This window comes from Psittacula echo (genome assembly GCF_963264785.1).
Source record: "Psittacula echo genome assembly, chromosome: Z".
NCBI classification, from domain to species: domain Eukaryota; kingdom Metazoa; phylum Chordata; class Aves; order Psittaciformes; family Psittacidae; genus Psittacula; species Psittacula echo.
Genome location: NC_137742.1, coordinates 69,126,569 through 69,414,926, shown reverse-complemented (window position 1 = coordinate 69,414,926; position 288,358 = coordinate 69,126,569). Strand labels below are relative to the sequence as shown.

General features: G+C 40.6%; 1 protein-coding gene across 1 annotated transcript; it reads right to left on the bottom strand.

The window, feature by feature from the left end:
• Positions 1-148,451: 148,451 nt before the first annotated feature.
• On the bottom strand, positions 148,452-273,101 carry EPB41L4A (erythrocyte membrane protein band 4.1 like 4A; the record flags this gene model as incomplete). The annotated part of the gene is made up of 23 exons (XM_080638643.1): positions 148,452-148,580; positions 150,029-150,110; positions 150,997-151,107; positions 152,006-152,074; positions 152,719-152,766; positions 159,277-159,396; positions 166,374-166,451; positions 169,718-169,765; positions 171,361-171,474; positions 173,798-173,881; positions 178,066-178,147; positions 183,951-184,063; positions 187,174-187,248; positions 188,252-188,343; positions 201,189-201,252; positions 201,599-201,687; positions 204,319-204,406; positions 210,954-211,074; positions 214,039-214,136; positions 219,717-219,795; positions 220,879-220,930; positions 230,450-230,554; positions 273,003-273,101. 23 exons carry the CDS (start codon positions 273,099-273,101, stop codon positions 148,452-148,454), a joined length of 2,040 nt encoding a protein of 679 aa, XP_080494769.1.
• Between the last annotated feature and the right edge of the window lie 15,257 nt (positions 273,102-288,358).

Genomic DNA, 288,358 nt, shown 5'->3' with positions numbered 1-288,358 from the left:
CCAGCAGCTGGGAAAGTCCATAGCTTGCAGTGAATAGACATAAAATAGTTACAAGAGAATCCTCTGAAATTGTCCTTCCCAGTTCTGACAAGGAGCGAAGAAGCTGTTTCCTATACTATTGGACACAATTCCCACTCATTTTCTTATCTCCATCCTTCGCCATCCAGTTCCAACATTGTGCACAGTACATGAGTCTAACAAGACCCTGGTCTGGAAATGGGTTGGATTCAAGCCTGATGGAGGTAGTGCAGAGAGCTACCCAGTCACATAATAAATTGGTTGTGGATTGCCTGGAGCACCTGAAATAAGAAGGTGGTTGCAAGGCACACAGATGCTGGGTGGTTTGGCAACTGGAGCCAGGTCACAGGCAACTTACTGTAAAACCATCCAAAACTCCAAATTCATTTATATTTGTTTACAGCTTTTGTGAATATACAGCTTCCGTTAATGGAAGCACTACACCACTGCAGCTCTTTCGTGGGTACATCCTAAAATCACCACATTGCACCATAAAGAAATTCACCATGTAGGCATAAAGATACAGCATATAATAACAGCTTTCCTTTCCTGCAAATTCTTCTGCTTCTTGCTCTGTTCCTACTCTTCAGTGCTATTCATCAGTAAATTAATTCAAAGAAGAAAGTGGGTAATTGCATTCCTGAATAAAAATCTTCAGCAGATTTTCATAGCATTAAATGGGGCAATGTAGATTATAAACCAGGTATAAGAAAGTATGTGTGATGTTTCTGTGGCAGCTAGATTGAAGTTAGAGGAGAAGACTATTCATTAACTGATTTTTTAAGAGGACATAAACTGCGGATTCTACTTCAAGTTTGGTGTTCTGGGGCTGGCTTCTGAGGGTTCCTTTTTCCCACTTATCTCCAAATCTATGAGAATTTTGTTTTTATTTTTATTACCAAGCTAAATGAGCTAAGCATACATAACTAATGAAACCAAGTTATCTGGAAGGTTTCCTGTTAAGATTAGTTTGTCATTAAATAAACCAAATGTTAAGGATTTTTTTACAGATGCTCCAACAGAGGACAGCTTGGATGGAAGAATTACACATCGGCTGCTGTAAGAATATGCTCACTTTTAATAAAACGAAGTTCCTCACACTACCAGAATGTATTATTGCTTCACCTGTTGCACTTCCTCTGCAATAATGACTGACACTGAACACTCAACCGGAAGACGAAAAATACGCAGAATACTTCAAAAATATACCAGAGGAAGGAAAATCATGGCAAAGCCTGTACAATTATGTAGTCCCCTTGAGTTCAGTGAAGCTATCTACATGTATACAGTTAAGTACCCTGCTAAGGTTAAGCATATGAAATTTGTCCTGGGTTCAGCAGTGGCAGTCAGTTTTTTTTTTTTCCTTCTTAGTAGCTGTTGCAGCACTGTGTTTTTGACTTTTGGCTTGGGAACAAAAAACTGATAACACCGATGTTTAGACTGACCAAGGACTTTGTGAGTCTCATGCTCTGCCAGGGAGGAGGAGGGGCCGGGAGGAAGCGGGGACAGGACACCTGACCCAGACTGGCCAAGGAGGTGTTCCATACCACAGCACGTCATGCCAGGGGATGGAACTGGGAGCTACCCGGAAGGGCACGTCCCCTGGTCGGTCGGGCTGTCTTTTCCGGCGGGCGGTATCGTATTCTCTTCCCTTGTTATTTCTCTTGTTGTTATTGTTGGTGGCGGCAGTGGTGATTTGTGTTATACCTTAGTTATTAAACTGTTCTTATCTCAACCCGTGGGAGCTGCATTCTTTTGATTCTCCTCCCCGTCCCTCCAGAAGCGGAGGGAAGAAAGGTGGGCGGGGGGGCAGTAGACTGCGTGGTTCTGATTTACAGCTTGGGCTTAAACCACGACAGTTCTATTTTGGCGCCCAACGTGGGGCTCGAAGGGTTGAGATAACGACAGATCTGACCGGAGTGTGTCTAATCGTATTTGTGATAAGCATTCAGTGTTTTGGATTGATAGTCACTTGTCACAATGCTGATTTATTGGCTCTCAAAGTTGTTGTTTTTGATCTCACAGTCTCAATATGCCATAGGTTACTTAGAGCCGGTATTTGCTGTGTTAGTGTTTTTCAAGTGTGGGGCTTGGGCTAAGGTTATTGTCTCATTATATTTTATGGTAATGACTTGTAATACAATAGAAAAATTGATCATGAAACTGATCTGGCTTATGTTCCCAGTGTGGTCACCACCTTTATACTTTGGGAGGTATATAATACAAATGCTTAGCAACTATACATCTTTTTTCTCCTTCCTGGGTGGTCAACCTATGAAGGAGACATTCTTTTACCCTCCCAGTGCCCCTCCCAGACCGTTTACAGCATCGTTTGAGAGTTTTGAAGTTTTTGAGTGGCCTTTTGATATTGTTGAGACCTGTTTGCTGATTGTGATGGGGGTCACCATGTTGGCACGCATACAGAGTGTGTTTTGTCCACAACCATTACGTCTGATCTCAAGAGTTAAGCAGAGTCGGGTTTGGGCCTTGTCTGGGGTTAGACGACAAAATAGGGAGACCGAGAGATTTTCCCCGAGGTTGGACAGCCATGAGTGGCAGGGTGTGTGGGATAGTATGGGCAAGTATCTAGGTCAGTGGGCCCCTCCAGTGTTTTGGAACTTCACCACCGAACAAGTGCAAAATCCAGAAGAATTAGTAAAACACTTAAATGAGGTGTGCTGTCATCCTGGTCATACCAGAGAGGGACAAATCATGTCAATGTGCTGGGGCTTGGCCTATGCTTACCGGGCCTTGTTCAACACTATCCAGCACCTTCAAAAGGAAAGAAATGTCCCTGGATCTGAGGGCGAAGCAACAGACAGCGCAGCTACTCCAGCTCCGAGCACAGCAGCTACACCACCCCTAGCGACAAGTACAGCCACTACTCAAACTTCGACTGCAACAGACAGCGAAGCTACCCCAGCTCCAACCACAGCAGCTACACCACTCCCAGCGACAAGTACAGTTGCTACTCAAAGCACAGTGATAATGACTGCAGCTAAACCAGAGGACCAATTCGTACCAATATCGATTGCCCCCATATGCAAGAGAAAAAGCAAAAAAGAGGCAAGAAGGGTGAAGCAAGATGAAGAAACAATGTATTCACCACCCGGGCCACCACCTGATCAGGAGTCATCATCCCATGATGAAGAAGAAGAAGAAGAGGTGACTTCTCGACCTCGGACCTCAACCGAGCTACGGAATATGCGAAAAGATTTTACCCGTCAACCAGGGGAGCACATCATCACCTGGTTGCTCCGATGCTGGGACAATGGGGCCGATGGTCACGAACTAGGAGGTACGGAAGCCAAGCAGCTGGGATCACTTGCTAGAGAAGGGGGAATTGACAAAGCAATTGCAAGAGAGAAAAAGTCCCTCAGTCTTTGGAGGCGGCTCTTGGCAGCTGTGAAAGAAAGGTTTCCATACAAGGATGATGTTACGAGTCGTTCGGCCAAGTGGACTACTTTAGACAAAGGCATCCAGTCTCTGAGGGAATCAGCCATCGTAGAGATGATCTATCACACCAAACCGAATAACGGAGATATACCCATAGACCCAGATGAAGTCGAATGTACACGACCCATGTGGCGAAAACTTACACGGAATGCACCGTCATCATATGCCCATTCATTGGCAACGGTAACCTGGGGTGACATAGTAACACCAACAGTGGATGAAATGATTCATAAACTCCGAGAGTTCGAAGACAATCTCACCCCTTCCATCATCTCAGCTGTGGAAAAACTGTCCCAGGATGTCAAACAATTGAGGGACGATCTATCTGATTTATCCAGCTCCTCACGTGTACCAACATACGTCTCAGCTGTTAACAAAAGACGTCCTATTGTTCAAGACAGAAGATATAGAAGGCAAACACCACGGGCCACCCTATGGTTTTACCTGCGGGATCATGGAGAAGACATGACGAAGTGGGATGGAAAACCTACTTCAGCTTTGGAGGAACGGGTGCATGAATTGAAAATAGGAACAAGGGTCAAGACTAATCATCCCATGAGAGCTGCGGCTTCAGTCTCTGGTGAGCAGGTTCCCAGATGGAGTGGCAGAGCTGATTTTACTCCAGCTCCTGTGATAACGAAGAATAATTCCTTTCAACACGACTTAGGTGTCCAACGTTGTGATGACTGTTAGAGGGACCCTGCCTCCAGCCAGGTGGAGGTAGGGGACAATCGGATTTACTGGACTGTGTGGGTCAGATGGCCTGGCACATCAGTCCCGCAGAAGTATAAAGCTCTCGTAGATACCGGTGCACAGTGTACCCTGATGCCGTCAAGCTGTCAAGGGGTGGAACCCATCTATATCTCTGGAGTGACAGGAGGATCCCAAGAGTTGACTATACTGGAGGCTGAGATCAGCCTGACTGGAAGGAAATGGCAAAAGCACCCCATTGTGACTGGTCCAGAGGCTCCATGCATCCTCGGCATAGATTACCTCAGGAGAGGGTACTTCAAAGACCCAAAAGGGTACCGATGGGCTTTTGGTATTGCTGCTTTGGAGACTGAGGAAAATGAACAGCTGTCCACCTTGCCTGCTCTCTCAGAGGATCCTTCTGTTGTGGGGTTGCTGAAGGTCGAAGAACAACAAGTGCCTATCGCAACCACAACAGTGCACCAGCGGCAGTATCGCACCAACCGAGACTCCCTGATTCCCATCCATAAACTGATCCGTAGTCTGGAGAGTCAGGGAGTGATCAGCAGGACCCGCTCACCCTTTAATAGCCCCATATGGCCAGTGCGAAAGTCTAATGGAGAGTGGAGACTAACAGTAGACTATCGTGGCCTGAATGAAGTCACACCACCATTGAGTGCTGCCGTACCGGACATGCTAGAACTTCAGTATGAACTGGAGTCAAAGGCAGCCAAGTGGTATGCCACGATTGATATTGCCAATGCATTCTTCTCAATTCCTTTGGCAGCAGAGTGCAGGCCACAGTTTGCTTTTACTTGGAGGGGCGTCCAGTACACTTGGAACTGGCTGCCCCAGGGGTGGAAACACAGCCTGAACTGATGGAAACATCTGCCATGGACTGATCCAGAATGCACTGGAACAGGGGCAAGCTCCAGAACACCTGCAGTACATTGATGACATTATTGTGTGGGGTGATACAGCAGAAGAAGTCTTTGAGAAAGGGAGGAAAATAATCCAAATCCTGCTGAAAGCTGGTTTTGCCATAAAACGGAGTAAGGTCAAGGGACCTGCACAGGAGATTCAGTTTTTGGGAATAAAATGGCAAGATGGACGTCGCCAGATCCCTACAGATGTGATCAACAAAATAACAGCAATGTCTCCACCAACTAATAAGAAAGAAACACAAGCTTTCTTGGGTGCTGTGGGGTTCTGGAGAATGCACATCCCAAATTACAGTTCGATTGTAAGCCCTCTCTATCATGTGACCCGGAAGAAGAATGATTTTAAATGGGGCCCTCAGCAACAACAAGCCTTTGAGCAAATTAAACGTGAGATAGTTCATGCAGTAGCCCTTGGACCAGTCTGGACTGGGTCAGATGTAAAAATGTACTGTGCACTGCAGTCAGTGAGAATGGTCCTACCTGGAGCCTCTGGCAGAAAGCTCCAGGAGAGACTCGAGGTCGACCCCTCGGCTTTTGGAGTCGGGGATACAAAGGATCTGAGGCCAGGTACACCCCAACTGAGAAAGAGATACTGGCAGCCTATGAAGGGGTTCGAGCTGCTTCGGAGGTGATTGGCACTGAAGCACAGCTCCTCCTGGCACCCAGGTTGCCCGTTCTGGGCTGGATGTTCAAAGGCAGGGTCTCCTCTACACATCATGCAACCGATGCTACATGGAGTAAATGGGCTGCACTAATTACACAACGAGCTCAAATAGGAAATCCCAGTCGTCCAGGCATTCTAGAAGTCATCATGGACTGGCCAGAGGGCAAAGATTTTGGAATGTCACCAGAGGAGGAGGTGATGTGTGCTGAAGAGGCCCCACCATATAATAAACTATCAGAAAGTGAAAAGCAGTATGCCTTGTCTACTGATGGGTCCTGCCGTATTGTGGGAAAGCATCGGAGATGGAAGGCAGCTGTATGGAGTCCTCAACGACAAGTTGCAGAAACTGCTGAAGGAGAGGGTGAATCGAGTCAGTTTGCCGAGGTGAAAGCCATCCAGCTGGCCCTGGACATTGCTGAACGAGAAAAGTGGCCAGTACTTTATCTCTATACTGACTCATGGATGGTGGCAAATGCCCTGTGGGGGTGGTTGCAGCAATGGAAACAGAGCAACTGGCAACGCAGAGGTAAACCCATCTGGGCTGCTACACTGTGGCAAGATATCGCTGCCCGGGTGCAGAACCTGGTGGTGAAGGTACGCCATGTAGACGCCCATGTACCCAAGAGTCGGGCCACTGAGGAACACCAGGACAACCAACAAGTGGACAAAGCTGCTAAGATTGAAGTGGCTCAGATGGACTTAGATTGGCAACATAAAGGTGAATTATTTTTGGCCCGGTGGGCCCATGACACTTCAGGCCATCAGGGCAGAGATGCAACATACAGATGGGCCCGTGATCGAGGGGTGGACTTAACAATGGACACCATTGCCCAGGTTACTCATGAGTGTGAAACATGTGCTGCAATTAAACAAGCCAAACGGCTAAAGCCTCTTTGGTATGGAGGACGATGGCTGAAGTATAAATATGGGGAGGCCTGGCAAATTGATTATATCACACTCCCACCAACCCGCTAAGGCAAGCGCCATGGGCTTACCATGGTGGAAGCAACCACCGGATGGCTGGAAACATACGCTGTGCCCCATGCCACTGCCCGGAACACTATCCTGGGCCTTGAGAACCAGATTTTGTGGCGACATGGCACCCCAGAAAGAGTTGAATCAGACAATGGGACTCATTTCCGGAATAAACTTATAGACACTTGGGCCAAAGAGCATGGCATTGAGTGGGTATATCACATCCCCTACCATGCACCAGCCTCTGGGAAAATCGAACGGTACAATGGGCTGTTAAAAACTACACTGAGAGCAATGGGTGGGGGAACTTTCAAGCATTGGGATACACACTTACCAAAGGCCACCTGGTTGGTCAACACCAGAGGATCTGCCAACAGGCCTGGCCCAGCCCAGTCAGAACTTTTACATATTGTAGAGGGGGACAAAGTTCCTGTGGTGCACATGAAGAATTTGCTGGGGAAGACAGTCTGGGTTATTCCTGCTTCAGGTAAAGGCAAACCCACTCGTGGGATTGCTTTTGCTCAGGGACCTGGATATACTTGGTGGGTAATGCGGGAAGATGGGGAAGTCCGATGCGTACCTCAAGGGGATTTGATTTTAGGGGAAAACAGACAATGAACTCAATTGTATGCTGTTGCCTGCTATAGTCCATCAACTAGAAGTCTGCAGGGCACCAGCGACTGGCTCTGACTTCCCTCCGACCATCATCCCAACAGAGAATGAACTTTGATAGAACCGGACGAGTTCTACAGTAAAGGAATGATCAGCATCAGCAGGCAACGATCCAACACTGCATACAGCTTCTTCTGCCCTGAAAGACTGTTCCAAGAGATGGAGCCCAACATCATGAACCGAATGGACTCAGTAGCTTTATAGGAATTGGTCCGTGCACTAAGATAACAGTGCACTGAGATGAGAGTGAGGGTATATGGAAAATGTGGGATCTGAGCATGACGTGAATGGTATGGAACAAGGGGTGGATACTGTCCTGGGTTCAGCAGTGGCAGTCAGTTTTTTTTTTTTCCTTCTTAGTAGCTGTTGCAGCACTGTGTTTTTGACTTTTGGCTTGGGAACAAAAAACTGATAACACCGATGTTTAGACTGACCAAGGACTTTGTGAGTCTCATGCTCTGCCAGGGAGGAGGAGGGGCCGGGAGGAAGCGGGGACAGGACACCTGACCCAGACTGGCCAAGGAGGTGTTCCATACCACAGCACGTCATGCCAGGGGATGGAACTGGGAGCTACCCGGAAGGGCACGTCCCCTGGTCGGTCGGGCTGTCTTTTCCGGCGGGCGGTATCGTATTCTCTTCCCTTGTTATTTCTCTTGTCGTTGTTATTGTTGGTGGCGGCAGTGGTGATTTGTGTTATACCTTAGTTATTAAACTGTTCTTATCTCAACCCGTGGGAGCTGCATTCTTTTGATTCTCCTCCCCGTCCCTCCAGAAGCGGAGGGAAGAAAGGTGGGGGGGGCAGTAGACTGCGTGGTTCTGATTTACAGCTTGGGCTTAAACCACGACAAAGTGAAATTCTAGATCCACTAAAATTCTAGGGAATTTTGCTATGGACTGAGAGAAAGTGGGGGTTTTTTTCTGCTTAGACAAGACAAAAAAATAATTTTAAATATTGAAGAAAAAGCAGTATGATTTGATCATGTTTTGTGGCTACAGAGAGAAAAAAATGTGAAAGTGGAGCTAGTTTCAGCCTTGAGACCTGGTGAAGTAAGCAGGGCTCCTAAAGCAGCAGCAAATGGCCAAAAAAGAGCAGCTATAGGAGGAAATTAAAAGATGCTGGTACTGACTGTGTTAATTTCATTTCAGTTAATAGCCGTTCATGATTTCCAGCTTTGTAGTCCTGCACTTTGAGAACAGCAGCCACAGTACCAGTACAGGCCTGTGCTTTCAGGTGAAGTCCTACTTCTCTTTTGGAGCACAAGTAGCAGAAAAAGTGGCTACAGTGGCTTGCTTGCCTGGCATTCTTTCCCTGTGTATGCTGTTCCCAGATCCTAATTCAAGGGTTGTCCCTGGAAACATACTGCCTTTGTGGTCTGATTAACTCCATCAAGCCCCGTTCATGTTTAAATTACAGCAGTTGACAGACTGCCTTTTTAAAATTGAGCTAATTGTGCTGTATGAAAAAAAAGACCCACAATGCAGAAATGGACAGTTATCTAAATTAGTAAATCATGAAACAAAACCTAGAACCTGTTGGCCTGCAGAATTTCTCTTTTCAGAGCATATGCAATTTAGTTCTGGGACACTTTGATTTACTTGCTATGAACTTCATTCATACAAATATTGGTACCAAAATACTAAACACTGATAGATCAAAAGGCATTCATGGCCAGTGGATTAAATTTTGAAGAAACTTTGCATACTAACAAGGGTTGCTTAACAAAATATTTAGAACTTGGTTTGAGCTCAACTTCTGTTTTCCTACAAAATCAGTAAGTCCTCCAGTTGTACAACTGAAGTGCCAAAATACTCAAACCGATATCTACATGTGGGGAACCCAGAATCTCCTGAGTTCAAAAGAACACTTTTAGGTGTCTTTTAGGTGTCAGTCTCAAGCACGGGGCTTTATTTGTTGTATGACACTGCTATTTTAGTGTCTGAATTTTAAAGACGCCGTTAACCAAAGTTCTGTGAAGATGCATGACATATTCTTCATTGGCAAATTTTCTTGTAAGGAAAATATGATATACTACTTAAACAAGACAGAAAGATGCAGCAACTTGTAAAATAATTTGCACCTTGCGTTTGACTCATTACATACTCAGGTGCTTTAGTGTGGAAAACAGCATCAAAACATAGAATTCTGAATGAGTGTCCAGAAAGTGCTTGTTCTGCCAGCTAGGATAAAAATTAGTGTGTCCTCCCTGGAAAGAGAGATGGAGAGCAGACAGGGGAGACAGCAGAGAAAGTCTTAGACATTATCAAACTTCAGAAGAAAAGTTAAAATGCAAATCACAGGATTTGTTGTTGGTAAGTTGCCAACCATTCAAAGCAGGCTGCGGTTTTAACGGTATGCGTGTGTACTTTGTTCCAACCAATATGAGACATTTCCTAACTTATGATGACACTCTATGAATGTCATTATGATATATATAGTTGCAATGTTGTCATACTTGCATTGTTTAAGAGACACTCTCACCTCTAAAATAGCATTTATTCACAATAGTTGTTGCTCAGAAGACAGTATGTTAAGTGCTGTTCCAAATAATGGTTCAGGAAATAAACCTTTCTGTTGAAGTCAGTTAAACAAACACAGTAAGCTTAATTTAAATGCATAAGAATTCATATAATTAAAAAAAAAACCTTACAGTTTTTCTTCTATGGGCCATGCATTCAATTGTCCTCAGAAATTTACTCAGAAACTGCAAGATTAACTTAGTCAATACCTGATGAGTTTAAGCCCATCTTAAATTTAGCTATAAAACTGAATTTAAGATTAATTTGACTGGAATGCAAAATCAGACGATCAGTTGTTTCAAGTTCACCAATTCTTGAAAAGCAGGATTAGAAGATACGAGTTTGATTTGAATCTATTCTATCAGTTGATTTCCAAATGTCTGGAATTTACTTTTTTTTCTTACTACAATGGAAGTAAACACATTCAATCAAGCAAATTTGATTCTATATTAAATACAAAAAGGCTGCCAATCAAGCTGTTTCAATGATGTGGGCACACTACATTACAATAAAGACATATTAGAAAACAGTTAAATATCCCTGAAATTTCTGCACCCAGACCTGGAAAGCAGGGTCTGTAAAAGTTATCATAAAAGGGAACACAGTTTGGGTCAAACACAGACATAAATATTTGTGTTTGGGAAGTATAGAAAGGAAAAAAAAAATCAGTCTATTTACCCAAATGTGCTTAGGGAATAAGTGAAATTTCCACAGCGCAGAGACCCCTAAATCCTGTATTATAGGCCATAACATTTCCTTTGGAGTATTTCAGGACTTGTATCAAGGAAATGTGAACCTGTGGAGGTGATGAGTATGGGATTAATGAATTTTTTGAGGCTAGCTTCATATGCTTAAAACCAAAAGTTAAATTTTCACTCTAACCATAATGAGTTATAAATCCCTCACTTCAGAAAGAGATGGTCAGAATTTGATTGCCCCTATGCTATCTATCACAAACTATGTTATTGTTTACTATTTTCCTCTTTCAAATGCCTGCAGGGTGTATCTGAAACTTTACTTAAAGCTATATTGTTTTACTTCACAAAAAAGTCATTACTTTATTCACCAACAACACATCTCCCATTCATTTTTAAGAGTATAAGCTTCAGTCCATTATTCTTCATCTAATAATTCTTTTTTTGTCGTAGTATTTTTCAATAGCGACCAAGAGCCAGGCAGTAAAATATTTAAGTTAGAAGAAGGTAGAAAATAAAAGATCCCTTTTCTTTTCTTGTACATGTGTTGTGTTCCACACCCACCTGCTTTGCCAGTGTCAGAGACTGTGGGGTTAAATGGACTTTGGATCTGAGACCAGAAGACTACAATCACTCTTTCATTCTTAACCTTATAACATAGCCATAAAACTACAATATGCTGCTTCTTCCAATCTACTGGTTTATTTTTAACTGTGCAGTATTTTTATCAGGATAATTGTGGTTAGTTCTTCTTAAAACCAGCACTTTCTCCTCAAAAAACTGCAGTTGAAATATTTAAATTTTGTGCAAGGGATGAAGGACTTGTTGCAGAAGATCATTGTATGCCTAGGCTGCTGCACGTCCAGAGTGTAGTCACCTCTGCAGATGACAGTGGTGACTTGCTATTAAGAAGTTAAGCATTTCAAGTAGCTTTTGGTAGAAGCTTTCTTGGTTTGTATCTGACAGTGCTTAGAAAGAGCTTTATTCATTATTGTTTTTTCAGTGTTGTCTTTTTGTAACTCAGGAAGTGCACTCTGCCAATTACATAAAGCTGTTCCAGAAGCAAACCTAAACTCTGATGAAAGCTCAAAGCTATTATTTACCACTATCCCAAATATTCTCCTCCCCTGCCCCCCCCCCAAAAAAAAAAAAAATTGCACCTTAAAAAAAACCCCAAACAAACAAAAAAAATCAACAAGCAAAACAAAACAGGACACTTTTATGAGAAAGTTTAGGGTGGAAATGCAAAAGAACAGCCTCAGAACTGTGGAACATTTAACAAGCAATAGGAAATGTTTCAGTTAAATGCTGGATGTTAATGATGTTCAATATTCTCCTTTGGCCCTACTCAATCATGCATACATAGCGTGTCTGACAAGGGTCCTATCTTTGTGAACACTCTGTGATCACATTGTGGAGTTTGTATCACTTGCAAAAAGGCATACCCAGAGCTAAACCCTCTCCAGCAGCAGCAGTGAAGGGTTCCAGAAGTCTGAGTGTAATTTTTGTGAAGGGCGAATAAGAAACACATTGGAGGAACTATAAGCCCTTTTAAAAAACAACTTTAAAAATACCAGGCTTTCTCCCAAATTAAAAACATATGTCCTTTCAAAGTCCTAAAACTCGAAATCGGCTTGTCAAATTAATTTCCAACCTTTCTTGGGGAAATGAATCTTGGGTCAGAAGTGAATTGTTTCTTATTTCCATGAGAAACCAAGAACAAGGGAGTTTTTTTAAAAGGTGATGTGGTCAACATCAGGCTTGTCATGAAAAATAATTACTATTCTCTGCTAAGATGCTGACTGCAGAATTTTCAGTCCAGCTGTGGACTCCACAAAGCTGTGCTTCTCCTCAGTTTTGTGGTTTTTAACTGGCTACTTTTAATAATAATTTATATTTTAAAAAATGGAGGCATAGAAATGCAAGCTGGCAAAGAAGAGTGACAGTGTTTTGTGGTGGATTTTTCTGTGGTGCCCAAAGGCTCATTATTGGTTCCTGTGCTGCCGCTGAAGGGACATGGGGACTTGAAGCAGTGGAGAAAAGCCAGAGGCGAGGGGCATGGCTGTCAGCAGCCTCTCCTTGCAGCACTGTGTAGAGCAAGACAAACTCCTCTGCTAAGAAGCCAACATGGGAACAGCTGATTAGACTGAAAAGCAATTTTCTCAATTGAAGTAACTAGTGGAAATAACAATAGGAGGGTCTGAAGTTACACACCTACAAAGTTACTTGATTTGTAAAGGCAATGAGCATGCCATCCTGCTTCATTAAAAACTGTTTTTTTCTGTCTTTGAAAACTGATGCACATCTTGACTTGGTTGTGCCCAATGAAGGATTTAAGTTCCTGATTCTAATTAGCAGTTGGGTACTTTGTGCATTTCTAAAGCAGACGTTACTGGCACTGACGTCAAGGTCTATTTATACTGCCAGAGAAGTAAACTGTCGCCTTGCATATGGTAACTTGATAAAGTTGTTTGACTCAGACTACAAGTTTGGCTGATAAAGCAAATAAAGTTGATGCACTGACTTCTGTTTGGTGTTTGATTTGGCACTCATAAAGTTTTGATTAAAAAGTAAGAGAAATGCAAAATCCCCATGGCCTTCATGAAACCCCAGCTAACGACGAGCAATCAAAATGTAACTGTGCACAAATAAATGGGTATGTACTGAAAGGTGATGTGGCTGTTGGCCTTTCATAGTTTAACATGGATCAGAGATTTTTCTATCTAGAACTAGAAGACATGCTATTAACATTTGCAGGGAGTGGTGCATAAATGCAGGGAAGCATCTGCCAAGCAGAGTGCTGCACCTCATCATTCCCTCAGTGTTATATCACTAATTGACATGGAGATGTAGGATTAAGCCACTTTGATGACAGCCAGCGCTCTGTCTAAACCTTAGTAAGAAGAGTCTCAAGGAAGATGCTGGTATCCGATCAGCTGCAAGGTACTCTTTTTAAATATTAGTGTGAGTTGATGTAAGAGACAGAGGGCTCAGCTGCTGACAGATCTGGGTTACACAGACAAGCTCACCATCTACTCTTATAACACCTGCTGGAAGCAGAAAACTTGCTGTACAACTGACCAAGGTGATGGTGGTGGGATTGCCAAATTCACCATGTCTGCCAGAATCCAGAAAGTGCTGAAGGAAAGAGAAGGCAGCTTTCCAATAGGCTGCCTAGTCATGCTGATGAGACGAAATGCAAGGAGTGAGGAAAGAAGCCCTACTTACCTCTCCTGTGACTGGTAAGGCCACTCTCCCATAAGGCCACTGTCCTGACCAGCTAACCAAACATAGTCCCAGCATCTAATGGGCAAGTTGCTGTAGTCCAGGAGTGTAGTTATGAATGTAAATGTGGCACTACGTCAGGCAAGTCCTATAGCCTGTGTAATATAAGAGGTTCAGATAGTTGATTATAATAGTTCTTTCTGTTGCTATTATATTTCCTTTAAATCAAGTATTTGGGCTAGTATTTATTGATTTTAGGACCTTGAACCTTGGAATGCCATACGTAATCTTGAAGAATCCACTTTATAACTTAACACTGAGCTAGCTATTTAATGAGGACCCTGCCATATCTTTTTGCTACTTGCTGATTTTTATTTGCTCCCCTTCTGATTTAAAATCTGACCTCTGGCTGTCAAAAAAAAAAAAAAAAAAAGAAGAAGAAAAAAAAAAAAAAAAAGAAGAAAAAAAGAAAAAGAGTTTTATCTGGTATGTTCTTCATTGTCACCACTTCCCTGAGCAGCCTGTTCTAATGCCTGACTACCCTTTCAGTGAAGAAATTTTTCCTAATATCAAATCTAAACATCCCCTGGTACAATTTGAAGCAATTATCTCTTGTCCTATCACTTGTTACTTGAGAGAAGAGACCGACCCCCACCTCACTACAACCTCCCTACAATCTTCTTTCAGGTTGTTGTAGAGAGTGATAAGGTCCCCCCTGAGTCGTTCCTCATTAGACTTGTACTCCAGGCCCTTCATCAGCTCCATCACCCTTTTCTGGACCCGCTCCAGCACCACAATGTCTGTCCCTATTGTAGTGAGGGGCCTAGAACTGAATGCAAGATTCAAGGTGCAGCCTCACCAGTGCCAAGTACAGGGGGATGATCACTGCCCTGGCCCGGCTGGCCATATTACTGCTGATGCAGACCAGGATGCTGTTGGCCTACTTGGCTGCCTGGGCACAAGCTGGCTCATGTTCAGCTCTGTCGATCAGCACCCCCAGCTCCTTTTCCAGTGAGCAGCTTTCCGTCCACTCTTCCTTCAGCCTGTAGCATTGCATGGGGTTATTGTGTCCCAGGTGCAGGACCTGGCAGACCCAGCATTTTGCCTTTTTGAACCTCATGCTGTTGGCCACAGTCCATCAATCCAGTCTGTCCACATCCCTCTGCAGAGCCATCCTCCTCTCAAACAGATCAACACTCCCATCCAGCTTGGTGTTATCTGCAAATTTACTTAGGGTGCACCCAATCCCTCATCCAGATTGTCAATGAAGATATTAAACAACACTAGCCCAAATACTGAGCCCTGGGGGACACCACTAGTAACCAGTCACCATACAGACGTGACACCATTCACCACTGCTGTCTGGGCTCTTCCATCCAGCCAGTTTTTTACTCAGCAAAGAATACACCTATGCAGGCCACAAACAGACAAATTCTTCATGTTTGTGTCTAAGTCCAAAGTGCCAGACTTTAAAGTAAATTTTGTGTTTGAGGGAAAAAAGAGGGAAATTGAAAGGCAAGGAGGGTGAAGAAAGAGAAAGAAAAAAAAATAAACCAAGCAGCAAAGTCTGGTATTTTACCATAGGTTATGGAAGTCTTCAGTATATTACACTTCTTGAATCTAGCCAAACTATCATTCAACACCAGGTTAACAGCTGAGTCTGAAAGACTTGGTGGATAAGCTCAGTTCATCATTGATATTCTTTCACACAGTGATTGCAGTCAGAAGTAACTGGCATTCTCATTTCCTGACACAGTAATAAGGTGTTGGACAAAAAAGCAATGCAGACAAATTGAGAAAGTCCCTTCAGGTCAGTGTTGTGATGCTTTGTCATCTGTATGGAGGGACATGTATGCTATGTGCCTTTTGCTTTCGTATTGCCTCCTTTCAATTTTACTGCTAATATTTGTTTTATATAAGTGTTTAAATAAGCATCCATCACTGTCCATATTCTGCTGCTTGATCCTATGATGAAGTTATAATTCTGAATTTGCATCATCATATTCTGTTGCCTTGGAAATGACTGATGACAAAGGTCAGACTTCATACTACCACACAGCAGCAGTTTAAAGATAGATTTTATAGATTAAAATCACATTTTCTGTGTTTAACAATCATGCTTTCTCCATTAAATATCTTTAGAATGACAAGAAAAATGGTGTGTAAAGTCATAGATGCATAAGGAACATTCAAACTTCAATTATCATTTAATTTAAGGTCCCCAGTTAAAAAGTGCGTTGCAATCATCTGTGCATTTTCTAAGTTCAGCTTGAAAGTAGTAACAGTATAGTTACAACTGTTTTGAAAGTCAGATTCTTTCTATGATTTCTGAGAGGTTTTGTGTAATAGTTTTTGAAGTCAGCTGGCAAAACTGCATTTGAAAAAAACCCTCAAAGCTCCAAAACATTTTGATTCGATACATTCTACATCTAATAAGGTGAAGTGTGAAAAAAAACCTTAATATTTTTATTTTTAAACAAACTAACCTAACTCTTACATTTCCATCTGACTTTTTTCCTTTCAGGTTTTAACTGTCTATGGTAAGACCTCACAAGAGCATGTTTTTTTCCAAAATACATCACAGTTCATACCGATTAAGTACAGACTGATTTGTTACAGATTTGCACGCCTCATATTCCTCATTTAATCTGGAATTAGTTCATGGTTAGGGAAAAGGTACTGGGCAGTTTGGCCTACAGTACTTTCATTGTGGTGACACTCTTTTCTGACAGCTTAATGCAGCATCAACAGAACTCAGTGGGGCTTTCAATAAAGCCCTTAGTCTCATCTTCAGCAAAACAATTTGAGGTCTCTGCTTTCCAACTGCCTGAGGATGACAGGTGCTTAGCTGCAAAACACTTAGCTCAAATTCACCTCATATAAAATAGAAGTCATGTAACCTGATAGGTAGAGTGATGTATATCTGCTCAACTAATGATGGACACATTAGTCTCACCTCAGAGGTTTGCAGACCCAGGATTTTACTGTAATAATAACTATAGCTTGAATTCAAAGGTAACCGTGGTGACTTTAAATGCTTCAATGTATTTATGAGCCAAGAGACAGCCTTATCCGGAAATGATCACCTTAATGTACTTCTGTAGCTCTGTCTTATTGGACTGCAACGTATTTTGCCATTAATTAGGTCTGGGAAAGAACTGAAGGCTTCAGACAGTGTTTACTGCAGCAGCTCATCTCTGGCCGGGAGTGGACTTATGGCTTTCCCAACTTCCTATATTCAGTGGCCTGTAAGTTTTGGCAAGATTAAAAATTTCTGCAAGTATAGATTCCTTCAGAAACCTTTCCTTATCTATGTGTTTCTTGCCTGTGGGATGATGACCAAAGTGTGTTTGCTTTTTTCTGTTCAAAGAGAAATATTCAAAAGTAGATTGTGTGTATGTTCACAAGAGAATGATCATGCCCTGCAAACTGCTTTATTTCATATCTGAATGGCACTATCATAATATGTCCACCAGGGCATGGTGTGAGGCCATGTGAGTAATAAAACATTTCTCTTACCAGCCTGGCAGGGGGAGAGGATCAGTTTTCTGGTAGCAGGTGATTCTTTCATAGCTGTGAAGTCATAGCTTATTTTTATATTGGATCACATAATTGCAAAATAATTCAGACTGGAAGTGACCTCAGGAGGTCTCTAGTCCATCCTCCTGCCACAAACAGCATCAGTGTCTGAAGTCAGACAGGGTCACTCAGGGCCTTCTCCAGTCATGGCTCAAAATTCTCAAAAGACAGACACTGCACAGCCTCTTTGGGTGAGCTCTGCCACTGACTCACTGTCCTCCAGGAGAGAAAATTTTTCTCCAATCCGGTATGAACCACATATTTCAGCTCATGTACGTTGTCTCTCATCCTTTTTTCCATATACCACTGCAAAGAACCTGGCTCCATCTAATTTGGTTGTTTACTCAGCCCTAAAACTTCATATACATTTTACAATGGGCAAATAAAACCAGCAGCGTCAGAATTAGAATTCCAGTGTGTCAGCAGCAGGAGAACTCACATTGCTTTCAGCCAATCAATGAAAAAATATTTTATCAAACAATATTACAGTATGTCATAGATTTTACTACTGAGCTCATCATAACTCATGCTATCTGAAACATATGTGATCTGTAAGCTTCTGAAGCATTTTTAGTCAACTTGAGGACTTCCAGTTTTTTGTGTTGTTCCAACACTGTGGAGTTCAACACAAAACTGTCACACTGCAGAAGAGACAGACACTAGTTTTAATGTCAGAAGAGAGAACTGATCTTTTTGGAGCTTCTATAGGTAAAAAATAAAATAACCAATTCATGCTAGAACCATAGTTAACCACAACACATAGCATTAGCTATATCTAAGGAAGTGGAAGAGAAAAACGTTTTTCAGAGTTGTTTCTACAGATTAAATAGTTTTTTGGTAAAGCTCACTGTTGTGACTCCTCCAAAGAGCAAGCAGCTCCTAATGGGACAGCTCACCTTCAAAATGAGACAATACTGGAGATCAGGGGGCATCTACATCACAGGACTGCATTTTCTCTCCAGTGGAGAAGTGCTGCAAATGACAAGCTGGAGAAGATAAAAGCAGATGTGCTAAGAATCAACACCAGTTTCTGGAACAACCTATCTCACAGAACTCTGGGAGCAAAGGACATCACCAACATTTAATACAGAATTTGATATATTTCTGAAAGAGATTATATATTGTGATACCTGTCACACCAAAAAGCTAGACTCAATAATCCTGGAGGATTATTTCTCTGCTATTTTCTTCTGCTCCTTCTTCCCTCAATTTCTGTTCTCACTCCATGCCTTAAACTTTTCAGAAAACTGGAACACTGATTATTTCTGCATTTCTTGTTATGAACTGACAGAAATGTTTAAGGGCAGGATGCAAAAGCACAAGAGAGTGGGAAAACATCCTGAAAAAGGGAAGGATGCTGGAGCTGTTGAGTGTTATTTCTGAGGCATTCGGTATTACATCCCGCCTTCCTTCCAGAACTGAAAGTGAAGTTTTCACAATGTATCAGTCTCCAAAACTCTTTCTGGTTTGGCCTTTCCAGAATGCTAAAACAGAGGGGCAGGGGAAGCCTCACAGATTGGATTCAAATGGCCAAGAGGTGGTGGTAAACAGGAAGCAGAATACATTTCCAGCTGCCAACTGGAGTAAAGGAGAAAAATCACACATTGAAGAGACTTTTCCCAGAAAAGTCAATGAAAAGATATTGTCCTGGGTTCAGCAGTAGTAGTCTTTTTTTCTCTATCTTAGTAGCTGGTGCAGTGTTGTGGTTTTGACTTTCGACCTGGGAACAGCGCTGATAACACGTGTAGCAACACACGTCTCTGCTATTAACAAAAGGCGTCCTACTGCTCAAGAGAGAAGATATAGAAGGTATACGCAGCGGGTCACCCTATGGTTTTACCTGCAGGATGACAGAGAAGACATGAGCAAGTGGGATGGAAAACCTGCTTTTGGAGGAACGGGTGCGTGGATTGAAGAGGAATCAGAATCAGAATTACCAGGTTGGAAGGGACCTTCAAGATCATCGAGTCCAACCCATGCCCTACACCTCGACTAAACCATGTCACCAAGTGCCACATCCAATCTCTTTTCAAACACATCCAGGGATGGTGACTCCACCACCACCCTGGGCAGACCGTTCCAATATTTTCTTATTCTTTCTGTGAAAAATTTCTTCCCAATATCCAACCTGTACCTTCCTTGGTGCGGTTTGAGACTGTGTCCTCTCATTCTGTCAGTTGCTGCCTGGTGAAAGAGACCAACCCCCACCTGTCTACAACCTCCTTTCAGGAAGTTGTAGAGAGTGATAAGGTCACCTCTGAGTCTCCTTTTCTCCAGGCTAAACAACTCCAACTCTCTCAGTCGCTCCTCGTAGGGCTTGTGGTCCAAGCCCCTCATCAGCCTCGTTGCCCTCCTTTGGACGCGCTCAATCATTTCCACGTCCTTCTTAAACTGAGAAGCCCAGAACTGGACACAGTACTCAAGGTGCGGCCTCACCAGTGCTGAGTACAGGGGAAGAATAACCTCCCTGTTTCTGCTGGCCACACCATTCCTAATGCAGGCTAGGATGCCATTGGCCTTCTTGGCCACCAGGCACACTGCCGGCTGGCCATCCACCAATACCCCCAGATCCCTTTCTGCCTGGACACTATCCAGCCACACTGTCCCCAGCTTGTAACATTGCAAAGGGTTTTTATGGCCAAAATGTAGGACTCAGCACTTAGACTTATTAAATCTCATCTTACTGGATTCTGCCCATCTATCCAACCTATCCAGGTCTCTCTGCAGAGCCCTCCTTCCTTCCAAAAGATCGACACAAGCTCCCAGCTTAGTGTCATCTGCAAACTTACTGATGAAGGACTCAATACCCTCATCCATGTCATCAATAAAAATATTGAACAACACCGGTCCCAGCACAGACCCCTGAGGGACACCACTGGTGACTGGCTGCCAGCTGGATGCAACACCGTTCACCATCACCCTCTGGGCCCGGCCATCCAGCCAGTTACTGACCCAGCAAAGAGTGCTCCTGTCCAAGCCGTGAGCTGCTAGCTTTTCCAGGAGTATGTTATGGGGGACAGTATCAAAAGCCTTGCTGAAGTCCAAACAGACAACATCCACAGCCCTTCCCACATCCACCAGGCGGGTCACCTGATCATAAAAGGAAATCAGGTTGGTCAAGCATGACCTACCCTTCAGAAACCCATGCTGGCTGGGTCTAATACCCTGGCCATTTCTTAAGTGCTGCTAGCACTCAGTATGAACTTTCCCATTAACTTTCCCGGCACTGAGGTCAGACTAACTGGCCTGTAATTACCAGGATCCTCCCTCCTACCCTTTTTATAGATGGGCGTCACATTGGCCAGCTTCCAATCATCTGGAACCTCGCCAGTGAGCCACGACTGTTGGTAAATGATGGAGAGCGGCTTTGCAAGCTCATCCGCCATCTCCCTCATCACCCTGGGATGGATCCCATCTGGTCCCATTGATTTGTAAATGTTCAGGTGCCTCAACAATTCTCTAACTTCCTCTTCTTGAATAACAAGAGGACCATTCTGCTCCCTAACACCACCACCAACCCCAAAGTACAGTTATCTTGAGGGCAAGGTGTCTTCCTACTGAAAACTGAGGAAAAAAGGCATTAAGCGCTTCTGCTTTCTCCTCATCTTTAGTTACTAAGTTTCCTGCCTCATCCAATAAGTAGCAAAGATCAGTCTTACCCTTCCTTTTACCATTGATATATTTATAAAAACTTTTTTTATTATTCTTTACGGAAGTTGCCAATTTAAGTTCAAACTGAGCTTTGGCCTCCCTAATTTCCTTTCTACATGCCCCAGCAACCTGTACAGGAGAACAAAGGTCAAAGCTTTTTCATCCCATGAAAGCTTTTGTTATTACTGCTTTGGAGACATAGGAAATTGAGCAGCTGTCCACCTTGCCTGCTCTCTCAGAGGATCCTTCTGTTGTGGGGTTGCTGAAGGTCGAAGAACAACAAGTGCCAATCGCAACCACAAAAGTGCACTGGTGGCAATATCGCACCAACCGAGACTCCCTGATTCCCATCCATAAGCTGATCCGTAGACTGGAGAGCCAAGGAGTGATCAGCAGGACCCGCTCACCCTTTAATAGCCCCATATGGCCAGTGCGAAAGTCTAACGGAGAGTGGAGACTAACAGTAGACTATCGTGGCCTGAATGAAGTCACACCACCATTGAGCGCTGCCGTACCAGAAATGCTAGAACTTCAGTATGAACTGGAGTCAAAGGCAGCCAAGTGGTATGCCACGACTGATATTGCCAATGCATTCTTCTCAATTCCTTTGGCAGCAGAGTGCAGGCCACAGTTTGCTTTTACTTGGAGGGGCGGCCAGTATGCTTGGAACCGACTGCCCCAGGGGTGGAAACACAATCCTGCCATCTGCCATGGACTGATCCAGAATGCACTGGAACAGGGGCAAGCTCCAGAACACCTGCAGTACATTGATGACATTATTGTGTGGGGTGATACAGCAGAAGAAGTCTTTGAGAAAGGGAGGAAAATAATCCAAATCCTGCTGAAAGCTGCTTTTGCCACCAAACAGAGTGAGGTCAAGGGACCTGCACAGGAGATTCGATTTTTGGGAATAAAATGGCAAGATGGATGTCACCAGATCCCCACAGATGTGATCAACAAGATAACAGCAATGTCTCCACCAACTAATAAGAAAGAAACACAAGCTTTCTTGGGTGCTGTGGGGTTCTGGAGAATGCACATCCCAAATTACAGTTCGATTGTAAGCCCTCTCTATCATGTGACCCGGAAGAAGAACGATTTTAAATGGGGCCCTGAGCAACAACAAGCCTTTGAGCAAATTAAACGTGAGATAGTTCATGCAGTAGCCCTTGGACCAGTCCGGAACGGGCCAGATGTAAAAATGTACTGTACACCGCAGCTGGGGAGAATGGTCCTACCTGGAGCCTCTGGCAGAAAGCTCCAGGAGAGACTCAAGGTCAATCCCTCGGCTTTTGGAGTCGGGGATACAGAAGATTTGAGGCCAGGTACATCCCAACTGAGAAAGAGATACTGGCAGCCTATGAAGGGGTTTGAGCTGCTTCGGAGGTGATTGGCACTGAAGCACAGCTCCTCCTGGGACCCCGGTTGCCCGTTCTGGGCTGGATGTTCAAAGGCAGGGTCTCCTCTACACATCATGCAACCGATGCTACATGGAGTAAGTGGGCTGCACTAATTACACAACGAGCTCAAATAGGAGCTCAAAAATGTCGTCCAGGCATTCTGGAAGTCATCATGGACTCGCCAGAGGGCAAGGATTTTGGAATGTCACCAGAGGAGTAGGTGATGTGTGCTGAAGAGGCCCCACCATATAATAAACTGTCAGAAAGTGAAAAGCAATATGCCTTGTCTACTGATGGGTCCTGCCATATTGTGGGAAAGCATCAGAGATGGAAGGCAGCCGTATGGAGTCCTCTGCAACAAGTTGCAGAAACTGCTGAAGGTGAGGGTGACTCGAGTCAGTTTGCCGAGGTGAAAGCCATCCAGCTGGCCCTGGACATTGCTGAACGAGAAAAGTGGCCAGTACTTTATCTCTATACTGACTCATGGATGGTGGTAAATGCCCTGTGGGGGTGGTTGCAGCAATGGAAGCAGAGCATTTGGCAATGCAGAGGTAAACCCATCTGGGCTGCTGCACTGTGGCAAGATATCGCTGCCCGAGTGCAGAACCTGGTGGTGAAGGTACGCCATGTAGATGCTCATGTACCCAAGAGTCAGGCCACTGAGGAACACCAGAACAACCAACAGGTGGATAAAGCTGCTAAGATTGAAGTGGCTCAGATGGACTTAGATTGGCAACATAAAGGTGAATTATTTTTGGCCTGGTGGCCCATGACACTTCAGGTCATCAGGGCAGAGATGCAACATATAGATGGGCTCAACTTACAACTATCAGTCCTGTCACATTTGATATATTGAACAATCACAATTCCTGATGCACTAATAGCGCACTGCACCTTTGGCCTAATCATGCTCATGAACTAACACGGCCACACTGAAGGATTTGGTTGCATTCGAAGAGAACACTATTATGATTAGCTACTTAAAGAGGGCAGTTTATTGAAGCAAGAGATACAGATTCCTATGGATTGCCAGTGATAAATACACTGCAAAAGCATGCGTAAATAATGTTCTACAAATACATGATAAAGTTATGAATAATACAGCCTGGCTTTGAAATGTAAAAGTGAAAAATAACTGTATACTGATTCCTAATTTTCCTGGGGAAGCACTTAATACAGTGCAAGTCTTACCCAAAGGCGTCCCTATGGGGGGGAGAAAGGTCCAGCCCGCCAATCGCCCCCAGGAGTCAAGGGTAATCTGCTGATGGAACCTTCCTCGACTCATCCATGATGTTGTCTTCCCTAATATTCCCCCTTCTTTGGGCCATTTAATACTATTTTTCACCTTTAAGGTGGAGATTGAGTGACTCTAGTCATACATACCTTCATTATTATTGATGTAAAACTCTCTCTCTTCGCTTTTAAAGGTATATACTGCAAAGAATTCAAAGAGCATGGTCAAAGAGGGGTGGTCTCACTTTGGAGGTGGATAGCATTAGAGATGGAAGTGTATTTTTGTATTATAATGTATTAAAATAAATTATAATGAAGCAAAGTTCACGCAAAGGAAAACATTTTGTCAAAAGATGACAGACTGTTGGCTCAAGGTAGCAAGTATGTAGCTTATCAGTCTCTAGTACCACCTAGTTCCCATCTCTGCTGGTGTTAGGACAGAATGTGGCCACAGAATCTCCACCCTGCTCCATCCTCCATCAATGTTGCCATGGGAACTGCTGTGAATTGCACATTCCTGGCATACCAGGTGTAGCCACGTTTTTCCCTGAAAGTCCATTTTGCCTTTACATGTGAACAATGCTACATTTTAAATATAAGTTTAATTTCTAATTATTCCACATATTCCACCCCGTGACTAAAGTCACTCAAGCTTCACGATACTTAGAAGGAATTGGGAATATCCCATATATTCTTTGGGTGAGGATTGTCAAGTACATCTATATCTTGTGGGGATACCAAATGGGCTAAATGTTTCATCACAATCAAAAGTCTAACATATAAAGCAATTGTCAAAGCAAAACCTAATACAGTGAGCACTAGCAAAAACACAACAGACTGGCCAGCTTCTTGATGACTTCAATAACTTGGGATGAAACATTTGGACATCATTACATTTTGTGTACCTGAGAGTACCCTTCTTTTCTCTTACAGAACTGCAAGAAAAATAAGCTGATTTTCAAAACAGGTTATCCAAGCAGATGAAAAACCTACCTGAAAAGAGTCTAGGTTGGGGAAAATAATCATTCTTTTATTAATAATATTCTTGAAGAAAGATCTCTTAGAAACTTTGTGGAAATTTTGTAGAAACATTTGTAATTGCATTATGAAAGGCTAATCAAAACGTGTTGCTTCTATTTCCCCTTCTGCTGAAAAAAAAAAGAATCAATTTAGCTTAGGCTGTAATAAATTATAATCTGAATCTTACAAGCCAAAGAAGGATCATTTAAAAGACTGTAAATTCTAGTGAAGATAAGTCAAATACACTGACAAACCAATACTTTGGTAAATGCACATGTACTGAGAAATATACCTATAAGTAAATACGTTGACAAACCAAGTGTACCTAAAATACTACTGTATTGTTCAAATTTAGTAACATGCTGAAATCTGGGGCATCCATAAGGAATTTTTGTTTGTAAAATTCTAAGCATAATTCAAACCTGAGGCCTTTTACATAGATGTTTCACATATTGTACAAAATCAGTTTATGAACAGCTTCCAAAATCAGAATCTGTGGGGCCTTGAAAATAAGGCTTTGATTCAGGAATACCCCCGCAGTGTTCACTATTCATAATAATGGAGCTACTCCTTGACTAGGAGTATATAACAGTTCAGTAGGAACACTGGCAATAATTCATTTGACATACTCCTGAGGGAAATATCCTTAACTTCCAAGTTTGCCTAACCCTGCAGCAGCGTATTTGAGCCGGTGTGCCAAGTCTCAGTTCTGTCTGTTCGTATCCAGTTTTGAGACGGGAGCCACACCAGCAAGTTTTAGCTGTGTAGCTACATTGGCCAGGAGCCAGGAAAACATGCATACCTCATCACCAGTGCTGTGGCAGCAGAAGGATTTTTCAGATTCAGTTCCCCTGCTGCAAAAGTTTTTTTCAGTAATGCAAGCTGTGCTCCTCAGGGACCTGGTTTAGGATATACTGGGAAAAGTACTGTCTTTGCTACGATCAGCTATAGTTCTTCCTACACATCTCACTCTATCTGCAAGCCTTCTTAAATAGACACCAAAAATAGTAAACTTTTGACACCGGTCAAAAGTTAACATAAGGAAAGAGTAATCTCTAATAGTACTCATTTGATCCCAGTTGGCAATCAAACATTAATAAAAACAGATTTGTGAATGGACAAATATTGATATTAATATGTCTACTAACCAGCATCTTCACTACTTTTGCTAATTTTAAATCTTTTATTTCTGAAATATTTGTAAATATAATTATGACTGAACAACCTATTTGTTAGTCTGTTCCTTGGAATTTTCAGGTGATTTATAATACCTTTAATTCTCTTTTTGAAGTGAAACTTCCAGAAATGGTTATCTTATTCACATTTACCTGAAGTAAGCAAACAGTATTGAGGTCAAGCATACACCTCACCAAGACGGGCCTGGGCTTCTATGTGTATTTTTTGCTCCTGAAATCTGTGAGCCCAGAAATCTGCCTGTCACTGAAATGGAGAAAAGGTCCACTATATGGATGAAAAATCTGGGACTGAGACTAAATGTTGCAATTTAGTATTTGTTCCAGCTTGTTCTATTAGAAGAATATTTTCTCCATGTCTTGCAGCTCACAGGCTTGTGTATTACTAAAATATACATCAAAATACACAGCTTAGCTATGTCTAACAGTCTGATATAAAGCGTAATGCAAAAGGGATGAAAAGGAACTCATAAGCATCCTATGATACTATCTGAAATGCTGCTTCCTTACTTTATTACCTCTAAGCACATTTCTGTTGTAATTTTTTTCTCTACAATGCAGCATATTTCTGGAATTTCAGATGAAAACTGAACAAAAAAAAAAAAAAAAAAAAAAAGCATACCATGTGAACATCATTCTTGGTTTTCTTTACAGCCAAAAAGGGTTTACAATGGACCCCATGCCACCCTGTGTGGGGCAAGAAGGGGGTGCAGGGCATGTAGTGGCTGCAGCAGTGCTGTGTCACAGGCACCACCATGGCAGGGGCAGGTGCGGACCAAGAGCTGGCATCATATGCTACTGCTTCAGGAGCATTTTCCCTCCCCCTTGGTAGCCCACAAATGGATTGCTGCAACTCAGGTTCTTCCATGCGAAAGGAGAGGTGGGTTTGTCTTTGTATTATGCAATACAGTGAAAAGGAGAAAGATTTTTTTCACTAGAGCCTTTGCTTCAGAGAGAAAAATCTCGTGGTTTCTCTTGGAGCCTGCCCCAGTGATTCCCCAGCACTGCTGTTTCAGTCAGAAATGGTGTGAAAACCGGAAAGGGCTTTCTGCGCTCCTCTAACACTGGAAAAACTGACACCTGGTAAGCTAAAACTTCAGTATAAACTTCAAACGTTAACATAAGAGCAGCAGATGCCATAAGGTTATGCTTTATTCCAAACAGAAACTGAAATACTGCAAACTTAGTCATCTTTGCATTCAGGATCAGTTTGAGGCTGTTATTTCAAAACTCTTATTTTTCACCTTCATTGTATAATAGAAGAATCTAGTCCTTAATCAACTGTATCACCTTCTGTTTATGACTCTTCTGCTAATATTTGACACAGAGTTGCTATTTTTTACACTGTTAATTCACCCTGACATCGCCATTATGTTGTGAAGTATAAATTACCTGCTGCCTCGTTTTCAGCTATAAGACCTTATTTGTTCATCACTATGGCAACTGCTGCCCAGCCCAGCTTAATAGGGCTCTTGTCTAAACAGCGTTAAACATATCTGCACCTATGTGTCTCTAGTTTTTACAGCCAGCTATGCAAAAGGTGCAGTGGAGGGAAGAGAGGCAACAGAAAAGGAATGAGAAAGAGTAAAAGCATCTCAGAAGCCACCACGTTTTAGATGAAACTTTTTGATTCTGGAGACCTTTCCCGGGATGCAGTGTTAAAAAGTGTTCCTCATTGAGGACACACAGACTTACAGATGTACATGAAAGAATGTCAAGCTGATTTCTAACTGACCTGAGTGAGGGCTGCCATGTCTGTGGGCTCCTTCAGGAGCAGAGGTATTTCTCAGGGCAGAAGTCCATTTCACAGTTCCCATGGAGAAGCATGATGTGTTTGGAAGCATGATGTGTTTGGAACTCATTGATGTCAGTTAGTTCTGTGGAAGGTCTTAGTTCTGATTCAGATCTGTTGGTTGGATCTTTGCGAAAACAAAATAAAGCACCACAGCACTGTCCACCTCCTTATCCCAGGAGGTCCCACCGGAAAGGGACAGCTTCCTCACAGGCGGTGGAGCAACTGAGCCTATGTAGACCAAGAGATCTGCACAACTTCGTCTGGGTGCCATCTGTTTAAGCAGAGTTTATTCACCAAAATACGGCACTCCAGTCACTGAAATGTTTACAATATGTGCCCATCCTAGCAAGTACTTCTCATGCAATAAAAGAGACCCATATTTTAGCAGTAACTTCACAGTGAGAGAGGGCATAGCCTGGTGGTGAGTTAGGAGGATGTGGGAAACACAGACTTGATTTTCCAGTCTTCCCCCTCCCAGAAGATAACTCAGAGAGCATGCTAGGGCAAGGCATGTGTGAGCATGCTGAACTATTGATGTGTCTTTTTTGAAACTGCCCTTACTTCAGTACATTAATACAAACCAGACCACGTCCAGCTGACTTCCAGATATCGACCAACCTAAGCCTCCTCCCAACAAAAACCTAAGCAGGCATCCTTCCATCTCTCCTGTTCCCACTGTGCATGATACAATCCAATACTCACTGAGCTATAACATATGTTCTTCTGGAAGACTGTAAAATACCAGTGATAGAGGCAAGAGTTGAAGTAGCTCTCCCAGTATGGGAAGTGGGAAGCAACAGCATTAATCTAACTCTTCAATCCTTTTTATTATTTTCTGCAAAAGTTCGAAAAACATAACACTTATTTCCATTCTAAACACAGCAAATATATTAGGGGGAAGAACAGTGAGAAGGCAAGGGAGAAAAGCAATAAAAATTAAGTGGTAGGAGTCTTAATTTTTATGAACTAAAAAGCACCTAATTATTCATATTGTTTAGTCAATGATCCTCATACTCCTACTTGGACAATATATAATGTTTTTGCTCCCATATGATACATAAATAACATGCATGCATTCCTGTGATGAACACCTAGGACAGGAAAGATGTATGGCACTAGGAGCTAAACATAACAGCTAGCAATTCTCTGCAAAGTGCAGCAGAGAGGTGCCTGCACTCTTTAATCTTTATCATTAATCATTAATTGTTATCTGTTAACTAAGGATTTTCTCAATACTTAACCCCTAATTGTGCCCTTATTGTAAGTTAAAGATAGCAGAAAAGTACATACAAACCAGACCAACATATAAACTCTGTATTTTGGCCACAATTTATGAGTATACCAGCAGATAAAAATGCTATCAATGATACTTACATTTTCTTCTCTTTTTAACTGAGAGAAAAATTGCTGCAGTGTTTGTTGGCAGGCATCAACCTTTTAGCTGACACTAAGTGACAGGGGAACATGGAAGTGCTCAGAATTAATTCAGGGATGATGCCAGCTGGCGAACAGGCTCATCATCAGAAAACCCAGTATGGGTGTTGCAGCTGCCTGTGATGCCAACGCAGTGCTTGTGTATTGCAGGGTTGGCTGGTTGCCAGAACTGTTAAAAAAATGAACATCTCCCTTTGAAGAGAAGACATTTAAGATTGTTGGTAGAGATACATATTCACCATGGTACCAATGCCACCTTGTCTAGGTGTCTAGTCTGTTATTGAATCCACAAGAAAATGCTCTTCTGGTGGAAACACTAGCCACTAGCTCCCACCACCAAGTCCTTCTCATTTGGCACACCGTACAAGACAAGGAAGTGCAGTTTGCACTTTCTGAAATGCGCTGAGCAGGTTGAGAGCAAAGACTGAAAAGGTCGGCTTTTAACTAAAACAGCATTATGTGATCATGTGTTTAGTTATCTGGATAGATCCACTGCAACACAGCCATTTGCCCCTTTTACAGCTGTCCCAAACTCATACTCACAAGGTCATATCATGCATTTGTGTGTTACATGCCAGTATCCCATGCCAGTATCTGACATCTGCGGAGTTCTCTTATACCCTTCCCGGTGCCTGCCTCAGTATCATCCACATTGAAGAATTTGATAATTCTAGAAAAGTATATTCTTGTAACACATTCATTCATTCCATAAATATGAGGAAATAGTAAGCAAAATGTGTACACATCATATTTTGCAGTTGAAAAATATCACTACAATCTCTCTTGCTAAATATGCTGTCTTGAAAACCAATTCACATGAAGTGAATTCACTAAACTACAGTGTGCAATATGGCATGATTTTTACTAATGTGTGTAATTACATTGCATTGACCTTTCCTACCCAAAAGATTCCCTTTATTTTTACATTGCAACACCACTATGCCAGCCCAGGTGTCACTGTGGGGTAGGCATTGACCATCTGTTTATTATACAATACTAATAAATCTAATGGCTTGGTGTTAGGGAAATCTCTTATATACTTAATGCTCTACCAAAGCTTTAGAATAGGAGTGTCCACCTGGTATAAGTCGTTCTAATGCAGCCAAATTAATTACCTGTAGCTGCTTGAAAATGATGGAATTCTCTGAAACCCAATGCTATTTTGCTTTGGGGTTGATGAGTGTAGTAGCATATACGGGGGCACTGTTGGTAGCCATTTGTGTGCAGGGTCATATCAGCTCAGTCCCAGCAGTTACCACATAGAATTGACACAATGCTTTCTGCTTAAAATTCTTGAGTTTCCCTTGTTTAAACACCCTTGGGAGAATAAAATATCTTCCAGAGATGCCAAGTGCTCAAGCTGAAGCATTATTTGTAAGAGCTTAATATTCTCCATCAAGAAGCCAGACTGCTGGTGACTGCCAATAATTGATATAGTGTAGAAGGGATTGTATATGAGTATGGGTTTTATCTCAGTGTTAGCGTTGCCCCGAGGAAAATTACCATCTGTGTTTAATAAAGGATGTAACTCATTGATGGAATATGACTTTAGTGTGAGTGAAGCCTCACGTTTGCTCAGCATCAGTTCCATTTCTGAGGCAAACTGAACTATCAGGATGCTTCCCACTCTTTGGCAAAAAGTGCAGATGCTGAGGCATAGTTCAAGTACTGGAAGAATGACAAGTATTATACATACAGATGCTTGTCCTGGTTTAGCAGTAGCAGTCACTTTTTCTCCTTCTTAGTAGCTGGTGCAGTGCTGTGGTTTTGACTTTCGGCCTGGCAATAATACTGATAAAGCTGATGTTTTCAGTTGCTGGTCAGAATGTTTACCCTGACCAAGGACTTTGTGAGTCTCATGCTCTGCCAGGGAGGAGGGGAAGCCAGGAGGAAGCAGGGACAGGACATCTGACCCAAACTAGCCAAAGAGGTATTCCATACCACAGCACATCATGGCCAGGAGGTAGAACTAAAAGTTCCCGGAAGGGCTGGAATGCTGCAGGGTGGAGGTGAGGTACCGGTCGGTGAGCGGTTGTATTCTCTTCCTTGTTATTTCCTTTATCATTATTACTATTAGTGGTAGCAGTAGTGATTTGTGTTATACCTTAGTTATTAAACTGTTCTTATCTCAACTCGGGGGAGTTGCATTCTTTTGATTCTCCTCCCCGTCCCTCCTGGAGCGAAGGGAAGAAGGGGCGGGGGGGAGCAAACTGCGTGGTTCTGATTTACGGCCTGGGCTTAAACCACGACAATGCTCCAGAAAGTTTATTGTTTTTCTAACCAGAAATGAGGCCCGAATGTTCAAAAGTGACTTTTGGCGTACTGTCAGCTATTTCTGTCATGGGGCAGCCAGGCATGCAGGAGTGGGTGATGGCGACTATGCCTCTATGGAATGGAAATACTGTATTTATATTGGATGAAGACAGCCTGAAGAAACTGGGGCTGCTCAGGCTGGAGAAGAGAAGGCTCCGTGGAGACCACATAGCAGGTTCCAGTATCTGAAGGTCAATGATGTGGAGAGGGACGCTTCATCAGGGACTGTAGCGATAGGACAAGGGGTGCTGGGTTTAAACTTAAACAGGTGAAGTTTAGGATAGATATAAGGAAGAAGTTCTTCACTGTGAGGGTGGTGAGGCACTGAAATGGGTTGCCCAAAGAGGTGGGAAGTGCTCCATCCCTGGCAGTGTTCAAGGCCAGGTTGGACAGGCTGTGGGGTACCTGGTCTAGTAGGAGGTGTCCCTGCCGATGGCAGGGGGATTGGAACTAGATGATCTTAGGGTCCTTTCCAACCCAAACTATTCTGTGATTCTATGATTCTATGATTTAAACATTTGCTTTAGAATATTATGAGCACAGAGAGCTTTACTGGACTGATAAAGGAGCGCTATATAGCATTTGTATTTAATAGCAATTAATAAATATATTTTTGTTTTATATAATGTGAAATGTGAATTTAAATAGCTGCTGTTCTTTGTGAGTAGTAATATAGCCATGGCTGTACTATACATTTGATTGCATACTAAGGTAAATGCAATTGTAGTCACTGCACTTTTCAAAAAGGGCATTACATTTGCTGAAAAGATAGAAGAAGACAAAAAATTTACAGATTATAGCAGGAAAAACAAACTCTTATTAAAAATTTCTTATTAGAAATCATGGAAATCTAAAGCATTGCAAAGTTCTACAGCAAAGCAGATTTTTTTCTCTTAATTTCTTGTTGTAATTGCCAAAAATGCAACGTCTTCAAAATTTTACAACCTACCAGGCAACATTTAAAAAAACCCCAAAACAAACAACAACAAGCAGCCAAACAAAATCCAAAACCAATCACCTTTTTTTAACTCCTCTGTGTACAAAAAGATGATCCTTTCTGCTTTTGCAGCATCATTCGCATTTCGTGGTTGTTGCTTGAGTGACAGATTTTTGTAATATTTTCAAAGAGTTTTCAAGCTAGGACCTTAATTGGCTTTGAAGCTTTTCTAGTATTTGCTATTTTTATTCCTTGTTAGCATGCTTACCACTGCTTTCGTCATGCCAAGTCGTATCTAGGAAGATTCACTAAAATGGCAGCTAGGCTAAGTGGACTAATGGAAAGAAGAAGGGAGTTCTGGATGCCTTGAAGATTTCTCTGGAGACCTTGCAAATCTCTCTGATGTGTAGTTTTATCAAATAAATATTGATAAAGTTGTCCTGATAGAAGTCACAGGCAGCATTCCTTGTTACCAGCATAATGGGAGTTTCTTTCAGTGGGAAAATGATTTGGCCCATCTGTATGTTTTTATTAACAATCTTGAACATATGCAGAGTATTTAGTTTTCAGAGGCTGACATCTTATTTCTATGAACTTTGTACAGTTGCTCGTCTATGCCTCTGTTGTGCTTGGCTTGAAAATCAATTCTCAGTTGAAACTCAATCGTGCAAACTGTAGAAACATAAGATGTCATGCATTTGCCAGCTGAAGTAGTAAAATAGTACTTGGTATAGATGCTACTTGATTATAACTAAGAAGTAATGGAAATATTATCTTTTCTGCTCTAACGTAAAAAGCTGTGTATCTTCCATGGTGCTGATCTTGGGGTCAGATTCTTGTTCCAGCTGTAGTCTATTAAATCCTGGGAAAGCGGGGAAGTGCTGTGCAAATGTAATTGAAAGCAGAAACCTGGTTTTGCTCATTATTTAACTACAGCTGTCACTTTTGTATGTTATGGATTTGCATGGTGAACTTTATCTTACACATAATGAAACAACATGGTGGATGTAGCTGTCTATACCTAGGTTGGGGGCTGCCCAGAGCTGACAAACATACTTCCAAATCTGTGCTACAACACCATATATGTCATGTGCCAAAATTGGAATGTGTGATGTTATCACCTGCAAGCTGCATTCTAATTCAGCCTTAATTGTAATAAAGAAAATACATGAAACATGCAGAAGAAAATTGCTCCTTGTAGGCCAATGGCTCCATAAAGCATCTACAGTCTTCAGCCTCCAGAGACACCAAGTTCTGTGGGAAAAGCAAAATAGGCCTTCCCATCCTGCTTTTTTCTATTGCATTCTCCTCTGGAGAAGAAAGTGCTGAAGTTTAAATATTTCTCCAGCAGCAGAACCCCCAAGCTGAACAACCTTTCTGGCATGTTGCTTGCTGGAATAGACTGAACACACAGGGCAGAATCTGGCTTTTATACTTCTATTTTAGTTTCAGCATCAGCATTAATGAAGCATGTCAGTTTGCCTTCAGTTCAGTGGCAGCCTTGTTATACAAAGTACTTTGATATGCAATAGTCTATTCGCTATTATGTTGGGAGACAAAATCATATTGCAACACAGAATGTGATAATTTATCTCACTCAGAAGCATAAAGTTTGCAGCTAAAATGTGGAATCTGGTCATTACATACGTGACTTTTAACAGGATTTTTTTTTTTTAATGTTGGTGTTTGAAATCTGGTGTGATAAGTCTCTACGTAATTGTGCAGATTTGTCTCTGCAGCATCAGTTGCAGTTTGGCCTTTCAGCATAGTATTTGTAGAAAGAAGAGGGAAATGCCAAAGGGAAGAAACACTGAACCCTGAGTATAAATAGAGTAAAATATTAAGTAATGGCTGCTGGATCTGACTGGCTTTCAGAAATTGAATCATAGGCATCACTCATTTCTCCTGGGTCAGTGCTGTTACACGGTAGTATTTTATTTTCAGTGTTCACTGAAAAATTGAAAACATTCCCTTAGAAAGATGGAGACTGAGGCTCTCGTTCACTGAGTTAATTGTCCTTGGGGAAAATTAACTATCATTGAAACCAAAAATGATGAAAATATGTTCCTGAGGACTAAGATCTAATCAGTAGAGTTCTTGTAATTAATCCCAAACTGGTTTTAATTTTGATACAGAAGTATCTTACTCTTTAGCCTTTCTATCTAGGAAGGGATTTGAGAATCTTTGTCAAGTCAGATCTGAACCTCCTTAACAAATGATCACAGAACATTGTGTCAAAAAACAGAAAAAAACCCCCCTCATTTCAAGAATATCTTGTTGTAATTAGAAGAAATTAAGAAAACAGAGAATTTCTTTCTCTACTGTATTGGCAGAACCAGCCAGAGATGCAAACAACAGGATCTCAGTTGCCAAAAGAATTAACACCAACAGACTGAAAAAACTGTTGGTCGTTATTCAAGGATCACCTGCTCCAAGCTCAGGAGTGTTGCATCCCAACTAGAAGGAAGTGCAGCAGGAGGGCCAGGAGACCTCCTTGGATGGATAAGGAGCTGCTGAGGAAAATTCAAAGGAAAAAGGAGGCTTATAGAAGGTGGAAGCAGGGACAGGCATCCTGGGAAGAATACAGGGATGTTGTCCGGGAAGCTAAGGACCAGGTGAGGGAAGCTAAGGCCCAGTTAGAATTGAACTTTGCTAGGGATGTTAAGGATAACAGGAAGGGATTCTATAGGTACGTAGCAAATAAAAGACAGACTAGGGACAACGTAGGCCCCCTCCAGAAGATACTGGGAGAACTGACTACATTTGGAGAAGGCTGAGGTTCTTAATGATTTCTTTGCCTCGGTCTTCACTGGCAAAGGCTCTGACCACACCACCCAAGTCTTGGAAGGCGAACGCAGGGACTGTGAGAATGAAGACCCTAGCCCACGGTAGGAGAGGATCTGGTTCAAGACCATCCTGAGAACCTGAACATACACAAGTCCATGGGACCAGATGAAATCCATCCGCGGGTCCTGAAGGAGCTGGCGAATGAAGTTGCTAAGCCACTGGCCATCATATTTGAAAAATCATGGCAGTCAGGTGAAGTTCCTGATGACTGGAAAAAAGGGAAATATAACCCCCATTTTCAAGAAGGGGAAAATGGATGACCTGGGGAATTACAGACCAGTCAGTCTCACCTCCGTGCCTGGCAAAATCTTGGAGCAGATTCTCCTGGAAGGCATGCTAAGGCATATGAAAAACAAGGAGGTGGTTGGTGACAGCCAGCATGGCTTCACTAAGGGGAATCCTGCCTGACCAATTTGGTGGCCTTCTATGATGGGGCTACGAAACTGATGGACAGGGGCAGAGCAGTTGACGTCATCTACCTGGACTTGTGCAAAGCGTTCGACACTGTCCCACACGACATCCTTGTCTCTAAATTGGAGAGACATCAATTGGATGGGTGGACCACTCGGTGGATAAAGAACTGGCTGGATGGTCGCACGCAAAGAGTTGTGGTCAACGGCTCGATATCTGTCTGGAGACCGGTAACAAGTGTTGTCCCTCAGGGATCAGTGTTGAGACCGGTCTTGTTCAACATCTTTGTCGGTGACATGGACAGTGGGATTGAGTGCGCCCTCAGCAAGTTTGCCGATGACACCAAGCTGTGTGGTTCAGTTGATAAGCCGGAGGGAAGGGATGCCATCCAGAGGGACCTCGACACGCTTGTGACATCAGCTGATGCCAACCTTATGAAGTTTAACCATGCCAAGTGCAAGGTCCTGCACCTGGGTCGGAGCAATCCCAGGCACAGCTACAGGTTGGGCAGAGAAGAGATTCAGAGCAGCCCTGCGGAGAAGGACTTGGGGGTGTTGGTCAATGAGAAAATGAACATGAGCCAGCTTCAGTGTGCGCTCGCAGCCCAGAAAGCCAACCGTATCCTGGGCTGCATCAAGAGGAGCGTGACCAGCAGGTCGAAGGAGGTGATCCTGCCTCTCTACTCTGCTCTCATGAGACCTCACTTGGAGTATTGTGTGCAGTTCTGGTGTTCTCAACATAAAAAGAACATGGAACTGTTGGAACAAGTCCAGAGGAGGGCCACGAGGATGATCAGGGGACTGGAGCACCTCCTGTATGAAGATAGGCTGAGAAAGTTGGGGCTGTTCAGCCTGGAGAAGAGAAGGCTGCGTGGAGACCTCATAGCAGTCTTCCAGTATCTGAAGGGCGGCTATAGGGATGCTGGGGAGAGACTCTTCATCAGGGACTGTAGTGACAGGAGAAGGGGTAACTGGTTAAAACTTAAACAGGGGAAGTTTAGATTGGATATAAGGAAGAAATTCTTTACTGAGAGGGTGGTGAGGCACTGGAATGGGTTGCTCAGGGAGGTTGTGAATGCTCCATCCTTGGCGGTGTTCAAGGCCAGGTTGGATGAGGCCTTGGGTGGCATGGTGTAGTGTGAGGTGTCCCTGCCCATGGCAGGGGGATTGGAACTAGATGATCTGAAGGTCCTTTCCAACCCTAACTGTTCTATGATTCTATGACTTTCATGGACCTTCAGATGTCCACGCAAAAAGGAAAAATAGTGCAACATGAGTGTTTTGCCCAGGTATGATGCAGAGAAAGTTCTAAGAATTAAAATGCACTTTTCCTTATTAAGCTGCCCTGAGGGCACAAAGAATGTATTTTATCCATTAGCTTTGTTCATGTTGCTCTGAAGGTCTTTTTCAACCCTACTATTCTATGATTCTAAGATTCTATGATTGTATGTGCTCTTATCATGGAATACTAGAATGGTTTGAGTTGAAAAGGACCATTAAAGGTCATCCGGTTCTGATCACCCTGCCATGGGCAGAAACATCAAAGCCCCTTACAACCTGCCCTTGAACCCTGGGCTTCCAGGGATGGTGCATCCACAATTTCTCTGAGCAACCTGTTCCAGGATCTTGCCATCCTCATTATAAAATGTTTCTTCCTTATATGTAACCTAGGTCTACCCTCTTCCCATTTAAAAGCCATCACTCCTTGCCCTCTAACTATAGGCCCTGATAAAACAGCTCTTTCCATCTTTCTTATAAGCCCCTGTCATGGTTTAAGCCTAACTGGTAACTCAGCACCATACAGCCACTCACATGGCCCTTCTCTCCCCAGAAGTGATGGTGAGAAGAATCAAAAGAATATAAACCCCATGGGTTGAGATAAAAACAGTCTAGAAACTAAGGTACCATACAAAACTACTACTGCTACCACCAATAATAATGATAAGGGAAATAACAAGGGGAGAGAATATAAAGCTAAAATGGGAAAGGAAAAGAAAATAATAAACACATGTGATGCACAATGCAATTACTCACCACTCACTGACCAATACCCAAGCCAACCCAAATAGAGATCTGGGCCTCCTGGCTGACTCCCCCCAGTTCATATACTGACGTGCTGTGGTATGGAACACCCCTTTGGCTAGTTTGGGTCAGGAGTCCTGTCTCTGCTTCCTCCCAGCTTCTTGTAGTCCTCCTCACTGGCAGAGCATGAGAGACTGAAAAGTCCTCCATAGCGGTAAACATTACTTAGCAACAACCGAAATATCAGTGTTATCAGCACTGTTCTGAGACTAAGCCAAAACACTATGTCAGCTACTAGAAAGAAGTTAAAAATAACTGTTACAGCTGAAACCAGGACAGCCCTCTTTAAGTATTCAAACAACACAATAATGCCTCCCCAGAGCCTTCTCTTCTCCAGGCTGAAGAGCCCCAGCTCTCTCAGCCTTTCCTATTGAGAAGTGCTCCAGTCCTCTGATCTTCTTTGTCGCCTTTTGCTGGACTTGCTCCAGTAGCTCCATGTCTTTCTTGGCCTGAGGACTACAGAGCTGAAAACAGTACTTCAGGTGGGGTCTCACCAGAGAGGAGTAGAGGGGAGAAACGTTACTAAGAGAGATTATGCTCCATAGCACACCACAAACCTACAACCCTCTTAACACCACATCATCAGCATTAAGGTCTGATAGCATATTTTTATATATTAGTGAAAGCCACTGGTATGAAGTTGGTTGCAATTAAACACATAGGGAATCCTGAAGATGTGACCACAGGGAGCAGGAGAAATCAGACAAGCTGGGAGAGGAAGGTCTCCATAAAAGAGCGGGCAAACACCATTCCACTTTCCCAGACCATTCTTCCTTTGCCACAAAAGTCTTCTGTTCATTTGATTTCCAGAAAGGGCATATGCCATATTTCACCGAACTTTAAGTAGGGAGGAAACAGTGGATGAATGAGTGTAACACAACAGTGCATGCTGACAAGTATTTGCACCTTATTTGCTCACACAAATGAAACAGCTGGGTTCATGGCTCAAATTATGAGCTGAGTCAAGAAGCTCAGCTACCGTAAGCAAGCAGCCATGTAGGCAGCAGTGATGTAAACCTCTGTTTCTGCCCTGAACCAGCAGCCTCTATCAACTTCCCAGCAAGAAATGCTAGTACTGAAACTCCACAGACAGACTTGCACAGCCTGAAGGAACTGTGCCTAGAGATGAGGTCCTGCATGTCTTTTTCAGGGAGCAATTGCAGGGCTTCATGCAGCCAAAATTGCTATTGGAACAGTTTTGCTCACCTGAAATCTTAATTCACTCACTGGAAGTCTGCCCTCTGAAGTCTAGCAGACAGGAGATCTGTTTGCCTGTGGCGTCTTAACTCCCACTGTCTTTTGGCAGAGTGGGGTGGCTGACAGTGAGTTAATAACAACTCTTTATAGTTGGAGGCCCAAATGTGACTTAGACCACAGGAGACACCTGCCAGATGCTGCACTGGGAAATAAATCTTACTTTGTCTGCTCCCCTCCCTGCAGTTTTGGTTCAGGAGGTGAAAACCACACTGGATCTATGACTTTGGACCTCAATACTGAAATATTCGGCTTAGAAAGTATACAAAGATGATTTCCACCCAGTATGGTCAGAAGACTTCTAGGTTTCTTAAGGGACACTTTGCTGATATCCAATACTGGGAAACCACCTGCAGATTTCAGGCAGTGAGTTTTAACAAGGAAATTATATTTTAGTGAGAGATGGCAATGAAAAGTCCTAAAAATGAACAACATGACACAGAGGAAGATGCTTTTAATTTTATTAGACATAGTCTAGACCCTGACACAGGACCTGAGTGTAAGGCTCATATAGGGCACAATCAAGACATACGTTACATCAGTCTGTTCAGATCTTCTTTGTGGTATAAAGACTATTTCTTTGAATGAAGGTCAAATAAACACAATTTTGCCATTGAATTTGTATCCAGCAGATACAAATACATCATTTACAATTCTATATGCTTTACTATAATCCCCAGTTATGCTGAGGATTCATCTCATTGTGCTTTACCAATACTTGCTGCAAGTAAGAGGTTGGCAGAGTTGTTTTCTGTTGCCAGGCCTCTTGCTCCTCATCGTATTTCATTATACAAGACCACCCTGAACAGCAGGAGATCACAAGAGGTCATTTAACTTTCGAAGACCATTGTCCCAGAGCTGTTGTCAAATACCTAGTTCCACACTTTACTGTACATGGCACCATACAGTAGACTGTATAAGTAGAGAGACAAAGGAGTGCAACACCAATTATTTGCTCAAACTATTCTAGTGAGGCTGGTGGGGTTTTTTTCCTCACAGTTCATAGAAAGTATCTGTGGAGAAAGGTTGCAGTGGTCTGTAAAATATTGCACTTATCTGCAATACTAACATGGAAGTCCCTGATCCAGTATTCAGTGGAAAACAATTTCTCTGTGAAGAATTTTAGTGGGATTGCTGCCAGAGGAGGATGTCAGCTTAGGCAACAGAGCCTTGAATCAAATGTGGCTGTCATGAATCCTGCCTGGAGGATGCCACATTACACTTTAAATTTTGAGGCATTGCAGAATGGGCCAACTCTTTCTTACTCACCTTCAAAGAGTTCAATCATTGACTACTTCTCATGTCACATTTCTTTGATCATGGATCTCAGTAAAAAGATTATGAGCAGGTTCACACATCCATGGGAAAGTCATTTACATTCTCCTTTTGAAGCTTATTTTATAACCTTGTGTAGAAGAAGCTGTGAATGAGATTTCCCATAAAGGAGTTCTGGATCGTTTCGTTATTACTGGAAATACAGTCAAGGGAAGAAGGCCATCTGGAATATATTTTTTACAGCCTTCCATCATATGGTGACACACAACTGCCAACATTTAGATTCTTGCTTAAATTCTGATATTTCTTTCCTTCTTTCCCTTCATTAAATTATATCCTAAGGAAGAATCCATGTCTGAACTCCTGTGGAACAGTTATATTTATCATCTTGTGATTCTGTAACAACCATTTGGTTTTTTTTCCCTTTGGTCTTAAGAAACAATGTAGCTTTTAGGAGAGCACAAGATCAGTGTGAAGTGGTAAAGGTAGAATGCTCACCCCATTTTTACTAAACAAAACCCAGTCTTCGCTCTTTCAGACCAGGTCAGAAAGCTAGACTTATGAGAAGCCGCCCATTTTGAATAAAGTTTTTTATCAAAAGCTTCACCTAATAAAGTTTTTTGTAGAAGGCACTTTGTCTTGGTTAGCTGGAAAACAGAGGTAGGAAGCTGTGAGTTCAGTCAGTGATTCAGATACAGCCTATGTAATCAAAATGGACATTTTGGTCAAGAAAAAGAAGTGACTGGAGCGTGATGCTCACAGCTTGGTGTAAATTTAATGGAACTGGTGCCTCAATACTTTTTTTTTTTTTAATATTTTTTAAATGCAGTGATTATGAAACAGCAGTCTTCTAGCTAGCTCAGAAGGGGCAGTGCACCTCTCATTCCCCAGGCAGAAGCACAAGTCAGAAGCTTCCACATCAACAGATTTCATCTCTGATTTTGTAAAACCATTCCCAGGTGTTCAGTTTTCATTTTATTACTTCTGATATTGTCAAAAAGACTCTCAGTTACTGCCAAATCTTTGTTTAGTGTTAACCAGACTTGCATGGTCCAAGGGGAGTCCAAGGTTCCTAGGGAAATCCTAGGTGTGACAGGATACAACCTTAAGGAATTATTTTTATTCAGCTTTACAAGGAAAATACTTGCATTCAGGGACTTCAGATGCTGTTAGGAATCTTGTGTTAAGTCCTGTCGAAATGCAGATGTCCAAGAGCACAACAGCTGCAAATAATGAATCACGGTCATTTCCAATGATACCTATATGATTTTTTTTATTTTTTTATTTTTTTTTTATCTCTCAGATTTGTTTTGTAAAGCTCAGGATTAAAGTCGGGAAATATATGAAGAAAGTGGAGTTGAGGAGAACATGAAGAAAAAGCGCCTTGTGAAAGTCCACCAACTCAAAGGCAATTATAAAAGGCTGCACCACCATGTGAATCATTGCAGCTGTTTATTGGGAGTAAAGCAGAGGTGCAGAATGTAAGTACTGGCACCACATTTCTGTGCTTTCCTCTCTGAGACAATCTTCACATTTCCAAATTAATATATAATGAGAACACTGTGTTCCACCATACTGATTCTCCAGACATGCTTAAGAGATGGGAAGTGTCAGATAAAGATAATATCTTAATAACAGTTAATGGTTAAAATAGGATCAAAGCAAGAAATTTCTCAAGGACCTTTTGGATATAAAACACAAAAGTAAAGCAGTTATACATTCCAGGCAAAGGTCTGTTCTCTTTCCTCCCAGGAGATCTAGGTAGGAGTAGGAAGAAAAAGAGAGTACATATAAAAGCAGCAAAGTAGGCTAATGGAGCAGTCCCTAGTTCCAAGAAATTTTTTGCAACTTTTCACCCTAATGCTAATGCTTTATGTTGACAAGGAGTAGGAGTAAAGCAGTCCTACAAATATTTTGCTTCTCTGTATTATCAGCACAAAAAGCAGTTACAATGTTTAGTGTCGCTCCACTCCTTTCACCAGAAAAAATAGTGGTGAAGAGAACCATGAAAATATCTTGCTGCAAGATAAACTAATGGTATCTCTGGAAAACCTGCTTTCTATCTTGCATATTAATGTGCATTCCCCTGAGAGGCAGTTCCAAATGACAAGGGGATCCTTAACACGATTGAGCTTCCCGTCTTTTCATGGAACTTGTTGTGGTCATAACTTTGTTAATGCCCACAGCTGAAGTATACAATTAAAACAACTCTTGATTATCTTCCATTCTTCGCTTTGTAAAATTTATATCAGCTTCTGTCATAACACCATTGATTGATCAAAACAAAAATGCAGTTGCAGAGTATAAAGCTTTTATGAGGCCTCATACTATTGTCCATAAAATAAAGGACTCATCAAGACAAATTTACATGCAACCTTAACTCTTCCACTGTGTATATCTATTATAAATACTCAAGCTTTTCAGGAGAGAAAACATCTTTCATTAGTTAGCTGATATAGTTAGAAAAAGTCAGATAAGCTCACACAGTCCCTTCATCAAGCTACAGACAAGGACAGAATTCCATGCCAAACAGATGTTGGAAATCATGTGTGTCTACATCAGTTTTCCTATTGCCTCATGGGCAGTAATATGTCTTCCGCTGGACTGTAACTTGCTCCAAAGAAAAAGTGGCATTTTATCCCACGATAACTTTCTGGAATAAAGCAGTACAGAAGTTAAGTTCTTTAATCGTTGTTTTCGATATTGTTGGTATCTGCTTCCAAATGTGAAATACCTGAATCACATGTTACATATCAGTCCATGATTCAGTTTGCTCATATACATACGAAAGAAAAGGAAGTATTTGAGAAAACAATGCAATGACCTCTTCAGACTGGCAAGGCACTATCTATCCTAGTAGCCACAGAAAAAGGAAAATACATAGCACTTTGCAGGTTGTATATTAAAAACATCACACCATGTTTTTTTCTGGGAAAGGAATAAAGAGCCTTTCTCAAACTGAAATTAAAACTCTACCTGTTTACTAGATTAAAAGTTCTTTAGACCCTGTATTAAAAAAAAAAAAAAAAATTAAGTCATGAAAACATGGTGGTATATTCAAGGAATGAAACTGTCTTCTGCCTCTTGCAGTAGGCAGTACAAAACTACGCAAGAGAAAACCTCCTACTCAGTTCAGCATTTCTAGAATTTTTCAGTATGGGTTATATATTCACGCATCTCAGCCCCACCAACAGATTTAACAGATGAAGCGTTTGTGTCCCCCTCTCATCCTTTCTGAGGAGGTAGGCAGGCAAGGAATATCGAGGGAGACAAGAAAGAAAAGGAACAATGTTCTACCTAGCATAACCTTGCCCTTGACATGCAGGATCTCCTCTAGCTGGGGAGACACTACGGGAGTGGTCCTTCACCATGAACTGTTTGTAAGCAGCTATTCTGTGCCTAAAAAAGGCAGCTGTTCTTCCTGCTCCCATTGCAACCTGTGTGGGCTCTTCTGCAGAGCTCATTAAGGCATTAAGGTTGAGGTGAAAGAAACATCTGTCATTTATTGGAAGACATAATTGCAAACCTGAAGTTAAGGTCTTAAAAGGGTTATAAAAAAATCTTCCAGCTCCTTCAGAAGGGCTGCAAAGATTGCTATTTCAGCTAGTTTTCCTGTATAATTCATAAACATTACTGTTATCTTCACCAAAATCTTCACCCAGACAAACTCCTGAGCAAATGGAATTTTGCCCAAGGAAGTACTGAATAAGGTCTCCTACAGTTAATCCTGTGAGCCTAGCACTGAAGGACTTGTCGTGATAATGCTGCCTATTCTGACAAGGTGGGAAGAGCCACAGAGGTTATATTTTTTCACATATTGATCCTTGAGCATTTGTTTAGCCTGGGAATTCACTGGTCATCAAATAGTCACTCACAATGCATACAAAAGTCCGGTCAAATTTGTGTTTACCCTCCAGGCACCTGTAATTTTGCATCAGTGTTTTCCATCATTCATGTGCTAGATAAGGATACAAACGAAAATGCTTTTTTTGGTAACTTGACTTTTTTGCAATTTGTAGTTCTCCTAAACACAGAACACTATTGACAATAGCTTTGCTTTCCTTAACTGCCTTTTGTGGGTCCTTTAGAGGCATTCTTTAAAACTTTCTGAATCAGAAAGCTGAAAACCATTGCTAAACTTAAATTATTTCCTTTTAAGTGCTGAAGCTGTTGACACATATAGTACACAGCCTAAGTAATTTTTTTTTAATTTTACAACCAAAGGCAGGATTCTGATGTTCTTACTTCCCCTTTGACTAGAAGCATTTCTGTGGTGGGTCCACTCCTGCAATGAAATACTACAAGGTATTATGAAGTAGCTTCTAATCACTGGTCTTCCTTATCAACACTGTGTGCGCAAAACAATTATCAGCTGTGTTGTCTTGGAGCAGAGCAGGACCTTGAAAGTGTCCTGACCTGTATGTTACTGGTACTGGGTAAATTCCTACTATTATTCCTCACAAATGAATTATACATATTGTGTTTACCCTCTGTAGGAGGCACAGTGCTATGTGTTATTGTAATGTCTAATGCCACTGTTTGCTCAGGGAAGAACCAGATAGAACTAAACTGGTTGAGATTAACCTAACACAATGGGACTTTACAGGTCCATGTGAGTGCCAGAAGTAGTAATGGTGAAAGAAAGTATATCTAAGTGATTTGGATGTAGATAATTCAGCTTAAACTGCCTGAGAGAACTCAATTCCCATTTCACTCATAGAAGAGGTGTCTTGATCAGATTCCAATTCAGTTAACTGCGTGAAGTCCAATTATTCCTAAAGACATGAATAAGCAGATACTACTTGGATGATCTAATATTGCAATGAATGTAACGTAAAATCCTGAGCAGAGTGACCTCTCTGACACCTGAAACCATGCATCTGAATCATGAATATGAGATCTACTTACCTTTTCTCTGCATTTTGAAGGAGTCAGGCTAATTTCTGCACTGATCTAGAGCCATGAGGACACCATTCATGCTGCTCTGTGTAAGCTAAAACATGGTCATACCATTCTCTTTCAGGGGCACTTAAAAAGGAGTGTGAATATATCAAAATAGAAGGCCTAAAATTATACTTAGCAATCCAAATGAGTGGCTTGATTTTCAAATGAATTGGATGTTTGAAAGTTCTCATTCAGCTGTTGCTATTAAGGATCCCAGGAAATCAAGCTGCCAATTTGTATACAACTACACGTACAATATACAGATGAAAATGTGCACATATGCATATAGCCATCGTTCTCTGTTCTTCCTGTCTTCATTTAGCAAAAACGATGTGTCAGAAAAAATGCAAGGGAAAGCGTAAACTCAATAAATGTCAGGGTGGGAAGGATCAGGATTTATAGCTCCATATAACACAGATGACAGTCTGGATCACTGGATAACCCTATACTTTGTTAGGCTTAAAGACAGTAAAGAACTAAGTGCAAGCAAATTCCCACTTGCTCATTACCATGGATCTTGCATATATTGCCTGTTTTCTCTCTTCACAGTGTACATGACAATGAGTTTGCAAATTTCCTCTAGAATTTGATTTTAGAACAGGACTTACTTACATGCATAGCACATGCACAAGGGATAACCAGAGTACAATTCATGCCCCTGCTTTTAAATGTCATTGATGTAGGCATCTACCTGTGAGCTAGGTGTCTATGTACACATGCCAGTCAATCCAGTCTGTAGACTGTATTCAGTCCTGGTTAATTCAGTCAGCAAACTGCATCAAGCAATCAGTCTGACCAAAGATAGGTGTGTGCTTTAGGATCAGGTTAATTTCTTGCCTCCAATGGCTAGGCAGATGTGCACAACATGGATATCTAAAATGAAACAAGACATGCATCACCTCAAAGGTTTCCCTACTTGAGCTTACCTCCATCTTAATTCAGCTGTCAGAAGCTTTTGTGAAAAGTCAGTAACATTCTTCTTCTTCTTGAAATCTTGTTTTCTCTTTATTTCTATGGCTCTTTCCTCTCCTGTTTCTCTTAATGAGTCTCTGACATTCTTGCTATCCGATTCCTTTGTCTAACCTTCCACATTTCTCACAGAACACTGTCACAGGTCACATTTTATTCTCCTTCACTACTGTATTTCTCAGTTGTATTGCTTGCAAATGCAAGCCTAAGAATCATCTGGGCTGTAGACAAATCATAATTTTACTCCTTCAGCCTAGAACTACCTCATTCTAGCCAAACCAAAAGATCAACAAGTTTTTCCCAGCGAACATTGTCTTCAGTTCAAGCTGTTTCTAGGCCCTTACATTCAAGTCCTGATAGATGTCTGGAATATTCTTCCCAATAGCATATAATACAACTGGCCCCTAACCCATCACACATATACCTATAGCACTTTTCACTAAATACAGCAGCAGGCAGTGAGAACCTAGCCTTGACCCCCATTTTTTTAATCCAAAGGATAGACCCATAAAATCATATGAGGCCAAATTGTTTTATCACATCTTCGCTAAGAACGAACTTTTTAGGGAGAAATATTACATTTTCAAATTATTACTAACTACACCAAAGAAAACTTAGGCAGCCTGTGGAAAGGTGCTCAGAACATAAAAAAACTGCTGCACACACCAGTATGCTTTCTCTAAAGCAACAGATTTTGGATATAGATGACAGAATTCATGTTCATTTAAATTTAGTATGCCCTAGTTTTCTTGTCTCTCTTGGAAGATACTGTTTTTCCCCATTCTTTCTTGGGGGCTATAGAAAGAAATTAATTCCCCACCAGATCTGAATATATTCTTCACACTTTTAGCTCTCCCTATTGAGCCCAGCGTATTTTGAAGGGCACTTTAACAACGAAAGTGATTTGTTTTACTTCTGTTTTACATTAAAGAGGAAAAATAAGGTGTTAAAATACTTAAGTTCGAATGTCTTGTGTCCATAGCTCTTAATTCTGCTTTCTCATTAATATTCTCATTCTAAACCCTATTTTCATCAATACTGCTGCTGTGAAATGGCTATGAAACTGGAAAGCAGTATATATTTTTCCATTTCCTAATTGCCATTACAGTAATGTTCCTGGTAAAAGTGCTTAGACAAATAGTGTATAGGGAGGGGAGATCATAAGGTATGTTAGCCTCCAGTTAAAAGTACTCATGCTAATACAGTAGCAGTAAGAGCAGCTGTATCAGTTTACTATGCTAGAGGGCATACTGACAAACCCACTTGATCTTTCTTCTATGGTGTCATATAATGCTTTAGATGTGTAGTTTCCATTAGTCTTGCTTACAGGGTCAAGTTTCTGTTTTATTTTTTCAAAATGCCCCTCCAAACAGTATCACACCTCATTTTAAATTTTACTGAAATCCTGCTAGGTTGATGGTTAATATGAGTTCTCCCAAAGACTCTTACAAATGCACCAAATTGAAACATGTGACATGATAACTTCACCATGCAACCCACAGATTCAGCAAGGCTTCCCTCTACTATTACTAGGACTTCGCATCTTTGCTACCTAAAGTTTCCCAGCCACTTCATTGTCCTTGATGAAAAAAGAAAAGCAAATAATTACTGACCAAGGAGTGTTCCATTTTCAAAATATTATTATTATTCAAGTAATAACTTTGCTCTGAGTTAAGCGTTACAGAATCATAGAATAGTCAGGGTTGGAAAGGACCTTAAGATCATCGAGTTCCAATCCCCCTGCCATGGGCAGGGACACCTCACACTAAACCATGCCACCCAAGGCTCTGTCCAACCTGGCGTCGAACACTGCCAGGGATTGAGCATTCACAACTTCCCTGGGCAACCCATTCCAGTGCCTCACTACCCCCACAGTAAAGAACTTCTTCCTTATATCTAATCTAAACTTCCACTTTTAAGTTTTAACTCATTACCCCTTGTCCTATCACTACAGTCCTTAATGAAGAGTCTCTCCCCAGCATCCCTATAGCCGCCCTTCAGATACTGGAAGACTGCTATGAGGTCTCCACGCAGCCTTCTCTTCTCCAGGCTGAACAGCCCCAACTTTCTCAGCCTATCTTCATACAGGAGGTGCTCCAGTCCCCTGATCATCCTCGTGGCCCTCCTCTGGACTTGTTCCAACAGTTCCATGTTCTTTTTATGTTGAGGACACCAGAACTGCACACAATACTCCAAGTGAGGTCTCATGAGAGCAGAGTAGAGAGGCAGGATCACCTCCTTCGACCTGCTGGTCACGCTCCTCTTGATGCAGCCCAGGATACGGTTGGCTTTCTGGGCTGCGAGCGCACACTGAAGCCGGCTCATGTTCATTTTCTCATTGACCAACACCCCCAAGTCCTTCTCTGCAGGGCTGCCCTGAATTTCTTCTCTGCCCAACCTGTAGCTGTGCCTGGGATTGCTCCGACCCAGATGTAGGACCTTGCACTTGGCATGGTTAAACTCCATAAGGTTGGCATCAGCTGACGTCACAAGTGTGCCAAGGTCCCTCTGGATGGCATCCCTTCCTTCTAGCGTATCAACCGAACCACACAGCTTGGTGTCATCGGCAAACTTGCTGAGGGCACACTCAATCCCGCTGTCCATGTCACTGACAAAGATGTTGAACAAGACCGGTCCCAACACCAATCCCTGAGGGACACCACTCCTTACTGGTTATCACAGATGATTTTGGAAAAGAGCAAGCAAGCAATCTTTTTTCTTTATTCCCCTCTTCACAATAGTTTGAAAATAATTATGAAGCCTTTTTAAACTTAATAGTGCAAGGGGCTTACAGTAGTAAGGTAAGTATTAACAAAACTAGGATGTGGGCAGGAACGTGAACACATAAATTAATAAAGCAATATGAAATGCAAGTATATATTCAGACTGGAGACTGCAGTTTAACAGCCAAAATAGATTTCCTTGTATTGACAATCACCATTACCAAATAATGAATGTCATAAAAAAGTGAGAAGAGATTAAAAATATCAGCCATAAACAGAGAAGCTGGGTTTGTTGGGGTTTTTTCTCCTGATTTTTAACACATTAAATAAATTCATTTTTGGTGCAGCTCTTTAGAAAATAGTTTGAATAGTTTGGCTTGGAAGAGACCTTCAAAGGTCATCTAGTCCAACCTCACTGCAATGAGCATGGACAATGCTGCTCATTGCAGGGGAATGGGGAATATCACTTCCTGAATATGATCAAAAATGGATAGTAACCCCTTTGCATGTGTTCCTTAACTCACAATACTACTATGGGTAATTCATCACACTACAGTTTTACTCTCCCCTAGGTCAGTAGTGACCAAATGTTGCCAATATACAATCACCAGTATTACACACTTACCCATATAATAGCAGTCAGTGTGACACACATTACCAGACTCAGAAAGCAGACCAAAAGGAAATAGCTGTGAAAATAAATTTTCTTTGAAGAGCTGCTAGTGCATATCTATGCTTTTTGAGTGCTATGCCTGCAGGACCCCTGACTCCTCTGCACAGAAACTAGGAACACGACCTTAAATCCACATTCCCGTGTGGACCCAGATTTTATACCCAAGCCTCTCATCTTGTTTGGGTCCACAGACCCATTTTAAAGGATTATTTGGCTTGATGGGGATTGTACTTGGTCATGCACACACACATGGGCTCTCCATGGCTCTTCCCTAGGGCTGCATGTCAATGCTGTTCCTGGTGCTGTTTCCAAGAGGAAGATAAACCCACAAATACCTCACAAAAGATCATACAAAGGAGTAGCATGTGTCAAAGAGCAGTGACAGGTAAATAGTGTTTCTATTCCTATGGCCAGTCTTTGGAAAACAGAGGTGAAACGTGTAATGTGACAGCTTTGATGATGCTGCTCAACTTTAAAAGCAACTGGACTTTCTACAAAAGGATAAAAAAAGCTCTTAGTTTAAGGAATCTATGGTATAAAGCAAGGTTCTGAGAACATTTTACTCTGCATAATGCTTGGTAAGAAAGACACAGATTTGGCAAGGTTTGCCTAATAGGAAATTAATGTTGTGCTTGAATGTAAATTGCTACAGCTATTAGTAGAGAAAAATACTACCACTAATCATGCCTTATGATATTCTTTCAGTTTCTTTTTTAGGGTTTTGGGGATTCCTCTGCTTTCTGTGTTGTTACTCAGTTTTCAAAAGCTATCTGTTCTCTCCAGCATCATTTTTTCAGTCTTCCTCTATGTTTCCTAAACAAAGTCCCTGGCTAGCCTAGGGTTTGCATCCTTGCATTCTTCCATCTACTTAGTCTTTCCTTTCCCCTGCCTTGTCTCTTTTCTTCTAGCTTTTCAATTGCCTTTCTTTCCAGCTAACAAAGTAACATTAGTCTACAAGCAATCCACAGTTCCCATCCAGTGGATATCTTTGCCTTTCCTTCTGTTGTTCTGACAGTAGCTGCCCACTGGGTCCCTGAATGGAAAGTTAAGCATTCTTAGATTATTTTCTTTACATTGACTTGAAACCACTGGTGATCCACAAAAGAGGGCCAGCAGGGTGAGGGTGTCCCTGTTCCTCAGGGACAACAATCATTCATACAGAAGATTAAGTGCTGTACTGCAGCTGCAGCATGATGGAGGTCAAAGGTGCTGGCAGGTAGCTTTGGAGGCTGACTTCATGTTTTGTCGAAAGCTTCATTAGAGACTTGCTGTCAAGTAATTGTGGACAAATGTCAAATAGCCAGTACATATATTCACTTATCTTTGTGCTCTCTGAGCTCTGTGAAAGGTGAGAGCTCTGTCCTGCAGAGAAAAATTACTATTCTCTACCACAATGTACTGAAAAGTGTCAACAAAAGAAAAAGCAGTGAGATGGTCCAGAAACTTCTCCACAAATAGTCTGTGTTGACTCCTCTGTTTTAAGCTGCCAAAAGTAGTTTTCCCGGCACTTCTTTCATCTTACAGCTCTCAAGTATTTGCTTCTCTGTGTGTCTGTCTATATATAGATAGGAGTGGCAAAAGGCAGTGTCACCCAAACGCTCCTTTTTTTTCTTTTTTTTTTCCCTCTGTGATACGACATCCAGGAACCATCATACTGTAACGGAAGTAAATGGGAGCAAGTGCATCAAATCAGAGGGCAGCTGTAGTATTAATTCTTTTCCTCACGGAGTTCTTGGCTGGCTTGAGTTTGATAGAAGCAGCACTTCAAATGCAGTAGCAACCAAAGTTTATGATAGTGGGTCATACTAATGTTGTCTTCTTTTTTTTTTTTTTTTTCTTCCCAAGAATCAGAATAACTCTTATTTCTTCCTACAGTTGGCAGTGTTTCTAAACTATTCGGAGTATTGGTACCAAAATACTTACAACAGGTAACAATTACAAGACAAAAGCCCATTTTACTATGACATAATATAATAGACTCTGATTTCACATACGTATGACATAACATAATTGTGATTTCAAAGCATCAAATTCTTTAAATCTATCAAATCACAACAAGCAGTCTTGTAAATGCTATTGTGGGTAAAACTACAGCACATAATTTTTCTTTCCAATCAGTAAGTTCAGCTCCCAGAACTCTCCATATCCCATGGTCTCTGCCGGAGAGTTCAGTATGCAATTCAGCAATTCCACATTTGCAGTGAAGTAAGATCTCTTTTGCACTGATAAAAACCAAATAATTTGTGATACATGTTCACTCAGACTGAAGGACTTACTTCACTCCCACAAGTTACATCAAAGCATCACCCATGGGCACTTTACGACATTGTGCACTCCACTGTGAGTTCAGCATTAGACTGGAACAGCATCAGTAATAATAACAACTTCTTCACAGCAGACCCAGTCAGAATCATCACCTCAGTTAGTACTAGACTAGCTGGATGTACATATCAAGCAGCTGCCTCAAGGTTGACTCAAACAGGACAGAACTGGTGCTGACATGAAGAGAAGAAATGTCGGGAGCTATCCAGAAAGCTGAACTTGCTCCTTATCTAGCTTATAAGCCAACATGGATCCTGCTTATGTTAGGCTAGCTATTGCACATGAATAGATCAGTAGCAACCATGGTAAAAAATGCCTCCTTCAATCTTCAATCTAAAAAAGATGTGTCATTTCCTCTTGGACCAGAGCCTTGTTGCCATGATTCATGCTAAGCTCTGGTTAGTACAAGCCACTGCATCTTGAACTACATAGAGGCAAAAGGAAAAGCTGACAAATGAGACACATTCATCAAAATTCTGACTGAGGAATACCTTCATCTAAGACACCAAAGTGAGACTCATACAAGTACACTGTAAATGCCATTTCGAAGTCTAGGCAACAGTCCAGCCAATTTTTCTTCAGCAGACTCTAATGAAACCATGGAAAAAGTTTGAGGAGGTCTTTTATGCCAGCAACCAACCCATTCACAGAATGATAGAATCATAGGATGGTTTGGATTGGAAAGGACCTTTAAAGATCATCTAGCTCCAACCCCCTTTTACCAGACAAGGTTGTTCCAAGCCCTGTCCAGCCTGGCCTTGAACACTGTCAGGGATGGGGCAGCCACAGCTTCTCTGAGCAACCTGTGCCAGGGCCTCACCATCCTCACAGTAAAGAACATACAAACCTCTAATTAAAATCTTCGCTCTTTCATCTTAAAGCTATTATCCCTTGTCCTGTCAGTACCTGCTTTTATGAAAAGTCCCTCTCCATATTTCTTGGAGGCCCCTTTAGGCACTGGAAGCTGCTCTGAGGTCTCCCTGGAGCCTTCTCTTCTCCAGGCTGAACAAACCCAGCTCTTTCAGCCTATCTTCATTGGAAAGGTGGTCCAGTGCTCTGATCACCATTGTGGCCCTCCTCTGGACTTGCTCCCGCAGGTCCACATTTCTTCTTGCCTTGGGGGCCCCAGAACTGAATGCAGGACTGCAGGTGGGGTCTCACAAGAGTAGGAAGAATCCCCTGCCTCAGCCTGCTGGTCACGCTTCTTTTGATGCAGCCCAGCACATGGCTGGTTTCTAGGCTGCAAGTGCACACTGAAGCTGGCTTATGTTCAGTTTCTCAACAACCAGCATCCCCAGGTCCTTCTCCTCAGGGCTGCTCTAAACCCAGTCTCCACTCAGCCTGTGTTCGTGCTTGGGATTGCCCTTACCCAAGTTTGGGACATTGCACTTGGCCTTGTTGAACTCCATGAGGTTGGCATTGGCCCACCTCCCAAGCATGTCAAGGTCTCTCTGGTTGGAACCCTTCCCTCCAGCATGTCGACAGCACCACACAACTTGGTGTCATCAGCAAACTTGCTGAAGGGGCATCAATCCCACTGTCCGTGTCACCAACAAAGATGTTAGACAGCACTGGTCCCAAAACCCAATACTCTCATTCCCTGAGGAATGCCATTTGTCACTGGTCTCTGTCCAGACATGGGTGAACATATGTAATATTACTGTCATGTTTACATCTGTTGTCTAGATATTCCAGTAAGAATAGTGCAGACAGGTGAAAGATAGAAATCTGTTCTTCTTATACAAGAGAGTTTGTATGGCTTACACAGCCTCTAGTGCTTAAGGTGTACTTTTTTCCCATAAACAATAAATTCAGTTAAGAAATAGCAGTTTGAATTCAACTCTCTTTGACTCATATAGTGGATCTCCATTCAGCCAAGTATCTCTCCAGACTGGGGAAATCCAAATTTTATCAGCTCCATGAATCTCTACCAGCTTTTCTCATGTGACTCCAGAGTTACCCAATTTCAATTCTTTGGACATAAACCAATTCAGCAACAATGTGAAATAAAGGGTGGAGGATTCTTCTGATGTACTGCCTGGCTGTGAAGCAGGGTTAGTCAGCTAGACCCTGACAAAGGACTTAACAAGAAAGCTGATGTTCCATTATTCAAAGAAGAACAGTGAGTACAAATCTATTCCAAAACAAGTAATGTCTTCTGGGCAAACTTCCTGTTATTTTTATGTAGTATCAAGGATGTCCGTAATCCAAATGGGATCAAATTATGAATCAAATAACATAAAAAATTCTTTATAGTGCAAGTTTCTAGAATGATTGTTACCATACTACATTTGATGTGGTATGTGCTTTACCTCTAACATTATTTTTTAAAATCAGGAGCATACCCATCTCCAGCCCACTGGTACATAGTCAGTGGAAAGATACAAGAAAATCTCTCTGCAGAAATGCGTATGGCTTTTCACTGAATATACACAAGGTCTATGTAGACAGCTTTTCTGACTCAGACACGGAACAGAGGTAGCTAATTGTCACAGATATGTAAGATTGCTCTAGATCAAATTTCTCAACATGCTTTTAAATAAACATTTAAAAGATTGTTTCATTTAGTTCAGTGCCACATCCTCTGTAAGAACAGAATTTCATAACAAGCTCAGTATGTTATTGAAATCTCGTTTGTATTTTCTGTTGAAGCATTTTCAGAGATCTAATAACCTGAGAAGAACCTCTGCATGTCAGACAGAGCCATCCAGTCAAGAACACAAAATTCTCTTGCTGGAATTTTTTTGTCATTTCCAGGAAAACATAGAAAAATGTCTCACCACATTGTCTCGCAAAATTATTCTGGCTTGAAGCTGCACAAACCAGGTATAAATAGACAAATTACCATGCCACCTGTAGCAATAGCTGAAGATGTAAAATGGATGTATTTGTATATATGTAAGAGATTCAATATTGTATCTTTTACAGATTTGTTTGCATACTAATGGAATCATGCCTAATGTCCTCATGATACAATCGCATCATGCACAACCATGCTATATGAATGATTTTCATCAGTGTCAGCCAAACCAGTCATAATCAGAAATTAGAATTGCCTTAAAAATACATTTCCAGTTATTAAGTTTATACCTAACTAAGTATAATGAATAAGTAATCCTCAGCCAGTACCAGTTCAGATTTACGTGAGGTTTAAAAAAGGATAGCCATTAAAATGAAGCAATCAGCTTTGATTGTTTCCAGTCATTCAGCAAGGAAAGTCTTATCAAAACATCTGACAGTAACTACCTTGACTTATTTCCTGAAATTGAATATGATTCACTCTACTGAAAATCTGGTGATTTGCAACCAAGGTTGATTTTGCACTAAATCAACTGTACCACCCAGTTCTGGGGAAAAAAAAAAAAAAAAAAAAAAAAATTTCAAAAGATCAGTCAATCAAGGAAACTGTGTTCAATCTAGCTAAGTAAGTTTACATCAAATTAACCAGCCATACTACTGGCAGTAACCTAGGATAAAATCTTCAGAAGTGTTGAGTCTAGATGTAAGTTCCCAAATGGCTAGACATTATAAAAAATGTGATGTAGGCTGTCAGCTCACTGCACTGATCTTCTTACACCTAATTTGTGTGAGCTTTCTTTCCCATGAAACTCCCTGACCTCAGGGTAAACACCCTGAGATAAACTTATAAAATGATCAAGCACCTAATCTCAAGCTTCTATTCATCATTTTCTAGTATCTTTCTTGCTACTACTTATGCAGAAAGATACCGAAATATCAACAGACCTGTGTTTTAAAGTGCCTTTGGTGCATCTAAAGGAAGAGGCAACTTCAGCTGTACTGGTGCAGCTCAGGGCCAAGACCTAACACAAGGTTTTTCATTCCTCTGGCTTTACCCTACTGGTTTTCTTCCCCCATTCCTACATCTGCAGCACTCTCACACAATGTTCCATTTTCCAATAGCTAATACTGAAACTTCAGGTCACAAGCTCCAGCACTATTGTCTGATAGCCCACAGGGCAGTACCTGTGGATCAAGGCCAACTGTTTTGCTGTTATAATAACCTTATGAAGAAAGTCAATCCTTTTTTAAACAGAGAACTGCCATGCTTCCTATACCTTCAGCTCTTGGATTTTTCATTCTTGTCTTTCTCTCAGCTGCCCTGCACCCTGGGCTTCACTGCATCTTCTCCCCTCTTGTACTGGCAATCAGGTAGGAGGAACATCAGTCGTAAAGAACAGAATTAGTCAGGAGACCCATGGTCGTGGCAAATCCTGGTGAGACTCTTCTGTTGCTATAGTAAATCTCTCATTTTTAAAGATGAATGTGATGTAGTGACTATGAACAAGTCAGGCACAGTGGGTGTGAGATGATCATCCCGGCTACGTACAAAAAGCACATTTGCTTGTGTACTTTGATCAAGTCAGTTTATTAGCTGACAAAAAAACCCCAAACAACCCCCCCTCAAAAAAAAACCCAAACCCACAAACAAGCAAACAAAAAACCACATGCCCCTCTCAAAAAAAAAAAAAAAAAAAAAAAAAAAAGCCAAAACAAAAAGCACATTTTAGCACTTTTTGCTTCTCCAAGGAACAACAAAGCTTTCTGGGCCAATTGCTACTCCTTTTCTGAGTACTTGGTTATCATCTGTCTAAGCCATATTCCACGCTTGGGGGTGCCTTCATTGGTGTGTAACACCATGACTGAAACTAGGGTGTCCATCCTCTATAGCTTCACCATGAGCCAGCTAGTGCACCACCTCCCTCAGCACAGGGCACACAGCATTGCTTTTTGCCTCTGATGGAAGTACCATCTGGGCAAAATTTAAATTCATCCCCCCATAGCAGTGTGAAGCAGAGAGCTCTGTATATCTTTGATTGGGATTCACATTACTGAGGCTGACAAAATTCCTATCAATCTAAATATAAAATTAATATTTAGAGACACTTTTAAGGTAGGTAAGGAGAGATAATCAGCTCTTGGCAGATGGTAGAGCTGTATGCATAGTAGATTTTCCCAGAGAGTGGTCTCTAAAAGAGTCACGCCAGCAAAATTCCTGAAAATTGTAAGAATTGAAGCTTCAGTACCTTTATTAGTATTCTCACTCCAAAATCCAACCTGTAGACAACTTTTCAATGTCTACATTTTGTGAGGAAGACATATATTTCCCATTGACAGCCTTTAGTGTCCTACTGAAAGCAAGCATGTGCCGTAAGAATACCTTTGTTCTGAGTCCCTGGTACCTAAGGCTTATTTTGCTTTTTCTCTGCAGCTGGAGAAAACAGGAGCTAAAGTTTTATATAAAATGAATATAGAAGAAGATTTATAAATTACAGTATGTAACTACAGTATATGTGAAAGGAATATTTCTTCTTCTTTTTACTTTTCCACTTTTGTTTCTTCAAAAAGATCCTCAAAAGCACAGCTAGTCAAAGCATCCATCAAATGATGGGAGCAGGCTAGAGGGCATAGCTTGTGAAAATATTTTAATTTAGTCAACATTTCCTGGAGTTTTTATTTTTTTTTTTTTTTTTTTGCAATGAAATCAAAGAAAAAGAAAATTTGCTCAGGTTTTGTGTGTTGAACACTGGTTTTATTTCTTTGGATTTTTGTATTGGAGTTTTAAATCAGAAACATTTCACTGGAAAATATCTTGCCAACAGTAAAATCTTTCAGTTTAACTTTTGGCAGAAAGTCAGATTCGTATAAAGAATGACGATTTTTTGACTGGCCATTCTTAGCATTGATCTCCCCTGGCCAGTGTAGAACATGTTGCCAATCAACAGAAGAAAATTACTTTCTTTTCTTACTGTAGAAGTCACTAGGCCACCTTGTCTTGAAAAACATGAGAAACACCATTTATTTTAGACCAAAATTGATTTAGTCCACAGCAAGGCTGATGAGTATATGGTTGACAAAAGAAACACTGAAAACTGTGGGTTTTTTAAAAAAATAAATAATTAACATGTACGGAAGAAATTCAAGTCTACTTCTGCTTGAAATACATTCTTTATTTTGAGGTTATATGCATGTTCCATGTGCAGCAGTAGAGATGTTGAACATTCAAGCCTCAGCAAATTGCATGAACTGAGTTATTGTCATCCATTTTGTCGTGGTTAAAGCCCCGGCTGTAAATTAGAACCACGCAGTCTACTTCCCCACCCCCCCACTCCCCAGAGGGATGGGGAGGAGAATCGGAAGAATGTAACTCCCACGGGTTGAGATAAGAACAGTCCAGTAACTCAGGTATAACACAAATCACTACTGCTAACACCAATAATAATAATGATAAGAGAAATAACAAGGGAAGAAAATATGATACCGCTCGCCGGAAAAGAGCCCGACCGAAAGGAGAACGTGCCCTTCCGGGTAGCTCCCAGTTACATCCCCTGGCATGACGTGCTGTGGTATGGAATACCTCTTTGGCTAGTTTGGGTCAGGCGTCCTGTCCCTGCTTCCTCCCGGCCCCTCCTCCTCCCTGGCAGAGCATGAGACTCACAAAGTCCTTGGTCAGTCTAAACATCAGTGTTATCAGCTCTTCCCAGGCCAAAAGTCAAAAACACAGTGCTGCACCAGCTACTAAGAAGGAGAAAAACTGACTGCTACTGCTGAACCCAGGACAGTATCCACCCCTTATTCCATACCATTCACGTCATGCTCAGATCCCACATTTTCCATATACCCTCACTCTCATCTCAGTGCACTGTTATCTTAGTGCATGGACCAATTCCTATAAAGCAACTGAGTCCATTCGGTTCATGATGTTGGGCTCCATCTCTTGTAACAGTCTTTCAGAGAAGGAGAGGCTGTGTGCAGTGTTGGATCGTTGTCTGCTGATGCTGATCATTCCTTTACTGTAGAACTCATCCGGTTCTATCAAAGTTCATTCTCTGTTGGGATGATGGTCGGAGGGAAGTCAGGGCCAGTCGCTGGTGCCCTGCAGACTTCTAGTTGATGGCTATAGCAGGCAACAGCGTACAATTGAGTTCATTGTCTGTTTTCCCCTAAAATCAAATCCCCTTGAGGTACACATCGGACTTCCCCATCTTCCTGCATTACCCACCAAGTATATCCAGGTCCCTGAGCAAAAGCAATCCCACGAGTGGGTTTGCCTTTACCTGAAGCAGGAATAACCCAGACTGTCTTCCCCAGCAAATTCTTCATGTGCACCACAGGAACTTTGTCCCCTTCTACAGTATGTAAAAGTTCTGACTGGGCTGGGCCAGCCCTGTTGGCAGATCCTCTGGTGTTGACCAACCAGGTGGCCTTTGGTAAGTGTGTATCCCAATGCTTGAAAGTTCCCCCACCCATTGCTCTCAGTGTAGTTTTTAACAGCCCATTGTATCGTTCGATTTTCCCAGAGGCTGGTGCATGGTAGGGGATGTGATATACCCACTCAATGCCATGCTCTTTGGCCCAAGTGTCTATAAGGTTATTCCGGAAATGAGTCCCATTGTCTGATTCAATTCTTTCTGGGGTGCCATGTCGCCACAAAATCTGGTTCTCAAGGCCCAGGATAGTGTTCCTGGCAGTGGCATGGGGCACAGCGTATGTTTCCAGCCATCCGGTGGTTGCTTCCACCATGGTAAGCACATGGCGCTTGCCTTGGCGGGTTGGTGGGAGTGTGATATAATCAATCTGCCAGGCCTCCCCATATTTGTACTTCAGCCATCGTCCTCCATACCAAAGAGGCTTTAACCGTTTGGCTTGTTTAATTGCAGCACATGTTTCACACTCATGAATAACCTGGGCAATAGTGTCCATTGTTAAGTCCACCCCTCGATCACGGGCCCATCTGTATGTTGCATCTCTGCCCTGATGACCTGAAGTGTCATGGGCCCACCGAGCCAAAAATAATTCACCTTTATGTTGCCAATCTAAGTCCATCTGAGCCACTTCAATCTTAGCAGCTTTATCCACTTGTTGGTTGTTCTGGTGTTCCTCAGTGGCCCGACTCTTGGGTACATGGGCATCTACATGGCGTACCTTCACCACCAGGTTCTGCACCCGGGCAGCGATATCTTGCCACAGTGCAGCAGCCCAGATGGGTTTACCTCTGCGTTGCCAGTTGCTCTGCTTCCATTGCTGCAACCACCCCCACAGGGCATTTGCCACCATCCATGAGTCAGTATAGAGATAAAGTACTGGCCACTTTTCTCGTTCAGCAATGTCCAGGGCCAGCTGGATGGCTTTCACCTCGGCAAACTGACTCGAGTCACCCTCCCCTGCAGCAGTTTCTGCAACTTGTCATTGAGGACTCCATACGGCTGCTTTCCATCTCCGATGTTTTCCCACAATACGGCAGGACCCATCAGTAAACAAGGCATACTGCTTTTCACTTTCTGATAGTTTATTATATGGTGGGGCCTCTTCAGCACGCATCACCTCCTCCTCTGGTGACATTCCAAAATCTTTGCCCTCTGGCCAGTCCATGATGACTTCTAGAATGCCTGGACGACTGGGATTTCCTATTCGAGCTCGTTGTGTAATTAGTGCAGCCCATTTACTCCATGTCGCATCGGTTGCATGATGTGTAGAGGAGACCCTGCCTTTGAACATCCAGCCCAGCACGGGCAACCTGGGTCCCAGGAGGAGCTGTGCTTCAGTGCCAATCACCTCCGAAGCAGCTCGAACCCCTTCATAGGCTGCCAGTATCTCTTTCTCAGTTGGGGTATAGCTGGCCTCAGATCCTTTGTATCCCCGACTCCAAAAGCCGAGGGGTCGACCTCGAGTCTCCCCTGGAGCTTTCTGCCAGAGGCTCCAGGTAGGACCATTCTCCCCAGCTGCGGTGTACAGTACATTTTTTACATCTGGCCCATTCCGGACTGGTGCAAGGGCTACTGCATGAACTATCTCACGTTTAATTTGCTCAAAGGCTTGTTGTTGCTCAGGGCCCCATTTAAAATCGTTCTTCTTCCGGGTCACATGATAGAGAGGGCTTACAATCGAACTGTAATTTGGGATGTGCATTCTCCAGAACCCCACAGCACCCAAGAAAGCTTGTGTTTCTTTCTTATTAGTTGGTGGAGACATTGCTGTTATTTTGTTGATCACATCTGTAGGGATCTGGCGACGTCCATCTTGCCATTTTATTCCCAAAAACTGAATCTCCTGTGCAGGTCCCTTGACCTTACTCCGTTTTATGGCAAAACCAGCTTTCAGCAGGATTTGGATTATTTCCCTCCCTTTCTCAAAGACTTCTTCTGCTGTATCACCCCACACAATAATGTCATCAATGTACTGCAGGTGTTCTGGAGCTTGCCCCTGTTCCAGTGCATTCTGGATCAGTCCATGGCAGATGGTAGGGCTGTGTTTCCACCCCTGGGGCAGTCGGTTCCAAGTGTACTGGACGCCCCTCCAAGTAAAAGCAAACTGTGGCCTGCACTCTGCTGCCAAAGGAATTGAGAAGAATGCATTGGCAATATCAATCGTGGCATACCACTTGGCTGCCTTTGACTCTAGTTCATACTGAAGGTCTAGCATGTCCGGTACAGCAGCACTCAATGGTGGTGTGACTTCATTCAGGCCACGATAGTCTACTGTTAGTCTCCACTCTCCGTTAGACTTTCGCACTGGCCATATGGGGCTATTAAAGGGTGAGCGGGTCCTGCTGATCACTCCCTGACTCTCCAGACTACGGATCAGCTTATGGATGGGAATCAGGGAGTCTCGGTTGGTGCGATATTGCCGCCGGTGCACTGTTGCGGTCGCGATTGGCACTTGTTGTTCTTCGACCTTCAGCAACCCCACAACAGAAGGATCCTCTGAGAGACCAGGCAAGGTGGACAGCTGCTCATTTTCCTCAGTCTCCAAAGCAGCAATACCAAAAGCCCATCGGTACCCTTTTGGGTCTTTGAAGTACCCTCTCCTGAGGTAATCTATGCCGAGGATGCATGGAGCCTCTGGACCAGTCACAATGGGGTGCTTTTGCCATTTCCTTCCAGTCAGGCTGATCTCAGCCTCCAGTACAGTCAACTCTTGGGATCCTCCTGTCACTCCAGAGATAAAGATGGGTTCCACCCCTTGACAGCTTGACGGCATCAGGGTACACTGTGCACCGGTATCTACGAGAGCTTTATACTTCTGTGGGACTGATGTGCCAGGCCATCTGACCCACACAGTCCAGTAAATCCGATTGTCCCCTACCGCCACCTGGCTGGAGGCAGGGTCCCTCTAACAGTCATCACAACGTTGGACACCTAAGTCGTATTGAAAGGGATTATTCTTCGTTATCACAGGAGCTGGAGTAAAATCAGCTCTTCCACTCCATCTGGGAACCTGCTCACCAGAGACTGAAGCCGCAGCTCTCATGGGATGATTAGTCTTGACCCTTGTTCCTATTTTCAATTCATGCACCCGTTCCTCCAAAGCTGAAGTAGGTTTTCCATCCCACTTCGTCATGTCTTCTCCATGATCCCGCAGGTAAAACCATAGGGTGGCCCGTGGTGTTTGCCTTCTATATCTTCTGTCTCGAACAATAGGACGTCTTTTGTTAACAGCTGAGACGTGTGTTGGTACACGTGAGGAGCTGGATAAATCAGATAGATCGTCCCTCAATTGTTTGACATCCTGGGACAGTTTTTCCACAGCTGAGATGATGGAAGGGGTGAGATTGTCTTCGAACTCTCGGAGTTTATGAATCATTTCATCCACTGTTGGTGTTACTATGTCACCCCAGGTTACCGTTGCCAATGAATGGGCATATGATGACGGTGCATTCCGTGTAAGTTTTCGCCACATGGGTCGTGTACATTCGACTTCATCTGGGTCTATGGGTATATCTCCGTTATTCGGTTTGATGTGATAAATCATCTCTACGATGGCTGATTCCCTCAGAGACTGGATGCCTTTGTCTAAAGTAGTCCACTTGGCCGAACGACTCGTAACATCGTCCTTGTATGGAAACCTTTCTTTCACAGCTGCCAAGAGCCGCCTCCAAAGACTGAGGGACTTTTTCTCTCTTGCAATTGCTTTGTCAATTCCCCCTTCTCTAGCAAGTGATCCCAGCTGCTTGGCTTCCGTACCTCCTAGTTCGTGACCATCGGCCCCATTGTCCCAGCATCGGAGCAACCAGGTGATGATGTGCTCCCCTGGTTGACGGGTAAAATCTTTTCGCATATTCCGTAGCTCGGTTGAGGTCCGAGGTCGAGAAGTCACCTCTTCTTCTTCTTCGTCATGTGATGATGACTCCTGACCAGATGCTGTCCTGAGTGGTGAATACATTGTTTCTTCATCTTGCTTCACCCTTCTTGCCTCTTTTTTGCTTTTTCTCTTGCGTAGAGGGGCAATCGATATTGGTACGAATTGGTCCTCTGGTTTAGCTGCAGTCATCACTGTGGTTTGAGTAGCAACAGTACTTGTCGCTGGGGGTGGTGTAGCTGCTGTGGTTGGAGCTGCGGTAGCTTCGCTGTCTGTTGCAGTTGAAGTTTGAGTAGCGGCTGTACTTGTCGCTGGGGGTGGTGTAGCTGCTGTGGTTGGAGCTGGGGTAGCTGCACTGTCTGTTGCAGTCGAAGTTTGAGTAGTGGCTGTACTTGTCACTGGGGTAGCTGCACTGTCTGTTGCAGTCGAAGTTTGAGTAGTGGCTGTACTTGTCGCTGGGGGTGGTGTAGCTGCTGTGCTCGGAGCTGGAGTAGCTGCGCTGTCTGTTGCTTCGCCCTCAGATCCAGGGACATTTTTTCCCTTTTGAAGGTGCTGGATAGCGTTGAACAAGGCCCGGTAAGCATAGGCCAAGCCCCAGCACGTTGACATGATTTGTCCCTCTCTGGTATGACCAGGATGACAGCACACCTCATTTAAGTGTTTTACTAATTCTTCTGGATTTTGCACTTGTTCGGTGGTGAAGTTCCAAAACACTGGAGGGGCCCACTGACCTAGATACTTGCCCATACTATCCCACACACCCTGCCACTCATGGCTGTCCAACCTCGGGGAAAATCTCTCGGTCCCCCTAATTTGTCGTCTAACCCCAGACAAGACCCAAACCCGACTCTGCTTAACTCTTGAGATCAGACGTAATGGTTGTGGACAAAACACACTCTGTATGCGTGCCAACATGGTGACCCCCATCACAATCAGCAAACAGGTCTCAACAATAGTAAAAGGCCACTCAAAAATTTCAAAACTCTCAAACGATGCTGTAAACGGTCTGGGAGGGGCACTGGGAAGGTAAAAGAATGTCTCCTTCATAGGTTGACCACCCAGGAAGGAGAAAAAAGATGTGTAATTGCTAAGCATTTGTATTATATACCTCCCAAAGTATAAAGGTGGTGACCACACTGGGAACACAAGCCAGATCAGTTTCATGATCAATCCTTCTATTGTATTACAAGTCATTGCCACAAAATACAATGAGACAACAACCTTAGCCCAAGCCCCACACTTGAAAAACACCAACACAGCAAATACCGGCTCTAAGTAACCTACGGCATATTGAGACTGTGAGATCAAAAACAACAACTTTGAGAGCCAATAAATCAGCATTGTGACGAGTGACTATTAATCTAAAACACTGAATGCTTATCACAAATACGATTAGACACACTCCGGTCAGATCTGTCGTTATCTCAACCCTTCGTGCCCCACGTTGGGCGCCAAAAAGAACTGTCGTGGTTTAAGCCCCGGCTGTAAATTAGAACCACGCAGTCTACTTCCCCCCCCCCCCACTCCCCAGAGGGATGGGGAGGAGAATCGAAAGAATGTAACTCCCACGGGTTGAGATAAGAACAGTCCAGTAACTCAGGTATAACACAAATCACTACTGCTAACACCAATAATAATAATGATAAGAGAAATAACAAGGGAAGAAAATATGATACCGCTCGCCGGAAAAGAGCCCGACCGAAAGGAGAACGTGCCCTTCCGGGTAGCTCCCAGTTACATCCCCTGGCATGACGTGCTGTGGTATGGAATACCTCTTTGGCTAGTTTGGGTCAGGCGTCCTGTCCCTGCTTCCTCCCGGCCCCTCCTCCTCCCTGGCAGAGCATGAGACTCACAAAGTCCTTGGTCAGTCTAAACATCAGTTGTTATCAGCTCTTCCCAGGCCAAAAGTCAAAAACACAGTGCTGCACCAGCTACTAAGAAGGAGAAAAACTGACTGCTACTGCTGAACCCAGGACACATTTAAAATCTGGTTTATTGTTCACAACAAAAAGGAATTACTGTGACACTGTTCATTAAGTTCACATAAGTAAACTGACATTTTACGATTCATGGCTCTCTCAGGTCACGTCACAGCCCTCTCACTAAAGGTCTTCCCAGTCAAATTAATGTTTTACTGCAGCCCAACCATTAGCAGTGTTATTGTCCCACCAGTCATATTCACCTGAGCACTAGTCAGCCAATGTGTACAATTAAGAATTTAGATAAAAATGGACTGTTTGTCAACAGAAACAAAATTCACCTTAAGTAAATTACTATAGTCTAGGTTAAAGGGTCTGAAAAGAAACGCATATTGTATGCTTATCATAATTTTCCCCACAAAAGCAGTTGTGTAAGGTCAGGGTAAAACCTTGGCTTTGTCTGCCCAACACACTGAGCAATGCAGCTGAACAGGAACAGTTGGTGTTTTTCTGAGGATTCGTTACAAAATTTGATCATGCTGGATAGCAGCATGGAGGGATTTGACTCAGCTTCATAACGCTCCTAAGGTACTCTGGGGTGATTGGGGTAATATGACACTGTTTACTTCAAACATACAAAATAGGTAAAGGAAAAACAAATATACCATAATATCATATGCGTGGTCTTATTCTAAGGCATCCTACAGCCACACAAGTAGATTGCAAACAAAGTGGCCATGCATTATTTAGGTAAGAGAGAGTAAAGACCTCACCTTCACCAGTGATAGCCTGTGATGGGCTCAGAGCCACACATGAACACATCTGCCTTTCCTGCCAGTAAAATATGCCTGATTAGAAGTTAGCTGTTAATCTCTTCGACAGGCACACTGTAGGCCTGGAAGAGTAGCTGTGGAAGATATTAATAAATGAGAAGCTGGTTGCAGCTTCTCATTTATGTGCACATACATATTGTATGTATGTATACATACATGTATATATATGTATGTATATACATACATACATACACAAATTTTAGCATGAGCTGAAGTTTCTACTCTGTCTGAACAAAACTTCTAAGCTCTTTTGAGCCTCCTAACTCCTCTTTTAATACTGGAGAAGGAAAACAGAAATTACGTGTACTGGACAGCCAGTGTGCTGGTCTGAACACTTCATCCAAACAAAATCCATGCAGGAGCACAAGAGGAGTTAGCCAAGAGAGGAGCCACTGAACTACCTTCATCCAACTTCAGTGCTTCAAATACCGTGGGCAACACCACAGGGAGTCTCTCATCCCTCCTAAAGACCAAAATACTAGCCACCAAGGAGTTACCTAGTGATCCTGTGCTTTAACAGGGGGCTGGCAATTTCCCCTCATCAGTCAATTCAATTTCTGGTCACCCACAGACCCAACCCTCAGGCCTCATGTGGATGAAGCTGATTTCCCCTTAACAAGGGAAGATAGCTTCAACCTTCAGCCACAGACTGGATGGGCTAAAATAAACTCTGCAGTAATCCTTCCCTTTTGGTGTTACTGAGCCATCTTGGGCTTTGTGTGCTATTTGTTCAAAAAAAAAAAAACAAAAAAAAAACCCCTCACCTAAATATACGTCTAACATAAGCAAATGTGCCCAAGTTTGAAATAAGGTAAAGAAGCTGCCTTGTGGTAATCAGTTAATGGGCTTGTTATTCTAAGCTTTGTTTTTGCTGTCTCAGTGTGGCAGGGGGAAAAAAAAAAAAAACAAACAGCAAAACAAACACCAAACAAACAAAAAAGTAAAAATGAATGTTTGACTTTTATTTCTCCTCTAGTAATATGCAGTTCAATTATACCATTTGGTTGTTAGCACCCTCTAACAAAACTTAAATTCAAGACAAGAGGATATGACAGAACTGGATGAAGAAGATACAGCTGTTTAAGTTCATAATAGAGGAAGCCATGGAAATTAAATGAATGTGTTTCTGATGGCAGAAGTAGTCTAAACCTCTCACAGGGAAAACAGTAATTAAGGCATTCCATGTGACATTTGTACTGAGAAAGAAAAAATGCAAGAGATTAAATAAAAACAGGCAATGCTGCTTCACAAGAAGTAGTTTGGGGTTTAAAGCATATCCTTGAGATAGGCACAGTGGTAGCAGATGGACAGAAAGCGGCTCCCAGTCTCCCTTATCCCATCTCAGAAGCTAGCCAAGGCTTGTTTTTCTAATGGGCACACTGCAGAAGTTTGAATTGCTGACCCACTTGGATGGAGCAATTTGCCAAGACTATCCCACAAGCCATTATGTGTATTCTGTGATTTAGCCAAACAAAGCTTCAGTTTTGCCAGAAGCAAGACTCATCCAGGCTGTAGCAGGGGACTCAACACAAGCAGTCTGGGGTGGTGCTCTGATTCATCTGCATTGTAGGTTAGGACAATGGGGCTCTCCTCGTCACCTTACTGCCTGCTTGAAACAGGACAAGGAATAAGTTTATGTAGTCCTGGTTACCACCCTAGGAAGCAAAATACTGCAGAACCATAAAAATCATACAAATCCAGAAAAATAGGACTGAGCACCTCAAGCGATTACCCAATTCACATCATACCTCTAGCAGTGCACTGCTTGCTGCAACCAGAAATGTGACTGTGAAGAAGGATTCACAGAAAAGAAAAATGTGAACCTAAGTGCATACATACCCTCTCACAGCAGTGGTGAAGGAATGGGAGGCTGAACCTCATTTACTACATATTTTGATTTGTGTAGCTTTCATATGTCTCGTCTGAAAATAAAGCCAGAACGTTGGCTGATATTATGAAGAACTTGATGAAAGGACTACAGAGCACTGTTGAAGAGAAAGTGATAAAATTATCCTTTTTTTTCCCCCACTGAGATTTTCACTCTATTCTTAGCTCTGTTTATTTTCCCCCTCTGAAATGTTTTAATTACTGGAGAAGCACAGCACACTTTTGAAGAAGCTGAAAAATTCCATGTGCTTCTGGACAGTTTCCTTTATATATGGGTATGGAAACAGCACAGCCTTAGGACAAAGAACCCTCAGAAAATTATTATCTAGTTTTGGTTTTATTTGTTTCTTTCTTTTTTCCCTGTCTTCTCAAATGCACGTGTTCCAAATGCAGTGTTGTAAACTCTCAAAAGATTTTGTTTGGTTGGTTTTTTTTTTCACTGTGGTAATATTTTCACTAATGCCTTCAGTCTGAAAAACAGAAGAATCATTAAGAAACAAAGACATATTGTATTGGAGTATCAAAGCATGCAAATATCTTAAAAAAATAAACCAATCAACTGAAAAAAACCCAAACAAAAACCCCAACCCCCAAAAATGTAGAAGAAACAAGAAACTAATCACTGGGTTCTTGAGAACTGAAGTGATTAAAGGAAGTTCTGTGCATTTACATCATTATTCTGGTGTACAGTTCAAAGCAATGACTGCATTTGTGGTTTTGATGAGATTTCTTAATGTCTGCATCTGTAGTAATGTGCTACAGTAGCTGGGGGAAGTAAAGCTTTTCAAACATGTCTATTTTATTTACCACTAGACACCTGCTGCTTACTTCTTGTTTTCTCTGGAAGCCTTCTTAAGTATGGATAAGACATATCATACATCTTTTAGATATCTTCCTTTTCCTTGGCTCTGCAGAACTGGGCTACTTGAAAACTCCTTTAGTTGTGAAGACTTTGCTGCTAGATCTCTTTCAGTTTTTCTCTAAAAATAGGTCTGCCAGAGCTGAGTCATGGGTCAGGCTCTGATGTAAACAGGGACTAAAAAGCACAGACCAGCACACAATATTAGAACAGAAGAAAATGTTTCAGCAACACAGCATGGAAAAGTTGCTCACACTACAGCATCCATGAGTCACAAAACTTTCAGGATTACTCTTTTGTGTCCCTTTCAGCACAACAGTCATAATACTGACACATTTACTCAGTCCTTGCAGGAGCTGTAGTCTGACACCTGTATCAGGTCAGAGCTATTATGCTTTAACAAGTCATGGGATTTGGGTCGGAACAATCCCAGGCACAGCTACAGGTTGGGCAGAGAAGAGATTCAGAGCAGCCCTGTGGAGAAGGACTGGGGGGTGTTGGTTGATGAGAAAATGAACATGAGCCAGCTTCAGTGTGCTCTCGCAGCCCAGAAAGCCAACCGTATCTTGGGCTGCATCAAGAGGAATGTGACCAGCAAGTCAAAGAGGCAATCCAGCCCCTCCACTCTGCCCTCGTGAGACCTCACTTGGAGTACTGTGTACAGTTCTGGTGTCCTCAACATAAAAAGAACATGGAACTGTTGGAACAAGTCCAGAGGAGACCACGAGGATGATCAGGGGACTGGAACACCTCCTGTATGAAGATAGGCTGAGAAAGCTGGGGCTGTTGAGCCTGGAGAAGAGAAGGCTGAGTGGAGACCTCATAGCAGCCTTCCAGTATGTGAAGGGGGGCTATAGGGATGCTGGGGAGAGACTCTTCATGACAGACTGTAGTGACAGGACAAGGGGTAATGAGTTAAAACTTAAAACAGGGGAAGTTTTGATTGGATAAAAGGAGAAAGTTCTTTACTGTGGGGGTAGTGAGGCACTGGAATGGGTTGCCCAGGGAAGCTGTGAATGCTCAATCCCTGACGGTGTTCAATGCCAGGTTGGACAGAACCTTGGGTGACATGGTTTAGTGTGAGGTGTCCCTGCCCACGGCAGAGGAGTTGGAACTTGGTGATCTTAAGGTCCTTTCCAACCCTAACTATTCTATGATTCTGTGATTTCCAGCAGCCTGAGCAAAGGGACTTTGTTTTAAAATGAGTGAGAAAATATTAGCCTCTTCATCAATGACCTCAAGATGCCTCTGATGATCAATATCAGTCAAGAAAACTTTGTAGGAAGGTGACTTTTTCATCTTAAGCCTTAACACAAGAAATATGGATGACTTACTGTTTTATAGCTGCTACCCAACTCATCTCAGTTTGGAAGCCAAAGCTGGTTGCATCAGTCATCTATTACATCAGTCATACTTTCTTCTGGAAGAGCAAGAAATCATCTTTGTCTGACAGTATGTCACAGTGCCCACCTGTTCTGGGCTCCCACGTGTGACCTGGCCACCAGCTGCCCACCCAGACTTGTCATGGCAGCTGCATGCTGTGGAATGGCTTGTAAGGGTGGTCTTCAGGTGTACAGCACAGCCACATCCTCTTTTCACAAGGACATACACTAATATAACTAATAGGACTAGTTCTTTGGAGGCAGAAAGGGGAGAAGATCATGCTCTCTAAAGACCTGAGTCTATAAAAAAATGGCTGAAAAACTTACATATGAAAAGCTCACCCTGGTCTTTCTGTACCAAGATGAGCAAATAAGAGAAGTAACAATCACAGTTTGTTACTGCTTTCCAAAGATAGGCAGCCCAAATAAGTACATGCCCATAGCTTGTCACTTTGCTATTGGAAAGTCAACTGTTAGTGCTAGCAGCTGTGGAGATCTACCAGGCAGTCAGTCGTGAGGTTTACTCAATGATGAGCATTATTAACGTGGCTGAGATGAAAACTAGCTCAAGAGAATAGCTTTCTCAGCTGCTGTGGGCCACCAGTTCTATCATGGAACATGTCTGTATTCTCCTTATCACAGGAAACACAGGAACCACAAGGGTAACAAATCCAGTGTCCTGAAGAACTCTCCTGATTACAAAGCCAGATTCACCTGTATGCAGGGCATCAAGATGGGGAAGAGATTTGCTGTTTACCTCTTTAGAGAGGCAAAGCTCTTACTTATTTTACATAATGCAGCTCTCACTTTGACATGCATCCTCTATCACATTTTAGAAAACCTCATTTACTCTCTAATAAGTGTACTGGTGAAAAAAAGACCACCTGGCAGAAGTGTAATAACACACTTAGAAGTGACAGGCTGGCTGCTGGCCCGCATTTGGCAGGCTGAAGGGCAGACTTCTCCTTCTATAATATTAGTGTCCTTCAAAACATTAGTGCTTTTGCCTACTAAGTGCCCATGTGACCAAAAGCAGGGTGGCACAACTGTGTATCTTCTCCAGGAGATAATGGAGAAATATTTAATTTGAAGGAAGATCAAGAAATGTCTCTATTATGTAGCTGATAAGGAAAAAAATAGGTTAGAGTTTTCTTTCCTGTTATGCACATATATTGTCTTGGGAAGGCTACTTCACTACTTTCTGATTTTTGTGTCATTCTAACTGTTGTCTATACTGACATACAGTCTAACCAAACTGCAGTAATTATAAAATAATTAGGAGAATTTTAAAAAATAATTATCATATGCCAGGTGTCTCTACCCAAATAATCATTGCAAATGTAAAAAGAGCAAATGTGTGTCAAACTTTGCCATGGGCTAAAGGGCAAGTTGAAGAATTAAGCTGTGCAGTTGTGCATGACAGCAGGAAGTTTTCACTAGCCTATGTTCCTTCAAAGTAACTTTTATCCCAGACCTACAACAAATAAATTACTAGCATTCTCATGAGACGCTTGACCCCATCCAGCAAGGTACTTAATGCCATTAAGTCCCTTTTATTCAACAGTGTTACCAAGGAATGTAAATGCACTGGTTAAGTGGCACATTCTGTGTTCAGGTGTTCATCCTAAACATAATCTTGTTAAGCGAAGGATGAACTGAAATTATCTAACTTTTGGATGAGACTGGTTAACTGGTTAATTTCTATTCTGAACAGTTATTTTTAAAATCATGTTCTACATTTTGGAAGGTACACAGAAAATATGGCTCTGTATACAAGGTATATTTTTTTTCACCTCAGTACAGTGGTCGATGAATCTTGGAAGCCAGCAACTGCAAATATACTATCAGAATATAGAAAATGGACTCACAGAGACATTTGTATAAGGTCATCTTGAAGTTAAAAGAAGAAAAAACGCCATACCAAAATTTTGATTTGTGGTTATGAGTACCTAGTCGTGTATGCACGTACAGTTCTAACATGTGGCTATGCATGTGTAAAATGGCATTTACACCAGATAAGAAAGTCAAGTCCACAATCAGGACAGAAATAGATTTTTAATTACAAATGAAGGTTACATAAGCGCAGATGTAATAATTCAGCCTTTTTAGTGAAATCCCAAATGCTTATTCATGAAGCCATGGAGAATTATAGCAACATCTGTTTCAATAAGAGAAGAGAATATTCTTTTCATGTATTATAAGTACCTGTTAATGTGAAAAGGACACACAGCACTGAATTGAAACACGTGCAGTGCATACACTGCACTGTTCATTTCTGAAAATCATACTAGCATACCGCTTACTGATGCATGAATGTTTTAAAGTAAGGCACTGATAAAGCAGTGCATATGGTAAATGAATTAATTTGATCTTTCAAGCTGTGTCTCATATTATCCAAGCAGTACTGTGGCAAAAAAACAGTGACATCTTGCTGAAAAACAGCAGAGAGCACGAAGATGGAGACCACTGCTTTACAAACTCTGCACTAAAGAGTCTCTTTAAGAATCGTTCACCTTTTTTTTGCTGTCTTTAATGTAATTTTAACAATTCCTTTTTAGCCTCCGATTATGACTACACCAATCTGCCAACATTTTCTTTCATAAAAACAAGGGCAAATCAACTCACAGTTACTGTGATGCTTTGGTTACAAGGCAAAATCCTAGTGTTACACAGACCATGACAAATGCATTTATGTGATTTTTGCTGTTAAAGGAAGAAATACCCTTATTCAGAAAAACAGTAACACTTACGGTGCCATTGTGCTGACCTCACTTGGGAATACTCCCAGAATGACTGTGGCCCAGAAGTACTTGCTAAATATCTCCTGGAAGGAATGAGGAAATAAAAACTGAAATTAATTTGACATGTGATTGCACCTCCTGTGTAAATGAAATATGCACAGGAGGTGTAGGAATATAAGCTGTCTTTGGAGTTGACATTTGGTTAAGAGAAAGCAGAGTAAAAGTGTTTTCCATTATTCTCTTCAGCTGGTGCTTTCCAAGTGGCTCCCCAAACACTGATGACAATGTTTTCATTTTGAAACAATAAAAAAAGAAATCTTGTATCTCAGTTTTGACTTGTAAACTGAAGACCTGGATTCCCTGAGAAAACAAAATTCTGCTCCACAGAGTGATCTTTTTCAGGCTGTGAATACATTAACTGGGTTTCTAAACCTCACGTATACACTTCATTCACGCAACCTCTATAACTACTTCCTTAAAAAATGCTTTACAAAAATGTTGTTACAATGACCCTGGCAATTGTCACTGTACAGAAATCATGAAGTATTGTGAGACTAGCATTAAAAATCACAACAGGTAGCAAGAAGAAAAACTCTCTTACTGGAATATTACTATTCCAATGTTTTTGTAATCATTTAACTGTCTCCTTTTCATTCTGATTTTTTTTTTTTTTTTGTTACTTACAAAGTAATTTGAGAGCTATTATTTAAATATACTTCTTTTTTTCTGTAGTTGAGAGACCCCAAGGTTTTCTGCAGGTGAATATGATGCCACCTAAGTACAGCTAAGGATAATTAGTTTCACACTTCTTCATTGTGTGAAGCTGTAACTCAGCTTAGTTAAGGAGAGCAGCTAGATTCCCCTGTGCTCCTGTACACAAATTCTGTGTTAAATTAAGACAAAGCCATCACCAAACTTTTCAGCAGTGCAGGTAAAACTGAATTTTGCCAACTTACTGGGGGACAGAGTGGGGCTCTGTTTGGGAACAGGCGTGGGGAGCCAAGCACTCTGGTTGCCTTGTCTTGCCGAAGTGGGGCTGTGGTCATTTGCAGGGGCTGTAGCATAGCTCCTGTACATCAGCAGTGGATAGCCAACCCTTCCAGAGTCCTGGCACAGAGAGTGCAGCAGGGCTCCGAGCTTTTAACCTCATCAATGAAAATTATCTCCTTTACTGCATATGCCTGTAGCTGGTTCTGAAACAACACTTCCCATGTATACACAGCATACCCATAGGCACAGCAGCTCCTTGGATTGATCTAGATACATTTAAATCCATAACCAGCTCTAAGTCAGTCTAAGTCAGTTCTAAGGCAAAATTTGATTGAGATAAAATGGTCCCAGTATCACTGTAAACTGATGAAGAGTAAGTTGTGAATGGGAGAGATTTTAGGATACACTCATCAGACAGAAGAGTTTTGTTTATTTTACTGTTCTGCGATATTGGGTATCATTTCCTTCTGAGCAGCAGGTTACCTGCGGTCAGAGATCCATTTGGAAAGATCAAGCTAGAGAAAAGCCTCCACATTTACTTCACTCTGGACTTTTATTGACTAAAAATGTTTCATGAGTTGTGTTCTTTAATTGAAGAGATCAATCTTGTAAAGACATAAAAACATCATAACAGCAAGAAAGAGTGAACTGAGATATGATTAAATTAGTCTGGCGCTTGGGAACCTCATTTCAGTGAAGAAAAGGAGCCCCAACTTTGAATCTACATCCCTTGTTCCCTTTATGGACAGCGAATACTACACTTTATACAGATATAGGTTGTCTGCACACCCACGTACATGAAACCCAGTAACACAAAGAAAAAAAAAAAAAAGAAAGAAAATAATAGAAAGAAGCCTTAAATGCTTTTGCAGAAAAGACTCAGAAATTCTCCAAGCTTCTATCTGAGTCTCACTGAAGTAGCTGAATCCTTTGGCATACCTGTTTAGTTTCAGTTCACTTTAATGACTAACAATGGTTGGGGGTTTTTTGCACTGCATAAGAACAAATTGACGGTGAAAGGCCCCCTATTACCATTTTCCAGAGTAGAATCACTCATTAAATGTATCTGCTTATTGAAACTTCTGCCAAATAACAATAGCTGGTTTTATCATACAGATGATCTAATTTATTTCATTAGATACCTCCAAAGTATTAAAAATGTAAACGACCACAAGAGTCTCTTTCTCAGTCTCTCTCCTCTTTTTCCCAGGATGAGAAAGGACCAGCTTGACTATTTCACTGTATGCTTAGTGAATTGTCTGTTTGTCTGACTTGTGGTTTTGAATCTGAAAAGTCATTTTAAGGGAAAGCCAAATGAATACTTTTACATTTATTTGTATGAGAAAACCTGAGCCATTTTTGTTCCAGAAATTAGCAATCTAGTATATGTTCAGCTGCTATGAAGTTCTGCTTACATCACTTTTAACCTACCCCTATTATACTGTCAAGCATACTGCAGTTATTGCAAAACATCTCTGTGAAAGGGCCATTTCTGATAACTAATACCATGAAACAACTGCAAACACTACCCTATACAACCATTATTTTTAAAACAAAGTTAATAGAAAATAGCAAACAGAAAATAAAACAGCAGTGTAAATTAAAAAATAAATTTAAAAAAAAAATAGAACTGCATTTAGAGAGAATTAATTGCCAAGCTGTTTGCTTTGATGTTTCCATAGCAACCCTTTCTTCCTCCTCTGACAGTAGAAGAACAATGAAACTTCTTGAAACTTTGTGGAAAATCCTTTTTCTGTGTGTGAAGTTACTACATGTTTTACCCACTGCTGATTAAAGAGACGGCAGTTATAAGAAAGCAACTAAAAGCAAATTGTTCTTGTCTTTCATAAAGCAACCTTAGACATGTTTCCTTCACTATCACGTTTAAAGGTTTTAGTTTCTCCAGCAGAAGCAGTTTCAGCATCCTAGCCTTCTCAGCAATGTTTTCTGTTTTCTACAGCTTTCTGGCTCAGAGCTATCAGATTTTCAGCACCAAGAGTTACATTTCCCTCTAGCTGACACTTAATATCTGCAAGCTGCCATTATCCTGTCATCACTGGTGACCAAGATCATGGCAGTCATATAAATACAACTACTTCTAAACCGTAACATAAAGTTTTACATTATAAAGACATGCCAGAAGTCCTCAGAATATATCGTGAATGCAAATGAAAGAGAATGGTCCTCAAAGGAAGTGTTCCACACACTTAATGGTAAAGCTCATGTCAAGAGATAAAGCCAGTGTCTCCTAACATTCTGATGTTGCCTTCGAGATACGCCCAAGAACTCATCTATTCTAAGCATTTCAGCTAAGCACTTGTGATAGAAAAAACAAGCTAATTCACATTTGTCATCAGATGAGTAAGTTAACTTTGGCACTTCCTCAAGTCACTTCACTGGAGTTCCCTGGGAAATTTGAGTTTTACTTTATGAATTAACGGATACTTGAAGGAGATACAAAAGAGAGGTTTCATTAATCAAAAAGAATGCACTTCTATACAGCAAAAGCAGAAATTAAGTATGAATTTTAAAGGGACAAATTGATGGTCTTGAGCACAGTTTTCAGGCCATACCTCCTTCCTCAAGGAAACTGGTTGGCAAAATCAAAAGAAAGCTGGGTACATTTGTAAGACTACTAATCCTTGGAGAAATGAGGCTTTATAAACAGAAACTAAAATAGAAGCATTTTATGAAAATGCCACTATAGCAAAGTAACTCCTCCAGCAGCTATGAGACAGCTACTCACGAAAGCTGTAAGGAGTCTGATGAGTAACTTGGTTTTAATCAGCCAGCTTTTGTATGATGACTGTTTAAAACATGCAATTTGGTAATAACTCAAGCAAAATTTATTAAGTAGCAGCTGGAGAATATGTCAGGAAACCTGAGGTCACAGAGACTTCAAAAAACTACTAGTTTGCATGTTAGTCATTTACTAGGTGGTTTGATTTATCTATATCTTAATTACATATTAACTGATGTGCTAACTGCCACATTTGTTGAGATCACCAAAAGAAAACAATTAGCATTTTGTCAATAATTCAGCACTTTCAACAAAAAAGCCTAAAAGTCCCCTAGGATGCAGTACTCCTGGGTCCAGAGGCAAGTACTCATGACACTAAATGCCTTCATGATCCATTCTTCCCTTGCTGTTAGGGGTATCAGGCTCAAAAGGCTTCAGATTAATGTCTTATTAATTAATGTCTAACTTACACATTTGTTTGAATTTTAGGCATTTCCAAACGATTTCTCATCAGTGAATGCAATGTCTCAGTTAAGTGCCCATCTTTGTCTCTGTTCAGGTTCAATTTCTGGGCAGCTCTGGTTAGAAACTACAACAGGGCATCTTTTACGGATATTACTGTCTCCATCTAATGTAATCATGTTTGGGCACTGGTCTGTGTGGAAGTGTGTTCTCAGGCATGTCTGGGACCAGGATCTCAGGAGGCTTAGGCACACTGTTCCATTAAAAGTCCAAAACAGTTATAGGTATAAGATGGGCACCAAGTTCTTCTGCCATGACAAATCTCAGGTTCCTGTGTACCTGTAGAGAAGCAAACTGAGGGGGCGAACTTCAAGGTGGCAGACTACAGTAGCTACAGCAGCTAGAGACCAACAGAGTAGGGCTTACAGAAGTGCAGTTTTGGACTTGAGTGCCTACATTTTTCCCTAGCTGTGTTACCATCACCTTATCTTTTGCAGGATTTTTGGACTGAAGAACCATTATTAAAGATTCATTGCAAGTTCTGATAAAAAAATTAACTGAGTAGTCTTGTTACTATTCCATCTGGCCTTCCCACCAAGAATACCTATCAAGTAGCTTATCTGTTTCCAAGTCTTGGGAGCTAGCAGCTTTCAAGCTTCCTGAGTCTGATGAGATCTTTGTCTGACCACTCTGGCCTCTTTTGTGAACATCTCTTAATGATCATCTGGGGTCTTCTGCTTCCTTTTCTCCAGCCCTTGCTTCTAGACTGATTTTCTTACCCTTTAGAACAGGCGATATTTAAACAGGTCATTTTCTCTCAGGCTGCATTCTGGAAATCCAGCTTTGGAGACTTATTTGTTTGTACTACAGCCAGCTCAAGGTTCTGTAGCGTTTTCATGGGAATGAAAGATCACCAGGGATGAAAAAGCACGATGCTATTCCTGCTTAACCCTTGGATGAAACAGGTACTTTTCCTGATGGTTATTCGTTCCTGTTTAAAAATAAAGATGTGGTGACAAAAAGAGTTTATTCTGGAGTGTCTTAATGTTTTATAGGCAGGGAAATATTCACAAAATATAAAGGTGTATACAAATCACCATAGAAGTGTGCCAGCGTATGTTAATCCCTCACCAGTTTATTAGCCAAATGATACTTTACAACACAGCTGTTTATAATTTGAACAGGTCCTGTCTCAGACCACTTATCCTGCAATTTAATGCATGCATGTTGGCAGCAGCATATTCTTTCTCCAGACTTCTTATATGGAAACTCCTTCCCTTATAATCAATGTTCTCTCTTTAGTTTACCAGTAGCATCCCAGCGCTCACCTGCATCCCGAATCAAGACTGAACCATCTTGCACTAGATAACGATATAATGCAGAGCAGCAGGCAGTCTTGCAGGTCTTTGTGGTGTACTTCAAATTGTGAGCAGTGAGAACTGCGAGGGAAGACAAGAAAGCCATGGGTAGGATTGTGCAGTTGCAGCGACTCAGTTTGTGTAATTAGGACTAGATGGTGGCTTTCAGGTCGTTATTCTGGGTAAGGGGGAATGCATATGAGGAACACCAAGGAAAGTTTGCTTAAAAGTGCTGTAGTCTTTCACAGGAATTTTTTGCCTACAGGAATGAGTAATTCACTCTTGCGCTGTGCCCAGTTTGCTCCCCAGGACAGATTTCAGCACCCTTCTCTCAGGAGTGACGCAGAGCAAGGAGGTCTTTGCTAGAGATTGCTGGGCTGCATGAGGAGGAATTACCAGTCTAAAATTCTGTTTCCAAGTAGAAGTCTCTTTTTTATTTATACATAAACTTATTACATTGTTTCAGTAAATGAAAGAGTAAAATGTATGTCAGTGTACATGTGGTAGAGATGACAACTGTAATACTTTGATGCAGTCAAGGATAAATATGGGTGAAAAGAGTTTATTTGCTTCTAATTGCAGCAAGAACAAGTTTATCTTGTTCTCATAAATATCACACAATGAATTTATCCCTTTTAAAATTTATTTATTTATTCAACATTAATATAATTGTAGCTAGATAATCTGTCAATAGCAAAAGGAAACTCATAAAGATAGCTGACCATATAATCAAGTTTTTGAGAGTTTCATTTTAAAGATTTACTGTTTTTAAATCAGTTAAAGGAAACTGCTGTTTTGGTGGTAATAGTTTTCTTAATATTTCTTTTATTAATGTATACATCTTGAACAGAATGATCTCTGATATTTTAAAAGATTCAAGTTTCTCCTTAACATAAGGTCACTATGCCAGCTATTTTAAAATACACACTTTGTATCTAATACAATCTCAATTAGCTAAGTAATGGATCATAATAAATCCTGGCACACTGAATCTTGAAACACAGCTGGTTAAACACAATACCTTCTGCAAAGGAGAGGTCTTTTATTTGTTCATTAACAAGACTCCAAAACCAGCATTATATTAAGAAAACAGAAATAGGTCATACCCGAGGAGATATAATGGCTTGGATTTGGGAACTGGGTAACCAATAGCAACTGCTTTATCTTTTCTTTCAGTGATGAGGTAGCAATATTTGTTCCTGTCATTTCAGACTACTTTCAAAGGAACCAAAGAGTACAAGTACTGTAAAAGTAGAATAAACCCATACAATAGAAATTAGATTATAAACCATTAGAAATCCAAAAGCATCTAATGTATTTCCCTACATGCCAGCCCTGCCGCAATAGAATAAACATCACTAGATCAAAAATAAAAGGTTTCTTTATGACATAATAGCCAAATTTACAGTGATTTCAGTTCTCAAGTCATGATCTTGAAAAACAGGTTTAATACTGGCAGCAAGGAGACTAATAAATGAAACTTCTTGTTGTTTTATGACTAGCATAGTAATACTCAAGGCAGTGAAAGATATTCCAGTATTGTAATTCACAACCTTACCCTTGATATCTGGCAGCCTTTTAGCCTCTACAGAAAGAACATCTCTGAGGACAAAACACCAGATTGCTTGCCTTCTTTACAAATAGGGCACTACTACGGCAAATTATACTTTCCTTTAAAGCATAATAGAAATGTTCATTTTTTCTTCATTTCACCAAGATCAAGCACTTTTATCCACAAGTGGATAAAACACTTTTTTCAAAATCGAGAACTTATTAAGTGTAATACTGAAAAGGCCATTGAAATTAGAAGCGTCAGAAAATATTTTTTGTGGTGAAATTCTTTCTGCTGTGTTTACAGTTACTGAAATGACAGTAGTCATGATTCCTGTCACTATGTACAAACCAGTCATTTTGGACATTTCACTGTACTTCACTGTATCTAGTAAAAGAATACAGCCCAAATTTTGTTGATATACACAATTTGTTGCTGTGGAAAGGAAGAGGAGTACAAGCTGGGGCAGATGGAACAAGTGCAGGTAACAGACAGAAATGGGGAGCTGGGGACTGGAGAAACAAGGAGCAGTCTTTGGGTGGAAAGATGTTCAGGAGAACATGGGACAGGAGGTTAGAGATGGGAATGGCACTACTTAGGGAACAGACAAAAAAAAAAAATGTCTGGAACTAAAAAGTAGGTCTGTAAAACTAGGACTGCAAAATACAGGTGCCCATCTCCATAGGATACAGAAGAACATTCCCATCAGTTATTACATGACCAGTCCTGCTATGGACCACATATCATGGAGTTTTGTATTCCTTTCTATGCCTAGCTTATACTGTTTTCCTTGACTGCTCTTTTTTCCTCTCCTTTCCTGCTCAAACCTTTCTTTCTTCCCTTTCTCTTCTTGTCTATTATTCTTACTGTCAATGTATTCCTTCTCCCTGCTTTTGATCACCTTCTCCTGGACTTTATTCTCCCTTTTCCTAATCCTCACTTCTTATTCCTTTCTTCTCCTGCTTTCTTAGTGCGAGTGCCAGGCAGGCTGGGGCCTGCCCAAGGGGCTCCTCGGACACTGCCCAGGGCAGGCAGCTGGAACACCGTGTTCTGTTGTCCCACAGCAGCCATGGCTGGGCAGAGCTTCTTTCCAGGCTCACAAGCCAAGAGCCAACCTCTGGCAAGTCCCCACTGCAGTCCTGAGAACTGGCTTCTTTTTTTAGATTTACATTTTCTCTAAAATATGTGCTGCAGCAATAGCAAAAGGCACACTTTGGGGATAAGCTCCCACCCTTTCTGCCAAATTTCACAGCCTTGCTTTAAAGCATGGGCATGCAGAGCTTCAACTGAGTTGCTGTATTGCTTATATTAACGTGGAAGGGAACGTGTTTTTGCCTCATACGGTTCTCAGATACTGCTGAAATTTCCAAAACGTTTAGATCTGCAGATTAAATGATACACTAATGAACATGGGGCTTTATAAGGCAACAAGCCAGGCAAAAATAAAGATAGGCGTCAACAACTTGCCCAGTTTAAAACACCATGATCTGATAGGAGCGAAGATACAGTAGAAGAACTTAAATACAAAAGCTGAGAGGAATTGTTTAGAAGAGATAAGCAAATCTAATGAAATAAAATTAAGAAATGGAAAATCTATAGCAGGGAAAAAAAAAATCTCAGACAGAAATCTGACTAGCTGTAGAATATTGTTCCTTTGGGGATGGTGTAAGCCCCATGACTCATCACCTAGCCTACAAGAATAGGTTAGACAAAACATTAGAAACGTATGTCCTGCTGAGTAACGCAGTACTCTCAGAAGGATGAACCAGATGACTGAATATGACATTTTCGTCTGTAACAAGTATGAACCCAAGAGAATTTCTGTATCGCTCTTCTATAGAGTTTAAGATTCTGTGGTTGAACAAACCAGAAACCTCAGTGAAAGAGCTGGTTCTGTCATCAATGCTTATGCCAATTAGCACCTTGCTCCACAGCAGCCCACTCTCCTCTGAATTCGCCTGAAATTTGTATTCAAGGGAAGAAGCTCATGGAAGACAAAAAATAAAAGTGAAACGCCCTGACTAGCAATCCAGAATATGTTCAATTCCTTCTCTGGAAAAAAGGGATGGAAATCTTACAAAAAGGGAAGGAAGGAGAAAGCACATTGTCTTCTAGAAACCTGATCTGAAAATTATGGCTAGTCACCCAGGTCAGCATCTCATCCTGCAACACTGCATTTCCTTCTGCAGCAGTGCTACTGGCTCAGAGGCCTTACCATACTGCTTACTCACTAGCAAATGTATCCCCCCACCAGCGGAGGAACCTTTGTAAAAATGCTTGTACGATAATTCAAGGGGCAGAATTAATTTACAGTTCAAATGGCCACACAAAGTGCCATCTTTAGAAGCACTTTTAATTGCCCTGAGTAACCTGCTCAGTAAGAAAGGTCAGATAAAAGTTGCTACAGAGCAACAGCAAGTTGCTTCTGCAACAGCAGAAGCAGGCTGCTCAGCAAGACCAAAGGCAGCAGTAGAGCAAAACAGAGAGTGGTAAGAATCTTCGTTGAGCCGTGAAAGTCAAGTGCTATACTTTCTACAAAGAGGGCTGCATGTCCCACTGCAATAGAATTGAAAAGAGAGAAATTTCAAAGCATTAAACTGCAGAAGGTTCAATAAAACATACGCAAAAATTTGTGTTGGTTGGTAAGCAGAATGCAGTTTAACAAATGGATCTGTTGCAAATGCTGCTTTTATTAAGCATTTGTAGAACTGGTAATTTGAAACAAATCATGCAGATGAAGTCTAGTAATTAAGGCAGGGGGAAAGGTTTTCTGGTGCCTTCTGAGAGTGATCATTTTGGATTATGTAGTTTAAAATTCAGAACCAGTTTTATGAGTTCTTGAAACTACCATTTTGAGGTTACTTTCAAACCACAAAGACTATATGAAAATCTGGACATTTTGTTTTCTTTTCACCAAAACAGACATATATATACATAAGTTTGTGGTGAAATTATCATTACTGGAACACAAATTTTTTGTCTGGCCAGATACACAACTTCACACTGATACACAATCATCCAGATTCAGGGGGAATAAGCGGTGTCCTGTGACTGGGAGCTATGGCTGGATGTGAGTATTGAGCATGGAAGTCCCTTCCCAAAATCTAAACTTTAGTTGATGCTTAAATTGCAGAAGCTGGAACTTCTTGAGAGTTGTAGACTATCCGGTTCATACTCTTCTAAGTATCGTTGATTTAGTGGATACAGGTGTTTCCATTTGACAACATTCAACTACAGCTGGTGACCAAAGCTGCTGTTTCTCAAAAAATCTTTCCAACTCTAATGGCAATGCCCTGAGTAGAGGAAAACTTCCTTAGCTGGATTGATCAGTGGTAGCTAGCTGAGGATCTCCCTCTCCTTTTATTTTCCTACAGTATAATATTGAATCAGATGCTAGAAACTGACATTTGCATATAATCCCATATATTGGCTTTTAATTTTGCAGAAGTTGCTAACTAAGTCCAAAGTTAACACAGAGTCAGCTGGTTAAAGCTGGTAAAGGAAAGGGCAAAAAAAGGGTGGGAGATACTGGTTTTTGGGTTGGTTTTTTTTGTTTGTGGGTTTTGTTTTTTTTTTTTATAAGGCCAATGGAAAGGTAGAAGTTAGCGATGATGAAACACAGACAGAGAAAAGTGGAGATGAGCTGAGGCTTGGTATAATAAGAATGAGAGGGTGAAAAGGCAAAAGAATATCCATTGCCTCTGCAGGGTTATCTGGCACAAGCCATTACTGTGAACAGTTTCGCCTAACCAAGGTAACAAATTATGAGACTTAAATGAAGCTGAAGAAAATTACGGAGTTCCACAGAGATTTGACATGGTGATGCAGCAGAAAATGGGTAAGTAACCCAAGACTGAAAAGTAATTGCTAGAGGAGAGGATCAGAAGAATACTCTGGTTTACACAGATTACTTCTGGAAGAATGTAAGGACAGAAGAAAGAGATGAAGAAAGCTACCAGAGGAAAGATAATGCTGAAGAGAAGACTGGCTTCACTAAAGAGAAACAGAAAATGAGAACTACAAAGCAGCTCTTCCCAAAAGAGGGTGGAGAAGAAATAGCAAAAATAAGCAAGGTATGAAACAGAAGGTGGCATAAGGATGATATACAGAAAATCATGAGAAAGAGGGCCAAATACAGAAGGATATGCAAACAGAAGGAAGAACATGCAGAGGAGGAACTTTACACGAACAGCAGAAGAAGCAGGTTTACATGACTCCTTGGGAGAAATTGACAGGCCATCCCTAGAGCAGACTCAGAAAACGGTAGAGTGGCTCTCTGCCAGGATGAAAAATGTGGGCATGTCTCTGGAAACAATCATCACAGGAGTGGAGGAGAAAGCTCTAGGATTCATGATACTGCCAGATTCCTACTGGGATGACTCAAATACACTTACACATAGTTGGACAGGACTAGGATGGACATAGGGGCCTCAGTCTCCAGTGTAATTTTAGTCTCAAGAGACCAAAAAAAAAAGAGAGTATTCAGAGAAAGAAAGAATACCACAAATCCCTATGAATGAATGCTACTTCCTAGAGCAAATTTTCTGACTTCTTTCTGTTTCTCCTTTATTCAGAGCCAAAAACCTTGAACTCCCTCTTCTAATTAAAAAAAAAAAAAAAAAAAAAAAAAGAAGTCTCAAATAGTATAATTTACTGAAGACATACTCTTTTGCCACCAGCAGCGCTCAGGATTTCACCCAGCAGCTGGACACATGGGTTAAAACAGGGACAGCAAATTAATGCTACCCATGAGGACTTCTCAAAAACAGCTTATTGATCCTAGGCAATTCAATCTGATGAATGCTGCCATGACTGCAATAAAATGAAGATCTATAAGTCTACACTTGTTTTTCTGGCCACTGTCTGAAATTAACTCTCCCAAGCTTCAGTTTTAAGACAGTCATTCTTCTCAAGTATGCTGAATTTTGGTATTGTTTAAAGTAAATAGTTAAACTGCCATATTTAAAATGTTTATTTGAAAAAACAAACAAAAAATCCATATATGCTTCTGTATTATGTTTTCTAAGTTCTTTTTCCATCTTTAGAAAACACAAGATCTGTTCTCAAATTCCAGAATAGACTGAGAAAATTAAGATCATGGGTCTGATTTATGTTTCTGATTAATTTCTAAATTGGCAAATGAAAAACTTTATCTTTTTATAAGCTTAATTACTTACCATTTTTAATTACTATCAAATGCCAGTACCAGGCACTGGCATTAAAATATCTGCTCCAAACTTAACTTACCTGAGATGAGTAGAAACTTCTTTTGGAAGCTCAAAGTATTTTTATCTTAACCTATACAGTGGGAGAAAATGATTGTTTTCAATGCTGATGATAAATGAAAAAAGCCAACTTTTTTTGTGTGTTTCTGATCTAGAAGTCATCTTCTCAAATAATCGAACAATCAATACCTTTTGAACCTTTGAAAGCTATTTAGGAAAATATTTTCCCTGAAATAGGTCTCAAATTGAAATCCTAATTATTTTATAATATATATTCTTCCAGCATTCATTTCTCCTGACCCTACTAGCATGGCCCCCATTTTGGGAAACCTAGGCTTTCACAAAAAAAGGAAAAGCTTTTGTCAAAAGGATAAGTCATGATCATCTATATTACTGAATATGGATAACGAAACAAAAAGCTATGGAATTATTCTTTTGACTATCATACATATTCATAGGCCCTTAGTATTTACTCCACACAGGCACAAGATTGTTAACACTGTTAATACTATTATCTTTCGTTTAAATAAGGCAGCAATTCAATGTGGTAAAAACATTCCTCAGAATGACAAGATATGTGTGTGTGTGTTGTTAATATTATACATGCAGCAAGGGAGACTGTCCCGCATTCAGCAGTAGCAGTCATTTTTCTCCATCTTAGTAGCTGATGCAGTGCTGTGGTTTTGACTTTCAGCCTGGGAACAGCGCTGATAACACTGATGTTTTTAGTTGTTGCTCAGTAATGTTTATTCTGACCAAGGACTTTGTGAGTCTCATGCTCTGCCAGGGAGGAGGGGAACCTGGGAGGAAGCAGAGACAGGACACCTGACCCAAACTAGCCAAAGAGGTATTCCATACCACAGCACGTCATGCCCACTATATAAACTGGGGGCAGTTAACCGGAAGGGCTAGATCACTGCTCACGTGGGACTGGTTATCAGTTGATGGGTGGTGAGCGGTTGTATTCTCTTCCCTTGTTATTTCCCTTATCATTATTATTATTGGTGGTAGCAATAGTGGTTTGTGTTGTACCTTGGTTACTGAACTGTTCTTATCTCAGCCTGTAGGAGTTACATTTCCACATTTCCATTCTCCTCCCCATCCCTGCGGGAGCGGGACAGGGAGTGCGAGAGCGGCTGCGTGGTTCTGAGTTACCAGATGGGCTTAAACCATGGCAGCCACACACAGAGATTTCCAATCTGAAATGTTTAGCCTCAGAGATGGGCATCTGCTACCATGATGTTTTAGATTTTACTAATTTCAAACAGGAAATTGACTTACATTGACATATAAAAAAATCACTTCAGATGTTCCCTCCTCAGCTGTTCCAGCCCATCTGCAGTTGCTGGTTATCAACATCCAAGGAAATATCTTGCCAAAGCACAGAACCACTGGGAAAGAATAATAATATCCAACTAATCCAAGTATGTACTTCTCCTTGGAGACTGTATTTTGAAATCATATTATTTGCTGTTTGTACATGTCAGTCATGCTGTTAGACAATTTTAGTTTTCTGGGGTAAAGAATTAAAGATTTGTAGAATACTTCACAGAGTGTAAATCAAGTCCAAATGCTTATTTGAAATTTTTAATAGTATCAGAATCATTAATGTAATTTAATTGGGAGACTATTGCAGAGTTCTTCCTTTCAGTCCTTTCTGACCTCCATGTACAGCAATACATCTCAATAAATAAAAATGTCATCTTTGCTGAGAAGCATTTCATGACTTTAAAATTTAAAAATAAATTCCTTACAAGATAAAATATATTCACATGGAAGTTTTTGTTATTACATTCAGACTCTATAGCAATTCCTTTCTCATGAGAAAGTACTGAAAACTCCTATAATGTTTGAAAAGGCTGCAATGTTGGGATATAGTCTCCTAACACCAATAAAAGCAGCAAGTACTGGAGATCACTGAAAGTCTGCTAGGAGTACCATTCAGAACTAAAACATACAGAAGAGCAGAGTGTGTCATGTACAGTCAGAATTTCTTCTCAGCATCACTGTTGACCTATCACTGCTGCAGGTTTCTATAGGATAGTTACACTGCTAACAAATCCCATGCCATTAAACAAGACGAAACTTTGCTCTCTCTTATGCTTTGCCTTGCTCTCGATAGAATCTAGTGGAAAGACAAAAGTGTTGCCAATGAAACAGCCGTAAATACGAATAAATAGCTTCCTCAGGAGAGATGAATTATTACTAGCAACCGGAGTCCTTAAGGCAATAAAAGGTCTTTGCTTCTATCTTCTAGACAAACCTAGTCTGATTGACTACCTCTATATGGCTAAATAAATTGACGTAGAGCTCCTCTTTTTCCTTTGTTCTCCTCCTCCCCTTTAAAAAGGCTGATCTCAGCCATAGTGTGCGCTTGGAACAATTCCTAGACTGTGCTCCCAAACCACTCCCAGAAGTTGTCAAGGGAAGTCAATGGTTACCAAAATTGCGTCAAGGAATCTCCTAACAGCTAGGCAGTATGGGCAAATGCAGTCCAACACTTGAGACAATGACTTGGGCCTGCTTGCTAGTATAAAAAGAGCTAGCTTGCCTTGGATTATATAATTTATCAGGGCCTTGGGTATGATGTGCTGTGCAGAAACCTGTCATTTCTACCATTCTTCAGAGGTTTGAAAGAGGGCTTTATTTCAACTCCCAGCCGGGATTTCTCTTTTCCTATACCATGCCAGGGTGCAGAACTCAGCACACAGGTCCACATAAGAGATGAAAAAAACTACTGGAAACAGCTAAGATTTCATTTTAGCAGCAACAGTATAGCAACCAATGCAATAGCAAACTGATTATGAATCATATGATATTAATGAAATATTGTAGGAAGATGCTCTTTATAATATGATCTTATCGGTGGCAGGAATCTTCTAGAAAATTTTTAATTAACTAGATGAAGGTATTAAGATGAATCAGCTTGAAGGCAAACAGCTTGAATCAGCTTGAAGGTTTCAGAAGGCAATTTTAGCCAAAGTCATACCCAAGGATGAGTATTTGCTAGGAATTATGACAAACCTACAGGAAGTAGGACCAAATGACCTCGCATGCAGATATTACAAGTGAAAATCCAATACTCATTTGAGTTTACACTACAAGGAATTTGCTTGGGAACAGTACAAAGGTATGAAGAGTATGAATCCCTACCTAGCATAGCTATACTGACAAAAGACCTTACAGAAAAAAGAACATTTTTTCTAAAAAATAGCTTGTTTCCCCTGGGGGCAGGTGAGTAAGAGGCCACAGTGGCTTTACTATGTGTATAAATTGCAAATTTTTGTCTTCCTAGCTCTACTGCTAATTTATAATACCTATGTCTTTCATTTCAGTAAAGCACTCCTTATGCAAACACAATTTAAAGGTTAACCTTCTCTAGACTACTGTGTTTTATAAAAAGCACCTTTCAGATAAAATTGGATAGTCTGAGTACATTTCCAAAGCTGCCATCCAAACAAAATTCTTTTGGCATGGCCAAGAAGACATGACCTCTTGAAAGCCATAAAGCATATCTGTTTCATTCTCCTTCAAATTAAAGTAAGATATATATTATTTATTTCATAGGAAACACTGAAGTATAAGGAACATGTTGCTCATTCAGGTTTGTAAGCTTTGGAATAATAATAAATAAGTCAAATCTATTAGGAAACCACTTGAATATGTTCTTTGACAGTTAACAAGACTGATTCACATCTCTTGGAAGACTGTTGCCATATATCTGTACCTAAAAATAGTCCCAGTGTTGGCATACCACATTGCTGGCAGTGTCTGTAACTGCTGGTTCAGCATTTTCCTCCTCTGATAAGCATACTAGCCTACCTGCACAAGCCTGCCATCTGGCAGACAAATAAACCAAATTACCCCCCAGGCTTCTTGGTCAGAGTACTTTTAGCATGTTATTTAAAATGCAAAATTATTTCTTTCTGGTGACTTATCGGAAGTGTTCCATATAAAATATTAGACTTAACTGGAATAAAATGTATTCTGGCCAAGTTTCAGGCTGGGCATCATGCAGAAGGCAGAGTAGCTATTGTCTAATACAGCCCATGAATGGTGACCAAGTTTATCTAGAAATTGTCTTCAGTCATCTGCCAAACATGAAGCCAGGCAGAAATGTCTTCACAGTCCTGGAAACAAAACTAGAGGGGAAAGGTTTGAAAAAGGAATGCAATGAGGAAGCAATTAGAGCTAACTGCAAGGGTTGTGCATTTCAGCCAGGCATGTGTTTCTATATTTGTCTGGGCTTATAAGCGAAGATTACAAGAGGAGCCAAATTGTAATGAACAAATTGTACATTTTTCAGTACTTAAGTTCCACAAATATGTAATTCTGGATGTACTAGAACAATTGATCCTGGGCCAAGATAAAGTCACTTAAAAACACTATAACAAAAAAGAGAAAAACAAAAAAAAAAATATATTTCCATACCACAATATGAACTGAGAACTGTAGATCATCTCAAGCAATTGTGACCATGTGGGCTTTTCCTATTATATTCTGATTTCATCCACTATATTGCTTACAGGACAGGAAAAAAACTTCTACAGAATTTTAAGTATCCTTCATAAAGAATATGTTAGTTTCAAATGAAAACCTACATATCATTATACATTTGCATAAAATACAGGTGTGTAAAAAGCAGACCTCTGCTACTCTGTGGCAAAAGCCCTCCCCTTCCATGTACAGGCACGAAGAATACATCTAGCTTGCATTTGTAAAGGATACTCAAGGTAAGGTTTAAGACCAAATGCACAGTCCATACAGACAGAAGATACAGTCCCAGGTGCAGCCAGAGGCGACTTTATGAAGCAAATCACATGTCCAGGCATGCCCAATATCTTTGTGAGTTCCTGGACATCTCAATATGCACCTTCTAGTGGACAGGCTCCCCAAGAGCTGCCTGTAGGCAGCCAGTGCAGCAGTCATGTAGATTAGGAAGAGAAGTCAACCCTGCTGGTGGTCTTCACAATTTTTTCTGACACCACTCACAAAGCATGACACAGATAAAGCCATAGGATTCAAAATCCATGTGACTGCAATTCCATTGAGCAAGGAAGAGCAAGATGCAACAAGTTTCACCTTTTCAGTCCATTTTGGCTCCTCCTACCAATAGCAGGCTAGTTGAGTGCAATGGACTACACAAGGAGTGAGTCTTGCAAATGAATCCACACCTGGGGCAATGACCATAAAGACGAAGGGAAGCTACTGAATTGTGCTCACAGGCATGATCACAGACAGAATACTCTACACTGCCATGGGCATGTGAGGGAGCAGTCAAACGAGTTCCTTCCTTTCTTTCTGCCCCAAAAGCAAAACATCCTGTCTTGTACAGGCTCTACAAGATTTGGACAAAAGAATTTTCTGGTTTTTTCCTCTGTTATTCCATCACATGTATTTTCCAAATTAAAGTACATGCTATAGCCTGATCTGCAGCCCACTCCTTAGGTCTTCAGTGTTACATGGCAATTCCAAATCAGTAGATGTTCTGTGATCTGTGTTTTTCCATGCATGTGTTTTCTCATGTTTGCATAACTACATTACTATTTTCTGTACTATTAATTGTTCAAATACAAGTAAAACTCATCTAGCTTGGCTATTCCATCTTCTTATGTGAAGACAGGTCTAGAGGAGCATAGGTTTTCATTCCTAATAGCACATGAAGATTAATGACTCAATTCCATGTTTCCATTTGTGTAAACTTGTGAGTAAACGTCACTGCCTAAATAAAAAAAAAAAAAAAAAAAAAAAAAGAACAACATGATACAGAGTGGATCACAAATCTCTGACTGATTTCTCCAGATTCTTTGTTTTAAAAGTATAGAATTCTTGCCTTTTAAAAATTATTATTTATTTGCTTTATACTCATGACATTTGATTCATCCTCAGATTCACTAGAAATAGCCTTCTTACCTTGTTTAACACAGGAGAGATGTTGGTCTTAGCTCACATTTGAAAATTCATAATGTCAATGCTTAGTATCTCAATCCTTGTGAGTTCCCACTCCCCGTGGGTGAAATTCATCTTTGTGAGTGGAGAGGAGGGGAAAGGAGGATCTGCCTCAGACATATACATCATTTTAGTCAAAAGAATAGGCTCTCCTGTGAAGCATGGAGCTGATATGTAACATCTCCCATCAGAGACTGACAAGTCATTGACTAGTTTAGAGCCATGAATCTGACAATAATTGTCATCCCAGACCTTGTTTCCATAAAGATGCAGCAGACTGCTTACAGCCTTCGTGTTACAGATCCAAGCTTATGACTCAGACCCATAAAAGGATTTAGATCTCTGAAGGCACACACAGAACTTCAGTCAGAATATGCAAGCGTTATGACCTCCATCTAAATGCACTGCTAATCAGATCTTAGAGACACTTAGGAAGTAAGGCAGGCAGTTTAAGGGATGCTCGTGGTTCAGCTTCATATCTGTGCAGACATGACTTGGAACCATCGCTACTGCCCCCTCCAGTGAGGTCCATCAAGGCCCTTGGATGCTCCCTACCTTAGTCCTGAGGTGCTGAGTCTAACAAGCATGCTCAAATCATGCCCAGCACACCACAACATCTTCAGGGTCCACATCAACAAGAGCAGTTATGACTGTTTTCAAAACCATGGCCAGCTGGTGAGAGAAAGAGAAAGCCGATGACAATGTGTGTATCTAACAACAGCAAACCATAAGTGTCTACTGGCACATTTTGATGCCACTTGCCGAGATTAGGATATACGGCTCCTAAAATGAGTAGTTTACAACACTTCTTCACCATACATTAAATTATTTCAGTCAGCTCTAGAAGGGGTAGAATGTGCACCGGCACCTTGGAGACTGGACAGAAGGTTTGTCTTTCAAAATTAAATTCTGGAAGAACTCACAGATTTCTTCAGAATCTGGCTCTTTGAAAATCCGACTTCGGTTTTCTAGCCTGTACACTGTCCATTACATTTACTCACCAGCTGAATTCTTGTTCCTGTCTCTCAAATTTCCACCAGCCATTAAAGCTTTTTATGGAAAACTGTTGTCTTTCTTTGACCCCACATATATATTACACATATAAATTTGTGAATTAAAAAGTGACAGAAGGAATATTTACTGATAATCAAGGACAAATTTACAGACACATATCTCAAAGACATAATTATCTCTGTAATAAAGAACATCAGAAAAAAGAATCCCATATATGTAGTGATACTTTCAACACCTGCTTTAAGGCTAGTAAAGACTGAAATGTTATTGTGTAAAAGCCTTTCTTAAATAACTTTACAGGCATTTTACTGACATTAGTTATAATTTTCTTGTACCTAGAAAGATCACTTGCACACGACAATAATGCTGCTGAATGATGAAAAAAAATTAAAAAATTAATTTTCAACAAATTTAAGATTTTCTTTCAGTTAAGTATGTGGCATATATAAAATAAATAATGATGGAGTGTATATGACTGGCTGGAATGTCATCCTTATAGAGTGATCTTACTTAGTCTTGAAGCCATCCCAGACAACTTTACAGGCTAATAAAAGTTTGCATCATAGAGCACGCAATACTGTCATGTATCCTATACATACGCGTCATGGTTTAAGCCCAGCCAGCAACTCAGAACCACGCAGCTGCTCACTCATTCCTCCCTCTTCTTCCTCCCCCTGCTCCCGCAGGGATGGAGAGGAGAATGGAAAGAATGTAACTCCCACAGGTTGAGATAAGAACAGTCCAGTAACTCAGGTACAACACAAACCCACTACTGCTACCACCAAGAATAATAACGATGAAGGAAATAACAAGGGAAGAGAATACAACCGTTAACCACTCGCCAACCGACACCCAGCCTGACTGGAGCAGCAATAAAGCCCTTCCAGGTAACTGCCCCCAGTTTATATACTGGGCATGATGTGCTGTGGTATGGAATACCCCTTTGGCTAGTTTGGATCAGGTGTCCTGCCTCTGCTTCCTCCCAGCTTCCCCTCCTCCCTGGCAGAGCATGAGACTCAGAAAGTCCTTGGTCAGAGTAAACATCACTGAGCAACAACTAAAAACATCGGTGTTATCAGCACTGTTCTCAGGCTGAAAGTCAAAACCACAGCACTGCACCAGTTACTAAGAAGGAGAAAAATGACTGCTACTGCTGAACCCAGGACAGTATCTGCCCTTTATTCCATACCATTCAAGTCATACTCAGAACCCACATTTTTTTCAATACATCATTGCTTTTGTCTCGTATATGAATATATACACACACACACACAAAGAGATCATTCCTTAGTGCATGGACCAATCCCTATGAAGCTGCTGAATTCATCCGGTCCATGATGTTGGGCTCCATCTCTTGTAACAGTCTTTCAGAGAAGGAGAGGCTGTGTGCAGTGTTGGATTGTTTCCTGCTGATGACACCACAGAACTCATCTGATTTCATCAAAGTTCGTTCTTTGTTGGAATGGTGGTCAGAGGGAAGTCAGGGCCGTATATATGAAGATATATGGTTGGTGGGCTATAAAAGTGCTACATAGCAGGCAACAGCATACAATTGACTTCATTGGCTGTTTGCCCCTAAAATTGAATCCCCTTGATGTACACATCGGAATTCCCCATCTTCCCGCATTACCCACCAAGTAAACCCGGGTTCCTGAGCCAAAGCAATCGCACGAGTGGGTTTGCCTTTACCTGAAGCAGGAATAACCCAGACTGTCTTCCCCAGCAAATTCTTCGTGTGCACCACAGTAACTTTGTCCCCTTCTACAGTATGCAAAAGTTCTGACTGGGCTGGGCCAGCCCTGTTGGCAGATCCTCTGGTGTTGACCAACCAGGTGGCCTTTGGTAAGTGTGTATCCCAATGTTTGAAAGTCCCACCATCCATTGCTCTCAGTGTACTTTTTAACAGCCCATTGTACCGTTCGATTTTCCCAGAGGCTGGTGCATGGTAGGGGATGTGATATACCCACTCAATGCCATGCTCTTTGGCCCAAGTGTCTATAAGGTTATTCCGGAAATGAGTCCCATTGTCTGATTCAATTCTTTCTGGGGTGCCATGTCGCCACAAAACCTGTTTCTCAAGGCCCAGGATAGTGTTCCTGGCAGTGGCATGGGGCACAGCGTATGTTTCCAGCCATCCGGTGGTTGCTTCCACCATGGTAAGCCCATGGTGCTTGCCTTGGTGGGTTGGTGGGAGTGTGATATAATCAATCTGCCAGGCCTCCCCATATTTATACTTCAGCCATCGTCCTCCATACCAAAGAGGCTTTAACCGTTTGGCTTGTTTAATTGCAGCACATGTTTCACACTCATGAATAACCTGGGCAATGGTGTCCATTGTTAAGTCCACCCCTCGATCACGGGCCCATCTGTATGTTGCATCTCTGCCCTGATGGCCTGAAGTGTCATGGGCCCACCGGGCTAAAGATAATCCACCCTTATGTTGCCAATCTAAGTCCATCTGAGCCACTTCAATCTTAGCAGCTTTATCCACTTGTTGGTTGTTCTGGTGTTCCTCAGTGGCCCGACTCTTGGGTACATGGGCGTCTACATGGCGTACCTTCACCACGAGGTTCTGCACCCGGGCAGCGATATCTTGCCACAGTGTAGCAGCCCAGATGGGTTTACCTCTGCGTTGCCAGTTGCTCTGCTTCCATTGCTGCAACCACCCCCACAGGGCATTTGCCACCATCCATGAGTCAGTATAGAGATAAAGTACTGGCCACTTTTCTCGTTCAGCAATGTCCAGGGCCAGCTGGATGGCTTTCACCTCGGCAAACTGACTCGAGTCACCCTCTCCTTCAGCAGGTTCTGCAACTTGTCATTGAGGACTCCATACGGCTGCCTTCCATCTCCGATGCTTTCCCACAATACGGCAGGACCCATCAGTAAACAAGGCATACTGCTTTTCACTTTCTGACAGTTTATTAAATGGTGGGGCCTCTTCAGCACGCATCACCTCCTCCTCTGGTGACATTCCAAAATCCTTGCCTTCTGGCTGGTCTTGACTTCCAGAATGCCTGGATGACTGAGATTTCCTATTCAAGCTCGTTGTGTAATTAGTGAAGCCCATTTACTCCATGTAGCATCAGTTGCACGATGTGTAGAGGAGACCCTGCCTTTGAACATCCAGCCCAGCACGGGCAACTGGGGTCCCAGGAGGAGCTGCGCTTCAGTGCCAATCACCTCCGAAGCAGCTCGAACCCCTTCATAGGCTGCCAGTATCTCTTTCTCAGTTGGGGTATAGCTGGCCTCAGATCCTTTGTATCCCCGACTCCAAAAGCCGAGGGGTCGACCTCGAGTCTCCCCTGGAGCTTTCTGCCAGAGGCTCCAGGTAGGACCATTCTCCCCAGCTGCGGTGTACAGTACATTTTTACATCTGGCCCAGTCCAGACTGGTCCAAGGGCTACTGCATGAACTATCTCACGTTTAATTTGCTCAAAGGCTTGTTGTTGCTCAGGGCCCCATTTAAAATCGTTCTTCTTCCGGGTCACATGATAGAGAGGGCTTACAATCGAACTGTAATTTGGGATGTGCATTCTCCAGAACCCCACAGCACCCAAGAAAGCTTGTGTTTCTTTCTTATTAGTTGGTGGAGACATTGCTGTTATTTTGTTGATCACATCTGTAGGGATCTGGCGACGTCCATCTTGCCATTTTATTCCCAAAAACTGAATCTCCTGTGCAGGTCCCTTGACCTTACTCCGTTTTATGGCAAAACCAGCTTTCAGCAGGATTTGGATTATTTTTCTCCCTTTCTCAAAGACTTCTTCCGCTGTATCACCCCACACAATAATGTCATCAATGTACTGCAGGTGTTCTGGAGCTTGCCCCTGTTCCAGTGCATTCTGGATCAGTCCATGGCAGATGGCAGGGCTGTGTTTCCACCCCTGGGGCAGTCGGTTCCAAGTGTACTGGACGCCCCTCCAAGTAAAAGCGAACTGTGGCCTGCATTCTGCTGCCAAAGGAATTGAGAAGAATGCATTGGCAATATCAGTCGTGGCATACCACTTGGCTGCCTTTGACTCCAGTTCATACTGAAGTTCTAGCATGTCCGGTACGGCAGCACTCAATGGTGGTGTGCCTTCATTCAGGCCACGATAGTCTACTGTTAGTCTCCACTCTCCGTTAGACTTTCGCACTGGCCATATGGGGCTATTAAAGGGTGAGCGGATCCTGCTGATCACTCCCTGACTCTCCAGTCTACAGATCAGCTTATGGATGGGAATCAGGGAGTCTCAGTTGGTGCGATATTGCTGCCAGTGCACTGTTGTGGTTGCGATTGGCACTTGTTGTTCTTCGACCTTCAGCAACCCCACAACAGAAGGATCCTCTGAGAGAGCAGGCAAGGTGGACAGCTGCTCAATTTCCTCAGTCTCCAAAGCAGCAATACCAAAAGCCCATCAGTACCCTTTTGGGTCTTTGAAGTACCCTCTCCTGAGGTAGTCTATGCCAAGTACACATGGAGCCTCTGGACCGGTGTGAATGGGGTGCTTTTGCCACTTCCTCCCAGTCAGGCTGATCTCAGCCTCCAGTACAGTCAACTCTTGGGATCCTCCTGTCACTCCAGAGATATAGATGGGTTCCACCCCTTGACAGCTTGATGGCATCAGGGTACACTGTGCACTGGTATCTACTAGAGCTTTATACTTCTGCGGGACTGATGTGCCAGGCCATCTGATCCACACAGTCCAGTAAATCCAATTGTCCCCTACCTCCACCTGGCTGGAGGCAGTGCTCCTCTAATAGTAATCACAATGTTGGACACTTATGTCTTGTAGAAAGGGATTATTCTTCTTTATCACAGGAGCTGGAGTAAAACCAGCTCTTCCACTCCATCTGGGAACCTGCTCACCAGAGACTGAAGCTATAGCTTTCATGGAATGACCATCCTTGACCTTTGTTCTCCTCTTCAATTCACTCACCCATTCCTCCAGAGCTGAGGTAGATTTTTCATCCCACTCCCTCATGTCTTTGTGATCCCACAGGTAAAACCATAGGGTGGCCCGTGGAGTATACCTCCTATATCTTCTTTCTCGAGCAGGAGGGAGTCTTTTGTTAATAGCTGAGACATGGGTTGGTACACGTGGAGAGCTGGATAGATTGGATAGATCGTCTCTTACTTGTTTGAACTCCTGGGACAATTTTCCCACAGCTGAAATGATGGAAGGGGTGAGATTGTCTTTGAACTCTCAGAGTTGATGAATCAGTTCATCCACTGTTGGTGGTGGTACATCATACCAGGTCATTGATGCCAGTGAGTGGGCACATGATGATGGTGCACTCTATGTAAATTTCCACCACATGAGTCGTGTACATTCGACTTCATCTGGATCTATGGGTGCATTCCCGGCATCCGGCCTGCGATAGATCATCTCTACAGTGACTGATTCCCTCAGAGACTGGATACCTTTCTCTATGGTGGTTCAGTTAGCTAAACAACTCATAACATTGTCCTTGTAGGGAAACCTTTCCTTCACAGCTGCCAAGAGTCGCCTTCAAAGGCTGTTTGTGTTTTGCAATCGCTTTGTCAATTCCCCCTTCCCTAGCAAGTGATCCCAGCTGCTTAGCTTCCCTACCTTCTAGTTCATGATCTTTGGTCCCATTGTCACAGCATTGGAGCAACCAGGTGATGATGTGCTCCCCTGGAAGACGGGTAAAATCTTTTCACTTATTCCGTAGCTCTGTTGAGGTCTGCGGTCAAGAAGTCACCTCTTCTTCTTCTTCTTGTTCTTCTGGTCCACATAATAATAACTCTAATTCAGATGCTGTCCTGCATAGTAAGTGCATTGGTTCTTCATCTTTCTTCACTGTATGGGTTGGTTTTTGTGCCTCTTTTTTGCTTTTCCCTTTGCGTACAGAGGCAACAAATATTGGCACAAATTTGTCCTTTGATTTAGCTGCAGTGACTGTCACTGTGGTTGGAGTGGCTGCAGTGTCTGCCACTAGGGTTGCAGTGGCTGCAGTATCTGTTGGCGGGGTTGGTGCAGCCGCTGTGCTTGGGGGTTGAGTAGCACCAGCAGCTGCTTTGTCTGTTGCTGTCGGGGTTTGAGTATCTGCTGTGCTTGTCACTGGGGTTGGTGTAGCTACTGTGCTTCCAGCTGGAGTAGCTGTGTTGGCTGTTGCTTTGCCATCAGATGCAGAGACATCTTTTTCCCTTTGAAGGTGCTGGATAGTGTTGATAGTGTTGAACTCTGTAAGCATAGACCAAGCTCTAGCATGTTGCCGTGATTTGTCCCTCTCTGTTATGACCAGGATGACAACACACCTCATTTAAGTGTTTTACTAGTTTTTCTGGATTTTGCACTTGTTCAGCGGTGAAGTTCCAAAGCACTGGAGGGGCCCACTGGCCTAGATACTTGCCCACATGGTCCCACACATCCTGCCACTCATGGCTGTCCAGCCTTGGGGAAAATCTCTTGGTCCTCCTATATCGTTGTCTAACCGTAGATAAGACCCAAACCCGACTCTGCTTAACTTTCGAGATCAGACGAAATGGTCATGGGTAAAACACACTCTGTATGTGTGCCAACATGCTGATCCCCATCACAATCAGCAAGCAGGTCTCAAGGGTATCCAAAGGCCATTCAAAACCTTCAGAACTCTCAAATGATACTGTAAATAGTCTGGTGGGACAGCTAAGGGTGTAAGGGAATGTCTCCTTCACAGGTTGACCACCTGAGGAGGGGAAAAAAAGATGTGTAGTTGCTAAACATTTCCATGATATACCTCCCAAAATACAGAGGTGATGACCACACTGGGAACGCAAGCCAGATCCTTTTCATGATCAATGAGTCTATTGTATTACAAGTCATTACCATAAAGTACAGCAAAACAAGAACGCTAGCCCAGGCCCCCAGCCAACAAACACTAAAACATCAAATACTGGCTGTAAGTAAGGTATGACATGCTGAAACTCTGAGATCAAGAGCAACAACTTTGAGAGCCAATAAATCAACATTGTGACAAGTGACTATTAATCCAAAATATCAACATTGTGACAAGTGACTATTAATCCAAAACAATAAATGCTCATCACAAATAGAATTAGACACACTCTGGTCAGATCTGTCGCTATCTCAACCGTTTGTGCTCCATGTTGGGTGCCACAAAGAACTGTCGTGGTTTAAGCCCAGCCAGTAACTCAAAACCATGCAGCCACTCACTCACTCATTCCTCTTCTTCTTCCCTCAGCCCCTGGAAGGATGGGGAGGAGAATGGAAAGAATGTAACTCCCACAGGTTGAGATAAGAACAGTCCAGTAACTAAGGTATAACACAAAACCACTACTGCTACCACCAAGAATAATAATGATAAGGGAAATAACAAGGGGAGAAAATACACCCGCTCATCACCCGCCGACCGATACCCAGCCTGACCCGAGCAGCAGTCTGGTCCTTCCAGGTAACTGCCCCCAGTTTATATACTGGGCATGATGTGCTGTGGTATGGAATACCTCTTTGGCTAGTTTGGATCAGGTGTCCTGCCTCTGCTTCCTCCCAGCTTCACCTCCTCCCTGGCAGAGCATGAGACTCAGAAAGTCCTTGGTCAGAGTAAACATTATTAGCAACAACTAAAAACATCGGTGTTATCAGCGTTGTTCTCAGGCTGAGAGTCAAAAAATATAGCACTGCACCAGCTACTAAGATGGAGAAAAATGCTGCTACTGCTTAACTCAGGACAATAAGTTACACAGAAATGTGTCTAGGCGGGTTTTGAATGTCTTCAGAGAATGAAACTCTACAACCCACCCTCGCTGCTTGTTCCAGTGCTCTGCCACCCATAACCTAAATAAGTTCTTCCTCAAGTTGTGGTGTTTTAGTTTTTGGCCTTTGCTCCTCATCCCGTCACTGGGCATCACTGAGAAGAGTCTTGGCACCATCCTCCTGGCACCTGCCTTCAAGATATTTATATGAAATAATGAGATCCCTTCTCAGTCTTCTCTGGACTAAACAGGCCCACCTCCCACAGTCTACCCTCCTAAAAGAGATGATCCAGATCCCTGATCATCCTTGTGGACCTCTGATGGACTCTGTCCAGTAGCCCCTTGCCTTTCTTGTACTGAGGAGCCCAGAACTGGACACAGTTCTCCAGCTGTGGCCTCACCAGGGTCAAGCACAGTGAGGGTCACCTCCCTTGACCTGCTGGCCACACTCAGTGCAGCCCAGGACACTACTGTCCCTCCTGGCCACAAGGGGCACACTGCCAGCTCATGGTCAACTTGTCATCCACCAATACTCCCAGGTCCTTCTCAGCTGAACTGCTCTCTAGTAGGTCAGCCCCAGCCTGTATTGGTACTTTGAGTTCTTCTTCCCCAGCTGCAGTACCCTACACTTGCCCTTGATGAACCTCATTAGGTTTCTCTCTGCCCAATTCTTCAGTCTGTTGAGGTCCTGCTGAGCAGCAGCATAACCTTCAAGGTGTATGAGCCACTGCCCGGGCTTCGTATCATCAGCAAACTTGCTGAGGGTGCATTCTATTGATAAACAAGTTGAATAAGACCAGGCCTCCAAGTGGATTCTACTCCACAGATCATAGCCATTCAGCCAGTTTTTGATTCACCTCACTGTCCATTCATCTAACCCATGTTTCCTAAGCTTACCTATGAGGATATTATGGGAGACACAATTCTTTAATTTCTTTTTTTTTCTTTTTGTTTAAGGAGATCTGTAACAAGATCTTATAATTCTACGTTCGAGTGTGAACTGACTTTAAGAATTAAAATAAGAGACTTTCAAAACTTCTTAGCTTCCATAATTGAGGCCAGATTTTCAGAAAACATAGGTATACCAAGCACAAAGTTCTTGATAGTCCAATCATTATCGTCACAATCGGGACTGCTAAGAGATGGGCATTAAAAAAAAAAAAAAACAGAAGACCAAAAAACCAAAAGTCTTATATTGGCAATTACACAGCATTACATAAGTGTACTTAGCACTACATACTTTTCACTTTCTTCAAAATATCACACACACAGTACTCAGGAATCAACATTTTATCTTGCTTTAGCAAGGGTCACGATCATTTGGCTCACAATCCTGCAGGCTACAAATCAGGAATGAGATGGAAATTCATTTCTATCAAATTTCAAGATGCTGAGTCACTTCCACAAATCTTTAGTGCTTACAAGAGGGATAGTATAGAGGAAGAGTATATTTCTGATCAATCCTTTTAAATATTTGCTTGATATCAATATTCCATTTATTCCACATTTATTCTACTTTAACAAATCCACAGATGCAGTTGCATTCTAAATTATCAGTTGGCTTAAAATTGTAGTTAAAAAAGTTATTTTAAAACTTTTTTTATTCTTCTAATGGTCTTTGGGAACTGCTATATACAGTTCTGGCAAGCACTAGCTTCACAGCTGCAATGAGTGATTTATTTATTTATGCACCATCCTACTTTGCATAATGGGTTTGATTTTGTTAAAAGCACAGTAAATGGGCCCACACCAGGATGTTAGCTGCTCAAAGCCATTGGTCAGACCCAGGAGGGCAAAAGCCATAGTAGTTGCTCAGCTTTCCTCTCTCAAGTGCAACTTGGTCCTCAGGCTGGAATGACCATCTCGAGCATCTCAGGCCCTGGGCCAACATATGCCTGACTAGAAAAACCTCACAGAAATTACCCCATTGGGAGCATTTTCAGGACTAGAGTCTTAACTTGTGATCTCTCATCTATCATTTTCAAGCAGGAAGTTGAGAAAACATGCATGGTGGATCTTATAGCATGAAATACTTCTCACTGGGAAGGAGCTGAAACAGTTTTCTTCAGGTTACCCAGTAGCTGCCCACTTCTGTGGTGCTTTTTCTGTCACTGGTGACCTCAACTGCATTCCAAACTGTAGTTTCAACCCAGTGAACTAATCTCATAGCCTGCTTTAGTGCTGCACTGGGGCAGATGTGATATTGTTCTGTGGTCAGCGAGGAGGGAACTGTGTAAAGCCTCTTGCCGATGCCAGGTGAGTGGGGTATCCCAATGCTGTCTGACAGAGCACATCATGATACAAGCCTGTACTTTGCACTGGTCAGCTGCTTGAGAATTAGCATCCGTATCAGGAAAGTTTACCTAGCAGATGACATAACTTTGCAGCCCACCCTGATGACAAATACTGACTGCTTCTGAAGACTCTTGGGAGAAGTGCCTAGAAGGTGAGGCACATTTTCCAGCAGAAAATAAGGACATTTTCTGCTGGAACTGGCATTTGCTCTGGAAAGCAGGATGAACTATCCTATATCCTATACTTTGCATGCTGTAACCAAGCTGGCATGTTGTCCAACACTGGTCATCACTACAGTTGCAGGGCCTGATCTATTTTGGGTCTAAAATGACAAATGTAGAATTTTATCCATTTCTAGGCTGGCCAGATATTACAAGCATTTAAAATGTGTGTGGTAAATGAAGTAACTAAACAGAGGTAGGCAGACAGATATGTGGATTTTGGAATGCAAAACATTACGCCTATCTGTTCTGGTCGAATGACACATCCTTCAGTATAGGATCTAGCATGCTTATGTGTAAAGTACCATGTGCATTTATGGTACTGTGTAAGTAACACACTTCAGACCACAGCACTAACTGAAACAAATTAAAATCACACAAAAATTATGGCACAAGTACTGCTTTATTTCTTTAAAATAAATTAAAACTCAGGAGATAAAACTTCCTGTGTAAACTGTGGAGTAACATCTCTGTATATTACTTATTTTTAGCAGTACAGACGGTACTATAGTGTACTGATTGGAATTCTTAACAAATGCAATCTGTCTGATCACACAATGTGGGAAGGTTCCTGTAAAAACTGTATTGCCTATGAAATGGAAAGCTATGCTGTTAATAATGTAAATATCATCTAGCAGTACTGTAGTGTCCCACTGAATAATTCAGAAATATATTAGGTTCCTGTTACCCAATTTCAAAACTAATATTTGCGTTTTGCAGTCACCTTTTCTAATAATTTTTTCTATAAACAATCTGATGAAGATAAAATAATCCCTAATTTGACGTTTTGTGCTGATGAGTAAATGCAACTAGTTTGCAGGTGAAAAAAAGTTGGGGTTCTGTCTAAATAACCACCACTTCAATCAAATGTTGTTTTGAATTAATTGCTCATGTCACACTGCTACTGAAAGCTAAAACTTTTTTGACATCAGAAATGTGGGATCTCTACACAAGCAAAAAACTAAGAACAATACCCTAAGCAAGTAGATAAAGACTATCACCCCTTAGAGAATTGAAGTGGCTGGCACTTGTCAGACTTGCAGGGACAGCCACAGACAAGGCAGCCTGGCTGCTCTTGTTCATAAACCTGAACTTATTTATGAACCTTCAATGAAGATTCGTCTTGCTCATTAATCCGATGCCCTGCACCTCAGTGACTCACCGATAAGCTGTGTGCTCAAGCTTCCTACTGGAAGACTTTTTACCACCTATTTTCAAAGATTACTCCCCAGTGCCATTGATTCTTCGCCAGGTGATTCCGTGCTTGTTTGCCATCTCTTCTCCATTCTCACCATACTTGTACCACATTGCCTCCTCCTTCTTCCTTCTAATGGCTTTTGCTATATTTTGTTTTCTTCTTTTTGACTTCCGTATTTTCCTTCTTCATCCTCACCTCATGCCTGTTCTAATTCCTTGTTTTCTTTCTCTCAGCACTGTTTCCACCATCTCTCCTGCTCTTCCTATCTGTTCAAAGCAAACTTTTCTTACTTCCTCGTTGCCACTTGTCTTGCTCAACCTTGGCACTGTTTCTTATCTCATTTTCACCTCTGCTCTTCCACAGTTTCCCACTCAATCCTCACTTCTATATTCATGTTTCTCTCCTCCCTTCTTCACATAACATTTAACCCATTTTCAGAAGTAACAGTATCTACATGTCTCCCTTGTTAATACAAATTGCAGTTAATACAACCACAGATTTATGTTGGCCTTCCCTCTTCTTCACTCTGCCCATTGAAATTCCTAAGAAAAAGTAGCTGGAGCAACAGGTTTCTCTTTTCCTGTTAAGTTCACTCCTAGCTGTCTGTTCATACTCTTACACACCATATGCAAGCCATGACCTCCTCAAATCTGGTCCTTCTAAGTCTAAAACCTTGTGCTGTGCATCTCTCAGTTATTAAATAACATTCCTTCTGTTAAGACTTTCCCCAGTTCTGTACCACGTTCTTTTTACTTCCAGTTGGTTACATTTGAGTAGATTGCATTTGATTGTAAAGTCCTGAGGGATGTTGCTGACATGCTCTGGTTTTATTTAGTGTCCTATATACTTAGGTTTCAGTACTGCTTGGAACTTACATGCACTTCTAAATGACAAAGAACAAATACAAGTAATAAGATTCAGTTCCACTGCAGTCTGCAAGTATATTGCTAGTTTATCTAGGGCTGATTAGAAATTATAATACAAGCTTAATTGTGGAAAGTCCTACTCTTTCTCTTTTAATGACTACCTTTTTCAGTAGCATGTTTGAGAAATGACAAAAGCAGAATAATAGCAAGAATACAAAGAGAGAGCTGAGGAAACCCCTAATGCTGAAAAGTAAATGACAGGTTCACTTACCAGTTGACGGTCATATCCAAGATCAAATACTCACGCTTATTGCATTCACTGAACATGTATTTTTTGTATTCAAAACCAAATCCTTGGGCTTATTAAGCTGAGACATTGAAATGTTAACCAATTTCTGAAAATTTGTCTCCCTGTCAAAAAGGCAACATTTGACTCAGTGAGGCTGGTGGAAGTCTCCTTTATTGTTAAAATAGAAAAAAATCACAAATATGGAAGTCCTCCTGATGGCAATATAGTTCCTGCCCATTTCCTGAGGCCTTGAGACAAATGAAACCATTTCTGATTAGCTTTTTGTGAATTATAGAAAACATATTTTAATCCCATTATGTGTTAGCTAACCTAGGATAAAGAGCATCTTCTCTCTGAAAATATTTCATTTGGAAGGGAAGGGAAGCAATGGATTCGGAAAAAATGCTCTAGAAAGTGGAACCAGGAACTTCTATTTGACAAAGTTTCCTGAATGCTATGGTTTCCTTACCCCTTCACTGGGCCATAGCAAATGACAATACATCTTTTCTTGGTCTACCTTTTTCTGATTTGCAGTTTACGACTACTGTGACTAGAACATGAGATGTTGTTATGACATACACAGGCTGTCCTTGAACCTCACTGCACATAATTAATGCAGAACTATGTAAGATCCCCATGCTTGGGGATCATCATTTTGATAATCAGAATAGCAGAGGACAAAATTTAATCTAAGATAGAAATTAATGTGGAGAAAATACAGGAAGATTTTTTTCTATTGCTTACCATTGCAGCCAGCATCTCTAATCTACACCTGTATTGCTCATCTGTTCCTGCTGCCTGTAAATTTTGGTCAATGTGCCCCTGCATGACCATTGTAATATTGATCAGAAGGCATTTTAAGAACCACTCAGCATGTACTCCACCAAGTTGGCAGCAGCAGTAATCTGTGCACAAAGTGCATTTCGCAGCCTGCTTTCAAGAACTCCTCTCTTGCCAACATCTTTCCTAGTACAGAGTAAACATCTGCAGGTGTACTTGTGTACCTATACAATTGTAATCATGGGCACGAAGAGATCTGTCTCTGTTCTTCTCACAAATGTAACCAGCAGTGACTACTGTGCATTTTAAGTTGTTGGGGCTTGGAAACATTTCTGGTCTTAATTATTTTTATTTTTTTTATGTGCTTCTGTTGCTTTGAGACCATCTATAATCTTTGCTGCAGCCTGCATGTGTGAACAGGAGTGAAACCAGGGTCACGTCTGCAGGCCACTAAAGTATCAAAACAGCCAGAGAATGATTGCACCTGCAGCTTTCTATTACATGCAAAGAATTTTCCTAAGGAATAATAAGTTCATTCATTTTGCATTTTCCTCCTCTTCATTGCATCCCAGTTGTTCTTTTACTCTGCATTTTGCATGCAGTACCTGCAACACCATTTTGAAAGAGAAAAGGTGTTTACTACCAGGGAAGGAAATAATTGGAGGTTTAGGGCATACTGAAGTATGTCATTAGCTGCAAGGCATGGGATGCATGCTTCAGTGTTGCTCGAGATGGAAGAAGGCAGAAACCACAGGGCAAAAAGACAAACATGACCTTTCGAGAACCATGTGTAATGTTGCAGTATCAGCCAGCAACATTTACAAACAAACAGAAGAAGAATTCTACCATGGCCTGTTGCTGAAACAGTTGTCAAACAGTAAAATCTGCCCACAGAAAACCATGAGGTAATGCAGCCATAGATTAGCCTGAATGACTGTATCACAATTAAATCATAATTATATAAGGAGCATAATTTTCACTGTTGGGTCCTTATGTGAGCCGCCTGTAAGTGTCATTCTGCTTCTCCCACAAATGTACAGACCTGTGATCAGAAGAGGAGCTAGTAACACCATGGCCTTGAATTTCTTGGTTAGGGCATAAAAGTTAGACTCCTTGCTAGATACTGAAAATAAATATCTATATCCTCAAGTGGCTACCATTATGTCCAGAGCCTTGGGTTTATTCATGCTGTGTATGACACAGGACTTGAGTTACTGGTGGAAGCCACCTAGCTCTGGAGCTACACTAATTCTTTGCCCAGGACAGATCAGCATTACTGCTGACCTTATATTATACTCGGTTTCATGGCTCCTGTGCAGCTTTCCAAGCTGCAGGAAACTGCCATAATGCTGCAGCCATTCACATTTCCCACAAAGTGTCTTCCACCTTGCACCAGCCAGAAGACAGGACTCAGGCAAAACTATGTGCTACCAGACAAGCAGAAAACTCAGTAGTCAGGGATGTAACAGGTACCTAGAACTTCCATTAGTGCTGGACCACCTACAAAAATTTCTCGTCTATTAAGCTATGTAATCCCCTGTGCTTTGCCACCATTACTTACAAGTGACCATTCAGAAAGAGTTCAAGATCAGATGCAATCCTACTCTGCTATTATATTTTACACGTCATTACTTTTTCTGGGTTTTGTAATTTATTTTTTTTTTCAACATGAATCCCCATGAGAAACAGTAAAGAGACAGACAATAACAAACTGCTAGGGCAGATCCTGTCAACCTCATAATCCGTCCCTGAGAAGTGCAACACCCACCCACAGTACAGCTCAGAACTACTTTGCTTTCATTATAGCTGATTGTGTTTCTTCAATTAAATTAAGGCACATGATAGTTCTGTCTAATTCAGAGTTTTCAGCTTTCTTTGCTCAGGCAAAGGGAAAATCTCAACACTTTCAACACAACCAAGAACTACCTATTCAAGCAGAATGTCCTGAAAGCAAACATTCTCAGAAGGGAAACCAGAATTTAAAATATGTTAAATCCTTCAAGATTCAATGCAATCTGTTTTGTGGCCCCATTGTTTCTGCACAGATTTCTTCAATACACAGTTTAGATAGTAGCCTTGGCAGGCTTGTCTTTTATTCATGGAAGACAAAGTGGGGAGCGGGAGAGAAATACAAACTGGCTGTTGCAGATTTCATTGTACACCCACGCACTTCTAGTTTCTGTTTTGCTGACATCAGGGTCTTTTCTCCTTTTGCACCTATATCCATCACCGTATGTCCTCTGTTCACACATATGATCCCCAGGGAATCAAATAGCAAAGTATTCCAAATATCAGATATTCAGATTTCCAAATGGTCTGTCCCTTGCATCATATAAATACTCATATAAGAGCATGTCCCCAAAACCAAAGAGATGCAGGTTTTCACTCAAGTTGTAGAACTCTTTTCCACAGACCATGGGAACATAGGGCTTTGGTACAATCTATCTCTGTTTAATTTAAGCTTATGTTGTCATTCCTGCACAGTGCTGATGCAGGCAGTGCTCAGTTTGTACAATGCAGAAGATAAAAATCTTCCATTACCCTCTCCTGATTGTTGGGGTGAGGAGAAGGGGGGCATTTTTACATCCTGCAAAATATTTTCTTTTTGCTGCCACAGGAGCAAGTTGAGGCCAAGCCATTTCCTGAAATCCTGTCAGAGTGCCATGTCCTCTGGTCTACCTCAAGCCACCTTTGCACTGAGAAGAAGGAAATGGAGGAAAAGCAGAGAGGCACACTATTCTGTGGCATGCTTCCTACCTCAGTGGGGTCTCAAGCTCCTCCCTGGAAACCATTCCAGGGTCCATTGCTTTAATGAAATACCAACTGGTGCATCATGTACCCAGAATCTTCCCATTGGTCTGGTCTCTAGGCTTAAAAAATCCCAGCTCTCCGGGTAGCCATGACTTCTAGCAGAGAAGTGATGTTTTTGAAATGGAAGGCAAGGAGATTCCAAAGGAAAAACAGGATGCCTGATTGCACACCTAAGGGAAAGACTGAGTAATGCCCAGTGGCAGTAAACGTCCGCTCACTGCTGAGAGAGACAACTGTGAACATGGGTGGAAGGTGGGGAAATGACTGGAAACACCAGAGAGAAAGGAATAATAATTTTGCATTGTTCCACTGCATGCCCCATTAGAAATTATTCTCCAATTACCACATTCTCAGGCATCAGAGAATTAGGAAATTCAACCTTCTCTCCCTTTTAACATGTTATACTTTGGCAGCTCACAGCAGTACATTTGGCAGGCTTGTGCACCAAATGTGTCTTTCAGTCTTGTAACAGATGGAGTACATTACAGTACAGTACAGTATTGCCTGCCTCATGTACAGTATCTCATATGTGAACTAGGAAAGGACATCGAGCAGATCTCACTGAGTACAAAACTGCTTCCACATTGCTGCAAGGGAAGAAGTATATAAATAAGTTAGAAGTATTTTCTCTTCATGGTAAATAAATGCAAAATATGTATACATTCCTGACTCCACAGCCTTTGTTTTCATAGAAGCAAGCAATTTATTCTTGCATTCATGTTTTACTTTGGATACGTCCCACCTGAAATTTAAACTTCAGTAATTAAATGTCCTCTGATCTACTTACATTTATGGTATAATTCTTGCTGGAAGAATTTTGCTAGCTTTTTGATTTTAGTTGTTTTCTTGTTATATTGGCATATATCCCAAAATAAAGCTTTAGCTACACAAAAATTGCCAGGGACCATAGGTTTTTGATTAAATTACAAATTAAAAAGTTTCATTCAATTCATAGATCAAATCTAAAGTTACTGGTAGTTTCAAATACAATGTATAGAAATTCTGAGAAATGCTCCTAGCAGACTGCTGGCTTCTGAGTGTCCTCAGCTGGTCAGCTGATGGAGCTAAAGAAAGCACCTCTTAAAACAGGAAAGAACAGCAAGATGGTCAAATGAAAAACATAACAGAAGGACAAAATATTGAAATATAAACACTGATGGTTTATTATTTATATATTCAGAAACTGAAGGAAGGTTTCACAAAGCTATGAATCACTCAGCAAGATAGACATTGGATGAGTGCTTAATATATGTTATATAATTTAGCTAATATATATTGAATATATAATAAAATTATATAACTTTTAAAACTCATTAATATAAAATATGAAATATATAATATATAGTATATAGTATATAATACATAATATATAACATATAATGTACATTGAACACTCATGGGTATTTTCTAACTTGCTGTGTGATTTGAGGTGAGATATTCACTCCCTTCTCCAATTCCAGAATTTGCCAGGTGGAGATAAATATATTTGTTGGTGTCACTTTTTGGTCCAGTCCATTTGTTAGTCCAGTCCAAGGACACTCTGGTATTTAAACAGCAGCTATTCATGTATACAGTGTTACAGTTTTTATCACTGAATTATAGATAGGGCTGTCAGTACTTCGGCATGCTGAAGTACTGTCCATAGAAGCCATGGACAGAAAATCCTGTTCTACTCACTACGGAGCTGTACTTAAGAAACAGACTATGGTTACATTTCCTGCTCTGTGATCAACATAGTCTCACCTAGAGCTGGGTTGACTGAAATGACAAAGGAATTTAATGTAACGTGTATGCTGCAGTTTTAGCTGCCACTCAACCTGTATTATCAGGGATTATGGTATAAATCCTCCCCTCGCCTAATATATTTGGGAAAGAGTTCATTTCTACATTTTTTAATACTTCTTTATATGATTATCTGTATATTCATATTTCATCCTAATACGAAAAAGCCTGGTATATAGCAAAAGATAAGAGAAGAGTTCAGATAGCCATATTCCTATTGTTTGACATATTCTAGAGCACTGCCAGGTCTGATTTGCAGCAAACATGTAGGTATTCCCTAAAATACCTGGAAGAAATGCACACATAATTAAGTACACCTTTTCAGTATGTATGCTCCTGACTTCTGCTTCTAGCATACTGAGCACAAACCTACAGTGCGGATTTGCTATGGGATTATTATTGTATATAGACTGACATTCAGCACTTACAAGAGCATGTATCTGGAAAAAAAAAAAAAAAAAACCACCCAAAAACCACAAAAAAACCCGCAACCAAATAAACAACCAAAAAAAACCCCCCAAAAAACCAAAACCCACAAACAAACAAGAAAGCAAAACCAATATGAACAAAACATCGGTGAGTTTAGCCAATTTTCACTCACAGTTACCAAAGCTGTGCAAAATTAGTGATTATATACCTGTATTTGGACCCACAGGCATTAATATACTGTAAACACTTTTATTTATGTATGCTGAGGGTCTTAAACATCACTTGGAAAGATTATTAAGACAATAAAAATATGTCAGTGGGTATTAATCCTGAAGATCTCTGCTAAAACTGTGAAGAGGTGAAGCAACTACAAATTTGAACTAGATCATATCAGATGCCATCTGCTTTCTTTACAGTATATATTTCACTCTTTTTGCTCTCTCTTCCATTTGATTTGAAACACATTTTTAACCCTGGTCCCATCAGTGCAGCATTCTCAAAGAACATTTCTCATGGTATAGAAGGCTTCCACAGGGATAAAAGTAATGAAAAAGTAATTCATTTCCAGCTTTGGGGCAATTTACAGCCAGCCACCTAATGACTATGCAGGCTTGTAAAAACAAATCATTTGTGTTCTCCAGGTCCTCGGCTTTTTGGCAGGTTGTGTCTTTGCAGGCATCTATTTCATCTCTCTAAATATTTGATACAATTTGCATGGCTTTTTGACAGCTAAACTCAGTGTTGCTGGGAGCTATTATCCCACTGCAGCCTTGGTTCATCTTCCTCTATCTGCTCAGCCATCCCGCATTTGATGTGGGTAAGGATTTTCAGACCAAATGTAGCTGCTTCAACAAGAATTCTGCAGTGTCTCCAAATCTGATACCATTTTTATCAGCCCACACAATGAACACTTTTGGCACAACAACTTTATGGTATTGACTCTTGAAGAGATGATGCTGCTGTTAGGTGGCTACTGCAGTTTTGTTTTCCAGTTGTCTTCCCCACTCTCCTGGAAGTAACCAACATTCAACAGTGACATCTGAGTTCTAGGTAAAACATCTCCCAGATCACTGCAGTTCATTGTCCTGGGTTCAGCAGGAGCAGTCATTTTTCTCCGTCTTAGTAGCTGGTGTAGTGCTCTGTTTTTGTCTTTCAGCCTGGGAACAACGCTGATAACACCGATGTTTTTAGTTGTTGCTTAGTAATGTTTACTCTGACCAAGGACTTTGTGAGTCTCATGCTTTGCCAGGGAGGAGGGGAAGCTGGGAGGAAGCAGAGACAGAACACCTGACCCAAACTAAACAAAGAGGTATTCCATACCACAGCATGTCATGCCCAGGATGTAGAACTGGGGGCAGTTAGCTGGAAGGGCTTTATCGCCGCTCGGGTCTGGCTGCGTATCGGTTGGCGGGTGGTGAGCGGTTGTGTTCTCTTCCCTTGTTATTTCCCTTATCATTATTATTATTTTTGGTGGTAGCAGCAGTGGTTTTGTATTATACCTTAGTTACTGGACTGTTCTTATCTCAACTTGTGGGTGTTACATTCGTTCAATTCTCCTGTCCATCCCTCTGGGAACAGGGGCAAAAGGGGCGGGGAGTGAGCGAGTGGCTGCATTGTTCTGGGTTGCTGGCTGGGCTTAAACCACAACATTCATGAACTAAAAGACTAGTTAAACCTGAGACACTGCAATTGGCTAGGAACAGCAGCAGCCCAAGTGGCTTCACTGGTCATCATCTAGATGCCCTTTGCCATAAAGGTGGTGGTCTTCACAAGGAGGCTGGGAAACAGCTGGGGGCAGTACACTTTCAGCACTGGGACCTAAACGCACTGCTTCAGCCATGTGTGGAAAGTTGTCAAAAAAAAGTTGCCAAAAAAAGCCAACTGTTTGACCTTTACTCCCACTTAGTAATAATTAATACCTTATCACACATTAACAAATTATTTTTATGCTTCTTTATGTTATTTACAAGACCTTTGCTAGATTCCCAGTGGGTTAAGATAATCATGTTACTTCTATGATCAAGGCAGCTCCTTCCCATCTCTGTCTGGGACAAAGATTTTGAGTTTAGACCTCTCTATTACACTTACCTTATTGTACTGCAGTCTGATTTTAAAGATGTTTTCTCTTCCAAACTTAACAAGTGACAATGGATTTGCTTTTTAAGCACTATCACTTCTTGAGAGTACATGGGACTCTCTGACTTTGTTTGTCAGATTCTAGAATACATTTAACAGTATAATCTCTGTCCTGAATGGTGTGAGAGCTGCCTATTTGGAAAAAATACTTTTTTTCTCATGGGATACTGTTGGTCCTTCTGCCAAAGGTAACAGGCTCCACCTGGAGCCCTGAAAAATAAAAGAAAGGGAATGATGACAGATGTTTTCTTCTAAGGCCTAAACTTCAGGACATCTTAATCTTTCAACTCCCTGGGATTTTTTAGGCCACTGCAATGGGTACTGTTAGACACCGTATTTAATATTGTTGAACCTGGGAAGTTCAACCATTTCCCTTCACTGAAGATAGCAGCAGCAAATGTTAAGTACATTTTCCTGCTGAAAACAAAGGCAAAGGAATCATGTTGCTATGTAAAAGCATTTTCATATGTTTTCATTCAAAGTTTGAATAGATAAATGCCTGGCACTTCAGCTAACAAAGGAGTGAGATACTTGTAAAGGAAGACAAAAAAAAAAAAAAATAGATTTGCTTGTGGCCCAGAAAGAGGTATAAACACGGATTTGGTCCCAAACCAAAAGACCGTGAGAATGGAATGTTGGATTCCTCCTATGCTCAAAAAAATCCAAATTTTCTGTGTCAGTGCAAATAAACAAACCAGCACAAACTAACGCAGATCCATGCTTGGTCCTTTTTCCTCACTGGAATATCTTAAAAAGCTCCAAATGTTTTCTAGGTACCTGGACCAAAAGGAAGGCAATTACTCGTATTATGTCTTCCTGGAAGAAGTGGAATTTGTATGGGTAGATCTATTCCCTGTTTATGTTTCTTATGGATGTATTCTGATTAATAAAGCTTTACATAATTTTTTATTTAAATAATTGCTTAATTATTTAATTGTTAAGTAATTACAGAGACTAGATCTGGAAATGGGTGGGAAAAAGAAACAGCATAGTTACCCATGGAACACATTTAGTCTTCTCCCATTCTTCTCTTTTTTCCCCCCATCTCTCAGAAGGATGGGTGGTATTCCATTACCTTTGTTCCAGTTATCTGACTTTTCCCTTTCTCTCACTATAATCTACATCTAGTTGTTACTTGTGGACAGCTGAAAGCTTTTCCTAGAATAAAAGCAGGGGGAAAATGAGCAAGAAGAAACCCCCACCCAGAAGACCAAAAGCTTTCTTTCTTCAGTACAAACCCCCTTGAGCCTATTTGGTAAAAAAAGCCAAGGTCCAAATTCATAGGGAAAAAAAAAAAAAATCAAACATAATTAAGAGACTTTTACAGAAAAAACTTGAAAGTTATCTTAGCTTTCTAAACTTCCCATTACTGGCTCATATATGACCTGTATTAAACTAAACGTATTTGTTTAAAAATAAATATAATTCTCATTATCAAAATGATCCTTGATGCCTCTCTACCCATCATTCTTTTCTTCACACATGGACTGGGCACAAGTTTAGAGCTCACTGAAGTGGGGTGCTTAAAGAACAGAAGGGAGCTTTTCTAACAAGAGTCAGCAAAAGAGCCTCTTCCTTTCGTACAGGAGGGGGAAGGACAGTGTATAACTACTATGCAAGGTGCATGGAACACACTAGTCTTCTAATTTCTAGGTTTTACATTAGAGACTTTCTATATCTTATTCTTCTGGCCAATTTCATGGTTAGTGCATTTGAAGGGGAAAAGAAAACTTGAATTCCATCACAGGTGTTGTTGACTGATAGAGAATAAAGACTATTTTGAAAGCTAGGTAGCTAATAAGTTTAATTGTTTATCCCTAATGTTCCAAGACTCAGATGTTATGACAATTGCAATGGAAGGTCTGAAGTGCAAGAAACATATGCTATAAATAACAAGACATGAAAATTTTACACTGATGCACTGAAAGTTCTACTTCAATGTACGCTATCTAATTAAAACCCAACCAAACAGGCTTAAACCATGACAATCACTTAAATTTTTCCTGGATGTCATCCAGTCTGAAATCTTACCCAAAGCAGAGCTAGCCTCTATGTTTGTTTAGGTTGCTCAGGGCCCAGCCTAGGACAAGGAATCTCCAAGAATAAACATTACACATCTTCTTGGGGCACCTGTGCCACTTTTTAATCAATCCCACAGTGAACAGGTTTTTTGTCTTATATCCAGCTATAATCTCTTTTGCTGCAAGTTAGGACTGTTGTCGTTTGTCCTTCAAGCATACACCCCTGAGAGCAGTCAGGTTTAATTTTCTAAGCAGCATTCATTCTGTCGTTGAAGACTGCAATAAGATCTTCTGAAAATTAAGCTAAACAAATCAATATCCCTCAGTAATGGAGTATGTTATTTGCTCCATACATCTTCTGCTGACCTCTCTGGAGGTAGGCAATATCTTTCACATACTGGACTCCCAAAACTGGATACAGTACTCCAGATGTGGCCTCATAAGTGCTTTAACAGAGGGAGTAATCACTGGTGATTGCATTCTTGCTAACACAGCCCATCTTTCTTACACAGTGTCCATCTTACAGTGCTGCTTGTACTTAATATTTGTCTCTACACGCACTCAGGTTCCAAACAGACCAAAAAATTGGATTTGTGTAAAGCCCAGTTGAAACATAATCTATGGTGTCGCTTCTTTAAGAAATTACTAAACACATCTTTGATGTAATATCAATTCAGAGATTGTCCGATGAACAGAATGAATCTAGATGTCTATATCTAAGATCATAAACCCTTAATCCATGTAACACAGAAGTCCTGTTATTTCAAAAGCTCTTCTAACCCCAACTCTTGAGCCACTAACAGTATACAGAAAGAAATGTTTAGTAAGTTCCAAAATAGCTTGGGGTTAGAAACTAAATCAAGCAGTGGACTTTAAACCGTTTTGGTAATTATGTTGTTTTCACTACTGTTATTTTGAAATTCTAATTCACTCTGCAAAAACACTACAAATTGAAGACTTTTTTGCTAGCAATTTGGAAGGAATAGAGCACCATGGAACATATTTTGTTTTATGCTCAGATAATTGCACATATCGATCAGTATGGTAACTTCTTTTCTTTATAAGAGCTGGTGTCATGTTGAGTACTCCTGTTTACATGAACTTGAAGTATTTATTCCAAGATATTTCTTACCACTATTCACTAGTAAGTTCTACAAGTAACTGAGAAGCAATGAAGAACTAATTCTTCATTTCTTCCCTCAAATGTGCACTGGACTCTTCCTACTAAACAGAGCTTCCCCAAATGTTTATCTACAGTATATTTAAACTTAGAATCATAGAATGGCTTGGTTGAAAGGGACCTTTAAAGCTCATCTAGTTCCAACCCCCTGCCATGCGTAGGGACACCTTCCACTAGACCACGTCGCTCAAAGCCTCATTCAGCCTGGCCTTGAACACTTCCAGGGATGGGGCATTCACAATTTCTCTCGGCAACTTGTTCCAGCACCTCAACAACTTCATAGTGAAGAATTTTTTTCCTAAAGTCTAATCTAAATCTCCCCTTTGTCAGCTTAAAGCCATTCCCCCTTGTCCTTTCCCTATAGGCCCTTGTAAAAAGCCCTTCTCCAGATTTCTTGGAGGCCTCTTTAGGCACTGGAAGCTGCTCTAAGGTCTCCCTGGAGCCTTCTCTTCCCCAGGCTGAACAAGCCCAGCTTTTTCAGCCTGTCTGTATAGGGGAGGTGCTCCAGCCCTCTGATCGTCTTTATGGCCTTCTCTGGACTTGCTCCAATAGTTTCACATCTTTCTTGTCCTGGGGGCCCCAGAACCAAATGCAGGACTGCACGTGGGGTCTCATAAGAGCAGAGAGGAAGAATCCCCTCCCTTGACCTGCTGGACACATTTCTTTTGATGCAGCCCAGCCCATTGGTTTCTGGGCTGTGAGTGCATACTGAAGACAGCCCATGTTGAGCTTCTAGTCAACCAGCACCCCAAGTCCTTCTCTTCAGGGCTGCTCTCAATCCATTCTCCACACAGCCTGTGTTTGTGCTTGGGATTGCCGTGACCCAGGTGTGGGACTTACATTTGGCATTGTTAACTTCATGAGGCTTGTACTGGCCCACTGCTCCAGCCTGTCAAGGTCCCTCTGGATGGCATCCATTCACTCCAGCATGTCAACTGTGCCACACAGCTTGGTGTCATCAGTAAACTTCCTGAGGGTGCATCAATCCCACTGTCCACGTCACCAACAAAGATGTTGAACAGCACCAGCACCAATACTGACCCCTGAGGAACACTACTTGTCACTGATCTTCACTTGGATATTGAGCCATTGACCACAACTCTCTGAGTGCAACCATTCAGCCAATTCCTTACCCACTGAGTGGTCCATCTGTCAAATCCAAGTAGTCATCTGTCAAAATCCTGTAGTCATTAATCTTCTAAATAAGTGATGACCTTGGAGAAGGTAATTAACTTGCTTTACACTACCTCTGTCAAAGCATAAATATTTGTCTGCTAGGAAAAGTCTGTCAAACACAAGGTACTGAAAGAGGAAGATGATTTATTTTGTTTGCTATGACAGTTTTCAGGAAGGATCTAAAATGCTGTCAGAATGAGATGTTTTTGACGTGAAGTTTTTTCAAAGCCTATCTAGACACAAGTAGTGATTTTCACAAAGTTGACAATAATGTAGGGATTGAACTAATAGTTTCTCAAGTCACCTACCAAAAGATTAGAAAGAATCAATAAGCAATTAGCTATATGATTCTAAAGCTAAAACAGATCTTGCTGTTGTAAGAAAGTTCAATCACAAAATGAAGGATAGTCAAGATTTTTACAGAAGGCAAATTCTATTCATGTTTATGTCACTGAAACTATGGGATTAATTCTCTCAACTTTCGGGTAGAAAAAAATGAAAAAACAGCTGATCACCTATGCAGATAAAGCCTGTATCACTGAGCAGCACATCAGGGAGAGCAAAGACAATCTCCACCATTACACCATTAAGTTCTCTTGGTTATCACTCAGCATCTCCATTTCCATTTCTTGAACTTTAAACCTTCAAGTCCTGTGCTGCTAGCAAACTCCAGCCACATGTGCAGAAATATTGGTCAGTATCAGAGTGTCAAGAAAAGCTAAAGACATTTAATTCAGAAAAAAAAGAAAAAAAAAAAAAAAAAAAAAAAAAGCAGCTCTTGGTCGTATACATTAGTAAATGTTTATATAAATTGCAGCTGTGTAGGAAAATCTGGGTTCATCTAAACTCATGAACACTACACAGGCAAAATCTTTCAATCCTTCCGTTGGACATGAGTCCTTTTCCCAGGACACCTTATACAGGAATGGAAATTAGAAAAGCAAACTCATCTCCCAGGATTTTGAAACAGTTGACCAGGCAGTTAGGCTACTGGTGGCCAAAAGTCACACAACTACTCTGTCAACCACACTTCTTCAGAGTAGAACTTACATCATAGTTAACACCAGTGACTGGGTATACTCAGTGTCAACACTCAGGGAACAACACTGGTGGAAAAAAACATTTCAAAAATTCATGTAGATTAGAACAGAAGATAAGAGGTAGAAAAATGAATATGACTGCAGAGGAAAAAGAACACAAAGTTAAATTAAAAGTCACAGAAGTGATTGCAGAGCTCTGTGAAACGGAAACGAACATTTTGCAGTCTGAAACATAGCTTGCCCATGAGAACAGTTACAAAAAATTGTCTTGAAGCAACTGTGCAGCCTAGATTGAAACTGTGAATTCACAGAGGAATTTAGCTTCCATCACTGGAAGTCCAGTGTCATTAATTCTCACTAACAATTAGAAAAAAATCACAACTTTTGAAAAATGTTAAGCAAAATACTATGGTCATCATGAAGAAGACGGATATTTAAGAGAAACTAGAAGACAAAGGCAAGCAGCCTGAATTGTCCACATTTGACTATCTCGCAGAAAAATACCTTCCTGTATTTCAGTTTCAGCATCTATAAAAACAGACATTAGCACAGCTACTTATTCACCTATCTGTAAAACATTTGCACCTACCTGACAAGATACTAGTCAACAAAATATACTGTAAAAATTGTTTAGGATTCCTAAATAGAATATGAAAAAAAAATCCTACCTTATATACTCTTCCAAAATTTACAGTATTACACTTGTGACAGAAATGCATTTCACTGAATAAATCCTTTTTGAAACACTTGAATCATATATTATTAAACAAATTGCTCCTTACTTAATCAATCAGCCTGAGAAAAAGTCTTCCAAGAAATCCTGTTACAGTATTTTCAAGTAACACATTTAATTCCTTTTGTCTTTTTCTATTAAACAAATATTATATTAAAAGAGTGTAAAGACAGAAAATGTGGCCTGTAAAGTGCATATCCAAAAAATGTAAGTATTTACATCAAAAACTTAAACTTACGAAAAAAGGAACTTTCTTAATGAAAGAAAACGTACCTGATGCATAGGTAAAAGCAACACATCATATGATGTTACCATTCTCTTCAACCAAAATTAATCAGCCTTTTCAATGTGATATATATATTAAATATGTCCAAAGAAATACTCAGAAATTACATTAATATCAATTGCTTAGCAACTTAGTTCAAATAACAGAAAAATACAAGGAAACCACAAATCCTTCATAATTAACAGAAAAAGAACATATTCATTGAATAAACGATTTGAATTACATTATTGTCTTGTATCTCTCAGTTTAAATTTCCATGACAACTCTTTTTTGCTCATGAATAGCAGAGTGTGAAGTAGTACCAAAATATGATTCAGATGAACTCTCCATTTTATTGAAGTTTATAAAGACCCTCAGTAAAAAGAATAGAAAATACACACTTAAGACATTCACTTTACACAGTACCTCAGCATACATTCAAAGAGACACCACAACTGTGCCCTGACATTAATTTCTTCAGTTTAAACTCCTGACTGCTGGCAATAGTGACAAATACTAAAAAAGCATAATTTCAGATTAATTAAGGTTCATCATTCCAAATCAAGCTTACACTTACAAAATTGTTATAAATGAGTCTAGGCAAATTTATTTCAAATCTGAACAAATTTTGCTTGCAAACGAAGCATCTCCATATGTAGTAGGTGTAAACTTGAAAACTGCAAAGGAACTAAAACACCTGTTAACTTCGAAGTTAACTACACGAATGACAAGCAGTAGAAAGTACGACATTCTTATTATGTGCTTACAGTAAAATAGCATTTTTGTCCTTACACTGACTGTGGTGTCATCACACAAACTATTTTAAATAAATGCATGATTTGAGGGGCTCTAGTAACTTTGTATCCAAACTTACCCTAGCTTTATAGGGAAGGACGGGAGATTAAAGAGATGAAGTTGATAAAACAGCATGAGCCAAGGAGCTTTCAATGTAAATAAATGAGCTGGACTTCTTTTTCAGGATAAATTCTTCTTACACAAGCTCCATTCTCCGAGTTCATCATGTTGAAAACCTGCTAGAATTAATAGGGTAGATTTAAAAGAAAGCATTGGCAATTATCACAAAAGAAGTGTTCAGCTTTCCCCAAAGGACACATCTTTTCTGTCTCCTGAAGCAGCTCTGGAAACAGGTGCAGAGACACATGAGCTTGCTCAGCAAGCTTATCAACTCAGGCTCAGAGCCATGGTAATGTAGCTACATGATCTGTGGGCCGAAGGTGGCCCATTTCCAGGCAACTTTAGATGCAGTCAGTGTATTCACTTCTTGTGTCTGTCCATTAAAATGTACTCACTGCAACATTTCAGCTTCAGGTATTCATTCTGAAATGTATTTCAGGTATTCATTTCATCAGAATTTTCAGGTACTCATTCTAGTTTGTCTCAGTTTTTAGAAGCTCAGCATGAGATATGCCAGGAGTGAGTTTTAGTGTGTCAAGCACTGTTCACATTTAGGCATCAGCTATGTTAAGCCACAGAAACAGAGCTGTTCATCTGAGTTTACGGGCCCCATTTGAAAAGACTGGCCATGGTCTGTGGCTTTCAACCTGAGGACTCATGCATTATTTCTGACTATGAAAATGAGACCTATTTACAACAGGTTAAGAATAAAAGGCTCATCTACCAGAGTGCTTTTTAGAGAACCTGAAATGTGAAAAACACTGGAAGCTCTACCCAGGAAGGTACCGTCTTCACTGCCATGGAGCATCAATCCCCATCCCCGACAGAAAAAAAATACATTTTTAGGCACTCTAATGCTTCTGTTGTTATATTTTGTCCTTCTCTGGGACATGTTGAGACACCAGAATAAAATTCTGTAAAGAAAAAGTAGATTTATTACATCACATTTGTACCACATAACTTTTTCCCAATAGTCTATACACAGGCTTTCCTCAAGTGGTGTTTAAAATAATTAATTTACTAGCATGAGTCAGTTACAAGTAGGAGGTAGATAATATCCCAGTTCAGAACTGATCTCAACAAGAAAACATGGAGCACAGTGGACTTCCGAATAGACAATCCTAGTATTTTAGTATTTAGCTAGCTTAGTTGTTCTATTATCATATATTGGCATATTCTCAGTAATTTCTGGCAAAAAAAAAAAAAAACAACCAAACTCCAAACTATTAGGAATACTACCAAATATTATTAAAAGCCACTGAATGAGGTGATATATAATTTCTCTTAGTGTCTTCGTCATTTCATCTCACTTCTATACTCTACATATACCATATGTATAAAAACAGAATTCATGAGCACTAAAATGCGACAATATATTATAAAATATGAAACTTTTTCTCTTTATAGCATTTTTTTATGTATCATGTATCCAAATTTCTGTGCTACAGAGCAATCAGAAAGCCATCACTAAATTATACAATTTAGCTTTTCTAGAAGAAATGTGGATTTGATGTTTTAAGCCTTTTAAAACATTAGTTTTCAAATATACATTGCAATTTAAAAGCATATTTTTCTTTAAAATTCCAAAGCTAGAACAAATACTGGATTAAATTATGTAATAATGACTCATTTATAGAGATATTTTGGAGAAAAGAAACTACATAGCTATATATTTTGAGAAAGAGAAGGAAAATTTTTTCCTCCCTATTAATTTATTACATTTAGAGGTTTCAAAAAGTTGAAATAAATCTCATATATGATAAATCAGTGGGAACTGCACATTACCATGATTGAAGTCACCAGATAAATTGTAGAGGGTTAGACCATTTATCAGATGACTAGTCCTGCATACCTACAAATTTATAGGTAGACTGGAGGGAATGCAGCATGGGTAAGTCTTTCTACTGATGTTTTACCCGGAAAACCTCAGTATTGCAGCACTACGAAATATGACAGGAAAACTGCATAACTTGACAGGTCCAAATGAAAAATTATTTTCTGTTTTGCACAATGTAATGGCTGATTTATATCTATAAAAAAAAAAAAAAAAAAAAAAAAACCAAACCAAAAAAAACCCACAAAGCCCAAGGGTGTGTTTACAAGTATTAAAAATCCAGAGAATGGTCCTGTTCATAACCTATATGTGCCATCTTCCAGGGCTAAATCTGCTTCCTACAAGTGACTTTTTGTATCAAGACCATAAGAGATAAATGCATGGTGACTATCTTTCTTTACACAAAGGCTTGATTTTGGTGTTAGGCTATCCACAGAGCAAAGCACAAAAACAACTACAAACAACTAAACTTCAGGAAAAGTTATAGGTGCCCTATTAGCTCCATTCTGTGCAAATAGTTCAATGAACCATACTGAACTGTAGCAAATTATAGTTGACAAGCCTTGGCCTCATGACTGCTTTGAAATTCTGCCTAAATAAAGGCTGACTTCGGCATGACAAGGTCTGTCTCTGCACTTCTTTAATTTTATTTTCTTCCCCTCTCTATATAATAAGTTTTGTATTAAAATCTGTCCTGGATTCAGCTGTAAAATTTATTTTTCTCCTTCTTATTAGCTGGTGCAGTGCTGTGTTTTTGACTCTAGTCTGCAAACGGTGCTGGTAACGCACCAATGTTTTTAGTTGTTGTTAAGTAATGTTTACTCCGACCAAGGAATTTACAGTCTCTCATGCTCTGCCAGTGAGGAGGGACACAAGAAGCCAGGAGGAAGCAGAGACAAGACACTTGACCCAAATGAGCCAAGGGGGTAAAAATTCTATACCTCAGCACGTCATGCCCAGTATATAAACTGGGTGGGGTTACCAGGAAAGCCCAGATCTCTGCTGAGGTCGGGCTGGGTGTCAGTCGGCAGGTGGTGAGCAATTGTATTGTGCATCACTTGTGTTTATTGTTTTGTTTTCAGTTTCCCCTTTTCCTTCACCCCTTTTCTCTCCCCTTGTTATTTCCCTTATCATTACTGTTATTGGTGGTAGCAGTAGTAGTTTTGTATGGTACCTTAGTTACTGGTCTGCTCTTAAATAGTTCTTACAGTGGACTGTTCTGTAAACCCGTGGGGTTTACATTCTTTCGATTCTCCTCCCCATCCTTTTGGGTGCAGGTAGGTAGAAGGGGGGAAGTGAGAGAGTAGCTGAGTGATTTTGAGTTACCAGCTGGTCTTGAAACTACAACAAAACCCAAGACACATCACAAGCTCGTTTAAAAATATATTCAAAGCAGTTGGTATTTGCATAGAGGTAAAACCAAAAAACAGGCAGAATCATACTTACAAAGAATTCCACTACTATGGAAGAAACTCCATCACTCCCTCACACTCTTAAACTGCCCAAAGTTGTATCAACCCCTCCATATGATCTGCAGCATTTCCATCAGCTGTTAGCAAGTAAGACCAAGAAGGTACTCGTCCAGTAAAATGAAGTACATGGATTTTGTCTTTTAATTCTTCTTAGAACAAGGGTCCATTTGTAAAGTTGTGTAATGCTGCATTTAAATCATGACAGACTATGATGTAATGACCTTGCATAAAAAAGTGTATGCAAGAACACGATTTTATCATGCAAAAATATGATTTTTATTTATGATGCAACATAATTATTTTAGCATTATTATGCAAACTTTTCTGAACTTCTCCCAGATAATTTCAAAGCAAGCATAAAGGTATGGACAAATTTCAAATTCACCTGAATGTATACACCTAAGTCTCCTCATCTTCTTGATAGTATATATGAGCTTCTGTTTATTATTACAGCACTGGAATCAAGATGATTTTCCTTTCTAGCATAGCATGTTGCTGCCAGGAGTGAGTCATCTTAATCACATGCCTTTTTAAGTGGCTGGTCCTTGCTTTTTGAATTGAATAAATTAAGCTTTCTGGAATCCTTGCCTGCTGTGGCTTTTTTTTAACGTAACTGTATACCTTTCTAAGATCAGATAATGACAATGGACAAACGCTTACCTTCTGAGCTGACGTACGTTGCCTAAATCTGCAGCTTTGAGTTATTCCAGGGGAAAAGGGACGTAAGTTTGTGAGTATCGCTTGATTAGAAATAGCGCTTTCTCTGACTGTTTTTTTAACCTAGGCCTAAAATACCCTCTAAAACTATGGCTTCCATCCTAATGCAGATAAGCAGCATGTATGGTGCTCTAGAACGAAAAAAAGGGGGGGGAAAATGCCAAGAACAATACCCTGGTCCAATCTGCTTTCAAGTGTGCCTTTGTCTAGAGATGGTCAGAAAAACAGCGTGGTTATGTGGTGCATTATGCAACCAGCCTACCAGCCAATTGCTTCTTTAGAAGCTACTGTACTCTTTACGTAAAACTAAAAAAATCTGTATTTTATTTTTCCTTCAGTCTTTTGTCTTGTCTTTTATCTAAATTCTTTCCACACCTAAGCTAACTGTTATCTGTTTTCATTTTCAATTTTCAAACAGCTATATAATAGCAGTGTAAAGTATATAAAAGTATATGGATGTGTTTTCAGATTACCTTTAACACTCAGATTTAATTGTATCCCTCTTCTCTTCATTTTCAAATCACTTACTTTCTTAGGCCCAGATCTTGTATTTATGCACATTTAACCTTAAGCATTCAACTAACATCACTAACAAGGATGCAGGTAATCTAATAACAGTTTTCTCCAGCTCTTCCCTATGGATAAGGCCTTCAGATAACAAGTCCTTGGGGCTGGAAATCACACTTTTAAGGATTTTATTCACATCTAGGACAGCAGGGCTTCATCCTTTTCTGAGTCATCTGAGCAATACTGAAAATTGAGAGGTAATGGACAGAGATGGATGAAAAATCAGCCTAGATTTAACAAATTCTTTAAAAACGGCCTTGCATGTTTCTTATTTTATCTGTAAAGAATAAAAAAGGAGATAAGCTCCAAAAATAGAAAAGTGTATCCATGAACAGTTTAGGATTTGGAGAAGCATCCAGAATGAGCATTAGGCCATATCAGAGTACATGTCTGGCTAGGTTTCAGCATCAGTATTCGCCATTCGTTACTGGGGCTCACACACACACTGTCTGATTCCCCCATTTCAAGGGCAAAAGAATTATCTGACACTCACCTTCAGTGCTGTGTGCAGTGGGCAATGAAATATCTACCCTGCAGTCAAAGGTTTCCCTAACTATAACTGCAGCAGTGTGGGGTTCTGTACAAATCACAAATCTCCCCACAGATAAACACTTGCACAGCTAGATTCTGCAGTGCTGCTCGCTGCTAAGGTTACATTATTGTTAATGCCTTAATGGCCTGATTTAATAGTACCTCACAGGTGTCCGCATAACTAAAGGTGACACATTCCTCTGCATGTGTAGGAAATAAGAAAGTTAAGATTTAGACCCAACCTTCTAACCCCCTACACCATTGTAATGTTCTTGTTTGTTCTGACTGAATACTATTAATTGTTATGTTTTAATGTTCTCTAATGTTCCCCATGTAGATCTGGCCAGCCCAACACATCAGCAGTCCTGAAGAAAGATCTTATTTTGCATTTTGCATTGAATCAATTTCTGTTTTGAAAATACTGATTTTTATCATCCTCTAAACATGTGAGTATTACAGGGTGTTCTGTGGGTAGCAGGACGAAAAAGAGAGCTTCCTGTGGGATTGTATCCTTGTCCTCTGCACCCTTAGACAAAACCCTCACAAGGCAAAAGACAGAACACACAGCTGCTAATACACAACTGTATGTGTGACTGCTGGCTGGCTATTGGGCTGCTGAACAGAACATCTTACAGCTGAGTAGTCATTTTTTCCTCAGTCAGAATTTCTGCTCCTACAAAGCTCATAATTCTAATAAGATCTGTAGGAGTATGCTTCGTTCTAAGATTATTTTTTTTTTCTCAACTTTGAAATCAGTTGAAAATATCCAAAAGGGTTTAACAACTATGAGAAGGCCTGGCAGCCAGAAAGCCTGATCACAAAGGTTTAGTTTCCTTAGGAAAACAGACTAACAAAAGAACAACTGTAATAATAATTTTAGAAAAAAAAAAAAAAAAAAAAAAGCTGGAGAAATGATTAGATCTTTCACTTAAGCAAAGGTATAAACCGTAGACCTTTTTTACACTCTACTTCCATTGATGAGACAGATGTGAGGTTTAAAGAATTTCTGTCAAGGGTAAAGTCCTAAAAAAAATATTTGAAACACAGAATCTCTAATGATTACCATGTTTAAATAAAACATATTATTATATACATTTTTCATATCCAGTCTCTGTGTTAAGTATGCCTGTTTTCCAGCTTCTTGATTGCTCCAGCACCAGTTACTTATTGTCTGCTTCTGGGTTGTAAATAATTCATGGGATATGGACTACCAATTATTATTTACTACATATTAGCACACTGCATAGAGCTTTCAAGTTGTGTTGGTCCTTAGAAGTATTACTAGCTCTAAATATTAAACAAAAATTTTAAAATTATGCTGATGAAGTAAATCTATCATTCTTATAAGCTACTCAGCTGCAATTCTGGCATGGCACACTCCATCTTTACCCATCTTTAGCTTTTCATGGTACTCTTTCTTTCACCACACAACATCAAAGATTTTCTATTAACTCCAGACACTGCCTCCTAGTCATCAGAGCGAAAAACCCAGCAACTTCACTGCACAATAATTTTGATAGCTTGGTTTTTGGAAGTAATTAACGATAATATTCTATTTCCCTTATAGCCATGCACCAAGGAAGTTCCCTATGAAGTGCTACAATGACAGCTCTTTTGGGGAATCAGACCATCACAGGTTTGAGATGTATACAAATCTATTTTCTTGGCTACTCATGTTCCTGCTCATCTGCTGGAGTGGCAAGGTGCCTGCTTGCAAACTGGCCTGTCAGTTTCAATAAGGAAAAAAAATAACAATTAAAAGATACATAGATAAAGAAAAGCTTCCAGCTGGAAGAAAAAGCCTTCCAACTAACGTAATACTTCCAGCATTCTACTTCCACCATAATACTTCCACAAGGAATCCCTCCTCAGTCACAGCGATACCATATGTTTCTATCACACACCACCTAGTGACACTTGTGCCAAACTTCAGTGATAGAAGAGAGAACACCATGAGTTCACAACTATCAGGATAACAGACTGCATATAGCAGTGGAAACCTGAGAAGACACTAAGGCAACATGTAGTGTTCAAACATGTCACAAAGAAGCACAACTGGTATCCGTGGCTGGTAAAAGCATTCATCTTTGAAGTCTGTCAATTGTGACTGAGATATTCCAATTTGTCTCTTCTAACTCTATATTAAAGAATAATGTAAAATAATTTCTTTAACTTGTATCTTTTAGGCAGATGTTTTGGGCGTTCTATATATATTATTCTCCTGGAACCTTCATATCAATATGTCCACATTAGAATGAAGCGATTTCCGACAAGCCCAGATTCAGCATGGGAATTGAAAGGCAAGCTGGTTTAATTCTTGTTTGCATATGATAACAGTAACAAATATTCAGCAAGAGAGATTTTGCCTTTGTGCAGGAACAGGGAAACCCATTGTTTTCAAAGGACTTACACAAGTTGGCATTCTGTAAGCAACACTATGAAGAATGTATGAAAAATAGATTCAATGTATTCCTTCTAGACAAGTTGACTCAGGAGGGAAAATTAGATAATGCTTGTTTAACCTATCCTCCCTGAATCCAGTGATCAGATCTGCTGCAAAACAAAAGCCTTTCCTGCAGTCACTTTCTGTTGTCACTTCCTGGGACAGAGCAGTTTTTAAGTTTAAAGTAAATGTAAATTGGGGCAAAATGCCAACACAAAATGCCATATCTGGTTGCTAGTTTAGAGGCAAACTTCCAGAGTAGCTGTATATATTCTAGATTTTAACCAGTTAAGATGGTTAACACAACACCACTAGGGAATTACATGTCAAGTCTGGAAATCTGCACTTACTCCAAACATTTAAATGACTAATTTTAACCTGAACGGGTAACAGCAGAGTTCTCTGTTGCAAAGTCTGAGTGAAACAGCAAGTACACATTAGTAAACAAAGCTAGCACTAAATAGAGTTAAATTGGCCAACAAACATAGTGAAATAGTGACATCTATGTTTGAAAACTGTTTTTATATGGATATGAGGCTACTCTCAATGGCTTCCAACTTCACACCAATATCAAGTAATATTTACAGGTCTTAGTGTGTCCCGGTGCAGAATCATGACTTAGCTGACCAGGAATCAGATCCACAGAGGAATACAGGCTCCACATTGCTAAGTGTACTGCAGTGGTATCATGTAGTCCGTGGCTTTGAAGACTAGCTCTCTCTGCCCTGCAAAGGAAGAGTTAAATAAAGGACTGGTCAACAGAAATAATGGTCAACAGAAAGGCTACGACAAAAGTCTCACGCTTCCCTTTCCAGAGTTTTGGCATCAAGGAGGCATGGGTATTTGAGGGATCTAGGCCCTCAGTTGACTCAGCCTGGTATGCAATCACTGTGCATGCCTGAATTGCAGCTGAGTATGTCCTCAACAATCCCTGAAGACAAACATCTTCTATAGAAAGGGTACCTGTGACCAGCCACTGCTCCAGTCTAAGTTAAAGCAATCAGCTCTTGAGGACAAGTGAAAGCTTGTATTCGTTTTCCTGGTGAATAAATTCATACACACAGGACAATAACTGAAAACCTGTTTGAGTTGCAGTACAGGTGAATACCACAGTGCATATTTTTTCATTCATAATTCATAGCTCGTAATTGCTGTTAGTGAATGGGACAAATATTGTAGATTAAGACTGATATTTTTCTGATTGCAGCCTGAAAGGATCTACTAGTCTGCAATTTCCTAATTAAATGATGTGCAATTACAGAATGAAAGAAACGCTCTGATTATCTTAGCCTATGTTAGGCCAACATTTTTCCAGTGAAACTACAATTCTGAGGATTAATGAGCAGAATTAGTGTAAAATAACGTTAATGTTGTGTTTTACTACCAGCAGATAGCACTATTGCTCAGCTGTTGCACAGTCTCACAACTGAACACTTCATTTTCTGAACCACACAGTGCTGCCAAATATAAGAAGAATCTGTGATTTTACATCCTAATCTGAAAGACTATATTGAAAAAGACTAAAACATGCAAAAGATCAATGGTCATCGAAGAATATTATAGAGGTGCATGGCAGAAGAAGGAGAGGGAGAAAGAAAAAAAAATGCATGGACTAAACTGATTTCCAATCATGTGAGCTATTTGCAGCAAGCTAAAGCAGTTTCTCCAGCCTGTAGCTTCCTTTCAGCTGCCCTCTTTCCGGAGGACTCAGTGGAAGTAGGTCACAAGATGCATGAATTGTTATGGCAGCTGCAGCTTGCGCCTAGCTGCCTCCTTTTGAAAGATCCCTCAAGTATTGCCACTGACTTACTCGAGATTTCAAGGAAACATCACAGCTACCATACAGGCAGAAGAGAACTGTACTATATGCATAACTACTTTTTCTGGTCAGGGGCTGAGAAATAGGGCTTACTGCTACCATTAGGAACAACAACACTGCTCACTGACTAGAAAAATTGTCCATCAGGCAAACACAGATATGGTCAAAATTTTCTGGATATAAAAGGGCACCACTTCTTTACTTATTTGTTCAAATTAGGTAATTCCGAAGCACATCAGGACTAGAAACTTCTAGTATGGACACATGAGGACCAGAAATGGAAATGTCAGAACACTACAGAAAAGGCAAGAGGCAAGTCTGAAAGTGTTATTTGTTAACTGTTTAAATGGCCATTTTTAAATACTCCTCTCACCAGAAACTTTGCGTCTGCTTCCATTTCCCCTCTTCCCAGTTACTTTCAAGATAAGTCACTTGTATGTAGATAGCAGCTCTTACAGTAATGATATGCCAGCACCCTTATGAGAGTGAGAAAAGCTGGCAGTGCAGTGAGTGAAGAGGGGATTGCGACCACCTCTTAACCTTTTATACAGAACAAAAGGCAAAACACTGATGCATCACACTGCAACACAACTATTGGCTCCACTCTGACAAAATCAGAGGAACCACAATTATGCAACACGTCTACCAAGAAAATCTACTGGTAATCCAAGTACCCAGATGCCCTCTCCTCATTATCTGAACAAGAATAAACAAGCCCTTTTCTGCACACCTGAGATCTCTTCTACCCCTTTTCACTATAAGGTGAAAAACAGGGAACAAACAAGTAAGTAGCCCTGAGCCTGTCCAAGTGACACTGCAAACAGAACACACCCTGCAGAAAAGATACTGTAATTTTTCTCACTGTTGTCCAGCCTATTTCTATAGGACAAGTAGCAGCATTTTATTCCAAGAAAACAGAAAGAAGGTGTCAAGCAAAACCTAGAAGCCATACTTCAAATGTGCCCAGTGACAAATGAACTGAACACCCTTTTCCTGGCTAGCATGGAAAGTACCTTAAGACCTTCAGTGGGAAGAAGAAAACTACTTTCACAAGCCACTCTGAAAAGTTACCAGTACTACCACTAGTGTGCAGAGGTAATTTAGAAAACAAATATTTATTATGTTTACTTAGTGCCTAACTTGACTGAGTTTCTCAATAACAAATAAACTGTTCAAAGCTGTAACAATGCTGGCAATGACAAGTGGGTTTATGTTTACATAAACTAATGTTTTGGAAATTAAAGCTATTTCTAGAATGTGTGAGTGTATCAGGAATTAGAGTTAACTTTGCTAAAACAAATGTAGTGTGTATACCATAGAGTGCCAATATACACACATCTTGTTCTGAAATAAATCAGTCCTCCTACACAAAAGTTAACAATCCTTCGGTTTTACAAAGGCCACATTCTCACAAGCAAAAGCTGATGCAGATCAGCTGCACACCAGGCTGCTGAGCAATATTGTGGACACTCTGTGACTGAACTAATGTGTCATTTTCCTGCATCAGTTTCAAGTTTTCTTCTTAGCTCTAGAGTAGATACATCCTGCTGTGAAGATCTCTGCACCAAGCAATTCCTGTACTGACTTTCTGTGGCTTTTTCAGTAAGTGAAAAATTATTTTATATCTACCTGTGGAAACATGTTAGCTTAAAATTGTACTTAAGGGATCAGTCTGTGATTTGGCACTGACACCCAGATTCACATATTAGCAAGTGAGTCCTCTTTTAGGGATGCTCGGAGCATCTGAAAATCTGGTTTACTAATGTGAGCCTGGCTTAGGCTCAGGTTATTTCTTGTACTTATTCCTACCAAATTTTCAGTCCTAGAAGAACCACAAGAGTCAATTGGTGGATTCACATCACAGAGGGGAAAGGACATTTGTTCAAAATCTCTTTTTCCTCCAGGATAACCTAGCCTATTGCCTTGTTCACAGTGAAACAAATAGAAGAGGAAGGAAAAACCCTTCACCCTGAGGAAATAAGCTCCAAATGCAATCCACCAGACTTGTGATACAGAGTGCCTACAGAAATTTCTGAAGTTTATCACATATCACATCTGAGTTATCACATATTTAACAGAATCCTCAAAGTTCCAGTATTTTACTGGGTTTTATAATTAAACATAATTATTCAGGTTGCCAATAGAATCTGATAGAAACTTCAGAAGAGCCTGCACAAGTCAGTTGAATAGGCAAATACAATGCAAACAAATTCAGTAACAACAAACAAAAACAAGTATATTGGAGAAAAAAGTTTCACTGGTAGGAGTCCTAAAATGTTTTCAATTAATATTTTCAGTTCTGAAGGAAGCTGGCCTGTTAGTATAGCCCAGTGAAGACCTTTAGTCAATGAACAGTTCTTTAAGGAAAAGGAAGGGAAACAGTGGAGTCTGTTTGTGAATGGAAGATGTAATAAAAATAATACAGTCCTTCTGTAGTTGTGCAGACCCAGCTGAAATTTTGCATGCCATCACCAGGCACTGTATTTGAAAAAAGGTGGAATTATTTCCTAACATGTTCAGGAAAATGTAAGAAAAAATATGAAAAAGAGAGCCTGAAAGACAGGAGTGCCTCTCTTCCATGGAAAACTGGTAATAACATGTACAATAAAAACATAGATCCTGGAAACTTGTTCATCCTGCCTTATAATGCAAGAACATAGAACCGAATAAAACGCAAGAAACTGCGTATCAAACAATTTTCTCATTCAAACTGCAAATACATTATGACCTATGTTAGCACGAGGAGCCACTAAGACAAGAGTTTAGCAAGATATGGCCATTTCTTCAGCTCTACAGAGTAAATGGAATACTGCTAATTGATCTTAACACACTTTGACTGCCAGAGCAAGCTTCATGCTTCTGTGGTTTAGTCAGCCTCTAACAGTCTCACCATCTACAGGTGACTTCACACTGACCTACTGCCAGCTTCCCCTAATTCAACTGGCACTGACAATAGAGAAGTGATCTGCTGTATAGATCACTGCTGCACTCAAGTAATCCCTATGATCCTAGCAACTAGTAGAAATTTAGCATTATTGTCCTGTACCTATTCCTTGGCCTTCTTGGCATTACTCTGACCTCTAGTGGGTCGCAGGAGAAAATGCAGAGAAATAAGGCAGACAAAAAGCCAAGAAAATCACACCTTGCAGCTTTGACCAGCGAGGGCATGCAGAAAGCCTAGTATTGAAAGTGCTCCAAATCACTTCAGACAATAGAGCAGGAGCGGTATCACACTAATGACTCCCTGCTCACAAAGCACTTCGAAGATACTTCAACTTCTATTCACAGTGCTCCCTCAAGATATTTTATCAGCTTGTGTTAGGATTTCCTGTAGTATCAAATAGTCTATATACAGCAGACACTGTATGAGAAAAAGAAAGAAAGAAAAGAATAGGTGGAGCTTCAAGCTTTCTGTCCAACACACATCCCACCCTAAAGTGTGTATGTTGAATTCCAGCCTTTCTTGAGTCTACTAAGTTTATATTTAACCAATTTTGTTTATTTTATTTTCTTCTATTGCTCATTTTAATTGTGCCCAAAGCCAAATCACTGGTTTTTAGGAGTCAGAATCACAGAATCCCAAGGGTTGGAAGGGACCTCAAAAGATCATCTAGTAGTTTCAGAGACCATGTTGCATGCTGCCACAAATATTGGCACTGACAAAACTCATCAAGCAGATAACTGATGCTGGGAAAAGGAACAAGAGGTCACAAGCCAGGAAGGGCAGGATCTGGTTTTCTTATTGGAGAAAGCACAACAAGGAATGACACCCTTATAAGTTGGGGTTGGAATTCATCCAGGAAAACTAAGCACACACCCAAAGTGGAACAAAACAAGATGTTTATTACAGATTCAGTTTTTGACTGCTTATTAGTGTTCCGGGTAATCAATGACTACCGAATGGGATGAGGAGTCAGAGCTGTTTGTACTGCACTGTCCTTGCAGAGTGACACTGAATACTGAGTTTGGTCAGATTATTAGCTTCACTCTCCCTTGCATGTAGTGGCAAATATATCTATCATAAGAAACTATAATAATTTGACATGAGATTTCGGGAAGGGGAAGGGGGTGGTGTCTCATCTGAGGATGTCAGTTCCCAGCTGTTGAATTATACTTTGAAAATAAGAAATAAGAGTGAATTAAGAGATCATTGCTGCTTTGCAGTACTTTCTAGGACTGAAGTCCTAAAGTTAATGCCATCAAAAGCCTAAATAGGCTCTTTCAGGGCTAATTTGTCAAATATTCTCAGGTCTTATAAAATACTTCAGTAATAAGAAAAGGTCTTTGACACATGCTCAGGAAGTGTTCAAGAGTATTTAAACAGAAAGGGAAAACCTCAGTTTAAGTAGCTAGTAAGACTCACTCCAGTGCTGTGTTCTAAAAAGCCCGGTGGAGCTGGGAAACACAATTCCTGCCCACACCTACCTCGCCACTGGAAGACTGCAGTATCAGTCACAAACTGGCTTTATGGATTTAAAATAAATAAATACACCAGTGGGTGTAGACATTACCACTATTCCCTGCTATACTTTCTTCATTTGGCGGGATGGCTTTTGGCTAGCCAGATAATGATGATTTTGCACAAAACCTTCAAGGACTTAATATTTCTCTAGTCCTTTGACAAATTTGGCTGAAGCTAGCTTTAAAAGTATTACAAACTGACACAAAACAAAATCATTTGAGTTATTAAACCATTAATTGTATCTTTAGGAAACCAAACAAAAAATAGTATCAATTAACTTCAAAGCCAAAAAGGCTGAATGTCTCAAGTCTTTCACTAGGTAGGTAAGTTTTTCCATCTTAAAACACTGCAGGGTCCAGCTCTCCACTTGTGCCCTGTGGCTAAGTTGACAGACTGGAATACCTCAGCCACCACATGCTACAAGTCAGTGGTTTAGCTCAGATTCTCCATAAAAGGCCATGAAAGCTACAACTGGGCTTGTATCAGTGCAGCTAATTCATTCCTACTAACTATACAGCATGTACAGTAATCTGTAGCAGAATAACAAGGCAGACTGCTGAGACAGCAATGTCTTAACCTGCAAAAGCACGATTCACAAGAACCTTCTGTTAAAGATCCTCGATACTTAAATGTGGCAGAAAGCTGTTTCCACCTCAGGAGGATACTTTTATCCACTGGAGAACTAAGAATTAGTGTTAATTTTGCCCTCAATTTAGCATGTTCTGATTTCATAAGGACAGTTACAACAAATAAAATGTTCACAGGTTCAGAGATCAGGAATTCAGATTCACTGAGATCATCTAGAATAGAGGCCACAGAGTGCCTGACTTGAACTCACTCTTTTTCAAATTACCGTGCCACTTTCAAAAAAATCCTATCACTGATTCTACTATGTCAATCAGATTTAAACAATAATTAATACATATATGTATACATATCAATGCAGAATCACTTCCGGTCCTTTGTAAATTTTTCCACTTATAATTTTCACTGTCTTGCAAGTTGTTCAGTAAGGAGAGGAACCACAGAATTTGTGAGCAATGCCACTAACCCATATCTATCATCATTTTTGTCACTTTTCTTATGGTATCTGATTGTATCAGCAATTTTGTCCCCAGTGACCCCAAGCTAACAGGCCTAAAGGAAGGGATGCCACTTAGAGGGACCTTGGCAGTCTTGAGAGGTGAACCCATGTGCATCTCCTAAAGTTCAACAAGGTGAAGCATAAAGCCCTGGACCTGGCACATTCTGTGATTCTGTAGCTCAGTAACAACTTCTGGGGATCTCTGAAATAACCAAGTTTTTCATATAATCAGTGTTTTATAGATAGAATGTTTTGGTTTGTAGCTATATCAGCTCTCCTGTATGCTCAAGCACAAATAAAAAATGTCAGAAACATTAGAGGTTTTTTCTTCACTATAGTGTCCTCTTATGTAATTGAAATCTGGACTAGTTCCATTTGACTTGAACTTCTGTCCAGGCAGCTGTTCCTGAGGTTCAAATCAACACTTGACTGTATCAGCAACACAGCGTAACAGAACTTCACCAATTTAATAGCTTGACTGTCAGCAACAATCTGATCAATGTCCTCTGCAAGACCAACTACTTGTGTATTTTAAGTATCCCTTTACTCAAAGTGCTGACCTTTATGCATGTGTAAATGAGGCTTGAGGCAATGCTTGAGACTAGCTTCTTTATGTGGACAACAGAATTTGAATGACAAGACAAAGCTACTGAAGGCGAATCTGCTTAAAATAAATGTTAACAATACTTGTTAGTTCTACTATAAATGAAGCACTAATACACCCTGGTCTAGAGATATGCCTAAGCATAATGACACAGAAATTTGTGTAAAGCAAATACAGACTAAATTACCAGAAGAAGAATCCTGCAAGTCTACACTTCTCCAGAAGCTGTGAGTGGTGGCACTTACTTAACTCTTAGCTTTTTCTTACAATTCTTTTTTCCCCAACTATCAAGGGTGCAATGAATCACGGCTCTTCTGTAACACTAGGACATAACGGCAGCCCTTTACATGACCTCTTCTAATTCAGCTGTCACACATCAGGCTGTCCTACAGAAGTGACTTGGCAACTGTAACTTCTGAACACCAGATGCGACCACTCTCTCTGTGACTCTCACGTAAAGAGAAGCTAGAAGCAAGCAGGCCACAGCAGCTTTAAGAAGCAGAGCAAGAAAGGCAGGTAAGACAGCCATGAGGGTCTCAGGTTTCTTTACCACTGGCATTTGCCTCATTCTGTTTTTCTGTAGACATGGTCCTAGGTTATCCTCCCGGTGTGTGTAACTGGATGATCTCCCACCATGCGAGTGAATCCCATACGAAGTGCTGCTCTGGGGGTCCCCACATCTGCCACAAGGAAGCTTAATGAGTGAGATCCTCAAGCATGAGACTCATTTTTGGTGGCACAGTATCTGTACCATTAGGACACTGGCCTGGTCCAGCCGTAATGGTGAAGGCCCCCCAGCACACTCAGCTTGCTGGCAGCCCCCTCGCCACAAGAGAACAATTACACTGGTCAATTTCCCACAACAGCACCAAAGGTCAGTGCTTCAGCAGTGCCACAACACAGAAGCAGCTGCACACCACCACTACCATCACCCCAGGCAGGGAGCACCCACAGACCACAGAGTATGACAACATGGACAGTGGGACTGATACACCCTCAACAAGTTTGCAGATGACATTAAATTATGTGGGTCGGTTGATACACTGGAGGGAAAGGATGGGATCCAGAGGGACCTTGACACACTTGTGAGGTGGACCAATTCCAACCTCACGAAGTTCAACCAAGCCAAGTGCAAGATCCTACACCTGCGTTGGGGCAATCCCAGGTACAGCTACAGGTTGGGCAGAGAAGAGATTTGGAGCAGCCCTGTGGAGAAGTACTGGGGGGTGTTGGTCAATGAGAAACTTAACATGAGCTGGCATCAGTGTGCGCTCGCAGCACAGAAACCAACCGTATCCTGGGCTGCATCAAGAGGAGCGTGACCAGCAGGTCGAAGGAGGTGATCCTGCCCCTCTACTGTGCTGTCATGAGACTTCACTTGGAGTACTGTGTACAGTTCTGATGTCCCCAGCCTAAGAAGGACATGGAGCTGTTGGAGCAAGTCCAGAGGAGGGCCACGAGGATGATCAGGGGACTGGAGCACCTCCCATACAAAGATAGGCTGAGAAAGTTTGGGCTGTTGAGCCTGGAGAAGAGAAGGCTACGTGAAAACCTCATAGCAGCCTTCCAGTATCTGAATGGGGCCTAGAAGGATGACAGACAGGGACTCTTCATCCAGGACTGTAGCGATAGGACAAAGGGTAATGGGTTCAAACTTTCTTATATCTAACCTAAATCTCCCCTGTTTAAGGGAAGGAAAAAATCTTTACTGTAGAAGAAGTTCTTTACTGTTAGGGTGGTGAGGCACTGGAATGGTTTGCCCAAGGAAGGTGTGAATGCTCCATCCCTGGCAGTGTTCAAGGCCAGGCTGGACAGAGCCTTGGGTGACATGGTTTAGTATGAGGTGTCCCTGCCCATGGCAGGGGGGTTGGAACTAGAGGATCTTAAGGTCCCTTCCAATCTGAAGCATTCTATGAGGCAGCCACCCATCGCTGCCTCCCCGCCCTGGCCACACCTCTGCCAGTAGCACTCTGGGGATTGAGTCCCTCAGCCGTGCTCCTCTGGCATCCAACTGCCAGGCAGCTGCACTGCGCATGTGCAGGTGGTGCGGTGGTGTGGAATGCCTCCATCACCACATTTGTGCAGGTGGACACATAGAATTACAGAATAGTTTGGGTTGGAAAATACCTTAAGGTCATCTAGTTCCAACTCCCTTGCCACAGGCAGAGATGCCTCATACTAGAACATGTCACCCAAGACTCCGCCCAGTCTGGAGGATAGGATCAGGTCTGAGGTCTTCATTCTCACAGTCCCTGCATCTGCCTTCAAAGACTTGGGCAGTGTGGTCACAGCATTTGCCAGTAAAGACTGAGGCTGTGAACCTCAGCCTTCTCCAAACCCAGGGTAGCCCATTCTCCTGTTAGCTTCTTGAGAGGGCCCATATTATCCCTAGCGTGTCTTTTGTTTGCTATACATCTATAGAAGCCTTTCCTGTTATCTTTCACATCCTTTGCCAGATTTAATCCTAACTGGGCCTTAGCTTTCCTGACCTGCTCCTTAGCTTCCCGCACAATACCCCTGTGCTCTTCACAGGCTCCCTGTCCGTGCCGTGCTGCTCCAGGTGTCTCTGCCTTGCTCTGGCTGGATGCGCCTGCAAGGGATCAGCATGCTGAAAGGATAAAAGCTGTAGCCTCGCATCAGTGCAAGACGGTCAGATGCACTGCAGGGCTGGGGGGAGGTTTTTGCACGGTGGCCTCATCCCTCCTGCCTGCAAGATGTTGGTTCAGCCCTCGTGAGGCATGCAGGGAGCAGAGCGGGCAGCTGGTCTCTTTCCCTGCACATGGCGAGGTGGCAGTTGCATAGTTGCATGGCGGTTGTGTGGCGGTTGGAGCAGTGGGGCCAGCACCCACTGGCAATGAGACTACGACGGCTACCACTCTGAGCTTAGCGACGGCCGGCCGGGTTGGTGCTCACTGGAGAGGTAGGCCGGGCGCTGTGGAGGCCCAGAGTGGATGGAGCCCATAGAGGTGGCAGCCCTCCCAAAAGCCTCAGTCTGCTGTCCCTGCTGTGTGAGGTGCAGCAGGCACGGGGTTGGAGAACGAGGCTGTGAGGTTATGGCCATGCTGCTTTAGCATGAAAACAGCCTTTCCTTCACCCCACATTGTCTTGTTTCCATGAAGAAAAGCGTTAAGTGAATCAGAGACCATTTGCTAGAGCTTCTGGGTTTGAAGGTTCCTTTATAGGTTTCTCACAACTTTTTGGGTGGACTTGCCAAAAGCTCAGCTTTTGGAAAGTAAGCTTTCTAGTTCTTTTATATAGACAGTTTGTGTCAAAATCTTTTGTGCATGATTTTGCTGTGCAGCCAGCAGTGCATAGGATCATAGAATCAACACAGTTGGAAAAGACCTTTAAGACCATCAAGTCCAACTGCCAAGTCCATCACTAAATCATGTCACTATGGGCCTCATCTACACATTAATGGTCTTAAATGCATGGTAACTGTACATAGAAGGACGACCCACTTTAAAGGAATACTTCAGTAATGCGAAAAGTGTGAGTGGGACTGATGTACTGTGCCTGCCTTTCTGAGATGATGGGTTTCTGCATAATTACTGGTTCCTGTAGCAGTAGCAGGCCACTAGAACTCATAATAGGGTGGCTCTGAACCTTAAAAAGTGTGCAGGGTGGAGTGGCATAGAATCTGCTGTCTGTTCTTTGAAATTAGCCAGTTGTTTCATCTGTTTCTCATTGGGCTCCTTGTTCTGTTAGTGTGTCTCAGTCACTCTTCCAAGTGAAAGTGTTCCACCTTTTCTTTCAGACAAAAACAGGGGAAGTCCATCGATAACCTGAGCAAGCACCAACATGATCACAAGATGTCCCAAGAGCATGGCATGCTTAGCTTTTCTTATCAAATGTTTACTCTGTATAAAACGTTTGTCTATTTTTAAGTATTTGCCTACGAAGGAACTAATTTTATCATATGCAGGTAATTAAATTTTCCAGAGATGATCAGTCGTAGTACTTACTTTTATGCCTTTGTGTTGTCCATTCATTCCTGTCCAGAATGAATGCGATGTCAAAAAAAGGCAAACAGGAATTCTTGCTCAGACTGTTTAAGGAGCTGGTTATTTAACCTCTCCTTCCTGTTTTTGCAAGAACAGAAAAAAATGTCAGTGGAAATTGTGTGGTTGAGCAGTTACATAGTAGATTTTATGCTTCTGTATTTTAATATGAAGAAATTGACTGAAAGAAGAAAAACTAAAATGATAGCAGCCACTTCTAGCATTGTTTAACTGTCCTATCCATCATGATAACTTCTTATGTCTGTGCTGCAAGTAATTAGTACATAACATCAGTACACAACATTTCTCCTGCAGTGGCCTCTGAGTTCTCTGTTGCAAAAAGATAGCTATAGCTTCAGAATACTCCACTACAGGAAAGATAAAAATCTTCTTTAACGGGGAAAAATTGTGTTTGCCTTTGTACATTTTCCTTTTTATTGTTTGTATCTGCTGTCAAGAATGTATAAAGAGAATTCCCCTATAGAACTATTCAGTATTGGATAACAGTGTATTCTACTCTTTTGCTGTACATAGAGCAAAGTCTTTCCTCGATGCACTTTTTAAAGCATTAAAAAAATTTATTATTATTATTATTAATAAAATTAATTATTATTATTATTAAAAAGCATAAAGTGCATTTTAATATTGCTAGCAGTGGTGGCCCTTATCTTGGGGATTGTGGGGCTGTTCCTACCAGAATTCTTAATGCTATGAATGTTTTTTACAGTTTTGATGTGTTTTGCTGGAAGTTCAGAAGCTCAGAGGCAGTCCTGTGTGGTGAAAGCCTCTGAGCATGAGAAAGATGCATAGGAAAGAGTTAAAAAGTATTGATTGCCCAGCTGTCCTGCAGTGGCCTTCATGAGGTGAGTGGCAATAATTTCTTGTGCAGGTGTCTTGCCTTATCATGAAGCAGACTTTCTGTTGAAAAAGAAGTTTTGCAGAATGACTTCAGAGCAGAAATCAGATTTGAAACACTGAGAGTGAGATCGGCCTGATAGCTATGTTTTCATCAACAAAAGCAAAGTAGAAACTCTAAAGTTTGGTGTTATTGGCTTATTAAAAGGGGAGTCTGTGCTTCTCCATGTTTGATTTTTCGTGGTGATACTGTGGAGCAGTTCAGAATACAAGGAAGCAAAATATTCAAAGACTGGTGGAACTTGAAGTCTTAGAATCTTAAATGCAAGATGCTGTTTCACTGTAAAGTCTTAGAAAAGCCAGCGCTATTGAAAAGTTGAATAGCTCAAGTCAGCATGAAATTCAATGCTACAAATAAGGCATTAATAAAAATTGTGTATTATCCAAGATTTCTTCTGTGTTTAAAGTGTGGTTTGTGTAACCTATATGCCCAAGAGCATGACAAGTAATCCAAGTCTTTGAAGCCAGAAACTTCTCTGTCAGTATTGGAAATGTAAGAATTGGAAATGTAAGAAATGTAAAGATGTAAGAATGATCCAGTGCTGAGAAATCATTATGATTACTTACCTGCATTTCAAGCAGTGTAAACCATATTGAGTAAATTATTAGATAGCCTGCTCTAATATAATAGTGACTAAATCTAGGGTGAAATTCAGAGTGCAAACCTAAATTTCAAGTCAAACTGAAGAAATGACTGATTGTTTTTTAAATTATAAACTGTCACACTATTACACTACATGCTAGAAAGTGGCGTTCCTGTTGGATACTTTGTGAAGTATGAGTGAAACAAAAAATGCTGGAAGTTTCCTTAGCAGCAGCTGGTTTTTATGACTGGAAAGACTAGTTACTCAAACATAAGAAAGTACAGCAGTGATGAAGGGTAGATTGAATGGGGTACAGAACCACTAAAAGATGTCCCGCTCGCATGTCTTGTGCAGCTATAAATTCTCATTTAAACCTTATTATGCAGGAGCTACATTCCAGGAAGCAAAAAAAAAAAAAAAAAAAAAAAAATAAAAGAAGAAAAGGAAAAATTGAAAGTATATTTTGCATTCATGTTTTCATTGTTTCACTGATGCATCTGGCTCTCCCAGAGACAAGCAAAGAGGACGGTTCTGAGACACAGTGCTGCACAGTGATATTTCCAGGGAAGAACTATAAACATTATTCAAGAAAAATGAGAAGAGATAAAAATCATGCAGAAGTTTTGAGAGGAACAGAAGTGGTATTTGGCACCCATATACCGAGCTTTTTGGATTATTCAAGTTTTTGAGTGATAATTCTGTTGCCTTTTTAATTATTTTTTTCACTGTGCTAGAAATGGGTAATACCTTGCTAACTTTTACAGAAGTATAGATTGTACAGTTGTGTGGTGTTTGCAGTAGTGACTTTCAAAAACTGATTGCAGCTCTGGGAAAGCACACTGATTATTTGGCAGCCACTCACAGAGACAACATGACAAGCTCTTAAGCCAAGCTGTGCAAACTGAGCCGAGTCAAGTTCCGAAACAAGTTTGTGATCCAATACTTGTCCATGCTTAAGACGGGTACTCAGAAACTGGTTTCTCAGCAGCTACAAGAATGTTTATTCTGGAGTTATTTAAAAAATACATGCTATTTCCTGATGAGAAATTACTCAAGTAACTTTTGGGGAAAAATTAAACTGATTAATTAAAGATTAAAATGAAAGATGGTTCAGTATTTTGCATGAGCATGCATATGTTCATGTAAAACCGCTGAGTGATGTAGAAGTTCCACACCATCACTGTTGGTTTTCTTGCAGGAAAGAATGTAACAGAAATCTTCAATGAAGTGATAAAATTCCTTTATGTTTGACCCAGTTCTCTTGAAAATACTAGAATCAGAATGTTTCATGTACTGAAATGTGAAAATTTCCTTGAGCAAATTGAAAAATGCAGACACGCTTAATGCTTTATCAGTGCTGTCAACAGAAAACGAACAGACTTTCAGCACCATAGCCACTGGGGATTTCTGCAAGGCTGAAGAGTAAGTGGGCATTCTTTTTATATGAACCTGTTGGATGCCAGTAAGATAATGTATGTGCAATCCACTATGAGTAATGTATCCAATAACAGGTTTTTCAACCTTTGTTTTTCAACATAAAATTACTAAATCTCATCTTTCTATTATTGGCTTACTATCTTAAACTGTTGTATAATGGACAGACATGTGCAAGAGTTATTACTACAAAACTTTCTACCGATTGCCACCAGCTAGAAAGTGTGGGTATTCCTACCAACTTGCAATTAGGATCTGAAGTCTTGCTTAAACAGGCGAAGAGCCTCTCTTGTAGGTAGGCTGTTTAAAAATTACATTTGCAGGTTTCAGGGTTTGACTTTGTTCCAGAAGGATGAAGGAGGAAGGTGGCCCTTGTAGCTTTGTACCAGTCTCAGGGCTCTAGAGGATGTTACTGAAAACAGCTGCATGCCAAATGTGCCCAATCTCACATTGTGTTTACTTTTTTTCCCTAGGAAGAATTGTTGGAATCAGCCTGAGACTACACCATAAAAAACAAAAATCTGTTAAATAGACTGAATATTGAGCATACATGTAGTTAACAGGAAATGCTTTTAACTGCATTGGAGCAGTATTTGGTAAAGTTTGTGTAGACAAAATAATAAAGATTTATAATGTTTCTTTTCTAAGAATTTCTCTCTTCCCTAAGCTATAGCAGCAGTTGCTTCTGTTTGAGAGCTCTGACTCCCTCTATGTTGTTTTTTGCTCAGTTCAGCACTGGAAGCTATCAGGAGAGCTGGCTACCCTGGGTTTGGAGAAGGCTGAGGTTCTTAATGATTTCTTTGCCTCAGTCTTCACTCACAAATGCTCTGATCACACCACCCCAGTCTTGGAAGACAGACGCAAGGACTGTGAGAATTAAGACCTTAGGCCCACTGTAGGAGAGGATTTGGTTCAAGACCATCTTAAGAACCTGAACGTGCACAAGTCCATGGGACCTGACGAAATCCATCCATGGGTCCTGAAGGAGCTGGCAAATGAAGCTGCTAAGCCACTGGCCATCATATTTGAAAAATCATGACAGTCAGGTGAAGTTCCCGACGACTGGAAAAAGGGAAATATAACCCCCATTTTCAAGAAGGGGAAAATGGATGACCTGGGGAACTACAGACCAGCCAGTCGCACCTCCGTGCCTGGCAAAATCTTGGAGCAGATGCTCCTGGAAGGCATTCTAAGGCACATGAAAAACAACAAGGTGGTTGGTGACAGCCAGCATGGCTTCACTAAGGGGAAATCCTGTCTGGCCAATTTGATGGCCTTCTATGATGGGGCTATGGAACTGATGGACAGGGGTAGAGCAGTTGACGCTATCTACCTGGACTTGTACAAAGCATTCAACACTGTCCCACACGACATCCTTGTCTCTAAATTGGAGAGACATCAATTTGATAGGTGGACCACTCTGTGAATAAAGAACTGGCTGGATGGCCGCACGCAAAGAGTTGTGGTCAATGGCTCAATGTCCGGCTGGAGACCAGTAACGAGTGGTGTCCCTCAGGGATCGGTGTTGGGACCGGTCTTGTTCAACATCTTTGTCGGTGACATGGGCAGTGGGATTGAGTGCACCCTCAGCAAGTTTGCTGATGACACCAAGCTGTGTGGTTGGGTTGATACGCTGGAGGGAAGGGATGCCATCCAGAGGGACCTCGACACGCTTGTGAGGTGGGCTGATGCCAATCTAATGGAAGTTTAACCATGCAAGGTCCTACATCTGTGTCAGAGCAGTCCCAGGCACAGCTACAGGTTGGGCAGAGAAGAGATTCAGAGCGGAACTGTGGAGAGGGACTTGGGGGTGTTGGTTGATGGGAGACTTAACATGAGCCGGCAGTATGTGCTCGCAGCCCAGAGGGCCAACCATGTCCTGGGCTGCATCAAGAGAAGTGTGACCAGCAGGTCGAAGGAGGTGATCCTGCCCCTCTACTCTGCTCTCATAAGACTTCACTTGGGAGTATTGTGTACAGTTCTGGTGTTCTCACCATAAAAAGGACATGAAACCGTTGGAGCAAGTCCAGAGGAGGGCCAAGAAGGTCATCAGGGGGCTGGAGCACCTCCCGTATAAAGAGAGGCTGAGACTGTTTGTGCTGTTCAGCCTGGAGAAGAGAAGACTGCATGGACACCTCATAGCAGCCTTCCAGTATCTGAAGGGGGCCTATAAGAATGCAGGGGAGGCACTCTTCTTTAGGGACTGTAGTGAAAGGACAAGGGGTAATGGGTTAAACAGGGGAAGTTTAGATTGGATATAAGGAAGAAATTCTTTACTGTAAGGGTGGCGAAGCACTGGTACAGGCTGCCCAAGGATGTTGTGAATGCTCCATCCCCGGCAATGTTCAAGGCCAGGTTGGATGGAGTCTTGGGTGACATGGTTTAGTGTGAGGTGTTCCTGCCCACGGCAGGGGGGTTGGAACTTGATGATCTTTAGGTCCTTTCCAACCCAACTATTCTATGACTCTGTGATTTGGCAACTTAAATGGTAGTTGGTTTGGGTTTTTTTCCCAATGAACATCTTTATTATAATGAACTTGATTAGAATATGAGTTGGAAGTTCAGTGATAAGAAGTGCAGTGTAGAGAACAGCAGGTCAAGGCTGGTTCCTAATGAAAGAAACCAGCTAACAAACAAGAGGACCTATATGGGTAATATAAAAACCACTTTTGTGGTGTGGTTAGCAAGTCCTCTTTATTGTATAAAATACATGTTTTGCAAAGAGGTATATCTTAATGTTGTAGGTATTGCTAATTAGTAAGTGAGTTCTATAACTTATCTATTCTTCGCACTTTAGGCAGGTCTCAGAAAAGGTAAAAGCAGAGGCACAAAGTTAAAATTGTTGGCCTGAGATCAATTCAGCAAATTAGACTCAGAACTAGGGTTAGAATGTCTCAAATAGCAGCCCTTCGTCCATGTGAGGACAGGTCTGTATGTCATCCAACCCCAGGGTAAACTTTGCCTGATATGGTTGTACATTTCCTGTCCTCTGTGACTCATCTAAGGTACAAGCATTTGGGACTGACAGCCAAACTTCAAGTCTGAAAACAACTGCCTCTAGGCAGTAAAAGCCCTAAGAATGCTGGGGAAAGGTAGCAACAGTGGAAAGAGCAAGTTGTAGCTCAGAGCTGTAAGAGACCAGTCACTTAAAGATGTTGTAGGGCTGGTTTAGGGCTACAGAGCACACTGTGACACAGAAAGTGTTCTCAGTGATTGATAACTTTCTCTCTTATAAAAATAACAAGACCAGAAGAAAAGGGGCCTTTCCTCAAACGACTGAGGAAGAGAAGCTTGAAGGAAAAGTGGGCTCATGTGTACAGAAGAAGTTTCTTTTGCTGTACTATCAGCTGACAGTGGCATCCTAGTCCAAATTTTGCCTTGTTCTGCCACTGACAATGTGTAATACATGCATTATGCATTCCTTTATGGATACAGAATAGTACTGTAGTACCCCAGACCAAGCATTACAATTGCTAAAACCTGCTTCCTAGAGTGTCATTGGTGAGAAGACTTCTAACTCAAAACCAGGACTCTGTCTGTAAATTTCTCATTTAAATGCAAAAAAAGTTGGCCTGATCACAAAACAACTCTCACGTGACTTGTTAACTGAAACCTATCACTATTAGACTAGATAGAAGCTTATTTTTTGATGTTGTGGGATAAGTGAAATACCACACACTTGGCTGATGGCATCCAGCAATAGCACACAAAAGCACAGGCAAATGACAATATGCAGGAAAACATGAGATTGGATATAAACCTTAGAAGTTATTTTCTTCCTGATCAATATTTGAGGTTTGGTAAGGTATGCATACTGTGTACAGATAATTTTCAAATAATAACATGACAAATCCTCCTAAAATAGTAGGTATGTTCTACTTGTCTGTGCCTGAGGAATGCAGAATAATGGTAATGACTTAGTGACAAACTACAAGTAGGTGTATAATGGTCCAGTTTGGAACACTTTCTTGAAGAAATCACATGCATTGCAGACACTTTAACCAGTGTGGTCTATTATATTTCAGTAGTCTTCCAAAAGACTGTGATGCTCTAGATTAATCTGTATCATCAAAATCTTTGCCACAGCAATGGCGGTTTTTGTGTATGTGTGCTTGGTGGGGTTTTGGGTGTTTTGGTTTGGGTTGTTGATTTTTTTTTTCTTTTGGTTTGTTTTTTCTAACTGCTGCTTGTGAGAATATCATACAAGGTCATAAATAGATCCAACAGGATAATTTTAAATTGGAGCAATGATAATGAAACCATGTAACAGACTTAGAAAAAAGTTTGAGGAAATACTTCAAGCCAAGCCCAAAAATGTCCTAGGATGAAATCCACAGTAAATCCAGAAAATGCTGAAGAACCTCAGTGAAAACAGAATTTTTATCACAGAGGGGTTTTAAGCTCTTTCCTTCCCTTAGATTTGTTCACTAAGACTGAAGAAGAACCGTCCAAAATAAGTGATCAAAGAAAAGTATTTATTAAATGAATCTGCCTTCCCTGGCATGATGCAACATCTCCCAGTGTGCAGACCAATCCATACTATGACAGCAATACACAAACTGTACAGCTACCCTGGTTAGTAGCATCCACCTGACCATCTCAGAACATGAAACAATAAAGAATCAAAAATTTAAGTGGAAAATAAAACTCTTCTCAGTTTTGCTAAGTTAAAATGAGTATTAGTAATCTCATGCGTCTTGTAAAGCATAACTTGTGTTCATTCCAGTCCTCAATCATTTGCTTTTCTGACAGGGCTGCAGTCCCTTGGTATGATGTTGCTAGGGGAAGAAGTCACAGGATCACTGCAAATCACCGAAGGCAGTGCGGTTTGAGTTTAAGGAGGACCGAGGTATAAAGGCATATGAGCTACTACAGCCATTTCCAATGCTGTTTGACAAAGTCAATATTTAGTTTGGGGATTACAGTTAGGGAAAGTTACTTTCATAATACAAAGATTTTGCTGAGCTTCTTACTAACTTACTAAGTTAGCAACAGCAATAGTCTCATCCATGTGCTGACTGTGGACAAATGGGAGGCAGTAATTCCTTACTTTCATCTATTTGGACAAAGTGAGAAGGCAAGAGAAGAGCCAGGCATCACTTCAGATATGTTCTAGAAGATAACCCACTCAGTGTGCAATATCATTTAAATTTACTATTCCTACCGTGTCAACAAAGGAAATATTACAATTATGCCTGAAATAGTGCCTTTGTCATTTTATCATAGTAGAAATGGCTCAGAGAAAAGTATCAGAAGGTACTACCACTGATTATTTCATATAAAAAGAGATTAAGGCAGCCTTTGCTAATCTAGATTTAAAAAAAAAAAAAGGCTATTTGCTAGCTGTCTTACATCCTACTCCACAAGTTTCATTTAACCAGTACTTAAGTGCCTTGCTGAGCAGTCTTAACATAGTGGGTCAGTACATATATTCCATTTTTCTTCCAGTGTGGTTTACTACAAGGTGACAGATGTATTTCTATGGTATGGAATGTTCAATTAAATAGCCCATCTATTGCCTCTAAAAGGGCATTCAAAATTGAGAACACTTAAAACTGCCAAGTGAAAGTAAGTCTGTATCACCTCTGGAACTCTCTGCTACAGGGTGTTACCGAGTCTATTATTTCTGAGCTAAAGGTGGTCAACATTTGTATTAACAACATGAGCATCTGTTGTTGTGCTATGCTAAAATAAACCTTGTAAGAGCTCTAAGCGAAAATAAACCTTGTAGTAGCAATCAGTCCTTGTGTCTCAGGACACAAGTTGATCCCCATAATATAAAATTGTCAAGATAATTCTCCCCATATCACGCTGTATTGCACAATTGTCCAAAACCATGACTATTTCACTTCTCTTGAAGCATCTGGTCCTGATCATGTCAGTTAACAGTCATTTTTTGGAAAAAGGCTATTCAGTTACAGAGCAGACCATCCAGCCCGTTTTGTTGCAGAAAATTCTTGTTCATTTTTTGGAAATGTTAACTGCTGATGATTCAGTTTTACTATGACTTTTCTCTTTGGCTGTCTAATTAGGCAGCTTCTTCTCAATCAGTCACACCACTAGAATGATGTCAGTAATAAAAGCACTGCTTGGCCTTCCCAGCAAGCAGGCCCTTCTGAGTGTCCCAAAAAAATTGCCACCACATAGACTTCAGTTTCTTTCTTTGCAAGCACACAAAAATTCTCAGTTTCCAAAGAAGAAAATCTATTCACCAGCTTCAGTTATGGCAGTCAAGTCTCCACCTTAAAGCGTGACACCTGTACAGTTTTTATGATCTTAGTGGTGGGTTTTCCATCAATGTTGTTAGTAGATAGCAGAGATATTTCTTCTATTAAGCTGTCTTTAGATCCATTCTGTCTCTGAAGGAAAAAAATCAAAACATGTTGTTGAAAAGGTATAGCAGAATTTAAATACTGTGTTTTGATAACGGCTGCTATGACAGCCTTAGGCTAAGGATATAGCAACCTATATAGGTATACACACACCAGGAATATTAAAGCCTCTGCATTTATATGATCAAACAGAACTTTTCCTCTCTTGCCTCCTCTCTCCCCTGCCAGATGCTGCCCTCTGTGCTATTTGGATTCACATTCCCTGTTCAGGAAATGTCGCAACTAATTGTATGATTATTTAGCAAAGCTCTGCAAGCAAGCACTCACAAGGAATTAATGGCCACTGTTGTGAGAAGGTCTGAGGCAGAGGGCAAAAAGAGGTGTTTGTGGACACTGAACATTGTAACATTAATTCCTTCCAGGGCATGAATTTAAGCCACACTGTATTGGATAAGAATGGAAATGGAAAAACAGTTTGAATTTCGAACTGGACTCTGTCAGACAAGGTACATATTTCTACTAAGCATGTAAATGTGCTTAGCCTTAAGTATATCAACTTCACTGCTGCAGCAAGTCCTCACAGAAACATTAAGGACAGCACAACTTTTTCAGTTTCCACCATATGCAGGAATACAAATACCCTTGAATTTAATTCCTGTCAAAGAAAAGATGGTGTATTAGCCAGCTTAAAGTAAAAAAACACCTTTTTATTGGTTTAAAATTTCAAGCTTCAGTTATTCTAGTTGCTTATAAGAAAAAATATGACATGTTTTGCTGTGCTGTTTCCACACTATATACAATATCAGTATGTGGTTTTGGTATATCTGCACACCAGATTAACAGACAAGATGCCTGGTGTGGGAAATTAGTTATCTGTAATTCTCCTTTCCAAGTTCTGGGTTTCCTTCTGTGCTCTTTTACAATAGACCAGCAAGCGCTTTTTGACTATAATTTGCTTCTCATATTTCAAGCTTAATAAAACTGTCAAAGCTGAGAGATACGGTACCAAAATGTATGATGAAAGCCAACAATAACATTTAAAAGTTCTACTCTTTTTGTTTTGAGTAATATAAAAGAAAAAAAAAAAAAAGCAATGCTTCAAGCCCAACCGCTGATACTATGAGACCTCTGAGAAACGGTGAATAAACAATAGTAGGTTGCAATTCCAACTCCATCCCAAGCACATCTACATACTTCAAGAAATTGCAAAAGCTGATTCTCCTGCTGTAGAGAACAGGGTATCATGTTAAGGGAAGCATCAAACTCAAGCTGGCAAAGAGTCTTCCACTAGCAGAAGCAAGTGGTTCACAAGGGCATATGCTACAAAACTGCGTATATTTGGAAATAAAGACAAAGTGCAAATATAAGCAAAATGTAAAATTTTGAGTCACACTGCTGCTGCTAAAATTGCATCACTAAACATCCCCTTCTCCCTCCAAAAAAATTAAAATTGCAAAGGATGCACAATTACTAACCTGTTGAGTGAACTGGATGCTGGGACCTCTCGCATCTGAAGATCGTGTAATAGGCAGTGGAGGCACCAGATCAGTTTTCGCACTGGAATTAGGATATTACAAAACAGATATTGCCATAGTGAAGTAAACTACAACTGTTCAGAGGAAGAACAATAAAACTGACCCAGGCAGCTACACAGATCTGACAGGAATAATCCAAAAGGCTTATCACCTGACTTCAGATATCGAAAGCTGTCATCCTGATCATCAGCAATTGGTGGGCACTTTCAGGGCATTCATAGATCATCCTATCTCTTCTCAAAGGGCCTGTCTCCTTCTGGGCTACAGAGGCAGCCTAACTTTTGGTAAGACATCACTTTAAACTGTGGGTGTGCCACACCTCCTTTCAGGGTGCCATTCAGTTAAAACTAGCCTCCTGACTGGGTGATATCACCACAGTACTGCTTTTGATATATAACTCCTTAACAAAACTGAGAACGGGACTGTCACTTTTCCATTTGTAAGTACCCCCTTTACAAATCAGTTTTCTAGGAAAGACTGATTCATCTATTGCTGGAGAAGGTTGTACATGTTGTAAATGAAGAGTTCCAATGAAACAAATTACAGAATTAGGAAAGATTATGTTCTAACTCTATTAAGGATTAAGGTATCTGGAAAGCAACTAGTGAGTTCTCATCCCTTAGGCAACTTCATGACCTATCACTGAAGAGCAATATAGGTTTATTTTGGCTTTTTCAGCTTCTCTTTCAAGCTCAAGGATCAAGCAAGCCTCTGTGGCCCAAGAATAGAATAGAAATGGTTTTGTACTTGTTTGAGTCATTTAGCTCTGACGACCTACTATTTAGAGGGTTGCCTGAATCCTATGCCAGCAACCAGCCCATTTATGCCACTTCTAATCTAACCATGATCTTTGAGCAACTTTTGGGCCACACTAAACCATTCTATCGCTAATAACCACATTCACGTACTTCACTTCAGACAGGACAGATCTTTCACCATCAGAGCACTGGGACCGCCGATACTGGCGGTAGCTTCGAGGGGAATGTGAATGCCTAATGCGGATCGGGTCACCTTGAGTCCTAAGAGAGACACAGAATTCACAATGGTAGCTTAGAAAACTAGATCTTCAGCACAAAAACATTAATTCAACTGCAGTCTGAGAGATTCTCTCATCTCTTATTTAAGTATAACAGATGGCTTCTTGCACTGGCTGAATTTAAGAAGCTATTGCTTTTCTTACAAGTCCATACTGGAATCCAGTGCTTTAGGTGCAAATGTCACAAAATGGCATCCCCAAATTTGAGAATTAAACCATTTAATACAGAATGCATGACTAGATACAGCTTTAACATCAGCCTTTTCTATTGGTGCTGTGGAAGCACATCATAATGCAAACCAGGATCCCACTTCTGCTGCATGCAGCTGCTTGCACTAGCATATGGCATCCCCAACAGGCAAGTAACACAGTGAAATACATGTTGGCTCTTAAGGAAATAACTATGCCCTGGCAGTTGCCCATGACAAGCAATGAAAGGGGTTGGACAGGTCAAACAGTGCCTCAGATGATCAGAAAAAATATCTGAAAGAAAGCAGAAGTTTTGGAAATAAATGGATTTGTTTGTTTTAATTCGGTTCTCTCTGATTCTGTAATTTATACTATAAAGCAATTTGATGGATGGCATAGGGACACATACAGAACATAGAGACATTTAGCAGGTTTACAAGTGTGTGGGACAGATAGGGAGAGATGAAGATGATTTTTTTCATAGTTTGGGAAGAGAAAATATTAGGGTTTTAAATTATTAAGTATCCTCACCCAATCCATTCTAGATGACCATTAGTAGGTAGAAGCTTAGAGATAATGTATAAACCCACTCCCATTTCAGTATGACAGAGTTCATAGCAAAATAAGGGAGGTAAAAAAAAAAAAAAAAAAGACTTTCATATTCACAAATTCAAATTCTGACATAAACTCACTCTATTTTAGTGTATGGAATTTCTTTCAATTGCTCTTCAGACAGGCCAGATGGATCCACAAGCTCCTTCCTAGAAAAGATTAGGCAGAGTAAAAAATGTAACAGTAGCTACCAACTGCAAAACCATTTTTATTTTTATTATATTAGGCTGAAAAGATTTACTGAAACAACTGTTGTCAGCCCTGAAGCTATCTTGACATCAAAATAGGAAACCTATTAAGAAATGTGCCTAACTTAATCTTGATGGCTTCAACTGTGTGTCACATCCTGTTCCACCTTCCTCTCACCTTCCTGCAAATCTGATCTTTATATGATCAGACATATATGAACACCATGGATACTGAACATCAAAACTGCTTTGGAATAGCTAACTATCTTCCTAACTGGTAGTCCTATAGCATACAGGGCCTCATCCTAGGAATGTCAGTATTACAAACAAGCACAAGCTGGTAGCCACAGAGGGATAAATTTCTAAAATGCTGTATTCTTCCTTTAAATCATCTTCCTTAAATTCATCTATATACAATCCTATTCAATGCATGCAGTGATCTGCAATATCTTCTGCACACAGCAGGTCATTAACACCCACATAACTTACCATGGCACATAACTAAATCAGAACATAATGCCTCATAGCCATAGCGCAAGGAACATGAACAACTACATTAGACGCAAACTAAGCAGACACTCAGACCCTACGAGGACCATACTTACTGAATATGTTTCCACAGTTCTTCTTTAGCTTGTACATCTGGGCTTCTCCTATAAATGCCAATAAAGATAACAAAGGCAGAACTGTGAAAACCATCATCTGATGTGTGGCTGTTCAAATAACTTTTAACAGCACAGACCTTGCACAGGAATCATGGAAAATGTAATCCACCAGTGACTTAAATTATAAGGTCTGTTCTCTCAAAAAATGCATCAAACTCCACAACTTTATTTCAACCAAAAAGTCATTTCTTGAATGACAGGCTCTCAATCACAATTGCTGTTCCACCAGCCTTCAGCAAGTGTATGCATAGAATATAAACAACAGCAGAACTTCCCAAGCCAAATGAGTGCCCAGCTACTGCCACCCCTTACCCAGCTGAGGACCATGTCTTTTGGGATAATACCTTTGTAAATGGCCCTCAGAAATGTCCTGTTGCCCCCAGAGCCCTTTCTGGGCAGAAAGAGGGACAGGCCACACCAGGCTGAGACATCAGTAACCCTTGGCCATTCCCTGTGAGCACCAGTAAAGAGGAACCACTGCTTAGCTGCATCACGGTACAGCCTCTCACCTTCTGGTCATTTTCAGTAAGGTTTCTGCTCACTTCATTTACCTTTGTGTTATCCAGGACAAAAAATCAATTACGAACAAGCTAAACCAGCAACCACACATACTCATGCACACAAATAGTTTGGAAAGTATTTAACTCACAGAGAAAATACCCAAAATTTTAACTTCCCTGATGCAGACATAAAGATGCCTGCAGACATAAAGCAAGCTTGAATGGCATGCCTGACATTTTCCACTGAATTACAGAAGACAGTGTATCCAAACTGGACCCCCTTTATTTCTGTTACCCTATTTTATTGCAAGGTTGGTGTAAAACCACCACCGTTGCTGAAGCTGCACCCAGAATTCACCAAAACCCATGCAGAGTAATTGATGAAATGAGCATTTTACGCAGTGGCAGGGACTACATTTGCATGGACAGATCTTTAATAACTCTTTTTATCAGGATTATATAAACTCAGTGTCAACAGCTACACTGGTCCACACCATCTGAGATGTGAGGTATGCAACTTTTAGACAGATTCAGTGTACCTAAATGCTCCCACTGAAGTCACAGTTTCTCAAAGATTAAGTCTTTCATCACCACATCACACAGCTTGCTTTTCTTTCCTTGAACATATTTGAAGATGCTTTTGGAGTGAATATAATCCAAATTTAAACAAAGATCAAGGAGGATAGCAGAGTTCTGCATTTTCACATCATTATGTTTGCTTTACCTTGCCCAGAGACAGCTGTATCAGAAATTATTCCAAAATGCTATCACTAACAATTTCAGTGTTTTCTTATTTCACTGTTACTAAGTTTGTCTCATTTCCAAACTTAAGCCTCAGAATATTGTTCAGACACATCTATATTGCAGTACATGTTTTGCAGCTGGTATAAAGGCAGACCATCTAGGGATGGTAACATTTTTGGGTTGGTTTTGTTGTAATTTTTTTCTTAATTTTACAGGTGCAGAAGTACTGGGAGATATTGGTGTACTGCTTTATAAATCACAGAATCATAGAATAGTTAGGGCTGGAAAGGACCTTAAGATCATCTAGTTCCAATCCCACTGCCATGGGCAGGGACGCCTTGCCCTAAACCATGTCACACAAGACTCCATCCAGCCTGGCCTTGAACACTGCCAGGGATGGAGCATTCACAACTGCCCTGGGCAACCCATTCCAGTGCCTCACCACTCTCACAGTAAAGAACTTCTTCCTTATATCTAACCTGAACTTCCCCTGTTTGAGTTGAACCCATTACCCTTTGTCCTATCACTGCAGTCCTGGATGAAGAGCCCCACTCCAACGTCCTTGTAGGCCCCCTTCAGATGCTGGAAGGCTGCTATGAGGTCTCCACACAGCTTTCTCTTCTCCAGGCTCAACAGCCCAAACTTTCTCAGCCTATCTTTGTATGAGAGGTGCTCCAGTCCCCTGATCATCCTCATGGCCCTCCTCTGGACTTGCTCCAACAGCTCCATGTCCTTCTTAGGCTGGGGACATCAGAACTGTACACAGTACTCCAAGTGAAGTCTCATGACAGCACAGTAGAGGGGCAGGATCGCCTCCTTCGACCTGCTGGTCATGCTCCTTTTGATGCAGCCTAGGATACGGTTGGTTTCTGGGCTGCAAGCACACACTGAAGCTGGCTCATGTTGAGTTTCTCATCGACCAACACCCCCAAGTCCTTCTCTATAGGGCTGCTCCAAATCTCTTCTCTGCCCAACCTGTAGCTGTGCCTGGGATTGCCCCGACGCAGGTGTAGGACCTTGCACTTGGCTTGGTTGAACTTCATGAGGTTGGCATTTGCCCACCTCACAAGCATGTCAAAGTCCCTCCAGATGGCATTCCATCCCTCCAGAGAGAAGCAGAAGGATGAGTAATCACCTTACATTTGTAATTCCCTAGTGGGACTAACATTAACTAATCCATAAACTCTTCAGTCTCCAAGGTAGTGATAGCTTTCGAGGCAGCATGAAACAGCTGCCCCAGATGATTCCCTTGATGGATGCTCTCTGTTACAACTGCTCAGGTACTCATGAGAGAAACAGCTACAGCCACAAGTAGCTTGAAGTCTTATTTTTCTCAGCATTCAGAGCTTTTTATGGCTTTGTGTGTTTGTATTTATTATAATGCATTTAGTTTTCTCTGATTTTTCAGAGATTTTCTCTCCTTCTCCCTTCCCGCATTTACTTCTCTCTTTCTTACATCCATCCCTGCTGATTTTAGCTGCCTGATGCTGTAGCTTGGTATGCAGTGGCATTTAACAGCTTTTTCCACTCCCAGTTTTGAACTGATTTCTCCTTACATTCAACCATCTGTTCACAAAACAGCAGCTGCCTACCCCACATTTACCCTGGGGCTGGTAAGATAGGCATCCTCTTCTGAGGCTGAATAATCAGGCAGTGGGGAATGCAAAAAGTCCCTGAAAAATGCCAGCTTCTCTATGGAGGCTTTGTAATGCTTACAAGCTCTAGTTTGCCTGAAGGAAGCAAAGCCTCAAGGTCATTCCCAAATCCAGGATCCACACTAAGCAGGGTGTTGCGCCCACCACTAACTCAGCTGATCAGCTTCTGGCTTTTATTTATTCATGAAAATACAACAGTTCAGGATGTGGCCTTAAATCTTAGGTATTGCCAAATGTCATGTGACGCCTCACCTACAGTAAGAAATATTAATCTGTGGGTCAGTGTGAAAAAAGTGGTTAAATAAGAAGTCATCTTTTTTTCTCTATTTTATAGGAACTCTGCCTCCTGCTTTCCACAGCCAACTCCAGACATTTAATTTTGTGATCTCTTTCTCCCTCCTTCTTTCACCCCTGCAATGACACTAATAAGGAAGCCACTGCTGTAAAATATCTGTTTAGCAATACGGCATTTCATAGGAAAAAGAAAAGAGAAAAAAAAAAAAAAGGAAAATGGCTAAACACAATGATTCCTCAGAAGAAACTGCTTCTGTGAACTCCCATCTTAACAGTATTTTCTATCTGTTTAAGAAGTGTTACCATGCTGGGATAACCTCGCAGCATTTATTGCAGGTAACTAGCCACAAATTAATATCCAGAAATATGATAAAGTATCTTACTAAAAGCATTTTTCTTCCAAAGGCTTCCTTTGAAAGCAAAATGAACAAAAGCTTACAAAAGGTAAGGCAAAATTGTTTAGGTAAAATGTAGGTATTGCATATGCTGCATAGAAAATTCATGTTTGTATAGGTCTTAACAGCCCACAACAGAACAATCCTTCTATTAAATCTTAAAGCTAGATCACAACCTTTCTTTCATTTTGTTTTCATCTTTTTCCTGTAAATTGTTTTAGAACTCACAGTTTTGACATATAATGCATACTTAGATTGTCCTATTGCAGCATCTGGACCAATAGCTTCTGGACAATTTGTACTCTCATTAGATTCTCTACTGCACAAGAAACCTTGTGGGAATTTCCAGTAAGTGATGAGTCTACAGGGGTTTCTTTTGTTTATTTGTTTTTATTACACTTGCACATGCTCAAACAGCTCTACACATAAATAAGGCCTACATTACTTTTCATGTCTGCATCTGCACCCTTATTAATATTTCAGTTTGAGTCACGAATGCTAAATTTAAATAGCCATGGAATTTTAATAGTCATTCATCTTAACCAAAAAAAAAAGCCCTTTGGCTACACAGATGTTTTACATGAATTCTTGAAAATAAACCCTGTAGAACTAGAAATGGGAGCTCTCTCAATTTCCTGATTCTTTTAGGAGAAAGGAAAGTCAAATTCTGGTCAAATGTTTTCATTCCTGAGACCAAGGAAACACCACCTCACCACCACCACTGATTAATATTACTCAGTATCAAACAAACAAAATGCACTGTGCCAGGTACAAGTAACAAATAGACATTACTTCACGCTTGCAAATGGAACCTCTAGTTAACCTGACTGCACTAAGGAACTTAATGTGAAAGACTTATCTGTATTAAAACAAAGGTTTTATATCAATCATTAAATGTGCAAATTGAAATGACCACATGACCAGATTTAAAACCAAAAGCAACCATACCCTACACCCTAGGGAATCACATTTCCCTTCCCTCCAACCTGCATCCAGTCATGCAAGCAAACAGCTAAGCCGAACTAAATTAAATAAATTAAGTAAATAAATTAAATTAAATATAACCTACTGCAGGTTAACAGTTAAATGCCTTTTTACTAAAGTTTTTTAAAGCACTTTGAAAGGAATTCTCATTTCGCTTTTTTTAGTTCCTGTTTGCACTTATTAAGACTATGTGCCACACTTGGGAGGTTTAGGCTTATTTTGTTGTTTCTGTTTTACTTTTAAACTGAAGAGAAACAAAAAGAAGGAATATATTAATCACTAACACAATAGAGAAAAGAAATGAGAAGCCATCCAAAATCTTCAGGATTTCACTTCTTTCCTTCTTCTAGGGTCTTTCTTTCTCAGTTAAGATGATATACATTTATGTTTTTCCTAATAGTAGCTTGAATAAAAAATTACTCTGAGTATCACCACGCTGGAAAATAAAAGCCATTTCATAAATTAGCTTGCCATAAGAGGGAGCCCATGCTGCCTACGTAATGAAATTTACTTGGTTTATGGGTATAAATTTAGTCTATTATTAACTGAGTAAATTTTCTAGCTTATAGAACTTTCTGTATACAGTAAAAAAATGTAAATTTAACTTAATCAGCTATATTTTTGTGAATTCCCTACAAGTGAGCTTTAATATTCCTGATCTTTAGTAATACATCATTGTACAATTAAAACTAATAACATTTGACTTTTGTGCAGCTAAAAATGAATAAGTCTGTACAAAGCCACTTAAGGAAAAAATTCCAACATTTGGAATTTTAATGTCAAATTCTATTTCTCATAAAAGAATGAAAACTGTACACTATGAAACTGGAGACAGAAATGAGTTCTAGCAACTCAGGCAACAAGAACTCAAGTAGATTTTAATACTCGAAACTTCAGTACTATTACAGCTTCAATCAGGATGAATGAAATAACCATTTAAGGCACTATACAGTTTATCTCTGTAAATCTTAACGTGAAAAGTAAATTTAAGAAAAGTTATTAATGGGAAGTACCCACACTAAGTGCATTACACTGGTCACATGTTACCCTATCAGCACCAGGGCTGTCAGCCAGACACCAATGGTGGAGGGAGCTTCAAAGTCTGCTCTCTTTTGCCATCTCTCCCAGTGCCTCATAACTTCTTTCCTGGCACTCTTCAACACCACCTGCCCTGCCCTGCTCTGCCTGCCAGGCACACAGATGCTGGCACTGCTCTGGATGGTTGCTTTGACGGCAGATTACGCTGGACACAAACATGATAAAGAACAGTATACCTCAGAAACTGCCATTAGAAGGAAAATACAAATTAAAAGAAACCAGAATTTTCATTAGTTTGAGAAAACTGATTTTAGAGGCTGACAATTTCACCATGTCAAAAGCACTGTCAACAGGAATAGCACTGCCTGGAAGCACAGCTCCATCACAGAAATCCTGACATCAGAATGTAATACATCACTGTCTGCTGCCTGTCAATGGTAACTTGACATGAAAACATCAGTAGCTGGTCTCATATGGAAGAATACTGCAGACATTATATGAGTAAACAAGGTGTGTGCGCATTTCACAAAAATGCCTGCACCTATCACACAAAATCTCAGTGTTTTCACAGACTTGCTGCCCAGAAGAGGGGAATCATTGTCCTCATTACCGAAAACCATCCAGCACTCTACCAAAGGTGACAGAGAGAGTTCCTGACCAGCTATACCACAAAGCTCTTCCTGCATTATCTCTTCTTGCCTTGAAATTCAAATCACTAAACAAAGAGAGAGTGACCACAAAGACAAATCTGCTAATGTGAGAATACAACAAGTGAAAGTCTCTATTCCTCAGCGGCTAAGAGTCACCACCACACTGGAGATACTCCTTCTGCTTTTTAACGTCACAGCAGCCTTAATTTTCACATCAAAGAGGGCAAGGGTTACATACGAACGAGATCTGTGCCTGGATCGCCGGTAGGTTGGATCTGCCTGGTTTTTCTCCTTTTGTTGCCGTAACACAGCTTCCCACTGTGGAGCTGAGTCAACCATGTCATTCTCTTGCCGTAACCTAGAAAAAAAAGATTCCAGGAATTTAGTCTGAAGTCTCTGAGAAGCAATGGGGTTTTTTCTTCCCAGTTCCTGCAATGCAATACTTTAACTTCATCTTGCTAAATTTTCAATTGGTGTTCCCAAACTAAATTAAAATGTGAGAACTTCTATCAAGGAAAACTCACTGATTTGTTATTTATAAACAGCACAAACCAAAAATGAAATTACCCAGGCCTTTAAGGACAGGATCACAACCTGTATTGTCTTCCCAGCCCAAGCCAAACATCTAGAATTTTTTTCCCAATTACACATTCCAGCCCACCTCATCTACAGCAAGTGTAAGCCCCACATCACAATACAAACCTCTTCTGATACTGCTTTTCAAAATATTTTGTTGCAGCATGCACCTTCCTAGGATCCAGAAAAAGTTCCCCAGGGATGCCCTTGGCAATTTTGTGCTCAGAGAAAGCATTCCCTTCACCCTGATTTGCATCAAAGCTCAGAATGCACACGTATCTCCCTGCCTGCCCTAGACATACATAATCCTTCTGCCTGCCCTTCTGCACTGTGCCCCTACAGCTTTGGCCCTGGCTTTGCTTGTGTGCTTCTAAACTACGTGATATTACTTTTATTGTGGTTTTTTTTATTTATTTATTTTATTTTCTTTAATCCATGAATCCACTATTGGAATGTAGTACGGATTAAACCAAATGTCAAAATCCCATAAATACAGCATGTTTGTTAGCAGGCTGAAGTAACTCTGCAGTGATACAACCAGTGAGGCCAACTGACACACCACTGTTTGGCCATTCAAAGCTATATAGATGATCCACGGTTCTGAGGCTACAGATATGAGTGATGTGATAAAGTGTTAAGTTGGAACAAATGGATATGCTTGATCATAGCAGTGAATTTAAAATTCAGCAGGGATTTAGAAACAACCCTGGAAAATATCACTCCACATGTGGGTTCTCTGATACGATGGTATGACTGACATCCTGAAGAAGCCAGAGTAGCTTAACAAAACCAGGAAGACTGACAGGTAAAACAAAAAAGAGGTAAAGGAATTACACAGGAGACATGACTGATAGAAAATGTAAAGCATGATGCTGCTGCTCTTCACTATGGATAGACCTTTCTCCTTGAGTTTTGAATTGTACCAGGCTAATCTGGCTACATGCACTGCTTCTTTTCATTTAATAAGCTCTTCTCTCACGAGCAGAATGAATTTTGAGCTTCATCCACAACTACTGTAAATGGCCACAACTGTAACAAATGGTATTAAGCAACTGGAGCAACATGAGGTTTTGATTTCTAAGCAAGTCTTTTTAAACCTGCAGTCTGGTGACAGGGATTAATATAAACTTCCATCTAAGAATTTAGTAGAAGACTTTACACAGCAACGAGTAATCAAGTGTGATTTTCATCCCAAATAATCCAATTTGTGGAGACAGCAAGCATCCCACATGGAAAAACACATCCAGTTGCCTTTCACATACAGCAGTCACTTGCACAGAAAGAGGACGTGCCGCTGTCAGACCAGCACTGCTGCTGCAGGTGATGGGTCTGCCTGCTTGCCATAACCTTGCCCCATCTCTCCCAAACAACAACAGTTTAAGCAGACAGCTGTGCTCTGAAGGAGGCATTCAGATTCTTGCCATAAAATAAACAAGAGCTACTCATTCTTTTCAGGAAACCCAGACAATGTAGCAGAGCACAGGGTCTATACTCTGGCACAGAGCACATGAAACCCTGCATCTCTGGGTCTGAAAACACACTTCCAAGCTCACCACAAATGACCTTTCCTAAGGAGAGTAAACATATCACTGCTGCTCCAGTCCATTCTAGTATATTAGCATCCACTGCTGCATGGCAAGCACAATCCTTAGCAACACATTCATTTATCCACAAGTACTTCCTGTTTCTACTCTGCTTCCTTTCTTCTACTTGTAACATTCAACAGTATTTATCATAGTCATTTATTTCTTTAGTTTAAGCAAAATACCAGAAATCTAAATACATAAAGTAGCACGGCACCTATTAAAACAAGCACTGTCATCACTCTCAAAGTACTGTTGTACCACAATAGAACTCTATGAGATGGAGATATAAAAAAAAAAGCAATCATTTTGCAGCTGGAAAGAAAGATACTGTGCTCACATTTAACAATATAAGGACTACTAAGGTAACACAATATCTGCATAAAACACAATATTTAGATGCAATGATCAAATCATAACAATAATGGAGCAAAATCTTTAGCTTTTTGGCAACCTAGAGGACAAAAAAAAAAAAAAAAGGAAAGAATTTGTATTTGATGTCCATCACAACTTTTCCTTTTATTCTTTTCACTTTTTTCTCCCACAAAGGAATAAGTTGATTGATGCCTTATAGAAAAATCCCATCCCTGTTGACATTAATAGGTATCACAATGACAAATCAGCATTATTTGCAGGAAGACTTCATGGTAAAATGTTAAGTCTAGGACTATCATCACTCATCAGTTGACTTAGAGATGTTTTTTCCCCGTTTCAGGTGATATGATAGCAAGCTACATCTATACAACAATAAATCCTCTTAAGACTTGATTCTTGAAACCTCATTCAAAGTATTTGAGTGTAAAGTTACAATTTAGGTACAAAGTACAACAATGAGGGGCTTGTTGGAGATGTGAAGGTCAAAGGAAGTCTTGGCCAGAATTCAGATGCTGGAATTCACAACCCTGAGAGGTGAGAGGAGGGCAGAAAAACAGTTACAACCTGGACTTCAAGAGAGCAGGCTGTGGCCTCTTCAAAGATCTGCTTGGAAAAGTCCAGTGGGATCAGGCCCTAGACTGAAAAGGAGCCCAAGAAGTCTGGTTAATATTCAAGGATCACCTCCTGCAAGCTCAAGAGAAGGCCATCCCAGCAAGTAGAAGTCAGGCAAATATGCTAGGAGGCCTGCGTGGGTGAACAAGGAGCTCCTGGCAAAACTCAAACACAAAAAGGAAGCATTCAGAATGTGGAAGCAAGACAGGTAATGTGTGCTGAATACAGAAATATTGTCTGAGAATGCAGGGATGAGGTTAGGAAAGCTAAAGCCTAAATGAAATTGAATCTAGCCAGGGATGTCAAAGGTAACAAACAGGGCTTCCATAAACAGACAGATGACAAAAGCAAGGATAGGGCCCACTAGCAAGACCAGCCTTCAGTAATCTCAGGTCCCAGAGACCATCAGGAAGGTCTCGAGCAAGGAGGACATAACCTTGGTGGAAGAGGATCAGGTCGAGGAAGACTTAAGCAAACTGGGCATACGCAAATTAGTGGGTCCATCTGTGCAGAGGGAGCTGGCTGATGTTGCAAGGCCTTTCTCAATGATCTCTAAATGATCATGGTGATTGACAGAGGTGCTCAAAGACTAGAGGAAAGCAAAAGTCACTCTTGTCTTCAAAGACAGCAAGAAGGAGCAACTGGGGAACTACAGGCTGGTCAGCCTCACCTTGATCTCCAGAAATCCTGGAAACCCCTTCCAGGAACACGAAGGCCAAGAAAGTAACCAGGAATAATAGTAAGCATGGACTTATCAACTTGAAAAACTTCTATGACAAAATGACTGGCTTGATAGATGAGGGTAGATCAGTGGATATTGTCTACCATGACTTCAGGAATGCTTCTGATCTGTCTCTCCACAAGATAATCATAGAGAAGCTGCTGAAGTAAGGGCTAGATGAACAGACAGTGAGGTGCACTGAAAACTGGCTGAACAGCCAGACTCAGAGGGAGGTGATCAGTAGCACATAGTCTGGCTGGAGCCAGTAACTAGGGTTGTACCACAGGGGTCAATACTGAGTCCGGTCCTGATGAACATCTTCATTAATGATCTGGATGATGGGCAGAGTGCATCCTCAGCAAGTCTGCAGATGACACCAAACTGGGCTGATACACCAGAGGGTTGTGCAGTCATCCTGAGGGACCTGGACAGGCTGGAGAAAGAGGCTCAGAGGAACCTCATGCAGTTCAACAAGGGGAAGAGTAAAGTCCTGCAGCTCAGGGGAAGGAACAGCCCCAGGCACCAGGACATGCTGGGGGCTGTCCAGCAGAAAAGCAGCTTGGCAGAAAAAGACCTGGGCATCCCAGCAGATACCAAGTTGAACATGGGCCAGGAATGTGCCCTTGCTGCAAAGAAGGTGTTTGGTATCCTAAAAAGCATTAGGCAAATTATTGCCAGTAGATCAAGGGAGATGATCTTCCTGTTCCTACTCAGAACTAGTAAGGCGACATCTGTGCTGGGTCTGGTGCTGTTTTCTCAGAACAAGACAGACATGGACACAATGGACAGAGTCCAGCAAAGGGCCACTAAGATGATGAAGGGACTAGAGCATCTCTTCTAGGAGGAAAGGTCTAGAGAGCTGGGGCTGTTCAGCCTGGGGAAAAGAAGGATCAGGCAAGATCCTGCAGGGAGGGAGCAAAGGGGATGGAGCCAGGCTTTTTTCAGTGGTGCCCAGAGACAGGACAAGAGGCAATGGGCTCACACTGAAACACAGGAGGCTTCCTCTGAACATCATGAAACACTTTTTCACGGTGTGGGTTACCAAGCAGTGGCACAAATTGCTCAGAGAGGCAGTGAAGTCTCCCTCCTTGGAGACAATTCAACAACCATCTGGGAATGGCCCTAGGCAACTGGCTCTGGGTGACCCTGCTTTAGTAAGGGGTTGGACCAGATGACACCCAGACAACTCTGCCAGTTCTCAACCATTCAATCATTCTGTGATTCTAATCAGATGGATCTTTAAAGTGTAGTCAAGCAGAAGTGCTGCAGCACACAGTGTACTAGCTCAATATATTTTTATACACACAATAAATTTTGACCAAAGCTTTTAAGAAAGCAGATACATTTCTTCTATGATTGAAATATGCACATCATAGGTTCTTCTTAAATTTCATGTGAACATCTGCTTAGGATAAAACGTTCCTACAAAGTAAAGAGTTTCTCCCTAACCTTTTTCCAGTGTTGTACTTTCAGAAGTTCTCACCTGCCTTTCTATTTTTCTCTGGTAATTGTTTGTTTGGGGTTTTTTTTCTAATAAATGCTGATCTTTGCTCATGTGGACAATACATTCTACTCTTCTATAATCAGAAGCAGACTCTTTTCGGTAATGTGAGTATTCAGTCATTTTATTCCAATAAAACAATACAACTTTGTGTCTGCTTGTGCCAGAGATCTGATTATCATACTGGGAAATAAATTAGTATTAATCTATGCAACAGGCAAAACTTGAGTAACAGCAGTCATTATATTGTCCCATTTAACCCTGTTAGACCTGGCTCACCTCTGCAAACAGAAAAGCTATTCAGTGTGTGTGCCCTTTTAGCTTACTATATTCCTGCTTTAGCAGCTAACAAAATGCAGAAATGCATTATGACTGGTAGGTTTCCTGCACCTGATAACAAGCAACAAGTTTCAGACTTCCAGATCATTTAGTACTTGTTTACTTTAACACTCGCAATGACTTTCTAGCTGGCCAACTAACCACCGCTACATCAGTATTTTTTTTATATCCTACATTTCTGAAAATGTGTAAAACATAAAAATAATCCACATAAATTTAATTTTCTTCTTTTTAATTTTAAACACTTTTCCATGAGGTAAGGAAGGGTTGGTAGAGGCCCTTCTTCAGAAAATTATAAGCAGTACTTAATCCTTCTTACAACTCAACATTTATATTGCAAGAAACCCTTAAAGACGTTGTGGTCAGTCTCTAATTTTCTTTGCTTGCTTGTGGAGCAAACTGAACAAGAAATTTCGATGAAATTTCAATGAAATAAGCTGGTAATAGTGTTCTAAGAGAAAGGAATACAAAATACTATTTACACACTCATAATTGAAACTATACTCAGCATTTCTTTCAACTTCAGAGATCACCTAGAAAACAGATCTTCCTTGCACACTAGGTTATTGTTAATCGACTACCTCACAAGATTGTGCTCTAATTTAAGTACACTTCAAAGAAATCTCATGGCTCAGATATACTTTATATCACCTCATTTGAATGTCACTATGATTTTTTTTAGCATCTCTAACCACTGCACATCATGCTTAAAATACTATTATACCACATACTTCTGCAGCACGATCTAGCAAATAATTATTTATAAGAGTTTTCAACTATCTGAAAATCATGTATCACTCATAGTACTGCATGTGAGGCAACAAGAAACTATGGAAGCTTTTGAAAACAGCTTCTATAAAAATTGCCTTAAACAATTTTGTCCTGTGACATTTACCTTATGCTCTGTTTATGTGATACGAAGAAATTTTATGTGCTTTTAAAAAATACATTTTCATAAATAATTCTCCAGTGCAACATAAATTTTTCCAGTTTAAAGGAATTTTTATTCTACAATAAATCAGTTATTGTAGATAACATTTATGATGTAACAGTTACGATAACTTTTTCATATCAGCAGTAAGAAAAACATAATCTAAATAAAATAGAATCTAAACCCCAAAACTTGCTCGCATCACTTGATATTAACTCTTGCTGTTCTATAAAAAGTTGATGGTATAAATATAAATGTAAAAATATTTATACCATTAAAAGCTTGTATTTAAAATTAACATGGAGTTTCAGATGCATTAAAATACTTTTACTATTCTTCTCAAAAGCTTATTTTCTGCTTAAGTTTTGCACTTGAAATTTTTGAGTATATGCTGTGAATATCTTGTCATCAGCATTATCCGCTTTATTTGCAGTAATATTGCAAGTCTTTTGTAAATCTGTCCCATATCTGCAGCTCGTTAATGAGTTCTTCCCAAGAAACAGGAGGGTATGCATTCATTGCATACACCCATGATGTTTATGAGTTTTGGCAATTACCTCTCTTCTTATTCAAAAAAGGACCTTAAGCTGCCTCAGGAGGACTGTACATATAATACATGTTAGAATCCTATCTCAGAAAAGTCCATCTCCATTTGTTTGCATTTCATGTCTCTATGTCTAGAATGTATAAAGGTTACCTGTTTCTTTTCTTCCGATGCTCTCTGTTGGAATTTTCTGATTCACTGCCACTGCTGGTGTTACAGCGAGATCGTGATCTGGAGAGGAGAAAAGGAACGTCTCAAGATGAATTTATATACTAATATCAAAGATACTGTTTCTAAACAAGGGATGAGCAACAGTGGAAAAACATTACAGGGAAGAAAAGAATTAAAAGTCTCCTGAGGGCTTGTCTGCACCTGAAAGTCGTATTATCTTTTTCTCATTAACTGATTGGGAGTAACTGCTTTGAAAGTAGTGCACCCAGAGTAGTGTCAGTCAAGTGCTATTTTCCATCACTGCACTGCATTTTTGTTTGTTTTATTTTATCTCTCAGCATCTTTTGTGTATATGCACAGTGAAATGTTTCTCTGAGGTGTGAAATGTTTCATCTTTAAGCTGTATGCGTTCTAGCTTTTTTTCTTGTAGCACACTGTGGGCCACCCAAGAGAAACAATACAGTAAATCTGGTTTTGCAGGCAAAACAAAATGCTTATCAGATCTGTCTTTTTCTATTCCCTTCAATTTCCATCTGGCTTCTAGTTAAGTTCATATCATTTTTCAAATGTCAGGCAGTATGGAAGAAAACCCAACAAACACTGTGACTCTGCTGATCTTTATAAACACAGAAAGGCTGAAGTGCACACACTGGCAGGTATTTACCAGCACAGCTTTGGGATGACTTGATGCATGACTACAGGGATGGTGTGTCATGTGAGGAAAAAGAAATAAAGCAGTTACTTCCATATCACCTCTGACTGTGAAGCTTCAAATGGTAAGGTGACATTTATGGCTCCGATTATTTATTGGGACTGGTGGAAAAGAGCAATGCTAGAGTTCAAGAAGAGAATGGGCATATGCCTACCTATAGACAAAACTCCTCTCAGCAGAAGGAAGTGCTTGGCCACTACTATTTCAGACCCTTAAATCCCTGATTGCCACTGCTGAACATTTTGAAGCAGATAGACCAGCTGTCAAGGCTTTGGTCCTAGAAAACAGGATTCTGTTACTGTACTGCACTGTTGTGCTTGGTCCTAAAAAAATGGCACTCTAATCAAAACCTGGTTTGGACCATTCTTTACAGTGACTATGGTCTCTGAATGCCCCCAAAGAAAGACATGTTTGTGATGCTGACGGCCCAGCTGATTAATGGGGAAACCTGACGGATATTGACGTGTGTTGGCCTAGAAGGATTTAGGATGTCAAGACTTATAATTGGTGATGGATTTGCTGCAACTGAAAACAGAAATTTTCTTCTGAGGTCTCTGGGGGTGAAATAGGAGATAGAAGGGGATAACTCCTGATGCTGCTGTCAAACACATACACTTTTGTGTGCTTCCTGCTCTTTGATTAGCCACTTTTTTAAGAGAACAGATTTGTCAAACTACACTCCAAACAAGCTGAGAAGCAAATGCATTTCGTTAATGGGAAGCACTTCATTAAAAGGTTGAAGGCTACTGACAAGTACCTGCTTATTGCATGTTCTAACAGTTTAGGGAGAAGAGCCCAAATAGGGTGAGAAAAGACAAGAAAGACTTCCTAGACAGAGTAGTAGCAGCATGGACTTCCCCTGAGTGTCCTATCTGGTCAGGGACATATCACTCTACCCTCTGTCTCTGAAAATAAGGCACTGTTATAGAAGTCTGACACAGCTGAGAGTCTCATAATTTTTCCCATAATACAAATTGTGGTTGATTTTATCAAATTGCTATCATTACATGCCTCAGCCTATGGAGTCCAGACTCCCCCTCTCCTACACCAGAAAATCATTAACTGAAATAGCTTCCATTAAAACAGAATAATAGGACAATTGAAGCTTAGGAAAATCATTTCAACATAGCTTGTCTGAAGGGAATAGGCTTGAAAAAGTAAAATTTCCCCAGAGGAGAAGCAGAAACCTCTCCTCATTCTCAAATTTCATCGTTCATAATCTAAAGCCACTAAAAGGCTCAGGACAGTCAATTTCCCAGGTAAAAATGTACAGTTTTGCCTGAAGCTGAAAGTGGGGATAAGAAAGATACATTTTACTCCAGCAAAATGTAACCCCAAGGGAAGAAAGAGGATTAAAAGACAGTGTCCAAGTGACTGCCTGAAGCACATTCAGAGTAATAAATGCCCTAGAACTACAACAGACCTTACATGCCCAAAAGGATACCTTTTTTCCCTCCTAGTCTCAAGTGACACCGTTCTTGGATTCTGGTGCAATCCTTTTCTGATTAAGAGAGGACAGTAGCCAAATTGTGAGGAAGTGGAGAAAGTCTACTCCAATATACAATACCAAACCTGCAGCAGGCACAGGCTTTGGGAAAAGATCCCTTCTGAGCACTGTGTTTCCCACCTGAGATGCCTAACTAAATCCTCTCATGTGCTGGACATTCACCACAGGATTATCACTGGCAGCTTGTAATGGTGACATCCTTCAAAAAAAATAATCTGATATAAGAGGTGCAAATCATGCAAGCACTTTCTCTGACTTCCTGTGATTGTCCCTGAGATGTTTGTATCTCTGCCAGAGCTCCTTTCCCATGCTGCAGCAGTGAATCATATCCTGGGAGTGTCTCCTTTTCCTCACAAGCTTCTAGATATTCTAACACAGAAATGCACTGCACTGTTCCCTTTTCTCCAGCAGCCAGAGCAGGACCACAGGAGCGAGGACAGCTCAGAGCACAGAGTCAGCAGGCAGAGTCATGGCAAGCAGAAGTGGCACTGGAGAACTCCAAATGCAAAAATCCATCAAAAGGTGCAGTTGTTGAAGGGCATAGATGAATTCACACAGACACTATTTGGAAATGTGACAACTAGTCAAGACTGCACAAGGGAAAAAAAACAGAAGCTTCAGAAAAGAGTTCAGCAAAAAAAATGTGCAGGACAGTGAGAACTGTAACAAGTTGCATATGCCTCTGCACCTACCTTATACAGGACAATTAATCTCAAATGATATTATGCTTGCTTTCGAAACAGATTAATTAAAAGTGGACTGGGAGGCTAAAGAAGTCAACACAAAATCTGCAGACACAAAACCCAAAAGCTAAAACTTTTGGAACTGACCTTTAAGTTGCAGAAAAGCTTTTAGTTAATTTCCACAAATTGTTTCTAGCATGCTGTAACAACAATGTGCAAGGCAGCTTGGAGGAATCTGTGCTACTGAGTATTTTTGCAAAAGCAAGATAGGAAAGGAAACAATAAATGGCCAGAATACAAGAAGACTTTTAAAAATTTAAGAAGATGGTGGAAAGGGAACAAATGAAGGGAGGGAATGCAGGGAACTAAAATATGATTAGTATCTTTGGTATCATTTCATGGCTGCTATAAATTATATATTTACCTTCTCCTTTGCTTTAAATATGAATCTTCACCACTGTTTTGATTTCTCCTGTGACATTAAGGAGGTTTTAATGAAACACCATTGGGTCACTTAATACAAATACACAAGAACACCCATCTTTAAAAAAAAAAAAATGGAAAAAACAAACACCAAAATTTTACCAAAGTTTTCCTTCAGCATCATTTAAGGCAGAGAAAAGGCATGTGCTTGTTTTAAAATTAAAACTTCTATGGCAAATTTTAAAGGCACGATCCCATTCAAACTCTCTTTGCAAACCTCTGACTTGTAAGGTTAAGCATAGTATGCTGACCTTTAGAGTTTCCTACTGTTTCCTGATGTTTTCCCTCTTAATTCCAGTAAAAAGTGCATAAACAACATGGCTATTGTTATTAAACAGTTGGAAAACAAAAGTGCATTAATAAAACCAAGATTCAGGAAGACGTAATTAGGTTAGAATCTACCTACTATTGTCAGTCTTCACTGTCTCACATATGAGATAAGACTTTAAAAAACATATTGTTGGTGTGGTGGCCCAAGAGAAAACTTGCTGTTGGCATTACCACATGTTCACTGAGTAGACCAGCCAAATGCAATTCCCAGATGATAAACACTTCGCATCTCAAAAAATTTCCTACTACATAGTGCACAAACACTGTTCTTGGTATAAGACAGTTCTGTACTGCACATGCCTATTCCTTTGTTTTTACAAAGCCCAGTAAGCCCTCACAATAAGCTAGCAATGAAAGAAAACCCATTCAGGAAACACATTGCTATTATTTAGAAGGGCTCTGTCCAACAGGGTAAATCAACATAACTCTGTTGACCTAAGAGGGAGCTACAGTGATTTTAATTTAGGCAAGAGGTCACAAAGCATACAACACAGGTGAATTTCTTCACTCCTGTTCTAGACAGCTTATGGCAGATAAAATGTCTGGAGCAGCACAGAAACATGACAAATATAAAAGCTCCACATCAAACTAGATTTCCTCACAGACATGGCACCATCACAGACCTCCTTTTTGGCTTTGAAAGCCAAACAGATGATCACTTCATAGATGTCAGAAGGAGACATAACTCCCAAGGTGATGGCTTGAAGGCAGTCCTAGGAGGCTGCAATGAATATGGCAGAGTAGCTATGCTTGCTATACTTCACAACAGATCGCAGCATCAGATTACCTCAGCAATGAAAGCAGCTCATTCGTTTAATCTCCGCTGCACCTGCAGCAAATCAATGTACTTAAAAGAAAATATTGCTCTATATTAGAAGCTCATTGTCAAGCAAGCAACACTCATCAATCCTTTCCTTCACCAGGGAAAACCAGCTGCAGCAACTGAAAGGACCTTGCGTGTGCCAATAATGCAATTTCTCATATGTTAACATCATTTTCCTAGTACCCAGAGCAGCACACAAGCAAAAAGCCTACCTTTACAAAAGCAGATCTGGTATTCTTGGTCAAGTTTTTGTTGTGGTTTTTTTTTTTTGTCTTTTTCTTTTTTTTTTTTTTTTTTTTGGACTAACAACTGGCCTTATAATACCCTTCTTCCTAGGACCCAGCTGTGTCTCCAAGAACGTTTACTGAACACAGAGCCTGCAGGATTTCTACTGTGAGAAGCTAACAGTTAATTCACCCCAGGGCTCTTACCTCCTCCGGACAGGCTGCTCAGACTCATTCTCACTGCCACCTGATGGGTTGCCCCGCCGAGAGTAAGGAAACTTTGGTGATTTATTGCGGTCACTAGGTGAATTATACAGCCCACTAGGGTTAAAAAGGAAGAGCAAACAGTTGACTTCAAAACTTCCAGGACAGTTAGGACAGGTAACTGAGATTCAGCCTACACAAATGAGAAGACTCAAACACATACGCAAATACAGATGGTACTGCTTTTCCAGCAATAAGTATTTTACATTGAATCTTAAAAATGTAGAAGAGAGACCTCTTAGCATTGCAAAGCCAACAGCTCTAAGCTTACAAAATACAAAACCAAGTACATATATTCTTTTAGCATAATAAAATTTCTGTGCTTTAGAATGAGTTATTCAACCCAGAATTAGGCAATCAAATGTACCTCTATTCTTTCTGTTTTCCATGGGTATTAATCGGGAAAATAGTATTCCCATCATGATATACATCTTCATCACAGAATAATGCTTGGGACCATGAAACAATTTTAGCTCCAGCTCTCTGCTGTTCACCCACACAACCCTTTGCCAACAGTGTGGATATGTTTCATGCTTCAGGTTATGTATTTTAGGCTGTGCGGAACCCAATAGGTTGGGTGGTTACTGAATTAGATGTAGATTATCAAATGCCTGTATGGATTATCCTGCAATACCTTCCTAGGGAAGTGTAAGGACCTCTTCCAACACTGTAACAGAGCCCTTCTCAACTCTTTTAAACCACCTTTAATAGCTTCATCTGAAGATCCCAAGTTCTTATGCTGGAAAAATACAATCCTGATCTCTTTCTCCTTTCTCTGTACTACTCTTGATTTTCCAGACCACATCCCCTGACATATCTTTTTTCCAGACTGAAGGAAATGTCCTGCCTGGCCTATGCCTTTGCTCCTTGCACAGATTTCCTGCACAGTCATTCACACATTTGACTACCCTTGCTGCCCCACTGCAAGCCTTTTCCTGAGGTAAGAACATCCGAATTGCACTCATAATTCGTGAAGTAAACATGTGATCCACAAATTTATGTAACATCATAATGCTTTCCTCTTGCTTTCCTAATAATTGCTAATTATTTTTTCTGACTGCTACATAGTTCATGTTTTCATGAAGTTATCCATCATAGCTCCACTGTACCTCATTTTACTTAGAAATCTAGAGGCATTTTTTTGCCGTGAAGCATCTCTCATAACAGTTACTGACTCGGAGTCATCCACCATCTAGCAACTTACCTCTCATACTTTAGGGATCTTTCTGCCACTCTTCACAGACAACTTTCACTCTATCTACCCTAACCAATTCTGTCCCATCACCAAGTTGTATCACCCATTTTCCAGGTGTTTTAGAAATATACTGAACAGCAGAGACCTATGAACAAATCTCAATGGAAAGCCACTGGTGACTTTTATCCACTGACTACTTCCTTCTATGCCTACTTTCCAAATTTTTAACTGACTATCCATGACAGGACCTACCTTCTTACATACAATACAGATTTATTATGACCTGTTAATATATTAACATATTAGTATCTTTCAAACTTTTGCTATGGCACAATACTTATCACTACACAGTACCTAGGACATAACAGAATCATAGAATCACAGAATCATAAAATTATAGAATAGTTTGGATTGGAAAGGACCTTAAGATCATCCAGGTCCAATCCCACTGCCATGGGCAGGGACGCCTTGCCCTAAACCATGTCACACAAGACTCCATCCAGCCTGGCCTTGAACACTGCCAGGGATGGAGCATTCACAACTGCCCTGGGCAACCCATTCCAGTGCCTCACCACCCTCACAGTAAAGAACTTCTTCCTTATATCTAACCTGAACTTCCCCTGTTTGAGTTGAACCCATTACCCTTTGTCCTATCACTGCAGTCCTGGATGAAGAGCCCCACTCCAACGTCCTTGTAGGCCCCCTTCAGATGCTGGAAGGCTGCTATGAGGTCTCCACACAGCCTTCTCTTCTCCAGGCTCAACAGCCCAAACTTTCTCAGCCTATCTTTGTATGAGAGGTGCTCCAGTCCCCTGATCATCCTCATGGCCCTCCTCTGGACTTGCTCCAACAGCTCCATGTCCTTCTTAGGCTGGGGACATCAGAACTGTACACAGTACTCCAAGTGAAGTCTCATGACAGCACAGTAGAGGGGCAGGATCGCCTCCTTCGACCTGCTGGTCATGCTCCTTTTGATGCAGCCTAGGATACGGTTGGTTTCTGGGCTGCAAGCACACACTGAAGCTGGCTCATGTTGAGTTTCTCATCGACCAACACCCCCAAGTCCTTCTCTATAGGGCTGCTCCAAATCTCTTCTCTGCCCAACCTGTAGCTGTCCCTGGGATTGCCCCGACGCAGGTGTAGGACCTTGCACTTGGCTTGGTTGAACTTCATGCTTTGCCTTACCTCTGTGGGCCATTTTCCTCCCACGGTGCACTTGTTTTACTTCTTTGAGTTTCTGGGCTGTTTTCATTTTTCATCTTTTTAAAGCTAAATAAAAGTACAGATACATTTATTTTTTTAAAACCGATAGTGTATGGATCACATGTTCTCTTCCCCTGACCTCTTAAAAATTAATCATAAAAGCATACAGTCTTTACAGAGACCCACCCTAATATACAGGTATTTGGCAGCTATGTGAAGAGGGCAAACAGCTGTGTTGAAGAATTTAATCCCTCCAAGGAAGAGAGATTGGAAGGAAGTGGGGGGAGGGGAGGAAGAAAGAAAAGAAAGCGAAGGACCTGTAAATCGGCTCTACAGGCTCATAATTATGGCATCATTCAGAATAAAGGAGAGCAGATGCTTAGGCAAAAAGTCTAACAATAGAGCAAAAATACAATATGCTCTCACAGTCTTCCACAATATGCAGTTAACCAATTACTGAATTAGAGGCTTTATCTGCTTTTTATTCTACATAACACCTGATGGAACTTTCTTCCATAGATTTTCTGAAACACCACTTGAACATTTTTAATTTCTGGCATAAAAAGTGCCTGGTAACAGTATGCTCCAGCATTTAACTATGCCACAAACAAGTATTTAATTTCAGTTCAAAGATTCCACCTGGTTCAAAACTTCCATCCCATGTTCTTCACTACTTTTGTGTTTATAGAAAGAAAAAAAGCCCTATGAATGATAGTTCCCTAATCACAAACTTCACCCCATAATTTTTTTAATACATTTTTAACAACTGTTTCATCTTTTTTTCCAAGTGAAAAATTACAGACTATTTAATCTCTGTCAGTAGAGGACGCACCACATACCCTTATTTATCCTTACTACCTATATTTCTTTACCATTTTCCCAGGATTACAGTGCCTTCTTTAAGACGGGGACAACAAAGGCAGCAGGGGCGGTAACTATTCAAAACGTGACAGAACACAGGTTCATAGAGTAGCATATTCTCATTCCTTCCCCAGTTATGCCATATGTTTTCATTTTGCTAGACACCGAGCATAGATTTGACAATGTGAAACAGCTGTCTTTACTGACTGCTGCAAGTTAAAGTACCAGGACAGTCAAGATAGTCACCTGGCTTATGAGACCTATCAATCTTTGTAACCAGTATTCCATCATACTTATTGGAGGTGGTTGGAGGGAACAGCAGAATGCCCCAATTCTTCCTTTATTCCTACCATTCTCACAGTGCCAGGTTTTACAACTTCCAACCTATTAAAGCAGCTAGATAGCCTGCTCATTGCCACTCTGAGTGCTGGAAGGTGACTTCCTGCTGAAGGATGCTTTTCACCCATCCTCTCACCACTGGCTAGTCATGCATCATCATCTCGAGAGCTCGCTTTCTGCATGAACAAGCAGTTCACCTCATACAGAACTAGATAGCCACATTGATTTTCACTAAGCTCTTTGAGAAGTATTACTGACAACAACCCACTACAAGCATTAATATATCTTTCCAAGTGCAACTTAAGATGTCAAAAAAAACCCTTTAGAGATGCTTACAGAGTTGAGGAGATAAACCAGAGTTCTCTGCCCAGAGCAGGAGGTGACGGACTTGGCTTTATGAAGGAATCATGGCTAATTAACTCACTAATCCACTTTTAACCTCAGCCTTTGGTTACTACAGGTCACTGAGTTAATCATTTAATTCACACATAGTGAACACAATGCAAAGCTATAGTAAATCAGCAGGAAGGGAAATTAAATTACACTTTATCAGGCAAATAATTTTTTCCATACTGCATCTATTAATTATTGACTCAAATGTGCATACAGTCTATTCCCAAGCTTAAAAATACGTGCCTACTACAGACCAAGCAAGTAATTCAGGTAAATATATTTCCATCCTGTATTGCCAAAACCAATTGGTTTTGCATAGCATGAACTATCGAACAATACTTAGATTGAAGCTGTGCTTGAAGAAATTTAAAGGGTGCTCTCAAATCTTAAAAAAATGAGAGAGAGGGAAATTATCCTGGAGGTGATTTCACTGCATTAGATTACTAGGCCATTATTCATTCAGAGCAGACACACAGTTAACAGGTAGAGAGCTACCGTATGGCAGCTCTTCAGACACTAGTACTATCTCCAGGAATACAGCTGCAAAAGGAATGAGTTAATTCAAAGTACTTGAAAAGGTTAGAATCTGGATTTCATGTGAGATTACTGCTGTTGGGGGGTTTTATGGTTTACCTTGCATGTATATCACTTATGCAGAAGTGACCAATTATGTATCTCAGCTGTGAATGAGATGTTAAACTACAAAAACTCCACTTCTAAGAGCTGCAGAAAGCTGTTTTGTGAACATGACCAACAATTAATGCAAGAATTACATAGGATGGAGTAAACTACCAAGCTATGAACACTCCGCAAAGTATGTGTGCTACCTGTCATGCACACTAAGGCTAGCAGAAATGAAAGGTGTTCTACATGTCCAGACAGAGACACAGGGAAAACAAGTAAATTTCCAAATGCAAGAAAAACAACTTCCAACACTTTTTGATGGAAGTGATTAGCACTGTTTAAAACTGTGATACAGTGAGACTCTGAATTGTTTTTAAACTGTCAAGTTTAAAAGGTAAGAAACTAAATACCTAAACCTTGAAGGTGCCATGTTGAGAGCCCCTTATTTTGGTTCTTGCTCTACAATAGCCCTATCCATTTCTTTTTAACTGTTCATTGCTAAAAATTTATACACAGTATTTGTAGCATAAGCTGTAGTAAAGGGCTATTATTCCTTCCCAGTATGATTATGTGCACTATGGAATAAAGGCACTTCTTGCTTTGTACTTCTTGCTCTCCCTTAACAAATCGCAGAGTGGTTGGGATTGAAAAATCACTTTATCCAAACCTCAGTTTAAGCACAGCCACTCAGAGCCAGTGGCTCAGGGCCATTCCCAGATGCTTACTGAATTATCTCCAGGGCTGGAGATTCCACAACATCTTTGGGCAATGTGTGCTCAGTCATCCTCACAGTGAGAATGCCTCCTGATGTTCAGAGGGAACCTCCTGCATTTCAGTCTGTGCCTGTTGCTTCTGATCCTGTCACTGTGCACCAAGAGCCTGGCTCGTCCTCTTTGCACCTTCCCTGCAGGTATGTACATAATTTTGTAGTGTTTTCTCCTCAATGGCCCAGTTTCAACATGACTAAGTGGCAAAACTATAATCTTTCTTTTAACCCATGATCAGTATAATCTTCTAAGGGTTAGAATTTTTGTTTGAATTTCCCTCTTATTGAGGAAGCAGTTCAACTCAGCAATTCTTTTCTGTGTCAACTGTTCTAAATATTAGCAATAGGAAACACTATCCACCAAGAATTTGCAGTAAATCTTAGATCCTTTCTTGGAGGTCAGTCCAGATACCCAGTATGTGAAGCGCACAGCTTCAATGGAAAGATAAAGAGAGAATTATTCAGTTAAAAAAAACCCGTCAGGGTATGAGACATGCAGAGACAGACATTCAGGCAACTAAGCAAAAAACTTAGGTGCTGAGTTTTTTTTATTCACTGTTTTGTCAAATCACTCTCTTTTTGTTCAGGCCCCCAAATTCCACCTAAAATTAAGGGTGGAGATATAAATCCCCTTCTGAATCTGAGCCTCATCTCTTTCTCTGAAATAATGCGTAATAACCAAAGATGCATTACACACAGCAGACCATGCAAGTTCAGAGGAGCGCTGGCAACTCACTGCTCCAAGGATCAGCACCAACACTCATGAGCTTTGATCTGGATTTAATAGTGCAACAGCAAATGGACGCCAAGAATAACAGAAAGAGAGGCCCCACCCAGCTCTTCCCTGCACATACCTGAAGCAGCACCTGCCCTGTGCAGAGGCAGACCTACCCCCTGAGGGCCCTGCCAGCCAGCCCACAGCTCCTGGGGCAGAGGCACATAGCAGTTCACACAACCATCCTGAACAGTGCCAGTGGGTCATTGTCTGTCTTTTCATATTTAAAACTCAGTCTGTTTACTTTCCCATTAACTTGCCCCAATTTGTGGCTTTCCAAAATCTGTGTCACCTGAAATCCCTGTTCCAGGTTCATTAGAAGATCAGGGTTTGTTAAAATTAATCACTAGGCAACACTCTCTGACCTTTGTCAGCAGATCCTGAACTTAAGGCCATGATAAACTGTTAACTAATGATTACTAAATGTGTTCCTCTATCTAATGCAATACACACTGTCTTTAAAAGCTGGAAGGGAACTGCTGATCTACATACCTTTTCACTGGGGAAGGTGCAATAATTTTGGTAGTTCCTTCATCCTCCTCATTTGTGGTAACCTGGCTCATGTTCTTAGATCCTGAAAAAAAAAAAAAACACGGAACAGTTCTGTAGCAAGTATCTTGCACCCCATTCAGTATAATCACATACTGAACACAGTGCAGCATGAGAGATAAAATGATACACAAGACATCTAGTACATGCACTACTTACTAAGGATGTATAAAGATCACACTTTTATGTCTTACCCTCCTAAGAAAGTTTAACATGCTTAACATGGGGGAATTCATTAGTCTTGCACGTAAGACAAAGGGGTTTAAAGCTGTTGTTCTCAAAATGAGTCTATGACATTGCCACCAGAAAGGAATTCTCTGCTTGGTCAGCAATAAGAAAAGCATAAGTAGAATACAGGCTATGAAAAAGCTTGGGGATCCCCACTGCAATAACTATAGCCTCCAAAACAATTGTTAGATTAGATAGTAAAGCAAAACCAGTATGTTTGTTCTAAAAAAAACATTTTAAATTGATGTAGCAACACAGTGCAACACAACACAAATATATCCTAAGTTATGACCAGGAAAATAATAACTATAAATTAATGGATTATGAAATTAATAATATAAACAGAGAGAGACAATAACGAATAATACTGTGACAAAGACAGCTAAGCATCAGTTTCAATGAGTCAGAAACTTTCAGCCAGTATTTGAAAGTTACCTGACTAGTTTCCAATTTTGTGCAAAATGCTCTTTCCATTTTGACTCTACTTTTTGCAGTGTTGGCACTGCAGTACCCACCTGCGCCACAGAAAGAAACCTGAAAAAGCAGGAGGAACGTGCACTTTCCCCTCTTTTTGAGCCCTCATATAACAGGCTTCAAACAGATTTGGATATTCATGATTGAGGAGCACTGAGGGTCAAGGGAATCTGTGTATTTTACACTGGGTTTAAATCAAAGTCACATGATAATATTATGCTCTACAGATGTATTTGTTCAGTATCGTGAACAAAAAGCAAACTGTTCTGTTCAGCTTGTTACGTAGTAATATATTAATCACCAATACAAGTTTGTCCTACTGGCACTCTGATTTTAGTTTCCATGGTGTGATGTTAATATTAGTCTCTAATTTTTCTTCAGATCACACATTCTCTTTCCAGCAATTTTGTTCATTTCTTACAAAATTGTTACCACCTCCAGAAACAACTGCAAAGTAAAACAACAAAGCAACACCATTGATGATGTATATCAGCTCTGAACAGGATGTATTCTGAGCATGTTCATGAAGATAATGAAACAGATTGACTGAAGCCTATAAGACTGCTAACAAGGAAATATGTCCTCTGGGAAAGCAAGCAACATCACAAGGTTGTTAATATAGCAGTTTAAACTCAAAGCCCTTTTGCTTGGCTAAAACATCTTAACATCTTAAACTATGATGAGATTTTGCATTGTAAGCTTTCTCTACAGAGAAAGATCTCCACAATCTCCCTCAACTTTCCATATCAACTCTTTGACATGCAAAGTCTCTGGACTTTCCTCTACTTCAGCACAAGTACTTGAGATATCCTAAGGCATCTTGTCTGGCCATCAGCTGCCTTTCCTGCAGGTTAAATCTGCTAGTCTTCTGCAGATGCTTCATATGCTGCAGAGGGTCTCAAGTGGCCTTTGTCACCTTTGCTGAAGCAACTCAGCTGAGCTCTTTAGGTTCTTTTACGACTTTTCATTACGTAGTTTACTCCTTTCTCTACTTAACTTCTTCAGATTAATGTGTAGCACAGGAGGGAAGCAGCTTGGGTCCTGTCTTGTACAGTATTTGCTCCTTCAAAGCACTTTTTGCTGTTTATAAAAGCATAATCATTAGGAAGAATGTGGAATATTCTGAAGAAGGAAATGCAGAATGGGCACAGATTCTTAGACAGAAAGGAAAGGAAAGTTTTGGCATTCTCACTGAATCCTCTATTTTACACAGTGAGATACAACCCGTGCTCCAGACTCACTGAAGAACTGTTATTTTCTGTTTTCAGGAATGAAGCAATTGCTACACTGCTACTAGGACCTGCTTGGTAATAAAGTCAGAATTACTGAATGAAAACCTTTCTTCAATTAATGTGGATCAGAAAATCATCAGAAAAAGAATCACCAATCTTCATTAAGGCCATAGAAGACTATACAAAAACTCTTCCTCTGACCTCTAGAAAGAGAAGGATGCCAGCAGTCAGTATCACAAATAAATAAAGATGACATTCCCACCTTTAGGTTAGGAAGGTAGTGATATGAAAATGGAGTAGGTTAAAATGTTAAACCACAAGGATATCTCACGGTTTCTGACCATACTGTTATGCATACAGATGCATTTAGTTCCTATGCCATCAAATACATAAGATAAAATAACACTATAATAACTTAGTTCACAGAAGTAATGAAACCAGCAAAGATATGACTTTTTCAAAAAAAGGATATAATTTCAGTACTCCACATAGTACAATGCAAATGAGGTAGCTTGCAATTTTGAGGTCATCAGAGTGCTCATAACTTGATGGAGCAATAAGAACTTAAGCTCCAAAATATGTCATAACTATGAAACAACTCTCAGAAAAAAAGCTAAGAGTCAAGTGCTACAAAAGTAATAGTCACCTCCAAAACTGACCCTTTGCTATGTCTGGCAACAGCACTACCATTCTGCAACACCAGGTCACCTTTGGGTGCCAGGTGATGAGGGGTTGTGAGATACAGAGTCAGTCCACCCAAGTGCAGAAGGTCTGTGATGCCTTTGCAACTCCCTCGAACTCTGCACAAAGACTAGTGCTGCAGAGCCTATATACAGCACCTCAGCCTTTGGAGGAGCCAGGACCAGTAAATCCTTAAAATAAGGGCAGCTGCTTCTCACTGTTGAGTTCCCTGGTTACCACTCTACTATTTTAGCATTTACTCAGTTGAGGGAAAACCAAAGACAACATACAAAGGCAGAGATACAAATAAATACAGAAATACAAAATAGGTTTCTACTGAGACAAAACCTCATACTAGCTGTGTTTGACTCCACTGCAGCCCACAACGAGGACCTTTGCTTTGTTTTTTAAAAAATAAGATCATGTTGCACAATTCTGTTGAGCAAATGACTAGCTTAATGAGGAACTTTCTTTCCACCCTTACAGAAACTGTAACAATTGTCTTTACCTATGTTCCACTTTGTGTATCTTTTACTAACTACAGTACTGTTTACCAGCATACACCTCTGTATGATACAGTATCCCTAATATAAAAGAATAGACTCCAGAAAAACTGTCCAAACACAAACCACATTGCAGTAACCTAACTTTGCCACTTTTTGTCATATACTAAGGTAACAAGACTCTCAAAAATACCGCAGATAGCCAGGAATCTTGAACACCTCATTTGTAGCAAGTATTCCTAGTTGCTGCTGTCAGCATTTACTGCACTGAACTTTTCCAGTAAGGTGAATGTTTGATTCCCATTTACAGCCATCTCAATGCTGATTTGTGCATTCAATTTAAATAGACCATTACATTTTCAAAAACTCAAATGTCTAAAACCTCAGGAGACTGGCAAGCTAATTAACTTGTCATGCCTGTTTATCAACTAATGCCATTTCACTGATGTTATCTGAAAGTACTGTTTGTATTTAAATCTATTCATGAAAGCAGTAGATAGTATGATCAAAAGGAAAACATGTAAGAAGAGTTCATGCTTTGCACTGTGTGCTACTAAAAGCCTATAAAAATTAATGGACCTCCATATGCCTACACTAGCATCACCTTCTCTGTGATAACTTTTATTTGCCAAACTAGTTTCCAGTCCTGTAGCCTCAAGGGTTTATGCATCTCGCAGCACATGCATGAAATGCAGAAGCAGTCACATCCATCCTTTTATAAAACCTAGGATTTAAAATAAATTTTAAAGTGTAAAGCTCAAGGTAAATGAATAAGTAGATAGATAAAACCACCCTAATTCTAAAACTTCACTTTCAAACCCCATCTCAAAATTTTCTGGGAAAAGATCTGAGACTTTCAATGAGCCAGCCAATGGTTCTAGCTACCGTGACTGAGGTTGGCAAAGCAGGATCTCGGGTAATATGTAAGTTAGTGGCAATATGTAAGTTAATCAGGGCAGGGACTGTGACTGCCTGTGATTGCTAAGGGACTATTATAATATAGACAGTACTGTAATTTTAATACCCGTTCCCAATTCTCAACCTGGCTTTTAAATCAGAATGGTAGCACATCCTTTACACTAGTTTATACAACTACCCTGTGTGCAAGGCAGAGACAAATCAAGTCATCAGCTACCAAACAAAAAACCTTAAGCAATGTTTTTCACTACTGAATAATAAACTCAGACCTACAGTAACAGGTATGATCACATTAGTGTTTGCCCAGAAGGGATATTCCCAAGAAGCTTTTCACATGCAGAATTCAGCCAAAATAATGAATGCCCTCACACAACACGTTGTTGCAAAAGCTGAACATTACCAGTTCTGCCCTAAGAGGGTAAAACAGAACAATGAGACATCCTGTTCCAACACTGAGTCTACGATTTGCAATCAGAACAAAATGAAACTGTAATTCCCTCTCAGTGGAAATGAAATACAAGAATAAGTAAACAAAACAAGCTATGCATATCTCACATCTAAGACTTTACAGAACAAAACAAAAAAACCCTTCTCCAACTGAACACCAGCCTGAACACCAACCTAAATATACACAAAATAAAAAAAATAATAAAAAAAGGCAAAAAAAAAAAAAAAAAGCACACCAATATAAAAACACTGGTTGCACAGCCATTGAAGTTTCCCAATCTGGTTTTTACACTAACCGTAGAACACCTGAGATGTGAAGCATATTAAGCAAATGACAAAAGGGAGGTTACTGCATCTTAAACCACTCTAATGTGGATTCTAGGAAAACAATCTGCCATGCTAAATCCAAACTGTCTGCACTGTCTATCCTATCAGGGGAATCAGTCAATGGCACTGGCTTTTATACAAGAAAGCTGCTTTTTCTCTGTTCACGGTATCATCCCTCTCTTAAAGCACAAATATTTTTACTGAAAACATTAAAGTATATATTTTCTGCACAAAGACAAGTTTTTTCTCCAGTTGCTAACACACCACATATACACTTAACTCCATGCATAAGTTCGACTGAAATCCATGTGACTGCTGTCACAGATGAAGCTAAGCATACACATATAGTCACATATAGAACTGGAGGTTGACTTTAGTAAAGCTTTTTGCCTCTATTACTATATCTCAGGAAGCACCCATTATTCTGGGTATGACTGCTGTGATCTGTGTTTAACCTTGCATGTTTCCTCTAACACCTGTAAAAACTTCTAACTTCCCTTGAAGCTGCATTCCCAAGCATCTTCAGCATGCAGAATAGATTTGCAGCTCATACATCTGAAGGATGTTAAAATCGCAGAGGGCATCTCACTAACTTTTGTTCCACTTACTATCAAAATAAAGGGATACTGCCCTTGAACTGGGAAGAGGATGTAGGATACAGACACCTTGGGTCAAGCAGCTGGAAAAATGAAGGTATAAAATTCTTTAGAGAGAGACAGGACTGCTGAAAGGAACAAGTTCTCACTGCCTGTTTTCAAACTTCCCTTTCATGCTTTGCATTAGACCTACAGAAATGGGGTTTAATTATGTTTGATCCACACCATCTCTTTTACCCACAAAGTTCGAGTTTGTAGATCCAGTTAATGCCAGGTATAAAGACTGACCTAAGGCAAATGAGAGAACCCATTCTGAGAGAATCTTAAGGACACTGCAGCAGTTCCGAGTCACATCTCAAAAACTAAATGAATCAAAGACTAAAGAAGACAGTCCTGCACAGGCCCAGTAGAGAAGGACTTACCTGTCTGTTGTGTTCTTTTGGGGTAAGTCTTGCTGCGACTTCTTTCAATGCATTGGTCAGGCCGCGGGAGCTGCACAGAAGGGTCTCTGGTCATTTGCAAAGACGTTCTGCCACTTGAAAACACATGGAAACCATGAGAAAACACTTGCAAAGTTATCAAAGAAATAGATGATCTTTAGACTGGGAAAAAAAAAAAACCCAAAAAAAAACGAAAACCAAAAACCCACCCACCAAAAACGCATGGGGTTTGGGCAGTATGTTTTGTTAGCTTTTCACATCTCATCCCAGCTCTGGTTCTGCTAAGTAGCACTACCCTGACTTTAGTTTTGAATCAGGCATTGGCAGAATCAACACACTGTGCCAACCTCATCTATATTTGTCATTTTCAAGAGGAGCTAAGCAACTAAAACAAAATGCTGGTTTATTAGGAATAGGAAAAAACAATGTGACCTTTTGTAACCTCAAATATTCTAAGATACGATTTTAAGTTATTTGATTACTGTCTGAATTCTTCTTCTAAGTTTTCACCTCAGGAAAACACATACTTAACATTGCTCAGTTCAAGTCAGTAAGGGGCCTACTTCTCTGCCATGTACAATGACAACCTAAAGAGCATGGAAAACAGCATGCAAAGCAACTGTAATAAAGGAGTCTCACTAGCACAGCCCCAAACGATAATAAACTGTGTGGAAGTCCTGATTCCCATTTATAGTAATGCTCTTCTTCATTGCACAATTCAAATAAGTTTAAATAAGTTTAAATAAATTCTTTTATGCTCATTGTAATGTTCCTTTCCATGTGACTAAGTAGAATATAGTGTTCATAACAAAATTGCAAAGCAGGCATTGTATTCCTCCCCAAAATTCTGTGCTTGCTTATGGAAATCTATACATAAGAGAAGTAATTGGTACTATTAACTCCCAGTTGCTTGAGCACCTGCCGTTCAAAGACATAGAAGGAAATACATACTGTTACTAGCAAGTGCCAAGCAACCACCCAGGCATCACATATGTAGATTTTCTGAATTATGCGAATGCCTCCACTAAATATGGGTTGCATTTTCACCAATAGCCTCAACCAACACCGCAGAATTTTTATTTTCTCAAAATCTGTAAAATAATTTAAGGAAAAAAAAATCCAAAATTACATTACAGTAATGCTGATTTTTGACCAGTTTAATGGGGTTTTTTTCCTAACTTAGCCAGAAAGCACTCCTGCTCATTGGCGCAACCATGCCAGTCTTGCTAATTCCAGAAGCACTTTTAACAAAACATCTGCAGATAAGACCTTCCACGAACACTAACACCTCCATGTATTAACTAAAGCATCTGATTTTAAGAGAAGGAAATTGCTTTCCTGACTGTTTGCCATCTAATGAGAAGTAGAAAATTAAAAAGCAAAAAGATAGTAATGGTCCCCACACATGCACAGTCAAATGCAACTATACTTAAGAGCTAGAGATGTGTACAGATACACAACACTGTCACTGCTTTTGCTGCTAAAACAGGGACCAAAGGTAAAAAGGGGAGACAATCAAAGCTGATGGATAAGCAAAGCGCATGTAAATCCTGTTATTGCTGCTCTGAATTTTAAGAAAAAAGTTAACATGTCAATCATAAATTGACTATAACTATTTATCATTAACACTGTATAACCAGTAGGGTGCAACTAGATGTCACAACCCACATTTCCTAGAACATCAACTCAGGTCAGGGGGAGTTCTCAAGAATCACTGCAGCAAAATAGGGAACAATTCATATTAGAAGGAAAATAAATACTTTCATGTTTTCTAGACAAAACTAACATTATAAACATAGCTGACCATCATCCCAACATGGCAAGCCATATCACACATTACCCTTGAAACTGATTAAAAAAGGAAGAACTCAAATACACCACCACCAGGAATAACACAAATGTAGTTAAGTGCTTCATGATATGTTTTTAAAATTTTTTTAACGTCCTGGTCAGGACAAAACCTTCTCTGTCCCAGCACCAGTGCCCTGCTCCAATCTGTCAAAATGGTCCAACAGAGGAAACTGTGATCCACAGTACTCCATCCGGAATCCAGAACTCCTATCCGTTTTTACAGATGGGATAATGCGGGTCTGGATCCAACTAGAAATCCGAAAGGCAGTACAATCATCCCTCGCCTACAGTAAGGAGGAGGTTGATCATGCCAGATAACATCGTAACCCAAATAATCTTAACTACTATGAAATACTCTGAAGAAGAGAGAAGACAGCACAGAAACACACCAGTGACCCTTGCTGGACTTGATCCTTGCTGTCCAGACTCAGTTACATGAGCTCAGACTCAGAACTCGTATAGTCATTTTTCCATTGGCAACACCTATCCTACAAACGAGATCTTACATCCAAGGGTGAATTCTGACTGACTGAGGACAACAGACTTAAAAATATAAAGTCTCAGTAAAACTCAGTAAAAACTACTGGGCTTCTGACATCTTACAATTTTAACTACATCCTTTATCTGCTAGTCCTTTGTGACCCAGCAGGTAGATCTTAAACCTACTCTCCCTCCCAATTTAGGATAAAATTGAGACCAAGTCCTCCCTACAGTCTGAAGTTACTGCATCTTTTAGAGCTTGTAGCCTTGAATGCTTACCCAAACTTCCCAGCTATTCCAGTTAAAAAAAGATACCCACACCTCCTTTCAGGCCTGCCCTCACTTTTATTCTTGAATCAACAGCACTGCACCAGCAGTACTGTTACAAGATTAAATACAACCATTAGGATCGAGAGGCCTCACCCAATTGCAGCTGTAAAGAAGGGCATCACAATTACAGACTCCATACACTTCCTTGCACCAATCCTTTGCTAATTTCCGGAAGAAAGGTGGGAGCAACATTCTCCTTGTCCTGGTATTTCCCAGGTTTCAGGAAAACCCTTTAGGACATGAACATAATTTCACAACTTACAAGGAGATTTTGACTTAAAGCATTGCCAAGGCTGCTCGCACTTTCACTATGGCGTACAGTAGGCCAAAGCTAACTCTGGGGATCTGGAGAATGAGAAGTAACACACATTTACTCACAAACTTCCAGACTTCCAAAGGGAGTCTGTTAAAATGACCCTGATTCATGCTTTGTCAGAACTGCTCTGAGTCACAGTCTGGGTGGGGTTTTTCTTTTTCATTGAAGAGGATAAAAGAAGGAATGAAGAAGGAACAAACTGAAGTTTAAACAATGAAATAAATTTACCTGTACCGGTGTTTATAACCTATGGATCCAAACTTGCTGAATTTTCTTGGAGAGTTTGATTCATTCTCTGGCACTCTATGTAGTTTGAAAAATAGAATAACAAATTACATAGACAGGTCTCAATTACAGTCCCCTTTCCCAAAAAAATGAAAAGAAAAATACAAACTTCAGGTTCCAAAAAAAAATATTTTTCTGCTAGTTCCTCTTCATTCCTACCTATAGGCACACTCTTACGGGGTTGAGAGCTCCACAAAGCCATGTATAGGTCCCCCTTTTTTGAATACACACTTCTTTATTTCAGGGTCTACTATAAACTGCTGGCAATAGAAACCTTTTGCTTAATATTCCACAGGAGCAGGCAAAACCACCATCCCACAGTAAGGAGACTGCAGGAGGGATTCCGAGTTTACCCATTTACAGCACTGCTAAATTCAGGCCCAAGCATCCCATCGATCAGTTCCTACCTAGGCACCTTTGCACATTTCTGTTGCTGTTTTTGCCACAGTGAAGAAAGTGTTTTGAGATGTGTAATACTGGAAACATTTTGTGAATTTCAATAATTAACATTATGGAAATTCAACGAGACTTTCTACTAAAAAACAAAATTTCTGTAAACTGTAGAAAATAGTAATGTCTGAAATCCAAAGGCCTCAATCAAGTCAATGCTGCTACAGAAAATTTTATGGTTAAATATGTCAAAACGTATATGTCAGCTTAAATCCTGCCACACACATTTGTAGAAACTTCTGTTAAAGGCTACTTTATGCAACCTGAGATACTGTTTCAAAAAGAATTCTAAGACAAGAGAAACAACCAAGATAAAAAAAAACCCAATGAAACAAAACAAAACAAACAAACAAAAAGTTTAAAATTACTGTTTCACATCACTGTAAAAAAAGGGAAGACATCACCTTTCAATATAATCAAGAGCAAAAATGTGTTTCCAGGCAGCAAGCCTGTGTTACACCACCTAGAGTGTAAACAGCTATAAGTACTCAACTGTGCTGAGTAAAGTGCTCTTAATCAACACAATAACCTTGCTTCTGGTTAGTAAAACTGCAGCTTCTGCATCGCTAACCTGAAGAACATATGATGCTCCACACAGCATTTCCAGAGATGTTTGCATGTGATCTTGTTATGTGCTTCAAAAAAGAAGGAAGTTTCATTGCACTGAAAACAAAACAAAGCAAAGCAATATTGTTATGAGGGATTCTGCCAGGGAAGTAAATCTTTACTTACAGAACACAAGAACTGACCATCTCGTATCAAGGCACATGAGAAAAGATAGCAGTATGAAGAAAAGCTGGTTCTATAATTCTGTAGAAATCCTTACTTAAAAGAGATTTTCTTTTTGGTTTCTCATTGCCTGAAAATAATTATTTACAGAATCAATTCCTTAGTGTTGTGAAAAACAAAAGAAAAAGTAGAAACAGAAAACAAAAACAAAAGAGAAAGGAGATTATTGAAACACTGCTGTTCCTTCATTACTGTTCATAGATACCGCCTTTTTTTCTAATTAAAAAGGACAATGACTTTTTCAAATAGTATGTTTTTCATGTTTACTGAAACTGCACCTCAGATGTCAGGCAAAAATATATTCCCAAGGCTCTGTTAAACAGTATAGAAAAAGGCAAGAATAAGTAAAAGAAAGAAACTCAAGATCTGTGGTAAACTAATAAGAAAAAGCAACACAGAGAGAAAATGCACAAAAGATGTAGAGAAGAACAAAGGAGAAACTGGAAACACAAAAGATGAGAGGAAGAAATCATAGAATCATAGAATAGCTAGGGTTGGAAAAGACCTTAAGATCACCAAGTTCCAACCCCCCTGCGGTGGGCAGGGACACCTCACACTGAACCATGGCACCCAAGGCCTCATCCAACCTGGCCTTGAACACTGCCAGGAATGGAGCATTCACAACTTCCCTGGGCAACCCATTCCAGTGCCTCACCACCCTCACAGTAAAGAAAAAAATTTCTTCCTTATATCCAATCTAAACTTCCCCTGTTTTAAGTTTTAACCTATTAATTACCCCTTGTCCTACCACTACAGTCCCTAATGAAGAGTCCCTCCCCAGCATCCTTATAGGCCCCCTTCAGATACTGGAAGGCTGCTATGAGGTCTCCACTCAGCCTTCTCTTCTCCAGGCTCAACAGCCCCAACTTTCTCAGCCTGTCTTCATACAGGAGGTGCTCCAGTCCCCTGATCATCCTCGTGGCCCTCCTCTGGACTTGTTCCAACAGTTCCATGTCCTTTTTATGTTGAGGACACCAGAACTGTACACAATACTCCAAGTGAGGTCTCACAAAAGCACAGTAGAGGGGCAGGATCACCTCCTTTTGACCTGCTGGTCACAGCAGAAAAAGATTTAAAAAAAAAAAAAAAGAAAAAAGAAAAAAGATTAAACTCCAAAATATTTAACTTCAAAATAATTCAAAATACTAGGAAAAAGATCAAAGGTAAAAGGCATAAAAAAAATCTCCTGAGGAAGATAACAAAAAAATAATATTGAGAGCTTAAAACCTAATCACTGGAAACTGGCAGTGAGTACAGCAGATAGAGAAAAAGGCAGGGAGAGATGAAAGAGAAGTCCAATACATACAAACTATAACACACTTCCAATAGACAAGAAAAAGCAACAGACACATCACACTGCCTGTTTCCAACAAGCTAAACATTCATATATGGTCACTTAAATTACATTTCCATATATTTGCCACTCTGAACTTAAGTTTGCAGTTTTGTAACCATGATTTGCACAAAGAGTTTAGTAGTCCCACTGGTATGCAGTCGTATGATACCATCTGTAACAAAACTCAGTCCATTTCTCTGCTATGTGAATTACAAAGGGGGTACGATTCATACTACTTTCAGCAGCTGATTTTAGGAAATGGATGCCCTTGTATTAGTTACACTTCCGCAGTGCCACGCATACGTAGGTAGAGTCCTGGCAAGTTTCTCACACTCTTTATTTGATGAGGTATACTGACCTGCAAGCATCTTGCAAACTGTGAACTAACTCAGTATGTTGCCTAGAATTCAAAATTTCACCTCTAACAAAAATCAACTATATTAACAGACAGCCTCACAAAATCACAAATTATCAGCCCTTCCTCCACAATGAAAGAAGTAACAGTGAAAGGCAGAACTCTGCACCTGTGATTAGAATAATTGAGATTTCCTCAAAAACAAACAAACAAACAAAAAAACCCGACACCAAACAAAACAAACTGGAAACATAGATATGTTCCCATTTCCTCCCACGGATTGTTTTATTTAGTTTAAATGGTTGTCTGGATCAGTCCCATGAAACAGCCAAGGAATGAAAACCATCATTACTCCTATAAATATTTTATAAATATAAATACATAGTCGTTTATAGTCCTATAAATATATTCCTATAGTTCCTTAAAATACCATTTCAGGCTTGATAGGGATTTTATCTCTCTGCAAAGATTCACAAGGGATTTAACTTGGAGCAAAAATAGGTTTAATTTATAAAAAGTAAAACCAGAAACAAGAGTCTACCCACTGAAAGACCATACTGCATTTTTAAAGTTTTAAAGCAGACATCTCAAGGGGTACTCTTCATTTGCTGATTTTAAACGTAACATAAATGTAGCTTCATGTTATGATTTAATTTACATTACAATTTCTAGATCAGACTGTCATCTGACATGATTTCATATAAACCCACACAATTGTAGTCACCAGTGCACTTTTAAAGAACATTATCAGATCAGGCCCATGGTACTGCAAACTTGATGAGCCACTTTAAATTCTGCTAGGAAAGAACTTAGTGACTCATTTTAAATATGCAGGATGTTGCTCCTTCTTTTTGTCCACTCTTCCTTCTTGTCCACTCCTAAACTTGATTTTTATGAAAAGAATCCTCTGTTGCACTTAAATTTATTTAATTACATAACCTCGGAAGACAGAGTTTGTGAGATGGGGGAATAAAGGAGCAGAGAAGAAGCCATGGGTGTTTGAAGGATTTTTAAAGAGACTTTTTAAATAAGGCATTTCTGCAGTATCTTATTATTAGCCCAGTTCAAATGCCACTGAATTCCAATTCAGGGTAATATTCCCATCAGAGAAAAGGTAATGCTGGTCCATGTTTTCTTCTTTTTAAAGAAAATTTTCCCATATACAGAATAACATATAACAAAATCAGTAAGTGACTAAAAGAGGGACAATACATGGAGATTGCCATATACTTGAAAGATCTGACCAGCAAACATTAGTGATTCCATCATTTGAAGGCATTATTTTCTAAGGTGGAAGAAAGCTCACCTCAGCTGGTTAACCAAAAATTTTAATGAAAGTGCATAAACATCTATACTTGGTACACAGCAATCAAAGGCACTCAGGAAAATACAGCATAGGCCTATAGATCCAACTTATCAACAAGTTATGGAATTCATATCCGGAAAATAAACAACTGCCAAAAAATCAGGGGATGGACCAACAAGTTTTTTGATAACACAACGAGGTTTATTTATTTAAATCTGAAGGAAAAGCATGTCTGAAAACTACTGCCTCAGAATGGATGCTTGGAATAATTCAAATAGCACAGTTAAATTTTTGTAAAGGGAGAGAAAGAAAGCCTAGGACATTCATCTCCAACGTCTTTCAGCAACAAAGAAGACAATTTATAATTCTTTTATCATTTTTCACTTCTTTTGTGAAGATTTCAGTAGCTTACTGCAACTAGTTCCAAAATGACACTGCACGCAGTACATCTAGGTTTAGGACTTCCTCCATTTACTTTTTAAGACTAAGGCTCGCAAGAGCAATGTGATTACACTTACAATTTGTAAATGCACGTATGTAAAATAAGCAGTACTGAAGGCAATAAATATCTTCCAGGTACAGCATTTCTTCCCTAAGAGAATAAATTGATTTCTACAGGTAAAGCAAGGACGACCTTACCTGCTAACACCATGGCACTTGTTTCAAATAAAAGGCAACATTTTTAGCATCTTGAACAATTGTAATTTCTTACAGAAACAGTTACCTTTTTATTTTCTTATTATTCTCATGCATCTGAGCCAAAACCACAAAGATCTATTGTACTTTTACTAATGATATATAGGAACTGACAGTTCCAAACTCATTCAGTGCTGTTTGGTGCCTCACAAGCTACTCCTGGCTACTCATCCTGCTGCTTTCAGAGTGTCAAGTGTACTAAAGGCAAGGCACTGTGAACCAGATTATCTGCATACTGAAGATCTCCCCTCGCCATGGAACCAGCTTTGGCAGTTATCTATTCTTTCAAAAAGTTCTGCTAACCAAACAAGCAGAAAAATACTTCAGTTTTGTACGGTGATTTTTGATCACATCTGTGACTAGAATCAGTAAAGAAGAAAGCAGGAAAACATGGCCAGAGGCTGCAGAAGGACAGGCATAACTCTTGCAGCAGTATCTAGTTGTTGAGCTGTTTGACTACCTTTTCCTAATCCTGAAAAAGGCAAGTGTTGTGGTTTAAGCCCAGCTGAAAACTCAGCACCAAACAGCTGTTCACCCACTCCCCCCCTTCCTCCCCCCGCTCCCAGAGGGATGGGGAGGAGAATCGAAAGTATGTAACTCCCATGGGTTAAGGTAAGAACAGTCCAGTAACTAAGGTATAACACGAAATGACTACTGCTACCACCAATAATAATAATGATGAGGGAAATAACAAGGGAAGAGAACACAATCGCTCACCACCCACCAACCGATACCCAGCCTGACCCAAGCAGTGATCTAGCCCTTCCGGGTAACTGACCCAAGTTTTACACACCAGGCATGACGTGCTGTGGTATGGAATACCTCTTTGGTTAGTTTGGGTCAGGTGTCCTCTCTCTGCTCCCTCCTGGCTTCCCCTCCTCCCTGGCAGAGCATGAGACTCACAAAGTCCTTGGTCGGTAAAGATTACTGAGCAGCAACTAAAAGCATCGGTGTTATCAGCCCTTGTCCCAGGCCAAAAGTCAAAAACACAGCACTGCACCAGCTACTAAGAAGGAGAAAACTGACTGCTACTGCTGAACCCAGGACAGTATCCACCCCTTATTCCATACCATTCACGTCATGCTCAGATCCCACATTTTCAATATACCATCACTCTTATCTCATATATATACGCATATATACACGTATATATACAAGCACACACACACACACACACAGAGATATCATTCCTTAGTGCATGGACCAATTCCTATAAAGCTGCTGAGTCCATCTGGTCCATGATGTGGGGCTCTATCTCTTGTAACAGTCTTTTTAGAGCAGGAGAGAGAGTGGGATGTAGTCAATTTGCCAGGCCTCCCCATATTTGTACTTCAGCCATCATCCTTCATACCAAAGAGGCTTCAACCATTTAGCTTGCTTAATTGCAGCACTCGTGAGTAACCTGGGTGATAGTGTTCATTGCTAAGCCCACCCCTCGATCATGAGTCCATCTGTATGTTGCATGTCTGCCCTGATGACCTAAAGTGTCACGGGCCCACCACGCCCAAAATAATTCACCCTCCCCTTCAGCAGTTTCTGCAACTTGTCGCTGGGGACTCCATACAGCTGCCTTCCATCTCCAACACTTCCAAAGCACTGGAGGGGCCCAGTGGACTAGGTACTTGCCCATACTGTCCCACACACCCTGCCGCTCATGACTGTCCAGCTTCAGGGAAAATCTCTTGGTCCTTTTATATTGTTGTCTAATCCTAGACAAGACCCAAACCTGACTCTGCTTAACTTTCAAGATCAGGCAAAATGGTCATGGATAAAACACACTCTGTGTGTGTGCCAACATGGTGATTCCCATCACAGTCAGCAGGCAGGTCTCAAGGGTACCCAAAGGCCATTCAAAACCTTCAGAACTCTCAAGTGGTGCTGCTGTACTTGTCACTGGGGCTGGTGTAGCTGCTCTGCTTGGAGCTGGAGTAGCTGCATTATCTGTTGTAGTCAGAGTTTGAGTAGCTGCTGTACTTGTCACTAGGGTGTGTGGGAATGTCTGCCTCATAGGCTGACCACCTGAGGAGGGGAAAAAAGATGTGTAATTGCTAAACACTTCCTTTATATACCTCCCAAAGTATAGAGGTGGTGCCACACTGGGAATGCAAGCCAGATCAGTTTCATGATCAATGATTCTATTGTATTACAAGTCATTACCATAAAGTACAATGAAACAAGAACTTTAGCCAAGGCCCCCACCTGATAAACACTAACACAGCAAATACCAGGTGTAAGTAAGGTATGACATGCTGAAACTGTGAGATCAAGAGCAACAACTTTAAGAACCAATAAATAAGCATTGTGACCAATTCCAACACAATGAATGCTTATCACAAATACAATTAGACACACTCCGGCCAGATCTATCGTTATCTCAACCCTTCATGCCCCACATTGAGCGCCAGAAACAACTGTCGTGGTTTAAGCCCAGCCAGTAACTCAGTACCACACAGCCGTTCTCTCACTCCCCCCGCTCCCAGAGGGATGGGGAGGAGAATCGAAAGAATGTAACTCCCACAGGTTGAGATAAGAACAGTCCAGTAACTAAGGTATAACACAAACCACTACTGCTGCCACCACCAATAATAATAAGGGAAATAATAAGGGAAGAGAGTACAACTGCTCACCACCCGCTGATTGATACTCAGCCTGACTCGAGCAGTGATCTAGCCCTTCCGGGTAACTGACCCAAGTTTTACACACCAGGCACGATGTGCTGTGGTATGGAATACCTCTTTGGCTAGTTTGGGTCAGGGGTCCTGTCTCTGCTTCCTCTCGGCTTCCTCTCCTCCCTGGCAGAGCATGAGACTCACAAAGTCCTTGGTCAGAGTTAACATTACTGAGCAGCAACTAAAAGTATCAGTGTTATCAGCGCTGTTCCAGGCCGGAAGTCAAAAACACAGCACTGCATCAGCTACTAAGAAGGAGAAAAATGACTGCTACTGCTGAACCCAGGACAGCAACACTCCAAAAAACTGTGAGGACAAACATAAATATTCCTCTCATTTAAAATGCTTTAAAAGCTCATCCTGCATTCTTGAAAACAAGGTAAAAGCTCATACTGCCACAGCCTCACCACCATTTTTACCCATGTGAGGAGAGAGACTGGCACCAGGGATGCAGATATCTTGACTGTAATACGAACTTAGAAATAGACAGTCACCCAAACATGTAGCCATAGCCCATGCTGCCTCTTAAATCAGCAAGAAGCCTCATTTGGCAGGGCCTTTGAGATCTCCACTAACAGGGGGTAACTAGTAGAGTGCTCCTCCATAATGCCCCTCCCCAACACTTAACTGAAAGATTTAAAGCATGTTACTAATGCCTTCAAAGGAGACAAGTCAGAGGGATCACTGCTCTACCTAACCACAAAATGCCTCTGGAGCTGTGAGAGCTAACATACTAGTTCAGGAGTGCCCATGCTGCATTTCACAATCAGCTTCCAGTTTGCTTTGCCATGCTAGCATGACTACACAGCTTTCAAGATCAGAGCTGCTCTGCACACAGCTGGCAGAGCAAACTCCAGTCTGCCTGAAAGACCAGCCACACACTTGAAAGTTCTTCTCACTGGGGGCCAGAAGATCTCGTGTGTGAAGTTCATGGATTACTCCAGAGATAAGAGGGACACTGACACTAGACTTAGACCGGTTCTGTGGAGCGCTGCGCCAGTCCACAGATCAAAAACATTCTGAAAACCTGTGATTAGAGCAGGCTTGACCTTCTACAATTTGTGATAAGACATATATTGGTTCCAACCAATCCAGGCTCAGAAAATGAAGGAACAGAAAAAAACAGACCTAAAACCACAGCACGAGTCTTGACAGCCCACATGCCACTTTTCATAGTCGCACAGAATATTAACATAAGAAGGGACCTTGCCTCACTACAGATCACTCTGCGTATACATGTAATACACGTGCATGTACACGTAACAGAAGTATTAACAGTAGCTCTGAAGCTACTGCTTCCCAACATTATTCTTTGCTGGGTTTGGCACATACCTGGATAGTATCAATTGCCAACCCTAATAGGAAATATTCTGTCTTTATATATTTACATAATGCATACCAATCATAGCTTATATGTATTATTAGTGGTCATACTAGGTCAATCTTTTAGAACATTATAAAAGTCAGGAATTAAAAGTAATAATGCTGTGCCAGTTTGCATAAAGCATGACAATACTGAAGCAAACAAGTCTCACCCTCATATTATACTTATTAAAACTTAATGAAGAACCTACCACAACAAACCCAAACCTGACAGTAACACCTCAGTGGCAATGGATTTAAGTTTATGCAGGAAGTTTAATCTTAGTTCTCCTTCAAAAATATTCATTACTGATGATTTTGCTATCAAGCTTTGAACTAATCTTACAGTCTTTCTAAGATAGCTCAGGAATTGGTTAAGAAAAGCCAAGAAAACCCCCAAACAACCACAACAAGCCTAAACCATACTATACGATGTATTAACGGTGCTTGCTCACCTCCACCCTCCACTGCCACTCTAGCTGAAGCGGATACAAATGTAGATTACAGAAAAGTAATTTGTAGTTCTTAAATCATATTGAAGATCAAAATATTCTTATTTTCTGGAACTGAAATCTAAGTTAAATTGCACTTTAGAATGGGAAGAACGTCTCTTCAAACCCTGTTAAATCTTCCCAATAAACTGTGACAGGAAAAAATCAAATAAAAAATTTCTGCCTAGAACTTGTAATTCAAGGTGCAATATAGTGTGTGACAGAGCAAGGAGTACAGTTGAACCACCCTATTAATACCATTACTTTTCATACTTCTGACACTTACAAAAAGCAGATTAAAAAAATAGAGCATATTTACATGGTTTCCTAAGACTATTTAAAAGAACACAAAAATCTTCTATCTAGACAAGTTTCAGCCACCAGAATGCAAGCATTATGTGCCTTGAAATTGCCCTGAAATTCCTCTAGCATGCATCAGTGGTTGGTAGTGCTCCTGAAAACAGCCTTTACTAACTTCACTTTCTGAATTCAGCTGAACTGGGCCTCTTCATCTGATTAAGCAAAACTACTGAGGAAGGCATGTCTTGAAAATGTGTAAATCATTCTTAAGTGCACAGTTTGGGAGTTTGCTCTGACTTGAAGAACCCAAATTTCAAAATCCCTCAAACCAAAAATTTCAGACTTCAAAATGACCCTTCTCTTCTAACATAAAGGTAACAAAAGCAAGTGTTTTGTACATTCACCACATTGTGGCTTGGTGAAAGAGAAAGATGAAAAGTAAGTAGTACAGAGGTTTTGTATGAACTCTGCGAAGGAGAGAAATCATTCACTTGCATGTTCAGACACAGTGCAAGCAAGGTAAATGGCACTGTTACAAAAAACAGCATGGGGTTGTGAGGAAGAGCACAGAAATACCTGGTACCTACAGGCAAAAAATCTCCACATTGTCTCTTGTATATTACTACATTTACATTCCCAACCTACACAATCTATCAAAGCACGTTTTTCTCTTATTTTGTTTCATCAGTTGAGAGAGAAGTCTAGAAAGCAATCCTTGTTCCTCACATGAAGAAAGAATGGGACATGTGCTGTGCACCTCTCTGATTTACAATTACCCATGTCCACATCATGCATCCACTGTGACTATGCTGTATTTTGCTGTGAGGCAGCAGGGACTTCGGCAGCCACCTGCACTACTGGATCATTTCCTGCTACTAGGAACTGTACACAGGCATCAGATGGATCTCTCTGTTGTCCTAAAGGAAACTGCACAGAAATATACTTATCTTCAAAAATTCTTTGCAATTGTTTGTTGTGCTCAGGGAATCCTTCTGTGCAGTTCTCACAAAGGAAGAGTTCCTAATTTCGTGCTTATACTAAAGAGGTTTTATGAAAAGCCTAACATTTTTGTAGAACTATATTCACAGCATGGGACTACTCCAGGGACAGCGAAATACCAATTCAATGATTAACATCACTGAAAAAGAGTTTCTGTCAGCTGGTCCAGGTCATTAGTCTCACATGTTGGGATAATTCACAGATGGCTGTATCTCAAGGGCAGTATTTGTTTATGAAGGGGAATAGCCATAGCCTTAGGGGGAAAACACATAATGCAAGCAAAGTAGTGAAAGATAAAACACATAATACAGGCAAAGTAGTGAAAGATGGTCATGCTTGCACACATCAGCAACAGGTATACAGGAAGAATAGAAAATTAAATATACAGGAAGTGTTCTCATGGAAGAGGTATGAAGTACAAAGATTACGCTGCGAAACAGAAAAGGTGAAGTAACTTACTTGATTAGTACACAGTAGGCATAAATATATTCTGCTCAGTAAATCAAATTTATGAAAAGCAAAACGATGTAAACAGCAAACTCATAAGTATGTCTGACACAGACACCCCACAGCGTATATTTTAGGCAGCTTAAGGACATAGACTTGTACATTTAGCCTGCCATGTCTGCCATCTGTCAAGGAGATCAGGATGTCCAATTCCATCCCTTTAGTGGAAAGTACACATTAAAATTCTTTTGGTAGGTTGGGGAAAAAAAAAATCTCAGTCAAATTTATTGAAAGGGACAACAAAGAAGTTACCACAAGTAACCCTATCCCACACAGGGGAAGAGCAACACTTCATCACTAATAAAAGCACAGACAGCTTTCCCTTGATGAGCAGGTTTACCCCTGAAAGGTGCCTGTCAGTGCGAATAAACATAGGTAGTGTGTGGAAACATAGACAAAAATTCAGCCTGCACAGCATTTTCACTACAATATGGAAAATATTATTTGCACAAAGCACTCAATATACTCAAGAAATAATCTGCTCTTCTTATTACATGATGTTCACTCCTCTGCTATATGCCATAAAACTATATGTAAGGCAGGGTAAAGTCTCTATTACTTCTTATCTTCAAGAATCCTTGCTAGCAATTCTTTCCAACTAACTGGAAACACCTAATATGTTCAAGACATGAAACAAGCATGTGAAACAAGGCAAGTATTAATTCCCTGTGCTATAAATTGATATCCTAGGAGGCAGGATGAAGTAAAACTAGCACACTTACTCTCTACACTGTAAATTCATGTCCATATGGAAGGACTAAGTGATAGCATTCATTAAAAAAAAAAAAAACAAAAAAAAAAAAAGAACAAAAAAAAAAAAAAAAACAAACAGAGGAATAACAGAAATTTGTGAATTAAGTTTTCAAGGAGCATTTGAACATACAGTCATGTAAAGACACTGATGAGCTTTTCCTCCTCTGGGCGCAGAACAGCATAAATTATTATGACAGCTTTAATCTGGGGATTCAGGTTTACTTATTAAGGTTTACTTATTAAGGCTTACTTATATTACTATGCTAATACATAATTTTGTTCAAAGTGATACCACCAGAATGTTTAAAAAAGGGGGAGAGAGGAAGATCTTTCTGGGCCATTTTGGCCTTTCCTGATCTTGTTAGGATATGAAGCACTGTAGAAAAATTTCAAATGAATATTAGTTGCAAAGGAGATTTTCATGACAGTACACACCCTTGTGTTTACTGTTCTCTTGAACAATTTCCTAAAAGTACCTGTTGAGACTTGAAATTAACAAGTGCCGTCAAAGCATATGCCTTATGATCACAATAGTAAGCGTTCAACAGCCATAATATTCACAGTCTTAACTTAAGCACATTTTGCAAAGCTTCCACATTTTCTGCTCCGAATGTGAAACCTTTGCAGTTCCACATGGTTCAAACAAAAACTACACATATGTAGCATCAAACAGAAACTACAGCATCACTTCAATGCAGCTGATTCTAAGTCAGACTCAGACTTGTCTATACCTGAACAGGCATTCACCCTTCACATGAAACATTGAGAAAAGTTTTCCCAACCTTCACTCAGCCTTCAAACAACTCTCCAATTTCAACAAATACACCATAATGAATAAACTTCCCAGAGATTACCACACCAAACAGAGAAAAAACACTTGGAATAACAAAATCAAAACTTGCCAAAACATCTGCAGAGGCACAAGAAATGTTGTCCAAGACAGAAGCAAGACAACCAGTCAGGAGTATGCTTATATTTCCCAGAATACACTGAAAGCACCAAATGGCCTCATGGAAAAATCATGGGTGAGACTAACAACTACTACACAGATGACTGAAGATACACAGATAATCAGTAGAGGGGAATGCTTTTGAAGAAGTTAATACTTTTGAAGAAGTTAATACTTCTTCAAAACTATGAATTTTCAATCCCAATGTTCCAAAGAGACCTACAAAGTATTTTCACCAACTCAGCAAACTAAACACATAACTCAACCACATACCAAAAATCCCAGGCTGACTGCAACTATTTGTTCTATGATATTTACCATTTTCCCTACATCCTCAACACCCTCCTTCTCCTTCCCCTACCCCACATGCTTCACAGGTGATAAGTATCTTAAAACCTCTTCTCTTGCTACCAAACTGCTAACCTTACTCCACTGGAACCAACATTGTTTTCTCTCAAATGGTCTAACAGCACAATGAAGTTAAACTCTGACAAATGAGTTTCAAGCTACATTATTTGGCTGCTTTTGTTTCCAAGCTACAAAACTACTTGTGCCTAACAGCTTTGTAACTTTTCCTCCGTCCATATTTTGGTTAAGATAAGCATTCCCTATAGATGTAGCCTAGTTTAAAAGCACTATTTAAGATCATAAACAAGACACTGCAGAAGTAGTCTACTCTAATTTACAGAGCAAAATATAAAACTATAATGGTTTGTTATAAAATTCCTACTTCCTACTGTTCTGCTGCAGTTCTCTACACTCGCTACATAACATGAACAGAAAATCTTTCTTCCTCCCCTTTCTGCAAGCACCATCAGGAACATACATTTGAGGATAAGGTAGTCTTGCAGTAACTATCAATAAAATTAACTTCACTTTGATGGTTTCTTGCTGTAAATTTTCGTAAAATACATTAGGCTTTGATGAACACACAAAAATTCCCACTTCATCAGACCTGAGATTGTGTTTTTCTTACAGGCTTAAAGAAAAACTTACATCTTTTCCAAGGACTCTAAGCTCAAACTGTGTTTCCTTGAAGTGAACTTTTGTAATTCTAGGCCTGTAAAAGACAGACAGAACTTCGTGAGTTTTTAATTTAATGAATAATAAAGTTGCATATATTTACAAAGACAAAAAATAATTCACACGTAAATCTTTTTTTTCAAGTTTGCACCAGATAACAATGGAAAATTAGCAGTATTCAAACATTTTAACCCAAGTATGATAAAGGTGAAATATTTTTTTCAATACCTGGATTATCAAAGAAATAAAAAATTGTATAATCCAGACAAATATTTGGAATTCCAAGTATATTTTTTTTCTATTGATACAATTAACCTTTCAAATTGATACCACAAATCATACATTTCCATACAACATCGTTATTGTTTTTAAATTATACATACCAGAAATATTTTCCTACTTGTTTTTTATTCTTGTAGACAACAACTCCTGTGGGTGTTAATCCTAAAAAATATTCAGATTTGTTTTCACCCTAGAAAATAAAAATGCATGTCACTCATACAGTTGCAAGTTGTATCTGAAGCAGTGAGGTCTAGTGAGAAGTCAGCCGGACCATAAAATCATATACTGGTTTGGGCTGGAAGGGACCATAAAGATCACCTAGTTCCAAACCCCCTGCCATGGGGAGGGACACCTTCCACTAGATCAGGTTGCTCCAAGCTGTGTCCAACCTGGCCTTGGAAACTGCCAGGGATGGGGCAGACACAACTTCCCTGAGCAACCTGGCAACTTCTTCCTAATGCCTAATCTAAACCTACCCTCTGTCAGCTTAAAGCTATTCCCCTTGTCCTGTCACTACACACCCCCGTAAAAAGTTCCTCTCCAGATTTCTTGCCAGCTGCTTTAGGCACTGGAAGCTGCTCTAAGGTCTCCCCAGAGCCTTCTCGTCTCCAGACTGAACAAGTCCAGCTCTCTCAGCCTGTCTCCAGAGCAGAGGTGCTCCAATCCTCAGGGCTTCTTCATGGCCTTCTCTGGACTCGCTCCAACAGCTCCATGACTCCCTAGTGTTGGGGGCACCAGAGCTGAATGCAGGACTCACCAGAGCAGAGCAGAGGGGTAGGTGACTGACTTGAACATACTGTTTCACTCTGCATGCAAATGGGAATATAATACTTGCTCTACTGACAAACACTCCTAGAAGTTGTAGGCATGTAGGCAAAGAGGCAAGAAAGAATGGCAGTGAGGGAAAGACTGTGAGGTTCCATGTGCCATGGTGAAAAGCAAAAATAACTTTATTTTTAAAAAGGAAATACTTTGGGATATTTGGCAAATGGCCAAAACTCAGAAACTGAACTCTTTATTCAGACATGAATGCAACAGACACTTAACTTTCAGATGAAGGTGAATACTGATTTTCTGACCTCAAAGCTGCCTTCTCCCTCCTAAAATATTATCACCTGCATCCTGCTACTAAGCGAAGTAAGTCCTCTGAGAGAGTCAGAGCATTTTTTTTGTTCAGAATGGGCAGCAACATACAAAGAACAGCTGCACACATCATCTCCAAAGGAAACCATTCCTGGGATCAGTATTCGAATTGCAAACCGTGTCAGGAGAGAACAGAGTGAATACCCTGGTGCTAGTGGCAGAAGGCCCTGTTTCCCAAGTTTATGGTCAGTAACAAAAATCAGATGTGCCCTACACTTGAAAGAATGCAAACCTTACAGCATGAGTTTAGAAGAAAGTCAGTTGCAAAAGCAGCTTGTTCATCTGCCTATTTGAGACAATGACAAAGAGTGCTGCAAGCTCTAAACCAGGAGAGCATGAACCACAGAGAATATCAACTGTGAGATAGACTAACTGTAGAAAGGTGTCCTTCTGTGTGACTACTGATGTAGTCACTGATGTGACATCATATAGTTACTGTGTGACTACTGATGTGAGAAAGCTCAAGCACACCTGGCAAGCTCTTCCTGTGCTGCTCAGTGAACTAACTGCTAACGGCAACTTTACTTTTACTGTGACCAAGCAAGGAAAAGAATTACATCTCTTCATGTGTCTCAAATGAGGGCTTATGTTGCTGTTGCAATATTAATAGAAACAATAATATTCATGGGTTAGACTTGGGCATATTACAACTCATCCCCTCACTACCCACAGCAGTGATCTTATTGCATAGCAAAAGCAATTCCAAGGCTCTGCTAATTTAACAGATTGTGTTGGACCATGTTCAGTCTTGTTCCAGTAACTCCTCCAGCTTTCTATGGGTGGGAGGGTTAAATGGAATATGAATACAATTAAGCCATAGGGTGCATTAAAAAACACTTCATATTGTGGGCTACACAATTTTCAGCAGGGAATACATACTTAATCTTCTGTTAGTATCTTGATTTCTTTATTTTTTTTCAAGTAATTTTACAGAGTACTGACATCTAACTCAGGGATCTATATTACAATTCTCCATCTGAACTTCTGCTTTTTTTTTTTGTTCAAAAAAACCTGCCACAAGTGCCATTATTCAAACAAGACAGGATGATGTTTTCACCAGGACCTGGTAGCCTCCAGGTGATGGATTGGATCCTATCCCATCATATATGCTGTTTTACAAAAGTGGAGGGTTTTGCTGAGGGAATACAGACAACTTGCAGTGCTGCACCATACAGCAGAGGAAAAGCTGGAAACATATTCTCATCGTTAGCAAAACCTTCACAATAAGTATTAAAAAAAGCCCAACATGCTGCTGCTACCCCACCCTAGTTTTCGCAATGGTATTGAAAAGGTTTCAGGACACACTTGCTGTTATTTACACAAGAAAAATGCGGAAATTCTTGTGCCAAAGCCAAAGATTATTACCCTCTCTCATCTCTCCTGATACTTGCAGTCATTACTTCTTATTTATCTAAACTGGGTTTTTTTCAGAGTTTAACTGATTCATTTATAGTTATTATACAATCACAGCCTTTCACCTAAAACCCAATAGACTTCTGTAGGTAGAATGACTGAATCCCCTCAGTCTGTAAACATGTATTCTTTTGCATTTGTTAAGTACAGTGCTTCCTCTCAAGTTATTCTGTAGCAAGTGAACTACATAAATACTGTCCCCTGCTTTAGTAAAAGAAATTTTTTTTCATTGTTACCAAACTTGAAATATTTAAAAAATACTTACGTAAACAGGATGGAGATCCACTCCATACATTTCCAGGGACTTGGCCACCCCTAAGAAGTTCAATTCTGCCTCAGCAGGAACTTGACCCCTGTAAACAAAATTCTGTGTAAGAAATTTGCACTTCCAGTCAACATATTAAAATAGATCACATTAGTAGATACAGCATGCTGGACATGTATGCAGTCCTTCCTTCCATTTGTTTAGATTGTCATTGTACTTTCAGCACTTGCTTAAAGGATACTTTTGGCTTATACTTCTGCTTGCTCCAAGTGAGACTGGACAGTAGGCACAAATTTTCTATAAACTTTCTATTTTTCTTTCTACTAAACTCTCTGCTGTAAGATCCTATCACAGATATATACTATCATATATACAATGCATGCCTACTACAGTGGCTAATCTTTTCCCTGCTGTCACAAACACACTTCAGACATTCCATTTTTAGGCTTGAATATGCAAAATAACTTTTTTCTCAGTAACTATACATGATTATTAATAAAGCAGGAATAGAATGACTGACTGGAGTACTATTTCCCCACAGCAGTTTCTGAAAGCAGAGTTCATGACTTCAGAAAAAATATTCCTTTCTTCATAAAATCTTGTTTATAGGAAGTCACACAAATTGGTAATAATCAAGTCTGCTATGGTGAAAACAAAGTTTGGAGTCCGTCTCATGAGACTACCAGTGTCAAAGATCCAGCTTGCCTTCCTATCAGCAAATATCAATTCACCAGATTAAAACTACCATCAGCAGCATGCTGGTTGGAAACAACAGCAGAAAAACCGGTGGGGAAAAACCCTGTGCTATTAGGAACATATTTGACATCAGTGACGAAGGATTTATTTCCAAAAAGAACAAAATGACCAAATAAATACTCAGTCATCAACAGACTCATCCTCAGAATTTAAATTGTTCTTTCCTTAATAACTCTCATTGGTACAAGAGCAAAACACTCTGTTTCAAGCCTGAAAATATGTGAAGCTACTTATTCATCTTCACTCCTTTTTAATACTGTGAAAGTTACTGAACTGTTACTGAAAAAGTACAACACATCTTGTGAAAATGTCAACCCAAAAAGACGCATTTCCTGCTTCACCCTTTGATTGATCTCTTGGGGAAACCACTGCATTTGCTACCTTTCAAATTCAAGATGTGAAGCAGAGCTCAACATTTTGACTCAAGACCTGGAAAAGTCCTGCAATACACACATTCTTGCTCTTTGTCTCCAGCCTAGCAGCTCCTTTCCAGGTTTTCCCAAATTCGTGCTATGCCTGACAAGATAGAAAACGTATCTAACATGAAAGACTGAAATAGTGTGCTAGCATGAATGTAATAGTATAGGTATTTAAAATGCTTGCCTATCTGGGAGGTGGGCTGCTTCAGCCCACCTATTCTGCATAGTAGAAATGATACTGCTTCAGGTGTTGGCCCTTCTTTCCAAGGACTTACAGAGAAGCAGCAGACCTGAAGCGTGTAAGAGAAATCTCTTTCTTTCAAGGGCTGGATCTCCCAGTAGATCTGTGATTCATCGCTGTACTCAGAATAAGCAGAACACTGGATATTCAGCAAATCAGTATTTCACATCTGACATGTCTTTTATCCACTACTGCTATAAAAACTTACTCCACAACTTTATTTATTTTTTTTTTTAATCTTATTGGTAGCTCTCAGAAATGTAAAGAAAACATTCACTGGAGCCGTATTGTCTTACTGAGTTCCCAGACAGAACATCAGTCCTGAGCAAAGTGGATTATGCCATTACTGAAAAACTGCTAGAATCCAACACCAATTTAAATACTGCTAGTAGCATTTCCTTACTGACCATATCTAAAAGAATGATGATGTGCTTATCCCACTTTGTCACTCTGAAAGTACCAAAAGTCTCAAATGCCAAATAAGTGTGTGCGCGGATATATTTTCACAATAATACATAGTTTGTAAGAAATTCACAGAAGTTTTAAAGGAAGTAAAGATGTGAGCTGGAGCTGCTGAAGGAAGCAGATGGAAGCCAGAGGAAGAAGTCCTCCCAAATAAAAATGAAGAAGACAGAACATGAAGGGAATAAATAAATATCAGGGACTGAAATAACATCCACCATTACAAAGGTGCCTCATTTTTCAACATATATGAAATTACAAATGGTCCTCCTCATCATATAACCTGACAATGCTCTCCAAAATTAAAGAGTCTTTGCAGATGGTTACGGCAGAGCAGGCAATGTAACAGCCATGCAGCTGACAGGTACTGCTCATTGAGATGGACAAAGCATGCCACTGAGGGCTCTAAACAATATTGAAAGCTAGTCTTAAAGCTAATTAATTCTAAGGATGTGATATCAATTCAAAATACTTGACTTGCCAAGTATCAGTTAGTCCCAGATCTGCTGCAGTCTGGAACAGGCAGAGTGGGGAGAAGGAGGAAGGGGGGGAGTGAGCAAGTGGGCTGCATGGGTCTGAGTTACTGACTGCACTTAAACCATGACAGTTCTTTCTGGCGCCCAACATGGGGCACAAAGGGTTGAGATAACGGCAGATGTGACCAGAGTGTGTCTAATCGTGTTTGTGATAAGCAGAGTGTGTCTAATCGTATTTGTGATAAGCATTCATTGTTTCTGATTAACAGTCACTAGTCGCAATGCTTATTTATTGGTTCTTAAAGTTGTTGCTCTTGATCTCACAGTTTCAGCATGTCGTACCTTACTTACACCTGGTATTTGCTGTGTTAGTGTTTATCAGGTGGGGGGCTTGGGCTAAGGTTCTTGTTTCATTGTACTTTATGGTAATGACTTGTAATACAATAGAATCATTGATCATGAAACTGATCTAGCTTGTGTTCCCAGTATGGTCACCACCTTTATAATTTCGGAGGTATGTAGTAGAAGTGTTCAGCAATTACACATCTTTTTTCTCCTCCTTGGGTGGTCAACCTGTGAAGGAGACATTCTCTTACCCTCCCGCCCCGGCTCCCAGAGGGACAGGGAGGAGAATCTAAAGAATATATCTCCCATGGGTTGAGATAAGAACAGCCCACTAACTAAGGTATAACACAAACCACTACTGCTGCCACCAATAATAATAATGATAAGGGAAATAACAAGGGAAGAGAATACGATACCACCCATTGACCGATACCCAGCCCGACCAAGCAGTGAACTAGCCCTTCCGAATAACTCTCAGTTTACATCCTGGCCATGACGTGCTGAGGTATGGAATACCTCTTTGGCTAGTTTGGGTCAGGTGTCCTGTCTCTGCTTCCTTCCAGCTTCCTCTCCTCCCTGGCAGAGCATGAAGCTCAGAAAGTCCTTGGTCAGACTAAACATTTGAGCAGTAACTAAAAACATAGATATTATCAGCGTTGTTCCCAGGCCAAAAGTCAAAAACACAGCACTGCATCAGCTACTAAGAAGGAGAAAAAATCACTGCTATTGCTGAACCCAGGACATGTGTGAAAAAACAGAGAGAACCTGTAACCAAAACCAGTTTACCTGGAAGCAAGGCACATGCAGGACCACAGATGTCCTGCAAAAATCCCCACGCTTCCATGCTGAGCTCCAGAAAGGATAAAGTAGTTCTTCTAAACCATATCACAAACCTGTCCCTAAAATGTTTCTGGTGAGATAATCTAGGATATGTCCTCAGCCATTGCAGCTTCAAGCCTCTTAACTAGAGACCACTGTCTCCTGTACAGAAGTCATTGTTGACAGTACTGATCATGACAGTCAGGCTCAAGAAGCACCTTACTTTCACTCTCTTTTCTGATGCTGCTAAATCCCTGACACCTAACTGCAGCCAAGCAGCGAAAGAACTTCAGAGCTCTAGGTCAATAAGCTTATGAAAACACTAAAGACAGTGTCAAGACAGTTATGATCTCTCTTTGCAACCACTGTTCCCCCAGCTTCTTCAAGGTTACAAACTTTTTTGAGACAAATGGGTCTTAATCCCATTTACTACACTAATGACAACAGAAACCTGAGAGAGAGGAATTAAGGTTGCTTAGTACCAGTGGCCTGGTACTTAGAATTCATCTCAAGTTTCATTTCTTAAACACAACCACCTCTGATGTTGAACTAAACAAACTCTGTTAGTCAGTTTCCAGTCTCTGGAACAATAAAAACAGCACTTTTCTACTTCACCAAAGAACCTGTACTAAGGTTCTCTGTAAATCATCAATTACTGTAAGGCAGTCAGGCAACTACATAGAAATAGTTATTGAACAACAGACTCTTCACTGAAAGAGAAAGCTCAGGTCAATGTGGCAACTGGCACTGATTCCAGTTACAGGAGAACTTCCCAAGCAGAACAGCTGTGCCTCTGAGTTAATACCTATTCTCATTAAACAAGGCACAAATAACACTAGCATGCAAAACTACAGGCAAGAAATTTCTTGACCTTTATCTAGACAGTGGCTTCTTTATATCAAGAGAATCAAGAAACCTGAATCTACATGCAAGATGGCTAGCTATGATTATCTTTAACAAAGGGTATGATGAGTGTACTCATAAAAAGTTTTTTATTGCACCCATCTTAATGAATGGCTGCACCACAACTGCACCTCACTTGGACTTGTTAGAACAAGCTTCTTTACACTTACCAGGAATATGAATTTGGAGATAAGCAAGTAAATGTTTAATTTGGCGTTGTGTACAGTTGAACTTCTGGCATACATTTTATTTTCAAAACCAATTTCACGTTTTGCATTTTTGAAGGCACTGTAGTCTAATATTTGGAACAGCAGGTTGGGAAGCCAAATCTCTCTACCTTGCTGTGCTTTCATACAGCAATTGGCAGTTCAGGCTCTGTACCAGGAGTACAAGTCTAAAACTAACCCCATTGAAACTATGTCATACATAGAAGGCCACTTCTAAATATAAGTGATATAAAAAGTGGCTCTAAATTGCTGGCGATTTTTTAATTTTATTTTTGTACATCTAGAGGCAGAGTAAACCTCCTCTAAGAAGACTACTTACACAGCTGCTGCAAATGCATCTAGTATTTAACCTATATTCACACATAATCACTGTCTAGCTCTGCCACCTTTTCTGGAAATTGCATCCTTTGCTCCAACGTTCCTATGAAATTACCGGTTTTCCTCTCTATATTGCTGCTGTTGTTCATCTCTTAAGCACTGACAGAAATGATGGGGCCAAAGGCTACTACTAGTTCTTATCTCGCTTATCTGTTAGACACCCCAGTCCACTTCCTGGTTGTCCATACCGCAGTTTTGCTTTTTTGCTTCCCAAGTAATCAAGGGAAAGCACTTTATGCACAAACTGCAGCCTGACAGAAAATGAGCTGACTCCTAAAGCAGCATTTTGGGATCCACCATCAGGCAGAGATTATCCAGAATGTCAATGACAGCGCAACTCACATGTTTTGTGTCTAAGGTGATTATTATTCTAGTAACTGAAAGACAGAGAATTGAAGTTCTGCAATCTTTATAATGAAAATTAATCTGCCTTGTCAAACTTTTACGAAGTTTAAGTTGGGAATGCATGAATCTCCCGGGTCTGTTGACATACATGATCTCTGTCTCACCCGCAGTGTGCTTCACATTGTCCTCCTGCCTCAGTCAAGTACCATAACTCTAGCTTAATCCCACCTTCTGAGCACCTTCTCACACGTAAGAATTATTATCAGATATAGTTTCAATGCCTGTGAACTTTGATAGTACCTTGTTCAGTTTAAATCAAAATTACTTCGAGGCCTGAAAATATCCTGTGTTCCCACTGCTTTAAAGTCACATGCAAAGTTTTGGAATTTGTTTGGTTTTTGTCCAGACACCAGCACTTTGAATGCCTTGTGTTATTCAGTACCGTCTGATGACTCTGCTTCTGGGTGCTGCTTTTTTTCTTAGAAATCGTATGTTCTTCCTCACAGTGAAACCCATTATATTGTCCACTGCCAATAGGTTTTATGTAAGATATGTTGGTTAATAAATTGAAAAGACTTCATGCTTGTAAAACCAAACTGTCTCTTTAATTCATGCAGATGTTGTAGCTAAGATTATCACTTAAACCATGGGCATATAAACTGCTTTCCTGGTACCTCCTGCAATGTGAGCCGCTCCTACAAAGAAACGTTCATGCAGGTTGCTACAAGCACTCCTTCATTACCTTAGCTAAGAATCTGGCAGGAAAATAGAGGCTTCATTGTACGAAGTGCTGTAAATTATTAAATCAAAAGTGGGTTTGTCCCAAGCGTTCATTTGAATACGAAGCACAGTACAAAGAAATGTTATCCCCATTTTACAGACAGTAGACTGAGGCATGGGCATAATAAGCAATACGCCCAAACAGGAAATCTGTCCTGGAACAGGGAACTTAACTTGCAGGCTTTTATTTATTTAACTACAAAACTAAAGAAAACAGAAGCACTATTAAAACTGCTTGTTCTGAAACACCCATACATTGGTCTGACATACATCATATTTCCAATTATCGCCCTATCGGTTCCTAAAAGAACAACTTTAATTACGTAAAATGCTTTCTGTTTCTGAGGGACATGAGTGAACTCCGTGGTTTTCCCTTGGGCCTAGAGACCTCCACTCTGCAGCACAAGCTGCACCCTTCCCCACCTACCAAGCATTTCTGTATCTGATGTTACCTGCCAAGTTCCCAACAGTACTGAGCTCTTACATCAGAGTTTTGTGTATCCGCTCTATGGCTTCCTCCAGCTCTTCCTTCTGGTCTGGAACAAAGCGGAACTCCGAGACGTAACCTGCACTGTGCTTATATGGGTCATAGTCCCCCAGTTCAGCTAGAGGATACAAGAAGAAAAGAAAGGTCACCTATTTTCAGCATCTTATGTTAACCAAAAAGTGTTATAGCATTTACCTATTGGTCCCAAGACACCTCTTTCCAACTGACTGTCAATTTACCACGCAGTCCGTTAAAAAACCCAAAGACAGTACATAGCTATTCATATGAGCACACATAAAACCAAGAAAAAATGTTTTCAGCCATATTAAAACAGAAATTGAAGGTTCAAGACAGAGGTTTTGACAGAATTTGTACCACTTCTACAGGACTGAATAGAATTTCATCCAAGCCAGCAAAGTTTGATGACATATATTATTTGGCAGCATACGTAAAAGAACTGTAGAAAAAAGTTTTGGGTTCGGAATATCTGTGCCCTCCCATAAGATGTAATATTGCTGACGGAACTGACCCACCTTCTTGCTGGGTCTCCTAACACAGATGTCAGTGTGGGAATGCAAATGGAGACAAATATCTTGAGACACATGGAGGTATGCCCTTCTAAAGGTAAGGATTGTTTCTTGTGAGGAAACGCAAGACTTCATTTTTCAATAAAATATCAATATATTTCCTGAACATTAGATTTACTTTCAAATTATTTTTTTTTTTAATAACTTTCTTAAAGAACACAATGGATAGCTGGTATAATTTTCTTTGAAACAATCTTGAATTTGCATACATTACTTATGCCACATTTCACAATGCAATGCAATTATAAAATAAATAAGCACCTTGGTCAGAACTCACTTCTACTGATCTTAACTATAATTGCATTTATCTGAGAAACTGTGAAAATTAGTACTTTAATTTTTTAATAATCCTAAGTAAAATCTACATAGGCTGGGCTTCTCTGAAGAAAGCTTAACAGGCGGTTTTTATCCAACGCCTACAAAGTCAAAAAGCCAAAAGGAAGCTTCAAGGCCCAAGAAGCAAAGGATTCATCTAACAACTCATGTTTCTTTCCAGAATTTAATGATGTTTCTAGAACAAGACAGTGATCTGCTCAGTAGGCATGTTGAAAAGTTTCTCTAGAAAACCTCTGTCAAAATAACATGATTTTTGCCCATAACAGGAGTAAGAACAGGAACGACTACAGCAGCCACAACTCTAGCACTCTCAATAGGAAAATTCTCCAAAATGTGCCATTGGTACTGATTTTTCCACCGTCCTCACTATAATAGTCTGCAATCTTTGACCACAAAAGAAGGAAAATGATTCATTCATTAAAAACAGGACCTGCCCAGAGACCAAAGATGACACCCAGGCACAACCTGACTGGTGAAAGTAGGGCTCGTGGCTAGAGCAGCACATGGGCAGAGGACCCTGGGAGAACACTGGGCACTGGCCCCTCCTCTGGATCTTGGCAGCTGCTGGCTGCACCAGGCAAGACACCACAAGTATCATTACAGAAAGAGATTCCCAGCTAATACCAAATTCCCACAAATGCACTTAATCTTAGTTTAGGAAAGAAAAAAGTACAGTCTGTCTGGCACACCACCATTGGAAATGCTGTTGATCTCAGTGCTGATGCCCTAGTTCATATTTTTAGTACCTGAACACATTTCTCAGGTGGTTTCATATACTTTGAGCAACTGCAGGCTCTAAATAAAAAGACAAAGCTTTTTATAGTCAATGGGGATGTATTCTTGCTGGTGCCAGGACTAGCTTTAAACCACTGTATGTAACCTTTGCCATGCTTTAATTCTCCTCTCTCACGTAAGCTTCCTCATTGTCTTCCAACAGAATATCTGAGATCAGAATCTTAGTTACAGGATTTTATACCAAAACACACAATTCCCGATATTCTAACCACCGTACAAATGACTGAAGAACAAGAAATGGTTCTTTTTTACTCATTTCTATTAATACCATTGTTACTATCATTATGTATCTCTCTGCCTCATATTTGCAGCATTTTTTCAGGGAAGACATATATGCCAGTAGAACAAAATGTACACTGCAAACAGTTCTTCAGAGTATAACATGTCACATTTCTTAGACAGCAAAACGAAGTTAAAAATAATTGTGTAAAAACTGCCTGAATTCTTAGCTTTTTAGGAACACATATAACACTCCATGAAATTCTGTATAATGCCCACTTCCATTTTATACACAAATTATTCTGTCTTGCTCTTCTAAAATGGAAATTTAAGGAGGACTACTTTCTATGTTGCATTAAGTGTTGTTAAGTCACACATGGAACACCAATAATACATATAATCTCTGCTTAATACTTACCACTCATGGGAAACCTAAATTTAACACAGAAAAAATTACAAATACAGGTCCCAGCATGACTCATCATACAATTCTTGGTTACCAGTTTTGTTTGAATACAGAGTTTGAGCTGTAATGTGAAAGGAATAACTGGCAGACAGACAGTTCCTTTCAAATTGATTGCTAGTTCTATCAAGAATGCACAATATAACATTCAGTTCTGAAAAAGCTAACTACTGGGTGAATGCAAATAAATGACAAATAGAATTAAAATTCTTCACTTCAGGTCAAAACATATCCTCCCTTCAAGCAGAGGCACATTCATATTGACACAACCTAATTCTGGAAAGGATCTTTGATTTGACAGACTTTGTTGGCTGAAGGCTGCCAACAGCCCCCCAAATCTGTGTTCTCTTGATAAAGGTTCTGTCATACTCTATGTGCAATCCACAGTAAGTCACAAAGACTTAAGTACATGACAAGATATTCCTCAGCAAGCTAAAGTGTTTGGCAGAATCTTCAGACTGACCTTTCAGTTTCATCTTTACATCAACTTCTATATTGCTTCCCTATTATCTGTTCAGAACAGCCATCTATTTACAGTTCTCTAGATGAAATCAGTCATACTAGCTTTGTTCTGCTTTGAAATGAATGCATAAAGTATTAGTGGAGTCTTCAGTCACCACTTAAAATTAATCCTAAGGCAGGATTAACAGAAATAAGGTCTCAGATGGCCAGAAGAACTTACACTGAACTATATATGCTCCCAGCTGTGCTGCAGTGTCGCTTGGACAAGGCAAACGACCCTGTAAAACATCCTGCTTGACCTGTAAGAAAAACTGATACCTAAAACAGAGAGAAAACAAAATCATTATTTCAACACTGAGTTTCATGCATCAAGTAATGTTGCATCATATTCCATTTTACTGAAGCCATGCCATGTACCATAACCATGTGACAGTCAAGAAGATTCCTTACTGACTTTTCCCCTACTGACCCTGAAGTAACAAGATGAATTTAGTGGAAGAACTTAGGTAGGGGGACACTCTGTAGTTTTCCTATCTGCTTATATCATGCAGATACAATTAATTTTCCCCCTAAAAACACAATTTCTCTCTTTTGACTGTCATAGAGCAGTCAGGGAGTGGGGGAAGACAACTAAGAATCAGAAAAATTGAACAAGAGACCTATCAAAGGGCTGAAGTTTAACCTGATCAGTGTATCAAAGTAAGGGAGAAGGAGGTATTGGATACTTTTTTACTCAAATGTTTCCTTTCCACACACCCAAGTATCAACTAAAGCAGCCAGCAGATTTGATGGGAGTCTGTACCTCCATGAGAAGAAGGGAAGTGCATATCATCAGCAGCTAACTGTATCTGTCATAACACGGAGTACTTTCCTTCTTGGAATAGAAATAGCAGGAGTAAAAATGTAATTTTCAAAGTCTACACTTTATGAAGCACATACTGAAACCACTTGCAGTGAAACAACATGCACAAAACAGAAAAGACAAAAGAACAAGCCATCATAAAGAGGATCTACTTGGTTTTGCAATTCCCTATACTCATTTATAGGAAACCTTTCAAATGCTGGCTGCATTTTGTCTGGTTTTACTACAACAGATGTTTGCAGGATTTCACGTCAGCCTAAGCAAATTTCTTGTACCGAGTTCCTACAACAGGTAACAATAATGAGAAGGTAACTTTTTAAAGAAAAAAAATGGTCAACCATACAAGCACATAGTCTTTCATTATTCACTAATTTAACTTTACCTACATAGAGCCATTCAGCTACACTGCAAATAATTTATTCTGTGTTAGTACAAGTTACTTATGAAAGCACCCTGGAATGATCTATAAGTTCAAAGTGCATTTATGCAGATTTCAGGGAAGTCCGCAAACTGCAGGTTGCATGACAACTGATTACAAATCACTTAAGATCCAATCAAATTTACTAGATTTTATCAGCCCAGATGAGCATCTGAATAAGGATAACAGTGTCTTTTTGGTTAATGATACCCCAGAATTTTTGCTGTGACAGATTGTCATGGTTTAAGCCCAGGCCGTAAATTAGAACCATGCAGTCTACTTCCCCCACACGCATGAATAACCTGGGTGATAGTGTCCGTTGCTAAGTCCACCCCTCGATCATGAGTCCATCTGTATGTTGCATGTCTGCCCTGATGGCCTGAAGTGTCACGGGCCCATCAAGCTCAAAATAATTCACCCTCCCCTTCAGCAGTTTCTGGAACTTGTCGCTGGGGACTCCACACAGCTGCCTTCCATCTTCGATGCTTCCAAAGCACTGGAGGGGCCCAGTGGACCAGATACTCGCCCATACTGTCCCACACACCATGACACTCATGACTGTCCAGCCTTGGGGAAAACCTCTTAGTACCCCTATATTGTCATCTAACTCCAGACAAGACCCAAACCTGACTCTGCTAAACTTCTGAGATCAGATGAAATGGGCACGGGTAGAACACACTCTGTATGTATGCCAACACACTGATCCCCATCACAATCAGCAGGCAGGTCCCAAGGGTACCCAAAGGCCATTCAAAACCTTCAGAACTCTCAAGTGGTGCTGCTGTACTTGTCACTGGGGCTGGTGTAGCTGCTGTGCTTGCCGGTTCTCTCATCACCAGCTCCTCTTTTTCCAAGTCCAGATCTTCCTCCTCTGCCTTGCTGGGAAATGCTGCGTGGTCTCCTGCATCCTCCTGGGGCTAGGGCTCACAAGGCTCGGTGGGCGGCTGCTGGGGGATGCTCTCGGCTGCCGCAGGGCTGGGCTCGGCTCCTCCGCCGCCTCCTTCCGCTGCTAGGCAGCCGCCACCTTCGGCAGCAGCTCGCTCCCAGCCTCCAGTCCCACTCCCGCCGCTGCTTGCTCCCCGGGGCCACTCTCCCGGGCCGCTTCGGCTGCCGCTGGCTCCCGGGGCCGCTCCCCCTCGGCTCCCCGCAGTCTCACGAAGACGGAGGGGAGGAGGAGGGCCAGGACAGTGAAGAGCAGCGGGACAGCCAGGTACAAGTCCACGGCCACGTCCATCCCGCCCTGCTGCCGGAGCCCGCCCGCATTACAAGCCATTACCATAAAGTACAATGAGACAAGAACCTTAGCACAAGGCCCACATTTGATAAACACTAACACAGCAAATACCTGCTCTAAGTAAGCTACAGCATACTGAAACTGTGACATCAAGAGAAACAACTTTGAGAGCCAATAAATCAGCATTGTGACGAGTGCTTTTCACAAATAGAATTAGACACATTCCGGTCAGATCTGTTGTTATCTTAACCCTTCGTGTCCCACGTTGGGCGCCAAAAAGAACTGTCGTGGTTTAAGCCCAGGCCGTAAATTAGAACCACGCAGTCTACTTCCCCCCACTCTTTCTTGCCCCTGCTCCCGGAGGGATGGGAAGGAGAATCAAAAGAATGCAACTCCCACGGGTTGAGATAAGAACAGTTCAGTAACTAAGGTATAACACAAATCACTACTGCTGCCACCAATAATAATGATAAAGGAAATAACAAAGGAAGAGAATACAACACCTCATCGACTGGTACCTCACCCCCACTCAGCAGTGATCTAGCCCTTCCAGGAACTCTCAGTTCCATCCTGGCCACGACGTGCTGTGATATGGAATACCTCTTTTCTTAGTTTGGGTCAGGGGTCCTGTCTCTGCTTCCTCCTGGCTTCCCCTTCTCCCTGGCAGAGCATGAGACTCAGAAAGTCCTTGGTCAGTTAACATTACTGAGCAGCAACTTAAAGCATTGGTGTTATCAGCGCTGTTCCCAGGCCAAAAGTCAAAAACACAGCGCTGCACCAGCTACTAAGAAGGAGGAAAAATGACTGCTACTGCTGAACCAGGACACAGATACTATAGAAGGAATGTCCACCCTTTAAAAAATAATGGCTAATACTCTCTGGCTTAAAGGACCAGGGCACTGTGTAGGAATTTTCTGGGCATGTCATGAGGGAACACAAAGTACGTACACTCAGTGTTTCTTCATTCTAGGCAATACCTCAGCAGTGCTTCTAGCTTATGTTTGCCAGTCCTATCTAGACAAAGCTTCTCTGTACAAACGGTGATAATGATAAAAATTATTTTACATCTACTGTGGACTACGCACCATCTTCTTTTTAACATTAAATGCATTTCTGATATTCACCCATCTTTCTGTTAGCACTCCTCCATCTCTACAGTGCTTCTGAGGAACTTCGTATCAGATGATACTATAAATGTCTTCTCCATGTAGCAGACATCTATAATTCTACATTCTCATAGCAGTGTCAAAACAAAGCAGGATAGGAAACTGCAAAAAACACCCTCTCCCTGCAAAAAAAAAAACAAACTATGGGATCCAACTGTTAAGTGCTTAAGTGACTTCTCTAAAGTGAACACTCTGAATTCCCACTGAAGCCACTAAGCTCCTCTCCCTTTGCCACTAAGGACAAAAAGACCTTTTATCCGAACTTGTAGCTAAAGCACCTTGTGCACTGTCAAGTTTGTCATGTACATATGATAGTGGCTAAGCACTAGTTTGCTTTAGCAAACACATACAACAAAGACCGCAGCATTAGCTTTTGCCTACAAGCCAGACAGATTTTGCTGTGAAGCAATTACAAATTTGACATGTTTTCATTATTTGCAAATAGTAATCATGCAATGCCACAGATCACCAATATCTAATAACAACAGCGTCCGCTCTCATATCGATTAAAATGAACAAACACATGCTTCAAAGAAACATACTGGTTAGCACAAAAGAGTTAACACTTCTTAATCATGGGAATTACACAGTTTGTCAGAAAATTACTGTTATAAAAAAAAGTAGGGCCTTTAATCCCTTCTAAGCAAGAGGAGGTTTCTTTTTTTGGGAGGGGGTAAAAAAAACCAAAAACAAAACCAAACCAAACCAACAAACAAAACCACCAAAAAAAAATCAAAACTGCCTCTTTGGTCCAAGATTCAAGGGTCTACAGGAATAAATGCTAAGAAATGTTGAGGGCAATTGATTATTCAACGTGTTTTGTTAAGTCTGTCAACAACATCTTATCACTTTCTTATACCTTCCCTCTGTGCCTTCTAAGATGCAAATAATGCATACCCAAATACTGTGCAAAGATGAACAAAGGCTTAGTAATTATACTGAAATGCTTCTCAGATAGAGTCACATACCTAATCAGCAGTGCAAATCACTGACTGACCTTATCACAAGGCAAAGAGAAATAGTTTTTGAAAACTTAGCCCCTGTCATTTCCCAGACAGAAATCCACCCTGCCTCCCTCGTGGCAATCACAACAGGTTTGGTGGCAAAAAGCTCCCTTCCCAGGGCCATCCATCTTCTCCTGTGAGCAGGGCAGAAAGTGCTTCTGGAAAAGTACAGGAAAACTGCATCAAACTTTCATGGTACAGGGGCATCACATTGCGGCCAGCTTACACTCTTTTACCTGCAAAATCAGTGTTTATTACTTTTATCAGGCCAGCCTCTATCTTGTTATACTGGATATTTCCATTCCTACTGTACCAGTATGGAAACAAAATAATTTTCTTACTCTGGTACAAGAAAAATATTCTGCCTGTTCTGTAACTGCCACCTTTGATTAAGGAAAATTTAAAATCCTGCATGCATCCTAATGAAATTCTTATGTGCCATATTCCTAGGACATCAAAAGAAATATTTTGTCATTTATTAATGCAAGCCAGTGCACTAATTTTGTCCACCTACCTATTCAAATCCTTTAATTTCCTTTTGAATCTAAAACTAAGTGTCTGAGACCTTTCATAATTAAAGCAAACAGAAAACTCTGTGTGTAAGAGTTCAGGCAAACATATGTGTGTGTGTGTGGTGTGTGTGTGTTTATGTGCTAGTGTGCTGTGCATGTGTTAGCATGTGTACCCACATATTTTGTAGAGGCCAAGCTAAGTTAAAAGAATCAAAAGCATGCAATTCTCCAATTTTCTTCACATATTTTTAGAAAGACCAAAAGAAATCCTCTTGAAAAACAGTTCCAGAATTTAACCTATAATCAATAAAGGAACAAATTCCCTGTATTCATATTTTATACCCGAGTAAACTCTCAACTCAATTAAAAGCACAACAGAAATGCAGATGTGACAATGCATTCCTTAAAAAACAAGACAGAAAAAACCCCACACAACAAAACACAGGTGTACATCAACTCTCTTTGGGTTTTGATGCACCACAGAACCTTTTCATTTTGGGTTTCCAAACGGTTGTCCATACTGACCACTGCGAAGGTAGTCACAATTCTCTTCCTACAAATACATCTTCAAGCAAAAACATTCAGACATTCAAGTGGAAAGAAAACCAACCCAGATACACCACAACAATATGCACCTGACTAGAATAGATTAGAGCCCTGAAATAAACAAACCGTAAATTCTATTCTTATGGAATCCCATACCTTGTGATTTCTTCTTTAAGTTTACATGGATCCTCTGCATAGAATTTAATGCCAAAATACAGGGTGTATGGTGGTCCAGCTGAGGGAAAAAGTATTTGGTGCAAAAGTTAGCTGTTATGCACTGTTAATTGTTATTGATTGATACTAGTTGACTACAAAACAGCTAATAAGAAGCATATTTTTATGTTTTATGACACTTGAAAGTTTCAGAAAAAATGTTATATCCACATCGCAAATCCATTACACATTTTCTTTCTTATAGCTTGTCTGACTACTTGGAGGTTTTGTTTATTTTAAGGATTTGACTTTGGATTTAATTTCTAACTTATATTTTCTCCAAGTTTTTGATTTTTTTTTTTTTTTTCTTTTTTTTTTTACTGCTTGATTTTGACTTTAGGTACTTTTTCACTGAAACTATTTGGAAAATTTTATTGTTCATGAAATGCGATTCCCAGTTACAACTAGTAATACTGAACACTAATGCCTTCCAAATTTTCAAATATCTTATGAAGCAACTTTAACTATGTGCCACTTTAATTAAGAAATATTTGGAAAAGCTTTTTTAATCAACTTTAAAAAAATATTATTCTCCCAAAAGATTCAGTTAACTCAATACTGAAATTCTTTTAGCTAAATTTATTCCATGCATGCTCTACATAACATGGTTTTATAGAAAGTCTCCAAATTCTTAAGTAATATTATAATTAAAGAACATGATAAGATTATAAATAACAGATCTTGTACTCGTGATATCTGAAGAGTGACAGTAATAGCAGATACTCTATTATCAATAACAGGCATTACTTCTACTTTCAGAAGCAAAAAGGAATCTAAATTGGTTGTGGTATGGTACAGTACAATAGAAGTATCACAGCTACTATAAAATTAATTATACAAGTTAAGAATAGCACCATATATTATTCTAAAAACAATAATTCTAATAAAGTCTTCGGACAATAATCACACAAATTACTGGGAAATCATGGTAAGTTCAATCTATGTGTGGAATTTTGATACAGCTATAAACTGCAGTAATAAACTTGTTCAAGAACTATCAATCTGTTGTGACTAGAATATAAATGTTGCACAGCTGTACATATGGAACATTGCTTCTGTTACTCCATCTTCAGATATATTCTTTACGTTCAAATTAGATACATACTGTTTATCAATTCTTTATGTTCAGAAAGGGTCTTTGCAGGATCTAGCCAGTACTGTAAGACAGATAATGATGGCAATTAGTCACTTAACATTGAAAATTAATACAGAACAATTGCAGTTCTATATTTATTCATATATTGATATTTATTAGTACACTTCACCCTGCTAATGACAAGCTTGTTCCAGTTTCTAATCAGAGAAACACTGTACAAGTCTAACATTGCATATTTTCTCTAGGAGGTAGGGGTCTTCCTAAAAGGAAACCTGCTTGGTAAGAGCCATCAGATTTCAGGCTCATAACAAGCTGGTTCTGCAGAAGTATCATACTAAGTACCCTTTGGTGTCTGCCTGATCTGCTGGTGTGCAACCTTGCTATTTTCTTCTTGAGAGATTAACTTCAGCAGGGTAATTCTAAATAACAACAAGAAAGTACGTAAAACAGGGAAAATGAAGAGGCTTCACTTATATTATGAAAAACAAATGATTGTAGGGGGAGGAACAGGCATAACAGCACTACTGCAACACATGAGAAATTGCTTTAAGAACATAGTGTCGACTTTTCTTCATGTTTGTCAAGTATGAAAAAATTGACTTAACTGGAAGCAAAGGAAAAATAATTTTGATTTCAACAGTTTCTAGTAGCAGGGAGCAAGGATGACTGGAAATTGGCACTAAGGTAGGGAGGGTACATACTCTTCCACCAGACAGTTTACAAGGCTAGTCCAACAAATGTGTCAAAGATGACTGAGGTACACTTCGTACCTGCAAAGGGATGAATTATTATATGGCTTCCCATACCATTTGATCAACAGATAATCTGCAGTATTCTTTCTCACTGATTACTCTGCTCTGCCTCTATCAGACTTCTACTAGAAGTCAACCTGGTATTACCGCTAATCACAGACCAGCTGTGTACTCTGCATTATGGCTACACAGGACACCAGCATCCTGCCTTTGTATCCCCTTCAGCTACTTATTTCTTCCTTAGCTTGACATTTCTATGATTCAGATTTGGAAGAAACTGCAGAGGCAGCTGCCACGACCGTTCTTCCCTTCCTTTTCTTCAGTCCTCTTTCTTCATACCCAACTTCAATACAACCACTGGAGACTGGCACCACTCTTAAGAAACTGGATTAAAAAAGGCTGCAGAACACAGCTTCTAGAAACAGCAAATTAAGGCAGATTGAATCTATTCCCTTAGTACCCACAACTTTTTAACTGAGGAACTACATGACCAATGAACAAAGAAACTCCTTACCTGCACCCCTGAATTCACCCTATAGAGAATAAACATTAAATGATTAATCAAAAAAAATCCCCCCCTTCTAGTCACAGAACTTCTTTGGACTGAAAAAAAGAAAAATAATAATTACTAATAGAAGGAGTAACAAAGAAGGGAGGGGAAAATGCTACAAAGCATTTGACTGGAAAATTACAAGCAACTAATTTTACAAGTGGTTGTAAACAAGTATTATTTTGACAAAACATGAAAACAAACTACTTCCATTAGCTGCTGATCCACCTACAACAGGAACAGCTGTATGGCTTGTCCTTGACCATTTCAATTTCAAATCCTGGAATGTTTCTACAGAAAATTTCCTAAATTTTGAAGGAAAAAAGATATCCAGTCCATGCTTGTATCGAATACATCCAATAGCTATTAAAATATAAACCCTCTTAACTTCAACAGAAGGTGGGAAGGAAAGAAAACTCATCACACTTGTTCAAACCTTCCACTAGAACTCCAAATCAGCAATAAGCTGAGCCAGCACAATAGGCTGGGACAGAGAGAGGTGAGGAAAAAGACTCTCGTCTGCCTTCTCATTTCTCCAGGAAGTATTTAATGTTGTGATAATGCCACAAACCCATGCTTAAAATCACTCTGTAGCAATTTATTATTTCAAAGGCTGCCAAAATTTTCCTGTAAAAATGCAAAGGGGGGGGGGGGGGGAGAGGGAGATTTCTAACATTTTATTTATAAGCCAAAGATGAATGGAATTTCATGGATAACGAAATGGCATTTTCAAGTCAACATTAGACAATGAAAATTAGAACAATTACAAAACCAAGAGCTCCGACAACACAGCCTTCCAAGCATACATATGTATGTATACATAATAATGTGTAATAGATACCTGTTAAATATTTGCATATACATATAAATAGTGTTAGGTATAGCTACAATTTTGAGTTCACATGTTGAAGTGTCAGGAGAAAAAAAAGGAAAAAAAAAAAGCAGTGTCTCAAGGGGCTCAAGATAGTTGGTCAGCATTCAAGGACCACTTCTTCCAAGCTCAGGATCACAGCGTCCCAATGGGTAGGAAATCAATTAAGGGAGCCAGGAGACCAGCATGGTAAAGCAAGGAACTGCTGGGCAAACTCATGAGAAAAAGAGAATCTATGGATTATGGAAGGAGGGGCTGGCCACTTGGGAGGAATATAGGACAGTTGTTAGAGGATGTAGGGAGGCAATTAGGACAGCTAAGGCCTCCTTGGAACTTAATCTTGCAAGTCGGGTTAAGGACAATAGAAAGGGCTTCTTCAAATACATAGAAGATAAAACTAACACAAAAGGCAATATAGGCCCTCTGCTGAATGAGTGTGCCCTGGAGACAGAGGATATAAAGAAGGCAGAGGTGTTGAATGCCTTCTTTGCCTCTGTCTTTACTCCTGCAGACTCTCCCCGGAGGCCCCAGATTCCTATAGCCCCAGAAGGAGTCAGGATAAAGGAGGAGTTTGCTTTGGTAGATGAGGATTGGGTTAGGGATCAGTTAAACAATCTGGACATCTATAAATCGATGGGTCCAGAGGGAATACACCCACGGGTGCTGAGGGAGCTGGTGGAGGTCATTGCTAGGCCACTCTCCATCATCTTTGGCAAGTCGTGGGAAACAGGAGAGGTGCCTGAGGATTGGAGGATGGCAAATATCACGCCAGTCTGTAAGAAGGGCAAGAAGGAGGACCCGGGTAATTATAGACCGGTCAGCCTTATCTCTATCCCTGGAAAGGTGATGGAAAAACTTATTCTTGACACCATCTCTAGACATATCAAGGATGAGGGGGTCATTAAGAGTAGCCAACATGGTTTTACCAAGGGGAAGTCATGTTTGACCAACCTTATAGCCTTCTATGAGGAAGTAACTAGGTGGATGGATGATGGTAGAGCGGTAGATGTGGTTTTTCTTGATTTCAGTAGGCATTTGATACTGTCTCCCACAGCATCCTCATAGATAAGCTAAGGAAGTGTGGGCTTGATGATCAGGTAGTGAGGTGGATCAAGAACTGGTTGAAAGGAAGAAGGCAGAGAGTTGTGGTCAATGGGGCGTAATCTAGCTGGAGGTCTGTGACTAGTAGAGTCCCTCAGGGGTTGGTGCTGGGACCAGTGCTGTTTAATATTTTCATCAGCGACCTGGATGAGGGAACTGAATGTACCCCCAGCAAGTTCGCTGATGACACTAAACTGGGAGGAGTGGCTGACACACCAGAAGGCCGTGTTGCCATTCAGCGAGACCTGGACAGGCTGGAGAGTTGGGCAGGGAGAAACTTGATGAAATTCAACCAGGGAAAGTGTAGAGTCTTGCATCTGGGCAGGAACAACCCCATGTACCAGTACAGGTTGGGGGTTGACCTGCTGGAAAGTAGTGAAAGGGAAAGGGACCTGGAGGTCCTGGTGGATGGGAGGATGACCATGAGCCAGCAATGTGCCCTTGTGGCCAAGAAGGCCAATGGCATCCTGGGGTGCATTAGAAAGGGTGTGGTCAGTAGGTCAAGAGAGGTTCTCCTCCCCCTCTACTCTACTCTACCCCCTTGGTGAGGCCGCATCTGGAATATTGTGTCCAGTTCTGGGCCCCTCAGTTCAAGAAGGACAGGGAATTGCTTGGAAGAGTCCAGCGCAGAGCCACAAAGATGATTAGGGGAGTGGAACACCTCCCTTATGAGAAGAGGCTGAGGGAGCTGGGTCTCTTTAGCTTGGAGAAGAGGAGACTGAGGGGTGACTTCATCAATATTTACAAATATGTAAAGGGTGAGTGTCAGGATGGTGGAGCTAGGCTTTTCTCAGTGATGTCCAGTGATAGGACAAGGGGTAATGGGTGTAAACTGGAGCATCAGAGGTTCCATGTGAACATCAGGAAAAACTTCTTTACTGTGAGAGTGACAGAGCACTGGAACAGGTTGCCCAGGGGGGTTGTGGAGTCTCCTACGTTGGAGATATTCAAGGCCCAGCTGGACAAGTTCCTGTGTGATGTACTCTAGGTTACCCTGCTCTTGCAGGGGGGTTGGACTAGATGATCTTTTGAGGTCCCTTCCAACCCTTGGGATTCTGTGATTCTGTGATTGTGTGTCTCATTAATCCAGTATGCTTGCAGAGTGGGTGCTCATAACAAACCTTGCACTTCTGAATGCCGAAGTAGCTTCAACACACAGCTACACTCTTTTAATCTGTTTCGGCAGCCAGCGTGCCACTTCTCAGTGATTTTCCACCTGCGCCTCTCCTGCACAGACAGCAAGGGTTATCTGACCTGTAAACATCTCAGCACTACTGCAAAGAGGCAGCAGGCCCAGCATATACCCATCCAATTGCAGGGGATAAATTTTGAGAGTCTGAACGGGGAATGCAGCATTTACAGAAGAAATGGGGAAAAAAGTGGTTTCTAAATAGTCCTAATCAATGCAACTATCCAATTACTATTGTGATGGTTACTCTTTTACTAACTGTTATTTACAAAGACCAGAGAGCATTAGTTTAATTCAATAATTTTTTATTTACTAAAACTGATTATAAATGCACAATGTTAGTAAAGAAAATAATTCCATCTAATTTTTTGGTAGAAATTATGTTAAAAATTAAAGTACAGAATATCTAAGAATATCTAAGATGGGCTGCATTGTCCTTTGTACTTTTACAAATCTGGCTTCCCTATGAGTCAGATGCGTAAGCAAGTATGCATTCAAGGGCCATGCAGTACTTCATATTTGCCCCTTTTAAATGGCTGCAAGCATTTTTCCACAAATCTGGAATTTTCATTCCTTGTATCTACATAGGGTTAAACCCGGGTCAAATTCCACAAACCTGTTTGAAACAAAATATTAACGAAGTTGAAATGTTTGCTGAGATATCAATCAATGAATTGCCTTGTGGAGAAAAACCTATCAACTTCAAACTAAATCATGGGCTGCCTTAATTACATTCTTACAACGCTGTACTCATCATGCCACACATGCTGATTTTTATTAACATTTGCAACAAGAAAAAACCCGACTTTCAAGAGAAGTCACAGTATTTTGCAATTATAAGCAGAAATTCTCAAGGTTTTTACATAACCTAAACCAACATTAACAATTCGAATTATTTTGTAATTTTTAATGCAAATGTTCAGGCAAAGAATCTAAATCTAAGCTCAAAACATCCTTAAAAGAAATATATAAATTATCAGGCAATTCCTACATCCAAGTATGTATTAAATACTTCTGTCTTTATTAGAGTATGAATTTATATTGATTATATTTAGTATTAGGTCACCAATGTGAATATCCTGTTGATCCTGCTATACACTAAACCCTTACTCTTACTGCCTTTAATGCACCTGACCATCAGCTTTGTCTTGGTTGTGTTAATCCATTAGCAATCTTCTAAAATTTCTAGCTTTCGATCAATATTATCAGTCTGCTTTTTTTTTTTTTTTTTTTTTTTTCCCCTTGGCTATGCCATTTATTTTAGCAAGCACGAACCTTTTTCTTTCTGGACAATTTAGTATACCGTGCTTGTGGGCAAAGGTCAAATACATACAAAACCAAAAATCCACATAAAATAAAATACAAGCTAAAAACAGTTGATCTGTTTTGGGTTTTTTTGAAATTGAGATGAAGATATACATTACATTATACGACTAATTCCCTACAGAACAGACCTTTTTGATTGTATACAAACCTTCTGTTAAAATCATGCCCTTCTTTCTATAGTGAAGTTACAGCCTGTTCGATCTGCTACCCTATCCAATTTGGTACAGCAACTGCAATATAAGCACTCTGTAGTTACCTTCTTAATTACACAGGATGGATCAAGAAACAACTTTCTGATAAATGAGCTTGTACAGCAGGGATATGCAATTCATAGCACAGACTTCTGTGCTCAGCCTTATCACAGCTGATCTGATCTATCACTGCAGCACAGCAACTCACAGCAGAAAGTTCAGCTTCAACAGGCACTGAAACATGCCCTCTGGGCTACACAGCTGCAGAATAAACTGCCATCAGCTACCTCCTACCTACTGTGCTCTCAGGACTGTAAGCTCAAAGCCTGACTTAACTGCAGCAGGGAAATAAAAACACACACCTATACTACAGAGTAGGTACATGGTACAGATACAGAGTGCTGCACATCTCATGTTACGTCCAGGTTTCAGCCCAGTACACACAAGTGCACACAGCACTGCACCAGAACTCACACTTTCCGGGGAAAGGAGCTTGGCTGCTAAACTGAATTAACATGGTGATACAGCTTGCTGTGTTTGTGTTTCTCCCCTCAGAGCCCAGATTAGCATTATATCAGATAAGAGAAGCATATTTGCATCACAGCCTTCTGGACAATGCAGACATGCCTCCTGCAGTTAAGTTAAGCAGGTTTAGCGTGAGGGATGAGGGGGCAATCTGACCAATGTGAGATAGTAAAGTATAGCCAGGTTTCTGGAATTTTTTTTTTTTTTTTAAAAAAAAAGGTTTTATTATCAACAGACCTTTAAAATGCTTTTGGTTGTCTAGTTTTCTGCACTAAGGAAGTTCAAAAATCTTTTTTGCAAAAGAAGTTCTAACAGCATGACTCTTTTCAATACATTTTTGTGATTTGACAAGGGAATGCCTTTGGGCTTTAAAAGTACCCTTTCCTTCATCAAACTCTGCTCAGCTGTTCCTGAAATATTATGCTTGAAAATTGCCATTTCCATTCTCTCTTTTATGTGCCTCAAGAAAATAATGGCTTCTTGCCAGAACAGTAATTAGCACAACTATCCTAAGGCACACTGGAGATAACACAAAGGCAGCACAGTATCACAGGGAGTGTGTGGGGCACCCCTGGGAGCTGCAGCACAGTAGGAAGAGAGAGGGGCAGGGGACCTGCATGGCCCTCCCAACAGTGGCTTACCCAGTATTTGGGCCTTCTTCCACTAAAGGAGAGGTACATTATTTGGCCACTGTTTTCCCCAAATACTAAAGCAATGAGAGACTAAAATGTGGAATAGGGTTTCCTAAAACACCTTTAGCTTTTGCAACAGAGGTTCTGATGATCATGTCCTGACTGAAAATACCAAATGGAGCATAATGCCTCACATTTCTGGTACATCAGGCAGAAGACAAAAATGCCCTATCAATCAGGACCCAGCTGACCATCCATACTAAGAAGCATAAGGACTCTATCTGGTCTCAACTTAGGCTAATGTGGTTGTCAGCAGAATCTGCAGCAACACAAAAGGCTCAGCTGAAAGGCTGATGATGAAGGACAGTCAGAGATGCAATGGCACTCAAAGGAAACTGGTTTTCCTTTCAAAGTATCTCCACCAAAAAAGGGTACTCACTGCATTAAAAAGGACCATGTAGTTTGTCAAACAAAGCACTCAGAGGTGCTTTGTCACTACTGACAACATACAGTTTGGTTAGGTGCAGTTTTATATTACAAGATTTTTAATTAATGATTACATGTTATGTCTGGATTAGTTATTGCAGGATACTTCTTGTTTTTCCTTAGGAGTCCTGTCTTATTCAAAGCAAAAGACAAATATAGCTTCTGGCAGCTTGTAAACATACAGAGCTTGATTTTGCAAATTAAATACCATCCTTTGACCATGGAAAGTTTGGGTGAACCTGGAACATCAGTAAAGTGAAATTTGTGTAATATGACCAAACTGCTGCACTAGACACAATGTCATCCAATTTATGCTTTATTCTACTGTTCAGGGTCTTCCCAGTGCCATCCAGTACTGTCACTCTGTTTGCTGCATCCAGCTATTCTCTTTCACATGCTAGTTAGTTTGCTTGGCTGTTCCCAAAGAGGCTATTTTGATGTTATGCATTCATATACTACTTAGCAGAGTGGAACCCTGTTCAGTGATTACAGCCATTAGAGCCTTACTAGTACTACTAAAATAATTATGATACCACCCACGTAAGAGGTAGCACACCAATACAGCTCTTAAAAGACTTCCTGGAAGTGATGAGGCATGCAAAACTAATGGGGAAAAATAACTAGACAAGTTCTTTCAAACTCTTGATAACAAAAAAAAAAAAAGTTTCTTTTGTGACCAGGCTGTGTTCTTTAAAATGCATAGTTTTGTCCACCTTGCTCTATTCACCATTCAGTTAACAGTCTTATGCCCTACAGCCCATGCACACTACCATACAAAACACAATAGTATACACAATTGAATCATCTAATCTCTTAGTAGGATGCTTCCTGAAACCTGGCTTTACGTGTTAAGTCTTTCATGGAACAGATACAATTTTCTCTTTTCATAATGCTCTCAGTCTGTAGCTCTCAGCAGTGATCAATCTTTTTCTGATAATACTGTTCTGACTTCAGTCTCTGCATGTTCCAATTCTCTAAACAAAGGAAACTGTCAAATATTTAACCAATTCAATAACATTATTATTTTTAGATGAAACATGACATCTTTTGGAGTCAGGGTCTTGTGCAGTACTCTCAGCACAGAACAGTGACTTTAAAAGCATAACTGCTTGACTTAATTTAACCGTAGGCCTGGCATTATTCCCTTTATAAAACTGTAACAATGTGATTATCACCCTGTGAATACAGTGCTGGTCCCACCTGCTGAGCATCCCTTGCTCCTCACCTCCGACTGCAGGCTCTGCACAAGCCATTTGAGGGGAAGAGGAGAGGGAGTACTCCAGACAGTGCTGCTCCAAGCCACTGCCTGCTTTGGCTGAATCAGACAAATTTCTATTTTCTTGCCTATTTAGGACTGTAATATCGTGGTGGAAAAAGCTCCCAGATGTCTGTGGAGTCCCTGTCAGGAAGGCTCAAAAGAGCATGGGCTCAAGAACACAAAGATGGTTCAGGCTGAGTGGAAACATCATTGTAAACACCCCGACTCTTGGGGCTTTACCAGTGCAGCCACCACACCAACTATACAATATACTCTGCAACAGGCATTCGCCTTTGGTTTAAGCAAAGCAACCTGTGACATGCTTAGGGACACTGCCTCCCAGACACCGCAGGGCCAAGTGAGGCCAGACAGCACAGTGCACCAAGCACTGCCTTCACGGCACAGTATTAAGAGGGAAAAAAATATTAATCCTACTTTCATATTGTAAGTTTGTACTATTTATACTTTCTTCATTTAGTTTTCAACAACATTTAGCATTCGATTCAGTTCTATCTAAGCTGTTAGTAGTTATTCCAAGACTTTATTGCAAACAAACACAAAGAAATTATTATCAGAAACCTAAGCCAGGAAATAGTGAAAGTTAGTGAAAGTATGACAGTCTAATGCTTACAGGCAAACAGCACAACAGAGTATATTTTAGATACGGAAAATCCAGTCTGCCGCGTCCTTTGCGCTCACCGTTTGATGACTTCGGTCACAGTAGCGCAGTCCAAAGTAATCTATCTCCACTAGGTTTAAGTGACGAAATACGTAGCCCAGGACAACCGACCCTTTCGTTGACTTCTGTGGGAAAGAATTTACAGAGGCTTTTCACAAAGATGATTTGCCTTTGTCAGCTATGTGCAGTAGCATTCATGCATTCTATTAGCTTTGTCTGAAAAAAAACAGGAGGCAGTTCCCAGTGCCTTTAACAAAAACTTCAGCGGTACAGGAGAAAATATTTTGCCTTCACATATGTTTAATCAATCATTCTGGAAATACTATTAGGTAGCTGTCAGGTCGACAGTTACAAAATACAAAATAAATTAAAAAACCAGTACCCAGACTAGGCAGACTGAGAACAACTACACAGAGTGATCCCTACTCAGAACCAACCAGAACCTTTACTATTACTGTCCTAAATTCCACAAGAAAATATGGATATAACTCATAACTAGTTTTTGGTTACCTGCTTCACATTGTATAAACTGCTAGACTGTAGTAAAATCAACGGAGAGAAAAGATACTCCAAGAGGAAGCTGTGGGATATTGTTTGTGCTATTTCACTTTTTAGCTTACAAACAGGTAATTTCAAAATTAAAATGTCAAATAATACTGATGTAAAAAGAAATTATCTAATTCAGCTTTGCTGTTGAAGTATCAATCACATAACAACTGTGAAGATGCATTCATTTTTTTTCAGCAGGTACATTCATGTGGACAGGATTTGTACCCAGTCACATGGGCAGGGCCAATACAACAACTTCGGATGGCCACTCAAACTCTAAGCAAGCAAAGACAAGGTAAATATCCCCGGTAGACTGGGAATTGTGTACCCATGCTATTCAACAGATTTACTGTATGTTTGCTTAAATTAGGAGATGTTCTTGAAACATTCTCGGCATGCAACAGTCTAAAGCCACCATACAGATTGTTTACACTCAGCAACTGTAGCTACATATTCCCTCAGCATATACAGTGAGACTTAACGATCAGCCACAAAACAGAAAACCATTTTGGGAAAAAACATGATTAAAGTGAGAAGCAATTCACAAGATCTCATTTTAGCATTTTGGATAAAGCACAGCAATACAGTGATTTTATCAACAGTGATTTTATCATCAGATTCCTCAACAAGAAACTGAACTTGGGTTGTATCAACATATGGGACAAGAAACAGCGCCTCTTAGCTACAAGTAACTATTAGGACCACCACAGCAAGAACACAAACAAAACAAAAAAAAAAACCCCACAAACCATACCTTAAAAAAAATGCATTAAATTATTAGACAGCCGGGATTCAAGACAATCAATAATTGTCTTGCCTCATTTTATCTTTACATTAATTTTTATTCAAAGAAGCAGAAAAGATGCCCCACTGAAAAGCACAGTTATCCCATGATTCATATGCCATAAGGCAAATTACCTTTAGCATTGGAACTGTTTCTATTATCATTTAAACACTACAATGTTTTAGGAACCTAGGTTTGGACAGGCATCTGTAGAAATAGACACAAGAAAAGCTCAAAATAAACAAGCAGCCCTGACTACAAACAACCTGCACAGATGAATGATGGCACCAGTTTCAAATGGGTACTAAATGTAAAAAGAATAGTACAGACAGAAGAAGCTCCACCATTAGCTGCTCAGAGGCCCAGGGTTTTGACACAGCTAATCAAAATGTTATTAGTAAACCCTTGCAAAAGGCATAAAAGGGATTGTCTGAACCATGGCCTACAGGGTACACGGACTGGTCTCCATCAAAGGCATGCTGAGCTTCTCTGATCTTGAAGCTCAAATCTGTTTGTTTTCAATCAGCTTTCTACTCTTTGACTGACCAGTAATGCTCTTGATAGCATCAGTTTAGCTTTACCAGAACTGTGAAACAGTGGCAAAGATGAACCTGTCAATTTTCCATTCAGGCGTCTTTCAATACTAATGCACAATCCTGGAAATAATCAAAGATATTAACTTACGTTTTACAGGAGTTTAACCTGCATAAGTCTGTCCCAATTTAGGATTTGTCTAGCCTCCTCAGTTTGTGAGTCATCTTCTTGAGTCAGCTGAGGACTGCAGTGGGCTTTACACAGAAAGCCTTGGGTGAACTTTCCTCCCATGAAGGCTAAAGCTAGCGTTATCCCTAAGAAACACACATTTCATAGCTAGTTTGGCTGAAATTAAAGACTCCCTTCTTGCTTTTCAGAGATAAATGGTAACAGTGCATAACTGGCTTTTTACCAGAAGGTATCCCCACACTCCTCTAACCTCACCTTCCTCAATCTCCTGTTTTCCCACGACTGAGAAACGCTCTTCAGGTAAACACTGACCCTTACTGAAACTACTGCAACCTCATTTTAAATTAAAGTTCTCATTTTAAAGCCCCATGACATCAGGGTTTCATGCAAGCAAACTGGCCTTTCAAATGCAGTTAAGAAAGCAGTTGTGCTGAGGAATCCCTAGGTGGCTACTTCTCAGTTGTGAAAAACGTGTTAACTGCATTTGAAGAAATCTGCTAAGAAAAGCCATGTTATTTCCCCTGATAAAATTACAGCAAAATTGAGCAAAACTGCAAACCAAAACTATCAAAGATGTTAACAGGATTATGTTCATATTATGTAGCACTGCAAAAATTATGTATTCTGCCTTGCATTAAGCTCAGACTTGCTAGAGGCTTGCATTCTTAGGGGTAAACCCAAGAACATTTGAAAACATCATCAACTGTTGCTTTCAAGAGAGAACAAAGAATTGTTTAAATGAATCATAACATCTTGCTTTACATGTTAGCACTCTGGCTTCCTAAACCAGAAAGGCAGGTTTGTACTGGCTAAAGAAAATGACAGCCAGAACATTCAAGGCAGATCTAATTGTGGTTTTTTAATCAAAAAGATATAATATTTCTAAGAATGGCACATACTGTACTATATTTTAACATATTCACATTGCTGTATATTTAGTCACCAGGAATTCTTACTTTCTATGTTCACTGCTTTTTAGCTCTAATGAGGTTTTTTCTAGTTTGAAGTTTTTTAATTTCCTCTTTTCTGTTGTACACAGCAGTGCAGGCCAAATCAGATCCATGATTGATATTAAGCAAATTTAAAGATGAAGAAAAATGTGCAGCAGTGTCTCCCCAGTAGGATGCTAATTCTGCTCTTGAAAGAAAAGTGGTGTAAGTAGTGAAGCCTCTTTTTATTAAAAATAAAATTAAAAACACATAGCCTCTTTTAGTTCAAGCACTCATCACAAAACCTGTCTCTTGAAAGTAACACAATACACAAACTGTGCCTCTTATGACCTCATAAATGTTAAGGAAGATGCAGATGAATTCATGATCCTTTGTTCAAAAGGAAAAAGAAAAAAAAGGCTTAAAACATCAGTTGAACAAAACCGTTGCCTTTTCAGATGCCTCCCCTCATCACAACCACGGTTAGACTCTATTGAAAAGTAACACCTGATGCAGAATTAGCTATTTGGCTTATATACTGACAAGAGATAACAACACAGAAGAAGAGAAGGTTTCTAAATGAGGGAGTTTAAAGTGTGGAAAAACAAGGAGTATGCTATGGGGGACGGCACATAATCATGCTGAAACTTTCAGAAACACGCGTGTAACATCCCCACATCTCCTTGTCAAGTACAGGGCTGTGTGGGTAACGCTTCTAACAAACCCTCCAAGTGGGAAGTGCATTTGATCTGCTACCTATGTGCTAGACAGCAGCTAGTGCCCATGCAGTGCACTAGGTGCTCTGTACATGCTGGCAACGGAGCATGGTCACCAGCACCTGACCTGCCGGTGAGCAGGGAAGGACAGAGAGTAAGCACAGCTCTAGACGTGTGTCAGCACCGCCCCACATGCACCCGCCAGTTAAACAGCATCACTATACTGAGGCAGACAGTAAGCTTCACACAGCATTTTCTCAGAATCATAGAATGGTTTGGGTTGGAAGGGCCTTTAAGATCACCTTGATCACTCTAAATGTAAGATACAAGAAAAAAATGAGTAGCCCTCTCCATCAAATGAGACTTTCAAAGCACACGTATCTTCAGCAATTTTGCATCTTTGCCTCCACAAGATGTACAACAGATGGTGTAGATGGTGTGGAAGTGACCTTTCAGTTGACTGAACTCTGTAAAGGCACTTCTGAAGGCAGCTCATGGTGGGTGTGAACCAGACCTGTCCTCCAGAGGTAAGTGCCAATCAGAATAAAGAGGTTCAGGCGCACTCAGCTTTGATCTGCAGAAACAAAGCCCACCACCTCAATACTTGCAGGGTTTCCCATACTGCCTGGGTTTGGAGCAACAGTGGTTTTGTGCACTTCCTTAGTGGAAGAGGGACAGAGCCCCACTGTTTTTGCCGCTGGCAGGATTTGCCAGCAGGGGACTGTGGCAGTGCGCGAGGGTGAGGTTAGGGTGAGGCAGCCTCCACAGGCACCTGGGTGGGCAGCAGGATCTCTCTCACCCTGGTCTCAAAGCCCAGGGCTGGGATGTGAACGCTCACTTTCCACCACGCACCCGTGAGAGCCCTGTTCGGCCACGGAACCACCCACAGCTTCCAGAAGTAAAGGGCCTCCTCCTATCTCGCAGCTCCACAGTGCTTGGTGGGTCCAAAGGGATGTGTCTTCCATATTCATAGGGAATTATTTAAAACAAATCTGTGACAGTACAAGGGAAATGCACGCATTATAAATTCACACGTACTTGTCTTCTGCCTCACCAGGTGCTTGCCGTCTATTTCTGGAGCATCCCTAATGAGGACACAAAGGATGCTAAGAAAACATTATGACATTTCCATTTGCTGCTCTTCTACATGCTAGTCAAGCTATTTCTTTCCACTTGTCAATTTCAAACTGTATGTTTTGGTACTGAATTCAATGCAGTCTATACTGCAACCAAGCAACAACAATTTTTTTTTATATATAAACTTGTAGTTCATATGTAAGAGTGATTATTTTCTGTTTCAACTGTTCGAATATATTTTCATTGAAACACCTACTGTTCTTTTACAGTCTATGTAATGATGATTAGCTGCACCCCCAAAACACTCTTCCAAAATGTTTTATCATTTTCATTATTTAAAAGTTTTATTTCCAGTTTGATAGAGTTTAACTTCTCATTCTGATTGACATAAAATTACACACTCTTGCAATGTTGACTGAAGTCAAAAGCATATATTTGTTATCCTAAAATAATGTACATGCTTTTTCTGTATAATAATAATGTACAGCTTTGATAACTTGATTGCCACAGTGCTTCCCATAAAACTGATTTCATTCTACTGGAAAATTCATTTGTACTAACACTAACTATCTGGAATGGGGTTTGAAAAAAAAAATACAGATTGACATTTTTTAAAATGCCTTTTTTTTTTTTTTAAACAGACATTCCTCATGACAGCAATGGAAGATACACTGCAAGCATTTTTGTTTTAAAAGTAGTTTTCTAGACAGGTTCATCAGCAAACTCCACACAAAACAAAACCAGCCAACATGTTTGCACTGGAACAGGAGTAAGTTATCCATTAGCAGGCTGTAGTGACTGCTAATGGGGAACTCTATACACCTGCACTCTCTCCTCCCCTTTCTAGAATTTCTGACTGTCCTAAAGAGTTGCTACGCAGTGTCATACATTGCACTGGGTCACATTACCATTTTACTGGTATTGGACTGCATTCAACTCTAACAACCTTGACTGAGAAAGACAAAAAAGCCTCTCCATGGGAAAGGAAGAACAGACCCGCGGCAGCGGAGGGGGATGAAAAGGACCTATCTGTCACCGCTCCAAGCTGCTCTTCACCCTTTGACTAGTGCTATCTGCCCCCTCACCTCCACACTCACAGCAAGGGTGCCTCATTCAGCTGTCAATCAATTCCTAAACCACTGTACACTGCAGCCCTGCGTATACAGATAAACCAGAATTTGACCCACGCTTTTTTGGAAGAATGTACATGAACAAACATCCAAGGTAAATGTTAAGTTCAAGTAACAACACACAAAACAAAAATTTAAAGCATTAAAGCAACATGCAAACTGCTGATTCAGCCTCTTGCATGTATGTACTGTGTCAGTGTTACCATCAGTTGTTCCCCCCAGACAACTTAAATCGACTATCATCATCTTCTTGGCATCATTATTCACCCTTGCTTTCCAGTCCTGAGCTCCTTAATTAGCCCTATCTACAACGTCAAGATGGTTTTTTTATTTTCTGTTTCTAACCATTCCAAGTTACTTGTCCTTTCCTACCACTTGTCTCTTTCCAGATAACAACCTCCATGTTCATAGTTCATTTTCACACACATTGCCACTTCCTTCAGCTTTTCCACATATTATATATGGTTAGGCATGAGAAAATTCACATCTGTTCCTCACTCTGTACTGGCTGCCTGAGTGCATCGCATTGATTAAGTCTCCTCTTCTGTAAAAATGGGTTACGAATCTAGCCTCTCTACTGTACAAAACTTCAAATAATTTTTAAGAAAACAATGATTAAACCCACACAGGTAAGGAGGACGCAACAAGGCACATTTTTGCTGGCTGTAGGTTGCTCTGATATACCAAAGAACCACGCTTCACTGCTGAGGAGTGATTTTCAAGAACAGAAAACACAGTATGTCTCACCAGTTTGAGCTTCAGTAAAGTACCTGGCGTGGTCTCACATGAGACCTTATTAATTAAATTAAGTATTGTTTCGTAGAGGAACTGTAAAACAGACAGGCTGGCTAAAGAAAAATGGCAGCATATTTTTCATTTTTTAAAGTAATACTACCAAAACAAGTTCCTCTAAAGTTGAAGGTGAAACATATGCCACTTTAATTTTTTGCATTTCTGCAGTTAACACAAATGGCAGTCTAAAATTAAGAAGCATGAAGGAAAACAATAGACACACATTACAGGAAGAAAACTACCTGGAGAATAGGCTCAATAGAAATAAAAAAAAAAATTCAACCAGACAAAATTGCAAGGATATGCTCTTACAGACCAAAACCAGGCATTTTTGTTACAGCTGGAACATCACTAAGCAGAAATAAGTAAGTACAGGGGATAAAGGTGTATTACTCAAACACAGCACCACTAGCACTTGTCATGAACACCCCAAGCTAGCAGTTTAAAAGATGGTTTGAATTAGCTTCAGCGAAAGTGCAACTCTCCACCTTTTTGATATTTGGCTAAAGTGTGATTTGGCTAAAGTGATATATGGCAGAGTGCAGTCAAGTGTTCTGGTACCCCAGTCACACAGCTTTCCAAACCAATGGGAACTCAGGACACCTTCTGAGTTTACCACTCAACCTGGGGTTTCTTTTATGCTACACCAGTGTTAATGTAAAACCAAGGCACGTTTGCAGATTTTTACAGTCATGAATTAAACATATATCCTAGGTGGGCTAGAGACGAAAGGAAAATGACAATAAGTTCACTGAAGTCCTGTACAAACATAAACTGGAATGAAGTTCGGCAGAGGGCCACAAAGGTGGATAGGGGGCTGCAGCATGTGAACACGTAAGTGTCCAGGATAACCTGTTTGTTACATCGCAAAGAAGTAGTCAAAGGAGGAAGCAGTGGTAGTAAGATATGACAAACCCAGACTCTCATCGAAGATGCAAAGTAAGAAGGGGAAACGATCACAAGATGCAGTAAGGGAAACTCCTTACTGGACAGTAAGTGCAGGAACAGGTTGCCCACAGCTTATGGAAACCTCTGCCATTAGCGGTAGTCAAAGCTCATCTGGGAAGAGGTCCTGAGTAATCTGCTCTGACTTGGAAGGCAGATAAACTATGTGACCTCCAGGGGTTTCTTCCAACTTAACCTATCACATAACACATACACATAATCTACCGAAAAGAGTAATCTCTTCAGTTCAGATAACATCACTTCACTTGCATTCGGCTGAAATGAATACTTAAACATACATTCATGAAAATAGTAGTTTGAGGTAAACAAGGATGTCCCTACCCCTGGCTTTAAGGGATGTAGGAAAACTCTTCCTCATACAAAAAAACACCAGAAAAAAATGTATAAAACTGATACCACTATAAACACTGGAGAGAAAAAAACAAAAACAAAACCAAAAACAAAACCCACAACATTGGAAAGCGATCTGAAAAACTCCCAGCTTTTAACAGAGCCTGTACAGACATGTAGTCATCAGGCATCACCAGAACTTTTGTATTGAAAAGTTTAAGAACAGCACACTTTCTGTGTTCTAAGAGAGTAAAATATTGTTTAGCCATTTTTATATTGCTTACATTTTTATAAAATGAAAGCAGGAGCTCAAAAGTTATCCAAAGCTCTTAGATATTAATTGCAACTCTTAATGACAGTGAAATATTCTAGTGTTAACCAGCAACTCTGTTTAACTTTAAAAGCAAACAGACTGAAGGATAGGTTATACATAAAGTCAATCATATCAGTAATCTCTGTTTACCCTTAGCACCATTTCCAGAAATTCCAGAATTCCAGGAATTTCTAAAGAGAATAGTTAGAAAACTCTAGTCCAGCAATACTTGAGAGTTCCTTTAAATAATTATTAACAGAAGTCTCTTAGTTCAAGGAGTTCACTTCCAATAAATTACTGAGCTGCTAATAAGTCCATTTGAAAGAATAACACAACATCTCAGTGACCCACGGAACCCACACAGAAGCCATTTCAAGCATAGCATGATCTGATAGCTTAGCATTAATTACAACATAAATGACTGAATTTGCAATGCGTACATTTACTTTTGTCTTTCATATTTTTATTCAATTGATTAAGCTATACATGCTACTCTGAACTATTCCTGTTGAAAAGAGAAAACTGTTATGGACAGCTTAAACAGGGCTAGCTATAATCACCTCTATTGTAACAGAATAATGCTTTGACTTTCCTTTGGAAAAGGCAATGTAACATTGGATTTGCTTACACTTATTAACTTACATACATTAGGAGGAAAGTAACTTAGTCGCAATAGAAAATGGAAATCAATCTGTGAACCATTAGCAATTACTGCTCATGAACTGGCAAAACTTTAGAAAGAGCCATACCATTACATACAACAGGTATGTCAGAACTCACCACTGAACTGTAGTTGGTACTGGTGTCATTTCTGCCATCTACATCACACAGACAAATCTGCTATGTTTTGGAAACATTCTGTCGATAAACATCCCTCTTACATGTAACTTCTGCTAAAAGACATTTTTCTTACTATAGCTTTATAGCTCAAGCATTTCACAGCCAAATCTGTGGATACGTCAATTTTTATTAAAAAAGTAATTTTTGTTAAATATTTTTAAGTTACAGGCATTTTTACAGTTATGTACATAACTGTATAATGTACACATTTTTAATATATAAATTTTTATACAGTTATATAATTTTTTCTAATGTTTTCTGTATGAGGAAGAAGTTTCTTACAACATCCCTTAAAGCCAGGGATAGGGGCATTAGTACTTACCCCAAACTACTATTTTCATGAATGCATGTTCAAGTCTTCATTTTTTTATTAAATAATTCAATTTTTATTTAATAAAATAATCAAATAAGATTATTTTTCATCCCTCATTTATATATAGAAATAAGGACAGTATCTGAAAAGTACTAAGTTGAACACAAAATTCTAAGTACCTTCATCTGAACTCTTTCCTTTTCTTTTTTTTTTTTCCTAAGGGAGAAACAAGTGCTATCTGCCTGCAAAACTGAAGACAGATAATATTGCATCCTCACAGTTCAAAAGTCATCTCCAAACCACACTTCCAAGTAATTTAATTTTTTTATTATTTTTTTAAGCTCAAATTTGTTAAAAACTCATTGTTGTCAAGGCAGTATATGCTCCTTACTTGTAACAAGTGTGCTAATTTTAAAGTCCACCTTTTAAGTTTAAAAAGTGGCTCACCTAATACTGTGCTAGGTACCATCAAAACTATGTAAGATTCATATTTACAAGTAAAGTTTCTTTCAAGACAGTTTACTCCTTAAAACTTCATACTTATATGCCTTTCAGAGAACATTCTTAATACTTCTTAATTTGCTATTTTATATAGAAAAATGTAAGAAAACATTCTAAGCTTATGTAATTTCATGAACCAAAGTATCAAGCTAATCTCTCAGGATGAAATAGTATTTCATAACCTCTTTCATAAACTCTGATTTATAGTCAGACGGCTAACTTACATCTTCATCAGGTTACACCTACACACTGGTTTAAATAGGTGCCATTAATTAGCATGCAAGACATTTATGTTAATCATGAACAAGAAAGGATATATATCTTACTGGTCCTTCATTTTCTTATCTTTATAGAGCTGTTAGAAATAAAATAAATTAAGTCAAAATTTCAGCCCAAATCTGTGGTACTGCAGCCCAGGCACTGTTTGGGAAAAGAAAATTGAGTTAATTGGACCCCACACAGATATGCTAGCAAATCTTGATTTAAAGCTGCTGCATTAGGCGTTGGTCTAATTCCTCTGTAAAACAAGAGAACTGAATCAGGTTTCAATCCACAAATTATGCTGTGGATGAGAAGGTCATCTGTTAGTTGAAATTACACCATTTTCCATGCAAAGGTTTCACAAAAGAAACACATTTTAAACATGAGAACTTACTTCCAAATGTTTCAAATAATCTGGTTTAAGAATACAGAAAACTGGCATTAATGAGGACTATTAGACATTGTTGGCTTATTCATCCATATGATAACACACCTAACTATTCAGATGCTATAGGCTCATTCAGACCTCCTGAATTCTTTGAAATCCAGCCCACAAGCTCTAGGAGATAGACACATCTTAGTGGCATCTCAGGATGCACAAGTCCACCATGTCCTCCATCCAGATCCTATGATCCTGGCAGGCCACAGAACTACCTGGAGGCTGAGGAATATGCAGCAACCCTGTTGCAAGCTTGAGAAGGCCATGGCCAGGCACCAGAGCCTGCCAGTTGCCTTTGGCATGGGAACCTGTGGAGCTGTTAACATGTGGGATGCCAGTATTGCAGCAGAGGTGTTTGTTACAAGCAGGACAAGAGCAATTTTACATGACTAGCGTGTAAAATCAGGCAAATTTGACATCAGCCAGTGTTTGCATCATCCATTCAGAAGGACAGGTGAATTAATCCTAGGGTATTTTACCTCTTTGAAATAAAAGGACACAACAGGAGGTTCCAGGACCCAGTTAATATGTATCACAGTTAGAAACTTTCAGCTTCTTTGAGAAAAATATAAACATTACATCACCTTCAGTGCAATTTCATTCCTAATTTGCTGACCTTTAACCAGCACAATACTTCAAACAGAAACAAAATCTTGACTGTGTATGAAGCCAAAGCCATAATACCAGGTGTCAGTATGCTAGCTCAGGCTCCAGGAGTGCATTTGAAAATACAGCGTCCACTCTTAAATATGATATACATGGTATTAATTAAAGGAAACACAAAAAGAAAATGTTGCTTTGTGGAGCATGAAACAAGTGTGTGCTCCACACATGAAGGTATCACAGATTTAACGGAAAGACCTGGAGATGTCTTCATATCTGCTACTCTCTATCCATGCAGGAATAATGAAAGTAGATCTTTTCATTATAAATTACTAGGAGCACTTTGGAAGCAGAACACTAGTAACACTTTGGAAGATCTCAACATATGCATTTTACTTTTAAGCCCACTGAAAAATTTGACAGTACTAGGAAGAAGCTTCAACAGAAGACATTAAAGGGTACGCAGCTGAATGGGTGACTTCAGTGTTCCCACAACTACAGTGATGTTTTAGAACTGGAAAAAACCCACATGCTTCTACAGATAGACTAATGAAGCAGACAGAGGACATACTCCTTACAGCCCACCATGATACATCTGTTTCTGTTAATTTAAATACAGCAAATAAAGTTATAGTCAAGGAGTAAGCCTATGTGGGGCATGGAATTAAGAAGAAAGCAAAATCTCAAAAAGCAGATTTGAAGAGCAGACATGTCAATGTTCAAGGTGCTAGTAGATAAATACAAACACAACTTATGAGGTATTGAATTTTTTCTATATATTAATTCACCACCCTCTACTCTTTACGAGCTTTAAAACTTTTATGTTGGTCACATTTCAAAATAAAAAACCAGTAATGCATTATCAGCATTAATTTCTCATATACTTTTCCAAAATCCACTTACTAGCGCTTGCAGTAAGAAACAATTACAAAGATCTTCTAAGAATAATAAATGTTGACATTTTCACTTCCTTTCTTCATTTTCTTTTTCATTAAGAAGAATTGCATTATAATGCACCAATAGTAAAAAAACGTAAAAGAGAAGTTATTTTACACCAAGTCTATGCCACGTAAAACCCTGAAAACCAAAATTACCAGAAGTGTCAAAAAGCTATTTCTTCTGCAGCCAAGCTAAGGAGATTTGTATTTGAAATGTGACAAAACAAAGATTATCAAAACAAGTATAAATAGCTTTTAAAATTTGTTCATTTTTAACATACAGAAAAGTATTTTTTGAATACATACAGTGAATAAAACAAAATCTGTCAACTCAATGCTACAACTGGGGAGGGAGAGCAGTTGTCCATTACGACGACTGTCAAGCATGTTTATGACTTAATTTTTTTAATATTTCCATTTATCCAATACTGCTTTTCATTAATATGAGCAGCATTATCGTAACCCATCACAATAATATACTACTGCTCTAATTCAAGAAAATAAGACTGCTAACATTTTTTGTCAAAAATCTTTATTGCTATGATTGGTTGACTTGGCTCGCTGTGAGATGCTCACCCAACTGCTCCCACTCCTCCTAAACAAGACAGAAGCAGAAAATATTAAAAGCTCATGGGTCAAGTCAAGGACAGAGAGATCGCTCATCAGTTACTGTGATGGGCAAAACAGACTCAACTTATGGAAAAGTCTGATGAAGTACCCACTGACTAGAAAAGGTAAAAACATAACCCCCATTTTTAAAAAGCTAAAAAAGGAAGACCCAGGGAACTACAAGCAGATCAGTCTCACATAAGTGTCCAGCAAGATTATGGAGCAGATCCTCCTTGAAACTATGCTAAGGCACATGTCAAATAACGGAGTGGTTGGTAATAGCCACCATGGCTTCACTAAGGGCAAATCTTGCTTGACAAATCTGATGGCCTTCTACAATGGGGCCATCGTGTTGGTGGATAAGGGAAGAGCAAATGACATCATCTACCTGGATTCATGCAAAGCACTTGACACTGTCCCACACAGCATTCTTGTCTATAAACTGGTGAGGGAGGGATTTGACAAGATGGACCACTTCCTTACCCAAATGGTCGGTAAGGAACTGGCTGGATGGTTGCACTCAAGGAGTTGTGGTCAACAGCTTGATGTCCACGTGGAGATCAGTGACAAGTGGTGTTCCTCAGGGTATTGCGACCGGTGCTGTTCAACAGCATTCTCAGCGACACAGACAGTGAGACTGATGCACCCTCAGCAAGTATGCCAATGGCACCAAGATGTGTGGAGCAGCTGACATGTTGGAGGGAAATATTATCCAGAGGGACCTTGACAGGCTGGAGACGTGGGCCAGTACCAGCCTCATGAAGTTTAATAAGGGCAAGTGCAAGGTCCTGAACCCAGGTTGGATCAATCCCAACCATAAATACAGGCTGGGTGGAGAATGAAACTGAATGATGAGAAGCTCAACATGGGCCATCTTCAGTATGCACTCGCAGCCCAGAAACAAACTGTGTGCTGGGCTCTATCAAAAGGACCATGACCAACAAGTTGAGAGAGGAGACTCTGCCCTCTGTTCTGCTCTCATCACACCCCACCTGCAGTACTGTTTTCACCTCTGAGGCCTCCAACACAAGAGTGATGTGGACCTGCTTGGGCAAGTCCAGAGGAAGACCACAGAGATGATCAGAGGGCTGGAGCACCTTTCCTATGAAGAGAGACTGAGAGATCTGGGCTTGTTCAGCCTGGAGAAGAGACGGCTCAGGGGAGATTTCCAGTAGCTGGGAAGCCCTAGCTATGGCACCAACACACCCACTATTAGCCCTTTTTCAACCAAGCCTGTTCATTGATGACTCTTATGTGACATTTAATAGCAGACAAGGACTCATTTTGAAAAGACTAAAATGAAGAGTTCCCTTAAGTCTATAAATTTTCTCTCCCAAGGAGAGAAATCTGCAATATTTGCTTCTCGCTTGAAAGCCACATGCCTGATACCAAAAGATCTCAAGATGTACTGAAAGCAGTCATGCATTAGGCTACATGTGCTGGTAAGCAACATAAAACCTAGCAGCTGCAGTTTACTTTCAACACAGTTGAGCAACAAAATAAAGATTTCAACCCTGCAGCCTGTTTTCCGAAAGCAAGTTTTTTTTATCCCCTGCTACAAATCTGAAAGAACACAGGTACCAACTGGAAGGATAGGTGTCCCTGAAACTGTGATCAGGAAGGAGGAAGCCACAGACATTAAATGAAGGCAGAGCAAAAAAGCAGAAAGAGCCAAAGGGACAGATATCACAGCACCTTTCTTTTTTCCAACTGCACACCATGCCACATGTGAAATAAGCACTTTGTCTAGGTCTGCCTTCTCCTGACTAATGAAGGGAGTAGCACAAATATCTGTCTTCAGGAAGCAGGACATGAGCTTTGCACATTCCCTGTGCTCTGTCCTCCTATGCTTACACTGCTCAGAGATTCCAGTTATTAAATTGTTGGCTCTGCGGAACCATCATCTGATCATACACAACACAGTAAGAAAGATTACACATAACTAGCACGTACAAGCAACCAAGGAGACAGAAAGAAAAAACCCCATATACTCACGACACCTAATAAAAACAGAATAAAAGTAAAAAGATAAGAAGAGAGCAGGATAAACTAGGAACCCAGCAGCAACCAAAATGCACTGCATAAGGAAAAGCACAGAAAACAGCCTATCAGGCATCAATTTATCGTGCAGTTTATCCCTAACTGGTTTTAAAAGCATAATTTTTACTTCCTGTTAGGTACTGCATGTAAGTCTAATTACAGAATTATACAGCATACAACTGGGCTTGCTTTATATTCCCATCACACTATTCATCATCTATGAGGCAAAAATCCCATGCCTTCCCCAGTACCTACCTTCTCTATGGCTTGCTGCTGCCTAACCTACAGAATTCTCTGAAACAGACCCAGATGTGCTGGTAAGATTTGTTGTTTATTCACTTTTAAAACTAGCCAGGACGGTGCTCATTTGTGACACCATAAGAAGCATGCCTGACTTTATCAAGTCAAGACTGGCACCCTGCAGTCACGTCAAGACAGATTACCTACACTGTGATGCTCCACAAAACCTGTCATGAACCAGAAACTGTAATACTGCTATTTTCTTTAGAAGCCCCTGAACTATTTCAGATCAGGGGACAGCTATAAACCCACTTCTAAACATTATACTAATAGAAACTCAGAAACTTTGGGAATATTCACACCATATCCAAAGGCTTCCCAATCTGGCCCCACTTCTATCCAGAATACACTGCTGTACACAAACCAACCACAAAAACACACCTGGCCGACCCAGGCAATGCATTGTAAACATCATTCAGAAAACCAAAAACTTCCAGGGAGACTTCATGCTCCCTGCTACTGTGAAGGTTCAGCCACTGGGGCAAGCAACTCTGCCTCTAGTGACCTGATTTCCCTAATACCTTGTTTTATCATGTCATATGCAGAAATACTGGGAAATGCATCTCAATGTTAATACCACACATCTAAAATCATATCTAGGATCCAATGCAAGCAATAGGAAGAGAGTGATTAATGACATTTTAAAACAGCCAGTAGCTGAATTGGAAAAGAAAGGCTGCAAAGAAAAAACACTGGAGAAGAAACTAACGTAAAAAAATCCCAGATAAAACATATACAAAAAACATAAACCATACAAAAGATCTGTTCCAGAACATTTACAACCTCCACAGCTTGCAATTTGAATGCACAGTAAATGGAAACCTACAAAGATACCATACATGCCACTAACATGTAAAAACTGTACCTGAAAACCCTGGCCTTATTTTTTCTGGGAAAGATAGCAGAAAATACGAAACAATACACCATTTTTAGGATTTAGATGGCTAAAAATGTGAGTTCATGCAGTCTCATAATATTATATCATGCCTTTTTATAAAAATACTGTTTTTTCATGTTAAATGAAAATCTTCTTTGTCTCTTGACAAAGAGGATTAACACACGAAACAATCTTTATGGCATGCATTACATGCATAACTGCATCTAAAATTAAATTACCCTAGTGAACACTCATGTTTTGAACCTTTTCCCACCAATTCTAATTCTGCTAGAGCACTATTTACATAATACAAACAGAGTTTTTTAAATTTCTTTCGAGAAAACTACGCAGACACATTTTTTATTATGCCCCTGTCAAGGTTATCAAAGGTCTTTTTCAATAAAGGAGACAGTGACAACAGTCCAACCCTCAGCCTTTTGAAATCAGTGGAAAAATTTCCATGGACAAAGCAATTATGCATCTAACACAGCTCACTAAATAGACAAGCAAAAAAAATGCAAGGAGGCATTCACAAACATGCTCTCATGCACACAACAGAGAAGTGGAGAATAAAGCCAGAAGTTGTGGAGAGTGAGGTTTTCTTTGTGACAACTCAACTGGTTGTCACAACACTGAATGCCACATTTAACTAAGCTACAAATGCAAAGATAGAATTCCAATTCTTTAAATTCACAACACAGAATCACAGAATCATAGAATAGTCAGGGTTGGAAAGGACCTTAAGATCATCTAGTTCCAATCCCCCTGCCATGGGCAGGGACACCTCGCACTAAACCATGTGGCCCATCAGCAACGATGACTAATTCTGCATTTTACAGGGACAACACAGCTGTAACTTTCATCCTGTCATCAATTAACTCACACAGAAGTAGTAAGCACCCTCTGTTCCTTTATAAAGGGGTCAAAAACCTTTTCCAGACTTTTAGGAATGAGCTAAATTTAGGAATGAGCTACAACAGTTCAGCAGTCCTTCACCACACTGAGTCTCTCTGCTGCCAGTCTCGTGGAAAGAGCTCCAATAGTTTTTTAGGTAGCTAGATAAAGATTTGCAATTATATGAACTGTCTATACTTTTATAATATTATACACATTTTCTACATAATATATAATACATAACAAATAATATGTAATACGTATAAGCTTACATATATACACACACATTCTATAAACCACACATACACACACAGACAGCAGTGCTCCACTTGCTTATCTACCAAGAGTTGCTACTTCTAACACATCTGATTAGGGAATAACACTATCAACAACTAGTGCTGGACTTACAGGATACTAATTCCTCAAAAAGTAAAATGGTGAAAAAATGACCTAACATGACTGAGCGGCCACCATTTAGCCTAAACCTTATTACAAATTGCCACTCTAAACTGCCCACCAAGCAAGATACTGAACTTGCCATATCAAAGGGAGTAATATTTAAGAAATAGGGACATACAATTCAATAATTCTATATATGTTAGTAAAATGTTTGAGTCTGTTTTCTAGGACAGCTTAGTCCGTCCTTTTGTAAACTCAGAAAATTCATATTTTATGGGGTTTTTGCCAAATACTGCACAATCCAGCATGGAGCTTCAATATAATACCAATTAAAACAATTACTTCACTTTATCAAAAATGGATCAGCACAATTCCTCCATTTTGACACTATACTACTAATGGATAGCAAATTTACTGATGATAAGTTCTAGAGAAAGAATGAAAACTAACTTTGTGAACAAGCTGACACTACTTTGAGGCAAATTGGTGTGCTGTGATCCAGGGGGTTCAGCTCCCACGGCTCATTCTGAAGGTGTGGAAAGGGAGCAGCTGGAATAAATCCTGTTCTAGCCATAGCCAGGTAGCGTATGACTCCTCGGAAATCACAGCCAACTGGAGTAAATTAAAGTAGACCTCAGGCTACCTTAGATAGGCTGGGCCAAGTCAGGAGAGGAGAAACATGCAACTGTAATTAGGATAGAGTTCAAGGAATACACACTCTCTTAATAAAGAACTTTTTTCTTCTCAATTCGGTCAAGCATTAATAGTTTTACAAAGACCTTTGTAGTGCACCTCCTGTCCTTGCCACCTCTGCAGTCACAGATACAAATACTAGCAAGTCTAGGAGGGAAGAAGCATGAATGCAAGGGTATATTTCCTCTGTTCTGTTATTTCTATTTCTACTGCACTCAGGATTTCTGCACCCTAGAAGAAGCTGCCAGATAATAAAAAAACATCTGCAATGTCTCTGAAGACAAGCATCTCAGCAAGCCAAGAGACAAATCGGTGATAAACACAAACTGAAGTTCTACAAAATCTTAAACGTAAAACCGAACCCAAACTGGAACAACACTGAAAAATATCGCTTCAACGCCCTTTTTCCACTTCTGTAATTTTGTGGCTGCATAAAACCAACCTGCAGTTGGTAAGAAAAGTAGTTAATACTATTTACAGAATCAGCCTAATGTTAAAGAACACAACCACAAAGACCCTGGAGAACTTTTCAAATATGAAAGATGAAAACTGCCTTAATAAGAAGCCAATACACATTCAGGCCCTTCAAAGCCTGAGACCAGATTCCAATTTGGCTATGGAACACATGAGTCCACTTTGAGGAACTTCCTGAAAGCAGACGGCTCTTCTAGAAATCATGAGTTTTCTAAAACCTTTCCAAAATCATGGGATTTACCTTTGGGAAGTGAATTCAAACAAACTTTTAAAAATGGGAAGGGACACTAAAGGCAACAGTGTCATGGAGATGGCAAAAATCAGACGTATAAAATTAAGCCAACAAACTTAAAAACTAAATCTGCAGAAAATCTGTCTATGGCCACCAGCACTTTTTTTTTAAGGGGAGAGGGCTCAGGAAGTTGGCGGAGCTGGTGGTGACACTTGTTTGCTTTTTTTTTTTTTTGCTATGCTTCTATTTTGTGGGTTTGTTTTAAGTCAACTCCTGTTCTTTGAGGTTAAATAAACCCCCAGATTTTTGCCTGAACACACTTTCAGTCTTCAAAGTCCTCTCAGATTTTCTAACAAAGAAGTGCATGAGAATTTGTATCTCGTAGAAGGACTTATATCTTATAAGATCAACTTTAATTAAAATATGAAGTAGCTGTTTCATACCGCAGTGCTCATTTCCCCTCATATCACTTGCCCCTTCTGCTCTATTACCATCACCATCATTTACAGAGACAAGACACAGAGAGACTGCCAAAATACTGTAGTTAGTTACCTGTGGTAGGGATTGGAAAAAACTATATCTATTAGTCTCTAACTGTAGGCGCAGAAGTCACGAACAATGCTGAGACAATCAATGTGATCAAGCAATTGCCAAAGTTTATTGCGCAGACACTGGGTTATATACCAATCTTGTTCTTCCAGCTTATGTCATATCCCTGGATACAGCAATTCCATTGGCTAACATTCAAAAGTTAACAAATGTCGGCTCGCTAAACACTACTTGCCGACCACAACTTTTTAACGTCCTGATTCTACAGTTTCACACGCTATTTCTAACCGTAAAACTTTACAACACCAACAATCTTACTTCCTCCGACGCTCTGATTATATGAAGGCCCAAGTTCTCTTTATTTCAATCACAGGAGTACAAATTCTGTCCAAGACCCCTTGCCTCTGCTCACAGCTATGACGAACCTGCCCACAAATCCCCCTTTTGTTTTTGAGCAGAGGCATTTATTTCAGTTCTTATATATGTCCATTCTCCATCATGAACGCGTTGACAATGCCTTCCAGTGGAGCTGTCCGCTGAATAAGCCACACTTTGGATAGTACCTTCGCAGTCAACGCCCTTCCACAAGCAAATATTCCACAAGCTATGCACAAGATCACTATAAGCGTTAATAACAACTGTACCAAACTATATATCAACGGTTTTAACCAACCACTAATTCCCAGGTTCTTTAACCAATCATCTAATCCCGTCTCAACCTGTATCTTATTAACATGCTCTTGCAATTCCCGAATTCTTGCGTGTATAGATTTTGAATGATCAGACAAATTAAAACAACACATTCCATCAAGATCATCACACCCATGTCCATGTGCTAGCAACAGAAAATCTATAGTGGCGCGATTCAGCAAAATAGCCTTACGATTGCTATCAACGTCTTTCATCAGATCAGTCAAAACATCCGACATGAGATTAGCTTGTTTTGAGGCCCAACATGCCAGCTTCTGCAAACTGGCATTAGCAATCACTGCTGCACAGCCAGGACAAAATATGCTAGCTAACAGATTCTCTGCTTTTCCTATTAGAGTTACTGAGTCATTACAGGTTGCTGACAAGGTGTCTGAAGCGTGTTTACTTCGGGTTCTATTCCGCGCCCGTAAGAGTTATACCAGTGGTGCCAGAAGGCTGAGCCTTCCCAAATAACATGGCCCTCCAAGTGGAAATTTTGGGAAACCTTGCCAAGCGCGATCACCACAAATCAAAAAGACTCCCTTGGGCAAAGCTAACGACATGTTTGGGAAAAGTTCATGCCGACCAAATTCTTCAAGCCCTACAGCTCCCCCACACCATGCTCGGGTCTCAGAAGCTTTTCGTATCCCATAAATATCTGATCCAGACACACTGGTCCACATATCAAGTGACTGGCGTTGCACCCCGCTCCTAGAGCTTACACACCTCATTTTAGCCAGGGTATCAATTATATTAGCACTAAAGCCAAAGCACAAGCCATCTTTAGTTCCGTTTATGGACCCTGCTAGCTGCAATTCCTGCGGATCCCATGGTAAAGTTTTATTCAAGTGCTGAATTGATAAAACAGACATCCAAGCTAGTGTCCGGTTTGCGATATTACCATTGATACAACCTCCACACCAAAACTGTTTGTTAACCCCGGGCCACTGGCGGGCTGTCTGATTTCCGTGACACCAGTCATCAGAAGCATTGGCCTTCTCTCCTTCTTGTTGCAGTACGGTTTGGTTAGCTAACGAAATGTTGCTTAGATATCCCAGAAATCTTTCTGGCTCCAAAGAGGATATACCAATTAAACAAGTGCGGAATGGATTAGACACAGCTGTTAAAGATACACAAAAACTAGAAGTGTCGGTTCTGTTCGCCCATGTTACCCACATGTTCTGTTGCTGCCTTGTCATCTCAATAAGTGGATCATCCAACGTCACAGCGATTGTGACAGCCATCATCAAGATCCCGATGCGGATCAATATGGCTTCACCCAGCGGCTTGGAACCCATATTGGCCCAGCATCTGTAGAAACACAAACATATCCTCTTCCAGTCATTATAACTTCAACCAGACCCTTCCACAGACCTGAACCCAGTTCCTTATACATGACTCCAGCACCTGTAGTTTTAACACATCCGGACGACAAGGCGCTGCCATGAACAACAATAGGCGGCTCCGCGCGATCTCCAGTCAGCCGTAAAAAATTCATCACATAATTCGCTTTTGCTAACCGGTCTGCAGGTGGAACAGGGGCTCCCCCTTTTTGTTTTTGTAATAACATTTTTAAAACTGCATGAGCGCGTTCAATGATAGCTTGTCCCGTGGGGGAATGAGGAAGTCCTGTAGTGTGGCGTATACCCCATAAGGCACAGAAATGAGCAAAATCGCAAGAAGTATGCACAGGACCATTGTCGGTCTTGATGGCTAAAGGCACTCCCAGGGCTGCAAAAGCCACGTGTAAATGGCGAATTACGTGCTTGGCGGATTTCCCGGTCTGAGCTGTTGCCCAAACCGCCAAAGAGAATGTATCTACAGAAACATGAACATAGTTTTGATGACCAAATTCTGAGACGTGGGTAACATCCATCTGCCACAGCTGCAGGGCCAAAAAGCCACAAGGATTGACTCCCAGCCCCAAACCTAGGCCCGATTTCTGACAAGCAGGACATGACTGCACTATGCCCTGCGCATCAGAAAAGGATAGATTAAATTGATGAGCTAACATCTTAGCGGATTGATGGAAAAAATCATGAGATTTGCATGCTTGTTCAAATAAATTCGGAGCAGGCCCAGTTCACATAGGAGCTGCGACCAACTGATCAGCCTGCAAATTCCCTTGTGCCAAACTGTCAGAAAATTGGTGACTTCGGATGTGAGTGATAAAATATGGCACAAGCCGCTGATTGATAGCCTGGATCAACTGTAACAATATAGACAGCAAAAGAGAATTTTTAACGGTACGAATGAGAGATCCTTCTATGCGTTGGACTATTCCCACAACATAAAGAGAATCAGAAACAATATTAATTGGCTGGATGGTCCAACATAAAAAGGCCCAAACCACTGCTTTTAATTCCAGAGTCTGCAACGCATCAGCTGCCTCGTCATCAATTAAGTGCCATTGCCAATGATTATCAGCATACCACGTAACTACAGCACGCCGAGACTTTCACCCAGCATCAGTGAAGACACTCAATCCTTTTACTGGTACTTCAGATCTAATTGGAAATTGTTCGAAAGTTTGAGATGTCAGCAGAGGTAACAATCGGGACTGGGGAAAAGAACTACTAATGTTTCCTGGATAATCTGCAAGAGCTACTTGCAGGGCAAGTGAATTCCCCAACAAGTAACTTAAATAATCCTGGGTTATTGGTACTGTGATAGAGGTTGGGGCTTGAGTTAAGGGCCAATCAGAGGGCCAATTGTGTGTTGGAATAACCGTGACATCAGCCCCGGTATCTAAAATGGCGATCAGCCTGATCGATTGTCCATTACAATGACTCAAACAAACAGACTCTGTGGCCTTCCCTTTCAAAATTTCCTTGGCTAGCAAGACCTCAGGTTGTCCTGTGGAACCGAAACCTCCTGATCCCCGTTCCCGTTTACCCTGACAAGGCACCTTTGCTTCAAACAGTATTAATTGTGCAATCTTCTCCCCTTTCAGGATAGACACCGGAGGGTGCAATGTATAAACCATAATTGTGATATTTATGCAAAAATCTGCATCGACTAATCCCGGTATTACAAAAATTCCGCGACGTGACACTGAGGAGCGCCCTATTAACAACGCACTTAGTCCATGTCCCAACGGATCCCAGAGTGCAGAGTCAATCAGGCGCACCTGAGTATCCAGTAGCGTTACATCTATCGTGGTTGCCACGTCCACTCTGGCACTGCCGGCTGTGGCGGAGGTGAGGCTGTCCAAGCACCCTGCACTTTTGTCTGAGCGCGAGGGTAAGCGCTCAACTTCCCGTTTCCCGGACCCTTACATTCTGTCGTATTATGTGTGGGCTTTTGGCACCGCACGCACCATTTTGATCCAGTTTGATTGCCTGCCCGATTGCTGGGTTGTGACCTCGTTGATGCCCTACATTGAGCCCAAATATGACCCAACTTTCCGCAATTATAGCGTCTTTTATGCTTTCTTTTTCCCCCTTTCCTCTGGACAAATGGTTGGACAGCAGCACCAAACTCCTCAGCCATATAGGCTGCCTTCTGTTTATGCCCCATGCATTCTACTGCTTCAAGCAGCTGAGCAGCAGACATCCTCCTCGGCAAAGTACTTAAAATCTGTTTCGTCTGATCATTGGCTCCATCAAAGGCCATGATGTCTAGCAATTTTCCCTTCATATCATCGCTTAGATCAGGATTTTTTCTCAAGGCATCAAATAGCCTATCAATAAATTGCTGATACGACTCCGTTGGTCCCTGCTTAATAGACAAGAATCCAGGAGCAGTTTTGTCATCAGGCAAGGCATACCAGGCTTTCAATGCCTGCTCCTGGGACAAGGCTAGGACAGCCGCTGGCAGATTAGCTTGCGTCTGCGGATCATCATATTGAGCTTTCCCTAACAAAACATCAGCTGTATCAGCTGTTATCCCAAACAATGGATCTCCCCGCTGGCGAGGCTGACTAGCAACCCTTTGGCAGGCTAGATCCCACTTGTTAAAGAACCAAAGCTGCAAATGCGGAGCAAGCAGCGATTGGGCAAGTAACCGGATATCATATGGCGCTAAGATACAAGCCAGAAATATGTGAGCAATTATGGCCTGAGTATAAGATGATTTCAGTCCATAGGTGGTCACTGCCTGCTGAGCCTCCTTAACTATTTTTAAATCAAGAGCCTCCCACTCCTTTGCTCCTTGTTGGGTGGTGAACACTGGATAAGCCTAAGGCCCCATGTCGGCAAATTCCCCGTCTACAATTGCATCCCTGATAAACCCATGCCAACGATGTGCCGGATTTCTCCCGCCTCCTGATCCCTTCCCCGACTTCTCCCCCATAATCCCTTCCTTCGAAAAAGGATTATATGAGGGTGGAGCAGACAGCCCAGCAGCTCTTCCCCCGGCCTCCAAAGCTTCCAGCTTTTTCAGGATCAGTTGAAGTTGTTCATCTGCCAGGTCAGCTACCCGCTGTCGATGAGCTGAACAGACTGACTGTTCAGAATCAGAGTCAGAGTCGGAAGGATATAAGTCCGGTTCTGACTCCGGGGATCCCGGACTCGGGTCCAATGCAGACTCAGGGTCTTTTCCCTTGGGATCTGGGACGCAGGTGGTCGCTCCTTCTACTCTTACTGCGCTCTGTGATCGCTGTCGAAGGTTTTTCTTCCCCGCCAGTTGTGACGGTTTTCGGGGAGCAGTTCCAGGCACAGTAGGAGGAGCAAACGCCATGGATGTCGCACCCACTCCTGTTCCTGAATGTTCTGAGGAGGGAGCAGTGGCCATAAGTACAGACGCCACCGCCGCCCATTCAGATTTCATTTCTTTTAAAGTCTCTAACATCAACCTCCACAGAGGGGAGAGCTTTTGTGTTTCTTTTGTCCTCTTACTGATCTCATCCCACGGTGCTTGTCCTATACGCTCCCGCACAGAAATCTCGAATGCAGCTTGCACAGTGGGGATAAAGCCACGATCACGGGACCATTTTAAGAGCCTTTGCGGGGCAGCACTATCATATTGTACTCCTCTCTTAGAGAGAATATGTTGGAGGAGCTTCACCACTGCCTGTTCCTCTTTGGATAGCAAGTGCCCCATCTCCTCCCTGGCCGCTCACCTGATCAGGGTGAGATTCCCAAAGTTTTTGCAGACGTCTGACTTCCAGCGCTGGGGTAGCACTGCTTTCGGCCGGCTCTCTGCCCCCTCTTTTCCCGTCGGACTTTCAAACTCGACTCTGCGAGCTACCGAGCTGAGGGTCCCTGTTCAGACGCCACTTTGCAGGCGCGGAGGTCACGAACAATGCTGAGACGATCAATGTGATCAAGCAATTGCCAAAGTTTATTGCGCAGACACTGGGTTATATACCAATCTTGTTCTTCCAGCTTATGTCATATCCCTGGATACAGCAATTCCATTGGCTAACATTCAAAAGTTAACAAATGTCGGCTCACTAAACACTACTTGCCGACCACAACTTTTTAACGTCCTGATTCTACAGTTTCACACGCTATTTCTAACCGTAAAACTTTACAACACCAGCAATCTTACTTCCTCCGACGCTCTAATTATATGAAGGCCCAAGTTCTCTTTATTTCAATCACAGGAGTACGAATTCTGTCCAATACCCCTTGTCTCTGCTCACAGCTATGACGAACCTGCCCACATCTAACTCTCAAAACTTCGTCAAAATAATGAAACAAAACTGGGGGAGGGGGGGGGGGTAGGACATACAATTTCTTACATGGAAAGAGACTTGAAGATCAGACCCTCCCAAGGGGGTTAGACTGGCAGAACCAACAACTGCACTCTGCTCATTTTCATACCATCCGAAGCCTTTGGCTAGCACACCAATCTTACCAGCTTTCAGTCTCTCCATCATCTTCTTCAGAAGACTGTTTCATATCACATATTCTGGATATCTGTTGGATGCTAGCCTGGCTCAGTTTAAAGCTTTCTTGGAAAGGGCAACATTCTGCCAAGCAAATAGCTCCAAGGACATCCAACATGAAGCAGAGAGACAATCCGACATGAAGCGCAGAAACAATTATACACATTCAGAGAGTGTACTGTGGTTTGGTGCAGGGGAGGGAGAAGCTAACAAAGGCTTCTGCAAAGTCCCAAGGTTAAGCCCTCTCTGCGTGGTGACTCTCAAAAAAAACCACAGCAGAACAATAATCCTCAGAGGGAGCTGCCTAAAGACCACTGCTGATCAACCTCTCAAGTAAGAGCATCCATACAGGAGCATAAAAGTATATGCTGTTCAAGATGTGCTAACAAAACTGGTTGATTTGCTTCACACAGTGAAAAAGGGAATCTATGCACAAGCTTCTACTCATGGATGAAACTGCTGCTGAAAGTTTTTTTTCTTTTGTATTTTTGTCAGTGCAAGGTACATGATGTCATCTGCTTGCTGGGAAGCTCCCATCTCTCTCTCTTACCAGGCTAGTTAAAAACCAAACAGAAGGTGGTGAGGGAAGACTAAGAAAGTTGTTTAGATTAACTTAGTTCTCTGTCCTTATTATCCAGGGAGGAAACAACAGAACAAGAAGAATTATTCAAGAAAGACAAAAGAGAACTTGCAAAGCAGGATTTCAGGGAGGACACACTGCAGGAAAAAAAAAAAAAAAAAAAAACAAAACATGAAGTTTAATAGGGATACTCAAAAACTCTGGGCAGGAGTTAAAGAAAGCCAGTCCTGATATTTTCCCTAGGCACATGAATATGAGAAGATAGTGGAAGACTACATACCTAATGCCCCACACACGCATAACTTCCCTGAGCTTTGCTGCCATATGATTGCTTGAGTGCCTGTACCTGCCCAAAGTCAAAGCTTCCAGCATTTCCTAGCATCAAGTCTCCTAACATGGTATGAAAAAGCATTTTTAAAAAGACTGAAGATCAAATGTACTCTGCGCATAGACGCACAGAAGTTAGGAAAAAATTAAAGCAGCTTAACTAAATACAAAAGTGACCCTGGCTAGATGTCAGGGAAAGCTTTCTAACTAGAAGAGTAACAAAGGACTGCAGCTGAGCTCCTGTGAGGCTCCTTTAGTTGAGATTTTCAGAGATCAGACCAAAAGAATCTGTAAACAATGAACCACGTGTTTGCAACCATCCCCTCATGTAAAGTAACTATATATTGACTATATATCCTATTAATCTAATTCTCTTCTATCATTGTTGCTCTACAGAAGCAATCCTACCCACTGAAAAATGATGACTTTAAGGGGGGGGGGGGGGAATTAATCAAAAATCCTAACACTTGCTTTAATTCTGAGCTTCTCACAGAAATATGCAGGCTTAATGGTTTTAGAAGTCAGCAGGGTTCATGCTTTTGAGTTCATGACAACAGAACGTTTAAATTATTTGAAATTAAAGCAAGAAAGAAATTCCAAGACTTTTCATTGACAAAAACACCAATGTGAAATCCACTGCAAGACTCAGACTGTAGCATTGCATATTTGAAGCCTTCCAGAGAAATCAGAGACCCTTGAAGATACTGATGTAAGCTGAACTACTACTACCACAACCTGCACAGGCTCCTAGCCAACAGCAAATGAAAGGTAATGCAACTAAATCCTCTTACTGCAACCCATACTAGACTTAATTACTAAATAATTGCTATTCATGCATGCTGATAGCTAACACAGCTAACACTTACCAGCTTGATCATTTGCCCAAACCTTTACATAGAAACTTGTAAGAATCAGCAGAGCCCACAAATACTGCATGCAAGTGAAAGACTTAGATTTTGTAGTCCCAGAACTTGATTTTAGTAGGGTAACACACCTATCTGAACCACAGAACATTCAGCTCTATATCACTACATAAATGACTCTGTGACAGTCAAACCTTTTAAACTGCAGTCTTAATATGCACCTATGTGAAGAATTACAGTATTGTTTAGGGGCAAACATTTGTGGAAGCAGCAGCTGTTCCTTAAAACTGTTAAATCCACCTTTAATTATCTGGGATTGTTTGCTTATTAAAAATACAAACTGAACAGCATAAAATATTTCAATGTTTCTGGCACTGAGTAAGAAAATGCCAACTCATAATGCTAAGATGCTGCTTCCCAGTTTCAGCTCATGGGTCTAACTCTCATACACCAGGCATTATAAAGGCAACTCAGTATAGCTGATACTGTTAAATTGGTGTTTACTCTGTAACTGGTACTTCAGGACTTGAGACGGTTTTTGGGAATTACCCAAGTGCCAAGCACAATCTGTAGAAAAGACTTTTGAAAGAGTCTTTTTTAATCATCAGAATACTTTTGAAAACAAGTATCAAGCCTGTATCCTTTCAGCACAATTCCAATCCTGCCTACAATTACATGATACAATCACCATTGACATCGACAGGATCTTCCTCACCAAGATCAGATTCTGCCAATTTCTCCTTTTTCATATGCAGCATTTTTTTTCTGGTTTGACTTGAATTTTGTTTGCTTTGATACATTATTGCTTAGAAGACATTTGAGTTAATCAAACAAAGGATAGTTTGAGGGTTTTTCTCTTGTAGCAGGATGTGTGTGACCTGACTACTTGTCAGGTGTGTAACTCATCAAGTCAGTGTGTAACCACTGACTTGACTTACCTTGGCCTGATCAACTGTCACTGGAACTTATAACTGCCAGTTGAAGCAGGACCCCAAAACTAGAACAAACCTTTGTTCAAGATAAAAAAATCCTTTCAAGCAGATCCAGCTTCCTATCTATGTGAAGCAGATGGGGGGGGGGGCAGATCACAAAAATCATCTAGTCCACCAGGGTTCAAACAAGTCTGTTATTTCACGTATGTTTTTCTGCTCTAATCCTTAGCATAGACAGATATATATACCTGAAAGTTAAAGCACCTCGAACATATATATATATATATATATATGTTTCAATATACATGTTTCCAACATTGTCCAGAGAAGTTGTGGCTGCCCCATTCCTGGCAGTGTTCAAGGCCAGGCTGGGTGGGGCTTTAAACAACCTGGTCTAGTGGAAGGTGTCCCTACCCACAGCAGGCAGCTGGAACTGGATGATCTTTAAGGTCTTTTCAAACCCAAAGCAGTCTAGCAGCCTTCCAGTATCTGAAGGGGGCCTACAAGGATGCTGGGGATGGACTATTCATCAGGGACTGTAGTGAGAGGACAAGGGGTAAAGGGTTCAAACTTAAACAGGGGAAGTTTAGATTGGATATAAGGAAGAAATTCTTTACTGTTAGGGTGGTGAGGCACTGGAATGGGTTGCCCAGGGAGGTTGTGAGTGCTCCATCCTTGGCGGTGTTCAAGGCCAGGTTGAATGAGGCCTTGGGTGACATGGTTTAGTGTGGGGTGTCCCTGCCCATGGCAAGGGAGTTGGAACTAGATGATCTTAAGGTCCTTTCCAACCCCAGCTATTCTATGATTCTATGAACACTTCTTTTTCCCAGAAGTGAGTAGCTGTCCTGGATTCAGCAGTAGCAGTCATTTTTCTCCTTCTTAGTAGCTGGTGCAGTGCTGTGTTTTTGACTTTCAGCCTGGGAACAGTGCTGATAACACCGATGTTTTCAGTTCTTGCTAAGTAAATGACTGCTACAGCTGAACCCAGGACAGTAGCCTATACAACACAAGCACTAAAATAACATGTAGACAAATAGATTACAGGGGGGTTGTATTTTTTTTCCGCATGAAAGCACATCCAGTTAGTCAGAAAGACAATTTCTGCATGCAGAGAAAATCCTGAGGTTGGGGGTCTGATGAGCTGTCAGGGCTGATGGACTGATTAAACACATTTCATAGACTGTGGGTTCTGTGTTTTTATAAGGTCAGTACTTACTGTGAGATTACCTGCTAGCCTTTGGCAGATGAGCTGCCTTTGCAGCTTTTTGTCAGAGATGCTTAAAATCTCCAGGCTTGCCTAGAAACCTCCTTCAGTTTACACTGCTCCTGGAACTACAGTGTACCTTTCTCCCAGCCTATTTCAGGCAAAGGCAGTCGAGCTGCTAATGCTAACCTACTATCATTCTCACTGAAGAAAAGGTTAAGCTAGGGAAGCACAAAATTATTTCTATCGCCACAAACTGCTTCCATGCTGGTTTACCTTCACAATTTTTTTTTTTTTTTTTTTTATGAAACAGGACACCCTTACTCAAAATCATGACAGCCATGCAATAACTGGATACACATCACTCCAGAGCTACCCATAATATGCACTTACAATTTGGGGCAGATACATGGTGCAATTTTCTCACAGCAGAATTCTGCAAACTTATACCACCAGAGAAACAACCCCAGACTTAATCAGCTATGCAGCTATTTCAGTATTTGAGGCAATACTTCCTGGACTGACAGCTTGGCCTCTTTTCTCCTCCATCCCACCCGGCATTCCTCCCACACTTCTGGATCCACTCACTGGTATACTGCTGCAGCCCTGAGCTGAGATCTCTCTGGGGCAGAGGCAGCTTCTCCTAGGCTGTTAGCAGAGTCGTTTGGTGTTTCATGGGTGTGCTCAAGTGCTACTACAACTAACAAATGTATGGCTCTACAAAAGCTTCAGCCCAAACTTTATGCAAGAGGAAACAGCTGTACAGTTGAAAATAACCTAAAGTCTACCACGTATCATGGATGCTGGAGCATAAACTAAGAGAGTCAAAGGCATTGTTTAATTAAATGTTCAGTTCCTTCTTCCAGATTGAAAATGAGCAGTGCTCCTGACAGAGCGCAAGGCTTCCTTTGTGTGCACTTAAAACAATCACTACTGCAATTTCCTTTAAATCATTCTTCTGTTTCCCCCCAATTCAGACTTCAAGAGCTAAGAAGAATCATGCTTTTCCCTGCATTATGATTTTTTTTTTCCTTTTTGCAAGCTTGTGGTGAATAGAAAAAAGGCTGCATCAGGCCGGTCAGATTTCCTGTTCCCCCGTAACTGTTCCTGACCAATTCAAAATCAAGCACATTTCTATGCACAGTCAACTTATTAGCAAATACCTGATTCTTAAGCGTGCTGTACCCTACATTAGCTTCTGTAATTTACTCCCTGAGTACAGTTTTTCTCACTTAATTTTTTGTACACTCAGAAATCAATGTTCAAAATTCAATTACACTACTTTTCTACAGTTAAAGTGATTTTCCTTATCTCATATTCCTTCTGTATGCAGGAAAAGGAATATGAGTCAAAGCAAGCTTGAGAAACTAGGTAATAAGCAGCAGCCTGATAGATGTTCTTCTTACAGATAATAATACTAAGTCTATCTGCTCTACATGGTAAGTTCTGTATAGGAAAAAAAGCATATTAAGATAAAGAACCTTAATCCACTGCAGGCAAAGGCAGAAGAAACTTTGTGCAATTTCAAAGAGTTCCTTCAATCCACTGACAGAAAGCATGTAAAAATCTAGCTGTTTTGAATCATCATCAAGACAAGACACATGGTAGGTCTAAACAATACTGAAGAGAATTCAGCTTACCTCTTTAATTTTGGAGTTTCTTTTGGTACATTATTTGCTAATGAAAATTTCTAGATTCATCTTCTTGGAGAGAGAGTTCTAAAAGCACACTACATGTATGTCACATGCAGCAACAGAAGTATTTCTGTATACTCATACAGAAATATGAGTATGTATGAGGTATACATTCTGTATATTCATATATTTCTGTATACACTCATGGACAAAGAGTAAAATTAAAATTTAAAAAAAATCAAGAAAATTGAAAATGTCATGGGCTTAGATACATTACAGTCTAAGCAACAAGCCAAAAAAAAAAAAAAAATCTGTAATAAAAAGCTGGGCTCAATTCATTTTCAGTGAACTCAATGCAGGTGGTTTAATGCCCTCCCAGTCAAACGTTCCCGTCAATAAAGTATGCCAAGCCAGAAACACTTTTCCTGCAGGACTTCTGCCTTCTTCTGGAGTTTCTGAATGCTACAGTAAAAATTTTGAGCTCTTACACAAATGCGAACAAGACAAATCACTGCAAAAAAAGATTCACAGCAAAAGAAAAAAGTACTGAGAAACTTCTTTGCTTCTGAGGTTTTATATATTCCTCTCTCCAAAAATCTTAATTCCACCAAGACTCCTCCAATTTCCATACAGACACACACACACAACATAAGAAAATAAACCTATTATTTTTCTGACCTCTATGCTGACTTTTGTTCAGCTGTTCAAAAAGCTGAAGATATCTAAACAAACATGGTTGTCATTGCAGCTTGTTTTTAAACGAAGACTTCAGGGAACAGTTCACGAAACCTGCTTTTACAACCAATTTTTTTCAGGAAAGTAGGAAAAAACAGATCTAAGATCATGGAATAAAGATTCAGTCACAAAAGCAACAAACACAGCTTTCATGCTTTCACCTGAGAGACTCGAGACCTGAATGCTGATGAAAAGCCAAGTATGACTAAGAAAAAGTTTAACTTTTATTTAAAAGGTAGAAAATTTATGCATTTCTTTTATTTGAACAACATCTAACATCTTTTTACAATATCTAACACATTTTCTTTTCAGTTTCATCATTAACTAATTGAGCCTGCTAGCAGAAAAATTGGATCCAATTTGGCTCCTCTTTAAGTTGATGCCAAAGCACACCAAAACACCTGTCGTCTGCACTGGAACTAAAACTGGGTCCATAATTTTAAGTATTCCCAAATCAGAGAAAGGCTCCGGTAACTCACTATTGCTTTCACAAGAAAAACAAAAGTTACCAAATGGCTGCCTTAGAAAGAAAATTGGCTTTTGCAGGAGTAGCCCAGGGTCACTGGAGGTACAGCTGAAGGACTCAGAAGGCCAACATAATGTTCTTAATAGTAAATCTCATTCATATCAATTTGAAGCACTGGGAGAGCAGAGAATACCCCACATTTTTGTAGAACACAGTTTGTAGAGGTGTTTTTAAGGCACTATAGTTTGCCAAGCTTTAACACAGAAGAACAAGACTACTCAAAATAATCCAGAATAAATGTGGAACCTTTGAAGGACACCAAAAGCTTTTGTGTGGGGTATTCCAATATTTTGCATGGGGTATTCCAATCAAGTATGACTGGAATTGCAGGCTTTAGAACCTGAAATGTTCCAGGTGAAGAAGTTAGTGTTCAGCCAACTTAACTGTTACATACAAAAAGAAAAGGAATATAGGCAGATGATTGGGAACATTTAGGTCCTGCTGAGGGACTTTGAGAGAAAAACAGAATGGGGTAAGAGTATGGCTGAAGAATTTGACATCACTTCAGAACTGAGGCAAAATATCTGATCTTTTGAACTTAAGGGCTTCGTTTCATCCTGAAAATATTATTAAAAAATAACCTTTAAGCCCATTCCCTCCCCCCCTAACTCAAGCAGCCAATGCAAATTAAAGCTGAAAAGCTGAGGGCAAGTCAGGACATTCACACACCACTTCAAAAGATTCCACTGCAACATCTTGTGGCTTTTTTCCCTTCTTTCACAGAGGAAACAGTGATAGGAGAAAAGTTTTTTCAAGTGTAACCATGCTGTCAATTTGCATCATTTTGTTTATTTGCCCAGGGCCTTATTCTCCTGACAACCATTGCTGAACTAAAGCTACCTCTCTCCAATGACCCCTTCTAAAGTCTCCCAGTTTCTGAATCTCTTCTGAAGGCAGATCTAGACAGAGCTCTCAGGATCATTTGCTGCATGGTCTCCAATATAAACATCTTGGTTTCACTCACCCAAGCCAGCCTTCATCTTTACCCAAAAACACATGCATCTTCAAAGCACCCCAATAAATATCACCTGCCCCTTACAGTCATGCTATGACAATCAGAATTATGATTGTCTGAGACTCAGCTTTCTTTTATTTTGGTTTACTGAAGAAAAAAACCAACCATACAGACAAAAGATTATCTGCCAGCATCACGCAGACTTCAAAGAACCCTCAAAGAGGAGGTCTGGGTGGCATGCAACACAGCATAGATGTGGCCAACTGCACCACTCAGTCCAGGATGCAACAGGCTCTCTGCACTCCCCCATATTGTCTTTCCAGGGAGTAAAGACACAGCCACTGAAAACTACAGGAAATAAGAATCGGACAGTTCCTCAGCATGAATAAAACCTGAAAAAGCTTTCCATTCCATTTGCTCAACTGCCTTTTGTTCTGCAAACGTTAAAGCATGTGCTTACCTACATCAGTAGCCATGACAAATTTTATCACTAATTACATAGGGAAACTGCCAAATACTTTTCATGCAATTAAGATGTAAAAGATCTTTTCCATTACTAAAAGGCATTCTGTCTCACATAGCCAAAGAATTTATCCCTCAGTCCATTCAGTACTCATTTTCCTGAGAACTCAGGGAAGATAGTGAAGTGCTGAGCCACATGTTACCAAACTGGCTCACCCAACCACATACAGATTATACACACATACCCAAACCTGCAAGAACTACAGGAAGACAAAGTGTTTTCTTGTGTGGCTTACAAAGGATCATTTGTAACCCTGCAAAGACTAAAGGTAAATACTGACAAATAAGTAAGTTCATGAACCATAACAAATATAGCCCACTTCTTCCACATGACTAACAATCCATTACTATAATGGCTTTCTTACGTATTTTAAATGCATATGGAAGGAACAGCTGGATTTCATAGAATGTAAAGGATCCTCCTTATTAAATATAAGTAATACAAATACCTGATAGGAGAGAGGTTTGCCAATTGTATGCACTTCATTATTTCACAGCAAGACAGAATAAAAAAAATCACCAAGGGTGATGACAAACAAGGATGTGTTTAAAAGGAATCCTCACAGACTACTGAGACTTCTAACAACAAAGCATTAACATAACACCCCTGGTACTACAGGTTAATGATGGATTAAGCTCACTAGACTTCCATGAAGAATGATGAAAAAGTCCCTGCATGGCTATTTTAAATTTATGGTCACAAAACAAGCAATACAGCCTTCTATCAGAGACAAAAAAGCACATTTTCCGCTTGGCAAAACAGGCAGGTACCCCCCTTCATGCTGCAGCAAAACTAAAGGATTAGAGCTCTCATTTTCTACTGTTTCTATTGGTTTTCCACTTCTAAATAACAGCATGGCTTGACCCCAAGCATGTCCCTTTGACCTTACTGCCTACAGTGTTCAACCATCTCCAACACAGGATGTAAAGTTAAAAAAGGGAACAAAAGCGCAATCAGTACTGAAATTACAATCTTCATTATAAAGTATGAAACTGAATTGGTATATAGCAAGCACAAGATCTGATCAAAAAGGGAGTATCTAAAATGTGTACTAAAATTGCGGTCTGCAAAATTCTACCCAGGTATTGATACATGATTATTCACTTGCAAAGATCTCATTTTTGAGTAAAATGCAACTAATTCAACTACTCTATCATTACAAAAATAAGAAAAACAAGATTAACTAAAAAAAAACCCAAAAACAAAAACAAAAACCACTGACAAGAATGGAAAAGGAGAATGCCTTTTTCTACCAAAAATATGGATATTAGTAATGATGCAACACGACCAATACATAACTTCTCATTTGCTCATACATGTTCAGCACCACCTTGGCAACAAATTTTACAGTATGAGGTGACAAAACCTACAGCTTTTAATGAAATTCTCTTTCTGAAGGACCTTTCAAATTATTCAGTCTCTTCTAGAGTTCACTGCATATCATGTGGTAATTTTTAGCAGTTTTCTTTCTTGAGAGGAAGGGTTCCACTTCTGCAGTTGAATTTTGGTTTAGAACTTCAATAAACTAAAATGAATAAAGTATCAAGAAATGGTATGTAACTGTACTAAATACACTAGTATAATAAATGCCCAATCCAAGTTACAGAAATCCGAAGGCATTTAATGAAAAGCCCGGCCCACACAGCTTACATTTGCCCTAGTTATATTAAGAAATGATTGCTCATTGCAACCAGCAAAAGAGTTCCCTCTGACAATATTATTGCTTAAACCTCAGACTGGCTAAGAGGTAACTTCATTTAAAAATTGATCAATTTCCTTCTTGCTGTCGTTCTGGTTTCATTAATTTTGTTAAGTGCACCTAGGGAAAATGAAGTGTCTCAGCGTTCATTTATTCTATGGTTATTCCCTGGGGTATTTAAAATTGTTGGTCTCATCTGTAAAGATACTGCTGAGATTAGTAATCTATTTCAAATATGTGACAGTAATTTTGAGAAGTCGCTAACAGCAAGGTTTGTGAGCCCTTTTTTTTTTTTCTTTCCTTCTTTTTCAATTAGAACAATGGTCCACATGCACCATCTTGTACTTAGTCTGCAATCCAGTGACTACTTTATGCCCATAATAGAAATATAAGAAAGAACAGCATCTTCCTAATAGGAAAGTGTTATGCAGTATCATTCATTTACATTTTTGTTTAAAAGGTTTTTTTATTGCTTTTGCTACAAACAGTTCTTAGATGTACTGCATCTATGACATTAAAGAAGAAAACATGCTCTTACTTACACTTAAAGTTTGACCATATTTTCTAGTCTTCCTGCTGCTGTTCAAAATATGTACACTTTTTATAAATACTGTTCTCAATATTAAAAAAAAAGCAGCTGTATTTCTTTTATTCTTTTTTATTATTCTTTTATTATTCTTTTCAAAACAATACTCTGACTATCTAGAAGAATCTGCCCTGAATGTATCTATAAACAATACCGAACAGGGCAAAGGAAAGAATATGATTTCATATGCTTGAGCCTTTGTATTACAGTTTAGTAATGCCTGTAGATGATAAGCAAATAACCATAGATGGAAAGCAACTGCAATTTACCATTAAAAAGATTTTTAGGATTTCTGAAATAATGTACCTGCATGATTAAGAAAATTTCTCACCAGAAGATGCTTTTCTTTTTAAAAAATGTAGAAGTATAAAACAGCAGAAATCCCTATCACAAAGAATACATTCCATATTCACACAGCAAATGACTACTAATTTGACTTTTAATGCCCAGTCTCAATTAGAATAATTAACACAACGTAAGATCTTTGTATTCATAGCGCTCTATTTCCTGCTGACATGTGCATTCATTAAACATTTCACCAGGGAAAAAGATAGGGGCCTACTGTTCCCATATTAACTGCTTGGAGTCCCTAGAGCTGAAATAACTTGATCCAAAAGTGCATCTCACATTTTCTGTATATACTAAGTTTTGAAGGCATGACGCCTGGAACATTTTGAACTACTTATATCATAAACAAACAAACAAAAAAAAAAAATCAAACCCACAAAAAAATAAAACAAAAACACAAACTTCACTGGGAAGTGAAAAAAAGAATAATAACGCCAGAATGATCCCCAGAAAATGTTACAAAAATGGTATGTTTACCTATTTCTATATATTTTACTAAATCATAGTCAATTATTCCATAACTTTCTTAACAACATGTATCACATTCTGATGAACCCACTCATGTCTTTTATATATTAAGTCATTTAACACAGTCCCTAACCTCAGACACTATTTCACTTATTTTCCTGGGGAGGGGGGTTTGATTATTTTATTAAGTCATGTTGATATGTTGAAGCCTGCTTTTAGACTGTTGTATCTCATTTTGTTAAACTCTCAGTATATCATCATCATCACAAAAAATCTGTCTGCTTATTTCCCAGATGCAAACTATACACTTGCTTTGGAGACTGAGTATTTTATTCAAAAATTCAGCTGTAAGTGTACCTTACAAACCATGAAATGCCACATCTAAATAGCCTGGTATATCATAGAACTACCAATTAATGCCTTAAAATGCCAAATAAGTGTTATGGTGGCCAGAGTATCACGATTAGAAGGTACTACCTAATAAAATGTTAAAAAACACAGTGCAAACAGTCTTCCAGGAAGACTTATTGTATCTATCCTATTCATCACTTCTCTTATAACGAAACCTTGTGGTTGGCCCATCATGCATGTCAAATTAAACAGGACTCGGCATAAAACATAGTGCTCAGAGAGAAATTTCAAGGAATACTTCAAAAGTGCAATGATCAGATGCCTTAAGACTAATTAGTGAACTTGTTCACTGGAGAAGTAGCTAATATATTGTAGCCAATATTTTTTCCAACCAAAAAGGCAGAAACATGAAATAGAGATGTTTGACAATATTTTTAACTTCTTCAGGAAAAAAAAAAACAAGCATTTGCCTTAAATAATGTTTCCAAGATGAGTAAAAGGCCTATTGTTACATACACATTATAGGATGACCATTCTTTCTGAAACAACAAAGCACAAATGGGCTTCATAGCAGCATTTTCTAAGGGCCCACAGAGGTTTCCTTGACCTTCAGTAACAAGTTTGTGAAACAAGGCACACCAATTTCCTGCAAGAACAATTACTCCAATCCTTAAGAGACTCAAAATATGCAATGCCCACAACTCACCAGTCAGCAATCATGCCAAAACATTAATGACATGTCTTGTGACATCAACAAATGAGCTATGTCTGCTTAGAAGGTAGCACTGTACCATAAAAATCATAGAATCATAGAACAGTTAGGGTTGGAAAGGACCTTAAGATCATCTAGTTCCAACCCCCCTGCGACAGGCAGGGACACCCCACACTAAACCATGTCACCCAAGGCCTCATCCAACCTGGCCTTGAACACCGCCAAGGATGGAGCACTCACAACCTCCCTGGGCAACCCATTCCAGTGCCTCACCACCCTTACAGTAAAGAATTTCCTCCTTATGTCCAATCTAAACTTCCCCTGTTTAAGTTTGAACCCGTTACCCCTTGTCCTGTCACTACAGTCCCTGATGAATAGCCCCTCTCCAGCATCCTTGTAGGCCCCCTTCAGATACTGGAAGGCTGCTATGAGGTCTCCACGCAGCCTTCTCTTCTCCAGGCTGAACAGCCCCAACTTTCTCAGCCTATCTTCATACAGGAGGTTCTCCAGTCCCCTGATCATCCTCGTGGCCCTCCTCTGGACTTGTTCCAACAGCTCCATGTCCTTTTTATGTTGAGGACACCAGAACTGCACACAATACTCTAAGTGAGGTCTCACAAGAGCAGAGTAGAGGGGCAGGCCTAAGTTATGATTTAATCTATGTGAAGATGAGTCAATGAGTCAATAAGCAGTCCTGGAGAAGTGATTATTTTTCAGTTAACAGCTGACTCTTATCATATTTGTAGCTAAAGTCTGTTAAAATCCACTTCTGAATTGGCATCTTGAGCATCCTTTTTAGAGGAAAAGCTGTCCCAGCCTGAGACCATATACCTTGATTAGACAGACTGTACCAGAACCTGTAGAATAGCATCTTAAGCCAAAATTGTTCAGACTAACAACTGTCATTACTTTATTATCTCAAAACATGTACTCTCAAAAATATGTCTCATTGTTAATGTACTGTAGGAAAACATAAAAATTTAGATTATGAAATATTTGATACCCTTTCCTGATTATTCAGTTGTTATGACATACCCTGTAAATCTGGAAGCTGAAGAGCTGGATTCCACATTTGCACACAACTGTGCTCTGACCTTAAACCACAAAGATATAAAGGGAGAACAGCAAGACAGCACTGGTAACAGTAAGAAAACAAAAATGAACTATCAGAGGCAAAAGTTATTGTAAGCAGCTATAAGGAAGAGATCATCACACACACCTCCAGCCCATGGGAGACTGGTCAGCTGCTATTTGCCTAGAGGGCTGAGAACTTCATTCCTGGCTCTTATGTCAACTTGGTGCACAACCTTGGAAAAGTCAGTCGACCTCTTTGCACCTCAGTTTCCCCACCCGAATGAGAGAAAAGCAATTCTTTCCTTTCCCTAATAAGCTCTATGAAATACACAAGGAAGAGACAAATTATCTCTAAATTGCAATAAAAGTCTTAGTCATGTGCCACCTCTGCTCATTGTTTTAATCTAAAGTACAATTTAAAGCCCACTGTAGTAGCAATAATGTGTTAATAAAAACTGTAATTCAAAAATGTCATATTTTGCTGCGTATAGCTGCTGTCCAGCACAGCAAGCCAGAAATAACTACTGTAAAAACTAAGCAATGCAGCTCCAAAACTCTACCTTAGTTCAGAAATAGGTTTTCTACCTCACACCTTTATTCCAGAATCACTGAAGAAATGAAGTTGCCTAGGACTCCTAGAGTCAGAGAGCTCAGTCCTACACACTTCAAAGCAAATAAAACGAAATCCACTAATGCCAACTAAATACACAGATGGTAAATAGCTATTAATTTGTGGGTTTTATTTCTAGTAGACCAGCATCCGTTTACAAAAAATAAGGGAATGAAGCTGCTTGCATAACCACTTAAAATCTCTTCTCTTGCAACAGTCCAAGATTTGTGACACAGTACCAAAACCATAAGTTTCCTTTGTAGCTGTGACACAAACTAAGAGTGAAGACAAAAGAGATCACATCCAGAATCTGAAGTTCTACGGAAATCTTTGTTTTAAAATAAAATACATAAGAACATTTATAATCTACACCTCAGTGCCAAAGCTGAAATTCTATAAAAACAAACATGAGACTCTACATTCATATATGTGTACCTGAAAACAAAAGAATCAAAGCAAAACAGCCATAGTTCAAGGTTAAAGTGCCAAATGACGGAAGATGGCAAAATTTAAGTTCATTTTTACTAAGATATAATCATGTAACTTCAGTGGAAACCTGTAGGATAAAAACAACAGAAATGCTCCCTGAGCAGTTTGAAACGGCATAAGGACTCAGTTGAAAGAGTTAGTTCTGCCCTCTTCCAGCAGTGAAGTGTTTCAGGGCACCAATCTAGCTGAAGACTAACCCAGCAAAAGGAAAACCTGTGGTTAGCCTTCAGCTGGACACAAGCTGCTCTTCACATGCAGCTGCACAAACACTTGTGCAAGTACAAAAGCAAGGGAGAAAGCAGTAGTGGAAGCCACTGACTAGGGGAGAGGTATGCAATTCTCTGTAGGTTTTCAAAGGTTCCTGGAGCTACAGCACTGGGCTGTGGATTCACATTATACAAGTTGAATCTTTAAAAAAAAAAAAAAAAAAAAAAAACCAAACAGCAAAACACCAGGAAAAAAAAAAAAAACAGCAACAGGCTGCTACAAAAGGAGACATTCTCCTTTGCCTTAAGTTCCCTGTAATGCAGTTTCACTGCCTACCCAAAAATGTTAACAAACTGCTACTTTTCTGCCAGGTCCTCACACTGTTCCAACCAGCTCTGTGACTGCTCCATGGTTAGACTCAAGACAGAGAAGGAGCAAGTAGAAGGGATGAAACACTTAGCATCATACCACATTCATATCACATTAAGAATGGCAGGAAACCACACCCTCATCTTAAACTAGACAGCTCCCAACACCGTAAGTCACATGTTCTTAAGAAGTTACATCTTCAGACACTTTCTTTCTCATGGGACATTAATTTTTACTAGACACTACAGAAACCCATCACCTTTCAGGGTTTGGATTCATGAAGCTAATCATAGAACTATCTGTGCAGATTATTCCTTTAACATACTTCCGCGATTGCACATTTCCAGGCAACAAAAGCATATATACATGCATAACACACATACCCACATCATATACAAAGGTACATTTTTCAGAAGTTTCTCAACTTAGTGCCTACGTTGGGTCTTTGAAGTCTAACTTCCAGTGTCAGGATGACTTTTTACTCTTCTGTGTTAAGCGCGGATTTATGAGCCTATTTGCAGGCAGCTGATTCTCAATACATGTAGAGCTGGTAGTGCCACAGATTAAAATTATACTGGTAAAATTAACACTCGCCCTTCCTCCTTTGGGCTTTCCCTTCCTCAGTTTTTTCACCAAACTTTAATCAAACTGAAACATACAGACATACAGATTTTTATTCTTCAAATGTCTTGGGAAAAACAGATCACTCTTTCCAAGAATTAAGTTTAGAAGAACCGTGGGTTGTTGTTGCTTTTTTTTTTTTTTTTTTTCCCCTGAATGAACACTGAAACCATGTTCTTATATTGCTAACAAATTCAAGTCCCAAGCTGTTTGAACAAGGGCTTCCAGTGTCTGAGACATGTCATCAGGCTTAATCAAACAGGAACAATTGAAGGGCCTTTAGAAAAACCTCCCGTTTCTCACATCCTCTGTCAGGGCTCATTTAGCGTTTGGCAGATGAGTACTTTGAAAAGTCTATCCCTACCCGGCGTGCAGCAGCAGCGCAAGACCTTTTCCCACCGAGCAGGCGACAGGGCACAGGGCTACAGAGGAGGCTGGACCTCCACCCCCTCCACTCGGCAGGGCAGCAGAGCTGAGGACCCCGGGACCGGGGAGAGGCACTCGCTCTGCCCCCCAGCCCGGGCAGGCAAGCAGCGTCGGGAGGCAAGGCTCGGCGGGGAGCAGCAACCGGAGGCAGAGGGACTCAACGCGGGTGCGCAACAGGCCGCGTACACAGCCGCCGTTCTGTGCAACAGCCTCCGTTCTCTCTTTTCTCTTTTTACTTTGGTAGCACGTACAGGAAAACACGAGTTTCCCGAGTGCTGAGGAGTGTTCGGCACCTGCTCATTTAAGTGAGTACCTCAAAGCAAAGCTTCCAAAGCCAGCACCGGCACGCGTCTTGCTCGCTCATCCGTCCCATGCGCGACCGGCAACCAAAGTTACAAAATTATTTCTTCGCCTCCCGCAGGACCCCGAAAACCCTTTTTCCTACCGCCGATCCCTTCCCGGATACCGCAAGGCGCGGCGCGGAGCCTGGCCTCGGGGCTCTCCCGGAGTGCACCCCGCAGCCTCGCCGGCTCCCTTTACCTTGATGCCCTGCTGCTGGGTGGTCAGGGTCAGCTTGGACTCATCCAACAGCAAAACTTCGCAGTAAAATTCCTCCGGGACCGCGCAGAAACAGCCCATGCCTGCTGCGATGTTCGGGGACGAAGTGGGGAGGAGGGAAGAGGCCCGAGCTACGGCGGAGGAGGTGGCTGACGCGAAGCCGGGGTTGGGCCGCGCCCGGCTCCGCGCCCCGCCGCAGTGGCTGCAGACCGGCGCTGCTACGGCGAAGCGCCCAGCTCCACGGCGCGGCCTTCCGCCGCCATCCCGCGGAACAGCCTGGACGGGGCTTGCCGGGCACTCCCTCTGGGAAAAGAGGAATAAAAAGACCGGCGGCTTTTCAGGAAGGAGTCCACGGCACAGCCTTCGCCCGCGGCTGGCTGTCACGCTGTCCCGGGGAGGTACTGAGGCGCCTCCCGCCCCGTCCGCGCACGTTTCCGCGCCTCTTCTTTGTGTAGGGAAAGGAAGTGGCCGGGGGAGCCGTCTCGGCCGCCTCGGCCGGTGGTGGAGAGGATGTGCGTGTGTCACCGCCCGGCGATGGCGTTGCCTGCGACAGCGGTCCCACTACTGGAGCGGGGGGGGCGGCTGTGCCCCGGCTGCCCGCGGCCATGCAGGGACGGTGCCGGCAGCCGTTCGCCTCCTCCCTTCGTGGAGGAGAGGAGGAATAGGTGTAGCCACCAGGCCTCCTGCTGTCCGCCGTGCAAGGCTCCCTGGGGCTGCAGGACGGAGGCCTGCAGACGGCACCTGCCAGGCTGAAGAGCAGCGGCTTCCCGGGGGCTGGCTGCTTCAGCCCGCCCCGCACCGGCACCAGCAGCGCTCGGCGCTGCTGCACGTCACGGTACACCACTGGCACACCCGGAGCCGAAGCCCCGCCGCTCTCCCCCTGTGCCGGTTGCCGGCAGCAGCGCGCTTCTCCTACCCACGGGTCCCCCCGCCCCGGCTCCTCTCGCCGCCGGATCCGGCCGCCGCGGCAGCACTGACCCCTGCCGGGCCGCCGGCGGGAGCACCGGGGCACACCGGCCGCAGGACCGGCAGCCGTGTCCGCGGAGGGGCGGGGTTCGCTTTCGCACTCCGTGCGGAAGGGCTTCAGGAGACGCCGGTGAGTGCCTGGCAGAGACCGACTTTATAGGTAGCCTTGGCAGGAAAATGTTTTCTCCAGTATGCTGTTAAATACCGGGCCTGCTACAGATATATTTAATTTAAAACCCTACAGCCCTGCAGTATTTAAAAAAAAAAAAAAAAAAAAAAGTAGGACATAAAAGAGCTTTCAACTGCTTTTGCAGTTGCTGTCTATAGTTCTGGAGCACACACACACCAGTGTACCTTCGTGTTTTACTTGCTGCACAAGCCTGTGATTTTTCCTGCTCGGGCAGAAAGTGAAACCCTGATCCCACAAGTGCTTCTGCTTTTGCTTGAGTCTGCATGCATGAGACGTCCTGTTGAGGATCATACAAAATTTGCATGTGCAAATTTAAGAATATGCATAAATGTTTTTAAGATTGTTTACTTGTTCACATTGCATAAGAGAAGGACACGAGGAGATTTATCACTTGACAAACAGTACTAGGTATGTACCTAAGTGGCACAAAGAATGATATCTCTGCTTTTAAAGCCCTGTCCTAAATAAAACCTTCATACTCCCAGAAAATACCACTCCCATTTTTTCGTTTGGTGTAGGTAGTGTTTAAACTTGTTCACTGTGTTCTGTATCCATCCTGTAAGCTGCAAAACCAGTGTTGCATGAGCACTGTGAAGATCAGAACAAAAATCATTTTAATACGTATATTTATAAAATACAGCCTTCTGAACAACTTACAGAATATGAAGCATTGCAAGATCTTATAAATTCAAGTTCCTAACCTTGTTTCTTGGTCGATACATGCCCATTGAGAATGTCATCCAGACAGCACAAGAAATTCAGATGAATTTATTTTTGGTTTTCTGAACACATTTTTCAAACAGAGCTCTTGAATTCTTCTGACAGTGGACAGTTTTCTAGAGAACAGATGGTTCCGTTTTCCCTCATTAGAGCCATATATAATACACATCATGACATAAATTACCCCCTCGGTCAGTTAAAGTCATTATATATGTATAAATCACTTATTAATCAAGGGAGAGGGAGGGCTCAGTGGACTTAAACCCTTCAATTATAATTTTAAAATGGCTCACAGAGATACATTACAGTCCCACACCTGAGCAGTTTGAATTAAGACTGGTGTTGGTCGTAAGCAGCCCAAATGAACTCTTTCATGTATTCTATTTCTGAAGATCTTAAAGACCCATTTCACGCTACTGCACACTGATTTGGTCCACGGGGCATATAGAAAATATGCACTCATGTTCAGCTGATGCCAATGTTTGGAGCACAGAGCCATTAACATAGGAAATTGTCTCCTAATCAGCTGCTGCCTGATTAGGAGACAACAAACAGCTAGCTGTTTGATTCAGCAGCAGTACCAGAATATACTATTTGAGGTAAAAACCTAGGAGGGGGTTCTGGACTGAAGAAGTGAGAAAAATTAGCCAAGGGAGTAGGGAAAGAAGCGATAGGATCTATACCAGGAGCTAATATGAGCCCTGAGGAGCTCAGGAAAGCAAAACAACATTTGCGCTCCATGCTATATAAGACCAGCCCTGCCTCAGTATTTCGTGTATCAGGCCAGCTCACAACTTGTGAGAAACACAAGATACTAATTTTTTTTTTTTCCAGATCTATCAGGAAACTGAGCTCCTTTTTACTTCTCTTTACAAGGAAAAACACAGGTCAAGTGCTGCAAAGGAAAACTTGCTGACATAAGCTCTCATCACACAAACATTTATGGGCATGTTTAATTCAGGCATGTAAGTACAGGACCAGGGCATAAAGGCATTTTTGTCCATTGCCTGTTTGATGAGGTATCCAGCACAATTCACTGCAGCCATTATGATTCAGTACACTTTCATTAAAACGGTCAGGTTTAGCTGAAATCAAGTGTCTTCACTGGGGTCATACAAACAACACACTGAGCACCACAAGGATTTTGTATATGAAGTGACCTGCATCCGTATTCTGATGCATCACCAATGATACTAACTGCCCAAAGGAAATGGGTTAGCATATCTGGTTTCTCACTAATTTTTATGCAGTTTTGCTCATGTTTGCTGACAGTAGCTGAATATGTAATAAGAGGCATGATAACCTATTTTAGCCATTATCACTCTTACTTACCAATGTGTAGAGATGCAATTCCTATATCTTATCCATGTGGACTTCCAGGGGATAAGTGAAAAGTTAAAGCTACAGAGCAACCTCTTCATCATCCTTCTCATGTGAAGACAAACTTCCTGGTGAGCAGAGAAAAGCAGTGAGGTCTAATGAAAGAAGTTTGAAATGAAAACAGAAAGCAATAGCACATACTCCCTGGGCTAAATGTACAACCCTGAACGCACCTTCCATTAAAGAAAAAATTCTTACCAAGAGTACTGTCCAGCGTGTTTACAGGAAAAATAAGGTACAACTCCTGCAGCAGCACTGCACTGCTCTGGTTTGACACCCGCTCACTTGTCCATTTATCATTGACCCGAGATGCCTGTAGTCCTTCCAGAGAAGTTCTTCAGATGTTCAACATGCTACTGAGAGCTATACTTATCTGTATATATATACATTATATTATATTATATTATATTATATTATATTATATTATAATATATAATATATAATATATTTTAATATATATAAAAAATATATACTTATATATATATACACATATATACTTATATATATATACTTTTATATATATATACACTTATCTCCTTCACCCAAAAAGAGGACCAAAGAAAGCAATGGAACAAGTCATTTTCACATAGCATTTTACAGCATCCAGAGGCTGAAATTTATGTGTTACAAATATACATGAAATCACATTTCTAACTTCACTAGTGAAGGTTTTGCTTAAAACACACAGGTGGATGCTCTCCTAACAATTACTCTGGACTCTGTGTTACTACTACACATCACACACTTAAGATGTATGTGCATCCACTGCACAGTAACAATCCAAGTAACCGCACAACAACAATCATTGTAAACAGGAATTTATTCATATATTGATCAGTTTTGTATTTCCTCCAAAACTGTAGTGAGTTGACATTATACTATATGCCATACACTTAGAGAGCCCTTAAAGTAAGACATGCCAGTCAAGACCGCTTAAATATAAGAAATGTTAAATTAAGGTAAATATTCAGATCTGTAATGCAGTGATGACAGAAAAACAAAAGAAAACAACCAGAAAAAAAAAAAAAAAAAAAACAAAAACACCCAAACTTAAAAGACCCCAAAGTACATTTGAACAGCTGATGTAATTTATTGATATTTCTATAGCAATAAATGCCTTGAGGACCTCTGAATTGACATGGCATGGAGTGAAGATCCGTTTTTCTTTTTGTTTGCTCATTTAAGAAGACCCTAGAAGACTGCAGCACTGCAGACACACAATAATTAAGGAAATCATAAGGATCTCTCACTTTATGATTTTTTTAATAAGGAAAATAATCTATTAAGTGCACGTTCTCTATAAAACAAAGCTTTTGGGATGCTTATTGTAAACTGTAGAGCTAAAATGAGAAACTGCAAAGTCTGCATACCTCTGTCAAAGCAAGAAAGATTTCTGTCTTTAGCTACTGTTTATTGAACCTAATTTTGTGTGATGTGGTTTTACAAAGTCTCTCTCAAGATTTTGACAAGCTACCCCTACACAAAGAAGAACCAGATGATCCTGTTTTATTTTGCTTATGCTCAGCTTCCTCAGCAGAACTCAAATATATTTTAGTACTAAAGAGAATTGAATGGCAAGATGTAACAATCTAACTCCAGGACTTTAAGTCGTGCTGTGACAATTTGCATTTGTACCTTGTGCCACCAATCAGCAGAAAAATAGAGGCAATGAAGATCCATGGACATGTAGAAGGTGAGCTTCCTGTGGAGGAAAGCATATCCTTTTCAGAGAACACTACCTAACGGATAAACTGACACCTTCCATAGTAAAACAGGATTGAATAGACCCATGCTTAAGCACAGAAGAGACTATTGTTGCCAAACTACTACTTCTTTCCTACCACGTTAGAGGAGCTTTGTGGTAAGAAAATAATGATCTGCCGAAACCTTCATGGCCAGCGAGCTGGTGCTATGTGTATTTCAAGGCACTACATACACTGTGATATTCTTGCAAAAGGCAGTTGTTCTGAATACACTTAGTGGAGCATCTTTTATCCCAAGGGTATGCTGGCCATGCTGACTGGAAAATTACAAGGAACTCAGGTATCAGTCAGTCTGTTGCTGTTGTAAACAGCCCTATGCTGTTCAAACACAACAGAAACCATGTTTGTCTGTAACTATCATCTCTTCTTTTCCTCTCCTGCACTTTCTGAAGGCAAGTTTCTGGGGGAATCATTGCCAAGAGATTCTTAGTTCTGTTGCCTAGAGGGTTTTTAGACCTCTACACACCATGGAAATATACCTAGGGACATCCTAAACCTAAGCACTGACTTAGGCAAGCCAAACATAGGCTGAGAGGATTCCCCCAGCCAGAACTCCAGACCATTTCAGGGAGGTGATCAGTCACAACCTCATTAAAGTGACACAGATCCAAATTAAGATAAACATTTTAACAGGGAGTGTCTTCCACACATGAAAAGAAGAGTTTATGTAGACAAGCCATCAACAGGAAGCTCTGATAGAGAAAACTACAGACTACTCTTACAAAGTTTATTAAACTATCATTGTGTACCTTCATTTTAGAAAACTGAGGTCCAATTTTTTTTACAGGTATTCAGGTTTGTCTTCTGATGCCTGGATATTACAGCCATATTCATGACTGAGATCTCCAATGCTAACCTTTAATTCTGTTTCTACATTAAAGCCGTCATTCTTGTATAGCAAACTCAATTTCTAATATTGTGTAATACTAAAGTAATATTATCTGTAGTATGCAGCACGATTTTAAATTTTGAATAATCTGAGAATCTAGAGATTTTCTAATACAGTTTGTACAAAGGATTGCCCTTCCTGGAAAAGCTGTAGCTTGAATGCAGATAATAAAGTCATGTGGAGAAACATCACCTATCATCAGCCATGAAAAGATAGAATGGTGATGGGATGCTGTAGGTAATCAGAAGAAATAATTTTTCAGTGACTACACTGAAGATGCTGAAAGCAAAAGGATTTCAGCAGCTCACTGCAACTGATCAAGGAAATAACCAGTTCATCATGTATCTTGTAGACTCAAATTCTCACTAAGTGAAAATACAGGCTGAAGCATGTCACATGTAGCCTGCTGTGACTTCCTTTCAAGTTTTCTTTCTATACTCAGCGGCTGGGAATGATTCCCTCAAGCTTTTACACCAATCACTGAATCTGAGCAATGCTGAGCCTGCAGAAGGATTTGTTCAAAGTAAGACTGGAACGCTAAATCACCTAATTGATTTCATGCTTATCACATCGCCTTGAATATAAGGAACATTTCTTGCTGCAGAGATGATGAATTCACTCTAGTAAAGCATTATTTTCTTCAATTTTTCGGAAAGTTAGGATGAGCAACAGGAAGATCTGATAAGTTTGCCCCTTTTCTGGGAGTTTGCTTGTAAGTGTAGTTACACCTGACTCGCATGATTGTGTGTGCATCATTTGATGGCTTTTTATTCTTTCCTGAAAAAATGTAAATGAGAACTGCATGGGACAGTAAGTCCCTTAATAAACCAAAGAAATTAAAGAACTTAGCTTGCCTTCAGAAAAGAATTCCTCAGCCCCTAAAGTAATTTGAGAAACTGGATGAGGTAAATAAGAGATTCACAGCATTTTTGAAGTCCTGGTACTACTGAGTTTCATATTGTCACGGCATAAGTCTGACATGGCCTTTAGGAATTGTCGTGGTTTAAGCCCAGGCCGTAAATCAGAACCACGAAGTCCACTTCCCCCCCCACCTTTCTTCCCTCCGCTCCTGGAGGGACGGGGAGGAGAATCAAAAGAATGCAACTCCCACGCGTTGAGATAAGAACAGTTTAATAACTAAGGTATAACACAAATCACTACTGCTACCACCAATAGTAATAATGATAAAGGAAATAACAAGCAAGAGAATACAACCGCTCACCAACCGGTACCTCACCCCCACCCTGCCATGATGCAGCCCTTCCGGGGACTCTCAGTTCTACATCCCCGGGCATGACGTGCTGTGGTATGGAATACCTCTTTGGCTAGTTTGGGTCAGGTGTCCTGTCCCTGCTTCCTCCCGGCCCCTCCTCCTCCCTGGCAGAGCATGAGACTCACAAAGTCCTTGGTCAGTCTAAACATCAGTTGTTATCAGCTCTTCCCAGGCCAAAAGTCAAAAACACAGTGCTGCAACAGCTACTAAGAAGGAGAAAAACTGACTGCTACTGCTGAACCCAGGACAGGAATATAGCAATACTTCCTGTTCTTCATCATTCTGTTTAGCTAACAGTTCAACTTCTTGCTACTCCACTTTTGAGTTCAAGTTCCTTGTTCATGCTAACACTCAGCTGGCTGAAAAAAAGCTCAATTTCTAATATAGGGAAGGAGAGAAGAAAATAAAAGGCAAGGGCAAAAAGAAGGGGAGGAGGAGAAACAAACTGATCTGTTTGTTGTTGGGATGGTAAAAACTCCAAAGTAATTATATAATACAGAGGTAAAAGGTAGAAAAACAAAAGAGACTGTAGGAGGTACTTCAGAGAAGAGAAACAAATGGAAGAAAAGTGGAGGGGGAAAAGCGTATAAACTGAAAAACAGAAAGAAAATATAGTAAAAATGCTGTAATCGGGAGACGTTTCTGTAGGAGCTGGGCCTGTCAAAGAGGGACAGAAAGACAGGATCAGACTGGGTCATGAAGATGTAAACAGCTTTGATGGAATTGAAGCGCAAATGCTGCTTGCGCAGATCTTATCCTCCAATGTAACATTCTGCCTTGAAGGCAAATGAAGTGTGGTCTAAGCGCCATGGGTGTTCCTCCTCATTATCTGCTCACACAGCCCTTCTGTGCTCCTCATAGTCCCAGGCTGGCCTCCTTGCCTGGATTCTTACTTTGCTACATGGTGCATCACAGTTTTTAAACATGCGCTTCTGGTGTTTCAGGCACATGATGTGTCTCACTATAGTTCCTCCTCACGATGTGGGTTAAACAGCAAGGCATATACTAGTTGCTCCCATTAGGTCTTTTCGGCATTTGCAAGGCTTTTTTTTTCTTTTTTTTGTTTTCATCACAGCTGAATGTGCAATGCAAAGCAGTAGCTGTTGAAGTAAAATATATTTCTGTACCTTGAAAATAAATTATTTCATCACAGTCTTGGAGAACAATGCATCCCGCATTACATTCTGGTAGGTGATACTGAATATCTGATTATTAAATTGTACTTCTCAATGAATAGTACATTGTATATATTACATACAAATTGAGTACAGCATGGACATTCTTCTGTTTTCTAGGACACAAAAGTAGGAATGTTCCTCAGCTAACACAATATGTAAAATGCACTGCTGTTCTAATAAATGCATGTTTTCACACCCACCACATTACAGAATAGCACAGATTGCCAGTATATTATATAACCACATATTGACTGATATAGCAGTGCCCCAAGTAAGACACAGCATCTGTAAAGAGAAGATTAATGAGATTAAGCCATTCCTTCCCTATTAATACTTCTACAGAAAAGCTTATTCTTTACTATCTGATAGTCTTCCATATTAGTGATACCAAGTTCACTGATAATGTTTCCATTGCTGCTAGCACTGAATGATCACAATGAGTTCTTAATTTGCTTGTATATGTGTTTGATATCATGTTCATGCTGTTTTGGTAGGGTCTGGATTCCTAGCACCTTGCTTAATCGTTAGAGGAGCATACCTGCAATACTATTTTGAGTGATTGCTTATTTATATCTTCAAGACTGTTAACCCAACTGATGCTTATAGCCAAGTTCTACATCATTCCATAACTATAATGTTACTGAGTTTACCAATTAAAATTTATGCCTAATTGTGTTGTACTTGTCTTCTACCTGTACCATCAAAAATAATGTATCATTAAAAACTAAGTAAAAGTAATTTATTTAAACTGCTGTCTTTATAGAGTTGCAAAGAAAACCAAGAAGGCAATATTTGCTACATACTAATCATTACCAATGCTTCAGTTCTTTTGTAAAAGGTGTAAAGAGTGGCAGACAGCTGGTTGAAACAATTTTGACCTTTTCAAGAATAATAATTGGGTCTTCCAAAGTAATTGTTTCATCTTCTACTTCAAAGATTTGAAAAAAGGAATGACACTACTCTGGTTGGTATCAGCCTGAAATGTCTGGACCAGGATTCCAGTTCAGCAGCAAATTTAGGAAGCTCACCCTCTTTTTGTTGCTTCCTGTGTAATCCTTCTGGCCTTGGAGCAATGAAGTTTAGAATTCTGTTAAGCAGAACTTGTACTGGATAAAGGCACCCAGATGCTGCTGAGTGGGGGCTGCAGATACGGCCTCCGTGGGGAGAGGATTTGCCTGGCCCACACACAAGCAGTTCCAGCCAGCTCCAATGGCTGGAGCCATTGGCAATGGCACACGGCACAGCTGAGTCCCTCAGCTAAGATGGTGGTGGCTCCATAATAACATATTTAAGAAAGAGAAAAAACGCTGCACAGCGCTGTTGGAGGACTGAGAAAAATCTGAGAAACAACCCTGCAGACACCAGTGTCAGTGAAGTATGGGGAAAGATACTCCAGCAGCTGGAGAGGGGATTCTCCTGCAGAAGGAGGTAGAAGAGTTAGGAGCAAAGGAGAGTAGTTAAATCTGAGAAGGGGGGGGTGGGGGGTGGGGGTGGGGAATGTGTCTTAGGTTTTGTCTTTGTTTCTCACCTTTCTACTCTATTTTTATTTGGTAATGAATTAAACCCATTTTCCCCAAGTCAAGTCTGTTTTGCTCATGACAGTAATTGATAAGAGATCTCCCTGTCCTTATCTTGATGTACAAGATTTTCATCTTATTTTCTGCCCCTGTCTAGTTGAGGAAAGGGAGTAAGAGCAGTCAGGTGGGCATCTGGCGCTTAGTCAAGGTTGACCCTGGTGATAACTCAGTTGATGTCAAAGTGAAACCTTAGGATCATGTTATCAAACCACAAGCTTGGAAGGGGTCTCAAAGAGGTTTCTAGGTCAAATTCATGCTCAAAGCACAATTGTCTAAAAGGCCAGACAAGGTTGCCTCAGGACATTATTCAGCCTGGTTTTTAAAACTTCAAAGGATGGAGACTACACATCTTTGTACTCCCACACAAGTAAATGACAACCTTCAAGGCAGAAGATTGTTTGCCTCTGTATAAACACGCACAAGACAGCCACCAAATCAGGCACCATGTTAATTTGCATGAGTGTTTGAACATAAGAGGGCTCTCTGACCACAGAGTATTCACTTCATAAGATTCTTCAACACACATATGTTTGATGCCCTTTAGACAAGCCTTATACAATGTTAATAATTTGGCCATAATCACAAAGAAAACTCATTAACAGTATGAGCTTTCATTTTGCCTCCTACAAGAGTGTGAGCTCTAAGTTCATGGAGGAATTCTGAGCAGCTGAACTGTTACTGGGATTTGAAGTTATTCAAACACCTACAAAGTTAGCTACAATCTGCACAGCATTTGTGGGATTATCCTGTACATTTCTTAACAGGCAGAGAGATACCACGTAAAAGAACACTGAGAAGTTATTCAGTTATAATTAAATTATGAGCCTTGTTGAGAATTTGGTTAGTCAGATCTCCAGCTTATTTGGAACAACACTTAGAAAAGTTCCTCCATACAAGTTTTTTTCAGGATGTCCCTCCATGGCATTAGCTTGCTTAAAACAGCTTGCTTTAATTAAGAATCTTTTTGGGTTTTGTCTTCCTCAAGTGCTGGATGCATTGACTGGACCACTACCATCTAGAGGAGAGCTAGCCAAAACACACAATCGTTGAAGCCAGCCTAGTGCCACAATCCACCCTGTGAAGGCTGGCTTTAAACAAAAAGCAATAACCACTCATCAGGCTCAATCATAATGAATTTAGGGTTTAAACTCGTGGCCAGAGAAGCCAATGATTCCTTACGTGTGGAACTGGTTCATAACGTCTAAAGCCATTTCTAATGCTTGCAGCTGATCTTGCCTGAACTGCTGTTATACCTCCTGATATTTCATTACTCAGTCTTCTGAAGGGCAGCATGTGCTCAATACCTTACTACAGGTAGGTCAGTAGTTACTCACTTTGCAGAGGGTATGTTATGACACAGTATCAGCAACAAAACAGTAAATTAGGTCCTTTCTGTTCCTGTGGTTTTCCTCCCTAATAAGGCAAAATCAGTGAAAGTGTGTTTTGCTAACTATGCCGCTTTCAGGTAGGTCTGTTTCTTCCAGGTCACTCTCCCACACATTGCTTTGTCTGAAATGGGCACATAAAAATTGCTTTCAAACAAATATGATTCCTAAATGAAGAATGTTGTTTCTCAGGAGTCTCCTGGGGCTCTTCATTCAGCAGCAGTCTAGAAAGAGAATCATGAGGTTTGGTTTTTCATATGCCATTTGGAAAAGATACTCCCCTTTTTCTACTGTGGTGTTAATCAGCTGGCAGAGAAGATCCTAGGAGCAGCAAGGTGCCTATTGCTCTTCTTGCCTCTCCAGCAACTTGTGTGAGTGGTTAGAAAAATAATACTGATTTACATGGCAAAGTCCTTGAGCCATGGCCTATAAAAACAGTTGTTTTCTTCACAGGATGAGTTTCTTCTGACATCTAGCATCAGTTACTGCTGCCTCCAGCACCAGGATCTGTGCACACTAATTTGCCTTCAAGTTTCTTTTTCCTTAAGTATCCATTATTTCCCATTATAATACTAAATCAAAGGCTTTTAAACAGCTTGAAAGAAATCCAAAGGCAACACCAAAGTCAGAGGTGCAGAAGAAGACTGAATGGTAAATGCCAGTAAACTATATTAGTAATTCTGGAAGCAAATATCATTAACATAGCATTCTAAAGCATTTATATCATGTCTAATGAAGCCTTCTGACACTCACTTCGCATCTTGTTCCCAGTTACTATGTAGTTCTTAACTATGCCACTAGAATGAAAATAAAGAGTATGCCACCATACTTATACCATTAGAAAAGAAAACAAGAAGTGTGTGTTCTTCTCCTTTTCCATGAACACTGGAAAATGGCTCCAAATAAACATCCAAGCCATGAGCAGCCAATTTCTCAAGGAGAATGGTGTGGGAAATGGTGTCAAAGACTTTACTGAAGTCCAGGTAAATAATATCCGCAGCCTCTCCCTCATCCACTAAGCAGTCTCCTTGGCATAGAAGGAGATCTGGTTAGTCCAGCGGGACCTGCCTTTCATAAACCATGCTGACTGGGCCTGATCGCCTGGTTGTCCTGTATGGGCTATGTGGCAGCACTTCAAGATCATCTGCTCCATAACATTCCACAACACTGAGGTTGGACTGACAGGCCTGTAGTTTCCTGGATCCTCCTTTTGGCCCTTCTGGTAGATGGTTGTCACATTTACTAACTTCCTGTCAACTGGAACCTCCTCGGTGAACCAGAACTGTTGAAAGTGGCTCACTGAGTACTTTCACCTGCTCTGTCAGTGGCCTTGGTTGGGTCCCATCTGGCTCCATAGACTTGTGTGTATCTAAGTGGTGTAGCAGGTTGATCACCATTTCCGCTTGGATTATGGTGGCTTTGTTCTGCTCTCTCCATCACTGTATTCCAGCTCGGGGAACTAAGTACTCAGAGAACAGCTGAACTATTGAAGACTGAGGCAAACAAAGCATCAGGTCCTTCAGGCTTTTTCTCAGCCTTTGTCACTATGTTTCCCTGTATATCCAATAAAGGATGGAGACTCTCCTTAGCTCTCCTTTTGTTGTTCATGCGTTTATAGAAACATTATTTATAGTCTTTTATAGCAGTAGCCAGATTAAGTTTTAGTTGGGCTTTGGCCCTTCTCATTTTCTCCCTGCATCAACTTATGACATCTTCATAGTCTTACTGAGTTGCCTGTCCCTTCTTCCAAAGGTCATAACCTTTTCTCTTGAGCCAAGGTGGTCTGTCACAGCTGACTAATTGCCAAAAGCAACTGACATGAAGACAGTGTCACCCTTGGGACATTACCAAGATGAAAATCTAATCTAGAAAGAGATTTTTCCATTGCTTGCTGTGTTAACACCACATTGTGTCACTGTACTTCAAAGAGACCAGCCGCACTTTCCAAGGAAGTTTCTGGTTCCAAGGCCTAGTTCCCAGCCTCACAGCTGCTAGGCTGACAGGCATTCCTTTTGTTCAGTAATTTTCCCCTTCTCACCAGGCTGCCTTTATGGCTGCTCACATCAGATGTCCAGAGCCTTGTCTTCTCCAGGCTGAACAGTCCAAGCTCTCTCAGCTTTTCCTCATTGGAGAGGTGCTCCCATCCCTTCATCATCTTGGTGATCCCTCACTGGACTCTCACCAGTAGCTACATAAATAAAGGTGGTCGACCTTGAAATACTTAGAATAGATCTAATTTGCCCAGTTGATTTACGTGTTACACATGAGTTTATGGGGTACATGTGGACTTCTATGGTGTACTTGAAATAAGGCAGCATTTTTGAAAAAGGATATATGGTTTGGGTCAATTAGAATCAGTAAGATTCTCCACTGTTACTGTAATCTCTGATTTTGGTCTGGTAAGATTTTGGTAGATAGATTACTGACAGGAAAGGATGATTAATTTCAGGAAAAAAGAAGCACACTGAATCATTCTTTGGGAGGCGCTCTTGACTCTCTCACGGGGCAAGATGACTTGCAGAGAGATCTAGATAGACAGAAGCACTGGGCAGTCATTAAAGACACGAAACTTAACAAATCCAGATGCACCTGGGGTGGAGAAATGCTGGGCACAAGTATAAACTGGGAGCAGAGTGGCTGTGTAGCAGCCCTGGGGGAAGGGATCCAGGGAGCTGGTTGGCAGCAGCTCAGTGTGAGGCAGCAGTGTGCCCTGGCAGCCAAGAGAGCGAACTGCCTCCTGGGGTACATCGCACACAGCATGGCCAGCAGTCACAAGAGGGGATTATCCTGCTATGTTCAGTGCTGGTACAGCCTCACCTTGAGTGCTGTGTGCAGTGCTGGGACCCACAGCTGAAGAAGGATGTGGAGTCCTTGAATGTGTCCAGAGGAGGGCACAAAGCTGGTGGAGGGGATGGAAGGCATGGCCTGTGAGGGGAGGCTGAGGACTCTGGGTTTGTCTGGTTTGGAGACAAAGGAGGCTGAGAGGCAACCTCATTGCTCTCTGAAGCTTCCTGAGGAGGGGAAGTGGAGAGGGAGGTGCTGAGCTTTGGAACCCTGAAACCCAGTGCAGGACATGTGAGAATTATTCTATTTCATTCCATTCCATTCCATTCTATTCCATTCTATTCTATTCCTCCTATAGACAGATTAAGGCAGCAAAGACTAGCAGTCCCAGAGATGCCATACTCTGCTTTGTCCTCATTCCCAGTCTTGATAGACAGTGTAAAAGATTAAGGAGTGAACAATATGCCTTTTGCAGCTGTGCAATCAAATGTAGAGGTTTGCCCATTGTAAATAAAACCATGTTGATGATTTGTTCTAACTTCTCTGAAGTATGACATTTTGCAGATTAGTAAGAAAAACTTATATTGTATGTGCATTGTAAAATACAGGGAGAAGAGAAAACTCGCTGTGTAATGATTTCTGCAAATGACTATGGCAAATTTAGTAATAATTAATATTCTTGCAGAGGCTCCTGAATCCTTGTAAGAACTGAATAAAGAACAGTCAAGCCAAGCCTTATTCCTAGTTGTTCCAGGGCCGTTTAATCTTCTTCCACTAATAACAACCCATCACACTGTATGTGTTTCAGTTTACCGCAGGTATTCCTGCCTCGTAGTTAGAGGATTACAGGCATGAGAAATTGCTCACTTTTAACACTGCTGGAGCAGCATAAATCTTCACACCACTAGATGGCACTCAAAGCATGAGCTTTCACCACAGTCTTCCCAGGATTTTCTTGACCTCATTAGTAATAAATTAAGGGATGCCATTATTGGCCCAGAAGACCATGAGGTTTTATTCAATGAATTAATAAATAATGACATTGATGCCTTAAGGGAATCTTGAGACAGTGAAACACCAAAGTTATCTGGCTAAAGGGCATTTCTCTCTCCACGGTACTGTAGAAAGCAGGAGCTTTGAGGAGGACAGTATGATCACTGAAGTGAAATACTATATAAAATATCCCAGAAATGTTCAGATGAGATAAAATAAGTCATAAAAATGGCAAGAAAA